At 38.3% G+C, this 253,064-nt stretch overlaps 5 protein-coding genes and 1 non-coding gene across 7 annotated transcripts; 5 read left to right on the forward strand and 1 right to left on the reverse strand.

The window, feature by feature from the left end:
- Positions 1-32,059: 32,059 nt before the first annotated feature.
- On the forward strand, positions 32,060-34,169 carry foxd3 (forkhead box D3). 2 transcript variants are annotated; one of them, XM_017304214.2, is made up of 2 exons: positions 32,060-32,377; positions 32,478-34,169. In XM_017304214.2, exon 2 carries the CDS (start codon positions 32,495-32,497, stop codon positions 33,692-33,694), a length of 1,200 nt encoding a protein of 399 aa, XP_017159703.1. In that variant the 5' UTR covers positions 32,060-32,377; positions 32,478-32,494; the 3' UTR covers positions 33,695-34,169. The 2 variants fall into 2 exon arrangements, 1 of the variants encoding a protein (XP_017159703.1); XR_014087226.1 differs by having other exon boundaries at positions 32,061-33,869; positions 34,000-34,169.
- Positions 34,170-41,629: 7,460 nt separating this feature from the next.
- Positions 41,630-58,836, forward strand: alg6 (ALG6 alpha-1,3-glucosyltransferase). The gene is made up of 14 exons (XM_008406165.2): positions 41,630-41,866; positions 42,097-42,181; positions 42,284-42,373; positions 42,904-42,992; positions 43,367-43,449; positions 43,535-43,599; positions 44,783-44,968; positions 45,966-46,101; positions 50,381-50,466; positions 51,556-51,640; positions 52,521-52,591; positions 53,651-53,719; positions 55,017-55,209; positions 58,105-58,836. Exons 1-14 carry the CDS (start codon positions 41,725-41,727, stop codon positions 58,300-58,302), a joined length of 1,578 nt encoding a protein of 525 aa, XP_008404387.1. The 5' UTR covers positions 41,630-41,724; the 3' UTR covers positions 58,303-58,836.
- A 9,588-nt stretch (positions 58,837-68,424) lies between these two features.
- Positions 68,425-85,278, forward strand: efcab7 (EF-hand calcium binding domain 7). The gene is made up of 14 exons (XM_008406161.3): positions 68,425-68,984; positions 69,866-70,077; positions 70,820-70,906; positions 71,124-71,313; positions 72,585-72,706; positions 76,001-76,142; positions 76,713-76,822; positions 76,985-77,148; positions 77,277-77,410; positions 77,488-77,636; positions 77,745-77,954; positions 78,866-78,973; positions 79,389-79,557; positions 85,165-85,278. The coding sequence occupies exons 1-13, from the start codon at positions 68,855-68,857 to the stop codon at positions 79,467-79,469; spliced, it is 1,839 nt and encodes a 612-aa protein (XP_008404383.1). The 5' UTR covers positions 68,425-68,854; the 3' UTR covers positions 79,470-79,557; positions 85,165-85,278.
- On the reverse strand, positions 75,032-75,105 carry trnai-aau (transfer RNA isoleucine (anticodon AAU)). The gene has a single exon. It is a non-coding gene; the product is annotated as a tRNA-Ile (tRNA).
- On the forward strand, positions 82,369-92,079 carry pgm1 (phosphoglucomutase 1). The gene is made up of 11 exons (XM_008406162.2): positions 82,369-82,732; positions 85,165-85,327; positions 85,445-85,588; positions 86,211-86,336; positions 86,432-86,622; positions 87,406-87,560; positions 87,651-87,766; positions 87,852-87,987; positions 88,531-88,714; positions 89,388-89,522; positions 91,407-92,079. Exons 1-11 carry the CDS (start codon positions 82,487-82,489, stop codon positions 91,494-91,496), a joined length of 1,686 nt encoding a protein of 561 aa, XP_008404384.2. The 5' UTR covers positions 82,369-82,486; the 3' UTR covers positions 91,497-92,079.
- A 9,860-nt stretch (positions 92,080-101,939) lies between these two features.
- Positions 101,940-243,567, forward strand: ror1 (receptor tyrosine kinase-like orphan receptor 1). The gene is made up of 12 exons (XM_008406160.3): positions 101,940-102,405; positions 192,169-192,228; positions 202,602-202,889; positions 203,116-203,149; positions 227,604-227,731; positions 230,418-230,735; positions 231,941-232,186; positions 233,807-234,018; positions 237,285-237,464; positions 237,846-238,073; positions 238,353-238,717; positions 239,569-243,567. Exons 1-12 carry the CDS (start codon positions 102,300-102,302, stop codon positions 240,263-240,265), a joined length of 2,862 nt encoding a protein of 953 aa, XP_008404382.2. The 5' UTR covers positions 101,940-102,299; the 3' UTR covers positions 240,266-243,567.
- Positions 243,568-253,064: the final 9,497 nt, after the last annotated feature.

Below are 253,064 nucleotides of genomic sequence, written 5' to 3' on the forward strand. Positions count from 1 at the left end.
CATTTATACACTGAAATGATCAATAGGCAATCTGAGGTTAAGTGCTTTGCGACACATGGCATGAGGAAGCTGGAATCGAACCTACAACCTTCCAATCGCAAGACAACTACTCTACCCACACAGCCACAGTCGCCCACGAATACCAGTTCCACTCTCAGATTTTTTTCACTTAAAACAGGAAGTATGTCTTATTATAAGTGAAAAAAATAGCTGAAAAGTTACTTTTAAGTTAGCACTGTCTTCTTTCAATTGTACTAAGACATTTACACTAGAAACTAGACAGATATCTGGTAAAAGTCCATGTTTTTGCAGTGTACAATTCTTCTATTGTACATACAAGAAGACAACCACTATTGAAAAAATGCCATAGCAAGCCCTACTTGCAGTTTGTTATGATGGGGACACAGCAAACATGCAATAATGCGGTCATGATGGCAGTATCATGCTGTGGGACGGTTTTCTTCAGTTGCAACAGGAAAGCTGGTCAGAGTTGGTAGGAGAATGAAGGGAGCCAGACGTCCTGCAAGATAATTCTCTCACCTTTGCAGAAGTTTACCTTCAAGAACAAATAATCCTAAGCAGTCAAAGCAACACTTTTGAACAGAGTAGGCATTAACAACGCCGTTTGTTCACTGTCATGCTCTAACTCTCTTCACACAGATGTACTTCGTTTAAAAACTAGGTGACATCTGTTGGGAACTGGCTGCACTGCTTTTCAGATTTTTATTTATGAATAAATAAAACATCAATTGTTTTCTTTTCACTTCCTGTTATGCAGTACTTTCTGGGACTGTAATGTCAAATCCTAATCAAATACACTGAGGCTTCTGTTTGTAAAATGTGAAAATGTGGATTAGTTAATTTGGCGTGAACAGTTTTGCAAAGCAGCATACCTAAACTTCAAATTATTTGAGTAATGGATGTTATCTACTGCCTTGTTTTGTAAATAACTCAGTCCAATTTTAACTTTGCTACACTCAGACAAGTAAAACAATTTCCAAAAATTGTACATAATTCATCACTGATCTGTGTGGCCTCCCGTTGCTGACTCCTGTGATGTACCAGAGGAAGATAAATGTGAGAGCTGAGCCCTTTGAGATCCAGATGGTACCTTCCCAACAATAAGATTTGGGCTTCCACTTGGAAAATGATCTTTTTCCTTTGTCTGATGCTAATGTATCATCATCAAGCTGATAATGAGATACCCTGAAATTAAAATCTTTGAAATATAGTTTCTGTCTGTCCTGATGATTCTAGGGTGTTTCTTTTGTCTCATCTTTATGAATGTATTAAAAATCTGATGTATAATGTGATGCAAAAACAGCCCTTTATAGATACACAAACATTAAGGTAACATTAAAACAATATGCGAATTTATTTGCAAGGAACTGCCAGTACTTTGCATGATCGTTGCCTACAGTACGCCATTTATCAAAATGTTTTTCTGCACAAATATAATTAGCAGTGAGAGGAATGTAAGGCATTTCATTTTTTTAACATTTTTATTTGCTTTGATCCTCCGAACAATGTCTCCTTGTGTCTTGGCTCTGCTGTTGCTCCACTGACGTTTGACATCCAGTCTGCCAAGCTTTGATAATGTTAATCAGAACCTCACATAGCCCCTGTTACACATCAGATTTTTGGTTTTATGAAATTATATCACATGATGATGCAGCCGTTCTAAAAATCAGACCAATTACTGCTGCTCTAACATAACACACCTACTCATAGCAGGTTTCTGCTTCAGCAGAACCGTTTCCAAATGTTGCTCTCTGTTCAAAAAGGGGCCTGTTTCTGGGCCCCTATTACGCATTCTCAACCAAACGTCACGGAACAGGGAAGAGGTTTTAATTTGTTGACTATTGCTGCCGATCTCCTTTAAACTGCTTTTAATTGATAACGGCAAAGGAGAGCTGTGAACTTTAAATAGACATTCTAATTATCGGCTTTAAGAAGCAGGGGCTTTTTGGGAAATGTTATGGCATTTGGAATGGGATTAATGGCCGAGAGAGGCGCTGGCCACCCCGCAGCTAAATGACATTAAAGAGGGAGATGAGTGGTGCTGCTGAAGGGAGAAAACCCACTAGTCAAAGGAGCCAGGGCTCCCACTGCCTTGGGCACGCACACTGTGGGGTAACGTGCAGGGGGGAGGAGAAGGGAAATGGGGCTACTACATTATCTCCACATCACAGATAAAGATGTTCTGGCACAGTTAGGCCTTTTCTTCACTAATGTGATACTCATGCTGATGACGAAAAGGGCATTGTAGTTCAGTATTTTATATATGGAGACATATTTTGATCCTCAGACTAAATTTCATATATGTCTAATTGGTTTGAAGGTTGTGTTAGAGGGTGAAGTTCTGACTCAAGTTCTTGTTATTTACGGAGTTCTCCAGTTTTTTGAAGTGCTGTTCAGTAAACTAAGCCTTCATGACAGAAAGAGATGTGGATGAGTGAATGAAAGTCTAGGAGCAGCAAGATATGAAATCTAACACAAACCTTTTAACATGTTTGTCTGCATAATAAGATCTCAACTGAAACTGCATTTCATGAATGAAATGCTTTCATTCATCTTTCTAGTTGGAATTTCTGGCCTTTGGCAATGAGGCTTAAGACTTGGATTTGGTTTGGAAGTTCAAGAAAATTTGTAGTGATCTTAAAATATATTTGTTAATTCTTAACTCCAGCTACAAGGCATTCTTTAGTTAGGATTTAATGAAGACCTCAAAATAGTGTAATAGGCCTAACTAATTCAGCCTGCTGTGGATCTCGGTGGTCTTGCTGTGCCTTCTAGACGGAGAATCCGATCCCCCGTGGTGTTAGACTGGACGCCTGGGTCTGACGGAGCTGCAGACTGACCAGCATGTCTGATGGATCAGCTGAGGGCCGGACTATAGGGGACCGACCAGAGCCTCAGGGCTAAGGATGATGAAAGGCTCGGCAGTAAACAAGGCAGTAAAGTGACACGGCTTCACATAAAAGACATTCTCATGTAGCAGTTGATGGGCGATGTTAACCTATTTTAATGTATATAAATGATCAATTTCCTAGTAATTCATCTAAGAAATCTGTCTGCACGATGATTTTTTTTTCCATGCCTAGTGAGCAGTTTTCATTACAGCGGTAAAGAAACAAGAAAATTGTTTAAATATTTCACATTAATATGAAGTTATCAATTAAATTAGTTACACACAATTGGGGATTATAATTATGATTAATAACATGATCAATTTTATGATAATTTTATTAACTAAAAATAAGCACAAAACAATAAAGACATAAAATGCTACAAATTATTATTTTTTGTGTGTAGTATGACCAATGACCACTGATTAAAAATCTGTCTTTTCCACAGGCTGGTACTGCCTACTAACTTATACTAAATTATGGAGAGGGAGGAGTTTTGATGAAGAAAAGAATGAGACAAAAACATTTCAAACAACCTTTGGATTATTTGGTTTCCAAACCAGAACACCTTGATTCAGTAAATTGAATATTCTGTGTGTTTCTTCATGTTGGCGTACTAACTGCTCATTGCAGCGTGGCCTTGATGAAAGCAGACTTCTTATAAATCTCCAAAACATCATAATCTTTTATCCGTACATTGTCTTTGCCCAAGTTTTCAGCGGGAGGACACAGACCAACCAACCATGCAGGCACCCACTCATATGGGAAGTTTGTATGTCTCATTTGGATTTGGGGAACTCATGGATATATGGAGAGAACATGCAAACTCCAGGACAGGTCAGATAAAATATTAGCTGCTTATGACATAGAATTTCTTTTTAAATTTTCTGATCCATCTTATTAGCATCGGGCTTTTAAACATAGCAATGAGATTTTAGTAACAAAATACTATGCTATTCTATTCTATGCTTTCACAAACTAAAAACTGTATGCTGTGAACATGCATGGTTGTTATGATGGGAGATATGCAGAAATTTTTAAGCTTTCTAAAGGCAACCACCTTACAAAGTTTGACCCTGTTACATTTGTTCTTTTCTAAATCGGTTATACATTTTTAAAACAAGCAACTTAAATAGGCTATTTACAACATTTATTTGTTGTTCTTATATCCCAGGATTTTAAAGTTATACAACAAACTATAACAAAGAAAACTAAAACTTACAGTAACAACTCATTTTGCAAAACACTTTAAACTGCCTTGTTGCTAAAATGTGGTCTACAAAAACACTATTGTTTGATTGTAGATTAAGGGCTGCACAGTGGCGCAGTTGATAGAGCTGTTGCCTTGCAACAAGAAGGTTCTGGGTTCGAATCCCGGCCCCGGTCTTTCTGCATGGAGTTTGCATGTTCTCCCTGTGCATGCGTGGGTTTTCTCCAGGTACTCTGGTTTCCTCCCACAGTTCAAAAACATGACTGTCAGGTTAATTGGCCATTCCATATTGTCCCTAGGTGTGCATGGTTGTGTGTCCTGTCTGTCTCTGTGTTGCCCTGCGACAGACTGGCGACCTGTCCAAGGTGACCCCACCTCTCGCCCGGAACATTATCTGGAGATAGGCACCAGCAACCCTCCCGACCCCACTAAGGGACAAGGCAAGGGTGTAAAGAAAATGGATGGATGATTGTAAATTAAATGGAAACAGAATTTGAATGCATCTAAAGAATTTGATTGATCTAGGCATGAGTCAACCTGTTCGTCTTATGAAAAGTAGCTTTAAATGCAATTTAAAGCTACTTTTTACAATAAGATATTGTAAGTTACTTATGAGTGCATATATTACTAATGCTCTGATAGAAAGTTACGATGAAGTAACAGTTAATTCCACAACAAACATTAAATGTAATTTATTTACATGAAGTGTAAATAAATTACAAACTAAGTTACAAACAAGACAATCTCTTTATCTTAGAACTCTTGAATGTAATATAATTTTCATTACTGACCAATATTGTTTCATTCACATAGGCCTTAACCAAGGGTCCAGACTTGGCATGTGGACCTCTCTTTGGCTGGCCCCTGGGCTACAGGATGAGACCTGGGGAGAGTTGAGATGAGGCTGTCACACTTCCTACAGATCCATCATTATCACTAATCCAGTCACAGCACTGGGATCAGCACCAGGCCCATTCATCTAGAACCGTCATTAAAGAGCTAAATGAGAGCTGCCTCTGCTAATGAGGTAATGAGAATTTCTGTGTGTGTGTGTGTGTAAGACAGCAAAAGACAGACAAGACAGACAGCGAAAGAGAAACTGCAAGGACAGAGACAGATTTAAATCAGCAAAAGGAGGGATGAAGTAAGCAGTCATATAGGAAACAGATGACAGTCCAGTTCAGACACAAATTTGAACCCCCTTCTGCATGAGCCACGTCTTTCAGCGATCCCATGAGAGAAACCTTATCATTGGGCCACCTCAACCAGCTTTGTTTATTGCTCTCTAAACAAAAGCCAGTGTTGTACTTGTTTGTGATCACTCTTTAATTCGACACAGCCTTGGGTGTCTGGACGCAACTGTTTTCTTCTGGTAATTGCAATACCACCAGGGTAAACATTATTGTCCTCTCAGTTCGACTCCAGCCCAAAACAAAGCATGGCTGAAGCCGTGTGAAGTGGGGATATCGGCCTTTGCTGTGTGACATAAATCAATTATTTATGCGTATGATGGTTCAAAATATTTATCTTGCTCCATGTTATACGAGGCCAAGAGCTTGGAAAACAAATAGATGTCTGTATCAAAGGAGCACGAAAGGTAAACAGCTGACGTTAAAGACAATGTGTGACCGTCAGCAGAGGTGGAAGAACTTTGGGAAAAAAGCTTCTCAATGATTGTCAAAAGCACACCAAACAAACAGCACTAAACTAGTACAGGAGTTTCATAGGTTTCTGTTTTTAAAGTAATTCAAATGAAAGTGAAAATCTCTAATGATTAAATGTTCACTTCATGTACAACATTGTATTTTTGGTGAAGTTATGATTACATGACGGATGAAGTTGAACATGATGACCCAAAGAAAGACCTGTATGGACTGACACATAAATGACTGTATAAAAGATAAATACGCTCAAATCAAAGACACTACAAGTTCAAAAAGCTCCATTTCTGATCAAATGCATTTTTGGAAGAAAGACAGAAAGAAAAAGACCTTCTTAATTCAGCAAAGTAGCATCTCTTAAAATAACAGTTTTGGTACATGATAGATTCCAAAAAAATACATTATTGGTAAAGGAGATTTATTTTAATTTTCATTTTAGGATTTTAAAAGCTATATTAATTTCTCCTCTCTTATATTACCTACAATCCATTACACACTCATTGTTTGTCCTTGCAGTTTCATTTGACATTTTGAAATCTGACCCAAGCAGCCTCTTCCCCCAAAAAAAGTTTGCAAAGGAAACATATATTAATATCTCCAATTGCATTCTTAGTAAATCAATCAATATTAAATTATTTAATATGATATTTGTTTTTACGCTTAATTGGAGAAATCTGTTTTTCGATGGGTTGATGATCACAAAGGCTCTCATTTTTGAGTTTCTCCTTTAATCTCAAAGTTTTGAACTGATAGTCAACCAATAAATCCAAAACTAACAGACTGAAAAGCTCCCACTTCTTCTCAGTGCTGATTAGATTAACTATGCAACAAGCTAACCAATCTGTTAGCTAGACAGAAATCACGTTATTGTGGCGCAAACAGAAGGCAACATGATCAATAACTATACTTATGCCATTGCATTCAATGTACTTTAAGCATGTCCTTTAAAATTTTTCCAACTCTGGTGCATAATGCGAGGCAGTGATACCATTTTAAAAAGTGGATTTTAAAATCATGATCTGCTAATTATAACTTCTTAACCTCTTACCCCCTAAGGGGGTATAAATAAATTTCCGCCTGACAAAAACACACAAAAGTAAATCACTTATAGCCTCACAGCTATTAGATTTAATAAGAAACTTTTGGTACCTCTGTAAAGGTAAGATGTCATAGAATGGTTTTCTGGTGTCAGCACCATTGTAGCTTTGACCCTGCCTGAAATATTAGGGACAAAATACAAAATATTTTGCATTTTTTTGAACCTCGCCAAAATTTTCTTTGAAATAAACATTGAAAACACTACCAAAATAGTATTTGTAACACAAAAAAGTAGTACAGACTTTTAAATCTAAATGTTGTGTAAAAGTATACCAAATTTGGACTCAATCAGATGAATCATATTTATTTTAGAATGGTATTAGTGAGAAATTTCTTAGGCGGAGAGGCCATTTTGGCACATTTATCCAAAATGTCACCAAACTGTGCCAAATGTATTTTTTACATCAATACTGGGGGTTTGTTAAAATTAAATAGCTTATTACCACCTAATGACACTTTCTACATATAATATAACCATTGGTCATGACATTTACCCCATTTATATGCAAAATGTACCATTATGCACAGTGTAATATGTATAATAATGATGATGTGAAAGCTCTTTCTTTGACTCCAAATAGAAAACTTTTATTGAAACAAGATAAAACAGTCAAAAATACTTTTTGAATAATTTAAAAGAGCAAATAAACAATTTTGAAAATCCACCACCACCATCACCACCAAAAAATGGACATCTTACCTCAAAGAAGGTGAAGAATCATGAGAGGTGGGGGAGGTGGGGGGAGGTTCAGCGTCACCCGAGCTTGATGGTTCGGCTTCCACTCGACTATAAATAAAAATAAAGTATTTGAAGAATTAGAGGTTTATTACAAAGTAATGAACCAAAGTAAACATGAAATCCTTACTAGTAAAATAAAACATATTTTAGTAAAACATAAGTAAACAAATAACCACATGGTTTTACTTCCTGCCGTTATTACAAGCATATAATCACTGAAATAAATAAATAAATAGAACCAAAACATCAAATATTTTGTGTGAAATTGCGGGGGGAAACTTACACATCACCGAGATCAAGTCTGTCTGCTGTGTCCTGCTCTTCCTCTTCCTCCTCTCCGAATCCCACCAGCTATCAGAAGATTTAGCTCCACTCGTAGCAAATCGAAAAACTGTTGTTGTTCAAAAGCCTTCAAAAGCCTCTAAATCGTCCAGTTTCTGCTGCTATGATCGATTTATCATAAAAAATCAAAACTGAACTCACGGAACCGAGATAACTCCACGTGCTCAGACTCCCGTATACCACACATGCTTACGCACGGAGAACGCTTGGAGAGCGCAAGAATTACGCATTCATTTAGATGGGGTTCCGGAAAATACGTTATGATTTTGCGTAGCCGACATCTTGTGCCATACTCTGAGAGTCTTTCCACTCTCACGTGAAGCCATAAATGGCCGTGATGTAATGTTTCAATACGTTTCAAAAATCCATTTTTAGTTTTTTTGACTAAAGGTGCATTCAACCCGCACTGTATATAGTCCACTTAGTCGAACTCTGGTTCATTTGTCTAGAATGTCCGGGAACGCTCCAAAAGCAGGATGTGGACTATATTGCAGGGCATTCTGGGTAAACATAGCTAAAACAAGCATGAGAGTCTAATGCTAGTGGGAAAAATGAGTCGTGCTCTTTCACCAAAAACAATGCAAAAAAAAAAAGATCCTTCAACTTCTGAAACCTGATGCAGCTCCATTGTTTACATTTTGTGAAGAAGGAAATTTCACTCATGTTTTCTTTAGAGGTTTTTGTGTCATTTCCTCCAGTAGTTCTTGGTGCAGCGTCACCATAGGTTTTCCAATTAGTTTGGATTGTGAATGCAGTGTGAAAGGAAACTGCAGCAGCTGTAAATAAAACAAGTGTTGCAATTTTGCACCCCAATCCAACCTGTTCTACTAGACTATCAGGTGAAAACACCCTAAAATGTATGTGCCCCTCTTACACCAATCTTTCATAATCGCTCTATTTATTTTTTTAAAACAACAGGTGACAATACCTTCCTCTAACTTTGTTCCAGGGATCACGTGTGCATACATGCCCCTCTCATCCTTTCACCTGCCTCCTGTCATCTCATATCAGCTAAATGAAAAGAGGACTTGACCTTGCGCTTCATTGCCATGCTAAGTGTTTACAAATTGTTTCAGTCCCACTTGTGGGGGATGCTGCGGAGGCAGCGAGTGGTCAGAATGGGCTGCTGTACGAATTCTGCTGATCTCTGCATGACACGCCACCCTTATGGTGTTGCACATTGCCCTCCATTAATAAACAAATGAAGGGATCACCCCGGAGGTCATTGGAGCTCAGCTGGTCCATTTGCCACGGCAATGCCTCGGCTCACGGGGATCCAAAATGGCCACCCGCCGCGTCTGCCTGTCAGACGGCTGCTAACCTTGTCTTTGGTGATGAGCAGAAGGGCAGGAGGAGGGGTGTCAGAGGGGGGGTTGGGTGGGACATGCACCCTCCCACTTTTTTCCCCAAATGCTGATTAGTGTGAGTGACAAAGTGGTGCAGAGAGTCCACTCAGGCCTTCATAATAAATCTATCAGGGAGTAATAGAATTCCATCAATCCTTGCTGCTCAGTCTTATTCCTGCCCTCCCTCCTGCTCCCCACCCCTCGAGGGGTCACCATGTCTGTGTGGTGTTGGTGGGAATGTGAAGAGGGGGCACAATCCTCTGAGATTGTACAACTGTTATTATTCAATTACGCTCCCTTTTCTTCTCAGTTAAAAGACCATGATATCATTATCACTTAATGAATATATATAATTGGATCTTGGCTGACGCTTCCTCTTGCTCTGATGAATACCACTCACTATTCATTCGACCGCCTGCTCATCCTCCGCTACAGCAGGCTGCGGAGTTGACGGTGATGATGATGGTGAATTTACGTTATTTTCCTTATGCTTCTTGGATTTTTAAATGTTTAATGAAAAGTATGTAAACCTGGATGTGTCTGAATATGTTTTGTGTAAAACTTGCTAACCAGGTTCATGGATCTAGCATTTGAAGCAGAGCAGTAAAGCAAATAAACCATTTTATTTGAAATAGATTCAAAAACTGATAAAAATAAAAGCTAGTTCAGGACAAATTTAAAATGATGAATCAGAAAAGAAGCACAAGGAAACAGATTGGTGACAATTCTAGGTTGATGCCACACTGAGGTCTTGTACACACACAGCCAGGTCTTTTAAAAAAGCATAAATAAATCTCCTGACATTATTGAGAAAAAAAAATCATATATATATATATATATATATATATATATATATATATATATATATATATATATATATATATATATATATATATATATATATATAACACACAGGATCAGTTTCAGAGTTTTCATCCACATGAACCCGCACAAATACGCCCCGGAGCGTTGTTTTAAACATAACAAACCCATAGGGGGCAGTGCAGTGTAAATCTAAAACCTTTGTCAGCCAATCAGGTTGCTTCAAACCAAACACACTTTCTGTTACGAGTTAAACATGGTGCAAGGAGATATGTGGACAGATATATCGGTTGAACTACTTGTAAATATCATAATAGAATTCAAAGTTAAAGAAACACAAAATGATGTCAACTGAGAATCACGTCAAAGCAAGTAAATATTGACGTAGTTGTTTTAATCCTCAAAATCTTTGTTTTCCCGTGTACACACACAACAGCAAATATGGAGATTTTAAATCTCTTTGGTATAGTTTTCAAAAGTGATTGTTTTTAGCACTGCAAATCAGTTTTAGTGTGGATGAAAAGCCAAATGCATAAATATGACTTCATTCTCCCAGATATCTATCTGTGTACGGACTGCATCTCAGAGCAGAATAATACATATGAAAAACAGAACAAAAGCACAAGGAATGTTAAAACTAAGAAAATAACTGAATAAATCCTAAATATATCAAAACACAATACTGAAGTGCCACAGATTACAATGATTTTATTGTAAATCATTGTACCTAATTAAGCAGTAGACCAACATATCATATACATGTCCAATTAGCACCTTTTTGTGAAATTGTATATAATAGCTGTATTTTATGGAAGGAAATACACCTCTGGCTTTGTTTCACTAATCAGCCATTTCATGTTGAAACAATAACTGCTTTCAATGTAAAATTATTGCAATTTCCAAGTTTGTTTCTAATAACCTCATGACAATTTGAAGGGAAATGACTTGCAGAAACTCATTAGGTTCATAAGGTATGTGTTTTTCATCTCTGCACAAGAAGAAATTTTGTGTAGCAGCAACATTACCATACACTGAAGAAAGGTAGATGATGGAAATGTCTCATAGCTCATGGATTGCTTTTATTGCAACGTGACTTCTGGTTGGTGTGAGTGGGGATAATCCCAGAGGACAACAGGAGAAAAGCAGGGGTGTAGGGAGGGCTTAGATCACTGCCGTCATGACAGTAATGACCATCAATATTCCTACAATCTGTTGGGGAGAAAAGGAAAGAATGGATAAAGATGGTGAGGAGCAACATTAAAAACATTGATTTAGCATTTGTCCACTTCATTTGAAGTGAGACAATGGGGCAACAGGGAGTGAAGGGGCCAGGGCTTTTCAAGGAGCCAAAATCAGGGAGGGTTTAGACACCTCCCATTCAGATGTTGCCCTCCTGTTGGAAACCAAAAGCAACTGTCCCTCCCCTCCGCATTGTTGAGGGTAAATGTGGCATAGCAGGGGCTGAGTATGTCTGTGTAAATCAGACATGGGAGAGCGTGTGAGGCGCTGGGAGCGTGTGCATGTGTGTGCTGTCCTGTTCACACATAATAGAGGCCTGATCGTTCGTTGTCATTAATCCTGCTTAAAGTAGACAGTGTTGGCAGAGTGGCAGCACCCCAATCCAGCTGCTCTCCCCACTGAGACATGTTAGACACCCCCCAACACACACCCTGCCGTCACCCCACCCGCCACCCGCTCATCCACAGCCCTCTGTCTCCAAATTCTCCACCTTGTTCCGCACAAGTCCATTTCCCTTCTCAAATCCCTGTCATTGCACCCCCAAACCAAGAAGCCCGGTCTCTCTCAGTCACCCATCTTCGCCATACATCACTCCAAATTAAATTTACATTAGGCCTTCCTTTATCGGAGAAGCTGAACGAGCTGCAGAGCGGGAACGAGATCGGGGCTGACATCATTCCCCGGCAGCAAAGCACATGACCATCATCCATTAAGCCTCCTTTATACACACGTCTCAGGATTTCACAAAAGTTCATGCATACCTAAGTGCAAGTTTATGTTAAAAATTAAACGCTCTTTTAGGAGGACAAAGGAGTTTCTGAACTGTTGACTTTGAGAGGGGCTTCATTACCCCTAACCATAAATGTCTAGCATTGCAATAGACAGCCTCCATCGTCTCCCCTCTTCTCATTTTCTTCTTTTTTCTTCCATCTTTGCTCCGGCTGGCTCAACTCTTCTGCAAAAGTATTTTTTCATAGTCTTGTGTTAGCCATTTTGGGAATTATTTCACCCCCTACAGTGATATAATATCAGACCTACAGTCTCTTTCAAAAGTATTGCTACATTTTCCCACTTTTCAGCGGAATTACTCTTTATGGGGTATGTCTCCTCCAGCTTTGCACTAATAGAGATTGAACACTTTTGCCTGTTTTGCAAAATTGTTTAAGTACTGTCAAACTGGGTCAAAGACCTCTATAAACAGCAATTTCTAAGTCATGACACAAATTATCAATTGGATATACTTCTGGGCCGAAATGACATATTGAAATGATTTGATCTAAATTATTCCAGTGTATATTTAGAGGCCTTCCCCAGCTGGAAGGCGAATCTCCATCCCATGTCTTTTTGATGACACTAACAGGTTTTCTTTCAAGATTATCTTGTGTTTAAGGCAATCCATGTATCCATAAACACTGACTCACCATATATATATATATATATATATATATATATATATATATATATATATATATATATATATATATATATATATATATATATATATATATATATATTTAGGTATTATTTATTTTAAAATTTAGATACAATGATGTGAATGGGAAAAACATAAAAAAAATTATGGTTTTTGCTTTTTGACATGTTTCTTGTTATGTATATTTGGGCCAAAAGTACATTCTAGGTTAAGGATTTCAGGAACACACTGTTTTTCCCCTTTTCATTAAGTTTGATTTCATCCAAAATTAAAGAATTTAAAATGGGTGTCTACTTGCCATACACATAAGCTTCTTAAGAAGAATAAAAATAATGCTAGAGCGTCTCAAAGCTACATTTCATTATTCCTATGATGAGCCAGTTAGCTCTGCTGTATTTTTTTCTGTGTTACTTTCTGTGATGGAACGTCATGTTCTCCATCTTGCCACGTCCTGTTGTGTCAGACTGTGTAGTGCTTTGTCACATTGCATTACACTGCAGCATGTCACGTTGAGTCCTCTCATCTCAGTCAATATCTGTGATGCATTAGGACAGCGAGTTACCTCCCCTCACCGTGGGGGATATATTTGCACCAGTGTGCCTGAAAGCAGCTGGAGTGAACCAGCTCAGTAAAGGCACCTGAGTGCTGGGCGCTTACTCTTTAATTGCTTCATTATCGTCTATGCTAATCCCTCTATAATTTCGACACTCTCATTTTCCACACTAATTTGTCCCGGTCCCTCTCCAGCTTTCTCCTCTCACAGTCTGCAGCGCTATGGCACCTATTTGCTTTCCAAGGCAACGATAACAATTAATGCAGCAGTTGGCGGCGCTTGTTTCCCCTAAACCTGTTGTAGCCGACCAAACAAGAGACTGCTGATAAACAGACTCTGGAGCCAAGGCACAGAGCTTCACAGCACCATTTGTCTCTCTAATTATACTTTAATTACAACTGTGTATGCTAATACACTAAACATTTGCATAGAACATCCAGACAACTTTCTGCGTCCTCTTCAGGAGGGCTGCAGAAGGAGAACAACAGCAGCAGAGCTTATTAGAGGAGGTCCACACTGTGTGAAATCACACGTGGGAGTTGTTTAGAGCCCAAAACAACGTCACTGAGCTCGCTAACAAACTGTTTATGTTTTATTGTTGTGTAACGGCAAAATCTGAGTGATCACAAAATTAGGAAGCAATTCATTTATGTGCTATAAAAGCTTCTCATACATTTTCAGCTCAGTTTCTAAATGATGACGACAGCGATGCATGCTGATAGAGTTTCTTTCCCAAATCATTATCTTTAGATTCAAGTGACTTTGCAGCAGGATGTACATCTGAGTTATTTTTGGCATGGATATGACACTTGTATCCAACATTAAACAGTTTTCTAGGATTTGCTTATTTCACCCTGGAATACCAGTCAAAGTTAGAAATATCTTGTCTAGGAATGACGCTGCAACTGTTCCATGTATTTGCTGCTTCAAATGCTGGACTTTTGTCACTATCTACTATCAGGAAATCCACAAAATTCAGCTGAAAACCTTCAGCTGTTCCAAAAGGCTGCGGTAAAAGTACTGATAAATTTTAAAAAGAAAGATCAAATTTCTCCTCTCCATTTTGTCCTGCTAAAAGGGAGTTTTTTGTATTTTTTTTCTCCACTGTTGCTACAAGCATGCTCAGTGTGAGAAACTGTTGTAAATAAAGTTAAGGACTGTGATAGATTTCCTTCGACAACTTCTATTGTCCAATTTGAATAATAAGTTGACTTGATTGTATTGTTTAATAACTAAGATTAATTGCAATGTATTAATGACTGGACTGAGTTGACTTTTTTGGCAAAGTGTGTTGAGATGACATGAAATGGTGCTGTATAATTAATTGCATTGAGGTGAACTGAATTGATTATATCTCAATTGATTTTCTCCATACTCTAGGTCTCCATTTGATAATCATCACACCTGCCTTTAGCTAATTCTGTTGTTTTTCTCTTTACGTAGCTCAATGTCCTTCATTTCCCAGATTATTGTCACTGATTACTTGTTTTTCTGTTTTTTGTAGCCTTTCGGCCTTTCTCTTATAGGATAGTGCTGTCATTTTCTTTCATTTCAGTATTTTAAGTTTTCCTTCTCCATAAAGGACCACAACTGTGATTCTCAACACTACAGTTAACAAGTCGTTTAAAACTAAGAACAGTTTTAAAAACAATATGAATCTTTAGAACAAGTCATATGATTCTCAATTTCTCTGTAATTCTTCTCTTTTCTATTTCATTCAATGCCTTTGACTTTGTTGCCCCTCAAAGCGAGGCATTCAGCTAAACCACTAATTTAACCATGTCATTAAATTATTACCATATAAACGACCCAAGATCTTGCATGTGATCAAGCTCTCCAAATGCCACCAAATGCTAAGGAACTCCCATTTACAGACAAGTAACCCAGGCAGCCTTGTTGAGTAATTCCTTACTGAGGCATTTTGGGTAAAATAAAGACATGGATTGGCCATAAGGAGATAGACCTCTGACAGTTAAGGGTACCAGCAGAGGTGAGGATGATAATGGTGGCAGATCAGTGTTAAACAAGATCTTATAGTGACAGGAAATACATGTGAAACTGCTGAGGTGGCAAAGGCAACACATGGCCTATTCATTTGTAATTAGGGCAGCAATTTCACTCTGCAGAATGAGCTCGTAGGCAGCGATTGACTCAGCCCCTCATTAAGAGTACAGTCACATGATTTTCTATTTCTGGTTTAAAAATATATATGCTAAAAATTACATTTTACTGTATATCTGTTAATGTTTTACCTGAATAGATTCATCTGCAGCAAGCAAGTCAAGTCAAAGTAGAACCTTTTAAATGAATTTCCTTTTTTTTTTGCAAGGGTTAATTGTCACCATACAAATTAGACAAGAAAAGTCAAACAGGGTGAGAGAAATTACGAGATCACAACTGATCTCTTACTCGTAAGCTTTAATTTAAACACTCATAATTTACATATTTAAAATTAAGCTTATAGCAAAAAATGTACTCTAGAAAGACTTCCAAATCTTTTTCAACTTTTCTACTCATATGTATGTGATATTTTGTAAAATATGTATTTTTTGGATTTAAATTTATCAATAAAGTGACAAAAAAGGACATATTTGCTTCCAATCTTAGTCTTTCCATCTATTTTTGCATTTTTATTTAATCCATTAATACCCTATAACAGATCTTTTACACACTTAACGTTTAAAATAGACATCTAAAGCAAAAATAATAAGAAAACTAATCCTTAATTTGAGTATGTTTATTTAGTGGTATGAAAACAGTTATGATGGGTAGGGGTTTAATTTTTACCTATGCCGCATTATAAAGGTATTTTGCCTATTTTATATTTTTTCTCCCTTTGCTTTTGACAGTAATTTTAATATCAAACATAGATGTGAAAAAGCTGTAGCAAGCCTGTTAATACATGCACTAACTGCGATTAATTAAAATTTTGGTTCAATAACTCTAACCCCATCCTGTCCTGATTTGGAGAGACATGTAGAAGGAAAAAAATACGTCAAACAGAACCTATCTGATAAGAAAATTAAGACCAAGAGATTGCAAAACCAGCACATCATGCCATCTGCACAAATGGAAGGACAGATGAAAGCCTGGAAAGTGTTGGAAAGACATTTCTAATATTTTGGTTCCTCATTTAACCATAAAAGAGCCATTAGTGCAGAAAACATGCATTCAAGTTCATTGAAGTTTTCACAACATATCTTTGAATTATTCATGTAACAAACCAAATATTTACTTAACTCTTAACTGCATAACTATGAGTCAAAGAGTTGTGTCTTGGTTCATGTTTTGGTCCTGTCATAAAGAATTGAGACAGCAACACAGAGGAGAGTCAGCAGTGAAAACAGGACAGATCATGTTTCTCTCGCAGATCATTTATCTGACAGAAGGCAGCAAAAGAACAAGTGAAATGGAAGAAACTAAAAAAGAGGAAACATTTTTGACTACCCCGCCAATCTTTCATCCTCTCTGAACTCATCCATCTCGGATGCACCTCTTAATTTGGTTCTGCCGAAGAGTGGCCAGCAGAGTCCTTCAGCCATTGAAAACAAATGACCTGGGCAGGGAGGGGCAACAACTCACAGCTTGCTGTGCAACACAACTCAACATCTGTGGTTTACTTTGTGTTAACTGCAGATTTAAAACCTTCTTGGTGAGCCAAGTCCTTCAGAAAAATGTTTTTCGAATCAGAACAGAATCATACTGGCTCCCCAATTACAGATATAATCAAATGAACTTGAGATCTGAACTAAAACCAGAGAGGTTTTGATTTTGTTGTCCTTAAGCTCATTTACAACTAGCATATTAGCACCCATATGGTCATGGTCCACATGAAAGACCTGTTTATATTTATTCTGATGTCACAATATGACATAAGTGCATATGTTTATGAATGTAAACTTCTAACTGTAGTTGTAGATGTAGAACAATAAAGTAATCTGAAATCATCAGTAGATATTTTTGCTTACTCTGAGAAATTATCACCCATTTCATTTATTTCCAAATCTGTATGTGACCACACAGAAGCAACTTGACTCTCTAAACTGTCAAAAGACAAATCACACAACCTGAGGTACATGCAATGTTCCAAATGATCAAAACAGATACAAAACTGTCTGAAAATCTGTACATAAATCTTAAAAATTTATGACCAAAATGAAACAAAGAATGTAATTTTGACAAAGTCGAGATGTTCTCACCAATGACAGACAATGACAGGCATGCAGCTAAGACAGGGCAAAGACTGTGGTCGAGTCTCGCTAAAGTAACTTCTGTGTCGTGAAGTGAAAAACAAAGTGACCACATGGTGACATTTGTGACTCCATCGATGTCAAACTAATTTTACTGTGAAACCAGACGCCCTGTGTCATCCTCATGTGAGAGTTGAGTAAGAGGCCTAGAATACACTAGGGAGATGATACCCCACTCACACACAAACACAAAATGCAATCAGCTGTGTAAGACATATCAAAATGATGAAACGAATACAGGAAAAATCAGAGTTTTCACACAAGCGGCATCAGAAGACAAGATAAAGGTACAGTGATAGAACTCCATCTTTGAAAAACCAGACAAACACAAGCACAGGGCAAACTGTGTGACTCTGCGGGACCATTGGACAGATGCCTCTAAATGTCAGTATTTTTGGAGTGAAGATGCATGAGTCCCTAGCGGACGGGGAAAGCGATCTCTACAGGCCGACACCTCCAGTAGCCTTTCCTCTGCTTGTGTGACTCCAGTTTTGAATGGCACAGAGCCCAAGTGGTGCCACATTTAAAAATGTAAGTATAGATTGCCTGTGAATTTGTTTGACATTTTGTCACATTACAGTCACAAACTTCATTGTACTTTAAATTAACTTTATGTGACAGACCAAGAAAAGTGGAGCATGATTGTTAAGTTTAAGAAACATAATACATAGTTTATTTATTTATTTTTTTTTGCAAATAAATTTTTTCACATGACATGATTTACGTCAACAACCGGATGTTGCCAGCGGCACAAGCTGTGAAGAAGAAGACGACAGGAAGTAAGTGAAGGACAATTGCGCAGCTTGTTTTTCAATGACTTACAATGTGAAAAAACTTAATCATGTGTGATTTTAATTGTATTTCTTATTTATTGGAAATAGTGCAATTGTGAAATTGTGTTTTTTGACATTAGCAGATTATAAACACAGTTTTGTACACATTTGGACACATGGAAACACAATTTACCCATCTTTGTTTTAAAAATCTACCTTAGGCTCAGTCAGTGTGGATGGAACAGAATCAGTGACAAACGACACCTTTTGTGGAGTCCAACACTCACCATCCTCAAAAATAAATCATTATTTATTTTCACTGCTTGTACAAGATAGAGTTTTACATTTTCCATCCGCCTCTCCGTGTGTTTCTTTGATTTAGGTCACATTCACGCCACAATTATATAACTTCCACATGCTTGCTGTGTCTGCTGGCTGGTGGAAAAACATGCCAGGACTTAAAAAGGCTTCCTTTCAGTAATTAAACTATCCTCCATAAATGTCAGTATGTTGAGTTTACAGCAGTAGTTATCCTGTGGACAGATTCAACCATCTGAGTTATGGATCTCTGCAGCTCCTCCACAGTCGCCGGGGGCCTGTTAGCTGCTTTTACCTTTCTGCTTAGCCAGTGATAAATAAGTTAGGTTGTAAATTGAATGTATTATTCTAAAACGCCTCTGATCTGCAAACACAACATGCTCTCTCACTCATGTCAGATGATCATGTTGAGCCAAAGCCACTGACCTCTTAGATGCTACCGGCGATGGAGAGAATCGCCATCAGATGACTTTGGTTTTGGGCTAATACAATTTGTAGCGATGAGACACATCTTTGAAATTGATCAAATGTTTACAAAGCAATTAATTTGATAAATTAGGGGAAATCCTGAGGTAGTAGGAATAGGTCATGGAATGTGAGCACAGTGAACTCATTGTTGTGATGTTTGTACTTATCAGTCATTAAGTTTCCTGGACATAAAGCAGAGTGCCAGGCTCATTTATGTATTTTTACTGTTTTCAAACATTTTACGACCAAATGTTTAAATATCTGTACTTCAATTTCAGACACTTATTACATGAATATCATTTGAACCGGTTTGGAAGCACTCAGTTTGAAGAAATAACTTTACCACACTTAGAAGACGGTGCTGGGTATAACTGTCATCTATGGACTGTGATTGGTTTATACCAGTGGTTCTTAACCTTTTTTGAGGTACCGAACCCCCCAGTTGCATATGCGCATTCACCGAACCCTTCTTACTCCCCTCCCCGAGACACAAAATACTTTTTTAGTAATGTAATCATATTAGGTGTGTAACCACCCCCACACCACTAGAGGCAGTACTAACCCCGAAAAGATGCGACTAAGGAGCAGATTTAGACTATAGAATTTTGTAAAAACTGAGTTTTGCTGAAGTAATAAAGACAAAAGTTCAAATCCATGCTGAGAGTGGAGCTCCTTCAATCAGTGCTAATCCGCAACTCTGATTGGCTAAGCAATGTAACGTGATCCTCTGCAGCAGGTGATGGCAAAGCGGGGCGTCATCACCACTTTACACAAGTGTCATCACCACTTTACACAAGAGGCTCCACCGAACCCCTGAGACCGACTCACCGAACCCCTGGGGTTCGACCGAACCCAGGTTAAGAACCACTGGTTTATACGAAACAAAATAAGAAATCAAAACAAACAAGTAGCTCCCAGCAATCAGTTGAGAGAAATGAACCAATTATTGACTCTATACTGGATTAAGAAAAGTGTTTATAAAACTATGCAAAATCAAATTAATTGCTATACGGCATTAACATGTTTGATTGCAAAATATTTACATCATTTTTTTTTTTTTTTTATGGATTGGTGACATAGAGTATAAATTATAAAACAACTGTGTGAAACAATAATTATAAATACAGATGACAATCATAAATGTTTTTTGCTTGTTTGTTTTAAATAAATAGCATCAGAACCAAAACTCTGCTATGTTCTGATTATAATGATGATACAAAATCATGGTATTCTCACAAGAACAAAAAACAGACTCTAAAATATTTTTGAATGAGAACGGCCTGGTTGTCTAAAATCAGATTTTTGTCTTTATTATCTATTGTTAATTGTTAACCGTGCATGGAGAGCGCTCATAGTTTCCCTCTCTTTGTATTCGCTTGACATTCCTGGTGGGGAAAATCCAGAATTCCTAATGAAGAGCAAAACATTACAGATGCAAGGAGAAATTTTGGATGGCTTGCAGCTAGTTTCACAGTATTACTGGTACTGAGCAAAAGAGCATGAAACAGAGATGACATATTCTGCAAAACTTGAAATGTATGCTACTTCCTCAATATTATCCTTTGACTGGCTTGCTTTGTTTCTAATGTGTTTCCAAACCATGTACACAGATGAATGAACCAGCAAAGGAATTCCTGCCACAACTCAATGAAATGGCTTGTGCAGGGCAAATTTAATATGTGGTTTTGGGCAGACAATGCAGGGGTCTCAGCAGATCTGCCTTGCCCTGGAGCTGGATGATGAAGAAAAGCAACTTGGAGGAGAATGTGGCCTTTGTGAGACTCCAAAAGTTTGGTGACTTGTTGTAGAAAGCAGTAAAACCTGACCCAGGAGAATCAGTCAGGGTAAAAAGAGTGATGTGTAATTAATACATGAGCACAATATATTTCAAATATCCAAAGAGTAGAAGAAAATTCAACAAAATTATCATTGTGCATTTCACAATCATATCTTTTTGGGGGGGTTTCTTGTAGCTTGTTGCATTGCAGTCAGAAGTGTTTGTGTTTTTTGGTGGATTCTATGGAATAAACCAACAAAAACATTGAGCATAATTGTGAAAATGAATCAAATTGATACATCGTTTTCCAACTACCACACAGCACAACAGTGACGTATGGTAGTGGCGGCATCATTTACTTTAACACCACAAGGAAGACTCTTTGGTTTCTTGGGAACATGGATGATACTCGAAGAAAAAGGATTAGAGGCTGCAAGAGACTGGAACCTGAGAGCTACAATATAATCAATTTTTGCATTTTCATGTCTCAGATTCATCCATGAAATTCAACTAGAAAATGTGGCAAAGACTGCAGATTAGTGTTCAGATACGGTCTGCATTTGAGATGTTTTGAAATGAAAAACTGGCAAAGATTTTAGACTATTCATGAAAAGCTGTAAAAAAAGATGTATGACCTAAAGACTCTGACCTCTAATTGTGGTGAAAGTTGTTTCAATGAAGTATTGCCTCTGGGGGATGAATATAAATGCATACTACAATTGTTTGTTCTGCCACAAAAATATTCCAATTAAGAACGTTAAGGCTTGTGGTTATAAGTTGAAAGGATGTGAGAAGTTTTAGGGAATACAGTTGAATGTTTCTTCGAGGCACTGTAGATTTTTTTTTTTTGTAGAATTGGACATATTAGTTTATTTTTTCTGCATTTTAGCTGTTTATTTGTCATTCGTGTCCAAACCATAATTTCATTTTTATAACTTCTTAAACTGTACCTTGAGATTAAAACGTTTTAAGTAACCATGGGTTTTCTATAACTGGCCAAAATAATTTCCGCACATTCCAAGTCAAAGCACAGGTGTTTTTTTTAACCAACTAACGACTTAAAAGAGTGAAGAAACAATCTTCCATTGTCTACTCAGAGACATCCTGCCTAAATGTTGTGTTTTGTTAAGTTTCCTAAATTAAATTTTTGTTACTTTTAATACACCACCAAGCCAATTTAGAAAATCACTGCTCAATGCTGTTGCCGGTAGAGAATAACCAGCCACTTCCCTGATTGCATTTTCGCACATTAAGCTCTTTTGTAAACATTTGATAACATTCAAAGCAGGCGTTAGAATTTTCCAAATGGCATTAGGTCCCACTAACATGAGTCATCTGACAGGAATACCTCTAATTACTAGAATAGATTGTTTTTGTGCAGAATTCTAACATGATTATTGAATTTGCTGTTCTGAGCAACTTTTTCAAGTCCAGTCACATGGCCCTATTAGTCATTTAAGTTGCCTTTAGTTCTTGAGTTAGAGCATTACTGACCAAGAAGGAGGCAGCCAAATAACTATTTACTGCATCACTTTGATTGTTAGATGTTTAAATGGCACAATTGATTTGATTCTCGACGAGCCGCTTCCATGAGCCAAAAACTACTGGCCGAAAATAAGTCCGAAACCAAGGTCCATTTTCAAAAGGATTTCTGGTCCAAATAAATTATTTTGTCGCCAAAATTCCTAGCATTTTTAAAGAACAATGATCAGATACTTCTAAAGAGTAAATAAACTATATTTAGTTATCAAGAAAACTCCTGTTTAGAATTTGAATTGCTCTAAAAAAAGTGCATTTGAAAGTGCACATTTATACAAATATACTCACAGGAGGCAACTATAATGTTCTTACTCAATATTATGCACTGTATTGTGGTTTATCTCTTCTGTTGGCAAACTGTAGGAGTTAAAAAATGCTTTTTTTGTTTTACCTCCACAGAAGCAGAACTCTTACTTTCAAGACAAAATTACTAATCAACGTTTTTCAGACCAATGACCTAATCTAAAATTGAGAACCATCAACTTCGGGTTAGGAACATTTTTGGAAAAAAAATGTTGCCAGAATCAAAATCAGGACTAAAACTCCTTCCTCCAGACTAGATCAATTAATCCTTTAAATAAATAATTATTTAAATGTTTAATTCCCTAATATCCTAAAACTTCCACTCAATCCATACTTGGACAGGAAAGTTACTGTAATATCTTTTCACTAATAATGTCTGTTTGTGTTAATCATTTTTAAATAGATCTGAGTTTGATGAATAACAAATATAATTCACGATTGCAGGAATCACTAGCTCCCATTGATTCACCTGTTAGACATTAACTAAAGTGATTCATCTTATAGTTAAGTCTAAATAGGTCCTAATCCTGAAATGATGAACAAACACGTCCTGGTGTTTCCTCTTAGAAATAATCTTCTTCACTATTCTGCAGCAGATGCTACTTGTGCTGCACAGACTAAATGTCTGATGCTTATTCCCACAGAATCTTGTCACTGATTGAAAATAAGGATGATAAAGGGACATCAGTTCCACAGTTTTAAATTTCACATCAAGTTTAATCTATTCAGAATTTTAAGGAGTCCGCAGCGGTATTCATCAGGTCAAAGTGGCCCACAGCTGTGCATGCAGAGGGTTGACGGTACATTTTGACACCCATTCATACACCGACGACGGATGATTTTTTTTTTAAACACCCAACAACACTCTGAGCATTGTGGGCCCTGTGAAACATATTCCAAACAGACCCCCACACACTCTGCATCGCTGCCAGCTCTGAGTCACCCTGACATCTAAGCAGATAAAAAAGTGTCTCAGCTTCCTCTGACAACAGTATCTGCTTGTGATCTGCCTGGTCAAACTGTCTCTGCATGCGTGGCAATGCGCCCTCAGTGTGTGGTGGCGGGTGAAACCATCCCTTTGGTTTGACTGTCCTCTCAGTCACATCAAAAGAGCTTCCTCTGGCAGCGTGGAGGAGCCCACCGCCTCTGGACCTGCTCGTTATTACATGCGAGGGGGGACTTGTGATCTTTTTAATTATTCTGCACTTCATTTCTATCCCACCATTCAAAAACGCAACATGGGAATTGATTGCCTTACAGATCCATCTTTATAATCTCCCCCTGGTCCATAAATTATCCAACTTTGGAGCAGAGTAGAGGAGCTGTGCAGACTCAGGCAGATCCTGTTCAGAGCAGAGCAGAGCCGATTGTAGCGACGTGGAATGAGGGTGGGGGGGTGCAACACTGAATGAGGCTGCTCTTTTGCTCATGAGGGGGGAAAAAAAGTACACTTGTTATCTTGTGAACCCTCAAACATGTAAGATAGGAATCTCTTGAATGTCAGCGACAGAAATGGAATTAACAAGAGATCTTTTTATTGTCACAGAAGGTCATTAGGCTGCCAATCGGGGTAATTATGGAAATGATCTCCCCAGCTCTTTGGAATGTTTTCCTGCTTCCATAAGGACTTGAAAGTGTCCAATCAGCCTCTCTCGTGGGAAAGTTCAGCCATAACTGCAAGTGTACCAGCAAAATCAAATTAAGCAAAGAGATTTCATTAGTATTTATAGCCCTGAGGCATTTGTAAAAGTATGGCTCAGTGGAGTGATGTGGAACTGTGGAAGGGAGAATTATTGCCTAACGACAAAGGCCATACCTAGAAGACATACACATGGATAATGAATAGGAGGCATTGATTGCATCTACAATGGGGATTCTTGAGAGATTGTAAAATATTGATGCTTGTGTAGCTGACTTTGGGCTACCAGCACTGGTTTCAGGGCACTAACTTTCTTTGAGTGTTAACCATGTTTACATTCTTAACTTCGCCATGTATGTATGTTGCGTTTAAATGGGGATATGAACTAAATAAGCAGTTAAAGCAATACAAAGTAAAAGATCTAAGTTAAAAGCCATCTTAAATATAATTAGACTTAACTTAGTTTTGTTATTATAAGTATATTGATGAAGAAATATGTGTATAATCACTGAAATGTTAGCTGGAGCTATGATTTAACAACTGGAAAGAAAAGGTTTATACTTAAATGTATGCACACCTTTGAAGAAAATTTTAATTCAAATTAAAATAATAATAAGTACGTGACCCTTTAATGAATTACGTCAAGTCTAGTGAGTGTGCATAGATATATAGAAAATAAACATGTGTTTCCTTATGCTGAGTTTAGAACTACTAACCTCATATGTGAAAGAAGGTATAATGGTTGGATGTAACAAAGTAAATGTTTGGTGTTCATGCAGAACACTATGTCTGGTGGAAAATAGACACTGACCTGAATACACCATTTCCAACATAAAACATCATGTGTTTCTATGCAAGACAAGGAAACTGGTTTATAGGAAAATAGATGGAGCTAATTAAATGGGTGAATTTAACAAAAAATACTGTCATAGGCTAGAAAAGGCTTGAGACTGAAGTGAAGATTTGTCTTCCTGTAGGACAGTAATCCAAAACACACAGTCTGTGCTACAATGAAAGGGTTTAATTTAAAGTTTTTTCATGCCCCCGATCTAAAACTATTCCAGAATCTCAGTCAGTGCTTGAAAATTGATGTTCATTCAAAGGGACTGAGCTTGAAATATTTTTGAAAAAACTGTCTTGCACAGATGTATTGACACATTATTCAGGCAACACTTCAGATTCATATTTGTAAATAAATATGGAAATCAAGCATGTTTTTTCTTCCTTTTCACAACTACACACTACTTCATGTTGGTCTGTCACAGTTCTGGACAATTGAACAATTTCTTAAAAATGCAGATGAACCATATAAAATATCAAATAAATATTTCCCCTGCAGATAAGTTATAAATAAGTGCAGATATCAGGGTTAAAGAAAGGATCCAAACAAAAAAATTTAAAGAAAGTTCACCTTGATTGTCCCATATTGCACAAAATGATGTGCATATGACATGTATTCTTGTATTATGCTTCATGATTCAAATGGAAAACCAAAACAAATCAGTATATGAATAATCAGTTAACATTAAAAGACATTGTGGGATGCCGGTTCACCTTTTAAAAGCATATCGCATTTAAGATTGATGCAATTATTTCCATATGACGGTTATTATGTTAAACAAGTACAATTGTTCTGGATTTATTTCACGATCTAAAAATTACTGCTCATAATAAGCCTAAACAAAACACTTCAAAGATGAAAAAGTCATTTGTTGAGCAAATTTTTATAAGTAGCATGAATAACTGAGCAGTATAGATAGGATCTGTGTCAATTTTATTCACCCATTGTATAAAAATAAAGGCGCTTCATTGTCAGTGCTCTGTGAAATGAAACCAGAGAGTGATGTGCAATAAATTGTACCACCTGATTTGAATCATTGAGTCTATTCAGTCTACTTAACCTCTGTGTAATTGACAATTTAGAGGTGCTGTCTCTAATTTCAAGAGACAGCACCATGACTTTGATAAGGATGTGCACTTCCCCACTGCAATAATAGACAAGGACACTGTTATAAAGCAAATATGAGATAGTGTAGAAAAAGTTGCTTTAATTAAAAAAGCAAAGGCTGCATGAAAATACTGTTATTTGTCATGTGAGAACAGTATTTTTCTGGAATATTTCTGCTTTTAGCATAATATTACCAATAAAGAAGATTCTGAATCCAAACATGTTTCTCTGTCAAGCCAAAACCTTTTGCCTCTTCCTCATCTTCTGCAATAATTGGGTTCGACAAGAGGTAAAGTGTCTCAGAGTGGAACCTGACAGATTAGGTGAAGGAACATTATTATGGGTACAGGGCAGGCGAATGCAGAAGGTAATTTACTGTGATGTTATATATAAATGTATGCATCAATAGGCAGAGGATATTGAGTTCAAGGGTCATGCTGAATGAAAGGTCCCTTTCAACCTGGTTCATATGCAAACATGAATATCTGCATGTTTTACATTTTCATCCGGTAACCTTCCTGAGGAAGATTATTTTTGTTTGGGGTGTTTCATTTATTTATTTTTATTTAAAAAAAAAAAAAAAAAAACTTTCCTCCAAGTATCAGTGAAGAAGAATCAACTTTCCACAAATTGTTGCGAAAATAAACATTTATTATGATTTCATGTAACAATTTTACTCTTTTTTTTATTATTAAACCACATAAGTAAATGATGCCATTGTTCGCTCACTCTCGGGTGTGTTACTAAGTCAGAGTTTGCCCCCTTTTCACGCACACTGCGCGTGTTTCGACTGCGCGTAAAAGGCCAGAAGTGGGACCAATTCGCAACTGTTCGCGGCCTCGATCTGCCTCATGCGTGCGCTCACACAACGAGGCAATATTCTGATGCGTAACTTTCAGCCACCCTCTGAATGACAAAGAGCTACAAACTGAGTGACACCGTAAGTATTTAACAAGTTTACATTGGCATGGTAATCCCCCGCTGCATTTAGCTGGAGGTGTCACTTTCCCAGCAGCAGCAGCGGCATCGGCGGATGAAAATCCTCAAAGTTTGATGCAGGTCTGTCCCCTCCCAGCGGTCTTCTCGCTGCCGGGGTGTCAGGATTTGTCCTGGTGGTCCAACGATGGACAGGTGGCGAGACATTTTTTTTTTAAAACTAAGAAGTAGACAAATAAATAAAAACTGATATTTTCTGGCGCTAAAATGTAACTATTTTATATGAGAATCAAATCCCAAAAAAAAAATATATATTATTTTTCCTTCAAGAGTAGTCTTTCAAAGTTCATACAAGTGTATATTTGACAGATTAAAAAAAATCACATGCAACTTAATTTTTTAAAATTAATTAATAGATTGCATTTCAGCAATGTGGGTAAAACGACAATCAAAGGAATGTATGAAAATGTATTAAGAAGAAAAAGCAAGAAGGTAAATATTTCATCTTTTTAAGACTGCAATTGGAGAAACGTGACATAATTTATACAGAATTTTTGAAAGCTTGTTTCATTGTTGTCTATTGTCTAACATTACACTTTTTCAGCGTTATTGATTTATGCTGTTATTGGCATAAGCCAACCCACTGAACGCCTGCATTTATTGAAGAGGATAAAAAAATAACAATGGTCGGGCTCACTTTCTAGAAACGTATTTTTCTTCTGTTCTCTTACTTTTGCAGTAAGAGAACAGAAGAAAAATCTGTGGGCTTTTGTTAATAATTATAGTAAATTATTTCCTAAACCATGAATGTGCTGCTTGCTACAAAAGCTATAAACAAGAGGAGCACGTGAGATGCGTCATGCATCAGGTGCATGAAAATACAAATTTGCTGCGTTTCAGTAGATATACAAACATTTTGATAAAACGGGGCCTCCCGACAAACAGAAAATCGGGCGCGCGCAGAGGCGCTTGAGACACGCGTGCTCAGCGTCGGGCCCCACGTCTATGCGGGTGCCGCACATCCAGCAGCAGGAGGAGGAGGAGGAGGGCTTAAAGATGAGCTCCGTCATATTGTTTGACACAGAGTCGCAGCTTGATGGAGTGGACTCTTTGGGGGAAACTGAAAATTGTGATTTCCAAAAAAATAAAACGTAGATAAAAGGGGAGAGGAAGAAAAAAAAAAAACGACCCCTACCTTCATCTCTCTGATGGGATACACATTGTCCGATGTGAAACATTCAGTTTTTGAGACAAAAATAAATTCCATTACATCTCGCTTCCATTTTTTTTTTTTTTTTTTTTTTTTGCTAACAGCTGCTTGAGATTTTCACTTGTTATTAAATCTGACAGGGTGAAGATTTTGCTGCTAGTATAAAATAATTAGCATAATTACAGACGCGCCAACAATGCATTAATTTATCATATCTGTGTAATAAAGCGGCAGCCCTTAGATGCACTCTAACCTAATGAATTGAGCTGAGTATGTTGGAATGCCTTGCTCTTTGCGTGTTATAGAAAAAAAAAGATGAAGTACAGAATCCAGTTTTAAAGAGATATAGAGACACATTTAAAAACAGAAAATTACAAACAAGTTTTTAAAACTTGTGTTTCTGTGACCGACTGCAGATTAGCTTAAAAAAACGTTCTGTAGACTATTTATCACCAAAGAAGCTTAAAGTTGCAAAAACATATTTAGAATAAACCTTTTTTTTAACCTTTATTGAGCCTAAATGCCTCTGAACAAACCGAAACGCGCTTATAGCCTCCGCAGGTGACCCTGACCTCTGACTCCAGCAGCACGGGTGTAACCTGAAGGGCGGGGGGGTGGGGGGGGGGGGGGGATCTATTCATCAGAGTTCACCGGAGCAGCACATTATTATGATCACAATTATTTGTTATACCAGCGACCTTGGTGGTAGTTTTTCCAACGCTGTTTCCATCACCTGAGCTGCTGCTGCGTCTCTTCTGTGTCCCTCCCAACGGTTTCATTCAGGAGCAAGATGGCTTATTATACTAAAAGGTTTTTGTCGCGCTAAGCCGTGCATGTGTGCTTAAAACGCACATTTCATTAACAAACTGCGGAGGTATAAAAGCGGATTTATGAGGCTTCAAAAGATCACAGGAAGGACGGGTTAGAAAGCCCCCCCCCCCCCCCGGCCCCCCCCTCACTCTGTGCTTGTTGTAGTGAGCTTCTATCAGCGGGTAACTACGCTACGTACACAGAGCCAAGCCAATTCTTTATATGGCCCTGGGCCTTTGGGCCCCAATTCATTTATTGAATAACGGCAGTGAAAAAGGGAGGGAAAAGTGATGTTTAATTTGTGTGGGAAATGGAGGGTCTTTATTATTGACTGATTAGCTTGAATAAAATTTGACTAAACTGTAAGTACAAAAAAATATATGTTGCACTATTTACATTACATTAAACTGTAAAATCCATGGGGGTTTTTTTCATGCTGATAATTCTTTCAATTTTGAAGCTAAATCTATTTTGTTTTCAAATCTATTTTTTTATATATTTTATTTGTATTAATTCATTTTAAATCCTTAAAGCAAATTAAAAAATTAACAGATTTTTTGACATTTAGGCACAATTCGAAGAGCCTAAGATCTGTGTGAGGTCGAGCAGCTCAGTGGGAACCCCCCTGCAGCAGAGTGGTCCAGAGCAGGAGTGTAGCTTGCTTATACCTAGGGCTGGCTGTGCCAGCTGCACCTGCAGGTTCAAAGACAAAACAGGAAACAGTGAAAGATACCTGACTCATTAAAAAAATAATAATAATAAATTCAAACACATTAATAATATTTTTTTAAAAAGTAGATTATTTGAACTTCTTGTTCTACTTCTATAAAACATGAGTCTTTTTAGCATGACTCTAATTGATGCTTTATGCTTCCCTAAATGCATAAAGTAATGTTAAAAATCTACGTTACAACAGAGAAAAACAAGTGTTGTTTTAAACATTTTCAGAGAAAAAAAAAAAGAATCTAGTTCTTCAAGGTGCTTTTTTTCATTTTGAAAAGCAGCAACCAAATGAGCGATTCCCTAAACACACACGCACACACGCACACACACACACACACACACACACACACACACACACACACACACACACACACACACACACACACACACACACACACACACACACACACACACACACACACGTGCGCCACGGATGAGCAGGATGAAAGTTGACGCGGACTCTGGTTTCATCTGCTAAGTAGTCCATATTGACGGACCTTCGGATCTCACAGGTCAGCCGAAGATTAAACGGGAGGCCAGGCTAATCGGAAGCCGGGTTTCCGTCCCTTTGACCCGAACGCGCGTTATTAATGATAGCGTCTGATTAATCCCCGCTTTTATCCCGGACTGGAGAGCAGCAAAGGTGTGACAGGCAGAAGCGCCTCTGCGCAGCGCTGATCAGATGTCGACCAGGCAACAGCCAAAAAAATATATTTAATTAAAAAACTGATAAAAACAAAACAAAAAAAACGAAAATACATTTTTGCTTAGGTTTCTTCCGTTTTTGTAAGTTACATTCCGTATGTAATTAATCAACACAAATTACCTGATAAACAAAAGTAAATTTCATGTAAAAAAAATAATTCTAATAATAATTCTAACAATAATAAAATAAATAAGTTATAAATAAATCCTCTGTAAGCATAACAAACTTAAAACGAGCATTTAACTATATACATAAAAAATATTTCAGCATTTAAATTCCCTTTATATTAAATAAAAAAAATAAATAAAGTCCCTGATTTCAATTCCTTAAGCTGCGATGCGAACTTTCTATATTTTATTTCTAGTTCCACACATTTCTCTCCAGCACGCAAAGTCCGCGTCAATTATTCTAAATATTAGCGCCGAAACAAAAAGATCTCGCTCTTTTCCCAAACCCAAACTTCAACCTTTCGCTTTCACCTCCAAGCCTGTGAATAAAAAAAATGCTTCCTTTGAATTCACCCGCTGTCTACATTTCCTAGATGTTTTTTTTTTCTTTTTTCAAATGCAAACACATGCAATGATCGGGGTCGTTTGCACCTCTTCCAAACTCTTAAGGAAATGCGTTCCTCTCCCCCAACATTCATGGTCGATTCCGCTGCAGCTGCTTCCTCGCGCTCTTCCCACTAATCCTGCAGGAATAAATAGACTTGGAAATCATGTTTTGTGTTCGCACATTGAAGTTTCACAGCGGGATCTATAACAATGCAAACATAAAGTGGTGCATCGCAGCCAAGACAAGAAAAAGATTAAGCAGTAGAATTCACAAGATGGTTTAAAAAAAAAAAACTAAACCTTCTCATGCACAATTTCACAGTTTAAAAGGTAAAACACACTCAAAGCTCAATCAAGCAGATTCCTTTAACTTAGCTGTCGCTGTTTCCGCTCTGCAGCTGTCAACACAGTTCGAATTAGCAAAAGTTAAAGGTTGTTTTTGCGCAGCCACGTTAGAGCGCTTCAGATCTTTCAATCATGCAGGCCAATTTTCTCCCCCCTGCTCCTCCTCCTCCTCCCTCCGCCACCGTTAAATGGTCTATGACGGACGAACACAGAAAATCAGCGGAAAGCAGCGCTGCTGATGTCCCATTGTTGACAAATCCAAGAAACAACTCCAGTTTGCATGGTTTAACGGAGAGCGGAGAGAGCAAAGCTTCGGAAGCGACGGAGAGATGAGAGGTGGGGGGTGTGGCGTCACCGAACCACGTGTCCAGCTCTGATAGTATATCTTATACAAGGGGGGAAAGTAATCTATCAGTCAGTCCGGTTAAAAAGCTCCGGCCTTTTTTTTTTCCAAAAGCAGAATGTGTCAGTTCGACTCAGCTCGCCAAATATCGCTGGTTTAAGACGCGCGCCGCCGCTCAGGAGAGACGCCGGAGCGCAAAAGGCAAAAAAAAAAAAAAAAAAAAAAAAAGTTGCGCTTTCTCTCCAAATAACTTCTGAGACGAAACGCACCGCTTTGCAGGCCCCGCCAACTTCCAGCGTGGGGAATATTTCTCCAAGTTTGAAGTTTTTTTCTGCACACCTTCAGATCGTTGGAGACCTCCGATTGTTGTCCAGCAGACTCCCGGTGTGCGCGCACTGGCCGCTGCACAGCTGTTTCCACTTCTGTGAGTTTCTTCTTCTCCTATTTTATTTTATTAAAAAACAATTTTTTTTTTACATTAAAGTGTGAGTAAGCCGTGAGATGACCCTCTCTGGAGGCAGCGATCGAGCCAGCGACATGTCCGGCCAAACTGTGCTCACAGCCGAGGACGTGGATATCGACGTGGTGGGCGAGGGAGACGATGAGGGCATGGAGAGGGTGGACAGCGACTGCGACAGCCCGGGGGGAGGCAGCATCCTGCACGGCTTTCGAGGAGAGCCGGCCGACGATGACTTGGAGGACGAGATCGAGGTGGAGAAGGAGGAGATGAGGTCCGGAGGAGGGAGCCCGTGCTGCGAGAGCTCCGGGGAAGGAGAGCCGGGCTCAGGGAAAGGAGAGGGTCACGACCAGAGCTCAGCCTCGGGAGGATCGATCCAGAAGCCCAAGAGCAGCTTGGTGAAACCGCCTTACTCCTACATCGCCCTCATCACCATGGCGATCCTCCAGAGCCCGCAGAAGAAGCTCACCCTCAGCGGGATCTGCGAGTTCATCAGCAACCGCTTCCCGTACTACCGGGAGAAGTTCCCGGCGTGGCAGAACTCCATCCGGCACAACTTGTCGCTGAACGACTGCTTCGTGAAAATCCCCCGGGAGCCCGGAAACCCCGGAAAGGGCAACTACTGGACCCTGGACCCGGCTTCAGAGGACATGTTCGACAACGGCAGCTTCCTCAGGAGGAGGAAAAGGTTCAAGAGAGTTCAGCCGGACGTGCTCAGGGACCAGACCGCACTCATGATGCAGAGTTTCGGGGCGTACAGCCTCGGAGGCCCCTACGGGAGGCACTACGGCATCCACCCGGCTGCGTATTCCCACCCGGCGGCTTTGCAGTACCCGTACATCCCACCTGTGGGGCCCATGCTCCCGCCGGGCGTCCCCCTGCTGCCCTCGGCGGAGCTCAACAGAAAGGCGTTCAACTCTCAACTGAGCCCGAGCCTCCAGCTGCAGCTCAACAGCCTGAGCACGGCGTCTATGATCAAATCCGAGCCGTCGAACAGGCCGTCCTTCAGCATAGAGAACATCATCGGGGTGTCCAGCTCGTCGTCCGTGACGCCGGGCGCCGCCCAGGCTTTCCTCCGGCCTCCGGTCACCGTTCAGTCGGCCCTGCTGAGCGCGCAGTCCCTCTCTCTGACCCGGACCTCTGCCGCGATCGCTCCCATCCTCAGCGTCCCTTCAAATATTATTTCTGGACACGTTTTACCTTCAGCGACGGCGGCAGCGGTCTCCAAATGGCCGTCACAGTGACTGAAAAGCAAGAAGAAAAAAAAAGCAACTCTTATTTTTATATAGAGACTTTATCACTGGGAGGCGTGAAGAGCACAAATCAATAGGCAGCACTGGACTGTAAAGCCATGAAAAAGACTCTTGAAATACAAGAGAAATGAAAAAAAGAAAAGGAAAGGAAAGTATTTCTGTACAGGTAACATTTGTAAATATTTGTAAAAAAAAAAAAAAAAGGGAGAATAATTTTACCCGTCTTTTACCTGTCCTTTGTTCCTGTTTGAGATCTGTGATAATTCTTTTGATTTTTCTTTTTTTTTCTATTGAAGGCTCGACTTGACACATTTCATACAAGACACGATCAAGTGCAAAAAGACTGTTTATAATAATATTAATAATAATAATAATAATTAAAAAAATCAAATATATGTAATTCTATGTAGTTATCTGGTGTTGTAAGCTGAAATTATTTGTAAATAAATTTATGAAAAAGTTAAAACTATTTTCATTTCATTTGAACGTTTAAAATAATCTGACATGTGTTTAAGGAATAAATATCCGTATTGGTCTATTAAAAAAATTATTGCAATGAATTTACAAAAATTGCAATGCAAAATAACAATTTTAACATTTTATTTTTAATGTTCGTCAAAACTTATTTTGCTCATAATTCATAATTTACCAGCTAATAAAAAGAAACGGAATAGCAATAACAAGCGAACCCTTTTTATCAACCTTGTCAGCTCCAAATGTTTCAACTATTTGTTTTCATATATTATCAATACATTTTTGCAAAACCCTCAATAATTAAAATTATATTCATATCAATCAGATGTGTTATAGAAGAGGATTAATGTAGTTAATTAAGTTTTGCGCTAAATATCAACCGTATCAATATAAAATAAAATAAAAAACACGGACAAAAAAAAACCCCAAAGCTTTTAAAAGTTCGGAATATGTTTTGGATATAGATTCATAGCACATATTTATATGGAACTAAAAGGGTTTTCCGGGATTCCGGCCTGAGGTCACAGTTTAGACACATTTTCATCTCCCATCACATCACAGCCGGATCATCTTACAGAATATTCTGCGGCTTGGCCACCATAAAGGTAACAGTTTCGCAGTTGTGTCTGGCTAATCGCTTCTACACAAACAGCAAATGGCGAGTGTGTGTGAGAGAGAGTGTGTGTGTGAGAGAGTGTGTGTGTGAGAGAGTGTGTGTGAGGGGGCTTACAGGTACTATATATATCCGATCCCCATGGGAAAGGGAAAGGACTTCTGTTTCTGCTTCTGTTCCTCCACAGACAGTCGAGATGGTGCTGCTGCTGATGAAAAGAGCCTCATCAGAGTGTTTCTGCTGACGGGTTTCATTCTTCACTCCTTTTTGTTTACATTCACGCATGTCACAATATTACCTCACTAAATACATGTGTAAAATTTATACCGGTTGCTGATCGATTCGAATCACGAAACCAATTATGGAAAAAAGAAAAAAAAAAAAAAGGGGGGGGGGGGGGGGGGGGGGGGGCATATATTTTCAATTTTTATTGTTAAATAATTTATCCGCTAGTCCTACCATAAAATTAGATTTAAAAAAGATAAGAAATTGATAAACAAACAAATGAATAAATAAATCTTATTTCAGGGTGTAGAACTGTAAAAAAAAAAAAAAAAAAAAAAAAAGAAGAAGAAATTCCAAATGCATTTTAAGATATGAATGGTTTTTTTAGATTTAGATTTTTTTTGTTTGTTTGTTGTTGTTTTTTATAAAACAAAAAATACAACATCAGCAGTTCAGACATTTGCTCTGTTTCGCCTGTGATTCGGAGGCTGGCGTGGAAGAAGGCGTATTTTTGCTAGTAAGGCAAACTCCGCCTCTTCAGAGAGAAACAAAAGTTCTCGTCTGTACATTAGGAGAGAATGTCCGCATAAAAATCATATCCAATAATTAAAGTGGGACGTCGCACCCGCGATGCTGCAGGCTGGAAACGCTTCAGCAGAGATTAAAACCCCTAGAGGGCGCTGATTAGCACCTTGAACTCCCAATTAAGGAAATAACAGAAATGTTAGTGAGATCTTATCACTGACCATGTGATTAATCAGTTATGTTACTCTCCCACACTACAAACAAATATAATGTCAAACAACCGTTACAGGAATCCAACGACGTAATATTTTTTTACTAATAAAAATCCAAACAGTTTGGTCTGCATTTGTATTCAACCCTCTTCATTCTGGCACCACTAAATGAAATACAGTGGCTCCAGCTCAAAGAAGATAACATTCTTCTGCAAAGATCAGTGTTTATGACGAGGTTATATTATTTAAATATATTACAAGTACAGAACACTTTTCAAACCCTTAACCAAAATGGCACATCTGCAAATCTAACGGAATATGGCTGGCTACTTAAATTGACAGGCTGGGCAAGAATAAAAACAATTATCTGTTGTGTTTTACACAAATCTGGCTTTTATGCAAGAAAAAAACATTTGAAAAAAAAAACTTTGAACACAAATTCTACGGTGAAACATGGTCGTGGCAGAATCATGCTATTCTTTAGCAGAGACAGAGAAGCTAAGAGGCTGCAGAAGATTTTTGACTGAGAAAGAGATTCTCCTTCCAGCAGGACAACAAAAATGTAACCAGTACTTCAATTGAATGGGGTAGATCAGGGTTGTCCAAAGTCCAGCCTGGGGGTATTTTGTTATAAATTTATGTGTCAATTGCACAAATTTGACTGACCATCAAAGTTCAAGTCAAGTCAGGTTTATCTGCATGGCACATTTCAGCAACAAGGCAGTTCAGAGTGTTTTACACAATAAAAACATAGAATTACCAATTAAAAACAAGCAGTAAACATTGCGTATTGTCAAAAGCCATCATCAAATCAATGCACCTCAATATGTCAATGTTCCACCAAATACTAATCAAAAGCAAATATAAACAGGTGGGTTGTTAGCCTTTGTTTAAAGGAACTCATGTTTCAGCTGTTTTGCAATTTTCGGGAAGTTTGTTCCAGATTTGAGGTGAATAGAAGCTGGATGCTGCTTCTCCTGTTTGGTTCTGGTTCTGGGGATGCAGAGCAGACGAGAACCAGAAGACCTGAGCGATCTGGAAGGCTAATACAATAACAAAAGTCGGTGCTATGCCATTCAGTGATTTAAAAACTAACAGAATTATTTTAAAGTCTACTCTTTAAATCTCATTCTATTCTAACAGGCCTGTTCTATGACAATTGACTCTCAAATGTCAGAAATTAATTGTTTTTAATAAGTGTGAGACCCTGTATGGGTCCATTTCCTATAAAAAAAAAATGTCACTTTGTTTCTGTCAATAAAGTATTCCATGTTTAGTTTATTATTGAGCATATAACAATAAAAAAAATCACAATGAAACAATCATTTATGATTCAATTTTTAACTTTTGTTGTCACATGGCAAAACATTTGGACCCCACTGAGAAAGATTAAAGCACATCCATGAGTTGGAATGGCCCAGTCAAAGTCCAGATCTGAATCCAATTGAAAATTGATTTTCTCAGTTGCTCCTCGTTTGATCATGGTGAGCTATTATGGTGAGAAGAAGGTAGGCAAGTAAGAAATGTCAATCTCTAAATGGGCAATGATGGCAGAATGCCAAAACAAAAGACTTTAAATTGTAATTATATGAAAGTATTGACTCAGGCAACATAATAAAAATGCATTGATTAATCCAGTCAATCTTATGCTACAATATAGTCCTAGTTATTGTATGTTGATCAGAATCTTACAAGCTTCTTGGATCACACATCCAAAAATAGCATAATCACTGATCCTGCCGCACATCCAAATTTAAGGCAGATTTAGGATTAAGACATTTACATTTGACTACACATACAATTAACTCCACCAAATGTTATGCCACTGTTTTAACAACCTGTGGTGAGCCTTTTATAATAACTTAACATTCAGTTTAGCAGTCCAAACTTTCCAGTTTGGTGCTTTAAACAATGATGTAGCCTTAGCCTACCTGTTAAATTATCATAATTTACAAAATCATGCAAAGTTGGCACTTTCAATGGACTTTTAATGCAACTTTTAGAGCAACTTTGCATTAAAAGTGTCGCTATTTACCAAATGACACTTCATGACAAGTGTCATAAACATTCATAAGGACTTCGTTCTGTTCATGACAGGTGTTATGTCATGGGTATGGCAGTGTCATGTCAGTCTTATGGAGAACCCTTCAAATAAAGTGTTACCAATATTAGTTTTTTATATTGATCCCTCTTTTATTTTTTAACTATTTAGAGCGGCCTGTCTCAACGTTCTACCAAAAGCAAACTAATTCTAAATCTAAATCTGCCAGTGTTACAAATAATTTTAGATTTTGCTATGTATTAATGTTGTCTATCCATGAATTTAAATTTTGCTTTATTTCAGTTTATATATGTAGCACAAATTTACTTTGAAGCAAAAGTATAATTTGAAGTCACTTTAAGAGACAAAGAAATTCAATTTATATTAAAAAAAATTCTATAGTTTAACCCATTTAATCATTTAGATAGATTAATATCATATTACAAACATTCAAACTTACATTTACTGCATAAATTGGTAAAACGGTATTCTATCAAAGAAAATGCCTCAGACACTTTTAGTGATGAACTTTGCAGCAACCAGTCCACCTGAATGAAAAGTGTTGACAGGACGTAGTTGCTTGCATAGAGTTGTTACCTTCATAGCAATTCCTCATATTAAGTATACATGTGGTGACAGTGAAAAGGAACAACTCCATTTTAACAAGGAGAAACCTGCAGCAAAACGCAGCTCACTGTGAGTGGTCATCTGCTTTGACCCATTAGGGATTTGAGGAGACAGAGCAGATAGACAAAAAATAAATAAATAAATAAAAATAAAAAACACAGAAGCCCTGGTCCTGGAGTACTTTCTAAGTTAACGAAAAATGTTTATAGAGCTAATGAGTGAAGTAGCACTTTTATTGGTTTTAGCTCAAAGAGAGAGAGAGATATGTTGAGAGAATTATTATTTTTATTACAATATAGAGCATGCTAAATTAAGCAGTTATGAAGTAGTTAAGCTCTGAGCCAACCATGGGATGCAGAATATTACTTTATCATCATTCTGTCATTGTGCTTTTTGGAGTCACACATGTCAAGTTGACATTAGCTTGTTAATTAGTCAGGTCATCTGTTCCATTCTTACATTAAAATGACTTTAAACTGCTTGAAGGGTAAAAAAGTGGTTGTTTTAAAACAGCAAGTTTTCAAACAGTTGTTACACAAGTAACCCACCCATGCCAATACTGCTGTGCAAACAGCAAAGCCTTGGCTTACCGTCTTTATTACGTCATCCTCCACCAGATGCTACAGTCCTTTTCTGGGCAGGGAACACAGACAGTAAACGTAGATACATCAGTTGCTGAATATTTAAAAAGGCATAGAGATGAAGCAATAAATGACAAAGTAAAGCTGGCGTGGCCAGGCATTAATAACTAATAGGTAGCACTGAGTTATAGGCTGCTGCCGTCGGAATGAAAGTGTCATTGCAAATCAGCAGTTGTGCGAGGTTATTATTATTTATGCATAATTGATGGCGGAACCACAAGGAACATGTCACACCCAACAAATCCTAACACCTTGGGAACAAGGATGATGGTGTCAACAGAAGAAAAGGTCACATGGAGGAGGAAATGGCCCTGCAGGCTGGGATTTACATTGTGAGGGGAAGATGTACCGTAGCATAGCATCTGTGTACAGAGGGTGTCTGATACTAAACATACAAGGCAGCTAACATTTTCACTGCAATATAACATAAAAAGAGTCAAATTGAAGAGGTTTAAATTTTAGCCATTAATACAATATGTTTGCTTTTAGATTGAGAGTTGAAATTTTAAAAGCGTTGCAAGCTGTAATTGCAGCTGTGTTCTTAATTTTTTAAATTCTACACTTCCTTTTATATTATACACTCAATATAATGTGCAAGTCTCAAAAATATACATACACCCCAATTAATGTTGCCTTAAATTTCCTTTGGCTCAGAAAGCACACCTTTCTGTGCAAATAGAGACTGTTAGCTTTCAAGTTAACAGTCTTTGTCAGCTTTAAAGCTAACAATTTTGAATTGTTAAGTTTAAAAATTTGACTGCGTTTCTAAACATAGTGGCCAAATTTTTATTAGAGCTGAGATTTGGCCTTTGAGAAGCAGATTCCAGAAGACGCCTGTTTCATTCATCCCAAAGCCGGTTTTAAAGTGTGTTTGGGATTTTTGCTCAGCTGAAACTTTGATGCTTTAACCATCCAGCTGTTGCACTGAGGTGAAAGTTAAGGAACTTAGAGTTAGTTTTCATTCTTCAATATTCTATCCACTTTATGCATTTCACTAACACCACAGACTGTAAAACATAGCATAATATCCTGCAGCATACTGCTGCCACCAGCATGTTTAACAGTGGGAACAGTGTTCTTAGGTTGCAAAGCCTGATTTTGACTTGTCCAAAAATTGGGCTAATTATCTCAGTCGGTCTTGTTTGTCTATTTCTCCAGTTGACCTTAAGCTCAGTAATGAGGTAAGTTTTTTATGTTTGAAAAAATACTGCGTGTCTCAATGGAAAAGCAGGCACTCTATAGAGGGTATAGTCTGAGATTTGATTGTCGACCTTGGGTCATGTATGTCTTCTCCTTCTCTCTCTGTTCATTTTCCTGTCCAGCTACTGATGAACAAAATCCAGAAAAACTCTAAAAGAAAAAAAAAGCACATCATATTTTTTATTAAAGAAGTCACACAATAAACAGTGTTTTTTTAATTTTGATAAGACACCATCATTAAGATTTTGAAAAATAAGTCAAGAGAAGAACGTTAATTGCTCAAAAGCCACATTTTAGACACAAAATTTTAAATTCCTTTCTTAGTATGACCAGAGTGTGAAGCGGCCGGGATGAGGCTCAGTGCCTCCAAATCCGAGGCCATGGTCTTGAGCTGGAAAAGGGTAGAGTGCCTTCTCCGGGTCAAGGGGGGTCGTCCTGCCTCAAATGGAGGAGTTTAAGTATCTGGGGATCTTGTTCACGAATGGGGGAAGAAGGGAGCGGGGTTGACCATAGTGGAATCACTGCAGATGAAAATCAAGAAAAGCATCTACTTCATGTTTTACACCAACACAGTGTCTTGAGTCAGAGGCTTTTTCAGACCGCTGTAATGAAGACCACTACAGGACATCCTTCCTGCCCACAGCCATCAGCATCTACAACAATTTTGAAGAATCTTGGATAATATGAGTTACATTAACATTTAATTTCCCTTTGGAATCAATTAGGTATTTTTGAATTTTGATTTTCAGTATTATGCACTACTGTGTATAATAAAATCCTATAAGACATTTTGAAATCTTTGGTTGTAACATGACATGATGTAAAAAAATATAAGTGGTATAAGTATTTTTGGCACTGTATAGTTTGTGTTCAACTTATTTGAGAATAATGTCGGAATTCGTGCAAAACGTAAAATAGGTAGTGGTTTTTTGATACTTATTGAAATCACAAATTTCAAACTTAAAATTACAAGGAATAATTTTATTTACGTATTTATTTTTTCTTTCAGGATAATTCCGTGATCTTTTGAGAAGTTGACGTACACTCCTACTGTAATATTATCAAAATAAAATGTTCTGCTAACTTTTTAGTTTCTAATAGCTAGAAAAATGCTGGAGTATTTAAATTTACTATGAATCGCGTACTGTTAAATGGTGCATTCATTCTACGTGGGAAAAGGAGTATCAGCTTTTGCATCTACCGGGTTAAAATTATATACGACAACCGCTGAAAGACTTAGACTCTAAAACGATGTTTAAGATTTTCTATTACCGATATTTGAGGGGGGGGGAGAATCACGTGATTTTCTTGTCTGAGCGACAGATTCCTGTATCTCTGTTAATTCCAATTTTTGAAACGCCTCATTGAACTTCCTCCTCGCATCAGAACTCTCTGACCAATGAGCTAGTGAGACGTAGCCTTGGTGGATGACGTGTACGGAAACGGACTCCTGACGAGTCTGAATGAAACTGTTTTTGTCGCTTGTTTCTAAAACAAAGCCCCCGTTTTTATCACTTAGAGTTATGCAAACGTGGAGTTTAGTATCGATTAGCGTTTTACTCGCTGTTTTGGTAAGATGGGGCGTGTCGCTAAACTCATATTCAGGTAGGGAGAGTGTGAACCTGCATGTTAACTGCACTAAGTTGTCTGGATTGTTTTAGTGAAGCTGTTTTGATTGTTTGGAAACTACGAGGAAGATGTGCAGTGTACTACGCTTTTTATATTAAAAGAGTAAACTAGCTGACTTGCATTACTGTCGATTGTTTGATTTTTTTATTTCTTTGTTTCATCACTAGAAGTTAACATTTACTGACAGGACAATCATTTCTGTACAGGTGCAGGAAAACCTCCCATGTTTGGTGACTATGAAGCCCAAAGACACTGGCAAGAAGTGACCTACAACCTCCCTGTTCAACAATGGCAAGTCTGACTGTTATGGTGATCATCGGACCAGATTTTTGTCCTCATTTTTTTCTAAATCCAAATCCATGTTCCTTTAGTAACACTTTTATTTTTCTACAGGTACTTTAACACCTCTGATAATGACTTGAACTATTGGGGTCTTGACTACCCTCCTCTCACCGCCTACCACAGCTGGCTCTGTGCTTATGTGTGAGTAATTTTAATCATCTAGGCACAGAAACGTACTTTTTTGGTGGGAGAAGGGGTTAATAAATCATAGTTTATATATAAAATAACTGTATACATAGTTGTCACAAAATCACAGCTTTGAAAAAAAAATGGCCTCCTTTATTGAAAAAGATGGCTAACAAAAAGAATATATGCTTCAAATTACACTTAAGGTTTTGTGACGGTAACAATTTTTAAATTTTATTTCAATTTCCTATGTTTAAGCTGATCAAAAATTAGGAACAAATGCTAGATATATATACCTACTTCACTAGTTCACCCCATATACCTGTTCACTGACAGGTGAACTAAAATCCACCTGTCAGTGATTTTAGTTCATTAAGTTAGTAGCTGTTAATAAAACAATTGTGCAATTTGTTTTGTATGCTACCAAAGGTTAGCGATTCATTAGTCCACAGGCAGAATCTGGCCGTTGTGATTATAGCATCTTGCATGCACATGTGTAATGGTAGCTGTGGCTATTGTGCATTTCCTTTATTTTCTATTTGCAGAGCAAATATTCTAAACCCTGACTGGGTTGAGCTGCACAGATCCAGAGGCTATGAAAGTCCAGCCCACAAGCTATTTATGAGAACTACAGGTATAGTTTCATCAAAACCTTCCTCTATGTTTGCATCATAATTCTGTCTCCAAATAATTGTGTTAATATTACATACTAAAGAAATTTCTTTTTCATCAAGAAGGTAAAGATTTTTAATGAAAACTGTTTTGTAATAATTTCCTGTACGTATTAAATAAACATGCACATTTGCATTTATAGGGTTGTATTCCGTTTATAATTCTTCTGGTCTTTTTTAGCTTTTGTTGTTTTTTAAGATTCTAACAAACTTTGTAGGTCTATGAGCTTTTTTAGCTAAAGCAACATTTTGTTGGCAGACACTAAAAGCTGTAGTCTGCCTTTCTTTGTTACTGGTTTCTTAAATTATTTTAATCTTGTTGTTTTCTGTCTTTTAGTCCTGGTGACAGATGTGTTGATATACATTCCTGCAGTTGTTTTATACTGTTTATACCTGACTGATGGCTCTGCTAAGAGAAGGGTAAGGGTTGTACCTAAATGTCTATATAGCAATGTACTCTGAAGACCCAAATGTAGTCATTTGTTTTCTGAATTTGTCTTTCTAGGTTTCCATTCTTCTCAGCATGCTTCTTTACCCAGGACTAATTCTCATAGACTACGGCCATTTTCAGTATCCTTTACGTGCAAATGTATTTTATTTATTTGTAAATTTATTGCAGTAAAGTTTTCAGTACTTTGATTTGTTTAAATGAAATATAGTCTGACTTTTAAGAGCGGCAGTGAAACAGCATGGCAAAGTTTTACAATTAACATAAAGTATCAATCAAGTTGTCTGTCAGGTAGACCTTTTTCATTGCATCTCATAAAAATATTGAATTGAATTTGACAGTCCACATTAGCATGTTACTATTAGCACACAAAAATAGTGTTATAATTTTTTTTTCATAAACGTTGCAAAAATAAACCTTAAACATAAGCAGTTGAAACTATACAGCTTCACCTAGTATCATTCATCCTCCATCATGTTGAAGCTAATGCTAATGCTAAAACATCACCATGCCTCCAGTGAAGCATTTGGTTCCTCTGGCACTAGAAACCTGATGTATGTATGTTAAAAGATGCATTCAGTCAAACGTTAGGACATTCTTGGAAAATACCTCTTGATATCCATGAGACAGCTGAAGATTAGATGTCATTAGATCTTCAAAAAGGACAAGGATACTGAGTTTACCTCCAGTCCACTAGGACTGGGTTTCAGAGGAAATTGTGGAGGATACTAAAGGAGTCATCATGCTTGACTGACTAAAACTGAATGGACATTCCTCAGGAACGCTACCAGCAGTTGATGTCTGAGTATGAGTTACTTTTTCAACAGCTCAAAATAGCTAAAGGGTTCTGTGTTATGTTCTAAAGATGAATATCATGAAGAAGTTGAATAATTTTAAAGCTGCAGTAGTCATTAGTTTGGGTTTAATCTGAAGAAACCACTTCTGATATTAGTTATGTTGAACTATTTAAGTCGTTCTTGGATTCGATTAAATTACACTTTATTAATTCCAGAAGAAAAAATCTATTTTTGTTTATTGCAAACAGATGTTTGTATATTTTGGCAATTAACCTGATTTCTTGGGAGGGTTGGGTAATGTTAGGTGCAAATGTAGGAGAATCTTGGCTACATTATGTGATCCATTACATATTAAACACCCAATTATTTTATAAAAAGTTTTGGTATTTCCTTACCGTCTATACTGTTCTTTAAAAATGTCATAATTTCCACCTGTTTTCTTTGTTGCTTAGACATTAGTAATGGCGCCTGTGAAAGTAGTAATTTGTAAAAGCCTTGACTGTGTTGGGTATAATGGAGTGAGCCTGGGCTTTGCCCTGTGGGGGGTTCTGGCTCTGGGGCTGGGCTGGAACTCTTTGGGCTCCCTGGCCTTCTCTCTGGCTCTCAACTACAAACAGATGGAGCTGTACCATGCACTGCCCTTCTTCTGTTACCTTCTTGGAAAGTGCATCAAAGCTGGGCTAATTGGGCGTGGGTAAGTGTTATTGCTTTACTTGTGCACTTTTTTATTTTTTATGTAACTTTATTATTATTGGTAGCAATGCTATCTTGGAGGAAGAAGGTGCTGGGTCACAATCCCAGCCTTTGGTCTTTTGTTTGCATGTTCTTCTCGTTAATGTGTCTGGATACTCCATTTTCCTTCTAAAACCCAAAGAGAAACCAGTTTTTCTTACAATTGGGGAAATGGAGGGTGATTACAAAAATGGATTGGTGCTATGCATTGGGAAATATTACAGAAATGTTATATCGTCATAAAATACTTTAAATATTATATCAAAAATTAGTTGGACTAATTTTTCAGTATTCTTTCTCTGTTGATATCTTGTTAAACTTTGTTTCTATGCCCAAACACCTCCAAGGAAACTCCAATCTATAAGATAATTTAAATTGATCCCTGTGATAACATGGTTATTGAAGAGTGCATTTGTTGATTATATTGTTTTGTCAGTGTGCATGAATGTGTCAGCTGCAAGCCCACACTTGTAATGTGAGCCGGTAAGAGAGCAGTGTCTTCCTGAGAGTCACAGAATGACTGAGGTAATCAGATTGGATGCTATTACCAGTGTGTCCAGTGTCTGTTTATCTAGTAACAATGTACCAAGGGCATTTAGTAGCAAATGGAGTGCCGGATTAGGCCCCTGGGAAGATATGTCCAGATGACACTCTCGCCATGCCCAAACTCCTCAGCTATGCCTGTGTGCGCAACTTAACCAGCAGCTTCACAGTTACAGCTGACAAGCTACTCTGACCCCCACTGGGGACTTTCAGCTGATGCATTGCTTTCACTACATTCCTCAGCAGGAGGGTCAAACCCCAAATTTAGGACTTGCAGACAGTTTGTGCTAATTGTCTAGGGAAACCCTGCAGAAAAACTAAAACTAAATACCCCAACAGGTATTTAGTTTTTTATTTATTTATTTAAGTGATATAGCTTTACCACCCACAATTAAAGATGTTTGTCTTTCATGAAGGTTCGTCCTGTTGGTGAAAATTACTGCCACAGTGTTGGTGACCTTTGGCCTCTGCTGGCTGCCCTTCCTACCTGACCCCAGTCAGGTCTTGCAGGTGGTCAGGAGGATCTTTCCCGTGGCTCGTGGCTTATTTGAGGTACAGTGCAGTATGTTGAATCTAAACTCTGTCAAGATAGATAATTTATTAAAATGGCAGTGTACACAAGCTAATTAAAAGTGCCTTATAGTAAATAAGGAAACAAAGGTAAAGAAAAATATCTTAAGAAATTGTATAAAATGATGAAAATCATTAAGGCAACATGTTGAAATATTTGTTAAAATGCAAACTAAAATAAAAAACAAAACATTCTTTCATTGGGAAATGCATTAAACAGTAATGTTTCAGTCCTGAATTAATATTATGACACAATATGATCCATGTTCCTGATGTTAGTCATTAACTCTGACAGCTGCATTTCAGTTCAGCGGCCTGGTATATTTATGTTACTTTTTGAGTTGACCAGTAAAAACAGCATTACAATAATCTGAGCAACTTTTTCTGCATATTATGGAAGCCTTCAACTTTTGAAATGCTTTTCGAATGGAAACAGGCAAATTATTCTTGAAATATCTGTAAGGACACCTAGGTTTCTTTTCAGTGCAATTGAGTCCTGAGCTGAAGGCATTTATGGGACCAAAACAATGACTTATGTCTTCTCTGCATTAGGTTGAAAAAAATTCAAAATCATCCAGTCAGTGGTATGGATACACTTAATTAGTGGCATTTAATGACTATGGTCAAGTGAAATTTGAAGTTTTGTATCATCACCACACAGGTTAGAAATGTTTAATCTGAGCGTGGGGGAACATTTAGGCATTGAAAAAAAGTGGCTCAAGAATAGAGCCTTGCGGAACTCCACATTTGATTATTGCTTAGATTTGTAATTACTAAAACTGCATCAAAGGTGTGTAAGGTGAGCACGTATTGGGAATTTACTTTTTTCAGGTGTCAGTTAAAAACCTGGTGATCAGTACTCCATCCAGCGTCTGGGATCAGAACAAAAAATCTCAAATAATTATATCAATGTGATGTTTATTATTTATCACTTAACTAATCAAAAGAAAATATTTAATCTTTTCTTTAAAGTCATGTCTATAAAGGCTGGATGTCGTTTCACATTTTGACCAGTAAAGGAATGATTTTAAACTGAAATTCCCCTTCATTCTGGATTTTTCTGTGTAGGATTTTGTCCAAGTTTGTTAATTTTATAATAGTTTTTTCACCAAGTTATAGCATCAATGCTGTGACTGATGCTTTCATTGACGTCATACGCAACCCATGAGGCATGCCTCGTTCCCTACACGATGTTCCCAACTTTTAGCATAGTGAATAGCTTCCCAGCCCTTCCAGTGCTTAGCTGGCTGGAAACCGATACCCCGCTGGATCAAAGAAAACAGTGGAATAAAATGGTGAAAGGTCAAGAGATCGGTTTCACCCTATCCCTGGGAGGTGTTGGGATTCATGATGTACAGTAGGAGGATGCAGATAAATCTAACTAATTTATGGCCGGATTGTTTTCAGCACTTCATAGCTCAGCCGTGTTCCAGCCATATGGACCGATGAGAGGGGCGAGTGATACACTTAAAGGCATATCAGAGCACATCGGACAGCTGGTGTCCCACTGCTGACGGCATCTTTGGAAAAAAAAACACAAACACATGTGTGCTTGAGTGTTTCTAACACTCATTTCGTACCGTGATTGCTCAGTTAAATAGGAAGTCAATTGTGCATGATATTTTACAAAAGACAGGGATGATGGAGAAAAAGAAAACTTTAACACTCCCGAAATTCCGGTGTTGAAAGGTGTCATGGAAGAAACAGGGTTAAAGTGACCGTGTATGCTTCTGTTTGAATGTTTAGGTGACAGCTCAGAGGCCGAGGTTTGCAGCTCTAGTTTCTGAAACCTTGTAACCCTGAATTTTCTAGTCCCGGTCCCGGAGGCGACTCCTACTACAAGTTGTCAAGGATATGTGGCGTAATTAGATGTTGTGCTGTCGGAGCAGGATGCATCGGGACAGTATTTGTTCAGCAAAATGATTCAAACATAGAACTTGGGCTTTGATGACAGCATTGAAAGGCGTCCTGTTACATATGAAATCACGCACTGCAAGCAGAAGGCCCGAGTGGGGAAGACGACGACTGCTGAGCGGTGGTCCCGTCGACTTCTGGGAGGGAGCGGTTGTAAGTTTACCCATTGAACTGCATTCTGCTGTCTCATGTTGCTGCCTGCTCACAAAAATGGCACCAAACGCTTCTCCCTGTGAAATTCCTTTCTGGCTTCAAGACTCGCATTTGCCAGTGGGCTTCTGCCTTCGACGTGGTGTCCAGGAACATTCCCGCAGTGGCTGTTTGATGTTGAGAATGAGAGGGGAAAAAGGAAAGGATGGGGCTGTGAAAACACAACCCTAGACAATTTGGTGCTACCGAAGAGGATACCATTAAGAGCCATACAGTTGTGCAGCAAAGCAGCTGTAGCACGGAGAGGAGGCCAGGAATAGATTTTCTCGATAGGATCACACTTAAACACGGCTACAGAGGAAATATTCAGTTGATCTAAACATGTGTGATATCATGAGCACACTGGTGGCTCGGATCTTATTTTAAGTGATCCCTTAGCGTCCGCCTAACCACTTGACCTCCTCATTTGATCTTAACTACAGCAACCACACAGCTGTCATGAAGTTTGTAGCATACTTTATCTATGACAAGATTTTTTTTTTCAGATTCTTTAGTGTTAAGTTACAATAAACTATATTATGTTTATTAAATAATCACACACAGTATTTATTGTAATTTATCCGAAATCTTTCTGATGAAGAAATTACTTATTTTATCATAGAACAATGAACTTGATTAGACCTGCCTAAAGATAATAATAAAAAATACTTGTAGTTGGTAATATCTTGATAATTAACTCTGTTTTCTAGTTTCTCATATTTGCCAGGCAGGAGAAAAAGAATCAACATACAAATTAGGAAGGAAAAATAAACACATCACCATTTACTCTGCTGTTAGAGGGGAAAAAAGGAGAAAACTTAAGAAAAACACAATCCAATATACTCCTCTGATAACTTTCCAACTTATTTAAGGCTTAATTTTCTACCTACCTCTGATTTAAGGGGAAAAGATGACTAATTTAAAGTTTCTAAACTACTCTTTACACTATCAGCTTCCAACACCAAAACGTCCACTAAAGAAAACATGTAGTGCCTTACTGCGGCCCAGAATCAGCATTGAGCACGAAGGCTCAATGCTGATTAAAATCAATAAATGTTAATGCCACTCCCATAGATTCATTTTGGAGTTTAGCTGAGGTGGAGATATTGACACAGCACCTCTGGTTCTGAGTGAATGGTTAGCTGTTTGTTCTGGTTGTTTGTTTGAATGCCTTGGTGCAGGGGTCTTCAAATCCAGGCCTAGAGGTCTGGCGTCCTGCTACTTCAGCACACCTGACTCAAAGACTCTAGAGAACTTGGCTGCATACTGAGGAGCTAATTTGCCCATTTGATTCAGGTGTGCTGTCCTAAAGACACATCTAAAAGTTTCAGGACAGTGACCCTCTAGTCCTGGATTTGAGGACCCCTGTCTTTGTGGATGCGCACTTTGGATTTGAGATTGGGGGACACAAATAAATAAAAAACTAAACCAAATTTTTCACCGGAACTTCACACAAAGAGTCAAGAATAGCAAAACGTTTGATCGAAAGTAAAATATTTCTTACAACTGAATCTCAACAAGCTGATGAGTCTTATTATTGACTTGTCTGACAAATCTTCTTATTGGTTTTGGTTGTTTTGCGTCTCTGGACTAAGTCAGAAGCATGTATAAAAAAAACTCTGAATTTGGGTTTCACATTGAAAATCATGAGGATAAATTAATTGATACATTTGTATTATTATCCTGAATTGTTAGTTCTGGTAATTTTAAGTTTCTTTTGATTTATATTTTCATATGTTATAATTTCCTGATTTGTTTTATGCTCATTTAAAGATGAATATTTTAAAATAGGTTTATGATTTTATGTTAATTATATGTGTTGGATTATATGTTAATACAGTTTTGGGTATAGTAAGATTCCTTTTGGAATAATCCACATTATTTAGTCTGTCTTTGTTTAAATCAAAAACTGTCATAATGGCTAAAATATGTTGTTGTGTTACACTGTGGACACAATCATTAACATTCATTTTGTAGAAGAGAATTAATGTGCATAATCAATTAAAAGTATTCAATGTTAAAACAGAATATTTACAAAAGAAAAAGTAACAGTTGATTGCTTTTTTGTTTCTAATGGTGATCTGAGATCAAATCACCACTCAAACATATGTTCCTAATGTTGTTTTTGCTTTCTGGTCGTGTGTGTGTGTGTGTGTAGGATAAGGTGGCTAACACATGGTGCAGCCTGAACGCCCTGATAAAGATCAGATCCATTCTGACAAGCGACTCTCAGCTTTACCTCAGGTAATCCTTTTATCTGTGAAACAACTTCATTTTTATTCCACATTTGTCCTCCTGACACCTCTTTGTTTTTTCACTGTCATTTTTCTAACTTATCTCTCCTGAATCCCTTTTTCATTTTACGGGAAAGCTGAGCTTGCTCTTGGAAATAAAAGCGGGTTCGAGGGAATCAAAGCAGATAATCCCTGAAGCAAAGCACTCACGAGAAACTTTAAACAACAAGCTGCATTTGTTTTTCCAAATATGAAATCGAAATGTTGAAGACCCAAAGGGTTATCATAAAAACAAAGGCTAATTCTGCATTTGTCTCTCATGAATCATGTTTTTGCTAAAAGTTGAAACTCTGTGCACTTGATGTAATGAACTCGGCCCAACAGTTACGACATGGCGGAACCTTCTTAAATAACCCAGCGGGCTAATTTTAGGAGTCTAGTGTTTGCAGCATGGACACGTTTCTTCTAGACTGCTAAAACCAGGGATTAAGTTGGACCTCTTTTATTGTTGGGTATTTCAAACAAATGTGTGTATGTTGGTCAATAGATTGGAATACTAAATACTCTAGTGTGGTTATGCAGGTTATGTTGAACAAATCAGCTGTGAAAATGTGACTCGCATATTTCTGTAACGCAAAAGTCTGTTCTGAAGAAAATCATTTATACTAAACTTACTTTTGTACATCTTATATTAAGTACTGATTATATTACTTCTGAAATCTATTTGTTTTGCTTTGCTGCGTTTGGATCTCTCTTTATTTCAATAACCTATGATTTGTAGTACGAGCACATTGTTGCCGTCTCACATAACTAACCCTTGACCTCTCTGCACATTTATACACATTCACTCTGACACATAAGTCTGTCCCTTCTGGTCCTTGTATCCCCAGCAGGTGACAATTGAGGGGTTAAACTAATACTGACTAACCTTCAAGAACAATTATTATTTGGTCAGTTCTTACATGTCAAGAGGTCTTAGTTTCAGAGCAGGTGCTGTCCTAGAAAGATATGCACACCGCAGTGTGTACAAGAGTGTTTTTGTCATTTGTTCATTTAGATTTACATTTTGAAAATTATTTTCCTACTTTATGTGTTTCAGTTTGGCTTTCACCCTCCTAGCAGCACTTCCATCCTCTATCAGACTGCTGATGAAGCCCACTTTCTGGAACTTTAAACTGGCTTTGGTGAGTGCACTTTGGTAGCAATAGTATGTCTTACAGGAGTATATATACCCCTTAAACTGCTCACAGTAACTTCATTTGACAATGTTTTTAAATTTGCTGATGTTTATTGATGTGGAGACGGTGAAGAAAATAGAAAAAATAACATCATATTCTAATTTGTTTTTTATTTACCTCGGTAGCTGAAATTCATCATGACAGTGATAAATCAAAACTCTTATGATAATTTTTTTATGATGAACTATAAACAATACCAAAAGTAGGTGCTGTAGTTGGATCAGAACAAAGTTGAACTTAATCTTCCATAAACAAAATGGTGTGGGTGCTGGTAAGCAGACTTACTGAGAGGTTTACTCTCCGGTAGGCTAAATTCAGCCAGAGCTGCAACTGAATTGTTTAGATCAAAACATTTGCATGTGTTAGGATGGCCCAGTCAAAGCCCAGGACTAAACCCTGTTGAGCATCTGTGGAAAACCTTGAATATAGTTTTTCCTCAGATGTTCTAATCTGACTGAGCTTGAGATGCTTTCTAAAGAAAAAAAAATGCAAATATTTAAGTCTTTGTGCGCAAACCTGGTGAAGAGCATCCCGAAATTCTTGCGGTAAGCGGGTCAGTTGCAGTGGAGGATTGATTCAAAGGTGCTACGACACTTCCACTACACACTTTTCAGATTTATTTGCAGAATATTTAAAATATCGTATATCATTTTCCTTTCATTTTACAATTATGCACCACTATATGTGGTTTACTCTATGAAATTCCTATAGCATTGTGAAATTAATCCTTTTGCAAGGCATGTATAGTTAGACTTCTTATATGTTTTACCAATTTATGCTGTTTGTACATGTTTTAATTAAGTTTTTAATGATTCTTTGCTCTCAGGTCAACTCATCTCTGGCCTTTTTCCTTTTCTCCTATCAAGTTCATGAGAAGTCCATCCTGTTGGCTGCCCTGTAAGTTGTTGTATCTGAGTTGTTTACGCTGGTTACCACCTTTATGTCACAGGAGGAAGGTCCTTGGTGGAGCTCTAAGTTAAACCTTAGCCTTTCTGAGTGGAGTTTGCCTTCTCTTCTTATCTATTCTTGAGTTTTCTGTTTGGTGACATCAGTGAATAAAGTTTTCTCACAAACAATCAGTTTCAGAACAATGTAAAAGTGAGATAATTCCTGTGCTGATGTTATAAACCTCAAACTAACATTCAATTTATGCCCAGACTTGCTACATTATCCACTCCTGTCTTTATACTTCTAGTCCAAGCAACCATCCTCATGATATGCATTGTGTAATTTTAGAGGCGGGTCATATGATAGTTTCAGAGCTTAGACATGTGGCTTAAAATGTGTTTTGTGCTTTATGGTTTACACTCGTACTCATAAAGCTGTAGGCAGAGAGTGAAACCCGGGATGGACTTTACGGCGTGGGATTTAGTTCCTGAATCTGGGCTCATCTATTAATCTAGATGAGTGTAGATTGTTGCTTTATTAACTATTGAGTTATATCTCCCACCTGTCCCCTTGAATCAATCAGTAATGCATGCCCAGAGATTAGGAGAGAATAGTAGGCAGCAGCTCGGGGTGTTGTTTGCGCAGGATCAATTATTGGGCTGTAACAGGATCACCAAAGAGCGCTGACTGTAATTATGGGCTCAGGGACCGTTGGAAGGTTCCTCTGTTGGAGAACAGTGTAGAACTGAAGCTGGTAGCCTGCTTCAGTTATAAACAGGTTATAAATAGGTTTATATATGGACACACAGATTTTCTCTTTGTTGCCACAGCTGTTTTTACATCTTGAAATTTAATAAATAGTCATTAGAAATCAAAGATGTGAAATTATTTCTCAACAAAATACACATACTAAGTGTCTTGTTACAGCTAACACTCAATTCATGGTTTTTGATAGCGTTTCTCTTATTTATCCACTTAGCTTATATCTAGTTTACTTTCATTTGCTATGTTAGTGATTGAGAATCAGCTTAAAACGGTGTGCCATCACCTTTTTTCTTTTCTCTTCAGCCCAGTCTGCCTCCTTCTGAATGAATTTCCACTCATGTGCGTTTGGTTCCTGCAGGCCTCAACATTCAGGTAAACAAACTTTCAACAGCAGAAAGCAAATTAAACCTTAAAGATGCATCTTATTTTTGTTGTTACCATTTTATTATAGATAGTTTATTTTTTTTAAATTGTCAGTTCTTGTCATACCAGCCATTCAAAACTTTTTACAATGGAGCCACGTTTACCAAATATTGAGAAGCTGTGAGGCTTGTGGGCCTGTTTACCTTTCAAAGATGTTAAAGTGAATTTGCTAAATATAAACACTTTAATGAACAAAATCTGATGCACCTCACTAGAGAACGGAAATGTTTTGGAATTGGGTGTTGTACCAAGATAATGATCCCAAATATATGGCCAAAATAAGTGTCAGAGGATCCTGTTAATAATTCAATTGGACAATATGTAATTGGTTTAAAATCTGAATCAGACTATCTTCACTGTTTTTTATACAATTAGATGTGATTTGAAATTGTTTGTCCTGTAAGGTGCAAACCCTAGAACTCTCTAAAAAGATGGCTGATAATATGGGCCCAGATGAGAACACCATGAATGGAAAAAGAGAAATGGCAGTGCAAATGCTGCAACTAACTTTCACCAGCTGTTGTTAAATTCTTCCGGCAGGGCTAATTGTTGTGCGTGTGGTTTAGGATAAGGATATGTGGGGCTTACACAACATGCTCTGCATGCCTGGTGTCCGAGTGTGCTGTGTAGGAGCAGGAGCTCCGTTTGGAACTGTTCATAGTACAGTCTGACTTGGGCTTTCACATTATCTCTCCAGACTCTTTCATTTAAAAAAAAAATACATCTTTTGTTTATATAATTGGCTGGTGGAATGCCCGAACAGTGGCCATTTTACGGGTGAATGAACCCAGTCTGCTCACATCGAGGAAGTATGTATTTCTTAAATGTTAAACATTTAGCTGCTGAATGGAACTTTTTAGTTTGAATAAGTGGATTGTTGTGCAGAGAGAGGTTTTTCTAAGCCGGGTGTTGTGTGTTTACTATGAGCCAACTGTTGTTCTTGCTTCTGCCCCGCTGCTAAACTGAGATAAGCTCTGCGTGAATGTCATAACCGTCTCTCCTCAGGGGACGTTCTGCTCATAAAGGCCTGCATGATAAAAATGTTTCGACTGCTGTTGCTTTTCTTTAACCGACCATGGTGCTGAACTGAATCAGTTTCTGTTGGAAAGAGTCAAATTTTGTGGAACTGTTACAAATATTTTTTTTTTTGCTAATTTGTTTGCAAAAAAATCTGCACATCTCAAGTTGTAGACAGTACTCGTCAGGCTAGACTATCAACCCTCGTTGTTTCTTTCGTTCTGTCAAGCATGCTCCCTCTTTTCCTGAAAGACGGCCTGCTGGTTCCCTACACCGTCACCTTCCTGGGGTTTCCCTTCCTCACCGTCTACTTATTGTCCGCTCTGGAGGACTGTTCAGAGGACGAGCTGAAACTTGGTACCAGTGGCAAGCTGTTTCCCTGGATACCCAAAATTTACCTGGCTTGTATAATGAAATGGAAGGTGAGTGTAGCCTATGCTTGCAAAATCTACAAATGTTTATCTCTAGGAGCCAAAAGTCTTTTGGAGGGTTTTTATCAACCCTTTAACTTACACCGGACTGACCACAGTGAAGGAGAAAATGTACCAAATTATTAGTAAAAGATGTAAATGTGAACATATTTTGTACAATCATTTGGTTGCAGGTTTAATTGGCAGTTTAAACAAAGATCATACTGAATATTTGTTATGCTTTTATAGCTTTAAGGAAAAAAAAAGTTGTTTATATCAGCTGTTTATGTGGAAACAGCAGATAAAATCTCTGATACAGCTTAATAACCTCAGCGAGATAATAGGCATGACTATAAAGCAAGAATTAAATCTTTCAGAAAATATTTCTATACACGTATCCAGTAACATTTAAGCTGGCTTGGCTGTAAAAAGAAGTGTGCTGATTCAAGGATCCCAGGTGCCTTGTATTTCTAACGTGTCTCCAGACCTAAATTGCAACGTTGTCAGAAGATATGTCCAACTGTATAAATAAATATCATCTGCTGGTGTAAGCTTTGTAAGCTGTCCTGGGACGACCGCTGCTGCCAGCCTGAGAATTATTTATCACTTATTTGAGTTTCCACAGCATCTGAAGTGGCTTTGCCGCCAACTCCTTAGTGACAGCGGTACCGGTAGGGTGTCAGAGATTAAGAGAAGGTGTCTTTTTATAGGACGTGTCATAAACACAGGTTTGCCTAGATATATTTATTTACACAAGCAGCATAAATAGTGAGCCCTGACGATGGAGATAAGGTTTCATGGGTTTTGGGTGATGGAGAAGAGAGGGCATGAGATGTTTCCTCTATAATAATCACAGACTTATTTTTTGCTTCACAAAGCAAAAACAAACACAAGTACTCCAACTCCTACTACTGTCTCATCTGTAGTAACTTTTATGACAATAAAGAATGGTTAGATGGACAAATAGTGTTCAGTAGGCAAAATGTAATTAATGGTATAATTTTATTTTATATTTAGATTTTATATCAATGTATTGACATTCACCCAATTTTAAAAGTTTTCCCAAAAACCTTTTTTGAATTCATGATTCATAGGTTTTGATTCTACTAAGACAGATAATTATTTAATGTTCCTCAAGGCTTTAATTCCTTCAAATCCTGGGATTGGTCTCTTCAGAAACATCCTGAAGTTCAACTTTTAAGCTTCTGATCAGCAGAATCATTTTAAAATCTAGTTTTCAAATAAAAAAATAAAAAAGAAACAAGAAACAGTCCCTTGATAGAAATTGATCATTGTAAATAAAAATATAAACTTTTTCTAGTGTAATTTATTTCAACTGGAATTATCAACTATCTATTTTTATTAATCTGTTGACTCATTGTGTCATATAATAGAATAAATCCTTCTAAAGAAAAAGCTTTTTGATAAAAATTATAGTATTTTTTCACGCTACAAATGAAAATGATTTATTTATTTCTATATAAAACAATCCTGAATATTCATAATTGTCAAGTATGATGAGATTGACCAAAGAAACATCATTTTTAAAGGCAGGAATGAAGACAACAATGTTGTAATGATGAGTTAAAGGTGGGTAAATGTACACTGACAGTCAAAAGGACACTGGCACAATCACTTCCACAGTTGTGTCTCGTGTAAATGACCAAACAACGTCTTAATTTAGAATAAGATTTAATCAGAAAGAATCATTCAGTCTGTCCTTGAAGATATTATTTCCACTTTATTCTCGAAATATTGGCTTTAATCTTAAGATTGTTTCAAAACTACATTATTCTTGAAGCTACATTTTTTCACAAACATTTCAAGTTTTTCTCAACAGTCCGACTTAATTCTTGCAATCAAATATTTACTTTATTTTCAGTATTTCAATTTCATTACATACATAATAGAAAAGAAAAGCATGTTGTTGTTTTTGTTTGCTCCAGTGACCTTCACACTCCTGCATGTAAGTAACTTCAAAGGACAAGAACATAATTAACTATGTAATGGAGGCCGTAAAATGTCTATTTAACTTTAAAATAACTAGCATTTATTGTAACTATGCATTATGTATGTGTGTGTGGTTTAAATCTGATTAAATAATATAAATTTGATTGAAATTGGAGGTTGCAAAATTGACAAAGGGTTGTACAAACTCTCCACATCAACAAACATCAGATAGTTTTGATCAAAGATGTGTTCATAAACACCTGGGTAAAGGACGCAGACCGACACTGTGTCCAGCACAAAGAACTGTAAAGACTTTTGTATTGTTTAAAAATCCTAATGTTGATGAATTATGATAGTTAACAACGATCACATTGACTAGTTTCAGCAGCCCTAAGCTGCTGAAAAGTAATTATAATCATTACATTAATTATTAATGATTATTATCAAAACATAATATTGTTTCTATTACAGCATCTTGAAACTTTTTTGCCTGGAACTTAATTACTCTCAACCATACAGAACTGTTTGTTGGGTACATTTCAACTTCCAGTTCTTTCTATGAAAATAATATCTTAAGACAATTTGACGGTTACTATTTTTTATCTTTGGTTTTTTTTTGCTAACTGAATGTGTGAGGGAGAACTGAGGGGTTCGGGAGATATAAAGCTGATGATTTTGTGAAAATCATGAAACCTCCCTACTAGAGGTGTTCCCTGAAGCAGTTTGTTACTTTGTTTTTTAGTTTTTACTATGAAACATGGAGTAGAAACAGAGGGGACTTTACAGGTTCCTGAAGGAAAACCAAAAGTTAATGTTTACCTGTCATTAAATGTTTTAACAATCCTGAGCTCTGTTGCTCTACGTCCTCCGTGCTCATAATCATTTGACCACTGATGCATCTTTGTGCAATCCTTGCAACTATTTTTGACGCATCCCTTCTCTCTATGTCATTGATAGTTCTACATCAGCATGGCTCTCATGGCTGTTTTGAGCGTCCTGAGTGTAGTTATGGACCCGCCGCCACATCTACCAGACCTGTTTCCTGTCCTGGTGTCAACGACCGCCTTCATGCACTTCTTGGGAGTATTTCTACATTTCAGTATTGTTCAGTTCATGGAGCCACCCAGAAAAAAGAGCCGAAAGAAAAACAACTGAGCTGTTTTCTTTAGGAAACTCAGTGTTACTCTGTGAGCATATATTGGCTCTGACCACTTACACTGTACGTGAGGCTTTTCTGGCTCTCAAATAGAAAAATGAGATGCGTTCGAATGAAAAGTATCTGTATTAATAACAGCAGATCAAAGAAAATTGTGAGACCAAGTGAAAGGAAAGAGGATTGGTGTTTTTCTTTTGTGGACCAACAGTGCATGCAAAATATTTTTAATTAATTGACTTTTTTGAAAGGGCAACAGCAATAATGTGTGAGTAATGATAAAGATTTACACAAGACGATGTTCTGCAGCCTAAATATGAGACTTTCAAATGCCATGTCAATAAAAAATTGTAATAATTATGTTGGAAACTTAAAAGATGTTGATGTAATTGTGCTGTTACTGTTTATTTTGCGTCTTCTCTTGGAGTCTGTAGGGATTGTGATGAATGCATGTTGACCAGTTTTGTATTCATGCAAACTTTCCTTTTTGTACTGTGCATTTCTATTCATCATTAAAGTTATTTTGTACAAACGTAGTTTTCATAAAGATGAATTCATATTTCTCACTGTGCTGAAGTGAACATCATTTTTAGTGGCGTGTTATTAAATAATTAAATTCAAACCGGCTTCAAATAAATTGTCTACATTAGCCAAGTAGTGCGCTAAAATCACCCTCAAAGCCCTGGTGGAGACGGAGCTCATAATTAGACGGAAATTATATCTTTCCAAGCTTTTATTCAACATCATTAAATATTAATTATGAGCCCTTGATGCTACAAGGGTCCTCCACAAAAGACCTGCACATTTAAAACAAAACCAGAGACAGGAGAGGCCTTAAAAGGTTTGATGGAAGGTGACATATCTGAGCATAATGCTATAAAGTTGAAATACCACACAAAAAAGGTACAAGCAATTTCTTTCTCCAATCTCTGTGCGAGTTAATGACGGGCATAAAAAAATCCATTACAACTATAAATGTTATCGGGTCAGCGATGGGGACATGTGGATGGAGAGACCAGCCGACTGCTGGTAATGTGCTGCAGGGATAAATAGAAAGCCTACATCTGAGTTAACTGTTGCAACAAAGAGGCAGGAACACAGAGGGACACTTATGCAGCTGCAAAAAGTTTAAGAAGACAAATTGTAAATGTATTTATTTTTTTTAAATGATGCTAAACAAGAAATTATTCTAACATCTTTTGATAAATGAAATTTATCAAATGAAGTGATGAATGCTACTCGTAGGATCACTATTCAGAACATTAAATCTTGATGGCGTGGCTCTGACTTGGACTGAATGACTACAGGCAGCTAACAGCCTGTAAATATTGTAGCTATAATATGTAGCTTCATCCACTAGCTCATGCTTACCTTATTAAAAGAAGAGTTTTTAGTTTCATATGTCAACTTACAACAAAAAAAACCTATATATTATCAAGTGTTCTGATGGCAAGAAGTTATTCAAGCCATCACGGGTCCCTCAATCAGCTGCAAAGGGAGACCTGTATCAAAACATTAGTTTTATTTATGGGCATGCTTGCTTTGTCCTTCACGTGGCCTCTAAGGGCGATAAAGTGAGAGTTACACGATCCACCTTGGGCAGAAATAGGAAATGTTGCTGCGAACACCAGCTGTTGCTTAGGTCGACTGGGGCAGCGAGAGGCCTCGGCCTTCCCAGGCAGGCGCTGCCAAATAAAGAGCCTACAGTGCTGCGTAAGACAGTTTCCCTCACCGCACATTTCCTTTCCAAAAGCTGTTAAACTGCGCAGGTGGGGGAGGATGGTGCGGCTTTAGTCATAAAGGGGATCAGGGTTGCCATCTTAAAGAACATTATTTGCACAGCGTACCTGCATTGTGTTTAATGTAGAATCAACATTTGTCAGCTGCCAGATTGACGCTTCGCTGGGAGGGATGGGGGGTCTATCACGTCAGGCCGTTCTCCCCTGCCATCTTCAGACACCTCTCTCAGAAACGAATGACGTCCTCCATGACTGTTCAGCCCCAAGACTGACAGCACAGATTCCTCATTCATCTTCTGCCTTATCTCCTCGGGATCATACGCACAAGCGCTGAAGAGCAATTCTATTACCTGTCAACAGCTGAGATCCCTCGCTAACAAAAACCGGGGGAATATGTGGGAGAAAAACATGATTGTAACCCCTCTGGCAACAAATGATATTCCACACGCGCCGCATTCACTGTCAAGACTGAAGGTTTATGAAAAAAGGAGACCTTTTTGCATAAAGCTGCACTACCTGTTTGCAAAATGCATTTCAATACATTTCATTCATAATTTGTCAGAGGATTATTATACCAGCAATCCCTCCTACTGACACCACATACAAAGAAAAGTACATTTATACATATAAATACAGTATGTCTGACAAGTCTGTACTTCACTTTCACAATACTTGTTTTTGTGATGTGAAAAAATGTAAGCCAGGTAAAGGGCTTACATTTACCTGGCTTTAATGATGCAATTCAATGAAATTAGAAAAAAATGAGTTGTTTATCTCTTCTATTTAGTTCTGAACACTGATCCGGCCATTCATTTTCTTCTGCAAAAGTCGTTCCGTCATTTATTTATGGGTCCCTAGATTCAAAGCAATGCTAAAAAATAAAATCCTTCTTCATTCTCAACTTTCTAGCAAATAGCTGAAGGATGGGGGTCAAAACCTGATATTTAGAGTTTATGAATTCAGCTACTTCAACAAATAACCTACATCCATCTGGAAAAAAAACATAATCGCAGACTCCACTGAGTTAATACATAACAGAATTATGTTTCACTGAAATTACAGCAGGTAGTTTTTATGACTTATGTCTTTGTTCTGCTTTACATCTCAAGAGACTAAACATTTTAACCAGATTGGATGGAGAGCTTCTGTGAATATTTACAGTACTTTCCAATTTACAAGTCTTGCCTCGGAGTCTCATTTGTATCAAAGTCTGGACTTTGACTGGGGCATTCTAACATAATTATTTGCTTCAACTGAACCTAGTCTTTTGCAAACACTCAATAGATTTTCTTGCACAATCTCCCTTTAGTGCCATCCACATTCCCATCAACCCTGACTGGTAAAGAAAAGCATTTCCATGGGATGATGGTTCCACAGTGAAAGACCAGCAATCCCACTGGTCTTTCGCTGTGGGAATGGCATCTTCAGAGAGATGTTATATTACTTTCCCTTCACACATAGTGTTTTATAAAAACAAAAAGTTTTATAAAGGTCAGTTAAGGTGGACAAGGGTGTATTTGTAGGTTTCTGGATTTCTTTTTGAACTATGGATTAAGCATTTTTTTATAACCTCTGCTTAAAACACCTCTAACTCTTTATCTCTGACCTGTCTGCTGTGCTGATGCTGTGCTCCTTGGTCTCCATGATGCTGTCTGCTCACTAATGTTCTCCAAAAGACCTTCATAGAGTCTGGATTTATCCTAAGATTAAATTAAACACAGCTGGACCCTATTCACTAATTTAGGGACTTCTGAAGGAAATTGGGGGCTCTATACATATGAGCTTTTATGGTTTAAAATTGGAAAATATTTTTTCAATTTTGAATTATACTCTACTTTGTGTGGATCTATCAAATATAATTCCAACACTATATACTAAGATCTGTGGTTTTACTATGACAAAATGCGAAGAAGTGGGCGTACTTTATGGTACTCACACTTCCACAAAGTGTGAGTACAGACAGACTGGACATGTCTGTTGCTTGTTTCATTATCATTTCAATAAAACATGGAGGTATGAGGTTTCTTTGGGTCTGAAGAAAAATGTAATGGCATTAACTAAATCAGAAATCACATCTGAAAACATTGCAAACTTGGTAATACACCACGCCGATCGATATCTTTGGAGTTCACTTTGATCAAAGCCATCGAATATAAAACTCTCCCTTTTAATTACAGCCATGAGTCCAATCATAAAACACACAGAGTAGGTGGCATCTGTCTATGAGCATCCATCCCCCCTCCTCCCTAAAATTGATGTGCTCGAGTGTTTCAGCTTCCTAAGCAGACGGCTGCACGGACAGCGACACTGTCCCATCACTTTTATGACATCTTAAGGAATCTTTTTAATACAGTCCATTACTGCAGCCATACAAATCTTCCCCAATGCGGCTCCATCTATGGCCTGATCAATTTTTACTCTGCTGAGCTGTACCCTTTACCCTCATTTTGTCATCTCAAAATTCATATAATATGGGATTTCCTTATGAGAAAAACTGCAATAAAAGTATGTTACCACTCTGATGATGTGCACGAGTCAGTACCTGACTCTACCTAAAAAGTCTTTCCATGAGACAGAATTTGTTTCTGCAGTAAGCAGAACTGTTTAAATGTTATTTATTTTCACGTTCCTAAGAAAATATATTGTGAAGTGCAGCATTGATTTAGAACATAACCATGTCTTGATACGGGTTGGAGGAGCTGAATTTATGAATCCTTTGCACAACTCCTTTAATTGAATTTTCCAAATCTCTCACCTCACACAAATAATCAATACGCACTGCTGAGAGAAACTTGCCTCAGAATTATTAGGGCCCCTCTTTTTCAATTTTGTAGTCATCAGCAAATACAGGCATTGGGGTATTTGTGATGCCGTGACTGTACCTGGAGGATTTATGCTCGTCCCAAGCCTGATTGCTCACCTAAAGTGACTTTTATTTAGAATTCTTACCGAAACTTTTGTTAACCTTAAAGGGGTAGCATTATGTATTTTCCTGGCACATAGTGCTACTTTACAGCAGTTCAGTTATAACAACTGAACTGTTACCTTCAGTTGTTATAAAAATGCTGTATATGGCAAACATGAATTTAAAAAACTTGACTTCTCAGTTTAACACCTAGAAATTGGGCCTCTGTGTCTTTAAGAAGCTCATTCTTTTTCAGCGCCCAGTCAGGTCAAATGTTCCTGCAAACAGAACCATGGAGATTAAAGGATTTCTGAAACATACATGAAAGAAACATATCAACCACCCAGGTATGTTTTTGATGAGGAAAGAACATCATAACAAAATGTAAAACTGAAAAAGTCAAATTTACATAATTTTGCTCCTTTATCATTTTTGAACGTTGCCGTCTTGCTCTAAAGAAAGATGCAGTTTAACAACCACATAGTAAGGGTGGAAACAGGGATAAAAGGGCATAAAAAACAAAACATTAAGCAAGAAGAGTTACCTTAGATTGGCTCAATTGTTTTACAAAATTGTTTAAACTATTGAAAAGAAAAATAGGGCAACTTACAACAGTAAGTGTGTTTATCTAACATATTTGGATATTTAGATCCATCCATTCATCCTGGTCTCAAGCCAGTCATGACTATTCTGTTCAGATGTCAACTATCTTTTCCTCTGGAGTCTCCGAGCATTTCTTAGACATTCACTACATGAGCCCAAAGCCTAAAGAGCATATCAGCCATCTGAACAAACACTTTACACTAGTGGACACTCATGCATCAAGATACCATCACCATCATCTGTTCGGATTTCATGCTCTCAGCAGATATAGGCCAGACCTATCCAGCAGCTTTGAATAACAGTTTGTTTACTTAAAATGTGTGTCTTAGTGTGAATAGAAGGCTAATTCTATCTGCCTTGACTCTGTGAGGTCTGTTGTTGCAAGGAGGTTTATGCAAAGCTGATAAATTTCATGGCTCCACCATGTGACAGAAATGTGACATTCCTGGGGTGTGGACCCACAATGTATCACGTATGTTCAGTTCCTTTACTGGAACGAATTTAAAGTAATTTTTAACAACCTTATCAGAAAACAAGCTCGCCTCCCGACAATGCCCCCTATTCATTTTCCACAAGTCCCCATTGTATGATTGAATCACAAGAATTGCTCCGCTGCAGGCACAATATGTGCCTAAAATAATCAAATTAATTCTTTCCTTAGGAAATCTACTCATTGACTTGTTTGTTCAACCATAACAAAATGTTGTTTTTCACCAAAGGTCGCACAGCACACAACTCAAACAAGCATCCATTGATGTCGAAGTTAAGTAGCACAGAAGATACAAGGGAAAAGATAATCAAATAGTGAAATAGTAGCACACGGGGATGTCCGAAAGAATGAAACAGCCTTGTGACTGTATCTGTTTTTCTTCTAATCATAAAGTCAACCAAACAATTGGAGGAAATTTTTCCCGACACAAAGTAGAGTTTCATAGATTCAATATATCAAAAAATGATAGATTTGAGAAAAATAATTTATAGTGGACCAGAAATGCTGGCCTAGTAAAAAGTATAACCATATTCTGCACTGTGCACTTAGTTGATTAAGATTTCTTCTGCAAGAATTATTAGATCAACGTAGCATTGCATGGAAGTGGTCAGACTACGGCTGAGGAGCAGTTGGCTTTGGTGTGCCAGAGAATTATGTCATAGATTCTGCATGCTGCTCAGGCGGTCAATAAACAGATACTACTTTACAGCAAAGGGAGGCATGAAGCTACTCTGACTTTGGATGTGATTAAACACAGTGAACAGTCTGTAGAAGTTGGTATGTTTACCAAAGTTATCAAATTTGACTTTGGACTTCAAGTGACATGGATTCTGTGGCTCTCCCCTCTTTATAGACTGTGGGACCTTAATTTCCAAATAAAATACAAAATTGTCATTAAGCAGAAAAGAGGAGCTTACATCACTGAGCAAGAGCCCAGCACAGGTTAGCTGCCTCTTTTCACCTGATACAGGAGTAGTTTAAGCCTTGACTCCAGCTGCCTTTCATGTTTTGTAAATCTCCTCCAAACTTTTAAATGGGCTTTGCTTTACCATCCTTTCAAAGTTGTGTTTTCCATATGTACTGTAGCACCTTTCCACTGTCATTGTAAACTAATTAAATAAATCTACAGTTAAGTTTTAAGATTGTTATTACACTAATAATAGTAAAACCAGGGTGCTACTATGAACATGGCTTACATTTATCACATGAGTCTTTGTTCTCCTTCCATGCTGAAAAATCCCCTGATGTTGGAAACATAATCTCATTAAAGTTACGTAGAAAGCCAGAAAAAATTTTGAGATTCTAAAGCTTTACTGATACTTCAAGGCTATCTTCACAACCAGTGTCCTATTTTTTATTTTTATTTTTTGCTCTCTTGTGGCAGTAAAGATAGGATGACTTCAACAATAAATGTCATTAAGATCTTACCATACATGTTTGATGATCTCCTTCAAATCAAGAGAAGGAATGCACTTGTTCGCTGCTGCCCTCTGGTGATTTACTACAAAATGGAAACATTAAGGCGACTAGAACATAAACTTGGAGAGGTTGGATTGAAATAGGACCAGAACATCCTACAGTCACACAAGCATCCATTTTAATACAACAACAAAAGTAGGAAGTGACTATTCAGTTGGTAAAAAAACACTAGTGACACCACATCTCTGTTCCTCAGAAGGATAAAGATGAGCTTTCCAGCAGAGCTTTCTTTGCTCGGCTGACCTGTGATTGTTGGAGTTTAGATAATTAAAAAAAGAAAATACAGATTGCATAAAGATTACAAAAAAGATTTGCTTCTATTTGATTGAAATAAGTTTTTTATTTTTCCAAGAATCCTGCCAGAATTTTGCTTCCCACTGACTGGATGTGTCAAAGTGACACATAAGACCACAATCAATCATTTATTTGTCGATAACCCTGAACTAAACTCCTCGTTTAACTAAAGCCCACCTGTCCACAGAACCAGTTCATTCCATTTCAACTTCTTTGTCAACAAAAGCAAGACCAAAGAGCTGTCAGCTGACATCTACCAAAGGACATTAGATCTGCACAAGGCTTTGGTGGACTACAACAAAGACTTGGGTAACAACACATGATGCAACTGTGCAGAATTGGAGTAAATAAGAGGTCTGGAGTTTTATGCAACAGTATTGCCTCATGAGGTAAAGATGAGGTATCAGCTTACAACATCACTCATAGAGTTTATTTGTGAAAAGACAGTTGAGAGCAGAACTATTTAGAATTTCCATCTCCATGCTTTTAAAGGGTCACAAGCCCATCTTTTTCCAGTTTTCCAGTAAACTAACAAATAATGGCTTGGACTAAAATCAAGCTCTCTGGTGTCAACTTGAGACACAATGAGATTTATCCAGGAATTCCATCCTCACAGTCAAGCACAGTAATTGAGACATTATGCTGTGGGGCATGTTTTTTGTGCTAAGGGTACAAGTGCACTTCTCTCCATTGAAATGAAAAATAATAAACAGCATATTCATTATCTTGTACAAGAACCGTCATACTTCACATAATAATATGTGAATGGTTTTCCTAGCATGTAAATGACCTAAAACATTCCATCATGACAACAAAAGAGTCTCTAAGGAAACATGTTAAGGTCACTTAGTGACTTGGAAAGTCTCCAGACCTTCATAAGATAAAAAAGATAAATAAAAAATCTATCCACTGCACTAGGAAACCCAAAGGATTTGAAGTTTTTTTGTAAACAAAGATGGACAAAATCCCTCTGGAGATGTTTGCAAAACCAGTTAACATTTCATTGTCATATGCGCCAATAAATATTTCTATGCTGTGTTATGTTTTGATGAAAGGTCCAATAAAATTGTAAAAAAAAAAATTCATTTAATGTCCTCCAGATCTTTTCTTTTTACTTTTAGATAATGTACTCTTTGTACTTTGTTCCTATTAAAGTAAAACTGGAATTACAGACAACTGGTTCTATAAATCAATAATTTTTTCAGCTTCTAAATTATTTCCCAGTCTAGCCATTTAACATGTGTGTTAATATGTCTATTTTTAAGTGTTGTCCTATCTTGTTGATCTGTCTCTGTTTATGCATTGACATTTAAGGTGTTCAGTTTTAGAGAAATGTCCTTGGATTGATGCTGCCCTCAGAGTCACCTTAAGATGACAAAATCAACCGTGTGTTATGACTTCTCTGTAGATTGATTTTGTGTAACTATAAAATTCTAAACTAATCCTTGTTTTGATAGATAGTCCAGACTCAAATTGTCTGCCTCAGCTAAGGAAATGGTTCTTGTCTTAAGTGACTCTTACACAACTATTTTTAGTGCTATGTAAATCACTGATAATTTGGCGAGTGACGGATCGCTGTCATTCCATGTCTCCTGTCATTAAACTCTGATTTGTCATTTTGACCATCAGAAGAGAGTGACAGTTGAAATATAGACAGTCATAAAACACAGCTTTCTGTAACTCAGTACTTATTACAGACTTTGGCACATAATATGTTGGCATTTTAGAAAAACCTTCAACTTCTTTGAAATTATAATACTCCATTCATTTTGGAGCACCATTTTTGTGTAAAAGTTGGAATGGATAAAAGACAGAACTGTAGCTGAACTTGAGCTCTCTTAGACCACACAGAGAGTTTGACTATACATTTGAAGGAAAAGGATATATGTTTTTGAACAAATAAAACCTTTTTTTTTATTACAAAAAAATGTTCAAATGTGGTTTGCATTGGCATTCTGCCCCTTGGCTTCAAGTCTCCTGAATAAAACTCAGAGCAATTTTTAACCTTCAAAAGTCTTAATAGCTTAATTAAAATTTAGACTTGGCATTGTGGCAGCCATTCACCTTCATGGAAAAAGACAAGCCTTAACATACTGCAAGATCTGCACTGGAATTCTTTAGGTGAAAGAATAATTTATGTATTATTCCTGCATAGTCAAAGTCCAGACTTAAATTAAATTGAGAATTTAAGGCAATACCTAAAATTGTTGAACACGTCTCTCCAACCTGTCTCTAAGCTTCAATTTATTTATTTTTAGAAAAATAGAGAAAATTTCCATATCTAGATGTTCAGAATTATTAGACACATACTGTAAGATACTAAAAAAATCACATCAACATGCATAATTACTTACTGTTTTTTTTTTTTATATAATGTACTTGTTAAAATGAAACTCATTTAATTTGAGGCTGTAATATGAGGAAAGTGAAAATCTTTCACTTTTCTCATATAACGCTCTTTTTTAACCGGCCATTAATTCATATTTCAAACATTATAGGTTTGTAGCAGTGCGACAGGCTGGAGACCTGTCCAGGGTGACCCCGCCTCTCGCCCGATCCGTTCACTGGAGATGGACACCAGCACCCCTCCCGACCCCACCGGGTACAAGCGGGGACAAGGGTGTACAGAAAATGGATGGATGGGTTTGTAACACAAAAAGTTCCAGAAATAATCAGCTATTATGATTGCATTATACGACATTTTATGCTTTTATTAATCTATTTTTCCAAACTGAGAACATTTGTGGATAATTTTACCACAGCGGAATGTAATTTTGGTTTATTTTGTGAAAGACGCCGCATTGCGTTAGGTTTAGCAACGTAAGAGGAACGTTTTCTTTTTTCTTGTTTCCACCGGGTCCTGTTTGATGCGCACTGTCGAGATTTTGTTTCCTTAGCAACAATCCCCGCGATAGCAACAATGTATCACACCTACCAACGAAAGAGACAACGCAACAATTCAACATTTTAGTTGGCGGTCTGCTCTCTTTCCCCCATAGACAGATATAGCGAATCGTTGCCATATTGTTTTTCCCCCCTACAAAATGTCTTTTCAGGAATCAACTCGTCCCTCCGATGATGATGAGGTTTTCTACATGCAGTGTCGAGCTGCTTATCTTGCTGTGTTCCGATCAAGTTTGTCTAATATATCTTCAAAACAGCAGTTGTGTCGGGGTAAGAACCGCTTTTCAACCACTTGCTAATTTGCTGCACAACGCTGTGTGATTTTAACTCTTATGAAAATCTATCACTTTGCCTTGATTCACGTGAACGCACAGTTTTACGCTGTAGTCAGCATAAATGCGTCTTTGGTAGAATAGGACAAAATGTAAAATGTCACTGAACATTGCAGATCGCTGGTTTAGGTCTCAGTCAACCATCTTGATTTTCCATAATGTAGCCCACATAAGTCTCCAAGTTTATAAGAATACCTCGATTTGTAACCAGGAAAACTACAAAAATGTCGAAAAGGCAGGAAAAAAATTAATCGATTAATTGCAGATAGTTATTAGTGAAAATTAATAGCATACAGTTGTGAATCAACTAGCTCCCAGTCAGACACTAGAGTAATATTACTCAAAGTAGCTTTTGAAGACAAACTGGTATCAAAATATATAAGAATTTAAAAACTGTATTAAACTTTCTGTTATATACCGTCCTTTTATAATTCCATGCCTGGAGGTGCTCAAATGCAATTGGCTGACATACTGGGAAGTACTGTACCTAATGACAACACAAAACTGTAGCCCCAGTCTGACTACAGAAATATCGATTCGCTACATTTAATTAACGAGTTAACTTTTTTCTTTCTTTTAATCACATCAGCTTTAGATTTGTTTGTCTGGTGTAGTTACAAGAAGCATTGGTGGTTCTCAGTCTTCATTGAATGTTCTTCAGAGTAAATTAATTTGGTTTTACCTATTTAATAATTAAATGCCAAACTATCGTAAATGAATTTTTGATGGAGGCATGTTTCCACTCTCTTTGTTCCATCCTTGCTTTCTATTTTTAGTGACTATCATGTGAATATCATGTTTCATATTTATCTTGTTTAGTTCTCCAGCAGGCTGGTAGGAATCCGTCCCACGCCACTCTCAATAAATACTGGACTTCTAGAACATCTAAGCTAAACTTTGATGACTTCTGCGAGATTCTGAAATGCGAAAGGAAAACCGAGGAGGCTGAGCTAATGAGAGCTTTCAGAAAACTAGATGTAAACTCTGACGGCTACATCACACACAGCGTACTGGAGAAGGCTCTAACATCTGTAAGTAAAATGTCTTTTTTTAGGATCTTATGAAATATATTTTCCACAAAGGGCAGAATATTCTCTTAACATTAGCTTCTTATTTGGTGGTTTAATTTGTGATGGTTACCGTCGCTTAGGATAGGGTTCTTCAACCTGTAACTTGGTTTTGCAAAACGATCCAGTTTTATTGAACGCACCAATTTGAAAGAGTAATTTTAGCTGTTCTTCCATCTCTTTCCATTCAGTAACTACTCATAATATACAAGAGAATGACACTAATTTTGAATTGAATAATTTTAATTAGGATTGTTGTCATTAGGCTGCTAACTATTCACTTTATTTCTTATTTCTTACTCATTTTTATTTAAAACAAATGTGTGCATACCACTCAAGAAAGTGGATTCAGTTTTTTGTTAATGACTTTATTCTTGGAACATCAAAGCTAAACTTTGATCACTAGTCAGCATCTAAGTATTTGGAAAATAAACTTTTTTTTATTTTTTATTCTCCACCAATTGTCAAAAAATGTAATCCATTCATCCATTTTGTCTGGATTAAAAACAACAGAGAACTCTGGGAAATTAAGAGTTTAAAACTATGGAATTTTGCTATAAGAAATGTTTAGTAGTAGCAAAGGTCAACTGGGAGCCCTAGTCTTGGACAGCAGAGAGCATGAAACTCTTTTGAATTCATTGAACTGAAGATGTATCTGCGTCATGATCGGTCAGGTTGTTATTTGAAATTGTCTTTGTTGTTGCAGAGCGGCGAGAAGATGACAGCGGAGGAGGTGAATGCTGTTTGTTCATTGGCAGACATAAACAAGGATGGAAAACTGGACTATGCTGAGGTATGCTCACGCAAGCTAACTAAATATTTCCATCCAAAAGATGTTCTTTTGAACTGTTTCAATTTCTGTGCTGATTTTTTTATTGTTTGTTGCAAATCTGTCTGGATTTGTTGTTCATTCAAAAACAAAAAATTGAAGTCATTTATGCTCCTCTTTGTTGGCTCCAAACGTTGCTCGTGTATCATTCTCTTATTACTTTTTCCCCTGCTGCTGTCAGTTCTGCAGGCGGCTTGTGTCTACAGCGGAGCAGTGTCAAACGGCTGCTCTGGACAAGCTAGAAGCTGACGCTAAGCTAAAGAGGCAGAACTTTGGCAGCCAGTTGTACAGCCCTCCTAAAAGCTCAGTGGCATCAGCATCATCTGTATCACCAGCTCAACATGCGGAATCAGACTCCACTGTCAAAAAAGGTATTAAACTGATGCTTTAGAGCAGGTTTACCCCAAACCTCTGCAGTGCACCCGCATGGTCCGTTTTGATTAATGAGTAATAGCCGTTTTATTGATCAATTTTTCATCACCAATGTGACAAATCACCCCATTAAGGCAGTCCATGTTTCATAATCGCCAAACAATTAGGGCTGCTTGTTTAGAGGGAGGAGACGTCAAAGTGTTTTGATTCTGGTAGTCATTACTGCCATTAGAAGATTGACAAAAAAAATAACTACTTTGGTTTGAAACCACTTTTATTCAGTCAAAGGCATTTGTTCAGTAAGGAATCTGTAGATTCTCTGTCACTTCTCCTTTGTAAGTTTGCTCTTTAAAATTTAGAACCCAACTGTTGAAGAAAGGATTGGAAGGGCGGGGCTCTGGGATGATAAGGCGAGTGAGGGGCCAACATTGGGAAGATGGATGGGGTTGATTTAAGTGGTCAGTCCATGTTCTTGTTATTGATTCGGGGAGGATTCCACCACTTCTCACTGGGGAGGTGATGAGGGATTAGAGAGGAGGAGCAGTCAACCACCACTGCAAAAACAAATGAGCTCCCACGCAGTAGTCTGGATTATCACGTTATTGTGCCTCTCCCATGTATTGATTTCTACCTGTTGCGTTTTAACAAGCCTTTGACCTGAGTTGCTTTGCGATCACACACGTCAAATGGGTTATTTTTGTAGCCTCGATAATGTTTTGATGATTTGCTTTCATTCAAGCAGTAATTTTACTGATTTGTTTGAAAAAAAAAAAAAACTTTAAGAGCTTTATTTTAAAAACATAAATCTAAAGGAGGATTACAGTGGGTTCATTTATTTCTGTATCTAACTGATTACTCACATTTCTAATCGTCCTGATTTTCTGAGATTGGTAACAAGCCGCCCTTTCATAAAATATAGGGAAAAAAGTCTGCCCTCAGTTTATCTTCAAGGAATAATGTTATGCAAGAAAATGAATTTGAAGGGGTGCCTTTAGTGATTTCATGTGGCAACGTAATTACAGAGAGCTAGATCTCGAGATTACATTTTCTCAGAACAAAAAGCAAAGTCTGTAATGTCACTTGAACTGTGCAAAGAGACTTCCAAGAAGGCAGACCATTGAGCGAATTTCATCACGTACCTAATTTTGCTTTAGGAAAACTGTGCACTCTTTGCATAGAGTACTGAACTGCCTGTAATTTGCCAAAGTCTTGAATGAGTCTTTTTTTTTAACTGTTGAGTATTTTGCTAACTGCTGTGTGTGTTTCTCAGACAGCCAGTCCTCCTCTCGTCCTCCTTCCGCTCGCAGCAGACGGTCGTCCCTGTCAAACTCAGTCACAGTGGCATCCAGCAGCAGTAAGGCAGGCAAAGTTCAGGAACCGTCAGGTTTACAGGTAACGGAACTTGGTGCACTTGTTTTAAATGTTTGGAAATGTCCTGAAATGACATCTAGTCCTGCTTTCTATATGAAGCAACATTTATGATAACCCCTTCGTGTTTCTATGTCCATACTAATGAGCACTGGTAGTTCTTTAACACATGTTTTCCTTCCACCAAACTTATCATCGATATGCTTGGATAGAGCACTATGAAAACAGCCACGTTCTTTAGCAATAATATTTTGTGTCAATATAACATGTAACACAATAACATAATATCTCTGTAATGAAACCCATTTTTACTCGTTTATGTAATGATCAAATTTTCCTGGATGCCATATTTGTGGCAGTTCATCAGCTGTACAACATAATCATGAAAATGAATGTTTAACATAAATCGCATGGTTCTAAATACTCATGATAAGCCCTCGTTGTTTCTTTGTCCATACCTAATGATCAGCGTACGCTCTTGGTCTCTTGGATCTTTGGTGCATTTTTTCCTTACTTGAAACTTTTTATTGATATGCTTGGATAGAGCACTTCTATCCACCTTCTTTAGCAATAATATTTTGTGACAAATAACATAATATTTCTGCAACGAAACCCAGTTTAATAAGTTTATGTAATGGTACAATTTTCTGAGAAACCATTCATGGGACATTTTATGAAAATAAATTCTTAAGATACAACACAGGGCACTAAATACTATGAATCACCCATTTGTTTAGCTAAATTATTGAAATAATTGAGTATTTCAATTGCATTCCTATTTCTTAAGCTCCACCTATACATACAGTACTATTAACTATATGGTTTATTGTAAATGCCAGATCTGTACGTTTGGTAAATAACTGGATATCTTTTTGTGTTTGTATGGAGTACGGCGTAATAAGGAGGACCCAGCATGCCGTGCAGCCGCTCGGATGGCTGAACGTAGCCTGGGGTGGATAGATATACACTGTATTGATCTGGCGCTCTTTGTTTTCACTCTTTTTGGCTTAACCCTGGCTGGTTTGCTTTACAGCAAAACGAAAAAAAAAAAAAAAAAGGTAAATAAATAAATAAACAGAACAGGTCTAAGCACTGTGTTGAGATTGGAAACGGCCAGACATCATTAAGGGTAACAGAATGTGTGTCCAGAGAGCACCTCGAAGGGGAACTTCTGCTCCCTGGATTGGCTCCCTATATAGCCACAGGCTAAAAACTATGGCTGATGGAGGATGGATGTGTAGCTGCATCAGTATGCAGATATTGTTGCATCTTCTGAGACACAAATATCTCCTTGTACACAGAAATCTACATGGCAATCACTGGTTTTATATTTTCTTATAGCTTTTTATGTGTAGATAAGAGCAGAAAGAGATTAAAGGAGGTTTAATAGACTGTGTATATGAGTGCGTGCGTGTGTGTGTGTGCGTGTGTGTGTGTGTGTGTGTGTGTGTGTGTGTGTGTGTGTGTGTGTGTGTGTGTGTGTGTGTGTGTGTGTGTGTGGGGGTGTGTGTGTGTGTGTGTGTGTGTGTGTGTGTGTGGCCGGATTGGTGTCCTGCGACCCTGTGAGACAGTAAATCAGACCTGTGGCTGGAGCAGGTGACAGAGCCTGTATTAGTCTGCAGGCTGACCCTCTCTCTATGGAGGCATTAATTCTGATGTCCTTAACCAGTGGATGGGTGCCCATGGCATTTTCCCTCATTTAATATTGTCTGGACAAACCACCGAAGTGTTATGGTTTGATCTTTTATGCCTCTCACAGCCCAAGATAAATACTCCGAGAAAATGGCTTTTCTCTAAAGGAGTGGCATGCTCCGTCTTTATGGCACTTTTCTTTGTTTAACTTGGTGATTTATTTGTCAACTAAAAGGATATATGGCCTATTCTGGCCTTGCTTGGCCCTCAATGTGCTTTTTACTGTGTGTCCACGTCAACTGTGTTTTCATTTAATGTGTCTCCAATGAGGGGAATGAAAACTTCCCTGTGTTGATGTTCCTGTTCAATTTCAAATTATTACCTAATTTCGGTTGTGTAGCCAGACAAAGCAACAGCGGGATTGCAAAATGGAAGAAATATTAGAATTCATAAATATCGCCAAAGTAGCCCCTGGACGCTTTTGAATGACCGCTCGCTCAAGATTGAAGAGGCCATATTTATCAAGGTTAAATGGACTCCAATTTGCCCCAATCAGGTCCAGCAGGGAGACTTTCCCCAGCCCTCTGCAGACACACGGTGTGACGCTCCTGCCCTCTTCTGGCCAGCCCTAGAATAGCATCTATTTCATGTGAATGAGTTGATGCAAAAAAAATTTGCTGCAATGAATTTTTCCGAGTGTTGATTTTATGTTTCAGTTGGCCAGTATGGGGATTGAACCCATGGCCTTGGCATTATTAGCAACACACTCTGACCAGCTGAGCTAACCAGCTTACATATTGTTGAGTTTTCATGAATTTAAGAAAATCTTAGATGATTGTGACAAAAGTGTTCATATTCTAATTTTTTTCAACCTGCCTAAAGGTATATTTTCCAGCCTTCTTTTACTTTGAAAGTGTTGATTTTATTTTCCAGCCATTTTTCTTTTATTTTTTAATGTTTATTTTATTTTCCAGCCTTTTTTTTATTTTCAAGGCAGTGGTGATTTTGAAGTTGGGCAGTTTAACAGCTTTTATTCTGTTTAACACCTGAGAATAATTTGAGCTTTTTTTGTACTGCATGTGGGATGTTTTTTGTAGACACCGTGCTAAACAAATATTGATATCTCAGGAACCATATGAATTTCATTCACCCACCATTTTCATCAGAAGGAATAGGGGAGTGTTTCTGTCCTTTTCAAATTTTAGTTGTTTTTTTTACATTTCATGGACTATATTACTATAACCTAGCATGCTACTGGTAGACTATTTTAGCTAGTTTTAGCTTTTTAGCTAATTTTGGCTTTTACGTGGGTTTTTCACACTGCATGGACTATTTCTTACCTTTCTGCAAGTCTTCAGCAGTTGGCTTCAAATGCCTTTGCCATTTACACCAAAAGCATTGAGCATCCAGCATTCACACTTGCATTTTCATAGTAAATGCTCACTTTCTAGTTAGTTTTGGTTTCTGTTGACTGAATAAATGAATTTTGTTGTGTAGTAGTGTCAGGATCTGAGCTGAAACCACACACACATAAACATGTCTAGATGCATAAAGCAGAATTGAATCCTTGATAAGTGTTATAAAGGCCTTCAAGCAGAGATAAGTATATTTTTGTGATTGTTCTCCTGGTTTGCCATCCAGACAACCATTACAAACGTAAAGCAGGAGTGTTTTCTGTCTTTGCAGGATTGGCATCACTGCTTTATGAAAGGCTGCTTCTTTGTGGATGATAACGGCAGCATTAGCTCTCTGCAGTACCACCTTCATCTTCCTCAGAAAACCAGCATCTACCTAACCATCCAGCCGCTGAGCCTCAGCCACAGACCTGGTGAGTGTCAACATTTTCATGAAATAAAAATATGTAAAACTGTAGCGTGCACACAGCTAAATGTTGTAGCTTGGGGAAACCCTTTGCAATTTTTTTTACAATTGGCAAAATATTGAAGTTGCCTACAAAATGCCTTTTACATAAATTCTACAAGTACTTCACACTTTGCTTTAAGAAGCAAGGTTTTATCTGACATTTTTAAATTAGACTACAATTGTGACTAAGGATTTGTTTGGGTTAGAAGCAATTTTTAGGGCATCTAAAATTCCAGCATAAAATAGATTCATTACCTTTTATGGGCCTATTTTTCATACTTTAGCTCATTAAAGTTAATTCAATATGAAGGATCTGCCTGAGTGCTGCATGGTGGTGCAGTTGGTAGCTCTGCTGCCTTGCAGCATAAATCCATGGTTTGAATTAAGTTTCCTGTAGGTCCTCACTCTACAATTTTATTTGTCATCATTTTCTTAATTCATAGAAAATACATAATGCATATTACTGACTTTAAAAATAATTTGTGATTTAGAAAAAAAAAAACCCCAACAACTTTTTCCGTTTTCATCTTTTCAGGTAAGCCTCCTGCATGGATGAATGTGGACACGGCTGTTTTTGTCATGACAGCAGGTGAAACCAAAGAGGACTCGGCTTTAGTGTGTTTCACCGAATCAAAAGACAAAGAAGTATGTTTAATGTAAAGAGGCCCTTTCATTACCAGATTCATTCGTGTTCTAAATCTATCATACATAGAATCAGATAAAAACATCAGTGTTCCTACATGCTGATGTAATTCCTGTATGCTTTCGCTTGTGAGATTATTTGTTGATATTTTTTTGTTCTTGTAGAAGTATGTTTGGAAAGGAGAACTAAACGCTGGGACTTACCGCCTGCTTCCCTTCACCAGTGGCTGCAGGTTAAAGAAACAAGACAAAACTAACTTTTCGGATAAATCTGTCAAACTTGTCTACAAGACCGACACGGGAGAAATGGACCTCACCAGCGAGCTGAGGTAAACCTCTGATGTTGGCATCTGTTGCTGCAACAGAGTTTGAATGTAAAATGCTCTTATGGATGTGTGTTTTATAAAGGAAAAGAAGATGTGGGTCATTTATCGGAAATACTTTGTTTTTACCACAGGGAGGTGCTGTCTGAAATCTTTGAGATGATTGACCTGGATGGGAATGGTTTGCTGAGCCTGGATGAGTACAACCTGTTTGAGCTGAGGACCAGTGGGGAGAAGTGTGACCAGGATGCCTGGGCCGTGTGCAAAGGTAGTCACTAATCAAAGCAATTTAACGTGAAGAGGGCGCCCAGGTTTTTATTGTTCTTTTTGGTTTTGTGGGGCCAGAAAACTTTGATATGAGGAAAAACCAGCTGACCCGGCAGGGTTTTATGGAGCTGAACCTCATGGAGGCCACAGAGAAAGATGGAGACCCCGCAGACCTATGGGTGACCCTGGAATCTATGGGTTACAATCATATGCTGGAGTTAGTAGAGGTAGGTGAGCACATATGATTAACTAATTCATAGACGTTCACTCATTTGGTTTTGTGGTGCAGGATGAATGTCAGCGAGTTAAACAAACCTTTCCTCCCGCTCTGGAAGGCATGTCCATTCCAAATAGATGTGCACTGTGAAGGCACTCAGCCATCCATGCAGCCACTTTGCTTGGACTCAGGCACCAAGCTTTTGAACCAAGCCCTCCAGAAGTCCATCACCTCCAGGTTTGGGGCCAAAGCACTTCGAGGGCATGACAACGTCTTCATCTACACCTACAGAGGAGACCACCGGATTTCCTCCCTCATAGTCAACAAGGTGGACCAAAAGCTTGTTTACTCTTATCTAGCTGTGAGGGCAACAATAAAGCTTTCAAACACTCATTAGAGGCATGAATTTTAGATTATCTGGGGCTTTTAATGGTTCATTTGAATCGTTCATCCTGTTTTTGCTTGTTTTTTTGATTTTAAGCTTGCAGACATGCATACAGCCCAGCAATATTTGTTGGAATGTTTTTTTTGCAAGTTGCAGACAAATCACACAGTTTTTGTCAACATCAACAAGGTGGCAGACAAATCACACAGTTTTTGTCAACATCAACAAGGTGCTGGCATGATTCTCACTGAGTAAACACACAGCGAGAATCAAAATAGAGATGATAGAGCTAATCTAAAAAAATGTTTACTGTCAGAGAGTAAACTAGGGAGTCACTCAGTTGGAACATCCATTTGTGTCCAGTTTCCAAGCTTTCACCCTCAGATGGAAGAACATTCATTTTGAAAAGTCTGAGCTGTTTTGTCCACAATAAGAAGAATTTTGAAAAACTAACTTGAGGCTTTTAACGTCAGAACATTGTAGCAGCTGTCAAACATGTCAGTGGTAGCATCAGTACGAGTGGCAAAGTGGATGGGTTGAGAGGAATATGAGCTACATTTCCCAGGACCTTAGCCAACACAATCAGTAGTCCTTATTCAATTCAGGGTAATTGACATGCAGGTGGGGTGTCCATTCTCTTGGCAACAAAAGCTACACTGAAAGAATGGCTGAAGGGCTCAGAAAACAACCAAGGACAGGAAGTTGTTTAGATTCTTACCATGACTTCATGGTATGCAAAGATGAATTTGTGTAAACCTTTATATTCTTTTAATCCTATTTTCCTGTTTAAACTACGTTCTGTGTTTTCATAGATTTGAACTGGAGAAAGTTAAGCTCTGCTTTCTGTTCTGCAGGCCAATCAGAAGGTGACGGTTCATGTAAACAACGAGCAGAGCAGGAACTGCTGCAGCAGCAGAGGGATGGCTATGTTTGCTATTGAAGTTCCAGCCAGGACCAAAATGGTAAAAAAATAAATAATAAAAAATCACTGTTTTACTGGTAAAGCTGGTGTTCTCTCCAACATTGTGTGTCTGTTGTTATGAACGTTTTGTGTTAGCAGTATGACAGATGCAAGCTTGAGTATTTTTCAGGATATTCACACTGTAGAAATATCTGTCATAGATTCATTTGGAACTTTTGTATTTTTAAAATGGGCTAAAGGAGATTGAGAATTCAGGAAATTTAAATTGGGGAAAAGTAAGGAATTTTAGGTGTGAAAATGTGTGTGAACCCCTGACTATACCCACAGAAAACAGAGAGAGAAAAAAAAGAAAACTAGCTCTGGTGTTATGACAGCTTAATGTTGTACCACAACTCACTGAATGATTATATTTAATCCTAGATTCTAATACAAACATGTATTTCTTTTGCCTGCAGGTGTGCCAACACGTACTACCCATTAATGAAAAGCAGGAATGGGTCTATAACTGCGTGGAGACCAGTTTACCCAGCACATGAAGCTGAAACTGCTGAACATATTGCAATCATCAGAAGGTTATACTACAGAAAGACTCTCTGAAGTCTGTGCTGGAAGGTTCTACTTCTGGTAATCTATTTCAGTTCTAAAGATTGTTGTATTTCATTTGAAATTTAGCAAAGTTAAATGATATATTTTCTCATGTCAGCTTTTATCAACTTGTTATGCATTGTTTGAGAAAACTGAGAACGTCTTCCTCACTGGTCGCATTCATTAGCTCCATCAGTAAGAATCATGCAACCTATTACAACCACAAGGTAATAGTTAATAAAGTTAATAAAGGACAGTTTTCCTTTTGTTTATTAAATTAGTGCAGGCTACTCCATGTTGGTTGAGTTTTTTTTTTAATTGAATCCTGATTTTGACATTGATGTTACAGACCATTCTATAAACTGTATATCAAATTACCGTATTGAGATGAGAATGAAAGAGGGCCCAACATTGGTGCTGACATATATTTAACTGACAGCCGATGCCTCTCATTCAACACTTGGCCTGTAAATTGACAATTTTTAATTTTTTACAGTGAAATGTGCTCGAAACTGTCTGTAATTTTCCTGGTGTGGGCGTGTCAGGATGTGTCGTTTGCAGTGAAATGCATTCCTCTGAAGTGCACTCAGATCTAAACTTTACTTGGCCTCGACCTTTCCAGTGCGATCATGACCTCCTATTTTTGTCTCTTGGGCCATTATCTGCCCTTTGACTTTCACTGCTGAAACAGTAGAGCCAGCTGACTTAAATGTCACATGGCATATGACATGTATTTAATAACCTGAGCCTGTCTGCTCCTCTTTTCCCAACACCCTGTGCACTGCACTGCAGTTTCAGTTGTTTAACCACAGTAATTGTCTCTCAGTAAAGCAGCCTGTGGCATTTCAGAGCAAAACATTCAAAAATCAAACAGCTGTAAAGACAAAAAACATGATCGTCCACCAGGGCAAGGAAAGGATAAATCAGAGAAGCAGCCATTCATTTTCTTACTTACATTATATCATAATACTGTGTGTGGCAGGAAATTATCAATGTACGTCACTCCGAAAATAACATTCCCACTGAAATCAAATCGTATTCATGTCATAGAGTGGCCTAGTCAAAGTCCAGACCTAAATATAATTAAGAATCTATAACAAAACTTCAAAATCTTCAAGAATTTCAGCTATTTTACAAAGAAAATGAGGAAATTTGTCAATTTGTTGCGAGGCTGGTTAAAACCAAAAGACTTTCAGAAAAAAAATGATTTTACAAAGTATTGGCTCAGTTGTGCTGGATAAAAGTGCATGGACACTTTCACACATTTTTATTTGTAAAGAAAAAATGGAAAAAAGAAAACCTTTTTCCTTCAATTCATAAAAATGCACTACGTTGTGCAAATCTATCCTATAAAATCCCAATAAAATCCACTAAAGCTTGCGGTAACAAAATATGTGGAAAAAGTAGTTTAAGGTTTATGAATACCAAAGTGCAAACCACTTTCATTCTAAAGTTTTAAAGAGAAAAAAGGGGTTCTGTTGACCAAACACTGTGATGCAACAGGCAAACTGTTGAACTATTTCCCAACAATTTTGTTTCATAATTCACACTTTAAAATTGACACTTTAAAACTGAAACGAACCAACAGTGTATATGGACAAGTTTATTAACGGTTTATGTTTAAAAACCAATTGTTTTTGCACATTTAAACAACATTTTTTAACTTTCTGTTTCTATATTTCCATTTATATGCTTTGAGGGTCACTGGCCTCCCAGAGTACATTACTGGACACCAGGGGGACAAAGGTCACAGATGTAGGTGGTGTTCAATCTAAATTTGTTAAATCACTTTATTTCACATATTTCTCAACTAACAGTGTTAAGCAGTAGGTGAATCTATTAATGAATACATAGACAAATAATACAGTAAAAGTTATTACTTATTTAAATTCTGTTTTCTACCAAGTTTTGTTTTAAAATACTAAGTATTCAATTTAATTAAATTATATTTTATTTAGCTGGAGCACCAATTCACAGCAGATGTACTCTCAAGTCACTTTCCAAGTCAAAACAGGTCCAAATCATATAAATCCAGACAATTCCAAAATAAAGCAGTGATGGTTCAAAAGGTGGGAACATTTAGTAATTTTATATCTTGAAAGGTGACATATAAATAAAATTGTACTTACTTATTTACTTACTTTGTCAATTCATGACTTTGTCCTGAAAGGAGACACAGCTAAACACAGAATCGCTGAACCAGGAGTACTTTCAATGGGAAAGAACAGGTACACTGCAAAAACACTAAATCTTACCAAGTATTTTTTCTCGTTTAGTGCAAATATAATACACTTGAAATTGACATAATTTATTTACAAGTAATTTTTCAGCAATTTATAGGAGCTTATTTTAAGCAAATAATTCTTATTGATAAAAGGTACTAGGTCCACTGGCAGATTTGTTTTCACTCACAACATCAGAAAATACTAAAATATTTACTTATTTCAAAAATATTTGCACAAAAAAGTAGACCAAAAGTACTTTGGAAGATGTGTTTTTGCAGTGTAAAAAACCACATAGCTACTGGAGTGCATTGCTGTTTCAACAGCATTGTTGAAGAAATGCCACAATCATTGGACCAGGGGTACTTTCAATAGAAAGAAAACAAGGAGACAGAACAGGAAAGTCTCATTATGACTGTATTATGCAGAACATCAAATTTACATTTGTTTTACTACTAAATTGATGGTAGTAACAAAAAAAAAAAGAAAAGTATCTTATGTTGCATTTGACTTTCATTTAACACGTGTTTTAAATAAATGTTACTTTAACCAATGAAAATGTTGAAGAGTTATCTCGCTGCTAGGTGTGAGGAAATCCTCCTCGTTCCCCTCTTGCCCTTTACACAGACAGGGCGGGTTTGTGTGTGAAGGGGGGGGCGGGGTAGCTGCGTACGTGTAGCCGCTTTGCTCCTGCAGTCGCTCGGACCACTCTGCGGATCCCACGGGCTGCTCTCTGGGTGTCCAAAATGGCGAAAATAACGACCGTTAAGACCAAACCCTACACGGACCAGAAGCCCGGGACGAGCGGGCTGAGGAAACGGGTGACGGTGTTCCAGCAGAACCAGCACTATGCGGAAAACTTCATCCAGAGCATTATCTCCGTCATCGACCCAGCCGAGCGACAGACGGCCACTCTGGTGGTGGGAGGAGATGGGAGGTTTTTCATGAAGGACGCGATTCAGCTCATCGTTCAGATTGCAGCAGCCAACGGGGTCAGTTGGAGAAAATAAATGATGAAAACTGCTGCTGGTTTCCCTGTGTGGTGAGCTAATGTAGCACTGCGGCTAGCAAGTATAAATTTAGCTAACTGTCAAGGTTGTTGGCTATTTAATTGTTACACTCCATTGTATTTTCAGTAGATATGACACTACGTTACTTCATTTTGATTAATTGTTATGCTTATTGTATTTTGTGTTGAAATATAGCTAATATTACCCTAATAAGCGTTTTGCAAGAGCAAAAAGTATGCTTCAGCTCAGTTAATGACAGAACTTGAAGCTAAGCTGATAATACATGATGCAACTGGTGCTATAAAGCTGTCGATTGTCCCCAAAGGTTGCAAAATAACTACAAGCCATTGCAAGCTCTCTCCATTCGCTTGGTTGGAGCAACAACAGCATTCCTGCCTTCACTTGTCAGTCTCTAATTATTACACGAATTTCAGTTTTGTCTGCGTCTATGGAAAACTAGCTGACCGTTTCAGAGCCCTTCATAGTGAACTACTCTTGTATGCCCTCCAAACCCTCTGTGTACTTTACCAACCACCTACATGACAGCAGAGGTCCTTCAGAAGAGGTGCAGAAGGGAACTTTATGGCAAGCACTTGTAAGATATAATCAAACATCAATCCGTTTTTATTATTTTTTTACTTCGAAGTCAAAATTAATTTTTACTTCGAAGATAGAGATATGAAACAAGCTAAATATAATTATCACAATTTGCAAACTTAAGAAAAACTATCATGATGTTGACATGAATTTGATCCTTCTCCTCCCCTCCCCTCCCCTTGGCAGTAGTTGCATTTAGTTGTCAATGTTCCATTTACTATAAAGCAAAGTGTGTGTATTTGTGCCTGAAAACAGACTATTTACAATAAGTGACAATAAATTTGTGCAAACAGAGATGTGCAAATACCAACAAAAATGTTATTTTAAATATAGATATCATCAGATCTCATTGGATGTGAAGTAGAGTACGAGTCACCAATCCACCATAGGCTGACTGAAGTCATAAAATGACATCAAACAGCATTTATTACACTGAGAGATACAACTTGCCATTAAAAGTCCAATAAATCAGTGTAGATTGTGACAATAATGTCTCTATATATTTGCTTTTATCTGATTTAAGATTGGACATTGATTGAGCTGCACCTTTAAGATGTTCCATCATTTTACACCACAAATTCTTTGGGACATCCAAATACCCTGAATATGTAGATTTATTGTTTCCCTTAAACATTCCTTTCCCACTCTATCATAGAAAACTGCTCCCCTTTCAATAGCAATACAGTGGAACTAGAGCTACACAGTAAGCCAATTTGCAGTCCATATATATATAATGTATGACATTATATTTCAAGTGTTTTAAAACTTCTTGAATTTGCCCCAATTTCAGATGTTCAGCATGAAACTTCCTTGTTGAAACCATTTTTTTTTGCATTATAATATTCAAAACAATATCCCAATGCGATTTTTTTTTCTTTTGAAAGGCACATGATTCAGACGTCCACAGTACTAATTTCAATTGGGCGGAATTTAAAAATTTTAAGTCTGGCTTACTATTAAATAGTAAAATAGCTTGCCATATAAACCATTACCTTTGACATTTGCGCACTAACACTGCAGCATTTTGCGGCTTTAAGGGTTGAAACGTTTTAACTGACTTTCTACCGAGTTCTCTCTTGCGTAGTTTTAAAAAAGATATGCAAAGCAATTGGAAAAAGAAGTAAAGATATGTTCCCGTGTTGCTTCACAGAGTAGGCAGAGGGATACTTCCGCGGGTGGGGGGCGTGACATGCGTGTAGCCAGTCACGTTGCTCTGCATAGGCCTGCAGCCTTGGAAGCAGCTGCGTCCTAAGCTGCAAATGTGCATCACTGTTTGTGGTTTAAATTCGGACTTTAAGGCATTTAATCACCAGTCTTGTGTTGCAGAGCGGACAGTTTCAGTGGAAAGCATAAAACTACCACTCAAGGCTCACAGTGTTGGTTACAGTCTCCAGAATAGGTGACCTTATCTTTGCCTGATAGCAAAGCGATATGTGCAAAATCCGCCGGTATTTATGTCATATTTGGCATTTTTAGCAATTTGTGGTTGATGTTAGGAAATTACTTGTTGGGTAATGGTGATGTGGACTAAGCAGCAGAGAAAGGTTCAGATGTTTACACAAAACATAACCAAGGCATCAGCATGATCACAGGTTACTGAAAGTAGAATAGGTTGTGCTGTTTGTGATGATTACTAAACTGAACATGACCTAATGAATGTTCAAAATTACTTCAAAACAGGACATTAATAATATGCTAAAAATGACTGTAGTTTGCAGCAACATGTATTTACATGTACCTTCCATTGTATTTACTCAGTGCTTGGATCTGAGAATTTATCCAGGCGGGTTAATCTGTGAATGTGCATTGTTTTGCAGATTAATCACCTTGTAATTGGTCAGAATGGCATAATGTCCACCCCAGCAGTCTCCTGTGTGATCCGCAAGATAAAGGCCGTGGGCGGCATCATCCTCACAGCCAGCCACAACCCAGGAGGCCCCAGTGGGGACTTTGGCATCAAGTACAACATTTCCAGTGGAGGTGAACAGAGATCAAAAACAATCACTGTGGAGAAGTGGTTATATTATTCTGCAATTTATGCATAATTAACCCATTATTTCTGTAAATGATGGTTTTCTTCAAACTGTTTTTCTCCAGGACCTGCTCCCGAAGGCATCACAAATCAAATCTTTGAGATCAGCAAAGGCCTTCAGGAGTATCAGATCTGCCCTGAACTGAAAGTGGATCTGGCTACAATTGGGAAGCAGACCTTTGAAGTAGACACTTTTAAACCCTTTATAGGTAAACTCTATCTTTAATTTGTAATTAGTGGCAAGAAATTTTCATAAAATTCACATTTGCCTCATCAAATCTTTATTTCTAGCGCAGCATTTAGACCAGGGGAGACCCTGGTTCATTTAGACAATTTTTACTCTCAGGCTAACCAAATAAAACTTTAGAGCCACAAATTTCCCACAACTCTGAAAAAATACACTATCACTTTAGATAAGTTTAGATAAGTATCCACTATAAAAACTTTTCTGTCATTTTTAGAGAACCACAATTTTATTTCTGTTTTTAGGTTTTCAAATAAAAATAAGCACAAAATTTAGCAAAATGATGATGGATTTTTTTTTTCTGTGGGATGGAAAATGATGTAAAAAAAACACCTGGAGTTCACCCTAATCACTCGAAAAAACAGATAAAAAGCATATTACTTTTTGATTACTTTCTTTGTGGACATTCAATGTATATATAGAAGGAATAAACGGAAAAACTTAAATATGCTGCAGGGTCGCATGTTTCTCAACTCTGCTTTAGACGTTTGATTCAATATTTATTTAATTTGAAATGTATTGACTCAAGCTGCTAATGTCCACATCTTCAAAATTTCTGGTCTAAAATGCTCATATTTTGTCCTTAGTGGAGATTGTTGACTCCGTTGAAGCCTACGCTGAGATGTTAAGGGGCATCTTTGACTTTGCTGCACTGAAGGATCTTCTTTCTGGCTCTAACCACATTAACGTGAGACTGGATGCGATGCACGGAGGTATGAAGGCGCCATGAAACTCGTATAAGGGTGTTACACAGTTAAACCTTGCATGAACAGATTACCTGTTATTTCTTGATGTTTTCTCCCCCTAGTGGTGGGTCCTTATATTAAGAAGATCGTCTGTGAAGAGCTGGGTTCTCCCGCCAACTCTGCGGTCAACTGCGTCCCCCAGGAGGACTTTGGTGGTCATCACCCTGACCCCAACTTGACCTACGCCGCTGACCTGGTCAACACCATGAAAAGTGGAGAGTATGATTTTGGAGCCGCCTTTGATGGAGATGGTGTAAGTTGCCACATGTTTTTGGGGGAATTACTTTTACAGCTTTAAATCTAGCAGAGTGTTTGGGTGTTGCGTTATTAGTTGATGATGTCAATGCCAGTAAAATAACTTTTATTAAACACTGTTTTTATTGGGTTATAGGGTTTTTTTTGTCTTTTGTAGACTGGATTGATTTATCCAAATCATTGCTTCCATATTGTTTTCATCTCAGCCTTTATTCTTGACACTTATCTCATGTTTTATTAAATAAATAGAATTCAGTACTACATTTTATGACAATGAAAAGTATAAAGATGCAGCATATTTACTATGTTCATCATTAGATTTCTTATGAGATTTCAATTCAGTTTAAAAATATGTATATTCAAACAATTCCTTACATTTTTTTAAAAACTATTGATACCTGTATTTGATATTTATATTTCTAGTTTTAGATTTCCTTCATGTTTAAATTAATTTTACAGATAGAACTGAAAAATTATCAAATTGAAAGAAAAGGGAAGACTCGTCAATAAAATAATGTCTTGACAGAGTTATATGACGTATATTTTAATAAAGTTCAATCATGTTCAAGATTGTTCCAAACACTGATAAGCTGGATTTTATGAAGTAATGTTTTGAGTTTGGTTTTAATAGTTTTATTGAAGGGAAAAGAGTAATAAAATGGAGGAGAAGGCAGCAGCCATCCGTCTAAATAATGCCACACTGACCAGAAGAGAACCAGCTGACATCCCAGTGAGTTTTAAACGATGAACATTCACTCCTGATCTCTGGATCCCTGTTCAGGATCGAAACATGGTGCTGGGCAAACATGGCTTTTTTGTGAACCCTTCCGATTCCGTGGCTCTGATTGGTGCCAACATCACCTGCATCCCGTACTTCAAAAAGACCGGCGTCAAAGGCCTGGCCCGCAGCATGCCCACCAGTGGTGCTTTGGACAAGTAAAAGACAAGCGCATTCTATAAGTGTTAATCTTAATTTAATGTCATAGATCCATTATGGGGTTTATTATATGCCCCTATTTGTTCCAGTGTGGCCAAAGCTCTGAAGATGCAGCTGTATGAGACTCCGACGGGCTGGAAGTTCTTTGGGAACTTGATGGATGCTGGTAAACTCTCACTGTGTGGAGAGGAGAGCTTTGGCACTGGTGAGAGAAAGTCTGCCTCTCTTAGGAGAAAACACCTTTACCCATTTTCACACTCATCCACATCCTCTGTGTTTTACCCTCACAGGGTCGGATCATATCCGTGAGAAGGACGGCCTATGGGCCGTGCTAGCATGGTTGTCCATCTTGGCCAGCAGGAAGCAGAGTGTGGAAGAGATCATGAAGGATCACTGGCAAAAGTTTGGCAGGAACTTTTTCACAAGGTCAGACATCTTACAAGCTTCAATTCTTTCTTTCTTAGCAAGTCATTAAGGAAAGTTAGTTTTCTAGTTTGTTTTGTAGCACCATGTGGTGGAAGAAGAGGGAACTGCAGCACACAGAACATTAAATTCTCTTCTTGGCATTTTTTTTTTTTTTTTCATTTTGTTTCCCCCCTTTGTAGATATATGCAGGATTCATACAGGTGATTGAAATCCTTGAAAACGAGGTGTTTTCAAGGTTTGGAAAGTGCTTGATTTCTATATAAAGTTCGAAAAAGTGCTTGATACTCAAACTGCACAGTTTGGTAAAAAAAAAAAAAAAAAGGGCAATCTAACGTTTGATTTAAAACCTACATTTGAAAAACATTATTTACAGTTGAAGCCAGATATTTACACACATCTTACACTATAGGGAAAGTGTACAAACCCTTCATGTGAAAACTTTCTATTCCCGTCTCTTTCACTTATTGGAAAAGTATCATAACACATTAGCAACCATATTCCGCCTTTATTCCACTATTTTTGTATCATATTCGTTTCATCCAGGTACGACTACGAGGAGGTCGACTCAGATGCCGCAAACAAGATGATGAAGGATCTGGAGACACAGATGTCCGACCCGTCGTTTGTTGGGAAGCAGTTCTCATCGGGCGACAAGACGTACGAGGTGGCCGTTGCTGACAACTTTGCGTACACCGACCCTGTGGATGGAAGCGTGTCCAAAAACCAGGTAGAAATCCTGTGGAGCTGGATGTTCTCCTCATTTTCCTGCTGTCATTACAGGGCCTATTCAAAGTATTGACACCCCTCCAGAACCTTCCTTATGTTGCCATGTTAAAACCACAAATGACTTTATACTTTATTAGAAATTTGCATCTGTTTTTTAATTTTTTTAAGCGCATGGTTTTCAAATGAAGTGTGATGGTAATTTGTAGTTAATCCTGCTTATTTTGTTTACAGCCTTCCGATGGCATAATGCTGCCAAGACCATGTTTTGCTGCTTATAATGTATGTTGTGTTTTCAGGGTGACTGCAGCATTTTCTTGCTGACCAAAAAGTTTTATGTTGGTCTCATCAGACCAGAGCATAAATGTTTTTTTTTTTTGGGGGGGGTCACAAATGTCAATAAAACACATTAAAGGTTATAAGGCACCATGATGAAATGTGGAAAAGGTTCTCCTACCTGTGTCTCTGAGGTCATTTAACATTTTATACTGAACCTATATTTTTTGATATGACTTCTATTCAGAAATTGGCTTGACGCTGGATTAAGTCATCGGTTCAGTTTTGTAATCCCACCGTGCGTGTCCTGATTTCCACACCTGGACATGGTTTTCGTTCAGCATCTATTTTCTCTCATCAGTTTTGGCCCGCCTCTCGTTACCTCTCCTTTGCTCCCTCAGGGCCTCCGGATCATCTTCGCCGACGGTTCCAGGATCATTTTCCGTCTCAGCGGCACAGGCAGCGCGGGAGCAACCGTCCGGCTCTACATAGACAGCTACGAGAACGACGGCCAGAAAATCCTCCAGGATCCACAGGTCAGGACGTCCAGCAGTGATCTCAGCCGATAAGAAAATTAGAGGGAAAAGACGTATTCATTTCTTTGTCACAGCACCCTCCACCCAGATTCCAGCAGGAGTGCCAGAACTGGACTCCTCTGTGGTTTCTGCCAGCTCTCAGTGGGTGGAGGTCTTCAAAAAAAACAAGCATGAGACATTTTATTCAACATGAGAGCTGATGATGATGATGACGGAGATGTTTGGCAAAGTTTCGAGTTCTGACAGCATATCAGGGCATGTAGGAAGAGAGAGAAACACGGCGCACAGGGAAAAAACATAGAGAGCACATGTTCCAGCTGACACTTTATAAAGTGGTTCTGACTGGTGTGGACAGGGAGGTGATGCAGTACAAGAAGGAGAGAACGTGGAAAACAGTTCTTTCCTCGGTTCCCCGTTTTTCCTTTGAGCTTATGGAGCGTGGATAAAGCGTTAAGCAGAAACACGCCGCTGCAGATTCTTAACTTGACAGGAAAATATCCCCGGAGGAATGATTCAGTTGGCTGATCTTGGCAAAATGTGATTTGCAGACCCAAAAGGAAAAAAGGAGAAAGCAGATTGTAAAAAAAAAAAAAAAAGAAAATCTAAATTCAGGATTTCATTTTCCCCACTGAGTAATCAAATATTACTTCCCAACTAAATATGGCCGTTTATCTTTTTGGGCTAATTCTTACTGGCAGTTTAAGGTCGATAAATGCAGTTCTTCAACTTTTCAAATTAAAATGTTAATTTTATTTTGAAATATATTCAATGATATACGAATGAGGTAGATTTTTACAGGGTTCATGTGGAGTCTTTAAGTTTTCTGGAAAATTCCATTGATGCATTTTCCAGATCTGGAAAAGTATTGGAAAATATTTGTATTTCCAGACTTTAGTTTTTGTTCAGTTATCTAAAAGTTGGGTTTATTTGTCTATTTATCCAACCACTCATTTATCCGTCTGTCAATGTATCCATTTTTCCCTCAGATCATCTATCATTCACCCATTCATTTGTTCAGTTATCTGTTCATTGGTCTATTTATCAGTTTTTCCACTCATTCATCTGTCAATTTATCCATTTTTACATTTCAAAGAACAGGATAAAATTAAGTTAAGTGCTGTTTTCCAACTTTTCCTTCACATTTTACACAATGAAAAAGAATTTATTCTTCCACCAGATGAAGAGTAAATGAACACATTGTTGTGGATATGTTCATGTGTTAGTTTTTCTTTGTTTATGATGTCTGATATATTGTGTTTTTATGGAAAGCATCAGACGGATTATGTAAACAGAAACTCCGTTTTTATGGACGATAAAGTCTTTATCTTATCTTGATCCTTGTTATAACTTGGCACACAGTCATGTTTTTGCTCCAAGCATCAGAAATGGAAAACAGAAAAAAGAAAAAAACAGTTTGCATCACAGAAAAATAGATAAAAATATTTATTTCAAAAGTGAAGGAAACTGATGAAGGAAAATTTATGCGAGGCAAAGTGAAGTTTGTTGGTCAAAACGTAAATGTAGCGTATCGTTTGGATGTCTGTTATTCTGTGTGGTGGTTGTACATTAACTTACTTTAAAGTATTAGTTAAAATAGAGAAAATGTCAGTACTTTTACAGTAACACTGCCTTTAGAAAGAGTCATCCCAGTCTGCAGCTGTAACACCTGTAAGACTATGAAATCACCACTAGATGTCACTATAGCCTACACACCATAAAAGGTAGTAAAATCTCAGTAAGCAATGGTGGGATTGTTTTGGTCTTTATATTTAGTATAACATGGCTTGGTCTCTCCTCTACCAGTCACCAAGACATTTTCTTCTGGTTGCTAAACTGAACAGGAAGTCTGTTCCACTTACTTCCTTTTGCTGTGTCCGTGTCCAGGTGATGCTGGCCCCTCTGGTGGACATCGCCCTGAAGGTCTCCCAGCTCCATGAACGGACCGGACGCTCCGGCCCCACTGTGATCACATGATTCAGCAACACAATACCTCCACCCCCTTTTGTGGGGGTAAGCTGCCCCTGAATGCTGTCACAGCCTCCTAAAGCTAGAGATAGATTCAAATAAAGGGAAACGCAGGATGAAAAGGAGAAAATACTTTGACTTATTCACTGCCTTCTTTTTGTATTAAGCCTCAGTGATGCACCAAGCTATCTAGGTCTAACTGGGACAGTTAACTGTCCTAACACATTTCAGTCATCTGCCTGACCTAAGCGCACTGTTAGCATATGTTTTCACTTGTGATTACATAAAAAAAAACAAATGCACTGGAGCTCGCCTCGTTTCCTCTCTGGAAACGTGTTTAGTCCAGGAAATGTTTTTGTTCGACTCTGATGCACAGAAAAATCATGTAAAGCAGATCCTGCTAAACTGAGCATAAATCAGCTTTTCTGGGCAGCCTTACCCCTTGTGTGGTCACTTCCCCCTGTGATGCTGTTGGGTCTTCCTTTTTCTGTGTTTGTCCAAGCTACCAACATCGCCTTTAAACCTGAGCCACAGCTGAAGTATCAACAATTAACAAACCGGTCATGAATAAAAAGAGCCTTGTGGGAAAGAACAGTGGTCAGATTTATTTTTAGTGTTTTCAGGGTGACCATTCTTTTGAGTTTACTGTTACATCTTAGTAAATGAGAATATAATTTAAAAAAAATAATCTAATGTAGAATAAAAAAAATTTAATTGATGATTCGATCTTAATTATTTGTAACAAAATATAGACCAATAAAGCTTGTCAATAAAGTGTAGTAGAAAAAAATGTTTCTACCATGCTCTTCCTTCCACTTAACTTTCCGTTAACATGTTTGCATATAGCACTCTGTGAACAGCCAGCTGTTTTATGGCCTACTCTTTATGGAGGGTGTCATTTACTACTAAGCAAAAGTCTGCTTATAATGTAAGTATGTAATTTCTTTATTAAAATGTATATTTTTTATTGGTTTTATGCAATTCAGAGAATTATGAATTATGGTTTTTCATGAGCTGTAAGCCTTACTTGTAAAAATATACAGGAGCTAGACATAGATCCTAGTGTAAATAATATACAAAATGAGTGAAACTCTCTAAACTGAGGTAGTGAAATTAACCTTTCAGTGATTTTCTAATTTCTTAAGATGCCCTGAAATATTTGGTCTGCTATACATTTGCATGTCAACTTTCCTTTGAGAAATAATTTCCTGAACAAACCAGGATTAAAACCCTGAACGTTCACAAGAGAAGTTGTGTTTAATGCTGATAAGGAGTTTTTCTTCAGTGAGTTGAAAAATTACTGCAGATAAATGTAGACATCCTGTTGGACGAGGAGCGAGCCAAGTGCTTCAGTACCCCTCCAAAAACAATCCTGAAGAAGACAGAAAATTACAAACATTATTCCTGTCCCTCCTCAATCTTTTTCTGTAAAGAGAGACACGGTATTTATAATAAAAAATTACACTTATAAAGTTTCAGGATGTTGAGAATCCCTCAAGCTTTATCTAAGTTAAGCTGATGTTTTTTTTTCTTTCCTTTTTTTGTAGGAGAATGTGAAATTTTAGAAGGCCAGAAACAATCCAAGAAGCAGCTTGGATCATTTTAGATTGAGGTGCTGGATTAGTTTAAGCCTTTTCCTCAAAGACCTCAGTTATTTTTGGAAAATTGGTCGCAATTTAGTTAATTTGACACTTGGGTGGAAAATCAGGTGAACCTTGGCAAGCAGGAGGATCGGTTCTCTTTTCTTGGATTGCAGAATGGAAAACTTGCCTCAGTCACACATTATACTACATTTATTTATGTCCAATGCTCGTCCAGATCAACCAAATAAACGATGTTAATATTTATGCACTAATGGTTCACTTTAGTGAGCTAAAGTTTTTCATGCGGGAATCTATGATGACAGTACAACCCACAGCTTCATCAGACATTCATGTCCTGTCTGTTAACTTGTGGATGCTCTGAGTCACATTTTGCATGGTGTTGTTGGCTTTAGATCTGAGTAAGAGTGTCCGATCTTTTTTATGCATATTCACATTAAGTTTGCAGATAAGGTCTTTATAGCTGGCTGCTGCTCTTCAAAGGTAGAAAATTGAGCTTTTGGGCTCTACATCTGCAGCAAGTTGCTTTTTATTCCACGAGGAATCAAGGCAGAGTGGAAATTTTTTCCATGCAGCATTGTTTAAACCTTGTCAAGCTGATATAGTGCAATGTATAACATGTTCTTTTTGTTTGCTTCATAATAGCACACAGACTTTATTTGGATTGGCTGTCATTACATAGGTAATCATTGAGAGGCTTACATTAAACTGACCTAGTCTCCAGCTATTAAATGTCCAAATAGCTCGTTTTTTGTTGTGGAACTGGGTGATTTTAGAATAGCCTCCTGCTGGAAAAGGGAAAAACAGGACAAAGACGTCATTCTGAAAGCACAGTAATAAGGCCAAGTGAAGAAATGAGGTCTCTTCTTGTCTGTTTGAAACGTTTCATCTGTTCCTGCACACTTGATGAAGTACGACAGAAAGACCATGATGACACGGTATTTTATTCCAGTCTCTTTTGAACTGTAATGAATAGTTATGTTTTGGGTTTTTTTTGGTCTTAGTTCATTTTCAACAGAACAAAATGACCTGTAATCTGGTCATCTTAAGTCTTAAATTCAAGTGAGCACAAAGTCCAATGAATAGCAGTACATTGTATTCTTTTTCCCATGGGGGAAACCTTATAAAGCATTCAAATTCTGCTATTTTATTAAACTTTGGATGCATTTTATAAATGAATTACCCTTAGATTGAGCTATTTTGCCACTCAGAGATATAGAATGTTTGATAGAATCAAGAGCTTAAGCTCATTTGTGGAAGCATCATGCTTAGAGATTGTTTCGCCGTTACTAAAACTTGTGAATTACACAAAAGGTGACAAGCAGGCACCACTTAGAGGCGGTCTCTAGTTCTGTAAACCATAATCATGACATTGTATGTCTCACAAATAACTTGATTGTATGTTATTTTCACAAATCAGAAATTATCTTTCTTACGTAAAACTTTTCAGAAACTCTAAATATTTTATAATAGTTTGAATAGTTTATTTGTGAAACGGAAATTACACATGACAATACATTTTGAATTTAATTTCCAGGTTTGGGTGATTATACAAAAATAAAGTTAAGCGCAATAAAAAAAAATTACAGTAACTTATTATGAAACAAGCAATAAGCATTAAATTTTGTCCAATAACATCAACAAAATCATTAAACAAACGTTTGTCAAAAATGTTGATCAATGTTCCAGTTACTAGAAAGGAAAGGCAACTGAACTCAGTGTTTCAGCATCTTTGCAGTTTTCTGGAAGTTTGTTCCAGATTAGTGGCAGATGAAAACTGAATGCTGCTTCTTCATATTCAGGTTCTGGGGATGCAGAGCAGACCAGAACCAGGAGACCCGAGTGGTCTGGAAGGTTGCTGCAACAGCAACAGGTGTTTAATGTACAGTATTTCAGTGATCTATAAACTCGCAGAAGTATTTTAAAGTATATGCTCCGAGTTACAGTGTAAGGACTTTAGAACTATAATGAACATAAATAAACAAATTGGGTGCAAAAATTTGAACTTGAGGATTTTCCTCAACTCATACTGGAACAAAATTGGATGACAAAACTTCAGCTTTGAAGTGTAGCCTGTAAGTATTCATTAGGGTTGGATTCAGGGCCTGTCCAGACACTGAGTGTTGACCTACCTACTTTATTCAGTACAATTTTGACGTTTGCTTAGGATAGCCGTCTTGTTAGAACAGGCAACTGTTCAACTAATCTAACCAAATGTCACCTCAAATGAAAGAAAATTCGTCTGGATTTTCCAAAACACACTAGAAACCATAAAAACTCCCCAGCCAGTTATAAACCATATAATGCTTGAGTACCAGTATCCCTGTCCAACTGGTGAAACCAGTTCCACCGACTCCAAAATCAACACCTTCATGTTCAACTGATTTACATGTGCCAACATGTGTTTAATAAAAGTTTTATGTTCAAATAAGACAAAGATTGATCTGTTTGGCCACGAAACTACAACTGTTTTTGGAGGGATCAAACAGCCTTCCCAGTGAATGGTGATGGTAACGTTGCCCTGAAAGCCTGATTTAGTTCCAGTGTAATAGCCAAATATATTCCCAGAATAAATCAAAATCATCGTTGATTGGTGCATACAATGGATGGATCAATGGAAGGATCAGTTTGGTTTTATTTGTGTACTTGAAAATGTAATTCTGACTGGATTACAAAAAAATCCACTAACATGTGCATGCAAGAGTTTAACTTGCATATTTCATAATCTACCCCTCCCAAAAATGATCAGTCAATACAAAAAAAAAAATCCCAAAGGGATGACATTAATGTAACTGATGAGAACGTGAGCATTTCTGGAGCTGTGAATGAAATCAAACCAAATCCCAGAAGCAGTGTGGAGAAAAGCAAAGTATTACCCATCATTTATTAAATTAATAGACTGTTAAATCATCTCGACACCAGTACCTTTTGAATTTAATCTTTGCTTAATATGTTGTCTGACATTATCCCCAACAGTTTTTCATATCATGTCAAACAAAAAATGTTTCACAATCTTACAGAAAGTGAGCACATAAAAATGCTTCTAGATATGAGGCATTTATAATCTGTGCTTTTTGCCAGCATTCTGCAAACATTGAGCATTGCTACCAATCATTTTATCCTGGCTCCATACTGCTTGCCAGCTATATTTCATCACATGAAAGCTGCATTCTCATGTATTTAAACATATCAATGTAATTGTAAGATTTGCCTGTAATTGTGTCTTCAAATAGGGCCACGACGTTTCCCCACCGTTGTGTGTTTTCACAAGATCGACAATATTCTCTGCCACATTACTGTTTATTGTTTAACTAAAAATTTATAAGCCTAAAAAAAAAGCAAGTGAGAAACTAAAGCAACTCCGCTTAGCTGAAGAAATGAACAAGCTTTTCATAGGGTGTGTGAGGTTAGCCAAGTCTCAGAGAATCCTAAAATAAAGGTTGACACTAATAGATGCACAGGCACCATATGAATCATCAGTTTTACCGTCTCAGTTTTCCGGGTCTGGAGCCAAGTGTACAGGATGATGTGTGAGGCCATTAAAAACTGTAAGTAACGGTCCAAGATGAGCTGGAACGTTTCTGACCACTCAGTAAAACTGAGTCGTGTGGAACAGAGGCTGGATTTCGTCCAGAGTTCTCACAGAATCTTCTACTTTCGCTAAATCAAGAGGAAAATAAATACTCCACAAGACACTGCACTTATATGGTTCATTGTCCTGTGTAGTGTGTGTCAGACAGAGAGACTACTGGACCTTTTATCGAGGTGAAGATGAAAGAAAGTCAGATGGTGGGGATTTAATTTCCACCATGATTATTTAAAGGAGACTGTTTATAATGTCATTATAGTTTTCTTCTTTAGAAGTATAAATAATAGAAAACAATTTAAGCCCACAATCAAACTCTATCTCTCTCTGGTTTCCTCCCACAGTCCAGACTGGTTAATTTAAGCAATCATGCAAGGACTGGTGACCTGTCCAGAGTGTACCTTGCCTCTTGCCCAATGACCACTAAAGACACAAGCAACCCTCCAAGATAAGCAGGTACAGACGATGTCTCCATCTCCAGGCTGATTGTTTCTCCAGTTCTTCACAGAATGTCAAAAGTTTGATCAGATTGAACAGAGAGCACATGAAAACATCACTTTTCAAGTCGTACAGCTCATTCTCAGTGTGTCTGGATCACAGTTAACTCGTTCTAAGAGATGAATATAGATTAATCTAAGCCATCCTATTTTGGCTCTGACTCTTTAGTTGAATTTTTCTGGACTGAATGTTCCACCTTAACCCTCCTGTAACTTTTACATGCATCCTTCATCCAACATACCTGATCCAGCAGACATTCTGCTCTGCCGAGGTTCTGCAATATGCACCTCTCTTGTTTCAGGCATGTTGGAGAAGGAATGCGTCTTAGGATTGTCCTCCATGTTTTTTGTGCCAGTACTGCTCTGTATTGGAGATGGTGACATCTTCTGCCACATATTTCTTGTGTCTTTTTTCATGGCTTGAGGCAAGCTGTAAAGAGGAGTTCTTTTGGCTTTCGTCTTGAAACTGTTGCTACAAGTAGCTGTACTGTCGACAGATTCTCCCAGCGGAGACTTGGATCCTCACGGCTCCTACAGAGTTATCACCTGCTTCTTGTTTACCTCTCTGACTAACAGTCTTATATTACGGCGATTTCAGAAGACGGCAGTTGTGCCGTACTGTTTGAGGTTTTTGGATGATAAACTGAACAGTGTTCTGTTAGATTTCAAAGCTTGGCATATCGTTTTATAACCTAACCCTGCTTTAAACTTCTCCACAACTTTCTCCCTAACTTACTTTGTCTTCATGATGCTGTTTGTTCTCTAACAAATATCAGAGTTCTTCACAGAACAGCTAGAATGATTCTGAGATTAAATTACACACAGATGGCCCTAATTAGGTGACTCGCACTCCACATGTTGCAATGTGACAATGTGAAAAAGAGGTATGAACACTTATGAAAACCTCATACATCAGAGTTTTGACATGTCCGTTGGTTATTAAAGAGCGTTTCATCCCAGTTGTGTCTCTGAACAGTCTTCAGACAATCCAATAAAAGATCAGAAAGGAATAAAAGATCAGAAATCTAAAAGTGAATAGAAAACTTGAAATATTGAATCGAAAACTTGGGAAACCAAGAGGATGTCAGAGATATTCTGAGATAATTATCATTATCATTATCATCCTCTCATTCTTATTTATTGACTGAGACATCCCTGCCAGCTGGGGAACAAAGCGCCTCCCTGTGCAGGTCGTTTAGTCACAGCAGAGAGTCGCAGCCTCTGGCATCTGCTCTCAAAGAGACCTTTTGAACCCTAATCCCCCTTCCCTATATTAAAGGAAGATGACTTTCACCATGCATGGTTGCAATTTTAATAATCTTATCTTATTATGAGGCAGGATTACACTGATATAGATCAAGGAAAAAGAAACAAGGCAGATGTGTCTGAAATAATTTCACGTCATGATTGGCCCCAGAAGTGAAGCGTTGACATATGAATTCAAACCCCCTAAAAGCACACTGGATGAAAATAATTTGGTTGTTTGTCCTATAAACGGCTCAGGAGTGAGACATGACTCACTTAATGAATGTCATCTCACACATTTCCTCTTACTGTAATTAACCTCGTTGGATTTTTATTTTGCTGGTATTTGCTCGACACATGATTTGACTGGAACACAAGAGCTTTCTGTTGTGTTCATTGGAGTCTTATGTGAAATGATGCACTCAGACATTATCTATACGTCCATTTTTTCCCCTCTTAAAGTAGCTCAGAAGTTAGAAGAGTGTCTGGGAAAAAACTGAGTGAAGTTTGAGAAAGTTCAAGCTAACAGCAGAAAGAATTTATGTTTAGACTCAATCGAGAAATGTAAATATTAAAAGTTCCTACTACAAAAATCCCTAGGAGGACTTGTCACTGCTCTCCTAAAAAATGAATAAATTCCTACTGGCCTGCTGGACAATTTGGCCCACTGGAAATCAGATAACGTGTGTGTGAGGGGTCTTTCACTTTTACTGGGATTCCTGGTAAAGTTTTTAAAATCAACAGACAAAGTTGCTGCTGAACCATAATCACTTTTTAAACTTTAATGAAAAGCTTTTTTCATAAAAAAAAAAAGCTTTTTAATGTTCATTAAAGTTTGTTCATCACAACTCTTGTTTTATTTATTTTTTGTTTGCTTTTTTAACCATTTAACTAGAGAAATATAAGGAAACCTTCAACTGTCTGTTCTGTTGTCACTCACATTTTGAAGAGAGTCCAAGAGGTGATGGTTGGATGATGGTTTCATGCTGCAGGCTGGTTCCCTCTTCCCAATGTCGATAAGCAGTAGCACATCCAACTGCAGTTTAGACATATACATCTGCATTAAAACGTTTCACACAGACAAACATGCATACACCAGTGACATCAGGGATGTCTCCCATGACCTTAGGGACTTAGCTGGTGCTGTAGGGGAGCGCTGAGCGGGGGATGGTATGGTGGGTTTACACTGTGCTCTCCCTCCAACAGTCATGCTGAATTTTCCCCAGCAGGTTTGGAGTAGTGGGGTGGAGCTGGGGTCCACAAACGCTACAGCTTTACTGGAATTCAGAAGACAATCGGAGCAGAAGTGTACACAGCTTTACCCTATCTCATCCCTTACAGGAAACTTGGACAGTGTTATCTTCACCCTTTAGTTAACAGCAGCTCTGCAGGGAGGACTCTGTGGGTAGATTAAAATATTAAAAGGGAAGGATGCTTTGCGCTACTCATGGCTTTCTGAGCTTACATAGAGTCTGAGTCAATCCTTTTGTTCTGTAGATGGTAACAAGCCCTTCCAGACAATAATTGTTGCATGTTTTTTTTTTTTTGTTTTTCTGCAAGAGTTAAATCAAAACCTGCCTCAGAGAAGATGATGTTTCTCTCTAATGAGGGTTGTGCTATGGTCTAACCAGGGATGTTAAATTGTTACCATTCTTCTGATAGTAAAGTGTGTGATGAAAACACAAGCAGGGTCAAGACCTGTGTCAAAGAAGAGCTAAATGAAACTAGGTTTGGGGTTACGGAGAAGAAGTGATATGTTAACTGTGTTGTAACACCTCTTAGATAAGCCTGTTAAGGTGATTGTGTGGCTGTTTAGCATGTCGACTGGCACAAGAGGGCTTTGTCTTTTCCCCACACTTCCTCTCTCTGACATTCGTCCTCGTCTGTCTTTGTCAAAAAATGCATGACCACGAAGTAAACCTGTGAGCTAAGTATTTGAATGTGGTTTTAATACATTAGGTCATTTATCTTGTTGGTATGAAACGGTACACTAAACAACACCAGGTGGGTCGTTATCAGAGAGCTTCGTGTACAGTTTACCCATTCACATTACTCAGATCTGCGTTTTATTAGACGTCCATTCCTGCAAATACTTGCCTGACTTTATGTCTTGTTTTCTCATTCATCCATTTTTTAAAGCTGCTTTGTTTACCAGGAGCTAATGTCCGTCCCAAACTGGAGCCAACATGACCATACCAGGTACTTCTTGGGTCAGTCTAATCACAAATAACCTAACATGCATGGTTTTGGACTGGATTGTCGGAGAAAGCCAAGCTGTACAGACAGAACACATGGATGCAAATGGGGAACATGCTAACATGACAAAAAGACCTGCTCACTCACTGGAGGCCAAGCAGAGATTCACCTGCTGTGAGGCGACAAAGGCAACCGACTCAGCGCCCTGCAGCATAACAGTGTTGTTATTCTACAGTAAAAAGTTGTTGTCTTAATAAATTCAGTAGACCTGGTAGATTTAAAAAGTATTGGTAATTGTTGTACTTTGTTTATAGATTTTGGTGTCTGTTGTAATTCCATCCATTTTCTTTACATCCTTGTCCCTCAGTGGGGGCGGGAGGGTTGCTGGTGTCCATCTCCAGCTAACGTTCCGGGCGAGAGGCGGGGTCACCTTGGACAGGTCGCCAGTCTGTCGCAGGGCAACACAGAGACACACAACCATGCACACACACACTCACACCTAGGGACAATTTGGAGAAGCCAATCAACCTGACAGTCATGTTTTTGGACTGTGGGAGGAAACCGGAGTACCCGGAGAAAACCCACGCATGCACAGGGAAAACATGCAAACTCCATGCAGAAAGACCGGGGCCGGGAATCAAACCCAGAACCTTCTTGCTGCAAGGCAATAGCCTCAGAGCCCTGTTGTTATTCTCTTAGGCAAATCAGGTCAGACTATCAGAAATATTCACCAGTACAACAATTAGCTTTGCTATGAGATTTTGCTAACAAGCAATGTTTTAACTAGAACTTTCTGCCTTTCATTAGTTTTTCTTTGTTTGAACTAGAGCTTTAAGGTTTTTCACGTTAAAATCCGAAGCACAAACAACCTTGGATACACTCACAATCATACATAAGGGCAGTTTAGTTCTATTGTGCAGCCCTGAAAAAAGCTAACCTTTAGGACTTTCATCATTTATCAGACATCTAAAGATGTGCTGCAGGTTGTTTGACAGAGGCAACTCATTTGAACCCTAGCAAAAATGAAGCAAGATTATCATTATGTTTATTAAAACCTAGCCTGTAACGAACCTTTATCTGATTTTTCCTGGACTCTAGAAGAATTTATCAAATGTAACAAGACTGGTTGATGTGTTTTCAGTGATTCCCTTGAAAATACGGGTTAGACATTTATAATTAAAATCTTTATTTAGTTGTTTGAACAGTAACCTAAAAGCACTTTAAAGTAGGCAATAAAAATGAAAAAATAAAAAATATAATTCTGCAAACATAGTAATGTCATTTTTATGGAAACAGAGACGCCTCAGGTCGTTCCGTTGTTTTTCCTCCAGTGAACGCAAGGTGGCGACACGTGTCTAAACACAACCATGTGGCTCCTTTGGGGCACAATTCTGATTACTCAAGTTTGTTGGAAGAAGTTTGTGCTCATTTGGAGAGAGGCACACACACAGTTAGGGCTCCAGAGAGAGAAGAAGGAAAAGACGCAACTTTCTCCTTCATTTTTTTATTCAGATAACCCAGTGCGCTTTTTAATTTTTTTTTTTTTTCTGAAGGAAAGCGAAAAACAACAATCTCTAAGGCAGCGCGCTGAATTTGGAGACGCATTTTGGGGGGGGAAGAGAACTCAGCGATCCCGTTCGGATTTGGATGTGAAAAGTGGCAAAGGGTGTAAGACAGAGCCAGAGGAATGTATCAAAATCGGGCCGCGGTGCGGGAACGTCTGTGGAGATGTCCAGCCTGCGCTCTGTGGATCTCCCTGCTGCTCCAAGGCGTGCTGGACATGAGCGCGTCCGGTGAGTTTCTCCAGCTTTCACCCTTTCCATTGGGAATCCTTCCTGTCTCTCCTCAGCGTTTCTGTTGGCTCTGCTCTTTGCGGTTATGCCTCATTCATCTGTGTGCCAATCTGCGGAAAAAAACTTAACTGCACTCCAACGTGTACTTATTACAATTAAACCACTTTTTTTTCTTTTTTTTTTTAGAGTCGGTTCAAGTCCTTTACAAGCATACTTCTATTTTAAAGACTCTTTTCTTTGTTTCCACAAGAGATAATCTCTTCTCGCATGTAGATGCAGCAGATCTGTTTGCTCTCACTCAGCTTCTCCTCTCATGCAAACGAGCTTTGGTTTTTAGATTAAAGTCCCTTTGTGACTCTGAAGCCTCGGCACGGGGAGAGACTTCAGCCCATTGATAGACATGAGGACTCTTACCGTGGCTGTTTTGCGCCCCGCCACCCCCTGAAAGTGTAGATTCATTAAAGATACGGATGGAGGAGAGCCATTTCCACTGCCTTTACTACTAATCGCTGTCGATGGCAATAGGATGACCTTTTGTGAAGTACTCCAGCGTTTGACTTCTTATGAAAACGAGTTGCCCGTATCTGTGCTTGCAGTGCTTTGCTAAACCCTTTCACGTTTTATTGGTTTTGTTTTGGATTTCAAAGAATGTAATGCATAAATATGACATGGAAAGAACAGGATACCTGGTTTTTCCAGTGTTTCTGGAGCTATAAGTATGAGAAGATGTGAATTGTATTCGGCCCCTTTGACTCTAGAACCTCCTTCATTGCACAGTTAGAGCTGCAAGTCCTTTAGGGGAAGTGATGGTGTTGCCCTTGAATCTTCAAAAAATAAAAATACCCAAAGCTCAGTCCGTTTGAAGGGAGAGGTTGAATATCTTTATTTTAGCCTCAGATTCTCAATTGAACATCGGTCTGAACTTTGACTAGGTCATTCCAAATGATTAACTTTTAGCTTTGGCTGTAGAGTTTTTGCCCTCCTGAGAGGATAACTGCTACCACACAAAGCATCCCCACAGCATGATACTCTGAGCCTGTTTCACAACAGTGATGGTGTGTTCAGGGTCATTTGCTGTGTTAGTTTTTACATGTAGAATGACAAGTTTAATTTTGATCTCATCTGAGTGGGTGCCTTTTTTTCCACTTGTGTGCTCTACATGACTCGTGGTAAACGTCTTCCAGCTAATTTTTCAACAATTCAATTCTTGTCTCTCTTCAATGACTTGATTAGATTCCTGAGATGTTTGAAGCTTAGGAAATGTTTTGATAACCCAACCTTGCTTTACATTTCTCCAGAGCTTTCTCCCTAAGCTGTCCGCTGTGTTCCTTGGTCTTCACGATGCTGTTTGTTCGCTAATGTTTTTGAACAAACCTCCGGGGCCTTTACAGAACAGCTGGATTTGTACTGACATTAAATTACACCAGTGGACTCTGTTTACTGGGCAGCTAGTTGCACTGGGACAACTACCTGCCCAGTGCAGTTAGTTTTGGACAGACCACAATCTAAGCCACATTTCATATTTTTTTAAAATGAAAAGTATGCATCATTTTCCTCTCACTGAACAGTTATGTGTTACTCTATCAGGTTTGAGTTTGTGATGTGACAAAATGTGTGAAAGGTTCAAGGGTATGAACATTTTTGAAAAGCACTTTACATTTACAGCCTTTGTTGTTTAGGTTTGGTTGATATCCCTAATGGCTGTTGAGGCAATAGGATGACTACTCCTTTGACTTCCAGGACAGAATAATTCCTTGATTTGTGGGTGAACCATATTTAGTACTAAAGGCTACTCTTGTCTTGTCACTCCGGAGTTTTACTGCTTTTCTCAGCCCCTCCACCTCCACACAGCTCTGCGTGTTTGTGTGAGATCCTAAAGGAAAAGATGGCAGATGGCCTCATGCTGGATGTATGTATGTATGTAACTGCTTGACTAATATAAGTATGATTTATTTTAGTTTGATTTAGATATGAATTGTTTATGAAGCTGCTCAGGGAAGGCATTTTAAAATTGTTTTTGTCCTGGCCTTTTTGAGTGTGTTGTAAGTATCTAACAGCCCTCCCGATCCAGAAAGGTAGTTATGAATTATCTCCGGAAGATTTTCTGGGTTTGTTTGGATTACCTCTGTCCTCCCCTAAATGCTCCGGGTGGTTATTTACGATGACATTGTGCAGCATATGCTGTGTTGAGCTTAAAGCTTTTATGTGATAGTCCTTCTTTTTCCTGTCCCTTTCTGTATCTTCTGGCCTTTTTCTCTTGCTGGGAGACAGCGAGGAATGTTAATCCACATAACTTAACAGGAGGAGTTGGCTCTGACTTATGCAAGTGGAGTTTGATGGTGGAATATGGAGAGAAAAGGCATCAAGACCCTGATTCTCCCCCTATTTTATATCTGGACAAAGGAGTTTTGACACGAAATCCAGAAATCCAACAGTTTAAATTTTGTATTGTTACACTGCAGTTGCATCAATCAAATAGAGATTCGACTCAACTTACTTCCCCTTCATCATGACATAAGTAGATCAATTACTAAAATTTTTAAAAATATAAAAAATTACAAACTAAGTATTTGAACTATGTAAACACATTAATAAATAACATATTCCCTTTCTTTGTTAAAATTAGATAAAGATTAGGGATAAAACCCATTAAATTATTTCAAGATAATATCCTTAAGTTATGCGCCAACTTAGTAAGATAACAGCTCAGTTTATTTTGATTTCGGTGCATTGGCATAACATTGGCATATGCTGCATGGTTTACAGTTTTTCCCAAATACCAACATTACCATAACATGTTTTGTTAGTTTTCATGGATCAAAACATTCTGAGCAGATGGGTTGAATTTTTGTGCATCTGCAGCACTGCTATGCCGAGTTATGCGCCAACTTAGTAAGATAACAGCTCAGTTTATTTTGGTTTCGGTGCAAGTAAGTATCTTTCAAAAATTGTTTTGAAATGGAGTGAAACTAAGTATTTCTTGATTTAACACCTCCAAGTCTTAGCTTAAAAATATCAGAAACATTAATAAGATCAGATGAGACCTTTAAGAAACTGGAAATCGGTATTGGTCAAGAAAAGTCCAATACATCTTCACCTAGTACTTTGCTTTGCATTTGCAAACTAAACCAGTCAGTTTTGCCTGTTGACAGCCAACTGTTGTCCAAAAAAAGTCTATAGCTATTAACAAGCATCTCTACTTTAAGAATCTTTTCTCTTTCAACAACAGCCTCTTCACCATTTGTTAGTGGCTGGGAGTTTTGTCTCCTTTCGGGATTGCAGTCTGAGAGGGACAACAACAACAACAATGTGGTTCAGCTGTAATCAATTGTGAAGAGAACAGTGCGGCGCCTGTGATCTGTGGCCTTGTTACGGCCGCTCTGTGGAAACGTCTCGGCACATGTGGCCAAGAAGAAAGGGAAGAGCGTCGTTATCTACTTTTATTTGCGGCCGTCTGGTTTGCTGGTCACTCTGCGAGCTTCCAGTCAGGGGTCGGAGGTCGCAGGTCTGTCGGTGTAGTATAAATGCCTGCGTTTTTAGGAACAATTAGGGTTTCCCCGGCTTCGACAAGGGAATTTTGATGATATGTCGGAAAATACATGAGTTAGTTATAAAACAAACGCGCACATGCAGTTTATGTGTTGTAGGGAGCTGCATTTGCTGCAAATTCTTCGCAATGCTTATGAAAGTGAGTCAGGAGGTCATGGAAGGAATTTGGTTTGATTACTGCTGGACAGGAGATTATCGCCCTTTTAATGGCCACACACACTGAAGTCAAAATCAGATTTTTAGTTGCAGAACTAAACCTGGAGGTTTCAATTCACGTTACACAAGCTTCCCTTCATGGTCTGTGAAACTTACACAAGCATCGGCAGACCTTGTATTTTATATATGCCTTGTATTTCTCAGATTTCAGCATAAATCTGTCTGTCACATTGATTTATTTTTATTTACTCTGAAGTTAAAGTCAGGTTTTGCAGCTAATGAGGTTCTAAAAATAGGGAACGATTACAGCCCACCTTGCTGGCTTTTGGGAAGGCATAAAAACAAAGCAGTTTTATTGTCAAATAGTGACAGTTGTTCCTCTACTGCCTTTTGGCTGTAAGTAATAATATGTGACACTTTCATTAGGTTAAAGTATTAACTGTGTTTTCATGGTGCTATTTCTACAAAACCATTGAAGTGTTCCTGACTGTAGAACATTCACCTCTGAATGTTAAAGGTCCTTTGCATGGCAGTCATTATAAAATTTATTCATTGTGGCATTTAGCCTTTTAGTGTGACCTGCAAAGTCTTTAAATAGTGTCAGTCCACTATCGAAGAAAGTTGGATTTAAATGACCTCGTATGCATATAGTTGCCAGGCTCTCTTAGTCTTCCTCTTTACTGTCCATCTACTGTCCATTTCCTACACTATTTACTGAGAAGATAATGAAACTGAATATAAGTGATGTCAAAATATATATCACCATAGTTTATTTTTAGAAATTAGGGCAGCTTGCTGCTGATACTGTGTCCTTCATGATATTTGTCTCTTACCTGTTAAAATGTTTATTTAAAGCTCTAAAAGATTCTTATGCAGTATAAATGAGGTAAACCCAAGCTTTAAGTTGAATGCTGGTTTAGTTGGGAAATAAATATTATGTAAAGAAATAATTATATGCACAATAATTAGATTATCAGATGAACTGGACTCAGATGTTTGCAAAACGTTTTGTCTTGTTGAGATCAGTTTTGGCTAATTTAGGTTTCTGAGTAAAAACTATAATATAAGAGGGTCTAAGAAAAGCATACAAAGTATTTTCTACAACCCACCCTATTGTGTTAAAACCAGAAGACATGAGTTAGAGTTCAAAACAATGAGGAGATGAATACAAGTTTTTAACTGGCTTTGGCATCCTATATTAGCTATGAGCAATGCAATGAGTGTTGTTGGCACTCCTAGCATTGCTAAAACCGCAGTCTCAAAGTGTTTTCCCTCGAGAATGCAACTCCTTGCCACTAAACAATCCCATTTCCAAAAAGCTGTAAAAAAGTCAATTTTCAGCAGGCGGTTTAAAGAAGAAACAGCCTTCCTGTTATCTAGAGAAGACCTGCTCTCTCACATTCTGAATTTTTTCCCCTAACTTTATTCTATAATACCCAACTCACACTAGTGATGACTAAATTTAACTCTTCTTTGCTAAATAACGTCATCCACATTGTGTCTGTATCAGACTTGATATGGTGCGTTGTGTTTTATAAACCTGCATTAATTGTAATTGTCAATGTAATTGAATTATTACTGTAATATATTCCTTTTTAAGTCAATCAGACTGTCTGGACAAGTTTATTTAGTGATACATAGCTTCTTGCTTACATGGCGTACCAAAGGTAGCTGCTCATTAAAAGTTGCCTATATCTGGTCTGAGCTGTAACAAAAATGTCCTTTTAGCAATTTCTGGCCAATAAGTGTAAAATATGTATACAAAAACAAAGCACTGATTTGTCTGAGATTTAATGGTGTAGTCCAGGGGCCGGACGGGGGCAAATACACTATCTTGATTGTGCTACATTTAATTGGAAAATCATCATAAACGCACCTATAAACTTACACATTTTCACTTAAAAAGTAATGTTTCCTGTTTAACCAATGAAAATGTCAAGGCAATGAAACATGAGATTTAAGGTCTTCCCATTCTTCCTGACAAATATTACACCTTTCTTTCAGCTTCCTTTTGAGATCCATGGGTGTTTTGCTGAAAGAGGCCCCCCCTGCTGGGAAAGCCACCTCAGTCATGGGAAATGCTTTGAGGGAAAAAAAGGGCACAGTGTTCTGCCCACAGATGTGCCTGCCTTTAATCATCTTAGTGTGCTCAGGTGTGGCCGACACTGCATATTGAGGAAAAAAAAACCAAAGAACAACATGCAGAAATCAGTTGTAATCATCCACCCACAAAAATGAAACATTTTTATTCCCGTTTACTAATTTAATCATCCTTGCACTACCAATAGCTCCTCTGTGGTTTCCTTCCGATTGTTGCTTCATCCAGATAGGAAATGTTGGACTCCGTCCTGGTCTGAGTGGTGCATCTCTTTCTCTTTCCGATCAAAAGCTTTTTCACACTACACCACCACATAGCGTAGGGCACTGTGCGTCCCCCTAAAAGCCTTTGCCAGGCACTGAAAAATGTGGCTGGAGCTGTATGTGTGAAACAGATGTAGTTGGTTCCTTTTTTCTTTTTTTTTTTTTTTGAGGAGCAAGGGAGAACTGACTCTTTTGGAGACAGCTTGACTCCTATTTGAGTGTTCGAAATGGGGAGAAAATCATAGCCTTTAATTTAATCAGCACATAGTCATAAATCACACACAGACTCTGTTTTATGCCCCTGATTTAAATCATCGGTGTGTAAACTATACATCGTACTCAGACGATTTCTTACTTCCCACTCCTTATTAAGCACACGTGTGTTGCCAAAGCTGAGTGTGCCTCAGTGTTGCCAAACTGCTTGGATAATATAGTGTGCTAATTGTTTAACTGGTGTATAGTTAGCAGACAGCATGTTCTAAATTATATGTATAAAGAAAACCAAGATATTCAGGAACTTCTTACGTTTCCAGCTTTTATTACTTGTGTTGAGCTTTATATTAAATCACTCTCTTTCTGTTGTTTCTGTGCTATTAGCCACTGTGAGTGATGCAAAAAGCCCAAATTTGTTGTGTTGCTGTGGTTCTGGTTTGGCTGGCAGAACTGCTGGAAAAATGACATTCTCTTAACTCAACGGAGGCCTTTCTGTGCACAATGAAAGGGTCTAAATTTACAGTGTTTTGTGGAAAATTAAAGGAAACTTAGCTTAGTAAAAAAATAAAGGCCAGGTCTATTTTGATTCTTAAATCCTGGAGTTTCTTTTCATTCATTTACTTTGTTTTATTCAAACATACCACCTCTTCCTGAGCAATCTGCACAAATCTATAAAAAAAAAAAAAAGAGATTGGGATCAAACATGAAAAGCCTGATTGATGCATCTCAGATTTCCACTAATCAAGCTCTTAATTCTTTTTTATTGTGGTCAGAGGTAACATTTAATCAAAATCTGCAGCGTCGTTCATTCGTATCCTCCTTTTTGATGCTTGATAATGTTTCTGCCACTGCAAACTGTGGCCAAGCATGAAAACCTTTTTCCTGCAATTTACTGTCTGCTTAAGAGGTGAGTGGCGAGTGGTTGGATAGAGGAAGCTGTGTGTGTGGAGGGTTCATGGAAATTCAGTGCTGGATGAAGAGAAGGAATGAAATGCAGTGGTTTATGCTTTTAGTGTTAAAGTTCAGAAGTCAATGTGGCTACTTGAGATGTTTCAGATGCTTTTTGAAAAAAAAAAAAAAGAATTGCAGAAATATTGTGATGTTTCTCTCCAGATTCTGGTATCTTCAACTGTGCTCTGCTGGTCTGTTGATGTCTTTTTAATCAGCTTCAAAGAGGAAAAAAGGGTTGCTACCTACATGAAGCCTTTATGCCGGTCTATGACTCACAGCCCCTCTTCAAAATGGGAAACACAGGAGAATGTATAATTAGACAAATTAGACTTGATCTCAGCAAGTTGGGAAATGTTGATTAAACAGAAGCAACTAAGCCAATTTTGCTAATATTCACAATCAGAGCAATAAATAATAAGTCTAAAATAAGGCTGGGCTCAAGGTTGCCAAAAAGGTTTCCGAGCTCACGGTTGGAGTGAAGAGTGGCAGTTTGGGGTTAATAGGACAACTGTATGATTGCAAGGCTTGTTGAAATACAGAATCAAGTATAGTAGTTCAGTATTCAAGCTCAAAAGTTCTTTTCTAGACAAAACAGCGACAGAACGCTCCTGTTGATTTAGATCCCTAAATGTTCTGTTCAGCGCTTTCTGTGTTGAGATCTTTCAACTCAGCCTGGAAGACAAATTGCTGTTGCCACATTAGGAAAATGTTCCCCGCTGTACTTTATGCGCACAATACAATGAGTCCTTTACTGCAGCCCGGTAAGCCAAGCTGAAAGTGTGAGACTATGCTGATGATAAAGTGACACTTTAATGAGTCTAATGGAATAAGGCACGCATTCTGCATATCAGAATCCTATAAGGATTTAAAGATGTGGAGCAGCACGCGGAGCAGAAGAAGCTGTAAATTGTGTAGTTAATGTTTTATCAAGTTATTGCATCTAGAGCATCCGCCATGGTGACCTGCCTAAAATGTGAACATCATGCAGGGGGTGGGATGAAACATGGCTTTTTAAGTTCCCCTATACATGTCAGAGTAAATCTTTTTAAACCTTGTTTGCTTTGCATTAAGGACCTCAGAAACTCGCTCTCCATGCAGGCAGGCTGATAGCTGTTCACCCACAATTAGGTCTTTGTAAGACACCGCACCTCCTCCCAGGGTATTAAATACTGCAAACTTTATGGGCTCCTGCCAAATACACACCCATTTATCTTTTTTTTAAGAAACGTTCGCTTTATTGTTTTACTACCAAAGGTTTTTCTAATTTATGCCCTTTTAAAAATTAAAATATGTCCACTGCTATGAGAAATTGAATTGAGTGTAGAGTTGCAGTTTAGTGTTTTTAAAGGCAGTTAATCAGAATTTTCTGTTAGGTCTGGATATGTATGGGGGGAAAAGTTTGGAAAAGCTTTGGACCAGTCTGAGATTATAATTGTATAACTTTAAATATACTACTCTTTCACAGCATTTCTACAAAATATTAAAAACAAACATAATGACATTATGTTTGAGCTAAAAGAGCAAGAAGTATTCCTACCGTTGCAAAACATAGGAAATTGATTCATATATATATATATATATATATATATATATATATATATATATATATATGTGTGTGTATACTAACTTATAAAAATGGTAGACCATTAGTTGATGTTGAATGTGCATCAACATGCACATGTGAGATCTAGGCTTTAAGTAATTCATGACAGTAATCTACAAGAGGTCTGTGTGGACACCACACAGACCTCTGTGTCATATAGTGTGGTATATGAAGCACCACACTAAGAATTCAAAGTATTTATTTTTACATTTTAACAGGAACAAAGATCATAAACTGTTTAAAGAATCTGTGTGAAGTTCTGATTGGATCTAAGACGGTCCTCAGGCCAAAAAATGTGACTTTCCAGTGGGAATAGATGTAGCTGAGTTGGACAAAAATAAGATACAGGTTTGGGACGTATGCAATTGATAGCAGTGTCTAAGTGCTAAAATTGAACTCTCAGAATCTGTCAAGGCTCTGTAGAAAAGTTGCTCGTTTGTTTTCAGTGACTCTCTCAGGCCTCCTTTCTGCTCGGCTGGAGATGAGAAAACACTCAGCTCCTCTGTCATCCCACCTCCATGATGGGGATGACATCCAAACTCCTTGGCACGCCTCTTATCTGACTGGCAAACAAACACTGAGACTAATGCTGGCACTTTTCTCGCAGTTTTCCTTTTGCCCTTACTTTCACACCGCCTTCCAAGGACTTCTTTCTCCCACTCAGACACACATGCACTCTGTGTCTATCCCCTCTCTGCCTCTGCAGCTCCTTTTGGCTGCTCAGTGGCTCCTCCACTTGGCCCTTCTGGCCCATCTGACTGACACGCTTGTCTGAGCTCAGGCGTCTGTTTACTCAACAATAACTGAAGTCAGAGTGGCTCCTACGCTCCGCAGGGACACAAGCATAACAAGTTGAACAGCTTTTGGCATTCTGCTGTCCGTTTTAGATGTCTTAAAATTCAGTAAGATATATCTTGATAAAATGAAAGTAGGCTCTTATACTGTAATTCTTCTATTTAGAATTAGGGAGGTTCTACCCAATAAAAGATGTCCGATAATGACCTTGATGAACATTTAAGGCTTAGTATTCAGCAGTTTCTTTTCCTTGTACGTGGCTGTGGTTAAACGGCAAAAGCATTAGACCATCAGCTCCTGGGGCATTTGTGTAAACTTGGCTTTCTGCAGTTATTATTAATACATCATCGCATGTATTTTCTTTTTGGCAAGTCCATCCCATTTTTTTTTTTGTTTTCTTCTTTCTGTTTTTTCACGCTCGCATGTACAAACACAAATGTTGTATTGTGCAATGTGCAAATTCACCCCTCCTGGAAATGCAATCATTAAACAAAACATGCTTGGACTCCAGGAAATCACATTTTATGGGCCATCTAATGATTTGTGTTTGGGGTGAAGTAACTCTGTACTTCTGTTTTCGATTTCCTTGTTATTAGTTTGGGTTTTTTGACCTTGCAATGTAGATATTTGAGAGGTTTCTAATAACGTAGAAGAAATGGAAAGGAGTGTGTTTTCTGTCCTTTGGCTTTTATTGCTTTGTAAATACAGGTAGTGGCCACAGAGACTGGTGTTTAAGCCTGTTGTAGTCTTTGGTTGACTGCAAGAATTTTCTCCTTTTGAAGATTAGCTCCTTCAAATGGGTTTTAGTTTAAAGCTGCCAGTTAAATTAGGCTACTTGCCCAGCAAGCAGATTCAGAGATCTGCTAAAATAATAATGCTGAAAATGCCTAAGCTATTTTTTCCACCACCACAACATATAAGCAAGTTTGGACTTCACAGCTGCAAGTTAGTGAACTTTATTTGAAGACTATATTCAGAAAGCTGGTAAAATTCCTCTGTGATTTAGCTCTACAATCTGTATCTTCATTGCTTTAGGTGTTCTTGATATATTGTGAATAACATGGGTACGGATGGGTTTTAAGTTGGTTAGTGTGTTTTAAACCTTTCACATATAGCTTCATAATCTATCCTATTAAAAGAAAAGTGTCTTGAAAAATGCACTTTTTAAAACTTTTTAATCATGTCATAATGTTATACCATCAAAATACAGTTGAAGTGTTATTCTTGAGTTTTCATGTATGTTTGAGAAATCCTTGAAGAGCCGACGATGGTCCTGCTTCTTCCACTTCAGAATCATTCAAGCTTAAGAAGACTCCTTAGAACGCTGCTTTCATTACAAGTCACAAACTCCTGGCTGAGATTTCGTGCCTTCTCGCATGTGAAGGCGCTGAAGACGACTTGCTTAAGTTGTGCTGTTATGCATGATATAGAAAAGGTGCAAAAGCCACCTATGCCAGAAGGGAATCAACTTGAAAAGAACAACATGAAAGAAAATAAAGCCTTTTCATGACCCTCATCAGAATACCTGTGGCTAAATAAATATTTGTCCACAAACGACAAATTGATCATTTGGATCAGTTTCATACCACACCCTTTCATATTTGCGTATTAACTTTCCAAGTGTGAGCGTAAGCAAATCTCCTTCAAAATTCTGACTCTGACATTTCCATAAACCAGACCAATAAAATGAACTTAAAAGGATTCTTGTATAAACAAGCCAAGAATTTTGGGGAAGTCTGCTATCACACTTGCAATTTCACACAAATCCATTGTGGTTTGACGGTCTCACCACAAGGTAGCTTTCCTAATGGAAGAGCAATTGAGGTCTTAACAATTCCGATTTTTGGCGTTTTAAACAGAAAGAAGAGAGTTAAAGGAATGGAATGAAACAGTCAGAGTCTCCAGATGGGCTTAAGAGTTTGAAGAGCCACCAGTGACTTGTGTAATGTCTGAGCATTTGTGGTTCTTGCGGTTGCAATCTGCCGGAATGATAATGGGAGGGTTTGGAATGGTCACAGAGCTGGAATCTGCCTTTGTAATACCTTCTTCTCTCGTGACTTCTTCTGTCCGATTCTCATTTAGGATGCCAGTTGGTCCCACTGCGAGCAAAAAAAAAGGTATCAGCGTTACTCCATTATTGAGTTTTGCCTCTAAAGCAGTCCCCTGTTGTTCATATTTTCACTTTCACCAGTGATTCTGATCCTCAGATGTTTATCAAAGCTGACACTGACTTGGAACCACCATGGTTTAAATTTACCGACTGTTGAGATCGTCTCCTGTGTGCCCATGGTTCTCTCACACCAACTTTTATTTTCTTGTCTCTCTATATATTTGTCTCCCTTTCCCTGAGTCCCCAGCACCCCATCCCTCCTCCTTTCAAAGAGCATTAATTTCAGCCAGGCAGGAAATGAAACTACATTGCCCTGCGACTCCAGCAGAAGAGGGGGAAGCTGGAGGGGGGATGGGGGGGAGCGGTGGAGGTCCATGGAGTATATGAAGCACAATAGTAGTTCTTGAAAACCAGATGAAAAGATTGCTAGTTGGAGGAGGTGAGCGAGGGTCAGGAGGGTCCTGGCTCAGTTAAGAGAAAGACGAGAAGGTTAGGAATGGTACTGATCTGAAAAAAATGTTTTCATATAACAATTTGAGTGACAGCAGCCCCTAAATTAACTTTCATATAGTTGTGCATGTCCAGAATTTGAAATATTTGACTCTGGAACTTCCAAGGATTACTAGAGCGAAGGAGAACTTTGTAGGGCCTGTTGGCCCCTTTATCGTTCACATCTCCTCAACTCCATCCTGCTATCAAAAGTCAATGATCTTCTCCTCAGAGGGGCCTATATAAGAGGCTTAGACCCGCGTGATTCCACTGTGTGTTTGTTTAACCTCTGCATGGCTCCCTCTGCTGTGCTAAGCTTTGCCCAAAGAAGCTCATTACCTCTCGCCGTTCTATCTACCACCATTTGTCGAGCCGTTATACTCATAGTAGAATAAAATATATCTATTTTTGTATAGTAATAAAACCTATCCATTGATGCATAAAAAACTGTGAAGAAAATTGACAGACTAAACTTGCAGAGTAAACCTTCATAGAATATTTACTGGTACATCTTAGTCTAATTGCATTTTAATATATCAAAAATGTATTGGAAAGTTGATTTATTGTAATTTAAATTCAATAAATTACATGCATATTATATATATATTTCAGAATGATCCTAAATAAGGTCCGCAGTAATGGACAATATGCTTTTCATATTGGTTGATATGATAACTCTTGATTAGTTTTTAGTTAAATATCTGAAATACTGCCAATGTGACCTTTCCTCTTTTATGCACAGTTTTCAATCCACGTTGTTGTTTTTATTTTTATTTTTAAGCCGTTATGAGCCACGGTGGCAAAACTTTAAAGCTGCTACTGCTCAAGTAGCTCAACAGGTTGTTGCTAGGCAACCAAAGAGTGAGAGAGTTGATGCCACCTGCCTTTCTTAGCTGTGCTGTGAGAGATTGACTGGCTAAGGCCTTTTCTCTGCCTACATTCTGGATTAAAGTCCAGTTTGAATTATTGAACGTTCTATTGGTTATGTTATCTGTTGATAATGATCATGTATCTATTGCAATAGAATGTTATTGACATTATGTTTTGACAAAAGGTCAGCAGCATGTTTTGAATATAGACATTTTATGTTGCGACCAACACAATCATTGGGGGAAATTACTGACTTTAAAGCATATTTCTGCTGAAAAGTTTAGTAGGAGAAAGAAGTGTGGTAGAAAAAGGTGCTCAACCAACAGGGATGACTACAGCCTTAATAGGATTGTGATTCAAAGAGTGTGGACTGCAACTGCGTCAAGCTTTTCATGAACCAGCAGATACAAACATATTAAGGACACAGGCTACAACCCACTGCTTGGTTTTTAAATCACTCCTGCTCCACGGTACACAAACAACAAGGGGGGAAATTTGCTAGATGAAATTTAGATCAAAATAAACTTTGTATTCCATTTGGAAATCAAGGTTGCAGAGTCTGTAAAAAGAGCACAGAGTCACAAAGTTTCTCAAGGTCTAGCTTAAGGTTTTCAGTCAGCGATGATTTGGGGAGCCTGGTCATCTGCTGCTGTCGGTCATGGGAGCCATTTACGAGGGCATTTTAGAGCTCTTCATGCATCCCTCAGCTGACAAGCTTTGTGAAGACGTTGATTTCATTTTCCAGCAGGACCTGGCACCTACCCCACTGTCAAAATGCTCCTTGATGGGCCAGCAAATCTGTCTGATCTAAATCCTTTGAGAAGCTGTGGAGTATTGTCATACCTTTCTGTAAGCTGACAATTACAAAACCTTTTTTCTTTTCTTTTTTTAAAAAAAATCTGTCTTAAGTAATGTTCTAATTTTAGGAAGGAATTTGAATTTTGGGCTATAGTTAGCTATAAGCTAACCATATACACAGAAATACTCGTTTTAAGTGTTTATTCAATATCTTAAATTGATGTGCTTTTCCATCATATCTTAGTTTACTGAGATGCAGAGGTTCATAATGTAACGTGATGTTTTGCAACCAGCGCCGTCTCTGTAGATGTTTCCAGAGAATTTGTATTGCGACGCATTTTTCCTGACATGCTCAGCTGACTCTCTGATAAAAGCTGTGCTGCTGCTGATAATTTGCACCACGTCGGATTGCTGCTGGTATGATGCATTGCTAATGGTATGAGAGTTTTAAACAGTTGTGGTGTCAGAATTTTCCACTGCTGCAACAGTTTAACATTTGTAGTTAAACTAAAGTTTGTTTCAACTCCCCCTCCTTTCCTTTCACTTTTCCTCTTTGACTTGATGTCTTCCTATCCTCTTTGGGACTTCTGACCTTTTAATGAGAAGTTCTTGTGTTTCAGTTTTATCCTGAAGCATGACCTGTTCCAGCTAAATAACATTGTTATTTCTTTATTTCTTGACTTGTTCCTCTCTTAGCCATGCAGATTGACCCATTGTCCCCCTGCTGGCCTCACTTTGCACCCTTAGATTTGTTTTTTTCATTTAGTCTTTACTTTAAATCTGATTTATCTCCAGCCAGCCTGGGTAATCTTCATGATTACCCAGACCAGGAAACGACACTGTCCTTTGTTTTAAAAGTTGCTTCTTATGTAAGGGTAACTCTTCAAGTAGGTGAATTCAGATTACAGCTGCTAAAATCAACCTTTTAGCACACTCTTAGCACACTATGACAGTTTCTTTTTTTCTTTTTTGATCAAGTGACTGCTGTGTGATCAGACTTGTGGGCAAAGGTTTAGATTTTAATAATAATAATGCTATTATTTCATAGTAAGTCTCAAAACTATTTTATGTTTTAAGCCTAGAGCAGTGGAAAAGAGATCAAATCTCTTTGATGTGTGCTTGTTTTCATACAGTCGAGATGTTTTGCTGTGTTTGTTGAATGGCTGTGAGATAAGTGAAAGGCTGGAGCAAACTTGGGTAATTTGTGTTTGTGCTGGCTCCCTATTTGCTACGGACATGTAGGATAATTTAAGGAAGAAACAAATTTCCTGCCCATTGGCCTCCATGTTTAATGGGTACAAACACCTCACTGCTAATGAGTGCAGTGTAAGCTCGTAAATGTGTTTAGGAAATCCCAACACTCTAGGGCTTGCTGAATGAGCTGCCTTACTGTTGATTTACATATTGGGATTCTCTAACAAAGTGGAACCGATCAAGTTGTAATTGGCTCAGAAAAAAAAAAGAAAAACGGTTAGTTTTTCCAGAGCCAGAAAGCCAGTTTTCCACCTCATTTCTTCCCTAAGACATGTCTTTGGATTCATTCATCCAAACGGATATGAAATATTTGTTGGGAAAAGTTCTTGCCTCTTTAAACAGGTCAGGATATGGGTTGTAACATAAAATCATTGTGTTACACATGATTTCAAGTCTTTTTTTCTTTCATTGTCTTGTTTATTTGATCTACCTCACAAAGAATCTCCAAGTCAATCAGCTTTAAAAGAAATCAATTTCTGACTTCTTATTGCCATGCCTTGGCTTTAACTTTTGATTTTGGTTAGAATATTCAAATTCTTTTTGTGAAGCCATCCCAGCCAGGATACCCTGTAAGGATTAAGTTAGCATTCAACTTAAACCTGCTTTATCACTTTCAAAGAAAAAAAAATGGATGCTCAAGAAGCTCTCATCATAATTTACGTTTTTTTCTTAGAGTAGTTACAGGTAGTGATGGTTGTGGATGTATAATGTTGCCTTGTATATAAAACAAGGCATGATGGTACTTGGAAAGTCAAAAGTGATCCACAGACAGACGTCTGTTGTCTAAATATGCTTGAAAGATCACTGGGGTTTATCTAATGGTTTACACATACCTGAACCTCAGTGTCATTATTTAGGCTAAAGTTTGACCTGCCCACCGGGTAGCAAAACATTTCATAATTTTAAATGGTTGAATAAAAACAATGTAAACATCCATAAAAAGGTAATCATGGAGATGGATTGTTTGGAGAGTTGGCATCACAAGTTAGCGATGACTGCAATACCACTCCAATAAAACTAAAAAAAGTTTAAACTATCAAGATGTGGTAACGGTGAACTTTCAAAGAAATATGAATAACAAGTGTAACTCTAATTTTGACTTGTTATCACTCAACATGTTGTTACCTGTGGTTTGTGCTTACATGGTCATGCAGCTGGTTTGATTGGCTTGTTTGTAATTGTGCACACCCCTCTTCTGAGTGTTGGTGGTCTTGGAAAGCCACCAAGATCACCCGGCTGCTCTGTAATGTGAAAGCAATTAGCAGCCAGTGGTTTTACGCCGGGCCGATTTGTGTGGAATAACAGAGGAGAATGTAGGTCAGAAGGGAGCGATAGGTAAGTTGTGTGGCTACTGCTTCACCTTGGACAGCGTCTGTTTATGTTTCGTTTATACAGCTGTAATTCTGCACGTAATTTAGCTGCTTAAATTTTTACTCAACCAGTATTTTCTCATATTAGATCACACCGCAGAACGTTCAAATTCTTAAAAAGGTCAAATTGATCATGAATATCAATAACATTTGATGCTTTCTAAAACTTGCATGCGAGCCGTTTCTGTATCTTTTCTTCTCTTCTGCAGGTTTATAATCAAATCTGACCTAAACGGGTTGTTTTAAGTTTAAACCCAGATTTATTCTGCTTCCTGCAGACCTCTTTGATGTATTTTTTTTGCCCTTTACATCATCTGACATTCATTCTAATGAGGCGGACCTGCCCCCGATAGAGATCTGCCCGCAGCTCCCAGTGGGAATAGGCGAAAAATGTTGCCATGCTTTCATTCACATTGGCTTAGCTCGACTCTGTTGTGCATGTACATTTTTTGTGTGTTAGGTGTATGGTTAGGGTCCATGCCCCCTGTCACGTCTGGCTGTTTGTGGTTTTTTTCATGAACTGCTAAATGAGGGGAAAAATACTCGCAGCTGCATCCAGGAAAACTCACCTGGTGCTGGTGTTTTCATTTCTTTTTTCTTTTTCCTCTTTCGCATTTTGGTATTCACATTGTTTTCTATCAACCCTTTTACAGCCCCTCTCAGGATGTGCCTGGATCTGTATTTAGACCAGCTGTGCCATCATTAAAGCTTACAGCCTTAAAGATCCATTTACTCCTAATTAGGATACCTTCGTCCCAACATAACCTCAGAAGTCATATTAAGACAAGACGGGAAAGACAGTTTGGCAAGGATAAATGTAGATTTCAGCCTCCTCACATGGTAAAGCCATTTTCACCTTGTCCTCTGTGGGAAGCAGGAGTCCAGGAGCAGTGTCGACCCCACTCACACATCATCCCAAACCCCTAGTGGCAAATTCTGGCTTTTTGAAGGTAGCGGAGCGGAGATGAATCAACCATCCGTGCTGAACTGTAGCTTTTGTCGCAAATGATCCTCTGAGACCTTTGCCTACTCTCTCCATCAGCAAATCACAAAGTACGCCGACTAACTAAAAACACAGGCGTGAAAACAGGAAATAGAAGTCCCACCAAAAGAGTTGTTTCCGACTGTAACTGAAATATTTTTTACGTTGGTGTGTGCATACTATATTTAAAATTAGCAGGATATCAGCATATTAAATGAACAACAGCGGTGGAATTCTGAATTCTGCACTGCATTTAATGTCTTTATTTTCAGATGCTAAACTCCGCATGGTAAACTGTCTAAGCCTGCATTTTGGAGTGCACCAGTCAGCATTGTTTGTTGCAAATGAAAAGCCTAATCAGCAGCAGGTAGTTATTGGCTCTTTATAGTTTGCAATTTTTGTTATTTCCTCTTTTGTGGATGCCTCCAATAAATTACAATGTCAAAGTATTACAGAAAATGTTTGAATAAAAAATGTAACATGACCAGAGATGGCGTTCGTGGGTGTTTGTCCCCGTTATTTCTTTGTTATCCTGTTTGCTGATTCCTTTAATCTTCATCCCAGAACTGTGTGTGTTTCATGACCTGAAATATTTTAGGGAAAAAAATGTCTTGTAACCAAGAGAAAAGTGTAAGAACCTTTTTTCAGTGAGTAAACCGACACAGTGCATTGCTCTATGGCGAAATGTCCAGTCCCTTCTGCACTTTGCATGACATCTCATTTAAAGCAATTTAATCCATAGAAATGTTATGATATAAAATTATAATGGTTTTGACACTTTAACTTTTTAGAACCTTGATGTACATTGCCACCAATAACAGGTCCATGTCTATATCGCATATCGCTAGGTTGTTATTCTCTTTACACAAAATACAATTTTTTGTGCGTGGGCAAGCACAACGCTGTCTCTGGCCATGAGTAATTTTAGGAGTCGTGTCTGTCAAAGCCAGGCTCAAAACAGACTTTATAGTCTTGCCTCCTTTCACTCTTAAACCATAGATTTCTTGAGTTCACACTTTTTATATGCAGAATAAAAAAGAAAATGCTGCTGCATAGAGACGTCAGGCAATGGGGAGTCTGGGACTCCGTCCACATGGCTGCTGCTGACAGTGAGCATGTAAAACTTCAAATTTCAGGCTCTGTCATCACGTACGGGACATTTAACAGTATCCAGATATCAAATTTACGTCATTCTGGTGTTTATTTAAGTTGAAACACAATAATGTATAAATTGAAAAACAACATGTTTTATTGTACTTGTGAAATTGCTTTAAAAGACATGACTGATGTTTTTTTTAAAGGGGTAATCTACAGGAAGTTTTGTAAACCTTGGTCTGGTAGCTGTTAGCATGAGTTTTTTTTGCTTACTAAATTAGCACAAAGGAAGTATATACCAATTAAAATACGTCGTGCAACAGGATTCTGTTGCTAATAGATTAACAAAGTGTTGGACAAGGAAATAATGTTGTTTTTTTTAACTGCACTTCTTTGCAGTTTCTCTGGTCTCTTCTGATTCAAATAATTTTTTCTGCCTACGTATTTAAAATAAGTTACAATTTATGAAGCTTTTCATTAATTTGTGAAAATGCAAAAAGATGATTTGTGACTTTTCTTTTGGCTAAAATTAGCATGTGATTTCAAGCATCAGAAAAGGGGCAAACGTCACTCAATGTATATATGTATGCGCAATATTCTCTAATTTTTAACCTAAAATACTTACTCTGGTCAAGGCCAAACCGCATGATTTGTAGTGTTACTGGAAGTAAAGTAACCTGCAATACCAAGAGAAAGATAACAAACAAATGAGATAAGAGGGATAAATATTCTCAAGTGAGTTCAGTGTATGTATCAGCAATTCATAACTTATTAACGTGATGAGATGAGAATGAGACCCACTGTATTACCCCTGGCCTGTGCTACGGGGTGTGTGTTGGTAAATGTATGCCCTTCATGTGTTCATAACTCAGACAGTGAACGCCTACCAGACCTCTGAGAGGTCATTATGAACTGAAGCTCCACTCTGATGTCCTCTCAGAGTTTAGAAAATGGAAAATGAATGCCCCTTCTGGGATATATAAAGTATGCCATGCAGATCGGTACACTTCCTCCAAATCCTGCAGCCCAGTCCCATAAGTGCTGCTGGACCACCAGTATTGGCAGACAGACCTGCTCTTTGGACCGGCTTCCATTCCCAAAAAATAATTACAGTGCGGATGCATTTTCTCTGGAGCGGAAATCCTTTGACTGGAGCTTTGCTCCTCTACCTCTGATGTTCATATCTTTAAATGACGTATAGTTTACATGTTTCAGTAAAAGTGGTCATATTTGATTGCGTTAAGATGTGTATCAGAAAGCATTTGCAACAGTCAAAATTCTAAGAAAGTTAAAATAATGGTAAGTGTGAACTCACAACATCTTACATTTTTTTTAAATTTGACTAAACAGCTGGGGCTACTGCTAAAAAAAAATCCCTCCTAAAGGAATAAAACAGGATTTAAAAAATTACAAAGATATTAAGTAATACTGCCTTTGTGTCATAAAAACAGGAATAATTCTGGCCATTCTTTTGTGGAGTACCTATGCAGTTTCTTTTAGTAATAATCTATTGTGAAGAAAAAAGCAAACACAGTCATTGTCAAATGATTTATTTCTTCCCAACAGAGACTTTGAAGTTTCTGCACCTCTGATGCTGGTAAATAATCTGCACACGTTACCAGGGTGATGGACCTCCATCAGGAATTAAAAAAAGCTTTGTGATACTAAAAACCAAAGCTGAACTTGAAATTACCTCGCTAAGCCATTAATCCTATTTTTCAGTACAGGCTCATGGTTCCAGCACAATATTTGAAGAGAATTGATGAATAAAAAGAACAAATAAGGCCAGAAGAGTGTTAGAAAGGGCACAGATGGAAAAAGGAGAAAAACACGACATGGAAGCCAAGTCTAAGGAGGTACTTTAGAAATCGTCTTGCATTGAGGAATCTGGTTGTGTTGCTGCAAGTTTCCCCAAACGGCAGCAGATGACTGGGAGCAGACCTTATGTGAAGAAGTTCATTGAAAGGAGTAAGTGGGAGAAAGAGAATATGTGAATGAAGGAGGGAGACTGAGCAAAGCAGGGAATAAAAGAGAGACGGGCAGACCTTTTATGATGCATAGAAAACAGTCTGAAAGGAGGAGTTAATGCCTGCAGTTGGTTTGAATAGAAGGACCCCATGTCCTCCGTACTGTTAAATGAATAACTCCTGACCTGATAGAGGCTTTTAATTAGAACCACCAGTTCGGTGCTCGGAAAGCTGTATTGTGTGAAAGTACGGTATTAAATTATGCTGAATGATGCTAAGCTCATCTTTTGGTGAAACTCGGCAACAACTTGGTTACAAACCTAAATGAAATCAAACTTACATTAGGAAATGATGTTGGAACAACGTTTTGGGGCTTCGATGGCTGATATCTGAAGAAGATGTGACCTCTAGTGAAAACAACTGCATTCAAAGAGTAAAAATTAGCATTCTTTATCATGACTGTGGTGCCAAACATATTTCTTCTAAATGTTATGTTTTTAGCTTAGGAGTTTTGTTTCAACTCGTTCGGTTTTGAGTCAGTTTGTCATTTGTGACATCTGCTCCCAATGATGTTCTGTGTTTTATTTAAGCTCTTATTTTGTATCCTTTGTAATTTAGTCAAGTAGTACTCCTTCCAAGTTTTAGCTATGCAACAGTATTTATTGACATCATAGTTTTGCTTTGTCAGAGCAACACTTGGAAACATTAGATAATCGTAAGGCCATTTTGACTGCTGAAGTTGTGAGATATGCAGTTTCTTTTTCCACTTCTATGGTGCATCAGGAGCAAATTTCTTTGATTTGCAGAGGGTATAGACTTCTGGTTTTTTAGTTTAGATTTGGGCCATGACAGTTGATGTATTTTGTTTTTCAGCACTTTAAAATTTTGATTAACCAATCTAAAATAATTAGCAAACCCTTCTGACATTGTTTTGCCTGCACTCACAATTTCTTTGCAAAGAAAATCTAAAAATGCTTCTGGTTTTCTTTTACCACAAAAAGGTAACTAGTCAGAGTTGGCAGACTCGAGTCCTTAGCCAATCTCACACAATGTATCAATAAAAACCTGTGAAAATTGTGAAGTTATGCTTCACTGAATTTTGTTTTAGGTTGTTACAGATTTGTTGTTACATTCAGAGAAAAGCAAGCCAGTGCGGGAAAACAGCAAAACTAGTCATTCCCAGCACAGTGATAGAAACTTAGCGGTGTGTTGTGACGATTCTTCTCAGAAGCCATGAGCCTGGGCTGTTTGTCATCTGCTTTTTTAGCACCACATGGAAACGTGCTGTTTAGATAAATCCCATATGCTAACGTCAAGGTTGCTCCACCTCTAAAATCTCCTACTTCTAACCTCAGCCTTGTTTCAAAAAGGAAAATAAAAAAAATGCTCTGCAACAACAGAGGTATGTATAGCATGTTAATCTAATGACTTCCAGAGTTAAATTGAACGATTTACTCTTACTATTCTTTGCAAAGAGATCCTTTAAACTCATTCACCTTTAGTGAGCTGAGGCGACTCATCACCACTCACTGTATTGAGAAGATGGTGTTGTAATTAGAGGGAAATGCTACAAAACATTCTAACATCACAGGTTCAAGTATTAGATTAAACGTTACATCTATTGAACGATTTACTCCCAACCCAAAACAAAAGTCCATGACTTTAATTCTATTATAGAAAAAACAGACTGTAGAGTTTAAATTTAATTAAACTCTACAGAACTCTACAGAAGTTTAAGGAAGTTTTGACAAGATGAGAAACATCTGTTTAATAAAATTAAACAAAGTAAATGAAAAGTTCTGTGTTTATTATTCTTGAGCTAGATTATGCTGAATTTGTAAATGTTGGCAACCTATTTGCAATGTTGGAGTTGCAGTAAAACTCTAAATTTTCTAGAGAATTCACACAAAGACTGCTTTAGTAATGCTAGCCACTGTGACCACGCTAATTTTTAAGACCGTGTTTATAATATGAACTATGTCATCATTTTGGTTTGGTCACATATTAATCTATATAATTAATGACTTCCTATGGCCAGAAGAAACATTTTTAATGCTGTATGTTCAAGAATATACAAACAAAATTGGTGTTAACATCAGAAAGCTAAAAGAACAAGGAAAGCTGTCACAAAATTGAAATTGTAGTTTAACTTCAGGTGGCTAAAAGATAATCCTTAGAAAATTTAACCAATCACAAATGTTTACCCCTGTCGCTTCTCAAAGCTCCATCTCAAAAGTGTTTAGCTAATGTCAATAGTACTGTCACTACTTTGGCCATTTTCTTGTGTAAATTTCTGCCTGGTTATTCTGCTTTTACTCTTATGCAGTGGAAACAGACGGGTTAAAGCAATTCTTCCTGTAAAAATCAAAAGGTTCCTGGAAAAAAAGGTTTCTAAACATGCCTTCCTATTTGTTTTGATTTGGGCACTTGTTACATTTCCTTATAAACTGTGACCTGACCAAATGGATTGAATTTCCTCAACAGGTTTGTTTTCATTGCAAATACTGAGCGCAAATGTTTGTCCCCACTTTGGGCAATTTTGCAGCAAAAGATTTCAGATACTTGAGCCAAAATAATCCACCTAAAGCCTCTCGAAGTGAGCAAAAGAAAGTCACTGAGGTTTTAATTCCCAGTATTACTGCCTGTAATAGCATTTCCTCAATGGTGCTCAAAGTGGCTTGTTGTAAGGCGCCTAGGTTTGACTAAGAGAAAAATCCTTGGACAGATGACCGAGATAGAGTAGGACTGCTGGGGTAGGTGGAGAGAAGATGGTTGAAAGAAGCAGCTCAAGCAGAAAGAGAAGGAAAGAGGTTAAGTGGAGGCAGGTGTTCCATGACAAACCTTACAACCCCCACTTCTTCTCTTGCTTTAGTTCACTTCACTACCAGAAGTCCACTGAGAGTTCAGAAAACCAGACCAAGAACAGATAGTTGATAGTCGCTTCTCTTTTCCTCTTTTACCGTCTTTGTTAGCTCTTATTCAATCACCTTATCCTCCTGATCTAATCTATCTGACCAAATTGTGGCCTTTTCTTTTCATCCCAGGTTTCTTTCCATGGCCTCCCTTGTGTGCTTTCTGTTGCGGCGGGACCACCTGGCTTTGTGGTTTAAAATCGCATCAAACTCCTGTCACTGGGAGCAGATGAACGGCGTTCTCTCTGCTTCACACTGCGTGACCCAGCTGGCAAATTCATTTAGATTGGATTGGATTTGAAAAAAAAACAACAACAAAAAAACCCAGCAAAAAACGGTGTTCTCTCATCGAGTTCCAGAGGTTATAAAATCTGAGCTCAACACTGGAGATTTAAAGTACACAAATCTAATTCTGATTGGTGGGAAAAATGGGAAGCACATGATTTATGGCGATGGTAATTTTGTTAAATGAAATGAAATCAGACTGTGATTACGGAGATTACGATTTCAGACTGAATCTCTTCCAGTTGTTTTCACATTTTGGCGCACTTCCTTTACAATCTCGGTAAACTGACTTTTTAAACTGACTTTCCTTTTTCAGGCTCACACTGTCTTTGCACAAAATATTTTAGACATCAATAAGTGGATTTTGAGGCAATGCTTGAAAGGAATATTCTCCATATTTGCATCTTTATAAGCCTGAATTTTATCAAGAAGTTAATTCATTTGAGCAATTTAATTTCAGTAGGTGCATAACTCTGATAATCTCTGATTGCTGTTTATTTATTTTTTATTACATATATCCAGTTAGAGAAAATCCACCACACTTTTTCCTTTCACTCAACTTTCCTTTAATATGCTCTGAAACGGCTCCAAAGAGATCTTATGCTGACTTTTTTTTTATTTGCTATGAGCTGTACACTAATATGAATAAATTATTTATCACTTTTTTTTTGTTGAATCTGAGTTTCACTTTTATACTTTTGGCAATTAATCAAAACAAAACTCTAAAATATATTCTAATTTTCTGATATGAACCTAAGTGCTTTCATAGAGATGGAAATTTCCAAGAGTTATGGCATGGAAATGTTTCAGTTGAGACACGAGTCCAGAGGGGTTCTTAATTGCAGACAGATTGTATTTGGTCTTTCTCAAAGTGTGGCTCACAGAGCTTATATTGTTAGAGTGATGTGTGGGTACATTCAGCGTCACTGGAATGTTGGATGACTGATTGTTATGACAAGTGTGTATCTTAAGGTCTGCTGACATGGTGTGTGTGTGTGTGTGGGTGTGTGTGCGCGTGCGTGTGCTCAGACAGGGATGGGTGGACTTTTAGTCTTTGAAAGTCTGTTGATTCAAGCCTCGCAGTGACAGATTCTTGTGTCCTTGAACAATGTGAAACAGGCGTCAAGAGTCAGCGAGACATCTGGAAGCAAAACAGGGTTCCCTTTATTGGACTAAATGTTGGAATCAGTACAAAAGTATCCACCTGCTGTCTTATTCTCCTCTTTCTTCTTTCGTAATTGTCTTGAGTGCTAACTGTTGGTTAGATTTAGTTTAATTTTAGAAAGTCTTGCAGTAGAGTTAAAATATGCAGTGGGTGAGCTGGGATCCAGGGTTGCCAGAACGACTGAACTCCTCCCAGTGCTGATAGACGCACGAGGATAAGAGTCTGACCCAGAATAGAAACAACCAGAACATTTTACTAAGCTGGTGCTCATTATAAACACAAGGAATCCAAACCTTTAGCTGCTATTGTGTGTTTCTATTGTGTTGACATGAATCATCGTTAAATGTGGAGGCATTTAATAATGTTTGTTATTTTATAGCAGTGTGTAATCTGTGTAATCATATTTAACTGAATTGCATTTATTATTGCCTAAATCTCCCATGCTTATATTGCTGTAAACACTCTTTGCCTTTCTACTTGAACGCAAGTCAGACCGTTGATAGCAAAGTCGCCACTTCATGGCTGCCCCATTATCTTAACTGGTGTCCATTTGTGATAATGGCTGGACGTTTGAGATGCTGGACATTTCTTCTCACCCACAGGAAAAGAGGCTGCAGCCAGCAGCAGTCAGAAATATAAAGAGGGGCACAATTCCCAGAATTCACAATGTCCAACACTTTTATGATATTCTTGTTATCTTTGTTGTCATTGTTGTCATGTGATTTTTTTTTTTTTTTAAGTTGGACAAGTATTTACACACCAAAGGCATTTAGAAAGTCTCCTCAAAAGTTTGTCTCTTCTAAATGGATCATATCTACCACTGTTTGTTGTATTTTCTAGCCAATATGGATGTCTCCATATTTGACAACGAATTTTTCAATTTGCACCTCGCCAACAACTGCGGTCTTGCCGTGGAATGAAAATGGTGGTCGAGATGTTGTTGATGTAAATCCACAGGCCAATCAACAAATGCAGTCTGCTGCCAATCAAATTGCTTGCATGCAATATCCAGTTAGGTCCGGTTTGTACCGCCCCCGACGTGGTTTCAAAAGACTGGGGAGAACCATGAACCTACAGGGATGATTGGAGAAGAGCCAGTTAGATTCACACTCATGGAGAACAGGCTAAAGGACGTGGCTAATGCTAGCCACGTCCTTTAGCTAACGTTAGCCAAATCTCTTGATTTATTGATAATTTGGCTCTCAATATCTGTTTCAGTTATTCATTGAAACTGATTAACAAAACACATGAAAAGCTATAAGTGCCTCATAACTTGCTCTTTGCTATAAAGAGCAAAGAGCAGACAGATTGCAGACAGATTTTATTTGGTCTTTCTCAAAGTGTGGCTCACAGAGCTTATATTGAGTTTTTGGGCACTACAAAAAAAAAAAAAAAGAATCCTGTCTGTAACATCAGAATTTAAACATCTTCCTTAGAATTGTGACATTTTGTCTCAGAATTTTGACATTTTGTCTCAGAATTTAGACATTTTATCCCATACTCATTAAACAGTATAAAGTTTAATGAGGAGGGTTTCACCTACTGCTGGTTAGCTCCATCCTGCACCACCAACTTTGTTATAAATAACAAAATAATTTTGTTTATAATTTTGTTATGCATAACAAAGTTACCTTAGAATGTGCTTCCTCTTTAAGCAGTTACTACAACATTTTAAAACTTCAAAGTGAAATGTCAACTTCAATATACAGTTAAAAGTTTATGACGGTACTTTATCTTTAAACTCATGACATTGTTTGGTCTTACTATTACATGACAATGGAGAGTCGATGTGGAGACACAAGTGTAGCCTCTTCCATGTACCAGAAAATAAAAGGAAAATGTGTTTATAAAAAGTCTTGATGTTATATCTATGATGTATTTGTATATGCTTTCAGTATGTGGCTGTTTGATCTTGTGAGTCAACCAATAAATAATGCTGCATGATGCAGTACAACTTGAAGAGAACAAATGAGAATGAAGGCTAGGCTCTGTTACTGATTGTAACTCAGAGTTTGAAGTGAAAAAACAAAGAGCAGTAGGTTACTGGTTTGGTCCAGAAATGACTTTCATGACTCCTTTCATGGCTTCCTTAGCCTGGGTTTATCCTCTGTTTATGCTCAGGCGAAGGCTGCTGATTTGGCAGCCTGGTATTCACCTGATTAAAATGACCTTCTTATGTAAACTCATCTGGCGGCCTGAGACCAGAGAGCACACATGGACCTTTTAGGAGCCTGGACATTGTATGAAGGATTCTGTCAGGGTAATTAGTACACATGCGTGCTGATAGCACTGTGTTCACACTACTGATGATCCATTTTGGTATTGAATTTAACAGATTAACCTTTCATGAAAGAATGCTGAGAAACTTCAAGAAGCTATTAGTAATAATAGTTTTAATTTCAGCATTATGGAAGGTACAAGGTATTGTGTTCGCAGTACTGTTGACAATTTTGCAAGCAAATGCATGTAAAAATGAACACTCAAACTCTTTTGTGTGCTTTGTTTGAGCCTGAACTCCACTTCTTATTGTCATACTGCTTTTCTTCTTTACATTGTTTGGATTTATACGGTTTGCCTTTTCCTTTCTATCAGTTCCATTCCTTACAGTTCCCTTTTCCCTTTTGTCCTATTTTTATGTCTGTTTTATGAGTTCAGGTCAAGTAGTGTGGATACACACGGATTTCAGCCCCAGTTCGATCATAAAATGAAACTCGCCCTTGCTCTCTATGCCAGAGTAACATGTGCTTTTCAGGTTTTTTGAAAGTTTGTGTGCTTCTTTTGCCGAGCCTAAGTGAATCACGTGGTTTATAAATCGATGCTGGCAGCTGTCATTTGGTTAAAATGCAGAATTTTCTCAAGAGCAGATGTTCTGTATACCAGTGTGTTTTTAATTTCCTCTGCTGCTGTAAATTCTGCTGTATCTGAACCTGGATAGATGTCATATTTAACATTGGCTTATAATTGTACACAGATATTGATTTGATATTAGTCCTGGTTTTACAAAGGGGTACATTGAACCTTTTTTATTCACTTTATTTTAAAATAGTTGCACAGGTGCATCTGTGTGCATAAAACTTGATTATTATTTTTTTATTCATTGAATAAAAAAATTGAATGAATGTATTTTATTGCAGTAATTCAAATTTAAAAAGTAATTTATATATTGATTCATCACATAGCCTTTTTGCAAATCACTATCATTATAGTATTTATATTATAAGTAAATATAAATGTAATAAAGTTCCTCTGACAATTACATGATTACAGTGTTATATTTATAAAACATTGATGCTTCTGGGGTTGCATGGAAAATAGACGCCTGGTTCTCTGTCTACCTCTATGGGAGCTTCATGCATACGTTTATGGACAGTGCACCAATAACAAGGACTGGGAAATGGTAGATAATCAATAGTGCAATTTTCCTCCTGCGATCCTGCAAGGATAATCAGGCATAATCAATGCATCAATAACTAAATGATTGAAAAAATCTTGGAAATCTATGTCCATCTTTAACGTGTTGAAGGGTTTTCAGATCTGAGGTCTGACTTCTGAAATGTTTAACATTAAGCAGTTTATTTAATCAAATGTTTTACTAAGAAGAAAATGAAAATGATAAAAAAAAAAAGACTGCAGCCAAATAGTTGGATGTGATATAAAAATATGCAGCAGCAAAGTCTGTGATTTCACAGTAATTTCCCCCGTCGCTTATTGAAGTGGATTAGCATTTATTTATTTTTAGGCGTGTGCTTACATAGAGGTGGGTCCGATTAGTGAGCTATGAAGTGTTTTATTTGGTAAAGATTACTCCACTGTATTTGAAAAATGCCTCAAATAACCTTTTAGGGGTCTAAAATTTGCTGTGATGTGCGGTTATTAAAGCCCATTATGGGCAGAACTTCCAAAAACCGATGGGGCATGTTGACTAAACTTTTAATCTAAGTTAAATATAAACACAGAAATTGGAGTAATAGGATTAGCACATGGCTGTAACAATATACTGACCTCTCCTGCAGGGGCCCAGCAGCATGGAGAGCAGATAAACCCCTGTGCTCTGTTTGCATTTGTGACTGTATCAGTTATCTCACCCCTGTGTAAAACCTCACAACAGGTAGCCGGCAGTGTAAAACAGACTTCACATCAAAGCTACCTTCAAGGCCACGCTTTTCTGGAATCTGAATTCCACTTTTAACATGTGGAAGCAGCTCAGATTCCTTAGTTTTAGTAGTAGCTGAATGTGGTCAACAAATTTGGATGAAATATTCTCTCCCTCTGTTAAAGACTTCGGGTTTTTTTGTGTGTTGGGTGCAGAGCTGTAGATGGCACTGGGAGGAGTGGGAATGTCGAGACAAAGGCTACCAGTAGAGAAGGAATGCTGGTGTCCTGCTGAGCTAATCCCAGTTTGAAGAAAGGAGAAAATGTGGAACTGCATAGGAGAAGAGGGAGGAGACAAAAAGATGGCAAAGGAGGGTCCCAGGGTCTGGGCAAAAATGGAAAGCGTTGCTTGGAAAAAGAAGTCGTCCCCATCTTTCACCTGCTTTCATTCTGAGCAACAAGATCTTCTGCTGGTGGTCCAACGGGTCTCTCTTTGGTTATCGAGGAATTCAGAGTTAATGAGACAGATGGGCTTTTTGAGAAGTGATCATCTTAGCCTGGGGCTAACGGTTTAATTAGTAATGCCAGGCTCACTCTCAAGGGCCATTTGTGTTGAAACAAACATCTACTCAGGACAGATGATACTGAAGATCAGATCTTTTTCTTTTTTAACAACTTTTCGATCAGGCTCTTCTGACTGATTCAGATTTCCAGTTTTCTTTGACTCTTGACCTGTGCGACTTTTTTTCTGAAACATTTTAAAAAAGGATTTTTTTTCTGATTCTTTGATAGAGGTGATTCTGAAAAAATTGAGCTTTCAAGATCACCCCGATTTCTGTAACATGAAAAGGTTTAAGATTTTTGAAATTTGAGTGTGGAAAAGCATAGAATTAAAAATTGTTCAGTTTACGGGATCTGGCTTGTGAATCTGCTCATTTTGTTATGTTTAGATTCAGCAGATCCTGTTGACGATATTGGTGCAATGATCGATTCGCCCTGATTTCATTACTCCTGGGTGGTTGGTGATCTTCCGATACTTGCATGTCAAACCAATCTTATCCACCGATATTTACTTTTACTACAGTCTAAAAATCAGCCACTGTTCTCTTTTGCTCCACCGTTAAAGCGTCTGACACAGAACCACCCACCAGGTTACTTTTACAGGTGCACTGTGTGCTCCTGTAAATGCTCTCAGCATAGCTGTAGTCTAACCTGTTATGTAAGTGTTGTTTAATTTTTAAAATAAAAAAATATAACTCTAGAAAAACTGATTTTAGTAGTTTGGACAATAATTCTCTACATTTTTTCTTATATTAGAGAGTAATTCCTCAGGTCAAGTTTGTATTGTTTTACAGGTGTTATTTGATGTCTTTCAATAAAATAAGATTGGAACATTGAAGGTGTATTGTGATGTAATAACACTTGAAATTGTCAGTTTATATATATGAAAAAGTTGGTATAGGCCAAACTAATCAGCAGGTCAGGTATTTTAAAAAGCAGAGATCGGCGAGAAAACTGCAAACTGCACCATCATGTCCACATATCGGCATATTTTACTTGTCAAAAATGTTTCTAGTGGGAATTTTTGCAGTTGTGCACGTGGGAGCATAAAAAGTTTCTAAATATGTTTGTGGACAGTTATACTGCCGTGCTGGCAAATGAGCATGAACACTTATGTTTTCAATCCAAGCATGACAAGAGACTGAGAGAGTCTCGGCCTTCTGATTTAAAGCAGATCTTCAAAGCCTGTGTATGAATGCAGGTTGGGGGCTGCACCATCAGATTGACCCCCAAGATAAGAACCAGACCACTTGGGAGCTTAGGCAACACGGACTCAGAATTAGAACGACCAAAAGGAAACCAATGGCAGACAAAAACAAAATACATTTTTTTTTGTGTGCCTCCTATTACCTTCTGTGTCTCCCTTACGTTTAGTTTTAAGTTTGGCGTTTAGTGGGATTGCCATTGTAAATATGTCATTCTTCTAGATCCCAGCATGCTGCCTCAGCGGCTGAATCCAAACCATTTCCTGTCCAACCTCCTGCGCCAGGCCTCCTGGTTTTGTCCTGTCTGGTCCAAGCTTGAAGCAATTACAAGCGGCTCAGGGGAAATCACCTCCCTTTTACAATGTGCTCTGGCTCATTTTTCACAACACCACAGCTCTTTTAAAGTGTTGACAGAGACATTAAACACGAAGGCCTCCATCACTGACAAGTTAGTTTGGGAGGAAGTTGAGAGTATATGAAGTAAGAGTTTTTGAAAAAGGAAGGATTGAGATGTGCAGAAATGTATATATTTAGGAAAAGAAGGTGTCAGGAAATATGCTAATTTAACTTTCAGATTGAGATTATTAGCCGTATCATCAGCATAGCATGACATCAGTTGTATAATATGAGCTTTCGCTACGCCTGCTTAATTTTATGCTCAGTTATAAAATGCATTTAATACAGTATATACTTAAGGAAGACTAATCTTTCAACAAGTTGTAAGTTGAGGAATGTTATTCATGGATATTTGGGCATTTTCTGTGCGGTGACTGGTCCAGACGGATTTCCACAGCGGATGCAGACTGTAGACAGCACTCTTTTTTTTTTTTTTTTTTTTTTTTCTTTATGATTTTGCTACTTTCACTCCTCACAACTCATCGCACACTCACAGAGGTCAGCATTTCCCTGTCATTTCTGTCTCTGCTTTTCTTCCTTCTCCTTTTTGCAGGTCTTTTTTTTTCTCCTTCAAAAAATTCAGCTTCCCTTTCCATTTTTCTTTCTGCTTTACAGCCCAGGAAATTCGTCTTACTCGATTCCAGAAGGCTAGATGATTTAAAGGGCCCTCCTTTCTTTGTGCCAAAAGCATGCTTAATGTCTTGTTTCTGATAACTCGCGTGCAGGAAAGAGGAAGAGTTCATTATGTGAAAGATTTTCTTTAAGCAAAAATGGAACCTTTTGCCCGCGGGCTTGTCGTTGAGAGTGAAAGCCGAAAGATTAAGCTCTAAATATTGTCAATTCCTTTACAAAACTCACACTTTAGTCGCAGGAAATATCAGAAGAAAAAGCCAACGAACGAAGGGGGGCAAGGAGAGACGGGTTGTTAAAAGGTTGGGAAAGGCTGTTGGAGACATGGATTTCATTAGAGCTCCCTGTGTGAGGGTGCCTCCTCCAGGAGAGAGGGCATTGTTCTGCTCTCTGCCCCTGGCTCAGAGTTCCTGCCATGGGTTAGACTTGTTAGAGAGACAGCCTCCTGTAGAGACGGCTGGACAAGGGTTATCAAAGGACAAAGAAGCCTTTTGGTGTGCTGACAGGCGGACAGGTCAGACGCCGTGGTGTGTGCGTCAATCAGGGAGCGGGTGTGTGATGATGTGAGTGTCGCTGCTCTGGCACAAGAGAATCCCTCTCTTGTGTGTGTGTGTGTGTTTTTTTTTTTTACAAGTTCGCTCACAGCAGCACTGCCAGCGTGAATGAGAACGACTGTAGGAAATGTTTAAGCAGGAGTTTTACTTGCTTTTCTGGCAGCTAAAACAACTGTACAAATCCGTTGTGTTTAAAAAGTTGTTGAAATGTTTACTTTTGGATTTTGACCCGGGAGCAGTTGCCAAACTATTTTCCTGCTACAGAGAAATGCCGAAGAGCAGCTGTAACCTTTCAGTGTCACTAAAACGTGCAGCAACAAAAGATGATTGTACAGAGTGAAGCTTCAGTGCACCCAGTATGAAAACTTATCTTCCATTTAATTCAAATATAAAGATACATTATCTGTGCTTATGAGTTGACCAAACCTCATTTTTACAAGAAATTGTTTATATTGCTTTTGGGATGGCAGTGATGGATTCACGTTCATTTTTTTTTTTTATTAAGAAGTAAATGTTATCCTTTGTTCAAATAGTTAAGATTTGGACATTTTTACCGGGGAAATTAAGAAAATATTAATCACAGCGATATCAAAGTACAGTTATTTTAATATGTCAGTACATTATGCAAGAGTGACTTTTTTTCATCTTACTGTAAAGGTTTTGCAGTGTATGTTAATGTCGATGCTTAGGGATACAGTATGTCAGTCATTTTAATCATAATGACTGAACAAATGAAAATTATGAACATCTCTCAGCTGATTTCTCAAAATCCCTCATCTCAACCATATAAAGTAAGAGATATAATGGTGGTGACAGGAGGAAGGTTGCCAGTTCGATCTCCTGCTCGGTCTGTCTCAGTTGTCGTGTTCTTCGGTAGGACACGTTGGTGTATTTGCATTTCGTTTTGCTTCTTTAAGTACGGATCTTTTTTCATATTTGTAATTCATTCATTCATCCTCTCTTTGCTTTTATTGTTAAAATTGTTTGTCAAAGAAACTCCTTTGCTTTAAAATTTAAACCCCTAAAATTGTAGGGGGATTATTTATGATAATCACAAATCAAATTCACAACCTTCTCTGTTCTTTATGCTGCCTAATCTGTAAAGCCTTCATTTAGCTGTTTCAGTAAATGTTCCTTTAGTGGTTGAAGCCCCTCAGAGCTTCATGCGACGGCACCGTGATGGATTAAGTATGTTATTAGCCTAGACAAGCGGCGTTGACCCTCCAACCCCTTCCACAACATATGTTTGAGCTTCAGACTGCTTATATGTACATGAAACGGCCATGATTTCATCCTGTCACAAGTTGTGCTCATTTCTGCAAAATGGATCCTTCGAGTCATGTTGAAAAGATTAAGTAAATCTAAAGAAGCCTGCTGCAATCTGTATCAAACATGTATTTGTGGATAGCTGTGCCTTTGTACAAACATTCCCAGCATGTCCCTTTTCCTTTTCTATACTATTCCGTTGGAAGCTGTTTTGGTCATGACACAATGTTGCAACCACAAATATTTTCCTAGCTCTCTAATTGCGCTCATTTTTTTTGATCATTCTACTTTTTTTCTTTATGCGTTTTTTATATGCAGTTTAGCAGATCAGTGTTCAGTAGTTGAAGGGTCAGTTTCAATAAAATACATGGAAAAAGAGGAAAAACTGCTAAATAAAAATGAATGTAAATTAAAGAAGTCTGAGCAGGTGTCTTTTGGGATGTCATCAGAAGCATTCTAAAAAAAAAAAAAAATCTCATTGAATTTTGTTTTTATGTGGCTAACTGTCTGAAGTGAGTTGGCTTTATTCTGCAGAAGAGTCTGGCATTTGCCTTTAATAATGTATCTGCTTTATGCTCTGTCTTAGTGTGGTTCCTCATTGGTTCTGCTTGAAGAGTTTTGGAGAAGCTTGATGTTTTAAAAATGAAAAAGGATCAAATCAAATCCTTCCTCCTGAACGCTTAGAGGTCATTTGTTTGGCTCAGAGTTTTGCATGTTTGCAGAAGGTTAGTCCAAGGTCGAGCGCCTGCAGTGATGTGAGCTGAGGTGAAAATCCTTCCTATGCTGCGGAAACTGTGTGTAGTTGTTATAACCCTGAGGAAAATATTTGACTGACTCCACAGAGGCACATGCATTAGAAACACGTTGACGTGTAAAGTACAAGGACATTTTGACTCTCCAAGAGAAAAGCATTATAAACTTCTACTAGCAGAGTAGAAGAAACAAAACGGACCACCCAAAGTCTAAACTCTGCCTGTCTCTGTGGGGCCATGCCGAGGATTTTCTCTTTTGGCATTCATATACACACACACACACGCACGCACGCACGCACGCACACACACACACACACGCGCGCGCTCTTCATCTGTGGCACTGCTTTAGACGAGCACACACACCCTGATAATCAAGGCAGTGTCCCATGTGTAGTCGCAGACATGTGCAATGTGTCTGTTCACACTTACATGACAGGAAACCAAAATACAACATCATCAACATGCAGTCACGTATAAACACCTTGTTCTATATTTGTCTTTCAGTTGACTGCTGATTTCCAACTAAGAACAAAGACGGCCTGCAATGGTAAAAAAAAATAATAATAAATCATTTGAATGCCTGCATAGTCCCTTGAAGTTTACTTTACTCTTTAAAATAGCAAGATAAGCTAAGTGGATCCATTGCAGGGCATTGAGTGTACTAGATTCCCCTAAATTATTTTTTTTAGGACAACTACTATAGCATTAATTTACTTAGTTGTTTAGTAAGCTTTTCATTGGATAAAGTTTGAAATCTTTGTTGAAGTTTTGGTTATCAGGTGTTTGGAAATTATCAAGTAGTTAGAGATTCATATTCATGCTCTTATTTTGAAGTCTGTTTCCTCTCTTCATGTTTTCTTCCTCCCCTTTATTTCAAACAACAAACATAGAGGAACAAAGTAAAAGTCTGACAGTGAAGAGCATTATATAAACATGAATGTCTAAGAATATTATAAAACATGTAAATTATGTCAAAATCAAATTGGCGCTTAAGGGCAGGTGTAATTTGAATTGAAGTTAGCGCTTATCTTCTGCTAAATGAAGTGCTGGTGTAGCGCATTAGCTTTAGTACAACTATCTCTTTAGCTCGCAGCACCCACCACTATGTCACAATAAAAGTGGGATCATTTTTTTCTAGATTAAATATTTATCTTTGTAGTAGTAGTGTGTACTCTTAGAGTCTTTGTAAATTTGTGCTGCAGTTGAATGGAAAGAAGAGAAGTAGGGAAGCTACTTCTCCTCGATCTCTTTTGTCTTTCCAGATTTCTACACATTGGTAAACCGAAAGAGCTTTACACATGCTCTTATCCATGCAGCTCCCTTTTCTAAATATCTTGCCATCTTTTGCTTTTTTCTTTACATGCCTGTTACCATGACCGTAAACCTTAAAGATTTGTGTGTTTTAGCAGTCAACCAGAGAGCCTGTCGTATCATCACACTGCTTGGCAAATAAACTTAATAGACCAACATGTGGACTCCACATGGAGTAATAATACCTTATGTCCCATCTTGGCGTCAAACCTCATTTATTTCAGTCTCTTTGTCATAACCTTGCTCTTTCATCTCTGATAAAAAAAACAACTTCCATCTGTGTTTCTAAAGCTGCCATTACGACCACGTTATCCCTAATAAAATGCATACATTTCTACTTAATGTAAACCATAAGCAGAAAATGATGAGCAGTTGGTTTACTAACACACACGGGTCACTTCCAGTCAAAACACGGGACAGTTGGCTTTTCCATCATGATTATCGGACCACTGGGAGGGAAATGTCAGGCCATCATTGTTTTAGTAAATGTTTTTGCGTTCCGCCACATTTAGATCATTTACAGGTGTTTCACACATGGCTGAGGATTTAATGCTTTATTATTTATTTCTTTTTCAATTAAACAAAGGATCTCCATCTGCTGCTGATTGCGTAACCAGCTCCTCCTGAACATCTCCAGTGTTTTTGTAAATGTTTTTGCCGTTCCAGGAACATCTTCAAAGTCCGACTTGAGCTGCTTTCAACATATTCCTCCATCCTCATTTATCTTCATCTAGTGTGCAGCCCTATTGTGAAGAGTCCTCCTTTTTTCCATGTATTTGCTGTTTGGTCTTCCATGTAAGTGGTGATTTTATGGCAAACTGCGGTAAAGGAATCTAGAAGAATCTGATGACTGAGCTTTTCATTGACCTCAATGGACGCATACTATGAAATGCTAAAAACTGGAAAACATTTAAGAGAAGAGACTGAATAGCCTATTATTTCAAGTGAAATGGAACATATTAAAGTTTGAACTGTTTCCTTATGAATCAGCAAACAATTAATTTTTTTTTTTTTACTTTTTGACCGACTAATTACCAAGCAGAACGTATTAAAGAAAAATGGTCCGATTTCCATCGATAATTTATTAGTGCATGATTAAAGAAGAACTTTGCAGCAGAATTTTTATGTTTTGACAATATTAATAACACAACCTAAGATTAAGTCTGACAGCTGTATTACCTTGCGTTTTCCTTAGCTTACCACCTTACCAATCTTGTACGTGGCAGAAATCCGTCTATTTTTTAATTTTTTTTATCTTATCATCAACCTTCTCTAAATAAAGACCAAACAATTCTAAGTTTCACTTTCGTTCTCTCTTGGCCTCCTTTTGATAAGACTTTTGATTCAAATCGTATTTATATAATAATGCACATCTCCCTGATACCTCAACTAAAAGCATTCTTTAACTACTCTATCAGCTAATGTTGTTATATAGAGCTAAATATAACAGAAATGTAAAAAGCCCAGTCCTGTTACATTGCTCTTGCATAGGAACATGCATCAAACCATGGATTCAATCTGAGCTTTCTCTGTTTGGTTTTGCACGGTCTCCGTTTATTGACATTACTGTGCATGCCTTATGCAGCGCAAGTCTGCTGCACATACGTACACACACTGCTGTTTTTGTTGGACCCAGCAGAAGCAGACCTGCAGTGTGTCACTCTACCGTCAGAGGGAGGGGAAACTGGACCAGGTGCATTGTGTCCCTGACCTTGTTTATACGTGTGTGTTGTTCCCCCATATTCCAGTTTCTGTCCAGGTCAGACAGCATACTGAGACCTCAAGTGACCATTGGACAGTGTTTGAGTTATTGTTTGTCCAGGAGACTGGAGGAAATAAGAATGGCATTAATTTACTGTTGCGGCGTACTGCTTTATGTCCCTCTCATGCTCACGAACAGGGACCTACAGGCTGTGCAGAGCCAAGCATGCTGTCAAAGAAGAATGCTGTTATTGTGTTTCTTCAGACGGAGTGTGATGTAAAATAAGTGAAGGGACAGAGAGATGTGATGTTTGGTATTGGAATGGATTAGTTATCAGAATGCAATGAAGACTTCCTAGCTGGCTAAGACAAACTTTTATCATGGAACACAACCTTCATTTGCACAAACTACACGGAACCAAATTCAGTACTTTGAAATGATTGACGTTTCGCACAAATTAGATATCGTACCACACGCAGAGAGTTGGTTTTTAAAGCCATCCATTTATCTACTCTTCCTTTGGTTATTGCTTTGACTGCAGGTTTTAGATCGTCCTTGTGAGGGTTTCTAACAGAACTAACTCTATGTTTTAGAAACCACACAAACACATGAATCCTTTCACAAGTCGTGATTAAAAACACCAGCCATGGAAAATAAAAACAGAACAAAAAACAATATATAGAAAAAAAACCCCACTTTCACTTTTCGGACTTTAGTAAAGAGAGAAATGAGCGAGCGTGTGTTGCTGCTGCTGTGCAGTTAAATGACAGGGTGGCAGTCCAGGATGACGGCACGGAGTTTGATAAATGGGTTGTTAATGAGAGGAGAGCAGGACTAACGCTGGGGAGTAAACCTGTAATACTAACATGAGAGAAGGGAAAATTAGGAAAAACTTCCCTGCCTGTGGGAACTAAATCGCAGCACTAAACAACAGCTGCATGGATCACAGCTATCAAATGTGTTAAAGGACGCAAAGCATTATGGAAACTTGTCTAGCCCAGAGCAAGTTTACACAATGCACTTAACTATTTGTGGGGCTCTTTTTTTTATTTTAGAGAAGCTTTACATTCATGGATTATCAGAATAACTTGCAGAGTTTTTTATATATTAAAGTGGAATCATTGTTCCAAAATACACTTTCAAGACAATTTGGTGCCCAAGTTTAACTTTGTTGTGGGTTTCCCCTGATTCACAGAGGCTCACAGTCATGCATACAAGCTCAAATGTATGGATATACCACCACCAATATGTAGATGTCCCTTACCTAGTTCCACTACAACCACATGTTTTTAGAGTCTTTGGTGTGGTTCTGTTATATAACCAAACTCTGGAAATGGTTCAGCTCATTTTATTTGGTTATTTTCCTGGCATGAACTGGGCATCCATCCACTTTGTTCAAGTCAGTAACACTTGCAGAAAAACAGATCTTCAGCATAATGGCACCACCATCATTAAGACTGTTCCACTAATCCATTGTTCTTCATTTTCTCCTTTTCTCTCTTTCTTCTGCTACATCATTGCTCTAAGTGGTATTGCAACTATAAGGTGGTTAGGGTCCATTTTCACCATGAATGTGATCGTTTTTCAGCCTGCTCAGAGGCCTGAATTTGAATACATCTAATTCAATCAGTTGTCAGGGTTTTGGAGCCTTTATATTCTCTGCATAAATCTCCATTTTAGCTTCTGACCAGATGAATCCAAGACCAACTTACTTTCTCAAGGACAAATTGTATACATTACAATAGTTACGGTTTTTTATTGGGTCAAAATTGGCATGCAGCTTCGCTCTGCTCCTGGAGGCTTATGTTTCCAGCAGAAGAGAGAAGCAGGGTTTTGTGTATAAATTTGGCCACAGCTGGTACTATTAAAATGTGACTCAGTGGTTGTCTTCTCTGTTTTTTTTATATAAGATCTTTCCTCAAAGAGAAGAATGGAAAAAATGTTGTTGCTTTGGACACTCTTGGTTGAAGCTGTACTTGGCCCTGAGCCTACCTGTTCTTTCAAGAAATGGGCACAAACAAACATGCTTTTCATGGTTTTTTTCATGGTGGGAAACAAAAGAAAAAAACTCTTTTTTTGTGGTCTGGAAAGGAAAAAAAGCAGCTTTGCTCTCTTTGTGCTGCAATATCTCAGCAACTTCCCTCTAAATTGGGTGTGGGCATCAGGGGCAGCAATTCTAAATCTGACTTACCAGATTTATTATTAGCATGCAGAGAATACAAGGCATTTGGAAATATAATCACACAGCATTTACAGCACACCAAGACTTTAAACATATTGTAATGACCCTTGAAATAACTCCCCCACCCCCAGCTGGCCTTGACCAAGACTCTGAGTAGTGGACAAAGTCTTCTTCTCTTCCCACCTGCCTGAAGAATGTTTTATGCACACAGCTGAAGCTCCCTAATTGGCCCACAGCAGCTAAGGTTGTTGTGAACTCTAATTGATGGTTACGCAGACTCTCCACTGGGTGACTGAAATCTCATTATTCTCTGAGCTCTGCTGGCCCATGACCTGACGAGGTCAAGCAGTGACTGCTTTGAACTACTGAGGCACAGATGACAGAGAAGGAAGGAAATCAGCCTCAATGGTAACCATCTGAATCTTTTGATTACCTCCTCATATTACTGTACTTTATCCTGTTGCACTGCTCAATCACCTTATTGCTGTTTCCTGCAAGATCTTGTAAACACAATATCTGTTGCAATATTGTGCAACTCTGCACTCAAGCGTCCAATTTCCACTAAGAATCACATTTCAAATATTGTTACGAAACCTGAGGCTACATAGATCTAAAATCAGTACAACAAGATGTCAACCAAGGACTGAACGCAATGCACAAAATCTAACATTGTTGATGGAAAACACATGTACAAATTTTTTTGATTTTAACCATTAGTAACTGGCTCAATGTGTAGTAGATGCTTCACAACATTTTTTTTTTAGCCCCATCACAGTTTCTTCTGGCTAATGTGTTGAGCCTATTGGAAAATCCCATGGGTGGGCCCTCAGCAACTGTGGACACAGATGCCAATTCTGGTATTTTAATATACTTAAACAGTTCTTCAGATGTTCATTTGACTCGTGTGAATCATTAAGTGCTGAAGCCTTGCATCTGCACTAACCCTAACTGTTACTGTGTGTGAATAAGTCAGCCACTCGGGAATGTGGGTCACACATGATGCAAGCCTTCCACATGCACACACACTTCCTCACTCGTTTCACCAGCCCACAAACAAACTTGGCGCACATATGCAGTCTGCCGACCGTGTGTATGAAGTGGGTTGAGTTTCATATGGGGCACTATTTCTAAACCATCTTGTTTTCAGCACTTTAAGTCTGACATGCTAACTAGATACTCATACTTTTACTCTCCGTGCCAAGAGGCGGCTGTTGCGAGCGGCCTGTCTGCTGCCAGATTTAGACTCATTAATAGCAGCTGTTATGCACACACCATGAGCAGGGGTGCAGCACTGATATAAATCTGTGAGGTCAAACATACACCTTAATATCTTAGTGAGAACTTATATAAAACGCTGTAAAATAGTATTTGCCTCATATTTTTTTCTGTTTTTGCCAAACCTGTCAAAAAAAGTAAGCAAGGTCACTAGAAGATATAGTTTTCAAGTCATGATTTCATTTATGTATTTATGGAAAAACTATTCAAATCAACTTGGGCATATATGAAAACATAATTATGACCCCAATTCAAATTAATGATTGTGAAATTCTTGGTATAAAGAATAGACATCAAGGATTGTTGATTACTGGCAATTAGTCTTTCACATTACCGTGGAGGGTTTTTATTGTGCAATCTTCTTTAAAGAGTTTTAATTCAGCCACAATGAAAGGTATTGTAGCCTTAATGCAATGTTCGAGATCATAAAGTTTCTGGTAAAACGTCACTTGCATCCAAGACGGATGGGAATGGACAAAGACCTAATCAAGTGAAGACTCCAGCAGCCTTTGATTAAACTGGTGAACCAACTTTCTTAACCAACCAACACTTTTCAGCTTGTGGCCTTCAATAGGATGTTACTGAAGTATTCACCTCACCTCTAAAATCTTGCCACAACATCTCAGTCGAATTTAGGTCTTGCCTGTTATTAGACCATTTAGAGTTGAACTTGGTGATTTTATTTGACTTGTTGTTTTGCTGTATAAGATGAGTGCGCCTAAGGTCACCAACTGATGGCTGTACACTTTACTTCAGGATTTTCTACAAGGGAGCAGACTTCCTGGATCCATCAGTCACAGCAAATGTTCCAGGTCCTGCAGTATCCCCCGACCATTGTGCTAACACCAACATTCTTGATTGTCAGTATTATGATCTGTTTTTCAGATGCTGTTGCAGTGGGATGCACAACATCAGACATTTTTGTTCTCCCATTTGAGTCTGTACTGCTTCTAAAACAGTCCAAGTAGTTAAAAGGACCACCCAGCCATTTTCTGACAATAAGTTAATGTTAATGTCTGGAAAACGAGCCATTTCAAAAACCTCCCGGTTAATAAGTCACAATCGGCTAGAAATGCACTTTTACTTAGCAACCCAGTCGACCCATTCCCTCACCTAGTGGAGGGAAGGGGCAAATACATTTTCCACAGCACTGCGAGTTAAATGAGAGGATAAACTGCACAGTTAGGAAGCACTGCCAGGTTTTTAGAAGTCACAATTTCCAAGCCTGGTAAAGCAATTAAACTAAAAAATAGACTGAGCAGGTCATAATATTTCATCTGTCAACATGCACAAGTTTTCTGTCTATCAGCACTATCCTGTGTCTTATTCTCCCACCCTTCCAATCCTAAGCTACCATTCAGAGCTGCCAAAAATCTAATTTGTTTACATATGGTTTCTGGAACAAACTTTTCTTTAATTTTTTTAAAAAAGAGAACCAATATGTAAAAAAAATTGCTGTGAGGTGGTTGTTTTGGTGCAAAGAAAAATAGAGGTGTAGTGCAGTGGAAGTGCTGCTAGGAGAGGGATAGCAAGAATGAATGAACACTTTGTGAAGTGCAGCTTAGAAATGACATGCAGATGCATTGATTCAGTGCATAAAATGAGAGGACAAATATTCCTCATTTGCTTTGCCCCTACTCCAACTATCCATCAAAATAAGTAAGTGCAGCCCACTTATGCCATCACAAGTTTAAAAAAATAAATCAAAAATATACATAGAACCAAATTTGATTGATATACCTATCAATGAAAATGAACTATGTTTTCTGTCCCCCAAATGCTCAGTTCTGAGCTGCTGATCAGAGCTGAGGACTTCTGGAGCAGCCAAACTGACGTTGTTTCAACAGAGAATCTCTCTGACCTGCAGCAGTTGGGGCTGGAGTGGACGCCTCACACCCTGTCAACGCTAAAACCGCCAGCACCATGGAAACATACAGACAAGACTTCCCCATTGCTGAGCTCAACATCTGGGTTGTTCAATGCCACACTGAGCAACTCCTATTAAAACAGATATGGAACTTATTAAGGAGCAGTGGGTCTGCAGAAAAAAAAATGCTGTATTATTTTCCATAGCAGAGGGGGAAAAAAGGATTGAAAATACCAAATTGATTACAGTTGCACTTTTTTTATGGTTTCTTTCAGTGAGTCCAGAAAGCTTAGCTGAAGGGCTTTTTCAAGTTATTTGTCAGATGGAAAATGTGCAGGCAGAGGTAAGGTGGTTGACCATGAAGGCAAGAAACTTTAGGTAGATTTTTCTATTTCTATTAAATATGCTCTGCTGGAAATGCTGCTGGGTATGGTGTAATTTACATTTCAAGATAAAACCTTGAACCACTCAAAATACTATTATATTAGTTTAACAATGCCTGCTAAAGAATGTTAAGTTTTTGTCCTGTTGCCAAGCTACTGTAAAATTGCTCTCATGGAAACAAAGTTATGACTTTAATGAAAGCCCGACTTAGCATTTTTCCAGGTCCATAATGTTAGAAAGACGAGCTTCTATCTTGATATGTTGAATTGGAAATGTTTATTAAAGGTGTGGGATGGTGCATGTTTCGCCATATGATGTAATATGAATCTGAAGGAGTCAACTCCAAGTTGAGCCGGCAGAGGAAATCACAGTGAAAAGAAAACCAGGTGGATTGTTACAGATTCAACCACAGGTATCTGGGAAATGGGTCAGTATTTATGCAATATAAAAACTAGATCACCGCATAAGTATGTATATATGGTAAAAGAGGCTTAACCCTCACAGCCAGGCAAACAGGAAAAAAAACATCCAGGTCTGTTGTGACATCCAAGAGATATCTAACAGTTTTGAGTAACGCACCTACCCTGGCATCCTTTTTTCTTTTTTCTTTTTTTTTACCTGCTTATCTTGATGTAATGTCAAATCACCATTCATCAACATGAACTTTAGACAGAGCTTGGCTTAACACAGCTCACACATCATCTGGAGGGCGAAGGGGACTAGATGAATAACGGGTAATCAGAGGGAGCTTCGTGACAGAGACTGAAGATGCACAGGAATGGAATGCAGGAGGGAGGAGGGGATGGAAAAAGGAGGGAGAAAGGGCTGTCAGGGATAAAGGAGTGGTGGCATTTATCTGCCTCTGGATCAGAATGAGAGAAGGAGGGACAGAGAGATGGACACTGGGAGGGACGACATCGAATTTGATGGGTTAGAGGCAGGGACAAAGTTCAGTGTGCTCTGTGAGCGTTGAAAGCCAAAGAAAACGGCGCGGTGTCTTCAGTAGATGAATAAGTGAGAGTCCTATCAGTGAGATTGTTCTATCCAGGGATTCTTGTCATTAATAATTAAATCCACAGATTGTACTATGGAATACATCACTTACTATGTTTAATTTGGCCTGACTTCATGAAGGCAGCGTTTTCCAGACCAAATGAAATACGTCTTCTGTTCACCTAAAATCTAAACCCTGAGATATTTCTTCACATAATGAACAAAACCTTTAAATGCAACTTCAGCAGTCTTTTTCCAAAAGTTTTAGAATAACTCCACATTTCACAGGTGCTTTTCTCTAGGACTCTTTTAAACACAATGTTCACCAAACACTAGCTCAGTTATGTTGCCATCATTTCTATGAAATGCAGAAGAGAATAAAGGTGTAATATTTTTTACAAGCATTTAAACTGCTATTAATTTTAGTAAGTGTTTGCTTTCGTATTGTAACTGCTGTGATCAATTTGTGTTATTTTCCTCATTGTACTATCATAATTTCACAGCATATCTTGAAATGTTAACTCAGTAAAACTTTATTAAACATATTTCATCCTAACTAGCACCAAAGATTTTTCAATTTCAATTATGAGGATTTTTGTTTTGTTTTGTTTTGCTTTAATTGATTTGATCAGGTATTAGTTTAATCTAAATGTAAAATGCAGTTAAAAAAGATGATTAATATTCACAGGTAAATGACTGGAATGGGTAGACTAATATAGTTTTTGGCATTCTAAAGCTAGAAAATGAGTGCATACATGGCTAAAGTGAGTTGGGAGGCAGGAGATGATGATAGATTGGCGCGGTGTAACAGGGAAGAGGCAGTGTGCTGGAATGTCGACGAACAAATGAGAAAAGGAAAGGCGAGTGAGGGATGCAGAGTCTGGTGAGGTGTGTTTTCCCAGACCTCTGTGCATGTCCCCTCTGTTCGACCCCGTTTTATGGTTCTTTTACAGCCCCTGCGTACTGTAGTCATCCAGATTCTTTTCTCCAGGGTTCTGCTCACCTCGTCAACCCTGACTCCAGGCCTCAGGCTGGGTCAACTGGCCTGTAACACCTTAACCCCTCCTGACATCCTCCTTCCTCCCCACACACACACGCACGCACGCACGCACGCACGCGCACACACACTGACACAACCCCACAAACAACACCCTCCTGATCCTCCTGATCCTTGTCTAATTCAGTCCAGATCAAACTTAAGTTCCTTCACTTTTCTTCCATTATTTCAAACAAGCATCTGCACTACTCCTTTCCACACAGTCATTCATCACGTTCAGCCTGTTTTATGCATGGATAGTTTGTTCATGTTATATTTCTGTTATATTTCTTATGTAGCTTCCATTGTGCAGCTGGATTTCCGTACTGATCCATTAGCTTCGCCTTAGACAACACAGCCATCAATCAATTATTCCGGTGTGGCAATGAAGTATAAATAGTTTTCAAAATCTAGAATATTTTACCTTTGATTCTTTAAATCACCACTTTTCTGTTGAAGTGTTGCATTAACTGTCCTACTCCAGTGTAATAAATCCTTTTTTTTTCCTTTTTTTTTAGATATTATTCCCAGTCAGAGTTGGGTAGTAACTAGCTACATTTACTCAGTTACATTCACCTGTGTAACATTTTGGGAAATTTAAAAAAAAAAATAGTACTACTTGTACATCGAGTAAAATTTTTGGGTTCATCCCACCTCTTTTGCTAGTATTACTGTGGCATTAAACCCACTGTCTTGCTCTGTTTCTGCCGATTGACAACCCAAAGATATTTGCTGCACACACACAGAAAGCTTAAGGATAAGGATGAAGTGTTGGCATGTTTGTTGACATGACTGAAACAAATTGGATGGCGATGAGGTAACCTCGCCTGAAGCAGTTTGTGTTCTCCTCATCTACGTTAAGAGGTTTACAGCTGGAATTATCTGGTCTGTGGTGACCCAGATAGTTAAACTGGAATGGCACGTCTGGATAAAAGAACAAATCATTCTTAACTCAATTTGCTACCTACAAATAAGATTCCTTTCAAGTCTGACTTGACTATTCTGCTTTTGAACAATTATGAAGTTCTATATTTTAATGGCCGTAACATAAAAAAAAAAAAAAGAAAACAAAATGGGACAGCAAGAAACAAGAGGTCATCGAGCAGTCATCCATGTACAGAAGCTATTTGTCCTTCATGCAGCTGTCTCGGATTAAAACTCCAACCTTGAGACCTTTGCTACGTCTCCCCTCCTCTATTCTGCCTGTTTCCTGTCTAATTACAGTGAATAAAGGCCAAAATCCATTTTTTTAAGTGTTAGGAGTTCTTTGAAAGGGGTAGTCGTTTTTTTTTTAAAATTCATTAAGACTCACATTGTTGGTTGAACAGTATATAGACTCAAAATGGTGGAGCTTCTTATTTATTTATTTATTTTATTATTTTTTTTTCAAAATTACACCTGGTGGTCTCCAACCACAAAACTCACAGTTTTCATTAAGGTAATCTGTATAAAACAAGATTATCTTAAAAGAAAAGACTAATTGATTACCGTGTTGATGATGATGACCTTTTGCACGTAGCAAGAATGCTGTCCATGCTAGCAAGGGCAGCATTGCTTAAATGATCATTTTCTTGTCTGCAATCTACTGAATGTTTTGACTATCTGACAAATGAATAATTGTGAGTTTGCTCTTTGAGTCCCTGTTACTCATTAATGGCATCCATCCTATTGATGGGAAATAAAGCCTTGCTCATTGGTTTTTGACCAGACTGTCACAAAGCTGATTTCATTGTCTACCTCCAGTTTTGTTGTCTTGCTTAAAACAAAAACAAATTAAAACAAGGTAATTTCATATATTTTTGATGGATTTATTAAGCAGTTGGTCTATGCTGAATTTATCTTTTGCAACGTTTTCCTCATTCAAACACAGAACATAGTTTGTGTTACACCGGATTCTCACCATTTTTTTGTCAAATCCCCTAAGTTTGGTTCTCTGATAAATCTCTGGTGGTCTTAACCTTTTTTAAGTCAGCAGAACAATTTTAACCATAAATCACATTGAAATGGATAATGAGCTGGAACTCATTGCAAATTAGCATTAGAATTGCACGAGCTAATGCAGTAAAATTTATAGTGTTAAGTATTTGCTAGTAATCAACACTTTTCCCCATGCAAATAAACAATAAGGAAGAAATACGCCTCATTCTGTCTTCTGTCGCTGTGACAACAAGGGGATGTCTTCCTTACCCACTTCATACTGAATGAATGGATCCAGAGTCCATCTCTGTGAGTGTTGTTCCAAATTTCACCTCCACAAACAGGAATCTGGGGAACGAACCAATAAATAAATACAACTCAGCGGGGAGACGACTCGAAGGGAACCAGTGATGGGGCGGTATAAAGAAGCCTCTTAGCTTCACAGTGTGTATAAAGGTGTGTTTACAGGACTGCATGTACTGTACTGCATTTCTGAGTAATGGGAGACATTTTATATCTAGTTCAGCTCTAAGGTGAAATGCTTACAAGTGCAGATCACATTTATGTTTTCATACTGAGAATGAAATGTTTCAGACTTTAATAAAACATAAATATGACAGATGGTGAGTAATACAAATGAGATGAACACTACATAATAGCAAGCCCATAGATTTATAAGAAGATACAAATAATTCTTCTTTTTAGTGGAAGTAAACTTCTTCATTCCGCTGCATTAATCTTTTACATTTCATCTGCTGATGAACTCCGTGTTAATATTATCCTCATTCATGGGTTCATAAGAGATTTGTTTGATACAAAATACTAGAGGTGTGCTGATCGATCGGCCACCGATCATAATCGGCCGATTTCCATGAAAAAGTGTATCATCGGTGATCGGCGATCACGGTCTCTTGTTGCCGATACCGATCACCTGCATCTCATTTCGCAGCCTGCCTGTGCAGCTGGTCTCCTCTTTCCTTCACACTGCGCAAACACGCAGCAACAAATCCTAAGCGATGTGGAACTATAACGCACTGAGTGACGGGAAGTTTGCGTGTTGCGGCGGAAAATTGAAGCACGTCAAAATGCATCAACACGATGAATCTAATATGGCATAAAGACAATGCCATACTTGACGGAGTTTGGTTACATCGAGGCTCACTGCCGTAAAAAAGACATTTGGAGCGATCAGATAGCAGGTAAAGCAGCGCGCAGCTACAAACACACGGATTAGTATGACTGTAAGAAATCTAAACAAATAACCTGGAAAATAATTTAAGTCTTCGAGCTGCGATGTGGTTCTGCTCTCGCTGTTGAACCGCTGCTACGTGCTACAGGTAGTAATATTTCACAGACTGAGCACCGCTTCTGTTCCACCTGGTAGTGACTCTCACACCGAACCTCTGTTTAAAGCTGCAGCACCTAACCTAAAAAAATATATTTTACACACATATTAAAACTTTTGCTGTCCTAGCATGAGACAAATAATCTCAAAAAAATAATCGATCTCCTCCCTGCTCTGCATAATTACTCCGCTCAGTCAGAAACAGCCAATCAGAACTAGCAGTAATCAGCTAGCCGCCATGCTATCAGGAAGTTTTCATTCAGTAACTCTGGATTGTTTCGTATCGGTGATCGGCCCTCATGGGTGATCGGAATCGGAATCGGCAGGAAAAAAGCTGATCGGCACATCTCTACAAAATACCAAAGTTTCACAAGTATGTATTTTTCTACATGACTCTTAATAATTTTTGGAGCTGGAAATGTTTCAAATAAAAGTGGACAGAGAGATATGTTTCTTAAAGCTGCAGAATGCAACTTTTATGAACAATGTTTTTTTATATGTAAATTTGTTAAAACTGTTACTATGTCGTGACAGTATAACATGAGACAGATAATCTGAAGAAATCAATCTCCTTTGCTTCCTCCCCCTGATGTTAAGGTCATCTGCAGAAATGACAAAACAACTTACTCAGGTCAGAAACAACCAATCAGAGCCAGGAGGAAGGTCTTAGTGCTTCGAGGCAACTTATCTGCCTAGAAGCATCATTAAATTATGTTTTGTTATTTAGCGCACCGTGTTCTGGCTGGGTGATTATTTGTGTTGCGCTATGCTCTTACTTCCACCTATGAGTTGTTAACGAATGCCAAGTTTTAGCAGCATAATGTCCAATTTTCAAATTCTGTCCAGGAATATGGAGGTATTTTATTCATTTATGATAATGTCTGGGTTTTATTGTTTTTTAGGGGACCAATAGGCGTTCTTAAATTGACGCTTATTTGTTCAATCGGTGTCAATAGACGTGATGCATAGAACACAACCACCTTTCTCCTCCTGGAGCTGCTACCTGAGGCTGGTTCACAGCGAGCGGCAGGGAGGAGCGAGGCGGATAGTGAGCAATTAGACTGAACCCAGCGGGCAGCTGTGCTGTAGTTGATGCTTAACTTAAGTGTAGCTTTACAGACAAACCAGAAAATAAATTTATCACCATCCTGGTCGCAACAACGAGTGGCAGAGCGTACCATGGTGGTACTTAGCTGACTGATGTGTTTCTATGTGTGACAAAGGAGCCAAATCCAGTCGTTCACATGGACATAAAAGCTGTAGACGGCTGTGCAAAGCTGATAAACTCAAAGTTTACTCTTGGCTGTAGACATGGCATTGCTCCCTGTATTATAACACATTTCTTTTTGAGGAATATAGCTGCTTCACTCACTGTTTGGGGGAAAAAACACTTTTTCAAATTGATTGCATTTAGTTTGTTTTCTGAGTAAGTTGTTTTGTCTGCTAAAATACACAGTAGATCTGATAACTTATGAGATTAAGAGTGAAACAGGCATACAATAACTCCATTGTGCAGATTTCTTGGATTTTGGTGCAGATAAATCTTCAGTCATCACGGTCTGTATCTAAACACAGTATGACATGAGCCCTGAGTCCAATTTGTAAAGGATGAATTATGAGGAGGTTTGATGTTATTAAGGAGAAATTAGGACAATATGCTCTCATTGTTCCCTAAACAGTCCAAATACATGACATTTAACTCAGGCTTATTTGAGTTATGGACAGTTCAGGAGTTCAGGCTTAAGCTGTTACTAGCATCCATTCCTGGTGTAGCAGCATAAAAAACACATTCTTGGTAACAACCACCTGCTTCATCCCTCAGTGCTTCAGTTGAGCCAAGTCAGATGGAGACGAATAGTTTTCCTATTCTTGAATGACCCACGGTTGTCACTAAATGAACAACCGTGGCTGCCTCAGGGCCCAAACAGCTGATACTGAGAAGCAGGAAGTCTGTCTTGTTTACCTCACAATGAAAAAGAGAGAAGCAGGAAGTCTCAGACTTTATCTGCCTGATCCCAGGTCATCAGCTCGGGTTTTATCCCTCCAGCCAAGTGGCTCAATCCCCCACTTAGGCCACTGAAGGGCAGAGAGAAATGGAGAAATGTGGGGAAGCAGAGAGGTCAACAAATTACGCTGTAAATAAAGGGAAAAACTTGTATGAGTAAGATTGTTACTGCTACACATTTCTGCTGTTGGTTCCATATAAAAATAGGTGTTATTGAATGGATGCATAGTATCCTGTATAGAGGGACAACATAATGTAACTGGTATGTAGATGAAGCCTGTTTGATGATGAGTTATTTTTATCTTTACAGAACTATTGGTATTTGTGGGGCTGTAATTGCATGCAGTGATAGATTTATATCCAGACTGTGATGAAATTAAACACTTTTTATCATCACTTGTCTCTTTGAAGCTCATGATGTAAAATATTGTGATTAAAAGTTTAAGTCCATACGGCAAATTGTTTTAACGAGTGTTGAACTCGAGACTCGGAAGGAGCAGTGTTACCATCAGCCTACTATGAAGCAGTACACAACATTTTTAACTTCTAAAATTACTAAAAGACCCAAAGGAGTTTGATTATGGGAGCCACATTTGTTTTGTGGATAGAGAGAATGCTTACTACCTTAAGGCATTGTGTAGGAAGTCTGGAGAACCTGGGATACTTTCAAGGGTCAGCCATTGCTTGTAGAAAAGCAAACCAAGTGATGCGTCTTCACTGTTGGTATAAAGTTGAGGTCAATCCAAGTGCAGGTTGACATCTGCTCCCTACTGCTCATGTTTTGGTGCTCATTGTTAGGATCTCAAGGCATAACCTGAGTTTCTTTTTGAAGATGATGCGGTTCTGCTGCCGTCATCAAGTCATGATCTTTGTGTGCTTGAATCTAAAGTGTCTAGGATGAGAACAAGCTCAATTCACAGTTCAAAGTTGGACTCAAAAGGTAAAGCTTAGCTTGGGAGGGGTTCTGGGTCTTTGCTTTTTTTTTTTCAAACTGAGACATCAGAGCAAATTTTTATTTGATTCAGTTAAGAGACATTTTCCTTTGCGAGTGAAATGCCAAAGTCAATGAGTTCCTCACAACGAACAGAATTTAATTCAAGTCTTTTTTTATCTGCAAAAATTTCACAATTATCTTGGTAAATGCCAATTATCTCATACTTTATTCACTTACTGAATTAATGAACCTGTTAGAAGGGTAACATAATATATTTTTTAGCCTAACCGAACCTAAATCTTAAAAAAATTATTTAAAAAAAGTTCTAGCATGTTTTATATTGTTGTGATTCTTGTTTGACTCTTCATTTTTTATTTAAATTGTGAGTGCTCTGTTTTTTATTATCCATTTTTAGTCCAAAAAACTGTAAATGAGCATAGCAGACAACATAATGTAATTGTTGCACTGGGTGTGACAAACACACCCAGTGCAGCAACAATTTAACATGTGCAGCTTTGTGATCAAACCCTAATCGTTTAATTATTTCATCGCAATCTGTGACCTAGCAGGTGATCCACAGCAACAAATGACTTGTCTTTAACCGCCACTTGCATCACTTAATCAGCTTACAGTCACTGGTGATTTAAAGTGTTTGGGCAGCTGCACATTTTGAAGGTGACCTAGAAATGTTACAGTTCAGCATGCGTGTAAATGACTTTTGCAGTGTGATGGAGTGAAGGCAGGACTCTGAAGGTGCATAAAACTAATTTACTCTCAGAGGGGATAGATGGCTTTGCAGATCATGCATGTGCTTTCACACGCACACACGCGCACGCACACAATATTGACACACAGTAGACGCACTGTGCTAACTGAACATTACTGAAACCATGTGGACCTGCATGCACTTGTGCACACGTAACCTCCACCTCCATCCCTCGCTCCCTCCATCCTTCTGTGTCTGTCACCACCAGAGGATTACACAGTGGGATACCTTACACCACTGTTCCAAAAAAATAATAATAAAAGCGCTCTGGAAAAGATCTGCTTGAAGCAAAAAAAAAAAAAAAAAAAGCAACCATTTTTTCCCCCCATCAGTCTGTCTGCTGCTTTGTTACTTCAGTAATCCTTTTTCCATCTTTTTTTGACTGGTCTACAATTTGTCCAGTGCTTTTAATATTGCACTGGGAAACTCTGCCATTTTGTTTTGTGTTTGTCTGATTAGTTGCATAATCTGGTGGAAGATTAAAGTTGTATAGGAACCCAAATATAATAAAACTGAAAAACTGTGGTCAACAATTGAATCAACAAAATCAGAATTGACAAAACCACACTGAAACCTCATGAAAGCTTTGTTATTGTTGGCTTTGAGTCGCTTCACAGAAGTTTGTTACAACTAGGCATTGGTCATCTGCTGACATCCCAGAGGCAGTACTGATTTATTTCTGGTAATTATGGAGTGTAGTAAAGTCAGTCTTTCCCTGTAATTGCTTTATGGCCCTGTCTCATTAACAAGAAAACCAAATTGTATGCAAAAGAGAGAAGAAAAAAAAAACATTCTTTATTTTTCCACATTTAAGTGAAAACTCTTTTCTCATTCTGATGAACCCATTCTGCATTGTCTGGTCTTTTGAAACCAACGTTAATGTTTTGCTACAAATCAAAAGGCATATTAGGAAATAATTGTTATAACTTTTGTCAGATTGAAATAAAACGTAAAGCATTCTTAATAAAATCAGTTGGCTCATGCATCTGGCATTCTTATACATCTTTATTTTGATATCAGCATACCAAGGTTTCTTTGAGATAGTCCCACCATCAACGTTTTAAACCAGCTTATGTAAAGCTGGAACCCTGAGGAAAGAAAGGGATTTCAATTTCTAAATGAATTTGATGCAATCTTATGACTTTTGTCAGAATACAATTTTTGCAATGTATTTAATTAGGCTTACAAGTAATATTGAAGCTATTACTTGAGAACATTTTCAATATTTCGCATTTTAAATAAGATGTGAACATTAAGGAAGTAGATAAAGAAACACAATTGAAATCAGAACTTGTTACAGGTGGAAAATAGGAATTAGACATTAAATTATTACTTGAAAGTAATACACATGTAAATCAGCATATCAGTGTTGATCGTATGCTTTCAAATCAAAATCCAGATTTCCTTAAGATCTGCAGCATCTGATATTCTAAACTGCATGTCGGATTTCTTTGGCATACGTTTTTTCGCTCTTGGCGCCCAAAAGTCCTTCAGCTTCTCTCATGTTTGTGTATGAGCACAGTGACATTGTCTTCACCTCCTGTTTAAAAACCTCAGGGGGAAATTTGTACGCCGCCTGTGTAATCTGTGAAATCTGTCTTAAAGCAGTAAATCAAAAGTATGTGTGGTGAGAAATCATATCCGACCCTGAGGTGACGTCTTGGAGGCGTAGGAGATGAGTCCTGGCGCATGTGGCCCCTCTTGGTTACACTCCGTTCTAAACACACACACAACATTTATTACACATCTTCCTCAGCTTCCTGTTAGATTTCAGATTTGTCTTTCAAAACTGTCACATTTTTTATTACACTTAAGCAGGCGGCTACGCTTATCAGGAACACACTGTCTCGAGATATTTCCATTACTTCTTCTTCAGCACACTCTCACTCAGTCACTCAGTCACTCACTTAGAAGCAGGAATGCCAGGTATGTTGCTTCCATGCAGGCCAGAAAGAGAAGAGCTCTGTGTATGTGACCGAAGCTGTCCTGCTGCTCTGGGCTGCGATATGATGAGAAGATAACGGCACTTTGAGATGAAAGCCTTCAAAATGCCTTTATCTCTTCTGCTTGTTCTTAGCCTACAAGTCTTTGTTCGTGTCCTCCACTCCAGTGTTCTTTTTATTTTAATGTGTCTGCATTGTTTTTCTGTCATCTTCCATCACTTGTATTTAGACATTATAGTATTTGAGTGTTGGTCTGTTTTTATAGCAAATTAATGAATGTCGTCATCCCCCCAAAACAGACAAAATTAAAAACAATATTCTCTTTACTGAATAAAACATTTCACCTGCAGCTTAAAGATAATACTCAGACATAAGTGTGACTGTTCTGTCAGAAGCTGTGTGCCTTAGGCTCATATGGATCTTAAAAACGTCTTAAACTAAAGATGGCTGGGGCAGATTTTCCCCTAACAGGCTTTAGTCACTTCAAGCTTCTCACACCTTGAGTAAGCATACTAGACTGCAAGTATCACCTGATTAGTAAAATTATTTTAATTTAAATGTGCAGTTTTAATTTAAAACAATTTATTTGCCAATTTAAAGATTGGCAACTATAGAAACTATGTTACTTTTAAGATTTACTGGTGTTGCTCTATTGAACTGACACAATGGCTGCATGCTTTTGCACCTGGGAGTATTTCTAAGCAGTTTGTCTGAAAAATATGTCAGGCAGCTGATTGGCAGTAAATGGCAACAGTTTGGAGAGAGGTGATCTGCTTCTCATAAAAAGGACTTTAAACTGTACAAACCTTTTGATGAAAAATCTCTGTGGTTTTGAAACATTACAGATACTGCAGTATCTCTGTCTATTCTTCCTTGTCTTTAGTCCCACCCAGTTCCTGATGGACAGCTATAATATGTGGTTCCAGCATAACTACTACAATGGTCAGACAGTGTGTCAAATAAAATAAAAATAGTGTTATAATTTTTTTCTAAACGTTCATCTAACGTGACACAGACAGTTTTTTTTTTTAGTTTTTGTTTTATTTACACGTCTTGATCTTTCTGGTAGTATTTATGTACCATCTTAGCATAAGCGCTAAGTTTCATTAGCATATTTTGGATATACGATTTGTTGATGATTTGGCTTACAGAATTTTGGTGAACTTTTGTTTAATACAAAAAAAAAACCATACATGAGAAACTATGGGGTTTGTATAAATGAGGTAAAACTTGAAGCTGTTCTATGCTTTTCAATCTCCCTACTGCACTCAAACTATGACGCAGTCACACAAGAAAACGGGTTGTAGTTAAAATTGGCTGCATAAAAAGCACGCTGAGCTTGTTGAGGGTTGGACTGACATAATCACAGTAAAAAGACATTTCTGTTTACAAGTAAAGTTTTCACGCTAGAGGAAAAGCAGGCCTTCACCCATGTCTTTTCTCCTTTTTGTGTATTATAGTCCTCATCTGTCTAATCCATCTTAATGTCATTTCATTACATTCAACAAGCTCTTCATCCAGTTTTTGGCAAGATGCTCCTTTCCTTTCCCTCAGCTCCTAACAGCTTGCCCCCTGAGAGATCCGGTGACGATTAGCCTTTAATTAATTGAACATAATTTCTCCATTCAGATGCTCTCTGGGGCTTGTTTTTCTGCCTCCTTGCAACCAGATGCTCTTTGACCGTATCCAGCTGCAGAGAAAAGACCTAATTTCCTCAGCAGCTTTGTCCGGCCAAATGATGTTGTCAGTGGCCCATGACTGAACCCAGGATTTGCTTTGTTTATGTGTCCATTTTGGCTGGGTTTGATTAAATTTGTGCAGGTGCTGGTAATGAACAAAGGGATAGGGAGTATTTTGGCATCAGAAGCTCCACCTTAGTATGGGAATGTATTAGGTGCTCTTACAGTGACAAATGTTTTATCTACTTTATGTGTTCTTTAAAGTACAATCAATTTCAAGGATGAGATTCTGGCTGTAAAATGTTAAAAATAAGTTTCATAAGTGTTGATGAGAAATTGCAAAAAAAAAGAAAAGAAAACGTATAACGTCCAATTTATTTTCTCAATAAAATTAACTCAAGCTGAAATATAAGAAATTGATTAATGATGGTACTTATCTACACCATTTGTTTTCTTAAAACTATGATGCAGAGACTAAAATAAAATTTGTCAGTTTATATTATATTTCATTGTAGTTTTAATTGCATTTTTTCCCAGAAAAATATACCTTTCTGCTTTTTTATTGAGTAGGATAGAAACAAAGATTTTCTGGTAAATGTTTTGGGCCACCTGCTTTGGAAACCAGCATGCAGCCTGCAGCTCATCTTGTCACTTTTAGCTCATTGTAACTCTAGTTTTAAAAGTGTGCACAGCAGTAAAGTATGAGCTCCTTCAGTTTCCAAACCTTGGTTGTTTGTGATTTTTTGTGGCAGAAACCTTTCCAAACAGTTGAATTGGTCTTTTTTTTGGTATGCAACTGAAAAGCAAAACACCATCAGTAGGAAGCAACCAATGGAGCAGGAGGGCAACACTGTCAATGTGTTTGATACAGCTGGAAAAAATAGGAAATATAACACAGAAATTCCTGGTAGCTTTAAAATCCTCGCTTGTGAAAACCATTTTATAGATTGTCTCTGGCAACCAGACCATGCCTGATGTGATGTTTTAATTCTCCATATTTGTACAATATGACTTTAATTTTTGTGGCTTTTGTGGATAACTATATTGTTGATATAGATATCCAAAAATGTCAACCATATAACTTTGAATACTGTCCTCTTAGATTGTTTCAAATGTATTTCCAGCCTTTTCAGAATAAGTTCAAATTGTTATGAACTGTAATCATCTTCACTTGAGAAAAACCTGACAGTCATTCTTTCTTTGTATCCATCCATCTCTTGATATTAGTAAAGTCAGGTAACAGTTCCAGGGGGAAAATCCGGACATATATTTTCTTAAAAATTCTCTCAAGCCCAGTCTGGTGGAACACAAGGTGTTCCCTGGCCAGATGGGATTTATTGTTCCTATGTCGAGTTTTGAGTCTGACCCAGTTTGAGGTAATAGTGCTTTGAGATCAGGGAATGTTGCCACATCTTGAGTTATGATTAAAAAAAAATTGCCATCTTCTAATACAGAGGTTCCCAAACTGTGGGGCGCGACCCCTAGGGGGGCGCCGTGCCATTGCAGGGGGGCGCGGGAAGCCGTCTGGATGAAAAAACAAAAAAAGAAGATGTTTGGAAACCACTTTGTTTGGCAACCACTGTTCTAATCAAAGAATGCTTAGACTTATATGCTTTTATTAACCTTATATTTTATAGTTTGATGCCTTAAAAGTATCTTAAAGGAATAAAAAAAATCTGTTGCTGCATCAAATTCCCTCTTACTACAGTGCAAAGTGCAGGACACAGTCAGAGAGGCAGTAGAAGCAATGAGTTCTGGATATGAAGAGATCGTGTGAGCCACACTGAAGACAGAAATTGCTTCCCTTTGGTGTGCACTGCAAGAGCAAATTCAGATTTGGTCTTTAAGTGAAAAATACCATTACCAAGCTTGGTGCTGCAACACTTCTTAGATAGCGTATTGAGATGAAAGGCCTGACCTTTGTTGCTGGGTTCACAGTTTGCCTTATCTGGTTTCTGAAAATCCCTCGAGTTTCCCTCTAAGCATTCCACTCTAGTGTTAGTGGATCCTTACAAGCAGTATAAGGATCCATGCAGTATGCATGCAAAAATTATTCCAATAGCTTCTATTGGAATGATTTTAAGTTTTGCGGGTAGTTTTGTCTTTTAGACCAACACAAACTACCCTCATTTTAAGATTTTAATATGTTAAAAATGCCTAATATGTCAGATAAGTATGTTAGGCATTTTTATTCATTTCTATGTAACCTCATGACCCAACTTACTATAACTAGTTGTCTTCAATTTTTGTTACTAAATGCAATCCCCATGTATGTCATTTAAGCCAAGTATGAATACAATTGTTCTGTGAAAACTTCATGTTTGTTAGAGAACAACAGTGAACTAATGACATGAGGAGGATCAAGGATCACAGCAGGCAGTTCTGAAGCAGAGTTAAGTTATAAATCAAGTTTTGCAACTTGATTTAAAAGCTAGAACATAGTCATAGAGGTGGGAGAATGGAGAATGAATTGACTTGTGTCCATTCTCCAAAAATAAAGGGTATGACTCAACTGTAATCCTATCAAGACCAGGCTATTTATCTGAATGGACAGTTTTGAGAGCATTGAAGAAGGAGTCAATAGAGCCATGGTGTCTGTGGAGGAGCTCCACATCTCCAGAAATCTGGTCTATTGAGTAGGAAAAAGAAAAAAACTTTTTAAAAAAACAAGTCATAAGAAATTCCATTTGCATTTAGCCACAAACGATGTAACAAAGCAAATATGTAAAAGAACGTGCTGTGGTTAGGCGAGATCAAACTGAAGTGCTTGGCCATCAAGCAAAACATCGTGTTGTGGAAAGCTAACACTGCACAACATCCTCAATATACCAATGCTATTGTTTTGTTCACACTCCATAACATTCTGGTGTAGAACGTTTATTTCTCACAGTAAAAATATCAAAACAGAGGCCAAAAAATACTCAAAAGTGCACTATAGATGTTCCTTTACAAGCTTAAAGGCAAAAAAAAAGCATCAAACAATCCTCATGGTGACACAAGCAACCAGCAGAGCAGTCTAATTCCTTGTTATTATGTTCAAATTGGTGTTTGTAACATGACAAAACATGAAACTTCCAAAACATGAAACCCTGCTCTGTTTGAAATCAAGCTGATGTAATGGACTTAACTGTGCTTTCAGCTAATTAGAAGTCAAGTTAGTCTCACACTAGTGCCAGTTGCCAGATTCCAGATTGTTTTAGCTGAGCGATAGCTGCTTTGTTTCTGCTTGCTTCCTTCCAAGCATTTTTTCATTTTGGCTTCAGTGATACTTTGAGGAAACGGGAAGCAATGATGTGAGGGAAGGTACTCTGTGGCTTTGGGAACTAAAGCAAACATGAATCAAGCGTGTTTGGTTTCAGCTCTTGACCCATCCGTCCTTTTCTCCTGTCTGTTGAGTGCAAGTGTGCAAAACCATAGCACTCTGAAATTTACACACTGTAGCTTTTCTTTTCTGTTCTCTTAGCTTTAGGTCATCACGTATTTGACCCATGTGAAAGGACTTTCATGCCACGAAGGATAAAAATAAGCAAACATGCTGGTAAAAGGAGATGGAACATTCTGGATTTATCCCATGGGGAAAAACACGTTTGTTAGATCAAAGCCATGTCTCATCTCATTTTGCTGAAAAAGTACAGGAGTGAGCCGTAGAGGGATCACAAGACTTAATAGATGTATATCTCCTGTCAGATCTTGGCAAAAAAGGATGTGGATGAGCACGACGGGCCCATAGCAGACATGTAATACTGCACATAAATCTGCTTGCGTGTATGTGAACTGACCCTAAATCTGGGACTAATTTAACAGAACTGTAACAACAGAAGCAATTTTGATGATAAAACACTCAACATGGTACAAAATTACCACCAACCACACAACCGCAGCATATTCACACATAAACACATGTGTACGAGGTTCGGAAGCTATGCTTTCCAGGGCAGTGGATTTTGTTTTAATATATAGTGAACGATCATAGTTTTGATATTTATTTTATGGAAGACTAGTTCGATAAAAATCTTTTTTTTTTTTTTTTACATTTTAATTAACCTACTGACCTTATTTTAACAATAACATACCTACTTGATTGCAGAGCATGTACGAGTTACATCATAGATGCAGTTAATTTATGTTTGCCAAAACATAATTTCTGCTTACATCTTCCCCTTAGGTGGTTTGAGTTGAAGATGATTCATTTGTCCAAAAAAAATTTATGTTTTCATCTAAATTATAAGTACTAATTATAATACACTATTTATGTTATACTGTCAGTTGCACGTAAAATGTCCTAAATACAAATAGATCAACTTAAGAGTTCTGATTTGTTTTATTACATCGTGACTTGTATAAAACCTAATGCTTTTCATTGTCATTACAAGAAGCATTGCCCTAATGTTGAGACCTTTGTGTCAGGATTACTGGTACTCTTCTACAAATAAAGACACACTAAATGTGTTAATACATAAATGCCATGCAGCTGTTCAAAGATCCACACATTCTGCACATGTCTCAGTGCTGGTGTGAAGCTGACATGATCCACACCTTAACCTCAATTAACCTCAATTTACACCTGAGCCCTGTTCCTAAATTGCATCCCAGCTATTCCTCAATTCTACATGAGTTCTGTTCACTGTAACAACACAATCCTCTTTAACAAAAGCTGAAATTGGTGTAATAATTTAACAATCACCAAACAAAATTATCTCCATTTGTAAATGTGAACAGAAATTCCTACAGCCTCCATGATTTGAAAACCTATTGGTGTTGAAGTCAAAAAAAAAAAATTGAAACTTTAGGAATAATGGCCCTCTCACAATTTTGACCCTTCCATTTTTGTCCGTACCCATCTGTCCGAGATTGACCTATTACTAGTGACCTTTCAACTGGCGGGATGCATGGATGCAGTCGGGTGTTTTATTAGAAGGTATCAATGTCACAATCTCAAGCAAACAGCTTTGCAAGCAGCTATCAAATGTCCAGATTCATGAAGACTTTGGACCTTGGTGTGTGCTTTCTTTCTTATTCTCCTTCAGCTTGCCTTTATTATAAGAATCTATTACCACACTGCTCTCAATGGGCTCTTTGTTCTGTGTGTGTGTGAGAGTATGCTTTAAAAAGTTTCACAGAATGGATCCATGTCATTTACATCGCAGTATGTCTGTGACCCTGGAAATAACCCAGAAATGTTTAATACCATGTCATCTAACAGTGTTCATCTCACTTTGAAGATCTGCTTGATATTTATGCTCCCTTTCTCATAAAAGCTGCAAACATAGTTAGCTTTGGATGTTCACAGGGAAATGGGCATGCTTAGTAAAATGTATTTGTTGTCACTTACAGATATTTAACTAATATGCATCCTTCAGAATGTATTTTGTAGAATCTAATGCACCTCATACCTGCATCAGATTTAGAGTAACTGTAATACTGAATTGAATAAGTACCATCAGTATCTCAATACTCCGTTATGTGTTTGCATAATAAACATGTAAAGACCTTAAAATGATGATGTTTGACATCCATTCCCACAAGTCAGGAGTTTCCAGTTCCGAATGTGAAATCTCAAGAGGAACACCCCCTGAAACCAAAATGGCAACTTGGACAATGAGCAACTTCTAGTCAACCTCAAATCCAATATGGCAGCTCTTTGCTTAGGACATGACAGTGCCACTATTCAACTGTTTATTACCACATCAAGCAGTTAGTATCTCAGAGAATAGCCTAAACTGCTACTGCTGTACAGTCACGGTTGTTGAATATGTTGCAGTGTTTCAGTGCTTGAAATAATTTTGATTTTGCTTTCTTTGGCTAATAGTAGTTAGCCTCTTCACTGGGCACAATGAGCAAGTCTGAATGTTTTTCCAGCGAATCATTTGTGTGAATCCATCACTAGCCTAATGGTTGGAGTAAAGCTTTCAAGCTGGCTCTAACTGGAAGAATCTGTTGCTAACGTTTGAGTTTAACAAGATATTTTGAAACTGTTATTTGGCAAGTGTTTGTGGATCTTCTCTCTCTCTCTCTCTCTCTCCCTCAGCTCACTCTCAGTTTTTTTCATTAAGTGTTGGACTTGTTGCTTTCAATTTGTGGCATTACTCTAAAACTAGTAGCTAGCTTGTGATGGTTTTCACATTATTATGGTTACATGGTTGTGCATACATGCATGTTTAACCTAATACACATTGTTTTGCTTTTATGTCTACAGTTTTACAATCGTTTCATACAGATATTGAGCAAGAAAGCTTTTTCCTCAAAATGCTGTTTATCAGATAAATCAGCTATTTAGGGCAACAGAATGGGAACTTTTATCTGTCCGTGACTAAATGGTGCAGTGATTCTTTTTTTATGGAAAAAAACACTAAATATTGGTAATGCTGTGATGAATGTCTGTTTCCATTAGTGATATAATAAGAGCAGCATAGATTACTACCACCTGTTGCAATATTAGGTTACCATGGAGACAGAGCACAGGCATGTGGACAGACTTAACAGGGAAGTCCCTGTAGCATCTGCTGCTCTGCTCCCAAGTGCAGTTTTATTGATTATTTGCTGGTATCCATAGATTTTATCTATAGATTTTTAATATAGGAAAAATAATTTAAGCACGTAATTGTGAAAGAAATGCATTATACGCATAGTCACAACCATCAAATCAACAGTTTGCCATTCAGAACGGCGATTCAGTGGTGCTCAAACCAGTGTGGTAGTGTCAGTTTAGTTATATAAAATATTTAAATGTTTTCTTCATTTGTCTTAATGAAGACTGGAGACTCATCCCTGATTATCAGTCCTTGCACAGACTAAAGAAGCTATTGTTTTGACTGAGTGGGCCTATGGACTCAGGTTCATGGAAATTGAAGATCCATTACCTGGACACTGGCTTGGTTTAATTAGATTTGAGTTGACGTCACAAAACATTCATTCAGCATTACTCTCCAGCCCTGCTGTCACCAGTCAGAAAGCCTATTGTTTTCTTACATTCACAGTCTACCTCCCAGATGTGAAACACCATCTTGTTTTTGTACATTCCTCCTGCGTCTAACAGAAACAGACACCCCGGATCAACAATTAATAACTTGCTTTGCCAAGAAAAGTATGGAAAAAAGAGATAAGCTGACAAGTAATACAAGGCTATGTAATATCTGTTAACTTTGTACTTTGTTTGTTTGTTTAAATGTGAGCATTTAAGGTGCCAGGAGGCAGAGTGAGGCTTAATTTAAAGACAGCTGGATCCGGAGCTATTAGCAGAGAGAAGGTTGTAAAACAAGCAGGTATTTTGCTGCTGGGTCCTGTGAAGTTTTCATTTTATACAATAGAGGGAGGAGGAGTGAACAATGTCTGCAATGTGTCTTGATGCAGTAAGCATAACATCCAGGCACATCAATGTTATGTTTTGACATAAAGTCAATAAAAGTTATTTGTGTAAAATCTGCATCACAATGTAAAATATAAAGCAATTAAATAAAGAATTGCTGGTCGTGAAAATGAGATGAAATTGAAAATCTTTTGGGCTTTTGGACATTATTGAGTTGCATATTGCATTAGCAGGAGCTACAAATAAATCTGCAGTTTAATAAATATTTGGCAATTATAAAATGCACTGTGATAAAATAGTGCTGAGGTTAACCATTGAATGTCAAACCCACTCAATAAAAGATTACGACTAATGTTTTCTGATTAGTATTATGTTGAAAAGTAATTCTGCAAGGATCATTTTAAATTTATGCAAGCAAAGCAAAGCTTGGTAGCTTAGTAATAATAACCTATTAACAGCCCATTGGCTTTGGGGTATTTATTTAGTCCATGACAGCCTTCAGGAAAAATTAGATAAATGTTGTTTGGTTGAAGTCATCCAGTTTCCAGATTAGTACAGGAAGTCAATGAGCTGATGATGGACTAATATATCTGTGCATCTGTATTATTGGCCTCAAACAAACGAGCTTATTCAGTTTGAAACATGTTTGATGAATGTCTTCATTTTGTAATGCCAAAACAAGCGATCATAGTTCCCAGTATGTCATAGCCATAGTGTGGAAAGGCCCTTAAAAAGTCAGTTTGGCTGCGTGTCACATTCAACAGACCTCATGCTCATTTGTCCTTAGGGAGCACCCCACATGCTGCAGTGTCGGGCCAAGACAATCCAATTTGTTGAATATCCCCGATTTGAGATTGAAGTGATCCCAATATCCTTATGAGCAGACTAGATCACTCTTAGCATGCCGCACACATTTTCATTCCATCAGATGAAAAGAAAATTAGGAGCTCAATAAAGCAACTTGCCATTAGTTGGTAAGTTACAGACAGTAACTGAGTATAAAAAGATTTAGCAACAATATCAAAACAATAACAGGGAGAGATTATGTCCAGGCAGTGAATATTTGAGTCCACATTGCTCACTAGAATTACTCTAAAATCATCTCGAATATGATGTTCTTGAATCCTTAAATTCAAGAACCTGAAAGACTTGAAATTCACCAGTTCCCTGGCTTTATTTTATAATCCATGATAGCCTCTGTGTTAGATTTCTTTATTGTACTCTAAAAGCAGCTAAAAGCACCAGAACATAAAGACAATCTAAGGGTTGATTACATAAAATATGTAATTATCCTGTTAATAATTTCATGGCTCCTTAGAAACACGCTAGGAAAACCTTAGTGTTTGAATTGCTAGCTGCTAACTGCATAAATCCCCATCATATACCCAGTTCAATTCTGTCCATTAAAGAAACTTTGTCACTGGCTCAAGAATGTGTTTTTTGAAGAAGAATTGAGCAGATGAAGCAAAAATAATGACAGAAATAGACACATGTGCACAGCATCTTATTAGCAGGCATGCAATAAAGCTTCAACGAATTCGCCACATGCCAACCAGAATATTTGCCTGGGGCGTGCAGACCAAGTTAATGTGAACTTTACAGCTGTTTCTGTATCACGTTACATATTAAAACATTAGTTTTTTTGCTGGTCCAAGCCTCACGTTAACACTCATCACCAATAAAAGCTTATGAATTTATTTGTTAGACATTTCCCTGAGGCTGTGTTTCTGAAGTAGATTTTATCTGCTGCACACATGCTATGGCGCCAGTTTCCTTCAGCCTGAACTTTTGTCCACTCTTATTTTTGCAATGCTTTTTCATTGCATGCATATCCATTCAATGACGCTCTCTTTGCTGTGATCTCAACTTGGGAGAATGAAATTATTGGCTAGTCAAGTGAAACGAGATCTGAGTTGAGTTTTTTTCTTTCGAAGCTGAGTACCATCTATACGCACCGGGGAATGCATTTCTTGGCACGTACGCACAGATATTTACACTCACGCACACACGTGTGTGCACGCACACACACCGACGCACACACGTCTGATTAGAAATGTGCTTCAGTGCCACACTTTAAGTGAAGCTGCCTGGCCCACAGAGCTCACACATCCTTCTCCTTTAAGACCCCACAACTCGCCAGATTCCCTTACAAAATACACTTGTACTGACACACCTCCTGAAGCACGCATACACACACACTCAGCTGCAGGCATCAACACACTCCAACCCAAATGCTTGCTTATTGCAGAAGCGTGACTTGTTTGAAGATGACAGAAGATTAATAGATGATGATGATTTGCATGTTGATGTACTGTCATTAAGCAGTACATCAGGACAGAAGTGTGAAAAACTACAGCTACTACAACACAATTTAACTCTGTTGTTGTTGCATTATTTCTGTTCAGGACGGATCCACCTCACCTGTATTCCTGCTATAGCCTTAACGGGGTTATGTGCAGCAGTAATATGGAATTGCCTGGAGGTTCATTAATGCACAGATTCCTCGACCACTTCCACATTCTGCTGCGGCAACTAGTAAAAGTTGCAGCAAGTGTGAAAATTAAATGGCTGCATGCTGGTTTTATGAGGCTTTTCTCTCCTTTGGATCTCCTTTCAGCTTTCGCTTACCTGTTTTCCTGCCTTCCTGTCAGGGTGAAAGTACTTTGTGACGCATATTTTGGGTTGATTAGGTATTACATTCCTCCTCAATTACTACCTTTCTGTATGGTCTTTAGTGTTTTACTGCTTTCTTTCTCAAAATTCCTTCTCTGGGTCCACAGAGTTAGTTAACAGCTAAGATTCCTTCCTGTCTCAGCTCACTGATCCCATTTTTAATGACACAGTAAACCAAGATTCACTCTTGACTAAAACTGATCATGATAATCTCTTCTAAATGATGTGAAAAGATCCCATCAAAGATAGATTTGTCCCTAGAGAAATGAAAACATTTCTGATGATCCATAGATCAACATGCCAGCATGTTGATCTTTCAGGAACATAATCATAAAGAGGTATACCATTGCTTTCAGTTGGCACACACTGTCAACCACCATTCATAAATCATCATCAGTGACCAGCCGTTCTGAGGTATTCCTGTCTGTTATTTGCTTTTATTCCAGGGTGTGTCATTTATAAAGGTCTCCGTGGATAATGACAATGTTATTTGCAAATGTAGACCATGAAATTGGATCTGTTTCCATGCTGGTCAGCGTTCCCAGGATGCATGTCTTAGCAGTGGGGTAAAGAGCAATGCCAACTCCATCAGACAGCAGTTTCTTTCCATGACCTTGGGCACGAGGCTGGTGATGAGGCCTCTTGGCCTTTTTATAGCCGTTCAGCTGGAGCGACACATTTTCAATCATTAATGCCACTCAGCAGGGGTTCGAGTGTAAAGTGGCCTTGAGTGGAATGGTATTCAAATAAACATGTATAAGTTTACATTCGTATTGGTTCAAGTTCTGTAGATGATGCACAAGTGTGATTTATTTTTAAAGAACCATCACTTGAATAACTGGCTACCTGAATCAAGTTGCAGAAGTTAACATAATTTGATCTAAGGTGGGTTTAACAGAATTTTGATCCTCATCTACCAATTTCATTTATGCATTATAGCAAGTTAGAAGACATGTATCAAAAGTAAAATGCTATGCTGTCTAACACTCCATTACATGATTAAATAGCTCCCCTGGATTAAATATTCAGCTTCAAGTGAATAGTGTTACAGCATTGCAGTCTACCTTTGCACATTAAATAATCTCCAGCAAAGTCGGGCACTGAAACACTATATACAATACAGATTTTTTGTAAATGCCATGCAAATTTCTTGGCATATTATGATTTGATAATATTATTAACTTTTATGCTACATTATCACGATGTTCTGTTTGCAGTGAAAGAATCTTCGTGGCTATTGTTTGGAGTGTTTTACATGGTTGATGATTTCACTCTATTCGACCAGTAGGAGCCACTCAGAGAAACCACTCTGTTGGGGGTTTTCTTTACCAAACATTGTGTAATGTTTTCTTCCATATTGCTTCTGCTTCTTGGTATATTTTGGTGTTTGTCGCAAGATGTTCAAATGGAATTGGCTGTCAGTGGAGTGTTTTCTTGTGCTGTATGGTCCACTTCCTGACAATGTTGTTCCACTGAATAATTGGAACTTTTTTTGGCTTATGATGGACGTAAGCATGTTCTCAGCCTTTAAAAGTTTAGGATGGCTGTCTTTATGGGGCTGCACTGAGAATTGGGACTATCCCTGTTGGCGGCAGCAGTCGCAGCTCGTCGCTGCCGTAACTTGCTAAGTGAGGAATAAAGGAAAATGACGACAATCGTGACAGATCCAGGTTTGCTGTTATTACTAGAAAACAGCCAATGAACATTGAGGTACCAAGAGAGTAAAAATTCCGATGTGAGCTCGGTTCTCTTATTGATGTGACCTAAATACCCATGTTTCCATGCCACAAATCAATGTCAGTCAAAGAAACAATTTTATTAGTAGACCAACGGGTTTTGGCTTGTGCCCCTCATCAGGGTAACTACAAATTAAATAAAAAGGTACAAAACGGGGGGAAAAAATCCAATGACCTAAGCAGACATTCACACATAAACAGGATGACCAATCAGGGACGGTACTTGCTGAATGTATCAGTCCATCGCACAGACTTGAGGTTACTGGACTGAACCAGTAATTTACAGGTTGAACCATTTCAAATTTAAAGTTGGGCATCACCTCACACACCTGAAAGTGGTTCATTCCCAGGGTGCACAGGCAAATGCAAACAAATTACAGGAACTGGTTGGCCTACTAATAAAGTTGCTTTTTAGCACTTCAAGTGTTCACCTTAATGGATATTTGATCCCCTCTCCATTCACCTTGAGAGTTGGTGAAGTTATGCTGGAAAAGTTTTGGATTTATAAATCCAAAGCAAAGAATATAAAACAAATTTTAAGGATGTTGTAATATCTGTCCCTAAAAAAATACTTTACGTAGCTGTATTTGCTAATGTTATTGAAAAAACAGTTATCAGGATTTGATTAAGATAGCCCCTTCAACACAGACCAACATGTAAAAGCAGGCAGGGTCAATTTGTACTGATTCTTCCATTTGTCATCTATACTCGCTTATTCTTATAGGGTCATGGATGTAACCTAAAGGGTTATGGAGATCACCCAATGACCCCACGGTTCACTGGGTGAACCGTTCTAGATTGCTGGAGTGTGAATTCAGCTGTGAAAGAAATTTATTTTAGACATGATTCTAATTACAAACAGGCCAGTTTTGGTTTTGTAAACTATTTACTGAAATTAACTTAAGAATCATTGGTAAGCTCAATTTAGGAGAAACCAACTTCAAGTCTCTGCATATTGTACGTTGTTTTCTCAGCAAATATTGTACCTAACAGGTTGAATCATGCAAAAACAAACAGCAGAAAATAATTTAAGATGCTATTATTTGGTCATTTTCTGTTAAGTACACAAAAAACATGGAGAAGTGTTTGGGGCCACCAGTCTTTGTACATTTTCAGAATACAAACAAACTACCCTGTTAAGCATGGTATTACGCCAGCATTAATTCTCCACTGATGCTTGAAGTGCACCAGTGACCAGCTATAAAACCTTGCAGGAAAAGCCCAACACACTAAGCAGTGGTGAACTTTATGGTACAGGAGGTCAGCGGGGCAGAAGCCAACGCTAATTACTTTATAATAACTCTTGCAAAACAAGTTTTGCTTATTGGCCGCGTCATTATTTTGCACTTGATGGCTGCTAATGGTGCGAGTCCAACATTGCTTTTGTTACGGGTGCTGTTCTCAGAGCTGATCAGTGTTATAGTTTGGCCCTTGGGTGGCTGTAACGGAATTTTTCTGCATATCTGTAATTTCTGAGATGGTAAATATTATATAAAATAAACACACAAGGCTAAGGAAAATTGAATCAAACGTGAAAAGCCTAATCGTCAGAGGACCTTGCAAAAATACCCAGTAAAGAGAAGATCAAATTTTCTCTGTCAGCTAAATATTTTATGGTTTGGCACTTACATGCAGAGACACATTTATTCTTCGGATATGCATTAGAAGCACCAATATAATGGCTCTGTTTATTAGAAATGTTCAAAAATGTGCAAAGACAGTCTTACTTGCAAAATCTTAGCAATCAATAGAATGAAAAGCAAAGATTAAACATGTCGATTAAAGATTAGTTGTGTGTTTAGGCCGTTTCATTGTTTACATTAAACTGTGCTCTGATATAATGTGTGTGAGGAAGGAGTCACTTTAAAATATGATTTAAAAAATAAATGTTTAGGGTGCAACATTTTAAAGCTTAAAATGATATGTGAGGAATAACTATGGTTAGGATTTCTAACTGTAAAAGGTTTTCACATGTTTATTTAAATCATACACATACTTCATCAACCTTGAAAGCTCAGAAAAGTGTGTCAACAATTTTAAGTCCAGTTTAACTGCTTGACAGACGGAGTCGAGCAGTAAAAGCTCTAAAAGGATCAAAGAATGAAACATTGCTGTGCCGTTCAGGTTTCCTGGTAACTACAACTTAGATCAGCTCCCCCGTTGATTTGTTCTTTTGGCGGTTTGACAAAATGTCCTAATGGTGGGTACACATTGTTCTTGAGGAGGTGGCAGGTATGTTTTATTTTATTTATCTGACCTTTTCATACCTGTTGCAAACAACCGAAAGTGAGACATGGCAAAGGAAGGATGGTCTGACTTTAGAGGTTACTGACTGGTCATGATGAGTCATTGGTTGTAAACCTGAATACCAACTGAGTCCAGGCAGTAATGAACTGATGCCCAAACGTTAACTGAAGCTGAATTAACATTGTTAGGCAGAGCCTAAAGTTAGCATCACTCTAGGTTTGCTGGATTTGGCTGCACAGAAAGCCCTCAAATATAATAAAAGCAATAATGTGTACCTTTGTGGTGAATATCTGCGGTTGATCTTCTGAGATCTGAGATGAGTCTACATTTGCAGAGAAAATGAAAACAGCTTTGTGAACCTCAGTTAATATATTTTGCATTTCACATGACTCTGTAGAATTCATAGCTATGTTGGACCACCATTGCACATGTAACTCCAGAACCTGAAGTACGTTGACTGTTTGCACAAGTGTGGAGTAAACTGTCTAATATAATGAAGGAATAACAATAAAAAAGAGAAGAAATTTCTCCTTGGTGAATCACTGTGCTAGGGAGGGAAATGTGGCAAACATGCAAGTTAAAAAAAAAAAAAAAGAAAAATGTGGGGAGAATCCTGTAACGCAATATAGTCATAGATCTAAATACTGTGCAATATTTTAAAACTGCTTTTACAACAGCCTAGTGCACAATTATGGTTGCTCAATTATGCTTTCAAATATACTTTACACACACTGCATTTTCAGAAGGAGCTTTGTTAGCTTTTAAGAGATGACCCAACTCTCAGATGCAGCAGCACCACCACAATAATATAGATCTGTCTGCTTTTGTTTAGCAGTTTTGTCTTTCATTGGTCATGTCCTCTTTCTCAGTGAGCTTCTTAACATTTGCCCTCCAACATTTCTGTGCAGATCTTTGTCTGTGTTTTGCCCATTTAGTTGCCCATTCATGCTGAGTGTCTTTGGTTGTCTTACATGTCCTTACTCCAACCTATTGAAAGATTAAAAGATAGAAAGAGCATCATTCTTTCCACGTTATCTTTCAGTCTTTGCTGTTCCTCCCCTCATGTGCAAGTGATTAGACAACTGGGCCAAAAGGAAAACACAATGTTTGTTTGCTAGGCAGCAGGCAAGTTCAGAATTCCTGTGGATTTGTAGCAGTGATGGATCATTTAGATCAAAAGTTGTTAAATGCATCTTGGTCTCTAGTAACACGACTTTCTTCCTCTGCTTTTCCATAGTTACCATCAACATAATTTTCTCATTTTTTGACATTTCAGATGAGACAAAGCTCTATTCATCTCCTTTCATATGTCTGCCCAGCTGTGTTATCTCCCGGTCAGTCTAGTTTTAATGAAAGGGCAGACAGTCATAGTTGCATAGTTGTGTCTAGTGATTTTGTTTTGTCATCTGCTCTGAGAGTAAAAGACTACCAGCGATCTTTGTTAATAGCTCGTCTGTGCAGTGACCTTGACAAAGATTGAACTCTTGGACAAGCTAGCCTCAAAGATGTCTAGGAGTCATAATTGAAGTTCCTAACTACATGAAAAACAGCTGAATTGTCAGATAACCCTAACCCTAAAGGGTGCCTTATAGTAAAAACAACTCTGAACTCCAAATGATAGCAATACGTTTTGTGCTTTGCACATTTACTGTATATATAAAAGTGGTGTCAGTGCACCTGAATTTGAAAATTTATACCATTGCCCAGAACATTTCCAGATACTCTAAACATACCACATTGCAATAAATAATAAATCTCTAAGCATAGCATAAAAAAACAAACAAACAAACTAACCCTTTTCTACTAATTGAATTGATGTTGATAATTTACATTTTTAGAAGCTCCAGGACAAATTTTACATCAACTTCACAGTGTAGGTTGATTTAACTCTGGATTAAGGCAATCCTGCTGTCTTAAGTTTTCAAGGTCATTTGACTCTACTGCACTTTAAGAACTTGGCAATCAGACATATGGGGTGTATTGGTGGCATTGACATAATCAATGCTGACTTTGTGGTGGTATCGACAATCTTCACTTGTGTATTTTGTTGAAGCAGCAGCTTATCCATAGATAATAGGAAGCAGAAAGAGCATCAGGACGGCCAGCTCTGTCCTTGGACGTCCCTTCAACCTGGCACAGATGGTGGTAGATGAAGTACTCTAATAACATCACTTTTGGTCAATGCCTCACACCCAATGAATGAAACTGTTGCAGACAGGTGCATCCCAGGTGAACAAAGGAGTGTTATCGCTTGCCCTTCCTTATATCAGATGTTGGACTTGCTATCACTGCTCTCAACAAACTCGAACTCAATATGTGTTATGTTTACTGTCATATTTTTGGAAGTGTTTGGCACCTTTTTTAAAGCCTGAATCATTTTTAGTTTTTCTTGTTTTGTGAGATCCTGTTTTTGCTGCCTGGGCAGCGTGAAGGCCTGTAAATTAAGTACATTTTACTTGTGTAACATCTTTCTCAGAGCAGTCACAACGTGCTTCACAGTACATCATGCACCATATAGTGCCAGATGCGTTACAATAAATGATGCAACACTGAGCTTTATCAGCCAGGATGATGTAGTTGTGATGGGGTTGCACTCTTTTTAAGGGCAGCGTTGCCAATCCTGCTTAAAATCAGTAGATGATGCATAAGCAACCACTGGTGCTACCAGACTGCTAAACACAGTATTGTGCACTGAGTTTTAATGTTATGGTCTAATTGGTATAAAATAGGCCCTTATCTTCAGTTATACTGCTTTATCATCACTACAGTACATTTTATTTTAGCACCACAATTAATACAATTTGACTAGAATTTTTTGATTTATGTTTGTGAACACAAAGGCTTTTTGTCATTGCAACTCCCCAAAGAGCAAGAGATTGGTAAGTTGTAACAATAATCATATTCAGACAAAAAAAACAAAAAAACAGGAGGTTTTCATCTTTCAGTAAGCAGATTCTTTTGTAAATAGCATCATTTGTTCAGACCCTCCAACTAACCATGTACCAAGCGTGGTAGCACCATGCCAGAAGTGCAGTTTCTACCAAAAGCTAATAAAGCAGTAGAAGAACAGTTCAAAGTCAGCCTGGCCTACTGGTCTGTTGACTGGCGAGTAATGAAAGAAAACTCAAGGACTCAAGATCAGATTGCATTTCATCAAACAAAGAAGGAGCATTTAGAGAGCCTGAGCCTGCAAATGATTTAAATCAGGGGCTCGACACTACACTGTACATATGTCGATGCTTAAACTCTATTGTGTGCTCCCCACTGCAGAGAAATAACAGATCTGTTACACAAAAGATGTTTTATGTGCCTGTGCTTGTGTGTTTGTTCCCTCTGCATCTGCTTGTTTCACAGCATTTTGTGGTTACTTAGACTTGGTTTTCTTGGTTTTCCCAGAATCCCTCATTCTGGTTTTCTCTCCTGAACAATGTTAGCTGCACACTTGCACAAAAATAAATCTACATTTCACAAACGCTGTCCTGGATTGGTCTGTGGAGGGCTGCAGCTGGAATCATCAAGTGGTTACATGTGACATGTAAACGTTTTTCTTCTTCTTTTTGGTTCTATTCTGTTTTACTTCCAACTTTTTTCTCTTTTTTTTACAATTACAATGTGTTTACCTCCCTGCTATGTTAAAATGATGTTTTAGTATGAGAATCTCACACTATAATAATTTTGAATAAAGAATCACAATATCAACATCAAGAAATGCAAAGATGTGTGAAATGATTTAATTGAATTGATTTAAAGCAGAAAAGCAACAATATTCCTGCTTCAACTAAAATTATAGAACATTAGTATTATGGTTATAATAAAATATGTTCATATTAATCCTATTTGGGTTTTTTTTTACTTGGATACATAAATTACTGTTCATTCTGTTGCCTTATGTTGAACTTTAGTTCAGGCAGCTGGTCTCATTTGGATTTATTTTATTCATATTTAAAATGCTGGGACTGAAATTGCATTTACTGTTTGCCTGATTCTCATTTTTTTTCCTGAAAAATGTCCACTGATGGAGAAAGTACCAAGACGCCTAAGCAAGATGTCAAAGAAATTTGTTGTATGGAAACCGACGGATAAGAAAAGCAGGATATTTTATAGAGTACTTGTGGCTTTGGTAGATTATACTTTTAAGGTAATTTGGTTACAGATCCACGACACACTTGTCCAAAAGGGACATATAGTGTTTTATTGCTGCACCAGAAAAGATAACTCACTTTAATACTTTCCAGTTTGGGAGGATGGGGAGGTGGGTCTCTTAAACCCATCCAGTTCATTGTCACAATGGGAAACAAGTAGTTGTAGAAGTTTTTCAGATTGACTTTAAATGTCTTGTAAGTTTATGTCTAAAACCATTAGAGGAGTCTGCTGAAGAAGCTCAAATGACTCACTGCAGGAAAAGCATGAAGAGCTAAATGGTCCCATAATTTTGAACCCATTGACTGTTGCCAGACCAACAGCTGAATTTTCTGACTGTGTCTATCTAAATGTGTCTTAAGTACTTTGTCAATAAATGAAAGTTGCTCCACACCAAGTGATGGCAGAGACACATAAAGAAAGAGTTGTTGGGTGGATCTGGGGCTTTTTGTAAAGCAAAATAAACACTTTCTCGTTACCTCTAAAATTACCCCATCATCTTTGAAATGGCTCGTGTTGAATATGGCTGTTTGTTGGGATTGAAAGAAACTGGAACGGCTTATTTGGAGCATAGATTTTCTGAAATGATCTGCATTTCCAAGTTTTCAGCCTGCACTGCTGTTTAAAAATTATTCCTCACCAAAACGATCAAACTGCACAGCCTGACTTAAAAAAGAAAAATAATAATAATAATTCTTACTGAGGAAGAATGAAAATCTTTTTTAAATCTGGAACAAGCTGGTGGTGTTAAAGTCTGGGGATTGTCAGCAGTGGCTGCTCAGTTCAAAGGATTTGTACTGTATAATAACAGGCAGGCAGACGGAGCTAACGGAGCCCATCCACCAGATGTGAACTATGACACACTTCACCGTCTGTCTTCAGCCTGCAGCTATACAGCATGTCTTTAGCAAACCTACCTGCACACACACACACACACACACACACACATAGAAAACCTCAGGATAAGTCTTTTTATGGTCATGCATATTTTAAAGTTTATTGTACCCTGGATATTTATTGGCACCTTGGTGATGGTATGTAATGTGTCATAACCTCACGTGACAAAAGAGGAAAAAAAATATTTGGTTTTAACTTTGAGTATATTTATTCATTTGGGGGGAAAAAATCTACATTAAGAAATATTTTATGCCAGAGATGCCAGTTTCATTGGCATCCATCTTGACGATATGTACTGGAAGAGCAACAATTACTAGAGCTGGACAAAGATCCAAGTTTATCTTTCTGCTTTACAAAGTGAGAAGGATGGTAAGAAAGGTAAAGAACATCTCCAAAGCTCGGTGTTAAAGAAGTACAGCAACAAGAGACATTTTGAAATCACCCAGTCTATACAGAAACTGTTAGTATGAAGAAACAACCTTTTGTAACCTGTTATAACAAATATCAACATGTGGAATTTGTTATACTACAACTTTAAGTGTAACGTTGTGCTTTGTTCACATGGGCTTATGAATTAATGCAACAAAAACTCCAGGTGGGGTTTGACACAGTGGAGTAGTTGGTAAAACTGTAGCCTTTCAGCAAGAAGGTTCTGGATTTGGGTCTGTTTCATGTTCTCCGTGTGCATGCATGGGTTCTCTCCTGGTACTCTGGCTTCCTCCCACAGTCCAAAAATATGGTTGTCAGTTTAACTAAAAATCTGATGGATGCTACCAGTAGACAGAAACTGTCAAATCATTATGTCTGTCAGCAAGTTAAAAACTCAAATTAAGTCAGAAATAGTTTGCCTGAACCATATCCAAGATTATTCCAGGGCCCAAAATCTAAATTCTCAGTGAAATCTGTGGAGCACAGGAGATTATCCAGGAGTATATAGAGAGATTAAACTAAAAGGAATGATAAAAGATTCCTCTCTTGATATGCTCTAACCTTGTAAAATGTAATAGTAGAAGAATACATGTTGAGCTCCTGGAAAAGGAGGTTGTACAAAGCAACTTGAGTGCCAGCAAGCACTCAGCATTTTTTTCCTAAAACATTTTTTTCCTAAAACATTTTTTTCCTAAGCCCTCTCTCAATCAGTGTGTGGCTTTAGGTGGTGTAGTATCACACTGCTGTGTCATTAGCTTGAATCTTAGTCTGTGATCTTTCTGTATGGAGTTTGCATGTTCTCCACATGTATGAGTGCTTCCTGTTTGGGTTCTCCAGCTTCTTCCCACACCACAAAAACATGACTGTTAGGTTAACGTGTTACTCTTAGGGATGTGTGTGTGTGTGTGTGTGTGTGTGTGTGTGTGTGTGTGTGTGTGTGTGTGTGTGTGTGTGTGTGTGTGTGTGTGTGTGTGTGTGTGTGTGTGTGTGTGTGCGTGTGTGTGTGTGTGCGTCTGTTTTCATTGCTGTCTCTCCTGAGTGTTTCTGTGTTGCCCTGTGGTGGACTGATGACATGTCCAGGATGTATCCCATCTCCCCTACAATGACTGTACTGCAATATAGGCAATGGATGGATGAATTAATGTACCCTAATTCACAAAGGATTTTATTTTTAACATTTTTCACACATCTTTGCTAATAATGATAACCGTCTCATTTTAGTTTCATTCTCTTTATTTATTCACCTGTGCTGTTGAAGAGACCCATGCACATGTTTCTGTTCAGATGGGTTCCCCTACCTTACATAATGCCTTTTAATGCCTTCCATAAAAAAAAGTTTACAAGCTGGAGAAATGATTCTGAAACTGCAGAACTCTATGCTGTGATGGAATCATCAAAGACTCAAGGTATTAGACTCTTTTTCCATTGTTGTTTCAAAGTCATGATAAACTGTTTAAAGCTATGCACACTGTTTGGATCCGAGCTCGTTTTGTTGCCATGGATCACAAACGAAGACACTGTCTGTAAGCCCAGCAGCCCATTCTTCAGCCTCTCTTTCTGTTTGTCTTTTGAAGTAGAGGGAGGATTGTTTATGTTAGCATGAACCAGACCTGAGCCCATCGTGGCTTTATTGCTTTGAAAAGGACCCGGGGCACTGTGTAATGCGTTTAAAAGAGAGACACTGTGTACAGTAGAGGGAATGCTGGAGGGGGCAGATCTGGAAGACTGGAAATCCTGCAGTGGCGTTGAATAGACGCAGCGTGTGCCTTGCTCTCTTGAGCAGAAAAGAGTAAACATTTGGAATAAAAGAAAGAATGTCACTTTTGATTTTCCTCCAGTTTACTTTCTCCCCTCTTCTTTGCTCACTTGTTTTATTCGCTGAGGCAAACATTTGATCCTTACCGTTGTTTTGACCTGAAGACAGAGGGAGGGCCAGAAGAAGAGCTTCAAGGCTGCATGTGTCACCAATTACACCACCGAGATCAGGCAAGGTAATTCACTGCTTCAGTCAGTGATGGTGGACAGACCTAATGAAGCCCAGAGCGGCTCCAGTCTGCTGCCACGTTCACACAGCTCACCGCATTTAAAAGCTGATATTACAAAGGTTTTCACACTCTTTTGTCCTTGTAGACTGCAATTATGGAATCGCCTCTTAAGTGGCTAATGTGGTCTTATCAACAGTAAACTATTCAGACTTTGAGTGAACACATCTTGTTGTGCTAGAATACCAAACATAACAGACTTTGACACAATTATGTTGATTATGGCTAAATGTTTTCATTAACTTTTGATTCTGTACCAACTCATACAGCCGCTGTCTGGGATATTCCACTCCAACATGTCAGAGCCATCAGATCCCAAACAACCTGGCCCTTTGTGCCAATCGTTGGCAGCGACAGCTGACCTCGGTTGTTTATGACAACTGAACGTAGCTCTTAAATTGTTGGTGAAGAGTTTTTTTTTGCCTTCTCTTAAAAATGGCTTTATAAGAGTTGGCAAAAAACACTCCCACTTTGGAGGGCTTTAGAGCATTCAATGTCCGTTTAAGATCACGCCTCAACGTTGCAATTAAATTTAAGACTGCACTGCTCCGTGTTTTCTCCTTTTTGAAGTTGTGTGATTCTCACTGTGGGTTACTGGAGTCCCAAAGCCTTCGAAAGGCTTTGCAACTCTTTCCATATTGATAGATGTAAATAAATGTGGTTTTTTAAATTTCTTTAGATTGGGGCGTGATGTGATGTTTTTTGAGATCTTTCAGTATGCATTTGTCAAATAGGTTTCGTTTGACTAATTTCTTAATGCCAACACTAGAAATCATTTGTGGCTGAAAAAATTGAACAGAAAAATGTAATTGAAAGAAAATGTGGTTAATCGTGGTAAATGCATGGTTTAACAAGCGGGATAATTACTTTGTTACATAAAGTTTCTTTTATTTGGGTTTTTTTTTTCTTTTTTTCTTGAATTAATAGAAATCCTCATTTAAACTCGGTATAGTATTGAAATTAACTTGACCGAAACATGAGACTGACAAAAAGAAAGAAAGGCAAAACAGAATAAATCTGGGAAAATACTTTCTACACAGCTGTGTGCACTGCATGAATTTGATTAACTTTTAATGCAGCTTGGACATTGTACCAGCAGGTACATAATTTTAATGACTTAAGTGTGTATGGAGGATTTCAGAACATCCTCAACAATTACTAATTAACCATGAAGTAGCTTATGTTGTTTTCAGCCATCTGTAATGTAATAATATTATTGAAAAGTTAGCTTGTAGTTTTAAGAGGTTAATATTATGATGTGCATGTATATTAAGCACTAATATAATGTGCAACAAAAGAAACATTTAATCTTACTTGCTATTCACTGAAATTGTCTGCAGGACATTGAATAGGGGGATGGATTTTGAAGAAGACATTTCAAGTCATAAATACACATGAAGTTATTAGAAAGTTGAGTGTTCACTGCAAGGGAAGATGCAATATATATATATATAGATTAAAAAAGTTTTATATAAAAGTTATACAACATGACTTTTCTGTAAATGATTGTGATGCACTCTAAGCAGGAAGTTAGCGTTTCCTGATGGGACAAGTTGAGATGTTGTAAAAGTTTTAACAATCAATAAAAATTTATACAAAAATGCACATAGGACACATGCAACACTAATGAAAGAAGCTTGTACCGCATTCAAACCAAATGAGCTAAGCTGGAAATGAGCTAATGCATGAGGCATCTTCCTGTTCTGATCTGCCTGTTGTTCTTTTTATTGACTGTTTGAGGTGGAAAGGTTATAAAAGGTGTTTGAGGGAAAATGACTTAATCAGTGATGTGGTGAGACTATGGAGAAGTTTTCTGAATGCTTTCCAGGATAAGTTGAGTCAGCTTCCTCACCAGACCTTTAGTGAAATAAAATACTTATTAGGGAAACTTAGAGAACAGAGGAGAAATTTCACAGATACACTCATGTCAAATAGACAAATTTGTGTTATGGCCAGCAAAAAACTGAATTCAGTCTTCCAGTTTCTTTGCCCTAAATATTATACATAAAGACATTTTGCTCTTTTTCCTCCTTTGCCCCTTTTTAAAATTGTTTCCATGATCTTTTCCTCTTTATGCACCAATAGTCCCCTAAACACATCAAATAGTCAATTCAGTGTTTCCATTCCATGAGCTTCCCACATTGTTTAGTTTACTCTGCATGTTCTCCACAGTTTTATGACTTTCACATGTCCAACATTTCTTCTACGTTTCCCCAGTTTTTTTAATCCTCACATCATATGGTCCCCTTTTGGCTTTCTTTGAAATCTAAGCAGAACCAGCCAGGTGTCTTTGCCTCTGCTGTAGTCCTTCATTTTTCCAACATTATTGGTATGCAAAAGAAAATCTACACATCAGAGAGTTTGAGTTTTCTCATAACCTGCAAACTTTCTTCTTCTTTCTGAACCCCGTTTGACATTAATTGCCTTTTTCTGCTTTCGTCTGTTGGACTGATTGAGTCCTAATCCTTTTTAATAGAGCAAGAAATTAATGTGACTTATTGGTAATTTCCTTTTAAAATGGTAATTGTGAAATATTGCAATGTCAACCAATCAGAGGTAAATGAGTCATCTCTAATATTTTTGTTTGATATTGCCGTACGTGCATAAGAGCAGCACACACATTTATTCTGCTTCCAGTTGCTTAGTTCACATGGTTATTTTCTTACTTGTTGTGGTATCTCATTCTGAATTCCCACAGTGCAAATTGCTGGCTCTTCAAACTTTTTCCTGAATAGTGGAAAGCAGTTTGGATGCCGACTCTGCGGGTTTGTCACTCTGCCTGATTTCCAGCCCTCTTCGAGTCTCCCTTTCTCCTCCAACCTCCTGTCTTCCTCATTACCTGCCCGCTTCTTTGTCCAAACATGTCAAGGAATGCCGACGCTTATTTTCTTGACCTGTGACAAGGAGACGTTTCCTGCAGAGAACATCTGTGTGATTGACAGGTGAGTCTGTGCTGCAAACGCTCAGATGTTCTCTGTTTGCCAGATGCGCACTGTGCATCTTTTTCAAAACCGCTACAGAGACCAATGCCTGGCGGAAAAATTAAGGAACCAAAATGACATGGCATGCATTTCTTGATTTGATTTTGTTGTTGCATTCTTTGAATTTTTCATGCATTCCCAACCTGTCTCTGTCTCTGCAGTTTTATTCCTTTGCAAATCTGTTCAGAGTATTGTTTTCATACAAATCAATTTCTCTCTGAATCCCTATCTTAATCCCCTTCTTGTCTGGAGTCCTGGATTCCTTGCGACTGAGACTATCCTTTAACGTCAGGGACTGGGAGCTGACTCAGCTATGAGTCGATGGAGACATGATGTCTCACGTCCAGTTTCCCAGAAGCATCTGAGAATTATCCAGATTTAATTAATGCACCTTGAAGCCATCACGCTGAGCCCACTTTTGTTTATTGAACAAATTTGTGAATTTTCCAATGAGAGTTAATGAAAAAATTAACCAGCCGCATTAGCTACATTTTCAGTACAATGAAGCATTGTAATAAAATGTCAAATTAGGTCTTCTTTATTCAGATTTTGTCTGCTGTTTGGCCTCAGTGCAGCACTTCAACCCACTAATTGCTAAGAGTTTCAGTTATTCTAAGAATGACTAATGTCAGCTTAAACTGCTTGCCAAAACAAACCACAATGTCTCTTTTTCTTTATTCTGTGTCCAAAATACTTTTTAGGGCTCAATTTCTTTCCATGTTTGTGGCACCACTCCCAAACAACTATGAGTTGTGGCTCTGTGTGTAAAATCTATATTTACCACATGGGAGAATCCTCCATTCCAATTTATTCCTTCTTAGAATAACAACATCTAGGCCTGCACGATATTAGGAAATTATCTGCAATGATGCTTAGGATAATATCTTAAGAAACATGAGAATGATAGAAAAGGCATTATTTTCACTAATTCAGTTTAAAAAATCACATTTATTACACAGAATGATATATTTTTAATGTGTATTTATGTTCACTTTGTTGATTAAGGCACCCACAGCAAGTAGCAACTCAACATTTAAATTTTACTAGTTTGTAACACCAGCTAAAAAAATTTTACACAGAAATGTTGCCCTTTTTGTAAGATCCAATCCTAAGAAAGGCTGCTGATTTGATGTTTGTCCAGCAGAGCCACAAACGTTCACTGCCAAAGAAGCTGGTTGCATACAGACTGCTTTGTCCAGGCCAGATAAGGGAAAGTTTAGTGGAAGAAAAACAATGTTGTCAGAAATACTTCATGGTCGACGGGAATAAATAATGTAGGGATACTTTGAATCAAAATCTATTCCAGCATTTGGGGGAGGTTTACCAGGTGCTTGACATGCATTGATTTATCTAGATCAAGAGCTGTAACTTTCTCATGCCTCTTTAAGCCACTGCTTAACCAGACATATCAGCCAAATTACCTGGGCTAAGGAGAAAAAGACTGAACTGCTGCCAGTGAATTCAAAGTCCTACTTTCAGATGGAAGCAACTTTTGCATTTGATTTGAACATCAAGATGAACATCACAGATTTTGAAGAAGTGGAGAGGTACAGAATTCAAGCTACTGTATATGTTTTGTGAAGTTTGCACCATCAATGATAATTTGCCATCTACTACTTCCAGTCCACTCTATTTTATCAAATCTAATTTCAGCTGTCTACTTGGAAATTTTATAGCATTTCATGCTTCCCTCTACTCAAACATTTTATGAAGATTCTGATTTTATTTTCCAGCAGAACCTGGCGGCTGTCAACACAGGCAAAAGCACAAATACCTGCTTCAGTGGCCATGGCAACACAGTTTGATTGGATAGAAATATTCCTTGACCTCACAAAGCATCTATGGAATATTATAAAGAGGAAGATGAGATATGAGGTTTCATGCAATCGATATAAAAAAAGAAAAATGCTTAAAAAATGGATTTGGGGTTTTCATTGTCTGTAAGCCTTAATTAGCCAAAATAAAAGTAACACACTCTTTACTTCACTTTTAACATCCTAGTCATCCAAGCTTTTTTGTCAATCTAGCAGCATTGTCTTTGCCAGGCGTGTCAGTGTCAGCTGTTGAAATCTCTTCAAGATTTCACCTCCAGGTAATCTCGGAAGTGCAGACACAGAGCCTGTGTTGTTGGTTTGGTTTCCCAGAGGTTTCACAAGAGCAGGCAGGGATTTAACATGGCATGTTTCCTATTCACACCATTCAGTCTGTTGACATACATGATACCTTATTTACAGAAAAGTCATGCACAAAACGTCAAGAAAGATGTCTATATCCCCGTCCTGCACTCAGACAGTCTGACTGACTTTGGCTTCAGGTCTTAAATCTTCGTTGACACTCATGACCTGTGACAGACATCTCAACCCAGGGGGAAAACAAAATCTCCAAAATACTTCCAGTCCCAGCTTAGCAAGTAATGTTCTTCAAACTTACAGGTGTGATGACTCTCTTCATGATCCATGGACAGGGAAAACTACAGCCGCTGGAAATTACGTCAGGCTCTCAAGGCCCAATGTGTCAGCTTTGGAAGTGAATTGGTTTATTCAGAGACATGAGCGGATGGGCTCACACATCTCCTACCAGGCCTTGTCAGGTGAAAACAGATGAGATGCACAGTAGGTGGCAACATGCTGTTGCACATTCCTCAACCGTCTGCTTACACCACTGGTAACTGGAGCCAAGGGGAGCCTCACCCAAAAATGGACTAACCAGGTCCGTTTTAGATCAGCGTGGCCTCCACTGCAGAGCCTCACAGGAGCAGTAGAGGCTTCTGCACCAGGAAACAGATGCTAGATCAAGTTTTACAGCCATGTTCCTACATTCAGTATAGGTTTAAATACAAATTCCATACTTGTTGTGGTAATGTGTCTCCATGTAGCAAAGAGTTACCAGTATATGACAAGATAGGGTAAATCCAACATTTCATCTAAAATTCTAACCATGTGAAAGCTTAACAACGCAACTTAAAATATATAAGAACAGAGCATCATATCAAATGAAACCTGCATAAAACTGATTAACTGTTAAAAGTGTGAGAAAAGATAGATCTGGAGTTGTTCTTGAGTTTAGATGCAGTTAGAGTAAAGTCTCAACATGTTTATATCTTCCCTTTTCCTCCTTGTGGTATCTTTGCCTTTGCACCCATTGCAAAGTAGGAATGGTGGTTGCCTAGTCCAGATTAAATTGAAATGGGAATCCCTTCATTAAAATTTCTTTTTTGAAGGTTTGTTTTAGTCTTCTCACATCATAGAAATACCAAGTGGTTTCATGATTCACAGGTCCAATTCAAGCAAGCAGCATTGCTCAACAGAGACGCATCAGATGTCCATCAAATAATGTCCTTATTGTTTTCTATTTAAAGAAGCTTCCACAGCAATTCTGTTCAAACTTGTTCCACCCTGTTGACAAAATACCACAATATTCCCATAGCTGCTCTTCTTCTGCATGGCATTAATATTTATTCCATGGTGGTACTGTAGCATAGTTTTATGTGAAAAAATGTTCAAAATGCATGAGGAAGGATTTATTTTTTTTTGGCTAATTGTCGGAAAATAAAAGACTTGACAAAGTGACCATGATAAGGATAATGGCAACATAAAAGTATTGCCTGGCAACAAGATTGGCTACTTTGAGAAATCCAGTTTAAGGGAAGTTGCAAAGAAAGAAAGCTAAGCTAACACTAAGCTAATGTTTTGAATTTGTTCAAAAGATTTACATTGTGAACTTTTTACAGCGTAGCAAATTTTGGTGTATTGAGACATTTATTGTTGTTTTTTTATGACTGGCTATGACACTTGCTAGCATTAATATTTTATCTATAAACATTACCAATCACAAAGATCTCTTCTGTCTTGGTGTGCCTCATCTGGATAAAAGTTCTCATGAACATATTGTGTTACGGTGCTGAGTGCTAATTGAAACCATGAGATGATGTTTAACATTTTTGATTAAGCCTCTAGATACATTAATGATCCCATAAAAGCCTGTGCTGTAAATCTGTTCATCTTTGCACCTCTTTTGGAGGTCAGAGGTCTCAGAAGGTCATGAGGGGTCAGTGTTTCTCGAAGTGTTGCGTTGCTCGTTGTGACTCGGCTTTCTTCAGGAAGCGCTGAGGAATGGCGGGTGGTGACAGTTGTCACCATGGTCCTTATGCTGTTTAAAGGGGGTCTTCTCAGCACTTGTTGATGTGTGTTACTTTCAGCTTCTTTGGATTTCTGTTAGGTAGCCGTGCAGCAGTTCAACAACCCACCACCATGGATTGCATTCCATTTTCATCTTTTGCGCGCGTGTGTGTGTGTGTGTGTGTGTGTGTGTGTGTGTGTGTGTGTGCGTGTGTGCGTGTGTGTGTGTGTGTGTGTGTGTGTGTTGGTGCATCAGTTAACAATGTAATGTCTTAGGAACAAAGCATGAGTTTCAAGGATTTCCTGGACAACTGATCAACACATACTGTTATCTGACCTTTGATAATATATATATGTTTAAGAAAATGTAGCATAGTTCTGATAGGTAGTTGTAACAGAGCATTGTATTCCAGTCTGAGCTCCATCTTTCTGTCACGTCTTCTTTAGATGTTCTGATCCAGAAAGTGCCTTGTCACACAGCCTGCTATTATCTGCCTCCTCCTCCTCCTCCACGTCCCCTGGACTCACACTCACCTCTCCATCTGTGATTTTATAAGGTTACAGAGCAGGATAGATGCAGGAGTGAGTGTGTAAGGGTGTTTGTGTTGGTTCCTGTGTTCTGTGGTCCATGATGTCCTCAGGTGAACAGTTCTGAACTGGGCCTGGTTTTGTCTCTGTTTCTGCTTCGGTTCATCCTGAGAACAAACACCTGCACACAAACCTGCAGGTGCAGCTATGGAGGCGTGCAAACCTATAGAGTGTTTCTTGCTCCCACTGTCTTTCTGTTTGCACTTAAAGGATTGTTTTTGTGTTATAATTTAACCTGAGTTTTTTTCTGTTATGGCTCTGGATTTAGTAATATTTTGTCTTTGCAAGTAGTTTTGAAATGTTTTTGTAACACTCAACAAAAGCAGGCCTTTCTGCTTACTAAATGTTTATTGCAACATTCTTTCTCTGAAGTCCTCTGAATCAAGAAGGTGCCCTTTAACACGGATGTGCATAGAGAAGTGCTTCAACGGCTAATTTTCTTTTTGGAGTGCTCCGATCAACCAGGCAAGATTTCATTGGGTGATCACAGGCAGGCAGAAACTAACATGTGAAACTGGTCTTATTTACCGATCTTATCTCGCTCTGCAAACAATTGGCATGGGCCAGTTATACCCAGGCTTTAAAAAGTTTTGGTTGTGAGGCGACAAAAAGTTTCCATTTTGCTTGTATCTATAATTCCAAATGTTTTCAACCAGTTTTCTTGGGATTGGTCAGTTTCCTCCAGCTGCCTGAGCTAAGGTACTCCGGCTTCCTCCCACAGTCCAAAAACATGACTGTCAGGTTAATTGGCCTCTCCAAATTGCCCCTAGGTGTGAGTGTGTGTGTGTGCATGGTTGTGTGTCCTGTGTGTCTCTGTGTTGCCCTGCGACAGACTGGCGACCTGTCCAGGGTGACCCCGCCTCTCACCCGGAACGTTAGCTGGAGATGGGCACCAGCACCACCCCCAACCCCACCAAGGAACAAGGGTGTAAGAAAATGGATGGATGAAAAACAGGGATTCATTTCTACTGACCAGTGTCTTCACAGACATTTTTTGCATCTGATTGTCTTACTGTTCTTTGTCTGTCATGAAGCTCCAAGACATCCATGTGTGACTCTCCTTTTTGACTATTTTCATTCCACATGATGATGATTTATACTCGGTTAAGCCAATGTAAACCTGCACTGTAAAAAGAGGTCACTGAAAAAAAAAGTCTTCTCTGAGAGTTTATCTAGAAGTTTCCTTGTTGCCGTTTTCCTACTTTAACTCATGCTTTCCAAGTATTTCCAGTACTCTATTTTTAGGAGGAGGTTTTTCTATGAATCCCCCCATTATGGCATATTCAATAACATTAATCTGTTTTACTTCACCGTGATTGAAGTTTTCCACCAAGTCTCCTCATCTTAAACCTTATTCTGCCAATAGTTCATTAAAGAGCAATAGCTCTGCTTTTATATCTTGGACCTGAGGAATTGTGGGTTTGATCTAGTCTCTGTATTATTTATGAATGGACTGCTTCAGAGACATTAGTCAACATTTAAGCTCTCAACGGTTTCCTTTACCCAAATATGAGGAGCACTTTAGATGACCCTGTTGATATACGGGGAAAATAACCATTTCTCAAGTAGAAACATCTCATTTTATAAGATTAGATGAGAGACAGGGCTGATGAAGATAAATGGGAGGCAGAATTAGCTATCATCCCTAATTTTCTGTGCATTTGTCCCTTTCATCTCTTTAAGGCAGAAATATTGCACTGTAAAAATGTTGGGTTTGCCCTTGTTCCAGATAACCTCTCAGTTAGGTCAATGTTCCGTCTAACTGGGATGGAAGAAGTCTTTGGGAGAGGCCTTAATAACAGAGCGGGAGCGCTCATACATCAGTCTTCCTCACCACACCAACCACCCTGGCTCCAAACTCAGCCCCCAGACCATATAACAGCATATTAGTTGCTACAATATGCATAACAGTTCAAATTGAACATTTCTGATTTCTGGTTAAGCTTTGCCCTCCGAAGCTGCTCTTGTTTCTCTTTCCTTTGTGCTCCTTATACTCTTTGCGCAATTCCTTTTCCTCATTCCTGAGCTCAGCTCTGATTCCCATATGTTGCTGTCATAGCAAAGTCACACTAAAATCCGATAGGTTTATGGTGCTTAAGCTTGTGTCGCTGCCTGATTTTTATCTTCAGAAGCCAAATACAGCTGGATGAGGATGAAAGGCTGCTCCCATTTCACTTTCTGTGAACTTTGGATGTCTTAAACTCAACTGCAATTTTAACCCCTTTCACACTAGTGGTGGCAAACAGCTGCAAATAAAGTAAAACATAAAAAAAAACAACTTTCCAAATCGGGTGAGATCTTTTTTCACTTCCAAAGCAAAATCTAACAGAAATATTTTTAAAAGCTTAGTTGTTCACATTCCATTACTTTTAAGTCACTGAAGCGGAAACGTAAGATATAAAGTTGATATAGACAAATTAAACAAAACCTCACTTTCTCTTTGTCATACGTTATTATGTGTAATGAGAAGCTTAACCAAATATTTTTCAAGAGCTGAGGCGTGACATTTGGGGATCATTTTGATTAATAAAAATGTCATTGCATTTTTAAAGCCTGAATGAAAAAAATATCAGACTTGAATTACTTATCCCATTGTCTGTCCATCTGTCTGTCCGTCCATCCAGAAATCAAAGTATTCTTGTTTATAGATGCTGTTCCTGGAACAAATCGGGCACAAGAGTGTAATTCAGTTTCACTGTTAAACATACAGTATGTTTAAAATTACAGTCAGTTAATTTTACTTCAAAGTCAGTTGGATAAAGTTGTATATTATTTTTATATGTTAACACCTCATCATACTATCTAAACATATTGGGGACAGTGAGGTGGGCGAAGGCTGTAGAAACTCAGTTCAAATAATAGTTACTCAAATAAAAAAAGACAAAAATGGACAACCATGGGGACGAAAACAAGCCATTTGTCTCTCTTCAATTGAGTATATTTTTTTTGTAATCTGTGTTTATCATTCTAAAGAAAATTTCCCAAATTGCCTCCACTATATTATTACTGTATTGCCTTTAATGACACAACAGTCAGTACTTCCTTCTGTCCCTCTGTTCCCGTTTTTCCCATCACCAGCTCTGAGTGCTGAGCTCTCATACTGCTGCTGCGCTCGACTTGTTCTGCCTTGCTGAACCCAGTGAGCTGCAACGGCTTTTCTCCTCTGTCTTTTGTTAACTGAGAAGCTTGAGGCTTCTGAAAGTCTGTCGGCACATAAAAAAGAAAAATTAGACTCACTTTGAGGCCAAAACTTCCTTTGATACCACATCATGTTAAGGAGCCAAACATTATTTCGCTTTTATTCCCCTCAAAACAGTACACTTGGTAAAAAACCTGCAGCATCATTTGATAATAAATTAACATTATAGAATAGAGTTTATTGAGTTTCAGTGTTGTTAAGTTTGCTCCCTGTAGCGCTGTGGATGTCAGGAACCACAGCGCTCGCAACAACTGAATCTGCAGCTTGTTGTTATCCAGTTGTCAAGACGTGGGACGTCCTTGGTGACAGGTGTAGAGGCCTGAAGCGTAGCTTGTTAACACCAAGGACCACCGCGAAGTTGTCCCCACCCCGAGACGAAACGTGTGATCCAACACATTATCACCTAATTAGTTGGGCTCTCTGTTTGTCCCTGAGGAACATTGATTTCACAATTTTTCGCCAAGTGAAAAAGTGTTCAGGATTTTCACCAATCTTACCAACTTGTAAGATTTATGTCAAATTTGAAAGTATATTTCTTATTTTTACAATAACAATTTCTGGTTAAAAAAAGTAAAGTGAAGAATACCATTATTTTTTTTACTAGTTTTATGGTTGTGAGCAGGCATCTATAATCTATATTAGGCACTGTGGGAGTCACTATAAAATAGGTTTTTGCTATTTTTAAACTAAAACAAAATAAATTCACATTTCAAACCATCTGATTTGATCGACTGTGTCAGTTAGATTTGGTAGATCCTTGTCTTAACTCTGGTTTAGGTGTCAACATTTCCAAATCTAACCTAAAACGAAAGAGTAATTTTACTGGAGTCATTTCAGCATGCATGTGATATCCTGTACGTTTTGCTTTCTCTCACTCTCTCGCAGCCTCAATGAACCGCATACATGTTTCCACATATACCGAAAAAAAAATATCTTCTAAATATCTTCATACATTTCTGTGCTGCCTCTGACCTCATTAGAAATGCCTAGTCTTCTTCCCACGGTAAAAATCTGCACACAGAAGAGTTTAAACTGTTACCGTGAACTAGTTTCCGATAGGTTAGATAGATTTTTGGGGCACTATCTGACCAGTCATGAATCCAATTTAAAATTGACTGATTAAGTTCAAAAGCTAATTTCTCAATCCATCCCTGTTTTCATTTGTGGAACAAATGCAGAAATATTTATTCGTAGAGATTATGTCTTTGCACAAGCCTACATTTTCTGCATGTGCTTGTCACTGAGATTGTGTGTGTTATTCACTACACACATAGTGATGCATACAAACACAATGGGATGCCACCTGTTGACCTCTGAGGATCATTTGTAGTGCAGGCTGTTGTTTCAGGAGACTTTTCTTTCTTTCCATGTTTGGCTTTTTAATTTGCAGGGAATCACCCATGACCTGCAGCATCACACACTGAAGTCCATTTTCAGCCTCCTGTAATGAAAAGCCTACCTCTGTCGTCAGCTGGTAATAAAGGCGCATTAGGCCCAAATGGCCTGCTGATAGGCTCCCTGTTGTACAATCAGTCCTTTGATCTGCATCAGCAAACCTACACCATCACCACATGTATCTATGGAGGATTTTTCATGTTTCTGCAACAACATATAAAATAAAATTCACTTTTTGCTGTTTCATCTGGCAGTCATTCAGACATTTTTTTTTTACTTCTTCTGTCTTCAGGATCAGAGCTTCCCCAGGACCTCAGTGTACTTGCTGCCACCTCGTGGAATGCCACAGAAGGTAAAACAATAATAATAATAATCTTTTATACCAATGTGAACACATTTTTAAGAGTCACATATTTATGATGCGTTGTCTATAGAGTTTTGAGCTCTAATCGAGCTTTTAAAATATTATTCACTGAGTGCTTTAGAGCCTGTTTATTGCCCCAGTGTGTCCTGCTGCTGATAATTGATGGGAAGGCTTGCAGCATGTTTGTCTACAGCTACATATGAGGCATTGTTCAAAGTTTCACTGAAAAGTTTTTTATAACTGCATGATGTGGACGTTATTATCAAACCTAGAAAACCTGGTTATGTTTTTGTGCATCTTCATTGCACTTTTTTTATTTGGTACTCTGTGCTTAATTATATGTGGGAATGAACTGTTTACAACCTTAGACTTTTTTGTCGACCTACATTTGTGTTTATCTACCTGCATTAATTAATCCTTTGTAGAAATGCCTTCTACTGCACTTGCAGCCTCAAAACATTTGGATTATGTCTCTATCTACTTTGCACATCTAGAGACTGAATTCTTGCTAATGCTGGTTTGTTCACAGTCAATTTAGATGGGAAGAGTCTGTGAACAGCAATTTTGAGGTTTTCTCACAGATTCAGTTTGATTAAGGTCTGTACTTTGACTGGGCGATTTTAACTCATGAATAAGCTTTGATCTGACTAAACAATTCTTGAAGGCCGATATCTTGCATGCTGTAGATACAACCTTTATTCTGTGATCCTGGATCAAATGAAATAATCATTATCAGACTTCTGGATTTGTTTAGTTTCTGTCTATTTCATTTCTTTTTCTTGTGTCTGTAAATGTCAGTTAAGTAGGCTTTGTCCCGGTTATGGTCTATGACTATTTCCTGTTCACTTTGCTAAAAGAAGAAGGCAGGAAAGAGATGTAAGATGTCAGGGTTGCCTTGACCTAATATAATTTTTTTACTTGTAGTCAGATCATCAAATTGTGGAAGTAAAAAATATTTTTGCCATAATGGCGTTCAGTTGAACCAGCTGAATGCCATAATCAGTTGGTTATCATTTTTAAAGGTTTCTGCAATGGATTTTCTGGAGTTGGACATTCGGTCTGGCTCATTTATTGGACAAAAATTGTCTGGAGAACAAGCCAAGAATTTAGCTGATGAGGGTAATGATTATACGCCAAACCACCTCCGGGTCATGATCAGCCGTTGGTTTGTTGCTTTGTCATCCACAAATCAAGTTTTTCTGCCAGGCAAAATGCCCCTGCAGATGAATGCTACTTGGTGACAAGGATGAAGCTGGAGAAATCTCCAAACTTCTAGTGAACCTGTGTGAATCGCTGAAATATGCCTTTCATCTGGTTCAGAACTGGTGAAGATATCTGGAAAGATGAACTGTCTAACGGACTCATTTCTCTGAGATCAATAACATTCCAAGCAAAATATATTTTAGTGCGATGAAAATAAATTGTCATGTCTCCTGCAGCTTGTCAGGCTTTCTTCAGCCCTTCCCATCAGAGGAAGCAGCTGTTGTTCTCCTGTCAGAGCTGAAGCGCTTACCGAGCCAAATCCAAATCCACAACGTTTTCTGGATATTTTCACTAAACTGCTGCACAATGTAATCAGTCAAAATCTGCTCCTCCCCTTGGTTTCTCCTTGAACTACCAGGATCCACCTAAATTCCCACGAAGAAACGCAGCCATGGAAGACCCGGAGTATGAAACTTTGATGGATGTGACCTTTATTTATTTATTTTTTTTCATTTTTTGCCCTTTGTCTGGTTTAGTTTAATTCAACTCTTGCAAAGCCAACACTCCCACAACATCCTTCCCACGACGCGCACACAAAAAAAGGCTTTTTCAAGCGGACAGGCATAAAGGCAAACAGTAGTTTCTGGATATGATTGAGCAGTTCAGCGGAGATAATGATTACTGAGAGCAATCAGGGATGTTTAGAACATCATAAATACAACCAGGAGAAGATCCAAACAAATCACGAAGCCTGCTTCGTTTTTCCACAGCATAAAACATTTAAACCTGTAAAACAGTGCGTCAGCATTTTGAGCTTAGCATCAACATCTGTTTCTACTCTAATGAAGTGGTGATTGTAGTTCTTGTTTTGTCTGCAGGCAAATAAAGTTGTGTTTTACCAGCATGGCACAACAATAAGATGGTGTGGTGAATCAGTAGCATGAAGTCATGATGCTGAAGACCCTCAATATGGCGATAAAATTGGGGGCGATGGTGGTTTACTAATTTTCGATATTTTAATCTTTCTCTCTTACCTTTTATATTGTCCTATTGTACAATGATTCAACTTGTATTATATTGATCATAACCAGCAGTCTGTTAAATTAAAATACATTTTTAAATGTATTTAATTTTGTAAAAGTAATACTAATAAGACACTGATTCATTACACAGACATAAACTGTATTTCTAATGATTTTTGTTTATGTTAACATTCATTGGTAAGACAGTAAATTATAGTTTCTTGGAAGGTTTAAATGTTACATTAGACCAATATAAAAGGACTTTCAATGCAAAGTTTTAAGTTGTTGCAGTTCATTTTATTCATTTATTTATTTAGTTTTCATACATTTTCCAAGTTCAAATTGTAACATTTAGCAAGACTACTCAGTATCTGTGATTCTCAAAAGAGAGAAAGTACAGATGACTCACTCGGATGTGCATTTTTAGACTAAACACAAACATTCCAAACTTGCTTTAAGCTCCAAATATTGGTTACTTGCACACTTCATCATCTTATTCTTTTTAAAAAAAGATATAAAAATGTTCAAAATTTGAAACAATATTGCCTTTAGATTATCAGAAGAGATAAAAAGTGCATAACATTTTGGATTTACAATAAACCCAACACCTATGTAGACTGTATCATATTTTCTGGCCATTTTCTGCTGGATATCTTTACTTGCCCCTGACACCTCTGCCATTTTACTTTTCACTCGCGTAAACGTCTCTTTTTCTCATCCTCCATCAGTCCTACACACTGGTGTGCTTCCACCAGTGTGTAGGTTCTTCACCAGTCAGGCTACTTCTTCTGCTGGGTTGAACAGGCAACCTGTTGATTAGTTTTAGCAGTAGTGCCACCTAGTGACCAGAGGCTTCTTTATCAGTCAAGCATGAATGATTAAAATTCTAACAAGTGCTCCTTACTCTCACATTTTATGCAACTTAAATATTTACATTTTTTATCCACTAACAAACCTATCCAGAAGCAAATATTTCTGGCCATAATTTATAGTAGGAAGGGCCAGTTCTGGGATCCCCTCTGCCTTTGCTCCTCCGTACATGGCACAGCGCTACAGTTCAGATTTCATATCGGCTGAGAATGTTTAGTGAGCCGTGGAGACTCTTAGGTTTCTGAGTCTTCCTGAAAGGATCCCTTGCTCAGCTTTTCTATATGTGTGGTATTACGAACAGACACCGTTTGCTTGCAGAATACAGTTTCAGTGGTGAAATGAAGAGGTTGCTCTGAGCATGTAAAGGTCTCTATCTCGCTGGTTGTGTTTACAGCTACGTGTCCGCACGTGAGCGTTTGATTGCACCAAAGTACAGCAAGGGGAAAATGTGGACCGATGACAGGGCTGCATTTTAGCCGCCCGCCACATTAAAAGACAATCCTCAGCGAGGGTTTAAGTTTCAACATGCCCCCTGTGCCAAATACCACAACACTTACCACAAGACAATTACATACAGAGGCTTAGTTACACAGACACATGTTCCTCCTCTACACCTCTATTTTCTCTCCTTTTCTAATCTCATCGAGCTTTATTGTCAGTAGTTATAACAGCTAATGGAGTTCGTAGACACACCACTCCAAAAATCATTTTCTTTTCCATCAACCCAACTAATGAAACACTATTAAAGTGAGTCACTGTTCTGACCCTCCTCCCCCCTGCCTTCTGGCAAAAGCACCTTGTCTCATTTAAAAGTATGTGTGTGTTCAGATGCAATACTAGGTTAACCAACGAGTGGGCAGGATTCGGTCCTCTAAATGTTGACTGCACATGTAAGCACAGATTCTCTGCAGACCTCCATGCCTTTTTGTTGATGGTTTGGCACTCGGATCACAGAGACCCAGGAGTAAGCTTGCACAGTTGAACAGTCATATACCCTCATCAGGATGAATGCGACACCCGTTGCAGCTGACCTTTATCTGCACCCATCCATGTGTAGTTTCGCCGCTAAACATGGCGAAGTTGTTTCCGTAAAGTATGACTACGGCACAGCAGATGACTTGTTGGAACTCGTTTGGTCGGAATTGCACTTTAGCTCAATTTTAGACGCAACACAATGAATATTTTTTCTTTGGTCTTCTATTGCCCCTTCTCCATGGGCATAGTATTAACAGGTTCTTCACCAGTCAGCTTTTCCAGGTAATTCCCATTTTTTGTGGAATTACCTCAGGGATGGTACAAGTCGGATCAAACCAGGTATTGCGAGCAAGCGATTTGATTGGCAGCAGACTGCATTCGCTGTCTGACTCGTGGATTTACATCACCTGATGAGTAAGGTGGTATTTGTGGAAGGTACAGCGTCAAGTGGAAGAGGCAACCCACAACAAACAAATATACAGAGCGATTTTGGAGAAACTGAACACCCAAGGGTACACACAAAAAATGACATCAATGGAGATTCAACCACACAGCCCACCCACATTCACGCCCACGTAGCGAGGAACACACTGCCAGTGGAGACACACCCCAACTTGGCCAGAACCAAACCAGATATTAACCAGCTGGACTGAGACTTGACAATGGAGACGGGGCTTATGAACTCACACTTACATCACCATTAACTCACTCCAAACTCCATGCAGAAAGAGCCCAGGCTGGGATTTGAACCTAGAACCTTCATGCTGCAAGTCAACTCCTCCACTGTGAAGCCATATGGAAATTTGCCTTAAATTATTGGCTGTCCTCTTCACACAGACACAAAACGGGATTCATTTCTGTATTATGTGAGAAAACTAACACAGTATTATGTTTTTTGCAATTATGTTTTACAAATGTAATTGCAAACATGAATATTTAATATTAACAACAGAGCAATTCAAGCGATATCAGTAAATAATCAAAACTACAGAAGATACCTTTAAAAAAAATACTGTAAAATGTAATAAAAATATACAGTCTTGTTAAATCCCACATTTCTTCCCACTGAGACAACTAAAAATACACACATTTCACATCAGGACCAGAAAAAGAACATTTTATCAGTTGACAACAAACTAATGCAAACCAGCAAACTTGGCGCTTTGAAGAAAATCCAAGCAGGAAAGTGCTTCTGATGTCCTCTACAAATGTTTTATAGGGATGAAACCTCTTACTCTTGTCGTGCAACAAATCACATGACGGCTGCTTATTATTGCACTGACTAGTACTAATAGTTTGGCTCCACACTGAGGTCATTTTATCTTTTAAAGACGTGAGTCTGCTAATGCAGTAAATTCAGTACACACGACACGGAAGATTAGAGGAAAACAATGTTATGTTATTTAGTGCGAGTAAAAATAGCCTAAAAAAACAATGACTCAGTCATGGCTGCTTATCTTAGATGAGTTTTTGAGGCATTGGAAATGTTAACATAATCAAAGAAGACAAATCAAATTAAAAAAAGCAAACAAAGTGCAGATTAGCAAAATGGCTGCATAAACATCCTGTGATAAAAAAAAAGAAACGTCACAAATTAGTTGCATAAACTTCTGGATTACATTTTCTTTTCTTCTCATTTTACAATGTCAGATGAAATCTTAAAGAGCGCCCAAGTTTTTCACTGAAAGAAAGCATCAGAAACTGGGTCTGGATTCCTGCAGACTCTCTCGTTTCTATTATGCTCTCTCCTTTTCACAAATAAGTGGGATTTAGTTACTTTCCTGCCTGGAAATGTTTTTCAGCAGAGTTGAGGAGGAGTTGAGGAAAAAACATAAGGAGGATATGAACATTTTATGTAGCAGAAAATAAATCACAATATTACAAGTGGTAATGGAGGAAAGACATTTTTTCCAGATGGTCTTACTTGGATTTACTGAAGGATTTGGTCTCTATAAAGAAGAGACTGAAATCTGCAAATATTGAAGACATTTGTTTATAATATAGTGACAAAGGAGGACAAATACAAAGTAAGTGAGAAGGGAGAGAACTGACACACGTTTGCTGTTCTTGGTGGAATTCTCCACATGCTGACAGACATTTGTCAAGTCTTGGGTTTAGCAGAACTCAAGTCTTCCCCCGGGCTGCTATGATCAGCGACTCCTTGGTGCTCTTAATTTCTGACAGTGTAGCCATTTTGTAGGATTTGGTCACATCAGCCGCTTCAGCTCTTTTTAGTGGTACAACCCCTGCAGCGGTTTTTCCTTCTGTAACTGCCCCTTCAGCTCTGTTGTTTGGGTTTAACCAGGATTTCTTTATCACTTATTTGGATTATTATAATTTATTTGTGTTGTAATTGTTATTTCATATAGATTTAGTTAATATGCTGTTCAAAAGCGGACTATATTTGTCGGCCTTTCATAGAAGGGTCCGTGATTCTTCAGAAGTATGAGAAGAAAACTTGAGTTAGAGAAAAAAAAGATGGGGAGTTTTCTTTCTGAGAGGGATTTTCTAAGCTCCCATACTCTGTCATAAATCATTGCTATTATGATTTGTTCACCGTTTTTATTCTCTAAAGTTTATTTGAATAAATGATCTGGCTCCGCATCTTTGGATTAGTCAAAAATATGACAAACTCCTTCTCTTCCAGTTTGTATTGTCAGAAACATTCACCGATGGCTTTAAATCTGCAAAGACTTGATGTCACCTCAAAAAATGCTTAAAATTGTCTATTTAAATAGTTCAAATACTAAAATATACCTTAATATGCAGAGTGGAAAAAGTCTTAGCCCTACCTCAAAACTTAATAAAGAAACAGTCCCTTTTCTAAAAAAAAAAAAAAAAAAAAAGGCAAGTCCAGGTTGACTTGCTGTTAAGTCCAGATTGCAGTCCAGTCTGAAAATTGCTGCTGTTGGATGTTGGATGAAAAACACCAAATGGACACATCCCTAATGGGAACTTTGTTGAAGACAGGAAACCGTGGTAGTCTTTGTTTGTTTTTTGGGTACAGAGGATTCTTCAGCCTCTAATGGTGACGTAGATGTAAAAGTGCAATATTTTTGCTTTGCCCCGTTTCAGTTCGAACAAACCTCTACAGTATATTTTTCTCGCCAACTTTTCTGTTCACAAACTCTCATGTTCATCCGACGAGTATTTGAGATTTCCCCTCCATGTGCTTCTTCTCCTCTGTTTGTCTTGGCCAGTTTGTGAAACCAGAAGCATTTCTGCATACCTAAGCTTGGGTTTTGGGGTTGAAGGAACTTTCCGGAGTTTTTTTATGACATTAAGACCAATGTTTTCCAGCACATTAAACTCTTAGGTGGCCTTCCAGGACGCTTTTTTTTTTTTCTCTAACCACATTTAGGAAAGATATGGTGAAGATAATCTTGCATGCATTTTTTACCCTGTTTTCAAATAGCATGCCGTATATCAGTGTTAAACTCTGGGTTCTGGTAAATTTGGCACTTAAAAGAGGTGTATAATTTATATAGCTGGTCGTAAAACATAAGTTGGTGCCCACAGAGCAAATTTGCTTGCTATTATCATCTCTCCTGTTCAGCCATTAGGAGTTGACTTTAGTTTTATATAATAGCTTTTAAAGCTATTGGTGTACATTTTAATGAAGTTCTGTTCAGATGTTTTGGTAAGGTTTCCACATGTAAATGCAATGTTTATGAATACAAAACAACTTTTTGGAAATGAATAGGGGATTGCCAATTACAGTAATAGCTGCACAATTTTCACTGTATTTTCAATGTGTGCAAAATCGCTATTGCAAAGGGATGCATGGATGCAATTTGTGGTCGGATATCATATTTCTCTGCATGCTAATAATATATCTGGGAAGTTGCATGGTCTCCAGCTGCCTTCGATGCCTAGCACATGTGTATTTTTAGTCAGTAAAATGCAACAGCTCACATAAAATGGTTGGGAAACTGCAGTGATGGAAAAGAACGTCAAGAGTCATTAAAATGTGGGTTAATAATATGTTATTGTAGTATTCAGAAGTATTGCAATTACACATTTGCCTCGAAATTAATTGCAGTCATCTGGCCTATTATTGAATAGGCTAAGAACAAACAGCACCTTATCAATTATTAGGTAATAAACATTGTCATTCCAGTATCATTGCGTGCAATTAAAATGGACTGCTTGGATGCAATATTTGGTAGGTTTTTATACACTGCTCAAAATTAAAGGGAACACTTATTAAGTGAACACTTAAGTGTTCCCTTTATTTTTTTTAGCAGTATATTTCAATTGCCAATCATGCATATGCTGCATGGAGATTGAATACTCTTACTGCCTATATCTGATATAGGATTCAGCAACAGATGTGTCAAAGACAGGGAGATTGGTGCAAAACTTGTGGTAATGAGAAAAAACTGCATAATGTAGATGAATTACAAATGATATCATCATTAGTTTTCATAAATAATAACTGCATGTTTTCCTGTTTTTTTTTGTAACACACTTAAGAATTTTAAATTTTTTTTCCCCAAGTGGATGGTGGAGGTTTTTCGTTGTTGTTATTTTTTTATCTAAAGGATCAAACATCGTTTTGCATGGATTTGTAATGAGAGTTTTGATTTGTTGTGGAAGAAAGCTGTGGATATTTCTAGCAAAGCATCACAGTGTAAAAACAGGGTGATGTTAATTACTATGCATCACAGTTGGTCCTGTTTTTTTTCCAGTGTATTTGGTTGTCATTCTCATATTCTGTTCAGATTTAGTTGTTTTGTGAATATCCAATTGGATTCCACCATCTGTCTAGATGTTAGAATATACAGAGTAATTTCAGAGTAACAATTTTCATTATCTTCTGTAAGTGTTCACATTTTTGTGGCACCATTTTGCCTCATACTGAAAGCTGCGAAATGCAGCAAACTGCCGCAAAACCTGGCTTAAGCCCAGCTTGGTTCTGGCGGGGACCTCATACTTGTTTTAATGGGTTACATAAACACCTTTAGCCTTGTGGTTGGGCCAATGTCTTCTTTATGATGTGGAATGTACGATGTCAGTTAGATGGCAACCACAACATTTATTTAAGGGCTTACTTACATTTTTAAATACTTAGCAGCTATGTTTATGGTTAGTGGGGCGAAGTTATTACACTACATGCACATGCTAAATGACTGTAAACCAGAGTTTGCATTCCCCATTTAATTCTAAAGCTACAGACAAACAAAAATCTATTCCTAAAAAATCGTTATTGAACAAACAACATCTCTTTGCATTAACACCGTTTACCCGCTTTCAGTAATTATCATGCATGCAATTAAAGGGAAACTTTTTTTTTTCTTTTATATCATTAAAATGACATACTTTTCTTATTGAAGCAGAAACCTTATTCTGGGAGTCATTTTCTCCCAGATGCAGTCAGATGTTTTTCCAACATTTTTGGGAGAATCCTCTGTGTCATCAGGGCCTGGAGCAATGCTAGGATAACTGCAACCAAACAAAACCAGAATAGATACAAATGACTTAAATTGTTGGTCTTCATTGTTATATTTGTAGTTACTGATGCAAAGCAGAAAAGAGGTCATGTGCAAATCATGGGGCAAATCATCCTCCATCATCGTCAGAATAATCAGGTTGCCTGTTGTGATTTTAACTATTAGGACGAATTTGAAAGAAGAGAATTGTTTTAAATTATTTTTCTGTGAACAAGTTCCTTCAGTTACACACCAAGTTTGACACGGTTATGCTGAAATAACATGTCATTACTTGAGCTAATTGTGAGCTATGTAACATCATGTGGTAAAATATAATACAAGTATTTAACACGTGTAACGTATTTATTCAAAGTTGACTTTTGCTTTGTAACTTGTCCTAGATGTGTCTTTAGAAAGAGTGCTGTGAAGATGTGGAATTTATTTAAAGGGCAAAAGGAAAAGAAAAGCTGGCAAAATGCTAGTGTGCAACCCAACCACTTCTGAAAGCAACTCAAAACAGGCTCAAAACCTAAATGTAGTGGGTTCTTTAACTTCTTCAATAATTTATGTTCTTCTCCTTTATAAGCTTCAGCTTTAAGTAACTCACAACCTCAGGGTCTCTTACCGCCACGATGAAAAGTGAAATTAGGTGTCACATCTAAGGTGACCACAGAACGATGTGCAAAACCATCCTTGGGACTGAAATCAATCATTTGTTTTACACCTATTTTTCCAGCAGGTTTTATGTATTTTCCAACTCTTCTGCTTTTATTTCATACCTACAGATAGAAATTGAAAGCAGTAGTGTTGCTAAATACAACTCTTATCCTGTTATTTTTGCATCTTGTCTGTCTTCTAGGGGCATTTATCCGGCTCGAAGCTCCCATGAACAACATAACAACGTCGCTGGGTCAAACGGCAGAGCTTATTTGCCGCGTCTCTGGGAACCCGCAGCCTGTCGTGCGTTGGCTGAAAAACGACGCCCCAGTGGTGCAGGAGCCGAGGCGGGTCTCCTACCGGTCCATGTCGTACGGATCACGACTGCGAATCCGCAACCTGGACACCACAGACACAGGATACTTCCAGTGCGTTGCGACAAATGCGCATGGTACCGTTTCCACAACAGGGGTTCTGTTTGTCAAATTTGGTAAGAACATCTTAAGTGATCTCATTGAGTGATTTACGAAAAGAAAAACTTACTGCCACACATATATCTTGGTGCAATGACGAGGCTTTTCCTCTGCTCATCTTTTCCAAGCTCATCAGCAACACTTAAACCAGCGGATTCCTCTCTTTGTTGGCTGCTTGCATAGAGAAAATCTGGAAGCAATATTGTTTATCCTGTCATAAAAATCCCTTGTCTTCTTTTCCAGATCCACTCCCTACACCTCTATCAGGACGGCCAACGTAAGTTGCTTTTCTTCTGTGCATTTTTCTTTCCATCTGTCAGATCATGCAGTGCAGACTACAGGGAATCTGAGACTTTTAGTAGGACTTCTGCAGCACAGGTCTGGTGTGATCTCTCTTCCCTGATTCTGAGGGGGGCGAAGGAACATTTTGATTTCTGGTTCTTCGTAAAAGCAACATGCTGCATTCATCTAGTCAAATAAAAATGAAAGCATTTTGGGTTATTTTCTTCTTCAGCTCTGTAAGCTCACATGGTTCAAATTTAAATGGTTACTGTTTACTCTCAGCTAACATTGGAATGCGGAATCAAGCAGACCAATGGACGCACACCAGTTGCAACACAGATGCTGGTGCAAAAACACGATGTCCAGCTTGTAACCACAGACTGCCTGGATAATTGAGACCACTAGGCAAGACATAGACTAAAATATTAACATGTTTACAAAGTGCTATAGATGCTTCCTCCCTGAACTCTCACTAAACATTTGCTCCCTCAAATGCACAAAATGGCAGAATGACCCTCATCTGTCTCCATGGTTTTGATTTTATTGTCTTAAATAGTAACCCAATTATCTGCCAGCTGTGTGAGCGTACAGCAGAACCAGCCACAGCACTGATTGCTCAACATGAGCAGAACACAGAGGGGGTCTTCAGGGTGGTAAATGAAACCAAACCGAGAACATTTTTTTGGCCATTGAAACACTTTTGTCAGGATGAAAATTCATTTTGAGTCTGGAAGTTTTCTCTCGCTTTGTTTTGACATTTCCTCAGCTTTATTGAATAAAACACCACAAACTCTGTCTGTTGATTTGATTCTCAGAGGATCAAAGGACACAGCCTGGATGACTTTCCGCAGTGACATTATGCCGAGGCTCACTGCCATGTTCCACACAGCGTTCTGCACATCAAATCTGCGGCCGCTGATTGGATAACGCGCATTTACTAAATCCTCCCCCTTGCTGAGATAAATGAATACACAGTCACCTAGAGTCATGGACAAGTCCTTCTATGTGCGCTTTAGCTATTGTGTCATTTGTTTTGAATTCTGAAGTGATTGTGCCTTTCTTTGAGATAATCTGAGGCATTTACTTCTTTATGCAGTCTAAATGAACTAAAATGAAACTTGCAGAAGGAGAAAAATAGAGGAGTCTGATTTCAGTTTCATATGGCTCCTTGATTATTAAATATGTCTCAAGGTGAACATGGTTTACTTTCTCAATTTTCCAAGCCTTTAAATCAGCAAAAAGTCCATTCTTTACTTTAACAATCACATATTCACGGATTCACCTTCACAGACTTTTTCGGTAGCACATATCTAAGAAAATATAGCTTGGAAAGCTAAAATAGCTTCTGTTCTGCTTGGCATTGGCTGGCGTTGCTAAAGCAGCCAATCCAGGAGTGCCATTCATTTTCCTTGGTGTAGATTGGTTGTATCATAAGGAAGATCAGATGTTAGCTCCTGCAGTTGTGACTAAAACTGTTTGTGCTGTGCTTATTAATGCATACTAAGGTTTATTTGGTGTTTAACTATTGAAATAGGAGGTTGTAGGCGTCTTCAGATGGTGTATCAAATATTCGCAGATTTCATTTAATGACGGGTGGTTGTGATCTCTAAAAGGCTCTGCGTGGTCGAGCTAAAGTGGCAAAATCAGTTCTCATTGTTGCAATTGAGGGACGAAAATCGCATCATTTTGTTCTCAACCTCATGTCGTCTACCCCCAACACCACCACCATCATTATATCCTCCTCCGATGAACTTTTGAGTCATTCCTCTCTCCCATAATCGCTGCTTACTGTCTTGCGGACCGTGAAGGCAGAGTGCAAAAACAAATATCTCGTAACCACGTAACTACGCATCAGTTCGACTTTGGTCCAACCATGCAGGGCCTTGAATACTGGGGGTCTGCTGTACTGCAAAATCAAACCTTGGGCGTCTTTTAAGGCTTTTACTGCCTTCCTCTTGCATCTGCTGCAAAGGGACAGAGATGCTACATTTAAGGGACAATAACACATTGAACAAGACCCATTACTAGACAGATGTCCCACCAAAAAATGGGAGAAAATGAACATTTACTGGTCTTTTTCCTTCTTACCCTGACATGTTTAATGTGTTGCAGTCAAGCAAAAACCACTGTGAGCTGGTAAGTCATTACAGTCATTACAGACTTCATTTAAACAGACAGCGGCCTGTTTGCACAGCGACAGAACAACAGTGATATTGTGCTGATTGTCGCTGCTGCTCATCGTTAGTGTCACGCCCGACTTATTAGCCGCAGAGTCAAGGTGGCAGCCGTCACGGAGATGAGGTCAGCTAATGATGACAAGGGACGACCTGCGCCTGCTTATTAATACCGCAGCTGCAAGCATCAAAACTTCCAACATCTGGTGCAGAACCTTGGGATTGGGAAGTTTGCACATTTACCTTTCACCCCTTAAAAAAAAGAAGAATTTTGTACTTAAAAACATAGTGGCTATGACTAACATTTTCCCGATTTCTACTATCATCAAATGTTCTTCACAAATTTGGGGGGGGAAACGTTTTACACCACCCACGGTGTTGAACCTGAGCACAAGGCGAAATTCAGGTACTGTGTTGTCTTTGCCATGATCCGTGCTCTGATTTCCATCCCCTCCACACTGGGCTAGAGTACACACTCTGTGGTGAGCAGGACATCACAGTTGTGTGTGTGTGGGTGTTTATATCTAACCTGAAGCGTGGGGTTTCAAGGTTAGCCACAGGCAAACTGACAGCTCAGAGGTTAGTCCAGGCAGTGTAGCTTCCTTAAAGTCACGGAGAGAAGCGCATTAAAGCAGATCTTAGTTACAGGAATAACAAGGTTTCTACGCAGTTTAGTAAAGTATGGAATTTCAGTGCACTATGAGTCTGAATAAGCATGGGATAAAGAAAACAGAGTATGGGCAAGTATTTGTTATTTCCAGCCTTTTTTCCTATTCATTTTCTAAAAGTGCCATCCATTCATTTATCTTCCCCAACAGTCTGTTTTTTATAGGTTTCATTCAGTGGTTTTATTATGTATAAATGAGTTTAAAGTACTAAACCCTTGAGTCTGGAAATGTTTACAGGAAGCATGCCGCTAACGCTGGTGTCATTTTTGTAGTCTGAGTGAAAATACCAATGTAGCCGAACATTAGTATAAACATTAAAAAAGTGATCTAAAGCAATCTAATTGTATTTATTGAAAACAGAAAAGCAACGACTATTTCTACAGCCACTAGAATATAATGGTGATTTCTGTCAGTTGTAATAATGATATAACATATATTGCTAATATAAGCAAAAATTTAGAATAAATATCAGCAAATATTAGAATTGTTTGCAAGAAAATGTTCTTATTGGACAGAAATGTATTCCTTTGAGCTATTTGCATGCGAATAGGTTAGGTAGACAACTTGCAGTCAACAACTATCATGCTTTTAGCTATTTGTGGTTCAGTATTCACAGAAACTTTGCCTATTCACAGATTTCTTTTAGAGCGTATCTAAAATATTGTAAAGTCTGCAAAGCGGCCAATCCAGGAGCACCGAGAGGAGCTCCTGGAGAGGAGATCAGGAAGCCTGTTAGCTTCTGTGGTAGTTCCACCATTACGGTTTCAACCATTATTTGGTGTTTAAGCTATTCAAATAGTTTAAATATTTTTGTCATTTTTCGGGACTGTCGCCATTGAAGTGATTATAAATAAATTTCAACTGTGTAGAGATTCTTGTAGAAGTTCAATTATAAATTCTTTCGATCTAAATTCACATGCATTTGTTCTATATTTGTCCAGAGTTCTGTCCTAAAAAGAAACAATTTATTAAAACAAAATATGGAGAATGAGAAGCAAATACTGAAATCAGACAAAGACGAGTCGAGTATCTTTTAGTTCGAGCTGAATAATTAGATACAGAAGGCATGTGGCCGTTGCGAGATCTGTTGATTTCCACTGTCTCGCCATTTCGTATTGTTCCGTGATCTGAAAAGGGCAAACTTTGATCACTTTAAAGCTAAAACATTCCAGTGAAGTCAAGATTTAATTCTGGAAAATTGCTTGGGTTTCTGGGAAATGTTTGTCACAAACCAGCTTAATATGCGTCTCAAAAATAGAAATGACACCTAAGAACAGCTTAAACAAAGTTAAGTAAATACTGTAGCTGCTTAATTTAGGAAGATTAGTGAAGGCTTTGGAAGAAGTTCAAACTAAAACTGCAAACAGAACAAGCGAGTGGATTTAAGCGTGGACACAAAGATATAAGGGATAGGGCTGATTAAATTGGTGAAACAGATTACATTTGTGAATAGTTTTGCTCTTTTACTTTGCTTAATACTGCAACTTTTGAACCAAACAAATAAGGAGACAGCTATTTTCTGTTCTTCGATGACAATGGATGACACTAATCCTTGTTGCACCTTAGATAAAAGCCCCATAATCTCATCTTTTATTTGGTTTATGTCAAAAGTATTTTTTCCTTTCGCCTAACTTTTGCCTTGCGGAAGTTTATTTACAATTGTAGATCTGGGTGGAAACATTTTTTTTTGCTTACTTCTTATTAGTCTCCCCCAACTTACTATATCATAATTCTTTTCTACTCTTTGTGCTGCCATTTTTTTTCTTCGTCTGCAGAAAATGATGGTTGTGCAGGAAACATTGAGGGTAAAAGGAGGAAAAGAAAAACAGTCTTTAGGAGTAGGAGGATGGTGTCATTAGTGCTGCATGTTTTCCTTTGATTCTTGGGTCTGTGGCAATCAGATGTGATTAGCTGTGTTAGCTGACAGGAGGTTTAAGGTTAAGTCACATCAGAGCCAGCTAATAACTCCTGAAATGGTTCTTTATCATTGATACCTATATTTTGTTAATTTATATGCTTTAGTGGGTTAAATTGTGTGTCTTGGTGGAATGTTAAGGTGGCTTGAACTGTAAAGGTTTTGATTCTGTATCATACCAGGTATTTCATAATTAATTACATATAGAGTGATTCTTTCTGGCTGGTGTAAAAAAAAAAAAAAAAAAGCTTTATCCCAGTTCTAATACAGTCAAAGTTTGGGAAGATTTGGTTGATTCTAATAGAATAGAAACAGATTTGTAAGAATCTTACAAGACAATATATTCGGTTCACAAGAAGTTTAACAGGACAAAATGATCTGTATTAAGATAGAAAATGAAAATGTGAAAAAGGTTATATGTGCAAACAACTTTTTAATGTTTGTAAGCTCTCAAAAGTCACTCTTTTAAAAAAAAAATGTCAACATGAAATGTGGCCAAAAGTTTCCAAAAACTACCTGCTGTGAACCTGCTGAAAAATAAATAATGCAAACAATAAAGACCTTTACTTGCTTATTGTTTGTTGTATTGTAATGTTTAGGATTTTTTGCCTTATTTTGGTCTAATTAACGTGAAACTTCATTTCATCACTCTACTTATTCCCTTCGGTGTGAAGTTTTGAAGGAAAACCTCACCTCCACCAAAGTGCTTGTGATATTAATACTGAGTTGTAGTTTTCAGGTTCTCTGTATTGTGGTTGTCCCAATTAGCTCCACTTCTAAATAAATAAACGATACAGTGCCAGTTTTATAGACATTTAAAAACGTAAAGATTTTTTTTTTCATTTCCTTTCTGCTGCTCAGCAGGTCCAACTTTATTAATTTGTATTTCCCAATAAATGTTTACTTTCTGGATATAGAAGTTCCTAATCTGACAGTAGCCATAAACAGAGTTTATGCTGCACGGCTGCTGATCCCGGAGTCTCTGTCTGTGTTTATAATATAGGGGTTTTCTTGCCGTCTGAAAAGATTAATACCACTACACCCAGGCTGTCGAGGCTGTTTAAATTTCTCAAAACTTTCCCCACCACGTTTCTCTCAACACCAGCTTGAAAAAAGAGCAATTACAAAAATAGCTGCTTTGCTTTTTTTCCGTTTTTCCCTCCGCTGTGCCTCTTCTTCCTCTCCAGTCCACCCTATTCTGAAGAGTAAAGACTGGGCAGGTTTAACAAGGAACAGATTCTCTGTGATCTGTTTTTACTGCATTCTTTTTGTCTCGACTTCTTGCTCATCCTGAACCTTCTTTTATATTGCTTCTATATTTCCTGTTTTTAGCATACAGTTGCCTGACTTTGATGGGATTTGCACTCTGTTCTTTTCTTAGGCAGTTCCTTAAACTTCATTGGAGTTTGTCTAGCTGCTGTCAATTAAAGTTTGTGTAATCCTAAGTTGGTTTATATGTAGTTGAAACGGATTTAAGAGCCATTTTAGTTCATTTTGGATAAGTAGATGTGTCCAAATTTCTTCGCAATCCTTTAAGACTTTTTTTTATATACCTTTTTTTTCAATTTACAATTAATTTTCCAGTCGAGATCTTGCTTGGGTGTAACTTGAATACTCGGAGCGATTACTCCAATCAGGTGTGTTTAACTTTGATATAATATAAACACATATGTAGTATAATTCTTCCTCATCGTGTGTGGATCGTGTGAATAGGCCCGGCATGTCTGCATGCGACTGTTGGGCATGAAAACAGCCGCCGTGCCGCAGACGGCGCTGTAATTAGCCAGCTGTCAGCACAGTGTATTAAATCGACCTTGGAGCACATGTGTGCAGCTCACTGACGATCCAATTATGCACTCAGAGATTCAAAAAGTTTTGAAGACAAAAAGAGAGGGCCGCTTGGCTTTTCATGGACAGGACTGCAGCCGGTATGTCTTCACCTTCTGCAGTTGTGGAGTTGACTGACAAATTACCTTAAGGAAGTCGTTTCTCAAATGTGTGATGATTTAAAAATGTCACGAGAAGTTGATCTGTAAGCTTTATCAGCCTTGCCTGAGCACATTTCACCTTCGTGTGTAGCAATCAGAATATCACAGGTGATTCATTCCTGAATACTGCAGTTCTTGTAGCTACAGTGTCTGCAATTAACTAGTGATTTATTAAGACTGGTAATTGGACAATAAACAAGTCATCTGGGTTTGATTTGAAATTGCAGGGAGACAATTTCAAATCAAAGAGTTTTTTTAGCTAATTATCTAAAGTCAATAAGACTTTGCTCTGATTTGGGCCATCCAAGCTGAAGCTTACCACAATTAACGTTTAACCACAAAGAAATATTTAACCAAGTTAATAGCAGAGGTTTCTCTTCATATAAAGTGTTGATTACACATTCCTTTCAAATTTATTGACCCCAGAGGCACTTTTATGACAAACACATTTTCTTAAACTTCTTCTCATCACTTGGAGTGGTTTTTGTAATGTGACATTCTTTATTTCCACCACTCCTCACTATACAACCAGCTATCTTCTTAATATAGTTTATGTATTTTTTTATTTGACTAGAGCTAGTCAGTATCATGTTCTAAAAGACACGTTCTTCTCAAAGTGGATGTAAAGTGGTTGTTTGCAATTTCGCAGTGACAAGTTATTCCAACACTGTTAAACATTAGGCAGAAATAAAGCTGAGTGGGTGAGTAAGTGTGAAGTTGGCAGGTGGTGCTTGAATCCATTCATGCTGCTTGGGTGGTTCTCTTATAAATAAAAAGCTGCAACAGCTTCAACAGCCATTCCCCTTGCAACCATATTGAGGAACCATCTGGTAAAAAAGGCCAAGCCTTACCAACATCAGAGGGCTGCCTAAATAATTCTTCAGTCAAAAGAAATGGAGATTAGCTCTTACGAATTCTCAAGCTTAAAGCTAACTGCTTTTATCCAAGCTTGGAAGGAGAGTTCTGCATTTTCAAAGAGTATAAATCTCCAAAGTTTCTTTGGTATTCTTGTAAATACTAGTTTCTAAAGTTTTACACTAGCTTAGCGGTTCTCAACGTGGGCGGTACCACCCCCCAGGGGGCGTTCAGAGGACGGCAGGGGGCGCTGATGGACATTTTTAGAAAAGGGGGGCGCTGGGATGCTTTTGGGGGGCGTTTGGTCGAAGGTAAACTTTACATCTTAAATGCACAACAATGCCAGTTTAGATTTTGAGCAACTTGGTAAAACTGTATAGTGTAACATCTTCTTCTATTCAGTGTTTGTTAGCTTCTGGCTTCTTGGCGCAGCTCCGCTCCTGCTACTGGTAGCTAAAATCACGATACCCTCACTTTGTATCCCTCTGAAAAATGAACCCATTTAAATAAAGAAATCAAGAAATCCCTCCATGGGTGATACCACGATAGAGAGCGTTCATTTTATAGCGTTAACACGGAGCTGTAAGTGGTCCGGTATGAAACGGGTGTGATAGAACAACACAGCACTTTTAAATTTCAATAATCAGAATACCGAAATTGTTTCCGTTGTTTTAAAAGGTTTATGTCAGTCTGCCTTTTCCCCATCGATACTCTTTCCGACCGCCATGGACCTTGGGGGTAAAAAAAAAAAAAGACGCGCACATTGCGCAAAACTCTGAAACAGGAGAAGCGGGACATAAAGCAGAGCGACAAACTAGATGTGAATTATGGCATAAAAACAGAGAATCCAACGCTGAACAGTGAAAAATCAACACATGATGTGAAGCACATGACAATTAGGCGGCGTAGCAGGTGATGAATGAAGATTACTGAGCGTCAATAAACGATCAAATAAATCTAGCATCAGGAAAGAAACTGAAGTGGACATAGCAATAAACCAAGAGAGGATAATACTAATCAAAGGAAACTAAATGGAAATGAATAAAGAAGAAAATGCAAGAATAAACTAAGAAACTAAAGTAAATACAGAGGAATAAACTGGTTGGCAAGACCTTTCGAGCAATAATTAATACAGAGACTGTATGGCAAGAATAAACAGACACTATTTCCAGATAAAAGGTAAAATAATATTGCTGAAGTGCTATGAGTTTGTTGAGACCCCATCTAGTACTGAGAATAAATATATCTTAAAGAACTGATCACTTATTTATGTTTTAAATTAGATTTGATATATTTATTTCTTCAATATTATTTTTCATGTCAGTGTTAATGTCATGAGGCTGATGACTCCACGACACTTTCAATTTGACTCATTAGGATTTGATTAAGAATTGGATTTGTTCTTTGTAATTTCTGTCCAGTAAAACTATTAATCTATAATCAATAGACAGGTCTATATAAAGATATGATCCATGTTTCTGTCTCATATTTGTATGGCATTAAAAGTATCTGGAACTTTAGTTTTTCCACAAAAGCTCTAGTTTGCACAATAAATGCCATGTGGGTGAAATTTTATGGTTGATACTCTGATGTCCCATTCTCCTGAAGGCAGCACAGAGCTGCACTACCAGAAACTGACAAACACTGAAGAAAAGAAGACCTATGATTAATGTAGTTACAGTTCTATCCATGTTTTAATGTTGTAGAGCTCAGTCGTTTCAAATAGATCAAAGTTTAAACTGGCATGTTGAACATCTTTTATCTGGTCATTTTGTGCAAGATTTAACAGCTAGAAAATGGCACAAAATGAGAATATGTTTTTCCTCTCTGACTGGCTGCTGTTAGGCCTACCAATTTTAACTTGAATGTTCATTGCATTTTTCGTAGATGCCTGTGAAAATAATTTCTATTCCCATGACATTTTTGTTCTCTGGGAAATTATTTTTGATGATAAATACAAAAACAAGCATAAAAATAAAAACATCTACAATAGTGATGGTAATATTAATGATAAAATAATGGTCAGTGCAAAGTAGCCTGAAAATTCAGTGAGGGACCTAGATAGAGGCTAGGGGGGCGCTGGCCCAAAAAAGGTTGAGAAACACTGCACTAGCTACTATTATGTTAGATGTCTATAGTTATTTACACTGTTGACCACTGTGGTCTTCATTCATTTGCAATATTTGTTTTAGGTGAAGCAAGTGCTTCTAAACAAAATGTAAGCATGTCCCTGTGTCAAATTTCCCAGCTTCATCAATTCTTACTCCCATTTGTAGCCATGTATTGCACTTTTACCTTTTATTTCATCCCATTTGCAACCTCAAAACAAACCATTCCATGCACTTTGTAGTTGAAACATGTATGATTATTACTCACAACAGTTGATCAAAACACTTTTCTACTAACACAAATGAATGGATACACAATTAATAAACACATTTGTGTGAAATTATCTGTTTTCATGTGCAAAATGGAGAGAGGTTTGAGTGAAATGAAAACAACCTGGAACAAAAAGACTGGAGTGGTTCTTCTCTAAAACGAGTTTAAGATATTTATCCTACGGCAGGAAAATGTCTAACTCCTCTTAACATCACAAAACTATGAAGGCATAACTCGGCAGCACTTCCTCCACAAGAAGTACGGAACAGAAGATTTGATCGAATATCATAATAAGTTTCTTTTTTACAACATAAGAATGACGTGCGTACACTGCAACATGAATAAGGATATGCAGCAACTGGTTAGCCCACCAACACCCAGACAGGAAAAGACACATCATGGCTCTATTCATCTGTAAGGAAACCCACATCTAAAGCATACCGAGTGGCGGATCTTGTTTCTTTAATCATACAAGACATTTAAAAGCAATTGGCTGTAGTATTCTCAGAAGACACTGAAAAAAGTAGTCCCACTATCCCCGTAAGACAACTTGCCCAGCTTTTTACACTGTTTTTATCTGTGTAAAATCTGAGATGAGGCACAAAAGTGTCCTTCAGTCTGAGATAGATGCAGTTGTAATCCAAGTCCACCTTTTAAAAACCAGTGTCTTGACCCACTCAGCAACCCTTCAGCCCACTGCATAGAGTAAGTGCTGTTTTTGGTCACAATAGGCTCTTAACTCAAACCTAGAACTTGTGTGTGGCGCATTGAGAAACTCTGGATTTCGGTTTCACTCCCGCTCACCTCAGAGCCAGTGTCAACACCACTGTGGTTCTCAGATGTTGGCTGGGACAGATGATGATTTGCTTCGCGCCACAAGTGCTGCAGCCATTCAGGCTGAGGGGGGATGACAGGCCCACTCAGTTTCTGAAAGTATTCCTCTGCTACATACTGACCCACTTTAACAGCACTTTGTGAGACTTATACGAGGGCTGAGTTCTCCAATTCTTATGTCACTTTTTAAAAATATGTTTAACTCACACTACAGTGATGAAACAAATTCAGTAATTAAGATTTCTGAGTGGAAAGTATTGAAGTTTAAGAAATAAGGGACACCTAAATACATTTAGTATCTGAGTAGCTTAGTTTCCTATACAAATTAATATACCTGATTCAAATATGAATAATTTTAGTATTTAATATTTATTGCCTGACCAAACTTCTTAAATTGTATCAAGTTTTCCAAAAGCTTCCAGCTTGCCTTTGCTGTTATCAATCAATCCTGAACAATAATTAATGTCGAAACAGTATTTTGGCAAAATTCCATATAACCTATTCTGAGAAGTGGAGACACCCTGCTGGCACAGTTTCACCCCTGTGTGTTTTACTTTGCACATCCGGAGCAGACTGCACCGTCTCACCACAGGCCCTTACACATGAATCACAGAGTTAGAGAACTTTGCACACAGTCACTCTTACAAACCCACTCCCTCACACATGTTTGGTTAAATCCTCTGTGGGGCTTAATTGCCGGCTTGTTGTGGATTCTTTTTAGGGTGGCGCTGATTGATTGGAGATTGGGGCCGTAATATAGCTCATCGGGGACAGGCCCTTTGACATGGCCTGGTCCCAGGGCACCGGCACTGTTTGAAACCAGAGATCCCAATACACCCCCTCTTCCAGCTCAACTCCCTGTGAGCTCAGTTGCCCTCATGCTAAATGCTGCTTACATCACACACATGCAAACTCTGGGGGACGAGACTGCTTTAACTGTTTTACCAATTTACATTAGTGGTTGTTACGAAGACGTTAAGTCCATCTGCGCACGCTTCGCCACACACGGCAGTTTTCTTACATTATTAGCGGAGCCTTCACACTCCGATTGGACATAGCCCACTTCCTGTTTCCTGTTTCCCAGATTCCCCTGTGTCAGTCTGTTGGTGATCCTGTTGGCAGGTCTGGTCAAGGTCATGTCTGGTAAAGTCTGTGGTTAGAGTGTCTGTGTGTACGGTTTGTGAATCACGGTTTCTCCCCGAGGGTTTCGAGCCCTACGTTTGGGTATGCGGGGTTTCCCTGAACTCTGCCCTGAACCTCCAGCAAACACACCCCTCCCCGAACACGCTCCCGACCAGCGAAAAAAAGACCCATACTCCCATGTATGCTTAGCGGTGATGTGTGAGGGAAACAGACGGCCACAGTGTACCCTAAATATTTCTTGGTATAAGTGAAAGCTTTTGTTAGAGGTTTGGATCAGAAACCTGCATGTAAGAGTGAGGATATTGCCCTATTTGTAGACCTTAACAGGGTCAATACAGTTTCACGTTAAGAAAGTTGATAAAGGATGGCCTTTTTCCTTTGTCCACAGAGGTCAGTGTTTCAATCAAGTTTATATTCATCAGCCGTGGCGCCCGCCAAATTGCGTGCGTATGACTGGAGGCCATTCTGCACAATAAAGTCTGAATTTAGGTCTCTTCTCACTTAGAATGCAACTAAATGTCAAGCTTACGTGTCAGCTAAAGTATTAAACTTTTTCTATGTCTCAGTGAAAGTGTTGGTAACATTCATGTGAATTTTAGAGGGCTTTGGATGACTGAATGCTGTCGCTTCAGGAGAAACACGAAGTCATTACTGTCACTCATCTCGCATGTGAAAAGGGGTTCAGTGCTTCACTGAGGATGGTTTGTGTGTTTAAATCAGCATTTGTTTTTCCTTCTCCCTTTAATTTCTACCCCCATAAATGTATTATTCATTGCACACAAGCCGTCTTTGAGCAGGAGATTAATGTCATGAATTTTCTCTGATTAGATGGTGGGATCTCCATCTCTGTGCTGCCCACATTCCTTTACTTTCATTTCATTACTCAGGTTTCATCCATGAAACCAGCAATCAGCTTTGTGTGGGCTCAATATTTAGGGCCCAAACAAGGATGAAGTGGGATGCTCATTTCTTTGGACTAAGGGAGTAGCAATAAACATGGACCACATCTGGGTTTAGCTTTCCCAGATATACCGGAATATATGGTAAAAACATATATATATATATAAAAAATTCCCTTCTCACCCTCCGCGGGTGGTCTGTTTCATCCTCTGAGCTCGGGTCCTCTACCAGAGGCCTGGGAGCTTGAGGGTTCTGCGCATGGTACATATATATATATATATATATATATATATATATATATACCATGGTACCCTCTTGCAATGAAGGCCAAGTGTCGGCCTCACCTCACAGCAAAATGCTCCATGTGAGGCCATGGTGGTCTGTTAGCCAAAACCTGTTGAAACCACAATGTAGGACCCATATGGGATAATACATCTGTAGGCGCCCTGGTACCAAACGTTAGACACAAGTGGACTTCACTGTGAAAGTCCAAAGTTATTTCTCCAGATTGGTTTTTTTCTCCAGGCACATTCAAATGCCAACTCAGGTTATTGGAGTAAAATGTATCCATCCCTGACTAGGGCCTAAATAGAGCTACAGAATAGAGCCCAGGTGGGACCATCCTGATCTGCCTGTTTCTCCGGTTCGGAGGACTGACACAAAATAACATAAAGCCTCATTTAGGATAATATTTTGGCTCCACCATGAAGCCACCTTTCTGCAGTCATTCAGGGTGCCGCTGTGGGGATCCCAGTGTGAAACCGCATGGAGTCCTGCATGGGCACGTTCGTTGGGAATGTTCCGAACCGTTTGTCATTTTTATGCATGTAAATGTCTGACTGCGGGTCTTAACTTATTGAATGTCTTTTTATATTTTTCTCAGTCTGTTTTCCATATTAACGGTGATAAATAACTATTGTAGCTACTGGCCACATTAGTACATAAAGGATTGTGCCAAATGCTGAAAGTGAAAACAATCTGATGTCAACAGCTGATTAGCAACATTGTTTAACTACCGGATGGATGTGTTTTGATATTTTACAAAAACATAAGCCTATTCTGTTTGTTTTCTGTGTCCTTTAGACATTTCTGACAGCGGCGTGTGTAGAGAGGGATTATTTATGAGCTTCTTAGCATAGTAGTGTTTTGCTTCACCACAGAGCCTGTCTTTAGCATCTCTTAATCACTCTCTTCATGGATTATTGTACTTTTACCAGGAAGCCGCGCTCATGTTAAAACATGCATCTTCACGCCCTTGATGTCTGCTCAGCAGCCACTCAGCCGAAACATGTGTCCTCCTGTCTTTTTCCTTGTGTGTGCTCAGATTGTGATCTGTGATCTCTGCAACAAACCCTTGTAAATTACACTATAAACTTTGTGTGTTTGTGTTTTGGAAGGGAGGAGGGCGTCTAAACTCGACACATCTTTGCTTTAGGCAATTGTGGTTTGATTTTGCTCGTGTTACTGTACTTTATTTTCCTGTTAATATTTCCACACTGATGTTGCAAGCAGCACAGAGTTGAAGGAAGGAAGGCTGTCAGTAACAAACATTTTTTAAGGGAAGGAACTTTTACTGTAATAAAATTGGAAAACAATTTGAATTGTCAATGAAAGGTAAAATCTTCATATTCCTAGCTTTTGCTCCCACTTGCATATTTGAATGAAATTCTTATCGACAAACTAACAATGTCTTCAGTTATTTCATTTTTTTTATATACTTAATTACATTTTTCTTTTTGGCATACCTTAGTATTTTCTAGAGTAAATAGAATAAGTCAAAGCAAACGTTTGTTTCTTCCTGTTTTCATTCATGTTGCCATTTGTGAATCCAACAATACGACTATTGTGCTCCATTTGTCTGCTCAGTGCCAGAAGTATTCATACACCTTGAACTTTTGCAGGGGTCACAGCGAACTTGTAAACAAAGCTGCTCTGCTCAGCTTAAACCAGAATTTAACATTTTGACCGACATGCAAAGGCAAAAAAATAACACAGAACACACCATTCCCTATGTGAAACGTGGTAGTGGCAGCATTATGATGTGAAGGTGTATTTTTTTCTCATTGACAAGGAAGCTGGAAGACTTGAGATTTGGACGGAGGTTCCAACAAGACAATGACCCTAAACATACAGACAGTAGATTATACTGTAGAAAGGTTGGAATTGGAGAATTACTTTTCAAACCTACATGTAATTGAGAATCTGTGGAGAGATTTGAAAGTTTCTGTTTACAGAAGCTCTCCACTTAATCTGAACCCCAATCTGTGCCCCTGCCAGCATGCCTAGGTGGGCCCCATGTGGGGGAAAGGAGGGCTGATATATGGGTCCCATATGGGTTTGTCCGCCAGTTCCACGATGGCCCCACATGGTTTTTCCCATGTAGGGCCACAGCCTACATGGGTCCTACATGGGCCCTAAATGGACAAACCCATGTGGGCCCAGCACCATATAGGGCCCATGTGGGCTGTGGCCCTACATGGGCTAACCCGTGTGGGGCCATCGTGGAACCCGCGGACAAACCCATATGGGACCCATATTGTCTGCCCTCCTTTTCCCGACATGGGACCCACCTAGGCATGCTGGGAGGGAAACAGCTTGCAGCTCTAATTAAGGCAAAAGTTGGTTACATACCAATAAAGATGCACCATTTTCTTTCCTCTCCACAATATGCAGTACTTGTTGTCACAGTTAATTTAGAATGAAGATTGTTGGGTGTAATTTGGCAAAGTGTGAAAAAGTTCAAGGGTTACGAATACTTTCGCAGGACGCTGCATCACAGAATGTTGTTTTTTTGGCAGCACATGTCACCTCCTGTCTTAATTGACAGGCTCATCTGCTTCCCTTCCTCTCCCCAAACCCTACGCTGTGCTTTCTCACTGGCTCATCTCTGATTTCCCGCAGTCCTCTGGGGAAGTGATGTCACCAGGTCAGGAGTTTTTGTGAGGAGTGACGGGATTGATGTTCGAATCTTTTCCTGTGTGCTGAATTACAAAGTATGCAGCCAGCCTTTTATTAAAAGCTCTTAACTTCATGCTCGGTTATGACTTTCTGCCTGTGTGGGCAAAGTTCTTCTCCTGAAACAAAGTTCAACACGTCAAATAAATTTGAGTCAGTTTGGTGCAGTGTTTAGGATTAGGTCTGAATTTGAGTCCCAATAACTGACGTAAAAACGAAATAAAGGTTTACCAGGGACATTCGAGTCTAAACGTTACACTTTTGCTCCTGCAAATAGTAAAACTGTGCCTGTCTGTAACAACTTCTCTGGAAAAAATGACATTTTCTTACAGATTCATCAACTTATCTGGAAATGCCACAACTACAAATTATGTATGCAATACGCTTCCTTAAAACTGATAACATTATAATTGTGGAAATCATCTATCTGATGCCAGTTTGAACCAAGTAACGGGAACAAAAAAAGAACATAACACAACTGTGAACTCAGCACTGAGATAATCTGAGGTCCACTTTTATGACTTTTTTCAGCTGTTTTCTGAGTGTTTTTTGATATTGTCGAAGTTTTCCAGAAGAGTTGATTCCTTCATCTCAATGCTTTGGAAGAATTGGCAGCTGTGCAGTAGCTCTGACAGATACATAAGTCAAACTGAACATTCATATTGTAATCCAAGAAAAATTGGGATTTCAGAGCAATTACATAAAGAACTTTCCGTCAGGCTTGATCTGTTTTTTTTCTTCTTTGAAATGAGAGCTGAACACATCACCTCCATCCCATATGACTCTCCTTGGCTTCCCTCCTTTCTTAGTTCACCCTGAAACTCCTTCTCCTTGACAGAAGCATCCATTGTTGCCATCGTTGAGCAGCAGTAACATGAGGACCCGGAGCGCCTTCTCTTTCTCCATTGTATCCTGACGCCAGCTCCTCAGTTGCCCTCACTGGTTCTTTATTCCCAGTGTGGTCATGGGCCACTGGCAACCAGAGATCCCAGTCAACCTCAGCCTCTGGTGGCCATTTTGGCTCCCGGTCAGTGAGAGATCTTTGCGCGGTGGAACCACGCAGTCAGTTCTCGCAGTGCAGAGACAGTTCATGCCTAGAAAGCTTTGAGAGTGTGTGTGTCCAACTTTTAAAAACTTAGTTTGCAGCTCATAAGCTGCCTTGTTCCGACTTTCTTAGGCTTCCTTTGATAGAAACAGAGTATTTATTCTATTATTTCAATCAAGTTAAACACCATCTAGAAGGCCAATGCTGTCTGATTTATTGTTGAACACTTTTCCTTTGATGCAAACGCTTCATTTTAACCACATCTCACTGCAGACAAAGAAGAATCTCAGTGATTGATTAACACCGCAGAACCTTTGCTAAGAATGCATACATAGCTGGATATAAGTAACAATCCATCACTGATGTACATCTTGTCTGTGTTTAGTCTGGTTCATTCTGAAACTATAATTGGCCTGCAGTTTTTCAATAACCTGAGATGATTATTTCAAATGTGAGCTTTGGTTCCTTTGTTCAGTTTCCATGAAATCTCTTGGTAATCTTCACAATGTTACCGAATCCTAAAACAGCAGCATGAACGTAGCCAAATCACTTAGTTGGGTCAGATAGATGTTTTGTACTATATAATGGAGAGTGGGAGAGACACACTTTCAAGGTTTCTACACAGTCTGGAAAAGTAAAGTATTTGAGTTATTATTGAAAAATATTAGCTTTTCATCTTTTGATTTCCTGTCCGATTGTCTAAGTGTTCTAGCCATGCATGTGTCCATTTGGCAGTCTGTCTTTCTATCTATGTCTGTCCATCAGTCACTTCATCCATCCAACATCCTCCAGCCCTTCTGACTTTATCGCTTTGGCTACATTCACACAGCAGGTAACTTTCCTTACCCATATTTGATCATTTTATTTTATCTGAATGGCCAAATTCTGATTTATTTTTTCTCCCCCCAAAAAAATCTGATTTTTGCCACTTCCATATGTGGTACTAAATTGGATACATATCCAATAGTTTCCAAGGTGTCTCCTGTATGAACACCTTGTTCATGTTGTATTTTGTCCAAATTTTATGTAATGGATGTGAAACATGCATCATAATTCTGGAACAAATGAAGCCAGACAATAACAATTTTAGAAGTATGCAGTGACGACATCTCTCTTTTTTTCTTATCTTCCTTTGTCTTGTTATAATCTCCTGAACGCAAAAAAAAGAGATTTCAGCAAAAAAGAAAAGTCATAATTGAGGCAATGCTCTGTGAATGTAGCTCTGGTCATTTCATCCATTCATACTTCTGTCAATCAATCCATTCAGTACTCTGATGAATTGATACTGGAGAAGTTTGGAATTTGAACATAACTCTATACCTTTTGAAATAAAGAAGTCTACTTTCTTTCACACATTGACACAATTATGGGTGTAAAAGAAATCAAATTTATCGGTCTTAAAGAATTCATGCAGAGCCCGAGAGTCCTGCAGCACATGTTGCTGGAGGGTTGGACTCCAACGAGGGTTGTGAGCTCCTGCTGCTGGCAGCTCATCTCCTTTTCACTCAACACCCACAGCAGCTCCTGGAAATGAAACCCTGACATCTAAAATGTCACCGGGATCCGCCCATTCGCCTCCTTCATCCTCTCAAATCCTGTTCCTCCTGCATTCTCTCTGACAGCGAGCTTTGAGTTTCACATCCTTAAATCCCAAGACTCAAATCAAACCTGTTATCTCAGCTTAAATATTCCCGGGGAGCGAAAGTGGATGTCCTTAAGATTTCGTCCATAATCAAAACCTCGGTTCTGAAAATAAACAGTGGAGGCTTCAGGCACTTTGAGGTATTTATTTAATGAGATCAAGTGGGAGATTTAAACACAGTCAAATCCACTGTCACAGATGCAAAACCGTCTTGGGTTCAGTTTGAAGATTTTGGAGAAACCACATGAAAATTATATCTAGCATTAGCCTCTGTCTTGTTGAAAAACTGCAGCAGCTGGAGACGTGTGCCATTATAGCACTGGTTATTCCTGTGGAGAGCGGCTTGACATCTTGATCGATTATAAGCCTTAAAAGATTCTGGTTGTTTGAGCTTTGATGTTGAGTTCAACTTCTCCTTGAAGATGAGTAATAGTGGAGTCAACTCATCCGTTTACCTTCGCAGCAGTAACTCCCTTTGCCTCCAATGTTACATCCGTCATCAGCTGTTAACCGTAGCCTCGGAGATCAAAGCGTCCTTTTATTTTATTCATACATTTCCTCTCATACAGCAAGGAAAGTGAAGGTCAAAAGACCTGAAACAATCTCCTGAATATACTCTACTAGAATCTGGAAGTGAATAAAAGTCATATGTGTGTGAAGCTTTCATGAAACATAGTTTGGGGATTTATGTCCTCACGTGTCACCGTTATGGATAAAGGTATCGCTTATCTGTTTTATTTGGCAAATAACTCATACTTGGGGATTGACTGGGTACATTTTACGCCCGATTATTTTAGTTTTTCTCTCTACCCACATTATATACAGTAAACAGCCTGTGTAAGTTTAGTGATGAAAACCTGAAAAACTGACTTAAATTGAATACATTTGCTCCAAACATGTACAAGTTGAGCCTCACTGAGCAAGATAAATGTGGTTTGTCGTCACATTCTCTGTTAAAATTACATTGTATTATTGCTATGACAGTTGCTGTAGGAGAGATTTTGGCAAAAAAAAAAAAAAAGGTGTTTCTGAAGCCATTTGCTGACTTCTGAAGATCAGAAGTGCTTTTCCTGTTTCTAAGAGTGGCCAAGAGAAACAGACCTATGTGTCATATTATTTTTACAGTGTGTTGTAAAAGTAGTGGGGGCTGCACAGTTGGTAGAGCTGTTGCCTTGCAGCAAGAAGGCTCTGGGTTCAATTCCCGGCCCAGCGTCTTTCTGCATGGAGTTTGCATGTTCTCCCTGTGCATGCGTGGGTTTTCTCAGGGTACTCCGGTTTCCTCCCACAGTCCAAAAACATGACTGTCAGGTTAATTGGTCTGTCTAAAATTGCCCCTAGGTGTGAGTGTGTGTGTGCATGGTTGTTTGTCCTGTGTCTCTGTGTTGCCCTGCGACAGACTGGCGACGTGTCCAGAGTGACCCCGCCTCTCGCCCGGAATGTTAGCTGGCGATGGACACCAGCACCCTTCCCGACCCCACTGAGGGACAAGGGTGTAAAGAAAATGGATGTAAAAGTAGTTTTAAGGCCTACATTTTTTTTCACATTTTGACACGTTGCAGTACATAAATTTGATTGTAATTTTAGGGATGGAAGACCAACAGAAAGTAGTGTGTAGTTTTAAGGTTTTCACAAATTAAATCCAAAGCTTGTGGCACATATTTGTATTGAATCTGTACTTTGTAGGTTAGTCTTGTACACTCTATCTCTACCAGTTTTGCACATTTGGAAATTTTAACCCTTTCCTCTTTACAAACACATTAAAAATCTTTCAGCTTATATTTAAACATTTTTATCACCAGTTACCAATTATATTTAGGTTTGAACATTGGGGTATCCTAATGTTTAAATGTCCTTAAACTAAACCAGTCTGAGGTCATGATGCTGGAAGTTGAACTTTCACCCCTGTCTCAAGTCTTCTGAGGCCTCTGAAAGGATTGTCCAGTTATAGCTCTATCCTCCCACTAACTCTGACCTGTTCTCCTCTCTCTTTTGAAGAAAGACGTTCTCATAACATGGTGCTGCCATGTTTCTCTGTATTGATGGTGTGTTGTTTTTGTAGTGGTCGTTTTTTCACCACATAGTGTTTTGGATGTAGGTAAAAAAAAAAACAAATCTCCAATATTTGTTGGGGATTTGTGAATGGAGATATTTTTGGCCTTTTTTACATTTTTGGATGATGCCTGTTACAAAACCCATAAGAAAATGTTTTAATGGATTGCTAACATAACTAAATGACTGATACAATGTTCGTGTGTAGAGTCAAATCATTCTGAACAGCAACATCCACTTCACTGTTCCAAGTTTCTGCCGCTAAAAGCAGAGCAAGTACTAGCATACCTGAACAAATAAAATGACTGGAAAAACTGTTTGACTTTCAGTTCCTGGTTTACACATCTTCAACAAAAAGGCTTGTCTTTCTTTTTATATTTCCACTGTAAATCAAGTCTAGGAGGAAAAAGCTTTCCTTATAATTGACGGTTATAAAACATTTCTACAGAGGGCCTGTGGCGTTGGTGTGTAAAATAAAAGCCCCAAACAACTATCCACTGTTTACACAAATAGAAACCGCAGTTGGCTTTCCTTCTTTGGGATTGCTCTCTCACAGACAATGAAATGATGCAAGAATAAGGACACTTACTTTCCGAAAACCTCAGATTTCTCACAATGAATCTACTTTTTCTTTTTTGAAACATTAAATTTTTATGCTAAAATTCAGTTTTTTATGAAGGCTATTATAAATCTAAGTTGATTTAGTAAGGAAATGCTGTCCAACAGGGCAGTGTTGGTGACTTATGCAGGCCGACCTCAGTTAAAGGATGTTCGGACCAAGCAAAGTTGTAATTTCATTGCAGGGACTTTGTTGAATTGTGGTGGATCGTCTGCTCTCCCTTGTCATTTACTCGTCTGTGTGTGGCTTTCCGCTTGCATAAATGTGTGTGTCCTACATTCTCGGTGACGCACAGACCTCTGTGCTGCCTGGACACTCCATTTTTGTGCATGCGTGCACACGTGTGTGCTTTCTTGTACTCGCATCCTTTTAACTGTGGCTCATCTCATTTACAAGTCAATCAAATATCATTATGAAAATCAGAATTTATTAAACATGTAAATCCCACTATGTAGATTTATTGCACACTGTTTTTTAGTTTGAAAAATATATATATTTTTACTACAGAGAGGATTCTTTTGTGGCTTTTTTTGAAGGCCTACAAAAACTTCTGCAGACAGACCACAACACACATTTGACTTTTATGTCAATATTTTAGTAGGAAATTCCATATTCTAAGAATATAATCTGCTAAAACCATCTTAAAATGTGATATTGTTAACCAACAGTAAACAAAGCAGCTCTTTTATATTTATTGTGTTCATCTGTGCCTGGAAAGTCCATTAAGATGTGCACAGTGAGGGGTAAAGGTGGTCTGACCTTGGCCTCTCAGTCACTTAACACTCCTCAGAGAAAGGGAACCTACTGACCCCTGACTCACACCGAACTTGCACACCCTTTTGATGTCATTAGAACGGTGTGTGTGATTTGTGTGATTTTGCACATATGGATTCCCATATGCACTTGCTTGTGTGTGCATTAAGTTGCAGTTTTGATGCCATTTAGAGCAGCTTTGATCTTTGTGGATTCAATAGTAGTGAAATGCACCAACTTGCCAGTGATCAGAACCTTCAATTTTTCATCTTTGAAAAATTTGATTTATTTGGTTTCATCTATTTGTTTTGTGCATCAAAACTGCAAAGTTTCCCATTTTTCTGTGTATAAATGTATCATTCAGCACCTTGGACTTTGATACTCTGAGTTTTATTATAAAAAGTCTCATAATGCAGGAACAGGTGCATCTCAAGAAGTTGGAACATCATCACAAAGTTAATGTATTTCAGTAACTCATTTCAAAATGTGAAAATAATGATACAGATTCATCACATGCACCATGATACGTTTCAAGCAACTATTTCTGTTAATTTAGGTGATTACAGTTAATGAAAATATCGAAATAGATTTTCCAAAATATTTGAATTTTTTCCAAATCCAGTCAAAATGGAAATTTAATGAATGTAATTGCCATTTCTAGCCTCCACAAACATACGGAAAACTGCTGAGCTAACAGTTTTCCAGCAGACAGTCACTCACGCTCTCCAGGAGAAACTGAGAGCCACAAGAGATTTAAGAAAGTTTTCACAAAACACTGTATCGAAGTACAGCTAAACCCAACTTTATTAACACTCTGACAGATTTATATTGCTAAATATTTTTTTCCTTCAACCATGATTTTTGTTTCTTATTGAAAATGGGACAGTCCTCTTTGCCATCACCCTAATTGTTAACTCTCTTGACAGAGTCTCTGTAATATTCAAGGCGGATCTCCATCTGGGTCTCACCAAAACTTTAATATTACTTCCTCTCAAAAGTGATGATAAAAATAAAATATTAATTTCAAACTAAATTTGCTTGGGTTATAAACAACAAAGTTGAGTAGATGAAAAAATCATTAGAAAGAGATCCACAGTCAAAAAGAATAACCACTACCTTTATAAGATTTTTCAGCTAAGTCCATTTAAATGTTTGTAGGATATTTGCTAGAGTCAGTGCCATCAGTTCTTCAAGAACCACCAAACATAGACGTATTCACTTAATAAAATCTATAGGAAGAGCAGAAAGACGTGGAGTCTCGGGTGTTTGATGTCCATCCATCCATCCATCATCCATCCATCCATCCATCCATCCATCCATCATCCATCCATCCATCCATCCATCCATCCATCCATCCATCCATCCATCCATCCATCATCCATCCATCCATCCATCCATCCATCCATCCATCCATCCATCCATCCATCCATCCATCCATTTCCTTCCGCTTATCCAAGGTCGGGTCGTGGGGGTAGCAGCTTAAGATCTCAAATGTGACAATTGCACAGCCACTGATTTGGGGAAACAACGTCGTCTTCTGCTGTTGTCTTTCTGTGAGGGTAGGGGGAAAGAACTAAATTTTGAGTTTTTTTCACTAGCTGTGGTCATAAATATTAAGAAATAATTGTATAAAGTTGAATGGAATGAATCTACATAATATGAGTAACCATTTTTTGAGTTGAATTATTGAAAATGTTTATTGTTGAATGCTTTTTGCTAGTCTTAACAGTTCCTTTCATTTCAGCAGGATTATTCCACTGGTTATTCCAGCTGTAGAGTCTAAAGCATGAGGATGTATTTTACATCCCCCCAGAAATGCGCCTCTATGCCCAGTGGCATCATGTCCTCCCCTGTACTATTTAATGTGGCTTTGCCTGGTATTAAAGTCCCCATATGGCATGACTTAAAGCTCATGACTAAGTGATCTCACGCTGAGCGAGTAGCTCGCTAGGATGCATGCGGTTGGAGTGTGCATGGATGTATATATAGAACAGGAGAGGTGAGAGATCAGGCCACTTTGAGCAAGACGAAGGTGGCGGGGAGCGAGATTAAAAGAAGTAAAAAGTTGGTGTAATGCGCAAAAACCCCGATATGAAGCTGGATTTGAATACTTGTGAAACCATGATTGCTCTTTCTGCACATGTTTTAAATTACGCCCTGAAGTGACATTTCTCCGACATCAGCCAAATATTAATTCCTAATGTGGTTTACATATGTGCTGTGAACTGTGATTTGCATGCATGGGTGTTTTAAATCTCAGCCTTTGACAGAACTGTGACTTATCGTCAGCCAAGCAAAGGCAGCAACCAGAACCAGCCTCTCTTCTAACTGTGTGGTTTGCTCTAATAGTCAACCTTGGACTGACCTCTAGAGGTGGTGCTGTGCACTGCAGCCTTGTGGTTTCAACAGGCTGCTTTTCTTCCTGCTTCCATCTGCTTCTGCTGTTTGTTAAAGTGGCCCAGAAAGATGTGGTAATGGACTACAGATGACTTTAAAAGTGATCCTCCTCTCCCCTCTGTTTTGCTGTCAGGGTGGATCTGAATGAAGATGGATTCTGCCAGCCGTACAGAGGCATAGCCTGCGCTCGTTTCATCGGAAACCGCACCATCTACGTCGATTCCCTGCAGATGCAGGGGGAGATTGAGACTCAGATCACAGGTGGGAAAAATGCACTTGTGCTGCAGTTTTAGTGCATTGAATTATTTCTATTCATTCAGTTTTGTTTGCATATTTGCTTTGACCGAATTCATTACAAGTACATTTAACTTATCGTTTGTTATTATTAGTATTGCTTTATTCAACCAGGAAGGACCCATTGATATTTAAAAGAATGACAGACAAAAATAGCATATTACATTTTATAAACTCAAGAAAATGTATTTCTCTTTCTGTAAAAGTTTCCTTTACAGAAGTATTAAGAACTTTGTGTTCGCTTTTGAGTGAAGAGACGTGAGTCGGCTGATTCCTCTCTAGACATTTATTAGGAACATCAGAGTTAGGAGTACAGGTTCAAAAAAGGGCCAGGCTGGAAAAGGCAGTGTTCTAGCATTCAGATCTTAGTTATAGCTTAGACTGACGTCAAACAAGATAAACATAGTCCGTTAGAGCAAAAATGACTATGCAGCTATCTCTGATCCATAGCATGATCCATGGTGCTGCCTAACTGCTGTGTGTCCTACACAGATACTTCATTGATCCACCTTACTATCAGTTGTCTGGCCTCTGCTCAGTCATGTTCTCTGTGCCACTGACTGGAGCAGAGGCAGGTCAGCTGGCCATCTGCTGTAGTTCTGCCTGGTCTCACCCAGCTGGTTGTGTTTATCTATCTAAACCACTGAGTCACACCTGATTTTCCAAGTTTTCTTCTTCTGATAAAGTGGCACTTAAAAAAGCACTTATACTCCTCTACAGGTACCCCCCTCCCTCTCCCCTGTTAAATTATAGTTTTTCTACTTTAACAATTTGAATATGAAGAAATAGTAATATGAACATTTCTTTCTATGGCAAATATCATGGACAAACTGACACATTGCGAATTTTCCAGTGGTGATGTAGCTAGGTTAAGAGTTTAAACAGAAATGCACGTGTGGTGTACCGCAGTCTGTTAGATAAATATATCCACACCAATGCTTTTAGCACACATTGACAATGAAATGCTGAAGTGGGCAGAGAATGGACAGACTGCTGGGTTTCAGCTGCGAACAGCTTCATTAGAAACACAAACACTTCCAAATGCAACAGCTTCAAAGAGGATTGCTCTGCACTATGCCTATCAACTGCCAACCAGATGCCAACAATGTGGGTTGTTTAGCTGGTAATTGTTGTAACTTTTTTTTTCCATGTGTAAATACATGTGCTTTTTGGTTGCAATGTAAGTAAGTCACAGATTTATGGGATTGTTTGTAATCTATATGCATAACTTTTTCAACAAATAGAAATCCTCTGTGTATTATTAAGAAAAGGACAACATTTACAAAAACAACAAAGCAAAATGTATTTCTATCAAAGCAATTGTTAGCATATCTACTATATGTATTAGGGCCCCATGTGGGATTTGCTCAGGCTAAACGACACCGTGGGGTATTAGCACAGAACCTGATAGGATTGACTAAAAGCAAACCATTTTGGTAAAACTTACTGGGTCCCCATGTGTCTCAAATATACACTAATGACATCAGTTCATCCTGGCTAGTTAGTACATGGACCCCACTTTTTATTTGCAGTTGTCCTACATTAATGTTTTATGAGCAATTAACTTTGTGAGAATTGGCCATGAAGATCCAATTCCCAGCCAGTTTTTCAGCTTGTTTTCTTCACATATAGGGCTCTGTTGGTTGGTTAGGTAGCCGCTACAGAAAGTTGCAAGAGTATGAAAGAACTCCCAGCATTCATTGCTACAAGATAAGTTAAAGAATTCCTTGTGATGTGAATTTTTTAAAGTATAACCATCTTTATATTTGGCTTCTCTGCATATCACTAGAACCTTCTGTGAATGAGGTTTTTAATCGTGTTCGTTGGGTCTGGGAAAGCCGGCAGGCCTTCAGAGTTCAGTGAGAGTTCAGCTGTGTGTTCTCTGTTTATGGAGCACACATGGCCCAAAGAGACACACTGTTATAGATGTCTGCGTTTCCGCTTTGGCTCTTTTGTTTTGCTTTTTTTTGCATGCAACATGTCCTCCGAAGGCAGTTGAGTTTGAATGTTATTGATGACATTCATGCAGCTGTCAGCTTCACTCCCTGAACAGTTCACGGACAAACCGTCGTCTGAACCCAGACTTTAATCCAGAACATCAAGGACATGTGATGCAGCGGATTTATGTAGCCACTGTATCATAATAAGCTGACGGTAGAGCTGTAAATCATATATGTTTCAGCTTTGGAATACATATTCAGCATCATGGAGTAACTGTCACCTTTATTAGTCTTTATAATCACTTTTATTCAAACAGCATGTGCAGCAGGAACATTTGGATTGTGACCAACTTCACTTAACTTTTTATTCTCTTGTCGACTTCTCTACTCAAGACAAAGCAATAGCACTGGTCATGGCAGCGACAGAAAAAGCATATGCTTGTAATAACTGCAGAGCCATGAGTTACACATTGAAAAATGCATCTGTGGACATCAGTTTTTTTTCTGAATTATTGTATTGTATTATTATAGATAGCAGAAGAAGCCAGTAAAAAGGATGGGATGGCTTCCATAAGGAACGCTGTTGTAAACTTTTGACAATCTTTAAAATATCATATGGGCTACCGTACTTCATTTTAAAAATAGATTTAAATGTCTTAATTTCCTTCTTTTTTCATACTAATATTTCAAACTGTTCCCTTTCTTGTTTCCAGCTGCCTTCACCATGATTGGAACTTCCAATCACTTGTCGGACCGTTGCTCCCAGTTTGCCATCCCCTCCCTTTGCCACTTTGCCTTCCCAACATGCGACCGCACCTCAGGCATCGACAAACCTCGGGACCTTTGTAAGGACGAATGTGAGATCCTGGAGAATGATTTATGCAAGACGGAGTACATCATCGCCCGCTCCAACCCCATCATACTGAAAAGCCTAAAGCTGCCAAATTGTGACGAGCTAGCTGCCTTCGACAGCCCAAAGGCAGCCAACTGTTTAAGGATCGGAATTCCCATGGCTGAACCCATTAACAAGAGTAAGACCACTCTGTTGGTTTGCTTCATCGTTGACCACAGAAATCAATGCATCTGTAGCATTCTTTGTTAATCAATCTCAAGTGGAAAGTTTTATATCTGGTTACAAATATAGCCAGATATGGCTATATTTGTAACCAGATATGGCTATATTTATATAGTGGTGGACACCACTAATTAAAAAGTTAGTTGCACTAATCATAAACATTAATTCTGCTAATGCTAAAGTACTACATCTAAATGGTATTAAACAGAAGCTAATACGCTAAATTCAATTAAATTTTTATCTTTGCTTGAAAGACTGCAGCACTCAAGCACCAATATCATTTAATTTAAGTTCTATAACTTAAATTAAGTTATAGAACTTAATTTAAGTTAGATATTGTTTTATCTTGTTGTCTACTGTCTACCGTCCATGTTTCATTTTGTTTCCTTGTGTTTCTTATTTGAAACAAAGTTTTAGAGGGGAAAACGAGAGAGACCTTGACTAAAGGAAACAAACTTGTTCAGTCTTCACCCCCTTCAAAATATGAACATGAACGTCTTATTACTTGAAGAATTCTTAAGTAGATAATCAAAACTTAAGCACAGATGTTGAACTTCATTCAAATGAAAGTTTACAAAACAGCCAAGTAAATTAGCGTTTTATAGATTATCCAGAAAATGTAATTTAGGGGACTCTAAATGTTTTTAACGTTAGATAAATGAAAAAATTAGCTTTATTATTAGTGGATTATTGTCAGTGATCCCACCTCATACAAATTTTCCCGTATTGTACAATATTGTCTCCAAAATAGAGATTTTTTGATAAGTGATGAGCATTGTGATTTTCTTACCTGTTCACTTTCCTGCATTGATAATTTTTGTAGTAAATATCTTCATTATATCTGTCACATTTGACATATTCTTATTTTTTATAAAGAAAATAATCTGTTTTTCTGTTTACAGCAATTGAAGTCGGCATTAACAAATGCTATGTGTCTGTGCATACGTGGAAGGTCTAGTTGTGAGAGCCCAAAAAACTATTTTTTTTTTTGGTCAGATTTAATTTTCCACTTAAAAAAAAAACAAAAGAAAGGCAGGTTTTCTTTCATTTGTATTTATAAAAAGTGCTTGGCTCTAAATTGGGATGTTATTTAAACTACTAATTTGTTAAATGAACGGTTATTGGAACAGGGAGTAATTACCTCACCTTTACGCTTCCCAGGTCACAAGTGTTACAACAACACTGGGGCAGATTACAGAGGGACAGTGAGCGTGACCAAATCGGGCCGTCAGTGTCAGCCGTGGAATTCGCAGTATCCTCACAGCCACACCTTCCTGGCTGTCCGCTACACAGAGCTGAACGGGGGCCATTCTTACTGCCGCAACCCGGGGGAAACCCATGAAGCCCCCTGGTGCTTCACGCTGGATGACACTGTCCGCATGGAGCTCTGCGACATCCCAATCTGTGGTGAGGAACTGGAATATGAAAGCACAAGTTTCTCATTTTATAGTTGTTGTATATCATCCTAGCTTTTTATGTTGCTTCTTCACACTTTTTGTTTTTGTTGTGCATTTTAAAGCACTTTTTGCTTTAAAAGTCGGATCTCTTCTCACTGATGCAGTTTACCAGTCCTTGGCTTTATTTAAACAGCATTTCATTTACTGGGAACCTGGAAGAGTTTAAGTAGAGAAAAAAGTCATACTTGGAAGGAGGAAGGTGGAATCGATGGATCACCCTACAGGATGACACACTGTATGAAATACGTACTTATGTAAAGCCAAAAAAAAGCAACTACAGTGCACTTTAGCACAATTCCTAAAGCAAAAAAAAGAAAAAAAACACTTTTTCAAATCAGTTTCACGGAGAAGAACATTTTAATTGCTTAAAATAAACAAGCTCTTCATTTTGTTTTTTGTCTTCTTCTTCTGCGACATCTCTGAAATATGCCCTTTCTTTATGGCTGTAATATATTTGCTCATTTGTAGAATTACTTACTTCATAAACATTTTTCAACTGAACACAGAGTTTCTCAGAAACTTTGAAAAAAGAATGAAATCATAGTCAATTAAAAGCTCTTAACTGACCCTGTGATTGACTGGTGGACCTGTCCAGGGTGTTTCTGGGCTCTCACCCAGAGAGAACTGGAGATAAAAACATGCAAAGATAAATGAATATAGACGATGGATCAGTGGATATAAATGTTTGAAATGTTTTTCATATAGATTTTGGTTAATACTATACACACAATAAAATGTTATGATATTTAGTTGATTTTATAAAGCGTTAGCAAACGTCTAGACCAGGAGTACTTTATGTGGGAAAGAAAAATAAAGCAACTACAAACAAATTCCATGAGTTGCTTCATTGGCTTCTTCAAAACAAGACATGCAACTAAACACATAAGCACTAGGTGAGGGTTACATCCTACGAGAAACAATATGTAGAAATAACATGGAGTGATTTGCAGTAAGTGCTTTATCAATGGCTTCATTCAAGAACGATATAGAAAACACAAAGAATTGAGCCAGGGAAAGGAAAACAATCAACTGTCTACGCAAAGTTATTGTCAACTATAACTTCATCATTGGGTTTGTCCAAGGAACAAACTTATTTGAAAATAGAGGGAATGAGCAAGGGATACTTTCTATAGGATAAACAGGGAGCAATAAGGCAGCAGTAATGGAACAGGGATACTTTCAAGATCGAGGAAGTAAACAAAAACAATGACATCAACTGATGTATCAGTGGCTCTGCCTACAAACAGATACATGAAAATGGTTAAACAATGGAGCAATGAGCAAGTAGTACTATCTATAGAAAGAAAAATAAAGAAAGTTCATGGTTAATGGTAGTAACAGTTCCTTCAATGGATTTATTAAAGAGACATGCAGCTGAACACAGATGCTCTGGAAAAATGTGAATAATGTGCAGTTTTTGCAAAGTTTATGACAACAATAGCTTCACCAACTGTTCCAAAAGTACTGAGTGTACTTCTAAAAGAAAAGATTGACAGAATTGCCATTATGAATAACTTTGGCATAGAGCATAGTTATGCCATAAACGCTGTTTTCTTTTGTTCTTTTTCAGACCATAAAGACAAGTCAGGTGGCAGCATAGATATCCTCAAGATTTTAGTTCCCAGTGTGTCGATCCCGCTGGCCATAGTTTTGCTTTTCTTCTTCATCTGCGTGTGCCGCAACAACCAGAAGTCTTCCAGGCCCCCAGCTGCTCGTCCACCGAAACCGGTCCGAGGTCAAAATGTTGAGATGTCTATGCTCACGACTGCCTACAAACCAAAGGTATGACACATCCCAACACACGACATGGCGACTGAGTAAATGCTCTTTCTCTGCTATGATTCATTTATTTGGAGTTGGGAGGGGAAAAAAAAAACATCTACTAAAATTATATTCAAACATGATTGGATGTAAGATTTTCCTGTTGTTTCAGGGTGCTGTTTGGGGTGTAACCTTTACTACGGTTGGAGTGTATTTACATTATTTGTGCCTAAAAATGACATTTTAAATGACATTACGTTCAGAAGAAATATTTGCATCCCTGAACACCCCTGATGGAGTGCCCTTCAGATTTCCACTCTCACATCTTAGACGAATCATAAGACCCCAGTCTGAGTAACACACATTAATTTAATAAAGTACTTTAACCTGAACTGCATTTTTTGGACCCGATTGCAACTTCTCGTAAAGAAAGCCCCTTTGCTCTTTGTCTGCAAGAGCAGTCTAGAGAAGTCAAAACACCGGTGCAGCACTCTGTGTGTTGGCTGGGACGCCTCGCAGCATGCCGGGGTTACAAGGTTCAGTGTGTGGAAATGACCTGCATGAGGCAAATCTTCAGATCTCTATCATCAGATCTCAGCAGGTCCAGGAATGTCCAGCTGCAGCTCCTTTGCTCTGTTTATTTTTCTCCCACTGTCTGTTTTTCCTCAGCTCCCCTTCACACTCCTGCTTTCACTTATCCCATCTTCTTCTTGCTCTTCTTCTGACACCCTCTCTTTCCATCTTATTCTCTCTGACTCACAGAGACTCTTTGTCGTGCAGATCATCAGATTTGCACTAAAATTATGTAGCTCACATCAGGACCTTAACTTGAAGGTCGCCATTCTCAGCCATTCCATCTATGTTTATCATTTTCTTAGCATTTTTTACCAGTTGAAGATGATCTATACAGTAATTTGTCAAAATGAAAGTACTAATATAAGCAGAGTATAATAATGTTGCTTGTTTATTTAAGGGATTTTGGCAAGAACAAATGTTTCTCTTTCTAAAAAAAAGGACGCACTCCTCTGTATGTTTGGATTCAAACATGTATCAGTAAAACGTGAAGATCAAAGGAAATGAAGTATTTTATTTGTTGTGACAAGTTTGCATTTGATAAGCTTTCCAGTTCATATTTTGCATTTTTTACAAGTATGTTGATTACCTTTATCAGTTGGTTAACAGTTTGAAATTGATGAGGTCTGCAAGTTTTTTAAAGATGCAAATATCCTCATACTGTGTTTTGTGAGACAATTCATTCACTCATTAAATCCAATATGTTTTATTGGAATTGTATGTAATAGACCAACAGACAGTAGTGCATAATTGTGTGAACCAGTGGTTAACTGGTTTTTCTGGAGTAGCTGCTGAGACCCACAGCTCAGGGGGATGAATCAGACGACAGAAGTATTATTAGACTTGAGCTCTAAGCTGGCAAGGAGAAAGCCATATTTGAAGGAGTCATAAGAAGTTCAGTATGTGTGGAAGAAGGTGTTAAACTTTTTGGCCTACATCCAGAAAAATGAACACTATTCTTGAACACAATACCCCCACGGATACATGCAGTAGTGGCAGCGTTGAGCTGTGGAGATGTTTTCCCACAGCAGTGATGGGAAAATGTGTAAGAAATGATGGGTGGATGGATGAAGGCAATCATGTAAGAAACCCTGTCAGCTGCTAAAGACTGGGCAAGAGGTTCACCTTCCACCCAGAAAATTATTCTAAATGTACAGTTGAAGCTATGATGGAACAGTTTTGACTGACAACAGATTGAACGCTTATTGATCTCATCTTGAAACCCACCTGTGTGGTCAGACTGAGTTTTAGCTATGTGTAACTTCAGCAGGCCCAAAAAACCTTCAGTTGTAATTGAGAGCTGAAAACAAATGCATACCACACTGTGGTACATTTCAGATTTTTATTACTGTACAGACATTAATCTTTTTTTTTCTTTCCCCTTCACATTTACACTCTGGTTTGTGTGTGAATAAGGTGAAATATTTAAGGGTTATGAATGATTTTGCAGAGGAATCTCCAAGTATTTCCAATTAAACCTCTTCTGTTTTATTTAAGTCATTATTTGAAACTGCAACTGTGCTGCTCATCAGGCTTTTTTTTCAGGGTCATGAAGGGGCCATACCCTCTAATGATTCTTTTACACACACATGTTTTACACACACACACACACACACACACACACACACACACAAACCTGTGGTGGTGTGAAGAGGATCTGAGGCTTTGGGTGTGGGAGTAAAGAAGGGGTGAAACAAACCCATAACTGAAAACATCTGCTTTTCTCCTAATATTCAGCACATAATCGCACCCCCCTCAGAGCTCACGCTGACCTGTGTGTGTGTGTGTAGGTGTTTGAGTGTGTGTGTGTCACGCTTACAGAGGAATTTCATTATTCAACTCAGTTCCTGGAATCTAAAAATCTTTGCCAACCTTCGCTCACTTTGCATCTTTTCTCAAATCTAACCTTACACACCCCAGAGGAGCTCCGTCTCATACACACACACGCACACACACACACACACAGACACAATTTACCCTCACTGCATTTCATTAATGTCCATACTAACACACATATAGAAATAAGAATAACATAAACCTGCTATTGCTGAGTTTTATAGGTTGTTCCACATTTTTCCAAACTATTACTGTAGTTTACCTCATCTTGTGTGATTTCTGTGACACAAATATGACATAATTATTACATTATTCATTGACCATTCATGGTGGATGTTCTGGCTATAGACATGTACATAATGATGGCTGTTTTCAAAACAACACATTGACTAATTAAACGCATTAGCAACAGGAAATGAGACTCTAGCCGTTGTTTCCATGTTTTTGTATTGTGCTTGTAAATACCAACAGCAATACGTATTAAAATAAGAATGTGGCACACAAAGCCTGCCTGCACGATTAACCTAACAGTGTTTTCTGTTATTTCTGCTGTGGATTTTTTAAGTAAACTGACTTGGGAGTTAATTTTCCCCAAATGCTGCTCAAGCTGAGAGCCAAATCACATTTTTCATCACAGGAAATGTGGCTGGATTTCAAAAATTTCCCTCGCCGCTTTCACAAAACTGTAAGAGGAATTATTGGGTGGTGATGTAATGGACTTGAGCAATTATAAATTGTCTGCGAGATTTATTTTCCTCCTCTTAATTTTACACCTTCGACTTTGGTGGAACTGGGCTGTCAGAATCCGAAAATAATGACCTGGTTTTTCTGCCACTTTTCTACAACTCGTTGATTTTACGTTCCGCTCATCTTCGCAGAGTAAAGCCAAAGAGCTTCCCCTGTCAGCGGTGCGTTTCATGGAGGAGCTTGGGGAATGCACGTTGGGGAAGATCTACAAGGGTCATCTGTACCTGCCAGGCATGGACCAGGCACAGCTGGTGGCCATTAAGACTCTGAAGGATATTTCCACCGCCCAGCACTGGACAGACTTCCAGCAGGTGAATAACTGTCCTCAGAGATTTTTCACTTCAGCGTACATGTTATCTTTTCTAGTTAACTTATCCATTGAAAGTGGTTTCAATTTTATTTATATATCTATTTTGCAATACCTCTATTAATTTCTATTTCTAAATTAAAGGAATACTTCATACTGCATAAAATCACTAATCAAAAGTTGAGTTCACTTGAAAAAGTTTTCAAACTAAACATTTAAGGTGGACTGGTTGATGAGCCTGCTTTTAAAGAAATCCTGCTCCAGCCAGCCGTGGTATATCTCAATTTGAAACAAATGACCAACTATTAGGTACAAATTTCCTGACACAGATTTAAAAAAAACAAAAATTCAGTCAATTTGATCCCTCGTCTGTCTTCTGTTGCAGGAGGCCACCGTGCTGACGGAGCTTCAGCACCCAAACGTGGTCTGTCTGCTCGGTGTGGTTACCCAGGAGCAGCCGGCCTGCATGCTGTTTGAGTTTCTGCCACAAGGGGACCTCCACGAGTTTCTGATCATGCGTTCACCGCACTCTGATGTCGGCTGCAGCAGTGACGAGGACGGCACTGTGAAATCCAGCCTGGATCATGGAGACTTTCTGCATATGGCCATACAGGTGGATTTAAATGACACATTAAAATAAGCATGTTTTATTATGCATGCCTGGAGTCATTCTTAAACAGAATGGCAAACACAACATGATACAGGCAATTAAAAACTTGATAAAACTTTCCCTTGTTTTTGAATGTCATTGCTATATGAATTCAAAAATTTTGTTATTTCGACTTTTACCACAGTTGGTCTTTCCTTCCCTTCACATTTCACATGTTAAAGGTACTTAAAATAACTATGTGGCAAATAAATGGATAACTACCTGCACTTTTTCTTTAATTAGGTTTCTGCAGGGATGGAATATCTAGCCAGTCACTTCTACATCCATAAAGACCTCGCAGCCAGGAACATTTTAGTCGGTGAGCAGCTCCATGTGAAGATTTCTGACCTGGGTCTCTCCAGAGAGATCTACTCCTCCGACTACTACTGCATCCGGCCCAAGACTATGCTGCCCATCCGCTGGATGCCCCCTGAGGCCATCGCCTACGGGAAGTTCACCACGGACTCGGACATCTGGTCGTTTGGGGTGGTGCTGTGGGAGCTCTTCAGCTACGGCCTGCAGCCCTACTACGGCTTCTCCAACCAGGAAGTGATGGAGATGGTGAGAAAGAGGCAGCTGCTGCCCTGCCCTGAGGATTGCCCACCAAGGTGTGTTGCTGCACAGTTTATTATGATGAGATGATGTAGCTCTAACTGTTCATTTGGCTCTTGCATTGTTTGGAATAGTCTGGAAAAGAAGTTACCAACTCTGGATACGAATGGAAAAGGCTTTGGAATTACAGAATTTAGTCCCAGATGTTGTATCCATCCATCTGTTTGTTCATCAATCGATCAGCCACTGATTAGATTTTTTTTTTGTAAATTCATATGTACACATGATATAAATATAAACACATTTGTTTTTCTAAAAGAAGACAGGTTAAAACGGTTCACTGCATTAGGACTGAAATGTCCAGATACATTGAGTAGAATCTGCACGCAAGAAGGTTTACAACTATCAGGATCGTTTTTAAATAATTTTAACTGGATAAATGTCTTTTAATGCAGAATATAAACCTCCGTGACACCTTAAAAAGCATTTTCTCTCTGTTTCTTGATGTTCATAATTCTCTAAGTCAAAACTGCTGGATTTGTAGTGTGATTAATGTATGTACCAATAAGATGGTATCTGCAGGTTTTTATTTAGTGTCACTCTAAAGGGGAGTCAAATACATGTGCATGTCTCTTTTTATTTTTATTTAAAAAATCAATGTAACATTTTTCTCTCATGTCACAATTGGGTTTGTGATGCAACAAACCCATAAAAAATACTTTGTGATGGTAAAATGAAAAGGTGAAAAGGATCTCAGGCAGTGAACACCGATGCAAACTTTTTCCAATTTTGTGTCAAGACAATATTCAAGATGTCTTTTTCTTTTTTGCACCACAAAAACATCTGTTTAAGTTTTAATGCTGACTGTAGTTACTGGGAATAACTAGCTATTTCTCCCGTTATTCAGGTTTTATGGTTTGATGACGGAATGCTGGCAGGAAGGACCCACACGGCGACCGCGCTTCAAAGACATCCACTGCCGCCTGCGAGCGTGGGAGGGGCTGTCTTCCCATGCCAGCTCCAGCACGCCCTCTGGTGGAGGAGGCAACGCCACCACCCAGACAACCTCGCTCAGCGCCAGTCCCGTCAGCAACCTCAGCAACCCCCGCTTTGCCACCGCCGCCGGGTACCTCTACCCCGCCCAGGCCATCCCTGCACCGGGACAGATGGCTCCGATTCCGGCCTGGACGCCGATGGCTGTGCCCCAAACCCATCAGCGCTTCATCCCCGTCAATGGATACCCCATCCCACCGGGGTACGCGGCCTTCCCAGCTCACTTTGCAGCTCCGGCTCCGCCCACTAGAGTAATCCAGCACCACCTGCCGCCTCCTAAGAGCCGCTCGCCCAGCAGTGCCAGCGGCTCCACCAGCACGGGTCACGTCAGCGGGGTGCCTTCCACCACGGGCTCCAACCACGAGGCCAACACGCCGCTGCTGTCTCACTGCGTCATGCCAGGAAACGGCGGAGGGCAGGGCCAGGTTTACGGACAAGTTTCCCAAAAAGGGGTGATGCAGATTGACCACGGTTCGCAAACTGCAGCTCTTCTCACTCCGGACTCTGACGTGCTGATGTACAATGACTCGGTCATCACCGCAGACCTGTAAACGGGCAGAGGTATGTTCACTCTCTTCCTGCTCAAGGACCCATGCATGAGAAGCTCTGCCTCTCAGCCAGGGAGCAGAATCACAGTTCATCTTTGGTCAAAGGTGAGACCAGGCAGATGCAGACTTGTACACACTGCTGGTTGTGCAGAAACAAAAAAAAACAACAAAAAAAAACTTTGCTGCAACTGCATAAGTATTGCAAACGGATGTCCGACTTTCCTTACTGTTTAAAGTGTACTTACTATCATGGCTTAACAATGTTACTATGGTAATCTCTGTAAATACAGTACATAAAAGTGTTGTGTGAATGATGAAAATACGTATAAATATATATTCAAAAGAACTTTTTAAGACGAGCAGTGTGATGGTAAAACGAGAAAAAGTAGCAAGTCCACCCTCCATCCGTTTAAACAGATTTTATTTGACCCTGGCAGTGAGTGTCAGTCTCTCTTAATAGACTGTTTCATACAGAGACATAAACATTCATGAGACTTCCTTTGGGTGCCTTGCAGCTACGCTCCTGAATACCCATACCGACTCAAGAAATAAAATGGTTAGTCAAGCAAGACCAACTGTTGGCTTCCAGTGAGAAGATCAACATGCTGGTTTCCTACTCCACCCTTTGGATTCAGGACTCAAGCATGTCTGGTTCTGTGCTTCCTGAGAGCTGGCAGTTCTGCAGTGAAATTTAGGTGACATCCACTGGGATGGAGCTCATGTTTTATTGTCAAGGCCATTCATCAAAATCACAGAGAGGGCATCCCAATTAATAACATATCCTAGAAAATGACAGCTGAATGTTTGCTTTTGTTTTACTTTGTTTATCTGCATTTTCAACATGAATGACACTTTCTCTTTGCAAAAAAAAAAAACCATATTCCCCTCTGCTTAAACTGAGTTGCTCAAAACAAAGAAGTTTGTTGCATCAGGATCCAGATAGCATGCATCCTTTACATAGCTAGCGATTTTGTTGTTGGATACAGATTTAAAGGAGGTAGTTTAGTTTTTTTAAAAAGCCATTTTTGTCATTTGATTGCAGTCAGAGTCATTATAGTTTGGAGAATTAGAAAGAAACTCTCATGGAGGAGTCAAACTTCCAACTAATCAAAACGGGAGCCATACTGGTGTGAATTTCAACAATCTAAACTCAATTATAAAAATGTTTTTGCACTTGATCCATGACACGTTTTTTTTTATGACGTTGCTATTTTCACAACCAAACAAAAACACTTTATCAGCTTCAGTCAAATTAAATTGTAGTTATGGGAAAAAAAAGTTAAGAGAATGTTTAGGACGAAATATAGAGAGAGAAGATCTATTGGCAATAGCATGACTCTTGGACTAATTTCAACAGCAATGGGATCGTTCAGCAGGCACAGTAACAGTTAGTGTAATGCAGCTACACATTCAAATTATGTAATTCAAATTACACTTTGATTTTGGCAAAGGACAGTTTACTTTCCAAATGCTTTGAACTGCTTTGTGTTTTGACCAGTTGGAAAAAATTGTTTTGTTTTTTTATATACTATTTCTTCCAGGTTGGTAAAAGTTGGTGAAGTGAAAACAATCTTGAAGAAAAAACGACAACAGTTTTAGACCAAAAAAAAAAAAAAAAAACTAGATTTTATTGTATTTTTACATTTTATTCATAAGGAATGTCTTTGGTATTTCTAAGGGGATTTATTTTTAGAAATTGTTGCAAAATCTCCCATTGAACTAAAAAAAAAGGGAGAAAATGGCATAGTCACATCCATTTTCCTCGATGTCCTACTTTCACAGGAGTTTGTCTTCAATCTCCTATGAAAGTATTAAAGTTATCTTATGTTGGATGTTTTCTGTTAACTTACCTCCTTAATGAGATTTTTTTTTCTGTTTGATCAAAATTGAGATTTCTTTGACCACTTTCAATAACTTTAAAAACTAAACTATCCCTTTAAACTCTAATTCCAACACAATCATTTAGATATTCTTTCGACTGAACATGTTTTGATGCCCTATTTAAAAAATAAATCACTGCTTTCCAGACTTGTAATTGTGCTTTTTTACTATTATTTTTTTTTACATTTTGAGACAGGAATTGTCATCCAGGATTGCAATGTTGGAAGTTGAATTGTAAAACACAAAGTGCCTCTACCAGATGACGTCACTAAGTAACATTTTGGGGTCTGCTATTTATGTGCGAGAAACGATAGTATTGGATGTCATCGTGAGTTTGTGAGGGGTTTTCTGGCTCTGAAAGATTTTTTTTCATTGGTTACATTCATGCACCACATTCTGTTGATCTAGCATTTGGTGTTTTGGCATGCAGGGTAACAAGTAAGTGACCCAGCAATCGCTGTGGTTAAAAAACAAATCATTTCAAATATTTTCTTCACATCTGTATTTATTTTCAATGTATTGAAAATGGCTTCGATTCTCTCTGATGTTTTTTTTTTTCCAAAATGAAGAAGTGTGTTGTGTAAATGGTGAACTCTGTCCTCTCTTTTTGTTGGGTGGTAATGCAAATTAATTACTAAATATGAAGCCTTTGTTCAATTTTTTAAGGGTTATGATACCTTGAGAAGCAGTTTTTTCAGTGATTTTACTGTAAAAAATCTTCCCCTTTTTTGTATCCGACAATCCTCAAAATGTGTGTGTTCAGACAGATACTCTCAGCTGTGTGTGTGCGCAAATGTGTGTGTCAGACTATCAGTCAGCTGCGTTTGAGAGTTTTAAGTGCAGCACAGAATTTTTTACTAACAAAATAACATTTGTATTAATGCAGATGATAAATATTATTCTGTATTTACTTTGAGGTTTATTCGACCCATTCAGTGTCCTCTTACTGCTTTAACGATTTCTACATTATGAATTTCAATAAGAAACAACTGAGTTAACTGTCCATAAAAGCATTTTCCACGTTTTGGAAATTTTTAATGTTTTGAAGTACAATTTTATCTCTGTCTAAGAAGTCTGTCTTCTTTTTGTTTTTGTTTTGTTTCTAAAGTAGACGGAGCTACCTAAACCTGAGTTTGTTCACTTCCACCACGTAACGGATGTGTGAGTGCAAAAACCACTTGTACACAAGACTGTGAATCTTTATCAAGTCTATTTTTGTTTTGTTTCGTTGGCGAAACCATCATGAATCTGCCTTTTTTTTGTCATTTACTTCCAAGAACCAACACAGATTTATATTCAAATAAGGTTTACTCGCATATTGACCAAGTTAAGCCTTATCTTTGTAATTTGTCTGAATATTTTTGCACAGGTGTTTTTGTATTGCAAAAATCATTATTATTATTAAATGATGTTGGTTAAAGTTCTCTCCGAGTTCTTTGTAAGTGTAATATAAATACAAATCCACAAGGTGTCAGCAAATCTCCATGTCCATGAATTTAGCTGTTTTTGCTGCGGTGGCCATTATTGGACAGGGGGTGGCGCTGTTCAGCTGTTTAACAAATGTTGGCCTGTGAGCAGCTGGAAATGATATTAGAGCAGAAAGAACGTAACCACATTGGGGGGAAAAATCTAGTATAGCGTTCTGCTGTGCTTACTCATGCATGATTTTATTTTTTTATTTTTTCTGTTAAAGCTCAGGCAGAGATGCTTTTTATTCCACGTGTAAACAAAGATTATACACATTTATAGGTATGCGTTGCGGTATTGGAATAGAAAACGTTTCACTTCAAGTTCTTTGTTTATGATTGATGTTACACTCCGCAGAACAAAAGTTAAATGTATGTTGTCTAGTTCTTGACATTTTTAGCCTCATGTTAGTTTATCACAACTTCCAATTTCCATTCTTTTATTTATAGCAAAAAAAAAAAACTATACAGGAAGATGATTAAAAAGCAATCAATCCAAAGAACATCTATAAAATTAACTAAAAAAATTGGATGGTTAAAAAAAAGTACACAAACTTATCTAACTTATCTTATCGGTTTAATATGCTTCAGTCATCCTTTCCCCAGTTTCTCAAATTTATTCAGTTCAAGTCTACAGGAAGTGGTTGGCTTTTCCATAGCATAAATAGCAGATCTCCTTACTTAGTGTTTCTGCCTCAAACAATTTCCTTGATATTCTCTTTTTTCCTACTTCATTGGAAGTTCTGGAATCTTAAACAAGAAACAAATGCATTACCAGCTTCTACCTCGGCATACACGTGCCAAGCTCCCTGTATCGTCTGAGTGATGAATGTTGAATGGGTGTGTCCCTCTACAAATGTAAATAGTTAGAGCAGACACTCCTTTCTCAGTGGTGACATGCGAGCCTTGAGGGCGCAATCTGCTGTAGAGCCCCCATTAGGCCCATTGAAGACGGTCTTTAATGTGCTTTATGTAGCAGGAGGATCAACATGCTGAAATATTTCCATAGAGAAAGGATTTATGGGAATAACAGAGTATTAAAGAGATAGATCAACGTCTAGCAAAAATAATTCATACCCCCTTGAACTCCTTCACCCCATTACTCTGACACCACAAAATGCAATCCAGACCAGCTGTCCTGGTAAGACCTCAGACTTCAATGAACGGCATCATGGAGGCCAAGGAACTCGGCAGACAGGTCAGGAATAAAGTTGTGGAAGTATATAAGATAAACTTAAGATCTCAAATAATATCCCAAATTTTGATCATCTCAAGGAACGGTGTTCAATCTACAGTGCGAAAGTAGAAAGCGTATGACACGACTGCAAAATGTTCACCTAAACTGGAAGCAGGAGAGTATTAGGGAAACTCTGGAGAGGCTGCTGAGATTCAGAGCTCAGCTGGACGCAGCAACTGTTTGTAGAGTCCTCTATAATTCTGGTATTTATGAGAAAGGGGCAAGAGGAAAGTCATAGTTGAAAGAAAGGAAGATTAATGGAGATGAAAACCTGTTACAGGCTGCACTTGAGGATGAGGGAGAGATTCTTCTTCACGCAGGCCAACGATCTAATCTAGAAGCAGAGCTGCACTCGAATAGTTTAGATCAAAGTAAAGGTATGTGTCAGAGTAACCCAGTCAAAGTCCACATCTAAACCCAACTGAGAATTGGATTTTACTGTGGACCTCTGTAAACAGCCTTTAAAAAGATCTCCTTCCAGTTTTACTGGTCTTGATCCATTTTTCTGAGCACAATCAGCAAAATGTCAGTGTCTAAATGTGCAGGAGATACATCTGACATGCTCCCAAAAATTGAAGATGTTTCCGCAAAGTATCAACTCAAGTGGAATGATGCTGTGCTCAGCTTGTCTGGGAAGGATGGGGAATGCTGCCACAACAGAAATGGGAGTCAGAAAACCATGGAGTTTAACTGTTACCTTTATTAATGTAACATTAGTAAAAACAAGTTGATCATGTTTTTCTCTTGAAAAAAAAACTTATTCAAAACTGTGTTTTACTGTATCCATGTGAATCATTTTTTTGGCTTTTATTTTTTTTTTGCAACGTTTACATTTTTCTGTGTCACCTGCAGCACATTCAGTTAACTAGACTCACCTGTTGTGCTGATCATTCCTCCCAACTTCAACACTTTTTTTTCTTGTTACTAGTCATTGCTGGAATCTTCTGTTTTTCCCATTATATTTCCAGTTGCTCCGTGGTTCTGTCTCAAGATTTGGATTTCCTGCTGCCTTCGTTCTTTTGTGTTGTAAGTTTTGTACTTTTTTTATATATATATTACCGAACTTCACCTTTTGCATAATTCTGCCTGGCTCATGCCTGGTGCTCAGTCAAGTCCCAATGGCAACACATGGCACCATCAACTGAATCCCCAATTAATTACACCTATGAGTGAAGACTTTTTGATTTAAAAATAAAGACTTTGAATGCACAATCGGGTGTATTGGTAGCAGGGGGTTGAAATTCAAAGATTTTGTTTCGCTGCAGCCTCGGTCCGGTCAGTTCTGTCAGATGCCTCTAACAAGCCTCTGACTGTTGGGGAACATGAGCTGTTTTTGTCCCAGGGGTTGACAGGCGCTTGACCTACGCTGTCTGCGCTGCCACACAGTGACCTTAGAGAAGGGAGGAGGAGGAGGGGAGAAGTCTGAATGATGTGAAGTGAACTACCGATGAATAGTTTAGTTTACCCCACCATGGACTTTGACAAAGCTCAGGTCCATCATAAAGTCTGTCCTTTCATTTGCCTGATAATTTTTTTTCCCCATTTGCAAATCACCAAATTAAGTTGTTCATGTCATGAATATTTAAACAGATTATAAAAGTAAAAACAAAAACAAATTTTACTGAACAGTGACTTTACATGACTTGTCGGTGATGCAGTTATCAAATAATGTGAATTTGAATTTGAATTTGCATTAGTTATGCTCAAAATGTGTAGGACAATGATTCATGTGAATAGAATAAAAACAAAACATACAAATGGTTCCAACAATCTTTCCAAAGTCAGCTATTCTAATCAACTTGGACTGAAAGATTGGTACTTCAAAAAAGATGTAGTTTAGCCACCAGGATATGGTGAATTTCAAACAGACAGATGTTAAATGTTAAAAGAAAATTTTCTTTCATTACTTGCTGGAGAAAATGGCCCAAACTGGAAAATAGATTCTTAGATTATTTTGTATACCACTCTATGTGCTGAGCAGGAAATACACCAAAACACTTCTTACAGTTTCTTCAACTGCACTAGAAATGTTTTCAATGTGTTGATTTAGTAAAACCGGAATATAACGGAGGGATTTTTTTCCTGTTTGAAACACACAGAGACCTAATTAGATCTATGTGCCTTGAAACACAGTCTTATTAAATTAGTTGAGTTAAAGGCTACATTTCACTTTTCATGAAGTTAAAGTTCTGTTGCGTCATTAGAGATACACATCGTAGAGCACGGGTCATTTGGTACACACATAACGTGTGTGTTATTTACAGTCTGGGAGTGCATAAATGGCTCCTGGATTAGGTTCAAAAATGGTGCTTGGCAAATAAATCTCCCCTTAAAATGGTGCAAATGTGCATAAAAAAGTATGTTGCAGTCCAAGACTGTAAAATAGCAACCATTGGTGCAAAAAATGACTTTCTTCCTGGCTAATTACATTATGCTGCAAAAATAATAATCAGTAAGTAAATATACTTTTAATCTGCAGTGAAATGAACAGATTTCCACTCCCTCAGTTCTTCTCTCTCCTCCCAGATTCGTACCCTCCACGCCTCTCTCCCTGCTCCAGTCAGACTCTCTATCTAATAATCCATCCAGCTATGCTGTGGAATGGAGGCTAATGCGTTCCATCTGTGTGCGTCAGTGGAGGGGCTCCAAGGGCAAGGAAGGCCTGCCACTCTTTATTCAATCCCCTTTCTCTGCTTCAGCTCATTTCCAGCAAAACTTTCTGTCTGGTTCCACTCAACTCTAAAATCTGGGATCTGGCTCCATGTTGGGGCCCCACCTAGCCTGGGGCACATGGAGGGAGGGTTGGCTGGATCCCTGGATTTGTTCTCCATGGATCCTAATGATTTTTGGAATAAACCGAAGGATCGGTTAATAACCAGAAGAGATTGATTATAAGAATTTCCTGAATAGCAAAAAGCTTGACCTCAGCTGTCCCTCCAGCAACCCCCATCCTGAGAAGATATACAGCATTTGAGGACAACGTTTGATGAAGCGTTGAGCAACAGTGTGTGCTGAAACTTTCATCAGCTTATATTTTATGAGCTTAATTTGAGACGGATAGTGTGGCAAACAGCACAGTTATCTCATCAACTGTTCATGCATGCTTCACGTTATTGAAATTCTCACCATTATCATGAATCTGAGGTGACGATGCGATTTCAGTTTCATAACCAGACATAATCATTTTTCAGTTGTTTTCCCAGTTTTTTCTGTTGTCATCCATTATTTGATGAACACTTTTGTCCAGACCATCTTCTTCATTCATCTTTGACATTCCAAATGTCAGACCCATGTCCCAGAAAATGGGAGACATGTTCTCCCAGAAGACCTTTAGTAAATTATTCTTCTGACTGACAGGATAAGACTAGAACCTTCTGGAGCGTCTGCATCTCACTGCATTTTATGAACTAGCTCAGTTTTTCAGAAAAAGACCAAAACGGAGGCAATCGAGCATGGTGGTGATGGTGTAATGGTCTGGTGCTGCTTGGCTCCTTCAGGCTCTGGGCAACTTGTGACAGTTCATGGAACCGTGAATTCTGCTCTCCATTGATGAATCCAGAAAGAGAAAGTTTAGTTTGCATTGTGAAGCAGGGCAGTGATACAAATTACACCGGCAAATCCACTGAAAACAGAAAAATTAAGGCGTTGCAGTGGCCTAGTCAAAGTCCAGACATACTTTCATGGTCAAGGAACACTTGATAGTGGTTGCTTGCTCCAAATGGGATACAATGTGAGGTGTAGGAGGCAGGGCCAGATTGGTTTGGATTGCTTTTGTTTCTCTTAATAAATGAAACGAATACAAAACAGCTTTTTTATTTACATTTATAAGACATTTTTGTTGGATATGAAATATCAAAAACAAGATCTTTTTAATTTAATCACTCGAAATTGGCCTTATAATGTGTTTTAAGCTAAATTGCTTACTGGATGTATTATGAATTGGCTCTTTGTAACTTCAAGACACACCCCATGTCCAAGTAATGACACCAGAAAGTCAAATAAATGAATGATTGAGTTGTGGTGTGAACATTGAGTTGAGGTATCAGTTAATATTTACTAACCTGAGTAATAGATGTTAACTTCCCTCCTTTTTCTTTCTCCCGTCCTCTTTTCATATTCTCTTTTACTCCTCTACTCTTCCATCCTTTCATCACCTCCTCCACTCCCCATTCCTTTAGAAATCTTTTCTGAAGGTCAGTGTCTGTACTTGCGCGCATGTTGTTAGCATGTGAACGTATGCCTCAGGAACACGAATCACCTTAGCGATCGTACACTGTCCATTTGTTGTGTGAACACGACCATTTTTCCGGTTTTCTGCTGCACTTTTCCCCCTCGTCTTTCCTACATGGAGATGTCAAACACAGCCCTGCACAAAGCCTCAGCCTCACGTCTTGAATAGAGCCAGAAATAGCTCTGCGTTTGACTTGCAATCGGCTTAAGTCTTCAAAGAGAGAAATTTTTGATGCAGCTGAAGGAGAGCGGAGAGGATGGTGGGAGAGAAGGGGGCCAGGAGCAGAGCAGATCCAGCTGCAAAAAAAAAAAAAAAAAAAAGGGGGCCAAAAGACTTCAAAGACCCACGTTTCTATGGTAACAGTATGGTGCTACTTTGAAACCCCACCCCACCCACACAACCTCTTTGCTTAAACATGCATACATCAGAAACACATTCATAAAAAGTGATGGTGCTGGAGTACTGGCGTCCATGATGGCTGCAGATTCGTCCTCTAATCACTTATTTTTCTTTCTCCATCTGCCTGTTTTCTTTTTTTTTTCATGTATGCTGCTGCCCTCTGTCTCCAGCAGAGATCATACTGATGTGTTCAGTGATGGATTCTGCTGCAGCTAATTAAAACCCAATAGGGTTAGCAGTAACTGCCTCACTTTCCCAGTATGAAATGATCGGTTTAGTCTTATCTTTCAAAGCTGGCAATGAGAGCTTCATGTTTTCCTCCATTGATGTCTGGGACTCGCTCCCTGTAATTATGACATGCTATCATTCCATAGGCATCTAAACTGTTTTTGGTAATCAGATCCATTTCCCACACTGTCATTTCTTCTTTCTCGTGGCGTGGCTTTGCGTTCTCGCTGCTCTTTTATTAAGTTGGATTTTTAAATGCAAGTTTCTTTGAAAAGTACAAAGAGACCAGATTTCTTGTGTGAACATGTCAAATTTTATTTCAGGGTACTAGGTCTGCTGCTTTGATTTTCTTTTTGTGTGCGTGTATGTTCTTGGTAAAGATGACGCTCTATAGTTTTTGTATTATCTTCAACAATTTTTGCTTGCCCCTACACAACCAATATCTGAACAAATGACTGAGTAATGGTCAGAAATCATTGCACATATCGACCAGATTTGATATTTGAATATAAAATTAGTTAGAATGTTGACGTATGCAACATGTCCTGCTGTCCAAAGAAAATAAAATTAAGTTGCAAAATGGTTCATGCTAAATGCATACCAAAATTTTAATGTATGCCTCCCATTAAAAATTCAGATTTATTTCAGCTGTATAAGGTGTTTTGAGACAGGGCTGGCCTCTTACAGATTTGATCAGTTTTTGTTTTTGTTTTTTTTTTTACACTTTTTGTTTCAGTAAATAAATTCTAATATGCAAAGATGAGCAATTTAAAAAAAGCAGTTTTCAAATGTTTTTTTTTTTTTCAAACCAATCTGAGTCGGTGTAGAAAAGTAACATCTTCATAAATAAAATCACTTTCCCTTTGCAGCAACAACTATCAAACATTTGAAATAACTGACAATGATGCTGCCAGCACTATGTTTTGAGGCAACAAAGATGCATTCAGGGAGATGTGCAGTGTCAGAATTATAACACTGCAGCCCAGAGACTCATTTTGGTCTCGTTTGATACAAGCTTTTTCTTCAAGACATTGTAATCAAACCAAAACATTGGCAAACACCTGAAGAAGAATGTAGTTTCAACATCAGGTTCTGGATACCAGATGTATCAAGTTGCATTAAAGTTGTCCCTCAGTTTTGTGTTAATACCACAACATTTTTTTTTTGCCAACATCTTTTTAAAAGAAGCATAGCAATGTTTTCAATTGCTCCAAAAAGTCTTAAGGTTTCCTTACAGTCATAAGGTCTCCGTGTCTGTTTGTGAGCCAGAACAACACAATCCTTTCTGCCTTGTTGATCTATTCTGCGTTTGTGGCGAAGCGCAGCAGACTGTCATGCATTAAGCAGCAGATCTGGGTCTGGCTGGTTTGTCCCCGCAGCGTTTCCTGTCTGCAGATGGACTGCAGCCCAGAGACGCTGAAGCTGAACCATTGAAGCTGCCAGCGAGGTCACATCAGCTGGGGACTGGGAGGTTGTTTGTGTCTGGGATGATTTCTGAGCTCACTATCAAGTGATCGAGACGGCAGAGTCATCAAGACAGAAAATCCATTTAGTCAGCCATCCGATCTACCAAAGTTGTTCACAGAGTCAAATCAATGCATTTTTACACAATGTATCTTTTGTGCTGATTATTGTTGAAGCTACACAGTGCCTTACAAAAATAAATAGCAACATTCCTGCATTATTTTAGCATTTACTTTTAATTCGGAAACATGGCTAAGTTTTTTTTTGTTTGTTTTTTTTCTGCCGTTAACAGGCATCTCCCTAATTGGGCAGAAAGCCAGGATGAATGATTTTTATGAAAAAGTTGTTTGTAAACTAAAGAGAAATATTAGGTGGAGCTTCATCCAGAACATTTCTTCCAAGTGGTTAGAGACTGACCCGGAGCCAGCTGGGGGAAAAAAAAAGCTATGGTGACCACAGTCGTGCAATATAAGCTGTCATGCATGTCAAAAGAAATGTTTTTGTAATTGGGTTTTCTTACCACCACTGCTTGAAGTATGCTGGTAATTAGTGTTGATATGGCTGGTTTTATAGGATGGTACTGCACAGGCAGAACCACAAAGAGTCCAAAACCAAGTCTGATCTAAAAACATGAATAACAAAAGTACTGAGCAAAGGGCAATAAAAAAACAACATTTGGGAGTGTCTGACCACCGTATTCAGGGACAAATGATAAATTGGCTGTTCATGTGCTTTAAGTTTATAAAAATTACCAGCCAAAAATCCAGCAAGAAAAGTATCAAAATCTTTTATGTTCGCTCCCACTGACTGGTTGTTGGTGAAATCAACCAATCAATTACAGAGACTTGTAGATAGTTTAGCATGAAAGGATTTCTGTTGACAAAATCATGAATTTCTGCAAGTCTGGTCAAAATCACCAGCAAAAAGCTTAGCGAGAAAATGCCAACTGTTTTAGTTAAACAAACATGTATGATGTTCATAAACTAAATGTTTATGTTCATGCATTTTCATAAACATTTGTGGCTATGAACATGTGTTTTATGTAAGCACATTCTTCATAAAGATTGATAAATGTTATTTTGTTCCTAAATAGTAACCTAGAAATGAAACACCCATTTACCCCACTGTTAGCGTATTTCATTTCCATTTAATGAGCGTGCTAGACCAACACAAAATAGCATTAAAAGTAGCAGAAATGGGAAAATGTTGGTGCCTGGTTCTCAAATTATTTTACAAGTACGAATGTGAAAAGTAAGAATGTATTTGAATGTCCTTTAACCTTCCCTGCAAAAGCTAAAATACATTGTTGTGTCAGGTAGATCTCGGGTGAGCATAACCATTGAGCCAAGACAGCAGCCATTGTAGCTGATGTATTGTTTTTTTTTTTTTGTTTTTTTTTGTCATGACACAGTCCTGTAATTTTGGTAGTTTATATACTAAATATAACAGTATTTTCTAGGGAAAATGTTGTCTTTAGAACGGCAGTAAAGCAGCAGTAAACAAACTAAATTGCTTTGTGTCAGTGAGGTTATGAGCATTCAAAAACAACTCTAAACTAGCTAATTTAGGGTTTAAAATGGTTTGACCAACTAACAAGCAACAGCCCCTGTGTTTAGTTGTAATTACAGCAGTAAGTTTTGGCTTGGTTTTCACCAGGCACTGTCTGCTTCCCACAGAGCTTTAATACAACCTTGTTTATATGCGAAGAATTTTATATGAAGAACTTATGAAGCTTTGAGAATTCTGTTTTAAATTAACATTGGTTAGCCAATTTCAACAGTAGCTGCTCATAATAATACTGTTAGTTTTATCGAATAAAAAACAAAGTGTATCTGAGTCTTTGAAGCCTGATGTAAAAGTCTTTGTGGTTTGCATTAATTTGGTTCTCATTGCATC

Source organism: Poecilia reticulata, chromosome 4 (assembly GCF_904066995.2).
Source record: "Poecilia reticulata chromosome 4, P_reticulata-male-v2, whole genome shotgun sequence".
Lineage (NCBI taxonomy): Eukaryota > Metazoa > Chordata > Actinopteri > Cyprinodontiformes > Poeciliidae > Poecilia > Poecilia reticulata.

Coding starts and splice junctions, on each gene's coding strand:
- pgm1 (XM_008406162.2), top strand. CDS start 82,487: ATGGCGAAAATAACGACCGTTAAGACCAAACCCTACACGGACCAGAAG. Junction 82,733..85,164: donor AGATTGCAGCAGCCAACGGG/GTCAGTTGGAGA, acceptor ATTGTTTTGCAG/ATTAATCACCTTGTAATTGG. Junction 88,715..89,387: donor GAAGCGTGTCCAAAAACCAG/GTAGAAATCCTG, acceptor TTGCTCCCTCAG/GGCCTCCGGATCATCTTCGC.
- efcab7 (XM_008406161.3), top strand. CDS start 68,855: ATGTCTTTTCAGGAATCAACTCGTCCCTCCGATGATGATGAGGTTTTC. Junction 72,707..76,000: donor AGGAACCGTCAGGTTTACAG/GTAACGGAACTT, acceptor CTGTCTTTGCAG/GATTGGCATCACTGCTTTAT. Junction 78,974..79,388: donor TTCCAGCCAGGACCAAAATG/GTAAAAAAATAA, acceptor TTTTGCCTGCAG/GTGTGCCAACACGTACTACC.
- alg6 (XM_008406165.2), top strand. CDS start 41,725: ATGAAACTGTTTTTGTCGCTTGTTTCTAAAACAAAGCCCCCGTTTTTA. Junction 43,450..43,534: donor ATGGCTCTGCTAAGAGAAGG/GTAAGGGTTGTA, acceptor TTGTCTTTCTAG/GTTTCCATTCTTCTCAGCAT. Junction 43,600..44,782: donor ATAGACTACGGCCATTTTCA/GTATCCTTTACG, acceptor TGACTGTGTTGG/GTATAATGGAGTGAGCCTGG.
- foxd3 (XM_017304214.2), top strand. CDS start 32,495: ATGACCCTCTCTGGAGGCAGCGATCGAGCCAGCGACATGTCCGGCCAA.
- ror1 (XM_008406160.3), top strand. CDS start 102,300: ATGTATCAAAATCGGGCCGCGGTGCGGGAACGTCTGTGGAGATGTCCA. Junction 192,229..202,601: donor CTCGTGGAATGCCACAGAAG/GTAAAACAATAA, acceptor TCTGTCTTCTAG/GGGCATTTATCCGGCTCGAA. Junction 202,890..203,115: donor GGTTCTGTTTGTCAAATTTG/GTAAGAACATCT, acceptor CTTCTTTTCCAG/ATCCACTCCCTACACCTCTA.